This window comes from Rhinatrema bivittatum, chromosome 9 (assembly GCF_901001135.1).
Source record: "Rhinatrema bivittatum chromosome 9, aRhiBiv1.1, whole genome shotgun sequence".
Classification (NCBI taxonomy): domain Eukaryota; kingdom Metazoa; phylum Chordata; class Amphibia; order Gymnophiona; family Rhinatrematidae; genus Rhinatrema; species Rhinatrema bivittatum.
The window spans coordinates 225,345,347-225,618,155 of NC_042623.1; the positions used below are offsets into that span (position 1 = coordinate 225,345,347).

The following is a 272,809-nucleotide window of genomic DNA, read 5'->3' on the forward strand; positions in this document are numbered from 1 at the left end:
TAGACACTATCACCCCAAGGTCTCTCTCCTGCTCTGTGCACTTCAGCCTTTGTCCCCCCCCATCGAATACAATTCATTCGGATTTCCACTCCCCATATGCATGACTCTGCACTTCTTGGCATTGAATCTCAGCTGCCATATCTTTGACCACTCTTCCAGCTTCCTTAAATCCCATCTCATTCTCTCCACTCCTTCCAGCGTGTCCACCCTCACTTTCTCTGAGCTTTCTCTGGAACCAGGTACTCGCTCCTCGAGGGCCTATACTCTCCAGCACCTGGACTTCTTGAGACCTTTGCGTGAGTGTTACCATCAGGTTCGGTACTTGTGCCCTGCATGCCCTGTCTACTCACTGTATCTTCAGTTTCTCTACAGCTCAGCCTCCAGGGATCGCTGTTCCAGCATCTGAGGGATGACAGCCCAGCCAGGCATTCCAACTCTCTACCACCACCTCTGGCGGCTTCCAATCCTGTCTAATTAAAGAACTATTGTGTGTTTCTCTCCATATCCTCAGCCAAGCTGGTGGTCCCTCTCGGGCCCTTCCTGGGGGTGTGGTCATCTGCCACCGGCCCAGGGATCCACCTACAACTCCTCCTACCAGGGGAGCACACCTGAACAAGTGCTTTTCCTCCATCTCCAGGAGCAAAGCATAACTGATTCAGAACAGATTGCTAACTCCAGTGGATCCGGCTTAGATTCAGTAACGCCATGGGTCTGGTACAACTCAGCGCCTTGCAGGCCATACCAGGCCTGGCCCGACGTATTGTGGAGCAGCAAGACGCCTTGGAGAGACTTGCTGCGGCAATTCATCAGCTACGCACACAAAGAGTTCAGGACACTGCCTCTAACCAAGAAGGTCAGTCCCAGGAGGTAACTTTGAAGTCAGCTGTACCACTGGCGGTGCCTGTTCGATTCTCCGGAGAACTCCAGAAAACTCAAGGCTTCTTGAACCAGTGCAGCTTACATTTCACTTTACAACCTTCATTGTTTCCCATGGGCCTCTCTAAGACTAGCTACATTTTGTCTTACTTGGATGGGAGAGCCTTGTCGTGGGCTTCTACCTTGTGGGAATGCAAAGACTCTGTCTTGCAGGACATAGAAGGATTTATGGACTTGTTTAAATCCGTTTTCGATGACCCTGCTCGTATGTCTGTTGCCGGGTTTACTTTAGTGGACGTGAAGCAAGACAACAGATCATTGGCTGAATTTGCCATAGAATTCAAGACCCTTGCAGCGGAACATTGCTGGGACCCCAGATGTCTCAAGACCCTCTTTTACAGAGGCCTGGATACCCGCTTGAAAGGCGAGCTGGCCGCTCACCAGACACCTGACTCGCTGGAAGAATTGATAGCCTTGACTACTCGGATTGACCATCACTCCGGGACAAGGTGAAGGAATGCCAGCCTAGGGTCTCGCCTGGGTTGAACCAGGCTAGTGTTGCATCTACACTTCAGAGGGTTCCAGTAATCTCTGCTACCAGTAAGGTTGAATTGATGCAACTTGGTCATGGCCATTTGACTTCTAAAGAGAGAAGATCCCGGAAGAAATGCGGCCTGTGCATGTACTGTGGTTAGCCCAGCCATGAGGTTTTTACATGCCCCAGTTTGTCCGGGAAGCGGACGGACTTAAAACAATGTTGAGAAGGACTACTTCTAGGCCTTACTGCGCCTTCTCGTACGCTCTCTCTTCCAGTCTCCTTGACCTACGGACCAGTCACGATTCAGACTCCTGCCCTGGTGGACTCGTGGGCAGGAGGCAATTTTATTCTTAAAAGTTTAGTGGAATATTTGAGGATCCCCCTCATCAAATTGAAAGATCCACTACTGTTGTCCTCCATTCATGGAGAAGCCTTGCCAGGCGAAGTGACTTGCCAAACAGAACCAGTTACTCTTCGCACCGGAACTCTTCATACGGAATCACTCTCATTCTTCGTGCTGGATAAGGCTATGCACCCTATCGTCCTGGGGTTACCCTGGTTGCAAGTTCATCAGCCTCAATTTGACTGGGCATCACTTGATCTCTCCTACTGGGGCCCAGAATGTCGTGGGAGGTGCCTTAGGGAGATCTCCCCTATCATTGACTCATCGGCGACTCCAGCTGTACCAGGACTGCCACTCCAGTACACCCCATTTGGGGATATCTTCTCCAAAGATGTAGTTGAAGTTCTTCCTTCACTGGAGCCTTATGAGTGTGCCATATGACAGAAGTCTGAAGCGGAGCCTCCGAAAGAAGAGATGAACACTCTTACAGCTTTTGAAGATAAGACAATGGCGGAAAATATGGAAGAAATTTTCCGGAAGGGCTTTACTCAACCATCTGAGTTGCCAGCTGGTGCAGACATTTGTCTTGAGGGAGAGTCTGACGATACACTGACCATCAAATGTTCTTCAATATCTCTGGACGAAGATGAAACAACCCTTGATGAACTATCTTCGATATCTCCAGACTCGTTTATCTTTACTTCAGAAGACGAGTTAGAACCAAAAATCACTGAGATCCTGGATGTTCATAAAGGAGACAAGACTTTTAAATACATTCTAAAAAAGGGAAGGTTTCAGCCCCGAAGTAACCTTTTGGGAGCCTCAGACCAATATCCTAGATAAAGAGATGCTTCAAAGGAAGTCACCCTTTGAAGGGGGGTACTGTTGCGTTCATTGGTTCCCAACGCCCTCCTCCTGCATGTCCTACCTCGTTGGCGCCTCCCTCTTCGTCCACGGGAGGTCTGGCTGCCGCGGCATTCCTTTGCCAAGGTCCTCCGGCATCCTCGGACCGGCTGCATGCTGTGACCCGCCATAGCTCCTGCGGGCCTAGGGGTGCGCGCGCGGCACGACCCCGATGGAATACCAGCGAAGGCGCGAAACTCAGAGGCGCCCCCTGAAGATGAAGTCATCCGCGACCAACATAAAAGGTCTCAGCATTTGCTAAACCGGCGAGTTAGCAAGGGGTTACCTACGGGAGGTTTCCCGTCCTAAGCTACTCTGCCTCCTCAGACTTACCTGAGGTACCCGCTCCTCGGGGGCCTCACTCTCTCTCTTTTGCTTGCCTCTGCAGGTTACTATCGGAACCGGTACTCGCTCCTCGAGGGCCTCTGTTCCTGAGCTACCTACGGATACCTCGGCCTCGCCACCTGCCACATTCTGAGTCTTTACCCTCACTTTTTCTGAGCTTTCCCTGGAACCAGGTACTCGCTCCTCGAGGGCCTATACTCTCCAGCACCTGGGCTTCTTGAGACCTTTGCGTGAGTGTTACCATCAGGTTCAGTACTTGTGCCCTACATGCCCTGTCTACTCACTGTATCTTCAGTTTCTCTACAGCTCAGCCTCCAGGGATCGCTGTTCCAGTATCTGAGGGACGACAGCCCAGCCTGGCATTCCAACTCTCTACTGCCACCTCTGGTGGCTTCCAATCCTGTCAAATAAAAGAACTATTGTGTGTTTGTCTCCACATCCTCAGCCTAGCCGGTGGTCCCTCTCGGGCTCTTCCCGGGGGCGTGGTCATCTGCCACCAGCCCAGGGATCCACCTACAACTCCTCCTACCAGGGGAGCACACCTGAACAAGTGCTTTTCCTCCATCTCCAGGAGCAAAGAATAACTGATTCAGAACAGAAGCACAACAGAACCCCTCTTCTAGGCTTCCCCCTTACTGGGGTCCTGTGGAACTCTGCAAGGAGGTCTTTATAATATATGTGGTGGGAAGGCTTCCAGGAGTTCTACTCCAGCCCAAAGCCCTCCCAAGACAGGAGGTATTCCCAATGACCTCTTCTACATTGGACGTCAAGAACCTCCTAGACCTGGAGGACGTCTTCGGGTTCAGCGGTAAGTTGGGTAGGAGCAGGAGACCATCGAGAAGGCCAGGTCAGGGCTAGTGGTTTTGTTAAGGAGACATGGAATGTATTGTGGATTCCCATGGAGGTGGGCAGCTGCAGCTGATAACTGCTCCTATTCTTCAAATGATTGGAAATGGTCCAATGAACCTGAGAGCCAATCGCTGTGAAGGCAGACGTATCTTAATGTGTTTTGTGCTGAGCCAAACTTTCTGGCCTGGTTAGAACAGAGGTGCAGAGCGATGGTGGGCATCAGTAAACCGTTTGGCTTTCTCGGCTGCCTGACCCAGTCTGTCCTTGACCTGATTCCAGAGACGGTGAATCATCTGTGCCATGGACTGGGCTGCAGGCGAGGGTACGGAGAGTGGAACTGGTAGAGGCAAGCGTGGCTGGAGACTGAATACTACGGAGAAGGGAGAGACGTCAGTGGCAGAGGCAAGATGAGTATTGTGGGACAACTCAGCCCAGGGCAAGAGATCGGCTCAGTTGTCCTGTTGATCGTTCACGTAGGATCTCATGAATGTCTTCAATGAGCAGTTTGTCCTCTCGGTTTGGTTGTTCGCTTGAGGGTGATAGGCCGACGTCAGGTTCAGGATGATGTCAAACTTTGTGCTCAGAGACTTCCAGTACTTGGCTGCGAATTGTGGTCCATGATCGGAAAATGATCTCCTTGGGTAATCCATGTAGTCGGAATACACAAAGCAGGAAGAGTTTTGTCAATTCAGGAGCCAAAGGGAGGCTCTATAGTCGAACGAAGTGGGCCATTTTTGAAAAGCGGCCGATAATAACCCCAGATAACCGTGTTGCCCTTTGATGGGAGCAGATCGACGATGAAGTCAGTAGAGATGCTTGACCAGGGTTCAGTGGGAGCCAGGAGAGGTTGGAGGAGTCCCCAAGGATGGCCAGTCAAGGTTTCTGCTGTGCACAGATGGGATAGGAGTCCATATAACTGTGGGAGTCCTTAACCATGTTAGGCCACCAGTAATGTCTTCTTAACATCTCAAGGGTCCAAGCCTGGCCAGGATGGCCAGCCAACTTTGAGTCATGGGCCCAGCGGAGGACATGCTCTCGGAGATGTGCCTGGGAGTTTTGGTGTATCTTCTGGTTCAAGAGAGTGAGAGAGAGCATCCGCTCAGGTGTTCTTTGCTGTAGGGTGGTAGCGGAGTTCAAAGTTAAAACGTTCAAAGAACAGCGCCCAACAGGCCTGTCTGGGGTTCAATAGTTGAGCTTCCTTTAAGTGTTTGAGGTTCTTGTGGTCTGTAAAGATCGTGAATTTATGTTGGGCTCCTTCTAACCAGTGGCACCACTTGAAGAGCCAATTTCACAGCTAAGAGCTCACGGTCACCAATCGTGGTAGTTTTTCTCTGTGGGCGAAAACTTGTGAGAGTAGAAGGAGCAGGGTACTAAGACCCTCTTGAGGAATATTGGCTCAGGACCTCTCCTGCCCCAATGGCGGGGAGGCAATCAACTTCGACGACGAAGGAACGGTTAGGATCTGGGTGACGTAGACAAGGTCCACTGCAGAAGGCCTCTTTGAAGGCGTGGAAAGAAGTTTGAGCCTTGGGGCTCCAAATTTGAAGGTTACTACCTTTCCTAGTCATGGCCATGAGTGGAGAAGCTAGCGTGGAGCAGTTAGCGATGAAGTTCCTGTAATAGTTTGTAAATCCAAGGAATCTCTGTAAGGGCAGAGACCTACTGGCTGGGACCAATCTCGAATTCCTTGGAGTTTCTCAGGATCCATGGTGAAAGCACAATTGGAGATAATGAGCCCAGAAATGGGAGACGAGTCTGTTCAAAGATACACTTCTCTAATTTTGCGTAGAGATGATTGTCTCTGAGATGTTGGAGGACTGTCTGAACATGTGAGCGGTGGGACTTCAGGTCTTTGGAAAAGATCAGTATATCATCTAGATATACCACGACAAATGAATAGAGTAGGTCCCGGAAGATCTCATTCATCAAGCACTGAAAGACCGCAGGGGCATTACAAAGTCCAAAAGGCATTACTACGTACTCGTAGTGGCTGTCCTAGTATTGAAAGTGGTCTTCCAGATATCTTCTGGTTGGATTCCGCACCAGATTGTATGTCCCTCGGAGATCTAACTTTCTAAAGATCTGGGCTCCTTGTAGGCGATCTTCTGAGTGGCAGAGGGTAACGATCCTTGCGAGTCACGGCGTTTTAGCCCACGGTAGTCAATGCAGGACGTAAACTGCCATCCTTCTTCTTCACGAAGAAGAATCTGGCTCCTGCTGGGGAATCGGAGGGTCTTATAAAACCTTTATTCAGATTCTCCTTAATGTACTCAGACATTGCTTGAGTTTCTGGTAACGAGAGAGGGTAGGTTCTGCCCTTGAGAGGTGTGGTACCTGGTAGGAGCTCAATGGGGCAATTGAATTTATGGAGTGGAGGCAGGATATCTGCATTTTGTTTGGAGAACACATCTTGAAAGTCAGAATATGGAACCGGTGACCTGGTAAGGGTTGTAGAGTTCAGAACAGTGACTGCTGGAGACATCTGTCGCAGACAGCGGTTCTGGCACTGGGGTCCCCACTAAATTAGCTGCAGGGATTGCCAGTCGAAGTGGGGTCCATGGACCTGGAGCCAAGGAAGTCCTAGGATTATCGGATGCGTAGAATGCTTTTAAAACGTACAGGGAGATCTCCTCTTCATGGAGGGTTCCCACGGAGAGGCAGAAAGCCACGGTGCGATGAGGAATGCAATCCGGGGAGGTGCCTCTCCCTGATAGAGTGCGATGCAGAGAGGTACATCCAGAGGCTGAAGAGGAATCTGGAGTTACCACTTGCCCCAGTATCCACGAGCGTGGTGTGGTAAAGGAGCGGGATTCCCTAGAGAGGGACACAGGGACTATCAATTGAGGGCCAGTAACAGTAGCAACCAAGCTCGGGACCCCCGCCAGGCTCAGGTTCTGCAGTTTCCCGGACGTACGGGGCAGGATTGCAGGAGATGTCCGGAAGCACCATAGTATAGGCAAAGGTCTTGATTCTTGCGATGAAGGCGCTCTTCAGGAGACAAGCGCCCGCGATTAATCTGCATCTGCTCCTCTGGTGATGGAGGAGGTACCGGTAAGGCCTTCAACTGGGGACTCGTAGCACGGACTGAGCGTGAGGCCGAGGGCCGGAGACCTTACCTCCTGGTGTTGCTGATGTAGGCGATGGTCAATCTTGCCAACCAGGGAAATCAGGTCATCCAGAGATGTGGGAATCTCATGAGCAGCCAGCTTGTCCTTCAGGGCAGGAGACAAGCCGTCCAGATAGATTGCCCTAAGGCAGTCCTCTTGCAACCCCAGTTCTGTGGCTAGTGTCCTAAATTCCTCTGTGAATTCGGTGAGTGAATGCGAGCCTTGACAGAGATGCTGATGACCCGCAACCGCCTGGCTGCGCGGGGGTCTTCGAAGGTCTACTTAAAACGGTCATGAAGTGGAGAGGTGATGGAGAATATCATCTGAACTCTCCCAGAGTGGGGAAGCCCATGCCAGGCCTTCCCTTCAAGGCATGAGAGGATGAAGGTAATCTTGGTGGTCTCACTTGGAAAACAATGCAGGCTGCAGTTGCAAATTGCATAAAGCACTGATTGATGAAGCCTCGGCAGAGGTGCGGATCCTCGTTGAAATGGGTGGAGCTGGAAGGCCAGTGACGCCTATGGAGGCGGGGGTTGGAGCCCTACCCCCAGACTTGGGCATAAGAGAGTCCTGAAACTGAGACAGTAGTCTCTCCCTTGGATGAAGCCAATGCTTCTAGTGTTCGCTAGACATGAGTGGCTAGGCCGGAATGGCCTGCAAGGCAGGGAGACTCCGCCAAGTCCATGGCCTTGGCAACCTGTTGCGCTGGAGGGGACCCTTGGCCTAGTGCAGGATTGGTACGGCCCACCAGTTGGACCTGGAGTGCGCCTGCCACCATGAGGCGGAGCACAGGAGGAGACAGAGGCTAGCTGGAGCTTCACCAATAGCAACCTGGGTTCCCTCAGGTTGAGCCCTTGCTTACCCTGGCCACCTGGTCTTAGCTGGGCCTCGCTGGATCTCCTAAAGAGGAAGTGCAGAGAGTGTCTCACCATGAACAAAGGGTGCGCGGTCGATGTCCAAACAAGAATGTCCAGAGTTCACAGGAGGCCAGAATAGAGAGTCCGAGTGGATAGCGAGGATCAAGGCCAGAGTAACAGTTCAGAATGGTCAGCCTGTAGTCAATCTGGAAGTAGTCAGGTCAGGCAGAAGTCACGTTCCAGGCGAGCGATCAGGAGAAGTCAGTGGTCAGGCAAGAGGTCAAGTTACAGGTAGCGATCAGGAGTAGTCAGAGAACAGGCAGAGGTCAGGTCTAGGCAGCAATACAGGAGTAGTCAGGATGCAAGCAATGATCAGTACCGTGAGATCGGTCTGAAGGGTACCACCAGGGATGGAGAGACGAAGGAACAGGAGACGCTGGAACAGGAGTCACAGGAGACAGTGGAACAAGAGACTGGAACAAGAGACACCGGAACAGGAGACGCTGGAAGGCAAACTAGAGACACCGGAGTGTACGACCCAATTGCCAAGGCGAGGAAGTGGTGTCAGACCACTTCCTTTAATACAGCCATCAATCAGGTGCGTCAAAGAGGTGGGATCCGCCCCTGGCCCTTTAAGAGGCTGGGCAGTCTGCGCACGCGCACCTAGGGGCGGGGCCGATGCCACAGAGGACGCCAAGCCCCACCGTGAGGCTTGGACAGGAGCCTGAGCGCGGGGGAGCCGGGGACACCACGAACTGGCTGCGGCTGCGGCATGTGAGAGCCCGGAGCTCGTGGGCGGATGAGAAAGGTGAGCAGGCTCGGCCGCGGAGCGAACGCGGCCTGGAAGCGCAACAATTGGTACTATAAATCCTTAGATGCAAAGGGGTAGAAGAAGACTGGCCCTTGTGATATTAAGCTTGTTGGCTACTGTGAAGGCTCCAATATCCCAGTTGAGCCTTAAATAAATATCTTAACTCCAGACTAGTTTTCTGAAGTGGGTTTATTTATTAGATAATGAGAAAGATGGGTAGGCAGCTTAACAAGTAAATTAAAAGAATAAAACCTAACTCTATGCAATCTCTGATTATGCATGCACCTTTGATAACCTAACCATTAAGGAGTGAGGCTAGATCTGTTAACTCCAGAACCAAACTGTACAACTACCCCCTTCTCCCCCAACATCTTTAACTTTTGGTTCATCTTTTGCTCTTCTTATGCTGGACTAGCAGTTCAGGACTCGTGGGCAACAGGTGTGCATTCAAGGTCACCATTTGCCTCTTTCTCTACGTCAGTCTCTGATCACTACACCCTACTCTGCTGGACCACTCCCTTTTGTAAAGCCTGCTTGAAGGGAGGGACTTTAAGTCCTGGTCCTTCCATCACATGACTCCACCCCCAGGGGAGCCTTCTAACTCTTAAAGCAGAATTTCCAGTCTTTCCTATTCTAGTTTTATCCTTGGGGGTTGCTTTCATACACTGTTGCAGAGTTGGACCCTTGGCCCGAGGTGGTGTTGGCACCACCCGTGGGGGAAACCCCAATGGGTCCCCACCGTCGGGAGGCGGGGCCGATTGGCAAGTGGAGGCCGACTGGAGCTTCACCAATGCCAGCCCTCGTTCCCCGCAGGTTGAGCCCTTGGGTACCGGGGCCAGCTGGACTTAGGTGGGCCTCCGCGTGGATGATCCCAGAGAGAATATCCAAGGCAGGGTAGTTGGCTGAAGATGAGGTCAGGTTCAAGCTGAAGTCAGGGCAGGTGGCTGAAGACAAGGTCAGGTTCAAGCTGAGGTCAGGTCAAGGAAGCTGTCCAGAGAGTAGTCAGGTACAAATGAGGGTCAAAGCCAAGGAATCCATCCAAAGGGTAGTGGGAACAGGAAGCTGGAACTGGAACACAAAGACTGGAACAGGATCAGGTACTGGAACAGGAACATGAACACTGGAACAGGAACAGGTACTGGAACAGGAACACGAACGAACAGCAACTAAGGACAAGACAGGAAGCATGGAGACCTGTCGCCAAGACAAGCGCTGAATGTCGGAGCTTGCCTTAAATAATCCCAGGCCGCTGATGACAACGGAAGGGCCGGCAGCCCTTGCCTGCTGTGGGCCCTTTAAATTAACAAGGAAGGTGCGCGCGTGTACCTAGAGAACCACAGGAGGAGAAGCAGACAATGACGGTGTCTCTGCCGTGCCCTGAGGCACGCCAGCAGCACACCGGGCCACAAAGAGGCGAGCGGCACCGGAGGCACCCCCTCCTCTCCACCAGAGAGCCGGGGCCTGCCCCTGCCGCGGTGGCGTGGCAGGTAAGGAAGGGCAGTTGTGAGCTCTGCGGCCGGCTGATGCAACACTATTTATGGCTTTGGCTGTTTATCACAATTGTATCCTATATCTGCCCCTTATTGTGTGGAGTGTATTGTAGATCTCATCACATGTTGGCTGTTGCCAGCGGGGGAGTGGACCCTAGGCTGGGGCGAGGTTTGCACTACCTGCGAGAATGATTCACAGGTCCTCGCCGTCGGTAGGCGGAACTGGCTATACAGGAACTGGAAAAGCCCTCACCTGAATCAATGGTGTCAAAACGTATCCGAAGTCAGGAGCGAGCAGCGGTTAGGCAAAGTCCGGGTGCAATCCAAGGCCTGAGCCAGGCAGCAGGCAGGCAGAGTCCAGGGGCAATCCGGGGTCAAAGACAGGCAGCAGGCAGGCAAAGTCCAGGGGCAGTCCAGGGTCAGAAGCAGGCAGCAGGCAGACAAAGACCAAGGGCAATCCGGTGTCAGAGACAGGCAGCAGGCAGGCAAAGTCCAGAGGCAATCCGGGGTCGGAGACAGGCAGCAGGCAGACAGAGTCCAAGGGCAATCCTAGATCAGGGCACAGATAGGAAGCAGAAGACAACACAGTGACAGCTGCTTGCAGAGGAGACCTGTTGCAAGGCAAAGCACACTGCCAGGACCCAGGGATAAAAAGGTGCTGGGCCTGACGTCATTTCCCGGGATTGGGGCACTTTCTGGTCCCGGGTCCCTTTAAGAAGCGGGGCGAGCATCTGAGGACCCGCCCGCACCTGCATTGACCTCGCCGGAGCCCTGAGTGAAGGAGGAGCCCCGGTCGAGACGCCGGGGGATCGCTGTGGGGAAGCCAGAGGTGCCGGTAGGTAGGGACAGCCGCAGAGCTGTGCAGTCGGCCCGCACTACATCACATACTCCTCCCCTTCTAGTATTTGTCAGGGACATTTGACCAAGCATTCAACCAGACCAATTCTGGAGGGGAAAAAAAAGCAATGTTGATTACTACTTCTGGCTTGATGTTGAATGTCAAGTATCATACTTAAGTGTGAGCTACCAAGCGGTAATACACGGTTTGATAACTAATGCAATGGGACTTGATCTGTCACTAAAGTGAATGCCTTATCCTGTAAGTAATATTTTAATGATTAGATTGTGCCCATTTCATTGCTAAAGACTCCTTGTTATGCAGTAGCTTTAGGCATAGTTTTCCACTTAAATAGTGAACTGGGTGCTTTTCCCCTTCTGTGCCTTACAAAAGCTATCTCTGAGGAATCCATTTCTAGTTAAAATCCAAAACTATAAAAGATCATTTCCTGATATAACATTTTTTGGAATTTGAAGGAGACTTTTCATATCCCATAATCACTTGATTTGATTTGTAGCTATTTTCTTCACCAAATTGTTGAGGGTAGCTAATAATCTGCACAGTTTAGGGATAAGAGTCCCTATGATAGTCTCTTAAGGCCAAGAAATACCCCATATCTGTTTCTTGTTGTTGGTCTAAAAAATCTTCAAATTGCCTGTAGCTGTGAAATTGTGGTTTTACTCATCCTTTTTCCCCTTAATGTAACTCAAAACATTTGATTGCTCTCTTTGGCCAATGAGCAGTTGGCTGGATTGGCTGTCAGTCCCATGTTTCTTAGTGAGATCAATACCCCACTACCTTGAGTAGGTGTATTTCCCGGTCTTGTGTATGAATGACAGTGCCAACTAACGGGCCGATACAGTAAAGTCTGCAGGAGAGCGGGCAAATGCCCGCTCTCCTGGAGCGTGCACCGGCCACTTACCGGTGCGCGCGATTCAGTATTTAAATTAGGCTCGGCGGTAGATCCGGGTAAAAGGAGGCGCTAGGGACACTAGCGCGTCCCTAGCGCCTCCTTTTTGACAGGAGAGGCGGCTGTCAGTGGGTTTGACAGCCGACGCTCAATTTTGCCGGCGTCGGTTCTCGAGCCTGCTGACAGCCACGGGCTCGGAAACCAGACGCCAGCAAAACTGAGCATCTGGTTTTCGGCCCGACAGCCGCAGGCCGAATTCAAATTTTTTATTTTTTTTTTTACTTTTTTTACTCTTCGGGACCTCCGACTTAATATCGCTATGATATTAAGTCGGAGGGTGCACAGAAAAGCAGTTTTTACTGCTTTTCTGTGCACTTTCCTGGTGCTGGCCTGGAAGAAATTAGCGCCTACCTTTGGGTCGGCGCTAATTTCTGAAAGTAAAATGTGCAGCTTGGCTGCACATTTTACTTTCTGTATCCCGCGTGCATACCTAATAGGGCCATCAACATGCATTTGCATGTTGAGGGCGCTATTAGGTGCCACGGGTTGGACGCGCGTTTTCCTCCCCTTAATGAATAAGGGGTAAGGGAAAACGCGCGTCCAATAGTAGGCTAACAGTGCGCTCCGTCGGAGCGCACTGTTAGCCTACTAAGCCTGTAAGTAGGCTAAAGTATACTGTAGTATACTTAGTAGGCTAACAGTGCGCTCTGTCGGAGCGCACTGTTAGCCTACTAAGCCTGTAAGTAGGCTAAAGTATACTGCTGATGTGATTAGTATATCCAGCTGCTGGAATGAGGCCATAACACCATGCAATTCAAGTGGAAAGACCCAGAACTGATGTAGGCCTTGGGGATAGAAAAGGTGCTCTTTTTCTTAGACATTCTGTCCAAGATGATTTGCCAGTATCCCTTGGCTAGGTCCAGGGTCGTGACATACTTACAGTAAGAAGAGTTTGGAAATGGACCATTGATTGTTGATTAAGGTACATATAGGACTGGGGTAGATAAGACATCATTTACAGAAGAGTCAGTGCCGAACTTGCAAAACTGAAAGTGGGCAAAGCCACTAGATGGAATGTATCTTAAGATACTAAGAGAATCAAGGGAGATTCTGGCAGCAACACTGAAGGACCTGTTCAATAGATCTTGTTTGTTAAGGGCTCTCCCTGCATGTCTCAGCGTTTGTTAGTCAGTGCTGAGTTTTTATAGATAAGAACATTCAATGATCCCTGATTACAATCTTTAAAGACTGGAGTGGTTCTGTGGGACTGGAGAAGGATGAATGGGGTGTCTTTTCACAAAAATGGTAACAGAGAGGAGATTGGAAACTACAGGCTTGAGTGTCTTACCTCAGTGATAGAAAAATTAATGGAGATCCCACTGAAGGAAAGAATCCTAAACTATCTACAATCCAGTGGTTTGCAGACCTCGAGATAGTATAGCTGTTCCAGATTAGATCATGTCAATTGAATATGATTGATTTTTTTGATTGGATGACTACAGAATTAGATCAAGGGTATGCATTGGATATGGTTTATTTGGATTTCAGGAATGTTTTGGATACTGTCCCATATAGCAGGCTCATGAATAAGCTCAGCAGTTTGGGAGAGGGGTCCCACGGTGGTGCACTGGACTAGTAACTGGTTTGGTGATAGATAACAGAGGGTAGTAATAAATGGAATTCACTCTAAGGATAGAAGGGTGATAGTGAAATGCTTCAGGGAGTGGTCCTGAGGCCAGTTCTGTTCAACATCTATGCGAGCAATATTGTGGTGGGAATAGATGGCACAAAGTTCTGCAACAGAATGGCCATCCCTGAGGGAGTAGACAGAATGAGATGTCATCTAAGAAAGCTTGAGGAGTGGTTGATTTCTTAGCAATTAAGATTCATTGCACAAAAATGAAGAGCCATCCAATTAATTTGCATAAATCTTTGGGAGCAGTCCTTGATATGGAGTGTGGAGCTGATGTGCACTGACCAGGAGAAGGATCTTGGGGTGATGATGTCCGATGATTTCAAAATGGTGAAACAGCATGACAAGATAGAGGCTAGCGCTAGAGGGACGCTAGACTGCATAGAAAAAATGTTGCATAGGAGGTGGATCCTTGGGCTGAGGTGGGGTTGATGCAACCCGTAGGGGAGGGCCTACGGGTCCCCACCGTCAGCAGGTGGAGTGGGCTGAAGCTGGAGGCCAATGGAGCTTCACCTATACCAGCCCACGTTCCCCTCAGGTTGAGCCTTTGGGTGCCGGGGCCAGCAGGACTTAGGCAGGCCTCAAGGTTAAGTACAGTATGGTTCATCCCAGAGACAGCAGCCAGCAGATGGTGTGGTCTTATCCTACACAGGATATGGAACAGGAACTCAAGCACCAAGGGACAAGAAGGAACTGAAGGTGCCTGACCAAAGGGAGGCCGAAGCTTTAATAGTCCGTGTCCAGAGCATAGGGACAGAGGCATCACTGTCAAGCTTGAATGGAAGCTGGCGGCACTTGGAAGGTGTAGCAAGCAACGTGGAACTCTGGACTCAAGAAAGTCTGAAGCAAAATTGTTCATAGCAATGGTCACGGCACGGAGAAGGCAGGCATGGTCAGATGTAGCAATGGTCAAGGCATGGAGAAGACAGGCGTAGTTGGATGTAGCAATGGTCAAGGCACGGAGAAGGCAGGCGTGGTCAGACGTAGCAATGATCAGGCTTGGAGAAGGCAGGCAAGGTCAGACATAGCAATGGTCAGACTTGGAGAAGGCAAGGCAAGGTCAGGTGTAGAATTGATCAGGCTTGGAGAAGGCAGGCAACATCAGGCGTAGCAATAGTCAGGCTTGGAGAAGGCAGGCAAGGACAGGTGTAGCAGTGGTCAGGCTTGGAGAAGGCAGGCAAGGTCAGGCGTAGCGATGGTCAGAACCAGGAAGTCAATCAGCACACAGAACACGGAACAGGAACCAGGAACTTGGAGAAACAGGAACACGAAGCAAGGCTCACGGAGAAGCAATGAGTACAAGGAAATCTGGAACAGGAGACCAAGGAGACCTGTTTGCAAAGGCAATGCTTAGTGCGAGCCTGAGCATTTAAGCGCTGAGGGAACTGATGTCAGCATCCGGGTCCGTGGCCAGGTTCCTGCCACGGGCCCATTAAAGGTTTCACTGATGTGCACGCGTGCCCCCGCGGAGAGGCCAGACGGATGGAGGCATCCTGGCTGGAGGTCCTGGGAAGCGGAACAGGGCTGGCGGTGCTGGCGGAAGTCCAAGGTTGGGACTGGCGACCCACCACCGCCAGTGATGAGGAGCTGGAGCCCGAATCTTGTGTAGAGAGGTGAGATGGCCGCACCATGGGGCTGCTGCGGGTGGCAAGCATAACAGTAACCCCCCCTTTACGCCCCTCTCCTGGAGTTCGGGGTTTGCCCGGATGGGCACGATGGAAACTGAAGAGGAGGTTCTTGTCCAAGATGTTGCGAGCAGGCTCCCATGAATTTTCTTCGGGTCCATAACCCTCCCAAGAAAGGAGGTACTCCCATCGGTGGCCTCTACGGCGGACGTCTAGAACTTTATGGACCTTATACGTGTATCAGTCTCTGCCAACAATGCAGATGGCTCAGGGACCTTCCAGGTACGCCAGGACAACACTACTGGCTTAAGCAAAGAAACATGAAAGGTATTATGTAACCGGAGTTGGTAAGTCACAGGTCCGATGCATCAGTAATCAGGAACGGTCCAATAAATCTTGGAGCAAATCTCTGTGAAGGAATTCGGAGTCTAATATACTTGGTACTCAACCAGACTTTCTGGCCAGGAAGGAATTCAGGAGCTGCGTGGCGATGACTGTCAGCAGTCTTCCTGGCCCGGGAAGCAGTCTGGCACAGGCAAAGATTCATCTGTTCCCACAATGTGTTAAGGGTATTCGCAGTAGCCTGTGCTGCAGAAGACGGCACGGAGAGAGGTATGGGTAATGGTGGTCGAGGTTGTTTCCCATTGGCTATAGAGAATGGTGATGTTCCAGTAGCTGTGGCAATGTGAGAGTTGTAGGAAAACTCTGTCCAGGATAAGAGGTCCGAACAGTTGTCTTGTTGATCATTGATATAGGCCCGCAGGAACGCCTTCAGGGAGCAGTTCATCCGTTCAGCTTACCTGTTGGTTTGGGGGTGATAGACGGTCGTGAGGCTGATATTAATACCGAATTTTCGGCAAAGGGAGCACCAATATCTGGCGACAAATTGAGGACCTCGATCGGAAACAATGTTCACTGTTTTTTTCTTATTTATTCATTTTTATATACTGACGTTCAAAATGTATATCACATCGGTTTACAATGAAGCAATAAAACATAAAATAATATAAAATGAACAATTAAGTAAAACTGAGCACATTAAACAATCACATAGGTAAAATATATCAACATCTTAAAAAATACAAATAAATATTATAAAATTTGATGTAAATAAATAAAATTCAAAATAAAATATTCTGCGATATGATTAAATGAAATGAAAGCATTGCAATTGTAAGGCCAGATGTATTGGCAGTTGTTAAGTGAATGCTTGTTTAAAAAGCCAGATTTTAAACTCTTTTTAAATGTTTTGGTGTTGGGTTCTGTTCTAAGCTCTTGGGGGAGTGAGTTCCATAACTGTGGACCTGCTATTGATAAGGCTCTTTGTCTGACTGAGTTAAGGTGTGCTGACTTAGGTGAGGGTATGGGCAAGGATCCATTGCTGGCTGCTAGGTCATGCAGTCTGAAAATGTGAGAAAAAAGAGACGTGCATCTGGTGCAGATGGTAGGCCTGGAAGAGGTACAAAATGGGCCATTTTTGAAAAACGGTCTATGGTGACCCATATCATGGTATTACCCTTAGAAGGGGGCAGATCCATGAAGACATCCGTAGATAAGTAAGTCCACAGTTCCTTGGGTGCTGGAAGTGGTTGTAAAAGTCCCCAAGGTCGCCCGACCAGGGGTTTTTGTTGTGCGCACACATTACAGGATTCGACGTATGCCTTAGCATCGGAGACCAAAGTAGGCCACCAGAAAAACCTCTGGAGCAGTGCCACGGTTCGCGCACGTCCTGGGTGGCCGGCAAATTTGGAGTCATGTGCCCAATGAAGTACTCTTTCCCGGAGTCGTCAGGGAACCACGGTTTTCCCAGGAAGTACTGGATGGGTAGCAGACAAGGAAATACAAGTTGGGTTGATGATGTGTGTTGGCTCTTCGGGGATGTCCTCACGTGGATAAAGGTGGATAAAGGTGAACAGGTAGATGTAGTGTATTTGGATTTTCAGAAGACGTTTGACAAAGTCACTCATGAGAGGCTTCTAAGAAAACTAAAAAGTCATGGGATAGGAAGCGATGTCCTTTCATAGATTACAAACTGGTTAAAAGACAGGAAACAGAGAGTAGGATTAAATGGTCAATTTTCTCAGTGGAAAAGGGTAAACAGTGGAGTGCCTCAGGGATCTGTACTTGGACCGGTGCTTTTCAATATATATTAGAGATGTGAATCGTGTGATCGATCGTCTTAACGATCGATTTCGGCTGGGAGGGGGAGGGAATCGGATCGTCGCAGTTTGGGTTTTTTAAATATCGTGTAAATCGTGTAAATCGAAAACCGGCACACTAAAACATCCCTAAAACCCACCCCGACCCTTTAAAATAAATCCCCCACCCTCCCGAACCCCCCCAAAATGCCTTAAATTACCTGGGGTCCAGTGGGGGGGTCCCGGTGTGATCTTGCACTCTCGGGCACACTAAAACAACCCTAAAACCCACCCCGACCCTTTAAAATAAATCTCCCACCCTCTCGAACCCCCATACGCCGTATGGCCGGTGCCATTTTGTTCGCAAAAACGATTCGCGTGCAGGAAGTCATTCCTGGACCCCCGCTGGACTTTTGGCAAGTCTTGTGGGGGTCAGGAGGCCCCCCCAAGCTGGCCAAAAGTCCCTGGGGGTCCAGCGGGAGTCCGGGAGCGATCTCCTACGCTCCTGACGTCGGGGGACAAAAAAACAAAATGGCGCCGGCGCTACCTTTGACCTGTCATATGACAAGGCAAAGGTAGCGCCGGCGCCATTTCTACAACGCACCGGAGGCCCGAGAGTAAAAGATCACATCGGGACCCTCCCTCTGGACCCCAGGTAATTTTAAGGCATTTTGGGGGGGGTTCGGAGGGTGGGGGATTATTTTAAAGGGTCGGGTGGGTTTTAGTGTTGTTTTAGTGTGCCGGTTTCCCACCCTCCCCCTTCCCCTCCCCCTTCCCCGATTTACGATTTTTTTGACGATAAATCGGGGGAATTGTTATTGTATCGCGGCTCTAACGATTTTTGACGATTTAAAATATATCGGACGATATTTTAAATCGTCAAAAAACGATTCACATCCCTAATATATATATAAATGATCTGGAAAGGAATACGACAAGTGAGGTTGTCAAATTTGCGGATGATACAAAATTATTCAGAGTAGTTAAATCACAAGCGGATTGTGATACATTAAGGGAGGACCTTGCAAGACTGGAAGATTGGGCATCCAAATGGCAGATGAAATTTAATGTGGACAAGTTCAAGGTGTTACATATAGGGAAAAATAACCCTTGCTGTAGTTACACGATGTTAGGTTCTATATTAGGAACTACCGCCCAGGAAAAAGATCTAGGCATCATAGTGGATAATACTTTAAAATCGTCGGCTCAGTGTGCTGCAGCAGTCAAAAAGGCAAACAGAATGTTAGGAATTATTAGGAGGGGAATGGTTAATAAAACAGAAAATGTCATAATGCCTCTTTATCGCTCCATGGTGAGACCGCACCTCAAATAGGGGCGGATTTTCAGCGCCCTGCTCGCCTAAATCCGCCCAAAAACCGGGCGGATTTAGGCGAGCAGGGCCCTGGCGCGCACGGTAAGGCCTATTTTACATAGGCCTACCGGCGCGCGCAGACCCCGGGACTCGCGTACGTCCCGGGGTTTTCGGAGGGGGGCGTGTCGGGGGCGTGTCGGGGGGCGGGCCCGGTCGACGCGGCGTTTTGGGGGCGTGTCGGCCGCGTCTTGGGGGCGGGTACGGGCGTGGCTACGGCCCGGGGGCGTGGCCGCGCCCTCCGTACCCGCCCCCAGGTCGCGGCCCGGCGCGCAGCAGGGCCCGCTGGCGCGCGGGGATTTACGTCTCCCTCCGGGAGGCGTAAATCCCCCGACAAAGGTAAGGGGGGGGTGTAGACAGGGCCGGGTGGGTGGGTTAGGTAGGGGAAGGGAGGTAAGGTGAGGGGAGGGCAAAGGAAAGTTCCCTCCGAGGCTGCTCCGATTTCGGAGCGGCCTTGGAGGGAACGGGGGGAGGCAGCGCGGCTCGGCGCGCGCAGGCTATACAAAATCGATAGCCTTGCGCGCGCCGATCCAGGATTTTAGTGGATACGCGTGGCTCCGCGCGTATCTACTAAAATCCAGCGTACTTTTGCTTGAGTCTGATGCGCAAGCAAAAGTAGGCTGTTCGCGCGCCTCTTAAAATCTACCCCAAACTGTATACAATTCTGGTCGCCGCATCTCAAAAAAGATATAGTTGCGATGGAGAAGGTACAGAGAAGGGCAACCAAAATGATAAAGGGGATGGAACAGCTTCCCTATGAGGAAAGGCTGAAGAGGTTAGGGCTGTTCAGCTTGGAGAAGAGACGGCTGAGGGGGGATATGATAGAGGTCTTTAAGATCATGAGAGGTCTTGAACGAGTAGATGTGAATCGGTTATTTACACTTTCGAATAATAGAAGGACTAGGGGGCATTCCATGAAGTTAGCAAGTAACACATTTTAGACAAATCGGAGAAAATTCTTTTTCACTCAACGCTCAATAAAGCTCTGGAATTTGTTGCCAGAAGATGTGGTTAGTGCAGTTAGTGTAGCTGAGTTCAAAAAAGGTTTGGATAAGTTCTTGGAGGAGAAGTCCATTAACAGCTATTAATCAAGTTTACTTAGGGAATAGCCACTGCTATTAATTGCATCAGTAGCATGGGATCTTCTTAGTGTTTGGCTAATTGCCAGGTTCTTGTGGCCTGGTTTGGCCTCTGTTGGAAACAGGATGCTGGGCTTGATGGACCCTTGGTCTGACCCAGTATGGCATGTTTTTATGTTCTTATATTCAAAATACCGGCATAAGGCGTCTGCCCGGAGATTCTTATCTGCAGGGCGGTAGAGGAGCTCGACATTGAACCTTGAAAAAATAAGGCCCATCGAGCGTGATGGGCATTGAGGTGCTGGGCGTGACTTAGATGTTCTAAGTTTTTGTGGTCAGTGAACACTGTGAATTTATGTTGTGCACCCTCGAGCCATGGACGCCACTCTTCAAGAGCCAATTTAATGGCGAGCAGTTTGCGGTCCCCAATACTGTAGTTCTGCTCTGCAGATGAAAATTTTCGAGAATAGAATGAGCATGGGACTGTGGTACCAGAAGCAGTGAGCTGACTTATTTATTTATTTATTTATTTTATTTATTTAGATTTATATTCCGCTTTTTGCACTTTTTCAGCACTTCATAGTGGATTATATTCAGGTACTGTAGGTATTTCCCAATCCCCAGAGGGCTTATAGTCTAAGTTTGTACCTGAGGCAATGGAGGGTAAAGTGACTTGCCCAAGGTCACTTTACTCACTTAGAACAGCTCCAGCCCCAATGGCGGAAGCGTCCACCTCAACTAAAAATGGACGAGTCGATCAGGGTGACGTAAGCAGCATCCCTTTTGGAAGGCTTCTTTCAAACGATGAAAAAGCGGGTAACGGCCTTGGGCGGACAATTCTGTGTATTTTGGCTCTTCCGGGTCAGGGCCACCAGAGGAGCAGCCAGTGTGGAGAAATGCGGGATAAAGTGGCGATAATAATTAAGGAATCCCAAGAAGCGCTGGAACGCTTTAAGTCCCACTAGTTGTGGCTGTTGCATCCATCGGTCGCAGACGGCTGCGACCGCTTTGCCTTACCTCTTTTCTTCCCTTTTCCTCCTCCTTGGGCAAGATGGCTGCTTCCGGTGCCGAGGGCCTCGGAGTCTCAAGCTCAGCATGGGTGTCCCAGTCCGCCATGCTCATTCCCGTGGCCTCCTAGGGCACACACACGCACATTTCCTACGCTCAAACACACGTTATGGCAGGAACCTCGGGGGCATCCCCACCGCATGACGTCAATACCTCCGGGTATTTAAAGCCTCCGCTATGCTTCCACCTTTGAGTTAGCAAAGACTCCGGTTTAGCTACTCTGACCGCTCTAAGCTGCATGCTTAGACGCTGCTCTACACTCCAGGGCCTCGCTCCATTTAGAAGCTCTAGGCACCCGCTCCTCGGGGATCTCTCGCTTCCATCCACCCTTTGGGGCCTCTACTAATTAGACAACCGCTCCTCAGGAGTCTATCTCTCTTATTTCATTTCAGGATCTCCGGACTATCAGGTACTCGCTCCTCGAGGGCCTACCAGTCTAAGTATCCTGCACCATGGACCTCCGGTCCCAACATCTTCACTACTAGGAAGACGCTTGCACTACGATCCAGTGAGTACCTTTATGATCCGGTTCTCCAACTCCACCCACCAGGCTCGGCATATCCCACACCACGAGTTCCTACTTACCTTGAACATCTGGATGAGACTTCTACATCTGAGACTGTCAGAACATATTGGCACCTTACCGGACTACAGTGCCTTTCCTTCCTGCCTCATACCATCTATCTACAGCAGTACAATAAAGCTTTCCACCTACAAGGGTCCGCTCTCTGCATTTAGCCTATCGCTGTGGTTCCCCACAGGGCCCATCCCCATGGGAGGAGTCATCTCCACTGTGACCAAGGATCCACACAATGCCACAAACACAACAGTGGCCAATCCCGGATTGCCCTCAATTTATCTGGGTCCATGGAGAAGCCTTGAGGAGAGATTATATAGCCAAGGAACGGTAAACTGGACCTCTCGAACAAACACTTGTCTAGTTTTGCAAACAAGTGGTTTTCTCGTAGGTGTTGTAGTACCATAAGTATCCTGTACCACGGAGCTCCGGTCCCACCATCTTCACTACCAGGAAGACGCTTGCACTACGTTCCAGTGTGTACCTTTATGATCCGGTTCTCCAACTCTACCCACCAGACTCGGCGTATCCCGCACCGCAGGTTCCTACCTACCTTGAACATCTGGGTGAGATTTCTACATCTGAGACTGTCAGAACGTATTGGCACCTTACCTTCCTTCCTATCTCATACCATCTATCTACAGCAGTACAATAAAGCTTTCCACCTACAAGGGTCCTCTCTCTGCGTTTAGCCTATCGCTGTGGTTCCACACGGGACCCCTCCCCATGGGAGGAGTCATCTCCACTGCGACCATGGGTCCACACATGCCACAAACACAACAGATTGCTAACTCCATGGACTCGGCTTAGCTCGCGGACTTGCAGGCCATTCCTGGCCTACCCAGTGGATCACGGAACAACAAAAGTCTTTGGAGAGCCTAGCTACTGCCTTCAATCAGTTGCATGCTCAACTGAATTCTTCACCAACTCCTGTGAAAGAATTGCTGTCTCCAGTGGTGACCCTCAAGACCACTGTACCTTTATCCACACCTACCTGCTTTATGGGTGAAGCCAAGATGTATAGAGGGTTTGTTAATCAATGCAGCATGCATTTTGCATTACAGCCTACCCTCTTTCCCACAGAAGCTTCCAAGACCACCTACATCCTATCTTTTCTAGAGGGACGAGCCTTGGCTTGGGCTTCACCGTTATGGGAAAGTGAAGATCCTATCCTGAATGACCTACCAGGATTTCTAAAACTTTTCAAGTCTGTCTTTGATGACCCTGCTCACCACACTGTCGCTGGATCTGCTTTGCTCAATCTTCAGCAAGGTAACAAGCCGCTTACAGACTTTGCAATTGAATTTAAGACTCTAGCATCCGAACTACATTGGGACACTGGATGCTTATGTGCCATATTCATGGAGGGCCTCAACTCTCGCTTAAAGGACGAATTAGTGGCTCGTGATTTGCCTGATACCCTAGAGTCCCTGATGGAACTGGCTGGGAGAATTGACCGCCGTATCCGAGACCAAACTCAGGAGGCTAGGAGTCCATGAAAGTCCAAGGTAGGGGCTAACCATCCTAAACCTGTGCCTATTGCCTCCAGCCTGCTGTCTGCTCCCTTAGACGAGGAAGAGCCTATGCAAATAGGCTGAAGCCATTTAACTTCCAAGGAGAGACATTTTCGCAAACACATGGGGTTATGCATGTACTGTGGCCAATCGGGCCATGCCGTCCAAGCCTGTCTCATCTGTCCGGGAAACTGACGGGCCTAGGATCTGCAGGAGGACTTTTCCTGGGCCTCACCTCTCCTACTCCTGTATTTATTTATTTATTTATTTATTTTTAAAGATTTCTATACCGTCTTTCACAAATAATAATTTGACCAAAACAGTTTACAAATGTCAGAATGAAGTCAGATAAAAATAAAATAAAATAAAAATAAAAGATATCCAATTTAAATAAAATAAAATAAAAACACAAAAATTAGGGGAGGAGAAATAGCCTAGTGGTTAGAGCAGTGGACTGTGAACCAGGAGACCAGCATTCAAGTCCTGCTGTCACTCCTTGTGACCTTGGGCAAGTCGCTTTACCCTCCATTACCTCAGGTACAAAAAACTTAGATTGTAAGCCCTCTGGGGATAGAGAAATACCTACAGTACCTGAATGTAAACCAGTGTGATATCTCAATTGAGATCAAATGTCAGTATATAAAAAAATAAATGAAAGTAAGGTTAACAAAAAAAAAATGTAATGTATACTTTAAGCCCTAATTCTAACTAATGTATTCTTAAATTAATTAATTAGCTATACTGTTTTTACAAAAAGCAGAGTAAAGTCAGAATTTTAAAATAAAAAAGCTAGATTTCCCAACAATTTTTTCATATGGTTTATAGCAATATGAATTGTTGGATAATCACAAATAACAATATATGACATCTCAAAATGACTTCATTTCTTCATTTTCTGCAAAAGCTACTTTGAATAGGTATGTTTTTACCGATTTTTTGAATTCTTTGTGGTTAGTAATTTGTCTTAAAGCATTGGGGAGTGAATTCCAAAGTAAGGGGCCCGCTACAGAAAATGCTCTCTCTCTAGTTATATTTAATCTTGCGAGCCTGATTGTGGGCACATCAAGTAAATTCTTACTAGCAGATCTTAAGTTTCTGGTTGGTTTGTAGAGTCGCAATGTGGTACATAACCAAGTTGAATCGGGATCATGAATTAATGAATGAATCAATGATAATACTTTATATTTCACATGGAATTTAATTGGAAGCCAGTGTAAATTGAAAAGAATAGGAGAAATATGATGTCTCATTGGAGAACCTGTCAGTAGGCGAGCTGCAGCATTTTGAATCTGCTGCAAAGGTTTTAAGGTGGAATCAGGCAAGCCTAAAAACAAACTGTTACGGGGGAACCAAGATGGCGCCCTGAGAGGAAGTGAATTCGCATCGCTCCGGACCCACGCTGGTTTTTTCAAGCTAATAGCGCTATTATTTTGCATCCAATGCCCATAAGAGGAAAGGCAAGATACGGGTCTTCCCACCCGACCCTGACACTGCAGCCGGTCAGCGATTAATAACTGAATTCTCCCTCCAAACGCCGCAATTGAGGGCTGCAATCCCCGCTGGTGAGCAGGCGGGAGGAGAGCCGTACTCACCTGGGGAATTATCATTGAGCCCCTCCTGACCTCAGGACGCCGGTTTAGAGCTTTGCCCCCGCTCGTCGACAGAGGAGCTGAGTCGCAGGCTGATGAGATCATCGGGCATGCTCAGCTGGGTGGTTCAGGCGCCGATCGAACAGTTGGAGAGGCAGGAGAATCCTGGAACCCCGGGGGTCTGAGGAGCTGAGGCAGAGGAGTGGAGAAGGCTACAGACGGACCCAGGACAACGGGTGAGACAAGTGGACTCGTCGGAACCGGGGTAAGAACCCTCTCCCAGCAATTGAATAAACCGGCGGTTATTATCCTGGATAACATCTGGGAATTAATGGTGAAAATGTCTATCAAACTAGATAACCAAACCCTGAAATTGGATGAGATAGCGGTAAAGGTTGGTGTACTTGAACAGGACACAAATCAAAAGTTTTTGGAGCAAGATAATTCCATAAAGAAAATAAGTGGTGATATAAAAAACCTCCAAAGCATCAATGCTACAATGGTCTCAGAAAGGATTTCGTCTTTGAGAAGAATAGAATCGATAGAGAATTATATGAGACATTTAAACCTGAGACTTTTGAATTTTCCTATAATTACAGGGGAGATACCCTTGTTAACTTTCTAAAAATTTGCAATGGAGGTTCTGAAAATTCCTCAGACTGAGATACCAGCTACTAAAAAGCTTTTTTTTCTTCCAAAGAAAAGTAGCACTCCGATCACTTTTTCCCCTCAAACGTCAGAATTCCATAATCTGACTGATTACCTAGAAAACTCTAATGTTGAAATTATTGATCGTGCAGTGCTCTTTGTGACCTTTTTTGAAGAAACAGCTGTATCTTTGATCATGAAGAATTACTTTAAAAATATAAATGCTTCCTTTTGTGGAGGTCTGGTTCGGGTATACCCCGATTTAGCTAAATCTACGCAGCAGCATAGGAAAGAATTTTTACTTATGAGACCTGACACCATAGCAGCAGGGGGTAGTTTTAAATTACGCTACCCCTGTAAATGTATAATACAACTGGCCAGGAATACATATGTTTTCTTCTTACCGGCCTAAATGAAGGATTTCTTATCTGGTAGGAGACCACCTGAGGAGATATAATGAGGTCTTTTTGGAAATAGCGGTAGTATCAGGGCTTGCAATTTGCAATTGTTTCTTTTTATTACTCCTCGTATAGTTTCATTCCCCCCGTGTTTCCTATGTAATAAGAAAACGATGTCTGTAATAAGAATCTTTGGATTTTGTTTCAATGTTAAGAGCAGAAATTGCCCAATATCAAGATTATAATTTCTGTATATTCTGATACAATATATTCTGTTGTATTTTTGATGTAAAAGCTGATAAATAAAAAATTTTTAAAAAAAAACTGTTACAGTAATCTAAGCCCGAGAAAATAAGAGATTGGAGAACTGTTTGGAAATCAGATTTGAATAACAAGGGTTTTAATCTTTTTAAAGTATGAAGTTTAAAAAATGAGTTTTTTACTAAGTGGGAGACATGGTGCATTAGAGATAAATTATTATCCAGCTGTATTCCTAGATTACGGGGTTATTCTTTTGATTTCAATTACCCTCATTTCCTAATGTGATCGATGAAGGCGGACAATTTGTAAGATTATCAATCACACTTAACAGTAATAGCTCTGTTTTCTTGGTGTTAAGTTTAAGTCTACTATGACTCAGCCATTGCTCAATTGTTTTTACGTAGATTTTACATAGTGAGATGGTATCAGCCCATGACGATTTATATGGAACAAAAAGTTGTATATCGTCCGCATAAATCTTAAATTGGACATCTAATGTGGATAATATTTGACACAATGGTAAGAGGTAAATATTGAATAATACTGGAGACAAAGAAGACCCATGTGGGACTCCAGTAGTTTGGGTATAAATTTGTGAAGATTTACCTTTAAGATTTACTCGATAGCATCGGTTGGTGAGATAACTGCTAAACCAGTTTAAAACAGTATTTTGTAAGCCAATTGTTTGAAGTCTAGACAGAAGTATCTTATAGTCTAGCGTATCAAATTCTGCAGAAATATCTAGTAATATTAACAAGAAATCTGTGTTTGAATCAAATCCTATAACATACGTATCAAAAGAGGAGAGCAAGAGTGTTTCTGTTGAATAGCCCTTTCTAAATCCATGTTGATCTTGGTGTAATATATCATGATCATACAGATAATCTTTCAACTGATATAGGACAAATGATGATTCCATTGTTTTAGACAAAGAGGTCAGAGTAGCAATGGGTCTAAGATTAGAGAGATCTAGAAATGAAGGCGCTTTTTTCTTTTGGATTGGAGTAATAGAGGCTTGTTTCAGTTGATATGGACAGTTTCCTGATTCTAAAGATTGATTTATTATTGAACAAATTATGTCAGGACAGTGTTCTGCTAAACCTTTAAAGATAACACCAGAACAAGGATTCAAGGGAGAATTAGATGGTTTTTGCTTGCTTATTATCTTTTGAACTGTTTCAGTAGAAATCTTATCAAAAGAATTCCAAATTTAAATTGGAGTATGATCTGAATATGTAGGAAAGGGTAAATTCTTAAATTCAGATATGATATTCTTAATTTTGGATTGAAAGAATAAAGCTATTTTATCACAAGTATGATTATCAATTTCGGATAATTCAGGACTCGGAGGAGAGGTCAGTGATTTGACAATATTAAATAAGACAGTTGGATTTTTATTTGCTAAATTAATTTTGTTCGCATAATATTTCTTTTTCTCTGCATTTATTTCTTGTCTATACGTTCTTAAAGTTGCAAAGTAACTATTTTTTGTTTGGGTGTTTTTTTGCTTTCTCCAGAGATGCTGCTTTTTTCTTAGCAATGTTTTTTAGAGATGTGAATCGTGTCATCGATCGTCTTAACAATCGATTTTGGCTGGGGGGGAGGGAATCTGATCGTCGCGGTTTTGTTTTTTTTTTAAATCGTTTAAATCGTAAATCGGGGGAGGGCGGGAAAACCGGCACACTAAAACAACCCTAAAACCCACCCCGACCCTTTAAAATAAATCCCCCACCCTCCCGAACCCCCCCAAAATGTTTTAAATTACCTGGGGTCCAGTGGGGGGGTCCCGGTGTGATCTTCCACTCTCGGGCCACGGCTGCGTTAATAGAAATAGTGCCGGCGCCATTTTGGTTCCTGTCCCCCGACGTCATGAGCGCAGGAGATCGCTCCCGGACCCCAGCTGGACCCCCAGGGACTTTTGGCCAGCTTGGGGGGGCCTCCTGACCCCCACAAGACTTGCCAAAAGTCCAGCGGGGGTCCGGGAGCGACCTCATGCACTAGGGCCGTATTGAAAAATGGCGCCGGCCATATGACATAGTGAGGGCAAAGGTAGCGCCGGCGCCATTTTGAAGATTGGCAATACAGTCCTGTATTGCCAATGGCGCCGGCGCTACCTTTGCCCTCACTATGTCATACGGGCGACCGTCGCCCGTATGACATAGTGAGGGCAAAGATAGCGCCGGCACCATTTTGAAGATTGGCAATACGGCCCGCGTGCAGGAGGTCGCTCCCGGACCCCCGCTGGACTTTTGGCAAGTCTTGTGGGGGTCAGGAGGCCCCCCCCAAGCTGGCCAAAAGTCCCTGGGGGTCCAGCGGGGGTCCGGGGGCGATCTCCTGCACGCGTGACGTCGCGAGCCAGGAACCAAAATGGCGCCGGCGCTACATTTGCCCTGTCACATGATAAGGGCAAAGGGCCACCGGCGCCATTTGTCAACGCAGCCGTGGCCAGAGAGAGAGGGAGATAGCGCCGGGAGCCCCCCACTGGACCCCAGGTAATTTTAAACATTTTGGGGGGTTCGGGAGGGTGGGGGATTTGTTTTAAAGGTTCGGGGTTGGGTTTTAGGGTTTTTTTGGTGTGCCGGTTTTCCCACGTCCTATTTAACGATAGAATACAAATGCCCTGACGATAAATTGGGGGCATTTGTATTGTATTGTGCACTCAAACGATTTTGGACGATTTTAAAATTATCTGACGATAATTTTAATCGTTCAAAAATGATTCACATCCCTAGTAATAAGTTCTAAGAATTTTGATAGATAAGTTTCTAACGTTGTTGGAGGACAATAGACAATAATTAAGTTTACTGACAATGTTGTAATTACGAGTATTTCGAATGGTTCTGTACCTGCTACCAGTTTCTTAATCGGATTAAAGGATGATTTTATAAGTGCAACAATTCCTCCTCCTTTACGTTTAACTCTGGACAAGGAGAAGACCATGTAATCTTTGGGACACAAACTATTTAAAATTACCGTATCTGATTCCGCTAACCATGATTCAGTTATTAATAAAAAGTCAGACTTTTTCTCATTTAAAATATCTGCAAAAATAGGGTTTTTTTGTCTAATTGATTGTGCAATACAGTAATTTATGGTTAAAACTGTAAATAGAGCAGAACATGCTGCTGACAGAGGTGTGATAGAATGTAAACAATGTCTATTTATATTATTAGACGTATAAAACGAATTATAAGAGTTAAATGAAGAATTAAACCGACCCTGACCAGTCACTGTCTGTATCTCCATATTGTATTATACTGTGGTTGAAGAGTTCACTCAAGTCTCACTCAGGTCTTGCTAAGGGACTCGCAAAGGGGCATGCCCCTTTGTCTCGCTCCTTCGTTGCGCGACGCCACGGCGTGCAACACCTCCGGTGCCTCCGAGGTTTATACAGCATCTCCCCTTGATGATGTAGGCAGTGGGGGGCGTGTCCAGCCAAGACTGGGTCGCTGTAGCACGGGAAAGGTCCTTGAATACACTGTGATGGCTTGCTGAAATAAATCAGGTAAAAATGGCCCAATTGCTAGTAGTGCTAAGGAGGTCAAGACAAAGATTTTGCCCCTCCAGCACCTCCGCAGTTTATACAGCATCTCCCCTTGATGATGTAGGCAATGGGGGGCATGTCCAGCCGAGACTGGGTCGCTGTAGCGCGGGAAAGGTCCTTGAATACTCCTCCATTATCCTTACCAGTATCTCTGCTCTGCGGAGGACTTGAATTTCAGACTCTCATTCTCATTGACTCCAGAACCAGAGGTAATTTTATCTTGAAGCGCTTAGTTGAACATCTACGGATTCCTACCACACCAATAGCTAAGCCATTGCTATTGTCCTCTATCCATGGAGAACCAAGATCCCAAGATCTGCAAACTCATCAGTAGGATGTCAAGAAAGTTGTAAGATGCCTGCGTGAGTACCACCTATATGCAAAGCTTGAAAAATGTGAATTCCCCTTCCTGGGATACATTGTTTCTAAGAACGGGTTTCAGATGGACCCCAAGTAATTAGAAAGTATCTGGGACTGGCCCCAACCTACAGGCCTGAAAGCACTGCGCCGCTTCTTGAGCTTCACCAATTACTATTGTTCCTTTATTAAAAACTACTCATCATTGACAGTCCCTCTAACTGCTATGACCAAGAAGAGAGCCAATCCCGCCAATTGGGCTCCTGAAGCCATATCAGCCTTTCTGACGCTCAAAGAGGCTTTTCAAAAGAAGCCATGCCTCCGCCATCCTGACCCACATCGTCCGTTCATCGCGAGATCAACACATCAGACGTTGGTGTGAGAGCGGTTTTAAGCCAGTATAGCGAATCTAATGTGCTCCATCCTTGCTCCTTCTTCTCAAAGCAGTTCTCGCCTGCCGAAAGAAATTATGGAATTGGAGACAAAGAGTTACTTGCAATCAACCTGGACTTTGAAGAGTGGCTTCCTTGGCTGGAAGGTGCACAACACCAAATAGTAGTGTACACCGATCACAAACATTTGGACTACCTCAGACATGCTCAGCGACTCAATCACCATCAAGCAAGATGGTCTCTGTTCTTTAACAGATTTGACTTCCTTCTGAAGTATCGTCTGGGAGAAGAACACTCGGGCAGATGCCTTGTCACGATCCTTCTCCCCGCAGGATGTGCCAGACGAACCCCGTCACATCATTGACCCCGGAAGAGTGGTTCTTGCAGCCACTCATTCGGTACCCACCAGGTACCCGCTTAGTTGAACACCTACGGATTCCTACCACACCAATAGCTAAGCCATTGCTATTGTCCTCTATCCAGGGAGAACCACTTCCTGGAGAAGTTTCATTGACTACCCAGGCCATTGGCCTGTGCACCGAAGCTTTACACTCTGAATCCATCTCATTTCTCGTATTGGAAAAGGCCATGCATCCAGTGGTACTTGGACTGCCTTGGCTTCAAGATCATATGCCACAATTTAATTGGGCCACGTTGGAACTGTCACGATGGGGACCTGACTATCATGGCCAGTGCCTCGCAGAAGTTTCACCGCTCATTTGCATGCCCACTACACCATCGTTACCTGGTTTACCTCCACGATACACTTCATTCCAGGATGTTTTCTCAAAAAAAGCAGCAGATGTACTTCCACCGCACAGAGTATTCGATTGCACCATAAATCTGAAGCCTAATTCAGAAACTCCCAGAGGAAGAGTTTACCGTCTTTCAGTAGCTGAGACTCAAGCCATGTCCACCTACATTCAAGAGAACCTGCAGAAGGGATTCATTAGACCCTCCAAATCTCCTGCTGGTGCAGGCTTCTTTTTCGTAGGGAAGAAAGATGGCACCTTACGCCCCTGCATCAATTACAGGGGTCTGAATGAGATTACCATCAAGGACAGGTACCCCCTGCCCTTAATTTCTGAACTGTTCGACAGGCTCCAGGGAGCCAGGATATTCTCCAAATTAGACCTTAAAGGAGCTTTCAACTTGGTGCGTATTCGTGAAGGAGACAAATGGAAGCCTGCTTTTAACACCTGCGATGGACTCTTCGAATATCTCGTAATGCCCTTCGGTTTGTGTAACGCACCTGCAGTCTTTCAAAATATGATGAACGACATCTTACGGGATTTACTTTATCAATGCGTAGTAGTATATCTCGATGATATATTGATCTTCTCCCAAGATCTGCAAACTTATCAGTAGGATGTCAAGAACGTTTTAAGATGCCTGCGTGAGTACCACCTATATGAAAAGCTTGAAAAATGTGAATTCCACAAGGAATCTGTACCCTTCCTGGGATACATTGTTTCTAAGAACGGGTTTCAGATGGACCCCAAGTAATTAGAAAGTATCTGGGACTGGCCCCAACCTACAGGCCTGAAAGCACTGCGCCGCTTCTTGGGCTTCACCAATTACTATTGTTCCTTTATTAAACACTACTCATCATTGACAGTCCCTCTAACTGCTATGACCAAGAAGAGAGCCAATCCCGCCAATTGGTCTCCTGAAGCCATATCAGCCTTTCTGACGCTCAAAGAGGCTTTTCAAAAGAAGCCATGCCTCCGCCATCCTGACCCACATCGTCCGTTCATCGCGAGATCAACACATCAGACGTTGGTGTGAGAGCGGTTTTAAGCCAGTATAGCGAATCTAATGTGTTCCATCCTTGCTCCTTCTTCTCAAAGCGGTTCTCGCCTGCCGAAAGAAATTATGGAATCGGAGACAAAGAGTTACTCGCAATCAACCTGGACTTTGAAGAGTGGCGTCCTTGGCTGGAAGGTGCACAACACCAAATAGTAGTGTACACCAATCACAAAAATTTGGACTACCTCAGACATGCTCAGCGACTCAATCACCATCAAGCAAGATGGTCTCTGTTCTTTAACAGATTTGACTTCCTTCTGAAGTATCGTCTGGGAGAAAAGAACACTCGGGCGGATGCCTTGTCACGATCCTTCTCCCCGCAGGATGTGCCAGACGAACCCCGTCACATCATTGACCCCGGAAGAGTGGTTCTTGCAGCCACTCATGCGGTACCCGCCAGGAAGTCGGTGGTGGCCAGAAATTTAAGGAAGAAGCTGTTGAAGTGGGCGCACAATTCCTGTCTGGCTGGCCATCCGGGACAGAGTCGCACCCTAGCTATGTTTCAGTGGTACTACTGGTGGCCAACCATGAAAAAGGATGAACAAGCTTATGTAAGTTCCTGCGCTGTTTTGTGCCAAGCAAAAACCACCAGCCGGACATCCTTGGGGCCTCTTGCAGCCTGTACCATCGCCGGATGAACCATGGACTCATATAGCAACCGATTTCATGGTAGACCTGCCACCATCCAGCGGAAATAACACCATTTGGGTTACTGTTGACCGCTTCTCCAAAATGGCACATTTTGTAGCATTAGCAGGATTACCCTCTGCTAAAGAGTTAGCAAACTCTTTGTTAAACACATCTTCCGCCTTTATGGGATACCTAAGTATATCCTATCCGACAGGGGAGTGCAATTTACTGCAAAGTTTTGGAGAGCATTATGTAAAATATTTGACATCGCCTTGGACTTAACCTCTGCCTACCATCCTCAGTCTAATGGTCAGACTGAGGCTGAAACAATTTCTGCAATCCTATGTCAATTCCAGACAGAACAACTGGGCTGAATTACTGCCTTGGGCAGAATTTGCCATCAACTTGCATCCTGCTACCTCGAAGGGGTCTTCTCCTTTCCAGCTCATCTACGGAAAACAACCACTGGCCAATTCCATTGTCAGTGGCCTCTTCTGCTGCCCAGTCCACCACAGCAGAATTATTCCAACTGTGGAAACAAACAAAGGAGCTCCTCCTCAAAGCAGGACAAAAGGCAAAAACCACGCATGATGCTCATCATCAAAAGGCAGCACAGTTTCAGCCTGGAGGCAAAGTCTGGTTAAGTACCAAGTACCTTCGACTTAAACGTCCTTCAGCAAGATTTTCACCTCGCTATGTGGGACCCTTTGCCCTCCTTCGGTGATTAGGGAATCTGACGTACAGTCTAAAACTGCCTCCATCTATGAAGATACACAACGCATTTCATGTATCTCATTAAAGCCAGTGATACTCTCTGAATTCTCCAAAAAAAACCCAGAACCTACTAGTCTGGATACTGAAGATAACATCGAATATGCCGTGGACGACATCCTTGATGTGCGTAAAAGAGGCAAGACATGGGAATATCTCATCTCATGGGAGAACTATGGCCCAGAAGAGAACTCCTGGGAACTACTGGCCAACATTTCAGATAAGAAGATGCTATGTCAATTTCACCTAGTACACCCACGAAAACCCAGACCACCTGGAAGAAGTCTTGGAGGAGGCCCTTTGAAGGGGGGTACTGTTGCGTCTGTCGGTCGCAGACAGCTCCGACCACTCTGCCTTAGCTCTTTTCTTCCGTTTTCCTCCTTATTGGGCAATATGGCTGCTTCTGGTGCCGAGTGCCAAGGACCTCGGCATCTCCAGCTCAGCATGGGCATCCCAGTTCACCATTCTCATTCCCGTGGCCTCCTAGGGCGTGCACGCGCACATCTCCTATGCTCAAATGCACTTCATGGCGGGAATCTTGGGGGCGTCCCCATCGCATGACGTCAATACCTCCGGGTATTTAAAGCCTCTGCTACGCTTCCACCTTTGAGTTAGCAAAGACTCTGGTTTAGCTACTCTGACTGCTCTAAGCTGCACGCTTAGATGCTGCTCTACACTCCAGGGCCTTGCTCCGTTTAGAAGCTCTAGGCACCAGCTCCTCGGGGGTCTCTCGCTTCCATCCTCACTTCGGGGCCTCTACTAATTAGACAACCGCTCCTCGGGGTTCTATCTCTCTTATGTCATTTCAGGATCTCTGGACTATCAGGTACTCGCTCCTCTAGGGCCTACCAGTCTAAGTATCCTGCACCACGGACCTCCGGTCCCAGCATCTTCACTACTAGGAAGACGTATGCACTACGATCCAGTGAGTACCTTTATGATCCGGTTCTCCAACTCCACCCACCAGGCTCGGCATATCCCGCACCACGGGTTCCTACTTACCTTGAACATCTGGGTGAGACTTCTACATCTGAGACTGTCAGAACATATTGGCACCTTACCGGACTACAGTGCCTTTCCTTCCTGCCTCATACCATCTATCTACAGCAGTACAATAAAGCTTTCCACTTACAAGGGTCCGCTCTCTGCATTTAGCCTATCGCTGTGGTTCCCCACAGGGCCCCTCCCCATGGGAGGAGTCATCTCCACTGCGACCAAGGGTCCACAAAATGCCACAAACACAACAGTGGCCAATCCTGGATTGCCCCCAATTTATCTGGGTCCAAGGAGAAGCCTTGAGGAGAGATTTTATAGCCAAGGAATGGTAAACTGGACCTCTCAAACAAACACTTGTCCAGTTTTGCAAACAAGTGGTTTTCTCGTAGGCGTTGTAGTACCATTCGTACATTGGCAAAGGTGGGTGTCAAGGTCCTTCGAAAATATGATATCGTCCAGATAGATCACGACCTTGATATATATAGCAAATCTCTGAAAATTTCATTTATCATCTGCTGGAATACAGCTGGTGTGTTGGAAAGGCCAAAAGGCATCATCAAGTATTCATAGTGGCCATCTCTAGTATTAAAGGCGGTTTTCCAGATGTCATCAGGGAGGATTCTCACCAAGTTATACGCCCCACGTAAATTCAGCTTCGTGAAGATGGTAGCACAATCAAATAGTTCAGAAATCAACGGCAAGGGATATTTATCCTTACGGGTAATAGCATTTAGACCGCGGTAATCGATGCATGGTCTGAGTGATCCATTTTTCTTGGTCACAAAGAAGAATCCCGCTCCAGCGGGTGACGTGGATGGACGGATAAACCCTTTTGCCAGATTCTCCCGAATATATTCGGTGATGGCCTTTGTCTCAGGTAACAACAGAGGATAGGTGCGGTCCACGAGAAGTCGTGGGTTCCAGGAAGAAGGTCAATTGGACTATCGACCCGATGAAGAGGTGGGAGGATATCAGCCTTTTGTTTAGAAAATACATCCTCATAGGTGGTGTATGGAGGAGGTATGCCAGAAGAGGTGGTAACCAAAGGGATCATCAAAGATGGAGTCACCTTCTGAAGACAGGATTGGTGACAGGCTGGACCTCACTCCACCAGTTGTAGCGGTCCAATTAAATTGGGGGAATGTTTTCTGTAACCAAGGAAGTCCAAGCACAATGGGATGAATTGACTTATCCAACACCAGTAACTCGAGTTCCTCAAGGTGTAAGGCCCCTGTACGTAACTGGACAGGTTCAGTGGTCAAAGAGATACGGCCAGGAAGTGGCTCTCTGTAGATAGAGACGATACAAAGGAAGGATTAAGTGAACGGGTTTTAATACCCAGAAGTTGCACAAGATCTTTGAGGATAAAATTACCTCCTGCTCTGGAATCTAACCAGAGCAAGAACCGAAAGGACCGAGAGTCCCAAATTAATGTGACTGGAACTGAGAGTTGGGGGGCCAGAGAAGGTTGTACCCAAGTCAGGGCCCCTACTGAACTTGGGCCCTGGAGTTTCCTGGATGGATGGGACAATTTTGTTAGATGGTGGCTTGGGGCTCCACAATACAAGCCGGCCTTTCTTCGCCGGAGGCGCTCTTCCGTTGTCAATCACCCTCAACCCAATTGCATGGGTTCATTCCGCCTTTACCACTCTTTTGTCACTAGATGTGGAGTTAGTAACGGGTGGTGAGCGGGAGCAAACCTGCATGGGCCTCTTGGGCATCCGACTCTCCCGGTGATGCTCTTGAAGATGGTGGTAAATTCGGCCTGTCAAATCTATAAGGTCCTCCATGGAGGCAGGGAGCTCCCAAGCAGCCAGCTCATCTTTTAACTGTGAGAAGAGACCATCCAAGTAAATAGCTCGAAGGCAGTCCTCCTGCTAAGTGAGCTCAGTAGCCAAAGTCTGAAACTCTATTGTATAATCAAAAATACTTCGTTGTCCTTGACGAAGATGTAGTAGACTGGTGCTTGCAACAGCATGCCACACTGGATCATCAAAGGTCCGTTTGAATGCAGCCATAAATTGAACCAGTTCTCTTAGCGAGGAGTACGAGCATTCCCACATGGGGGAAGCCCAGGCCAGGGCATTCCCTTCGAAGCGAGACAGGATAAACGTGACCTTTGTCAAGTCATCCTGGAAGACAAAAGGCTGCAGAGCAAATTGCATATAGCACTGGTTTAGGAACCCTCTGCAGAGCTTGGCATCGCCGTTGAAACATGGATTCTCTGGAAGTGCCAACAAGGCATGTGGTGACAATGGAGGTGGCTGTGGAAGAGGAGAAGCCGAGTCATTGTCGAAGGCATCGACCCAGGCATGAAGACGATCTATGGAAGAGGCTAATGTCTCGAGGAACTGCTGCTGTTCTTGCAGCTTGGAAGCCAGGCCTGGGATGGCCTGGAGGGCACGTGGCTCCACCGAATTCATGGCCTTTGCAACCTGTTGCATAGGAGGTGGATCCTTGGGCTGAGGTGGGTTGATGCAACCCGTACGCGAGGGCCTATGGGTCCCCACCGTCAGCAGGCAGAGTGGGCTGAAGCTGGAGGCCACTGGAGCTTCACCTATACCATCCCATGTTCCTCTCGGGTTAAGCCTTCAGGTGCCAGGGCCAGCAGGACTTAGGTGGACTTGAAAGTTAAGTACAGGTAGTAGGTGGTTCAGCCCAGAGACAGCAGCCAGCAGATTGCGTGGTCCTATTCCTGGACGGAATATGGAACAGGAAACTCAAGCACCAAGGGACAAGGGACAATAAGGAACTGAAAGTGCCTGAGCAAAGGGAGGCCGAAGTCTTAATAGTCCATGTCCAGAGGATAGGGACAGAGGCGTCACTGTCAAGCTTGAATGGAAGCTGGCGGCACTTGGAAGGTGTAGCAAGCAACGTGGAACTCTGGACTCAAGAAAGTCTGAGGTGAGGTCGTTCGTAGCAATGGTCACAGCACGGAGAAGGCAGGCGTGGCCAGATGTAGCAATGGTCAGGCTTGGAGAAGGCAGGCAAGGTCAGGCGTAGCAGTGGTCAGGCTTGGAGAAGGCAGGCAAGGTGAGGCGTAGCAGTGGTCAGGCTTGGAGAAGGCAGGCAAGGTTAGGCGTAGCGATCGTCAGAACCAGGAAGTCAATCAGCACCAGACGAAACGAACATGGAACAGGAACCAGGAACTTGGAGAAACAGGAACACAAAGCAAGGCCCACGGAGAAGCAATGAGTACGAGGAAACCTGGAACAGGAGACCAAGGAGACCTGTTGCAAAGGTAATGCTTCAGTGCGAGGCCTGAGCATTTAAGCCCTGAGGGAACTGACGTCAGCATCTGGGTCCAAGGCCAGGCTCCCGCCGCAGGCCCATTAAAGGTTTCACTGATGTGCACGCGCCTAGGGAGGGGCACGGCGCTGCTGGCAGCGTCTCTCCGCAAACCCTGCGGAGAGGCCCGACGGATGGCGGCTGGATGTCCTAGGAAGTGGAGCAGGGCCGGAGATGCTGGCGGAAGTCCGAGGTCGGGACTAGCGGCCCACTGCCGCCAGCGACGAGGAGCTGGAGCCTGAAGCTTGTGTAGAGAGGTGAGAAGGCTGCACCACTGGGTTGCCACGGGTGGCAAGTGTAACAAAAAAAGGTGATAATGCCCTTGTACAGTTTCTTGGTAAGGTCTCACTTAAAATATTGTGTTCAGTTCTGGAGGCCTTATCTCGGAAAGGATATAGTGAGGCTAGAAGCAATTCAGAGAAAGTCAATCAAAATGGTATGGGCTCTGCAACTAAAAGTGAGGGACCTAAATATGTATATCCTAGATAGGAGAGATATGGCAGAGAAATTAGATACCTGAAAAGTATTATTAAGGCACAAGAAGCAAACATTTTTCAACAGAAAGTTGCAGGTTAACCTCCACGGATCAGTAGTTACAACCCTAAACAGAAAGGGGTAGATTTTCAGAGCCCTGCTCGCCTAAATCCGCCCAAAACCGGGCGGATTAGGCGAGCAGGGCCCTGCGCGCCGGGAAGCCTATTTTACATAGGCCTCCCGGCGCGCGCAGAGCCCCGGGACTCGCGTAAGTCCCGGGGTTCTCGGAGGGGGGCGTGTCGGGGGCGTGTCGGGGGGCGGGCCCGGTCGTCGCGGCGTTCCGGGGGCGTGTCGGCAGCGTTTTGGGGGCGGGTCCGGGGCGTGGCTACGGCCCGGGGGCGTGGCCGCGCCCTCCGTACCCGCCCCCAGGTCGCGGCCCGGCGCGCAGCAGGCCCGCTGGCGCGCGGGGATTTACGTCTCCCTCCGGGAGGCGTAAATCCCCCGACAAAGGTAAGGGGGGGGGTGTAGACAGGGCCGGGGGGGTGGGTTAGGTAGGGGAAGGGAGGGTAAGGTGAGGGGAGGGCAAAGGAAAGTTCCCTCCGAGGCCGCTCCGATTTCGGAGCGCCTTGGAGGGAACGGGGGGAGGCAGCGCGGCTCGGCGCGCGCAGGCTATACAAATCGATAGCCTTGCGCGCGCCGATCCAGGATTTTAGTGGATACGCGCGGCTCCGCGCGTATCTACTAAAATCCAGCGTACTTTTGCTTGAGTCTGATGCGCAAGCAAAAGTAGGCTGTTCGCGCGCCTCTTAAAATCTACCCCAATGTATAGGGGTAACCTTCATGGATCAGCAGTTTCAAGTCTAAACCCATTACTGAACAGACCGGATAGTCCAGTTTGATCATTTGCATTGTTTTCTCATTGTCACTGGATTTTTCTGGCATATTATGTGCCATGTTTTGGTATTGGTGATGTGAAAGATAAGCTTGCTCCTTCTTGAGAATGACAAGAATACTTCTATGGCAGGTGGGGCAAGCATCTATATTTGCTACTTCTGGTCTGAGGAGAGATATACCTTACAAATCCAACAAGATGGATGACCTTGCATGGAGACCTCAGGTTTTTCTCTTCTTCCTCCTCAGAAATTAAGAGGGCACACACCTGATGACTAAGGACCTTCATTTTCAGTTTCCATTTTATTTTTCTTGGGAATCTATCAGTGTTTATTGCAATGAGAACAAAAAGCAGAAGAAATCAGTCAAAAAAATTACATCGCATTTTTCTGGGTAAATATAATTTTTGTTCTTGGTATTACACATGCTAATAAATTCTCAGGAAAAATAAAATTAAATCTGAAAACAAAGACCCCTATACTGATGACCCATGATTTGTGCATTTTCATGTGGTATACTCGTGTGTCCTTCTGGCATACTGACTCTTAGATGTCATAATTCATAGGATCCAATTTGCATCTAATTTATAGGGAACCCCCTACATGTTGCAAGTAGTTGTTAGGGCTGGAAGGGAGTAGTATGAAAATCTTATCCCCGAGGATGTCATCACTTAATCTTGCACTTCAATTCTAATTCTCCTCTTGCTTACCTCATAATTTATTCAAACTTCCAGGGAAAGTTGTGCACTCTGATTCAATCTTCTCCATGGACATACCATGGCTGAACACAGCCCTTCACGTACACGTCCCTAATAGAAACTTGAGATCAGCAAACAAAGCCCTACTAACTATTCCCTCAGTAAAAACAGCCAGACTAACTCAAGTAAGGGATAGGGCCCTATCCCTGGCAGGACCTATAATATGGAACACAATGCCTTTAGAAATCAGAACACAAAGAGACATCAAAGCATTCAAAAAAGTTTAAAAACATGGCTATTAAGCAAGCATACCACAAAGGGAATGAAGAGTAGAATCCAGGGAATTGTATGATGCAGTCCGAAGAACTCCCACACACACACATCAGCTTACTCGAATGGTGTGTGTGTGTGTATATTTTATTTTACTTTACCTCTATTAGATTGCAACAACAAAGGACCAGACTTAAGTGTTAATTTATCTTATAGCTGATATACTTAAAGTAGACATGACTTATCACAACCACTAATAATATTTAATATGAAACTATGTTACAGTATTTGATGGCACCTGTTTAATATAACTCAACACATTTAAGTTTGAAATTATGTGCCTTATTGTGAACCATTGTGACGGCAACTAGCTTAACGACGGTATAGAAAAGATTTTAAATAAATAAATTAAATTAATGTCGTTTATAACACTTCTGGCCCAGAGTACTCATCCTCCAATATTTTCCAAACCATGTCTAGTAGCTGTTGGCCATACAGGAGTTCAAATGGAATAAAGCCTGTTGTTTTTCCTCTCAGCGAGAAAACAAAAATGGAGTTAACATATCCTGTTCTCATGCTTATTTGGAATACATTTTCTGAGCATTGTCTTGATGGTTTGGCTAAAGCATTCAATCAGATTAATTGTCTGGGGTGGTAGTTGCTATTAGGATTGACATGAGAGAAGTCAGATACTCTTAAGAAACAATCCCTGTGCCTTCTCAGGCATCCTGAGACTATAACCCCGCCACAGTGCCCGTTGAGAGTCTTTGGGGTATAAACCCCTGCTTTCTCAGGTACCTTTGGGGGGTGAAAATTCCTCCCCCTCACCCCCATTCTCATAGGTGACCTTGGAATATAATGATCTGATTTCTCCAGTACCTAGGGGAAGTTATCTTTTCCATAATCATTCATATTAGTTTGAGAGTGTAAGCTTCTTGCATTCAGGAATCCTTGGGTCTGTCTTCCCTTGATTGCTTCCAAGGATCCTCAGTCTATAGATCCTTCTCTCCTAGGCATCCTTCAGTTATAACTCCCCACTGCCTCAATTATCATCAATGTGTAATTCCTGTCTCTCTCCTCCCTACGCTGATTCGTTCAGGTATTTTCAGGGTATAACCACACCATCTCTCATGTATCCTTGTGGTATAAACACTCCCTCCCTCCCAAGACACACATAATACATAGTTAAGTTTACAAGGTATAACCACCTCATTGTCTCAGGTAATTCTGGATTATAAGCTCATCATGCACTCTTTGTTTTTATCCCATTCTGTATCTATATCTTGAGTTGTTTTCTTCCAGTAATGATATTTTGTTTCTCTCTTTCCCTGAAGGGTAACAAAAGAAAGTCTGTTGGTTCTCCAGTTGCCTTTGACATTCTGTCTCTGAAGCTGCACCCCTTCTCCCAGAGCACTCCATCAGGCCTGGATCGAGTTGGCTGCCTGCACCAGATCGCCTTTCCAGGTCTGTGCTGTTTGTCTTCTGTACCATCAGGCATTGCCTTCGGTCTCTTGGCTTCCACCCATTGGCATGATGTGTTTCCTGTACCAGCAGGAACTGCCCTAGGTCTCAGGGCTTGGGCCTACTGATGTGATGTGTTTGTTACTCACATGCTTTTGATAATGTATGTAGCCTATTACACCAGGAAGAATACCTGAACAGTTGTAGGATTCTAATTTATTGAAGAGGACCTTGGGTGGGGATCCCTCTCTGTGAGTATGAGTGCAAGTCCTGTTATGTAATTCTAAATAATAGTATAGTATTCTACTGAAGTGGTTTCAAATTGATCTAACTTTATTTATAAGGTTTAAACAGATTGCATTCTACAGGAAACAATGAGTTGTTATAGTTCTCAGCTTCTGTGAAGAGCATCTGAACTATGATACAAAAATTTAATAGGGAACTGCTCCACTGGAAGGGGATTTCAGAATGTGATTCATTCTCTATCTTCATAAGCGTATGAACCCTTATGCCCTCTCAAGGGGCTTTCATTTTGTACCTAGCTTCTCCACCTGAGCTGAAAATTATTCCATTCTCAATATCTGGTTGAAGAACCCCAGGGTACTCACACTTCTAGGACCTGACATGGAAAAAAATCCTCTAGTGTGGAGAGTCCACAGGGATAGGTTGCATTATCCTCCCAAGAACAATTAAGTTGCCTAGCTAGGGAACTAGATGATGCTCACTTGTTCCATGTTGGCCAACAAATTCCTGCGCACACTCTCAGTTCTGGCGAGAAACTTGCAGTCACTGCCCAGTTAAATCCTACTACTAGGGATCTGATTTCAGGGGAGCTGTGGGATAAACCACTTTAACCAAGGGTTTCTTGTAACATACTTATTGTGCACCTTCTTCTATTGTGAACTGCTACTACTGATCTCTTATTGTATGCTGCTATCTTAGTATGTTGTACTCTGCTTTGAGTGAATTTCTTATTCAGACAGATGGGTAATAATCCAAATAATAAATAAATAACCATAGCTAAGACAGAGAGCCATTGGAACTAAGATTACCAGATGACCTTGATTTGAGAGCAGTTTCCTCGCTGTCTCTTGCCCCATTCATGGTAACATAGTAGATAATGGCAGAAAAAAGACCAAGTGATCTATTCCTTTCTTATACTATCAAGAATCTATATCCTAGCTGCCAGCCATAAAGTATGGACCACCTGTAGGATATCACTCTTTATCCAAGACAATTCTTGTTGTCTTCCTCCATTATACACCACCCTCTTGGGTAGCTAAGCATGCATGATAGTCTTTTTACGTTCATACCCAACACCTCTCCCCATTCATTTCCACCCACAAGAACTCACAATTATTTAAAAAGCCACCAACGCCAGCATGACTATAATCTAACAATCTGATGTCATTGGTCCCTATGGCCTTTCCAGGTGGACTCTACGACCATCAACTTATTGCACTAATCCACTCAACATGAGGGGTACATAGACTACCAGATAGATCTGGATACATGAACACCTGCAATTCTGCTAGGATTTCTAATTGTAGTTACTATTGTACTTGAAGTCAGCTAGACAGAGCAAACTGCTAATTAATTCTTCTGCTACCTCTTCACTTTTCTTTTTGCAACTAAGCATACTCTGTGCTTACCCCATAGTTTCTTGGAATGAAGGAGTTCCCTAGTAATTAGAGCAGCATGTTGAGAACCAGGGAAGCCAGAACTCAAATCCTGCTTCTCCTACTGATGTCTCTGTGACCTTCAGCAAATCACTTTACCTACAGGTATAAATTTAGACTGTAAGATCTCAGGAGCAGGAAAACACCTAGCTACAATCTACCTAATACCTAGTTACAATCTAACTGATTGTAATTTGCCTTGAGCTAGGGTTTAGAAAAGGCAAGTAATCAAATCCAAATTGGTTACCATCTTAGCCTCCACCACCCATTCTGGGAGGCTATTCCATGCATTCATCACCCGTTCTGTGAAAAAATATTTCTGGACAGTGTTCTTGAATCTACCTCCTTGAAGCCTCTTATCATGGCTCCTTGTCACAGAACTTCCTTTCCAATGAAAAAGGTTTGCTTCTTCTGCACAATAGTACCTTCCAAGTATTTGAATGTCTAGCATATTCCCCTTGTCTGATCTCTACCCTAGGAAATACGTATTTAGTTCCATAAGTGTCATTTCATAAGGCTTCTTTGGATCACTTCCTCCCTGTCCATATTCTTCTAGAGGCACAGACTCCAGAACAGAACAGAACACAACTCTCTGAGTGAAGTCTCACCAACAACCTGTACAACAGCATAATCACTTCCTTTTGTACATAAGAACATAACATTTGCCATACTGCGTCAGACCAAAGGTCCATCAAGCCCAGTATCCTTTTTCCAACAGTGGCCAATCCAGGTCACAAGTACCTGGCAGGATCTCAAAAGGTCCAGGGATAAGCAATGAATTTCTCGAAGTCCACCTTAATAATGGTTTATGGATTTTTCTTCCAGGAACTTGTCTAAACCTTTTTTTTTTTAACCCAGATACACTAACAGCTTTCATCACAGAATCCAGCAATGAATTCCAGAGTTTAATTATGCGTTGAGTAAAAAAATATTTTCTCCTTTTTGCTTTAAATGTATCACCTAGTAACCATAACCTCTTTAGCCTTTCCTCATAGGGGAATCATTCCATCCTCATTATAATTTTGGTCACACTTCTCATTACTTTTTCTAATTCTGCTATATTTTTATTGAGATGCAGTTACCAGAACTGCACCATTGAGCAATACAGAGACATTATAATATTCTATGTTTTATTCTCTATTGCTTTCCTAATAATTCCTAACATTCTATTTGCTTTCTTGGCCGCTGCCACACACTGAGCAGAGGATTTCAACATGTTATCCATGTAGATGCCTAGATCCTTTTCCTTGGTTGGGACTCCCAATGTGGAACCTTGCATTGTGTAGCTATAAGTTGGGTTGCTCTTCCCTATATGTATCACTTTGCACTTGTCCACATTAAATTCCATCTGCCATTTGGGATGCCTGGTCTCCCAGTCTTGCAAGGTCCTCTTGCAGTTTCTCACAATCCTCTTGTGATTTAACAACTTTGAATAATTTTGTATCATCAGCAAATCTGTTCACCTCACTCGTTGTTCCCATCATTTATAAATATGTTAAAAAGCAGTGGTCCCAGTACAGATCCATGGGGCACTCCACTAGTCAGCTTTCCCCATGGAGAAAACTAATCATTTAGCCATTCGCTCTGTTTTCTATCTTTTAACCAGTTCTCAATCCACAATAGAACATTGCCTCCTATCCCATGACTTTTTAATTTCCTAAGAAGTCTCTCATGAGGAACTTTGTAAATGCTTCTGGAAATCCAGATACACTATATCAGCTGGCTCACCTTTATCCACATGTTTGTTCACGCCATCGAAAAAATGTAGCAAATTTATTAGGCAAGACTTCCCTTGGCTATCTCCATGTTGACTTTGTCCTATTACTGTGTCCCTCTATGTGTTCAATAATTATGCTCTTTAGATGTTGTATTCCGTGGCCACGGACGGCCGCGGCCGCAATCCCCTACCTGACCCATGATGGCGGGGCCACCGCGGCAGCATCGGGGAGGCCACGGAGTCCAGCCCCAGTCGCCCCCGCACACCGGTGCGGACCTCCGCGGTGACTGCCGGGTTGAGAAGCGTCCCTGCTCCTCCCTCGCGGCGTCGGGCCACTTTCTTCTGGGGCTGGGAATCCAAGATGGCCGCCATGCTCTTAGGTGCGAGGCCACGCCCCCTTACAGAATTTAAAGGGGCCTTGTCCCCCAAATTGACTTCACCTGTGCCTGATGGGCCAGGCACAGGGAAGTATATAAGGAGACTGCCCACAGTCATTCCTCGACTTGGCAACTTCATTGTTCGAGTCTACTTGCTTCGGTGAGTTTTCCAGTTCCTCGAGTTCCTGATTCCTGGTTCCTGCTTCTTCTCGGTGATTCCTCAGTGTGTGACTTCGGACTGGCAAGTAGTGATTCTTCGGTGTGTGACTTTGGACTGGCTAGCGGTGATTCTTCGGTGTGTGACCTCGGACTGGCGAGCAGCGATCCTCTGGTACTCGACCTCGGACTTCTTCCGGACTACCCGTCTTCAAGGGCCCACCTAAGTCCCAGCGGCCCGGGTCCCTATGGGCTCCTCCCGGGGGGACCGCAGGCTTCCAGTGGCAAAGATCCAGTTGGCCCTTGCACCGACCTCATGCCTCCTCTACCTCTCAAAGGTCCACCTAAGTCCCAGCAGCCCGGGTCCCTACGGGCTCCTCCCGGGGGGACCGCGGGCTTCCAGTGGCGAAGATCCAGTTGGCTCTGCTCCTACGTCATGCCTCTTCACCCTCTCAACCACCGTCTCAGCCTTCAACACCGAGGGGCCAGCCAGCCCTGTCTTCTGTTCCGCCTCGCCACCCAACGGGGGAACCTAGGAGCCATCTCCTAAGGTGTTTCATCCTCCCATTGGTCCAAGGGTTCACAATCCTGATCATAACAGATTGCCAAGTCCATGAACCCGGCGGAAGCGTCTGCCCGCCAGGCCATCCCTGGAATGGCCCAACGTATGATGGACCAGCAAAAGACCCTTGATGCCCTTGTCTCCGCGGTGGAGGGCCTGAATCAGTGCTTCGAAGCATTGGGGCACATGAACCCAACCTTGCCATCTTCATCCATGGCTTCTGGGGGCCACTCAGTAATCCGCCTCCCTACACCGCACGCTTTTCTGGGGAACCTTGGGACTGCAGGGGTTTCATTAACCAGTGCAATATGCACTTCCGCCTGCAGTCGGCCCTTTTTCCCCGATGTCGTTACCAAGACTACCTTCATTCTCTCTCTCCTCAAGGAAAAGGCCCTAGAATGGGCTTCCCCCCTGTGGGAATGGGATGACCCCGTCCTGAGCAATTTGAGAGAGTTCTGGGAGCTCTTCCGGATGAGTTTCGGTGACCCCACTCAGGAGGTTTCTGCCGGGCCCAAACTTCTCCAACTGCGTCAGGGTTCAAGGACGCTTGCTGAGTTTGCCATTGAATTCCAGACCCTCTCTTCAGAGCTCGGCTGGGGGCCAGACTGCCTACGAACCATATTCCTACAGGGATTCAGCCCCAGAATCAAGGACGAGCTCGTGGGCCGGGAGCTACCTAGGTCATTGAATGCCCTCATTGACCTGGCCGGGCGTATTGATAGGCACCATCAGGAACGCTGCCAAGAGGCCCAGGTGACCACGAAAACCTCGACTCCTTCAAGTCGCCCTCGACACTCGCCTTCTCCCAAAGGTGAATCGGGAACCTCCCGGACACCGGCTGAAGAACCCATGCAATTGGGCCGTGGGAAACTCTCCACGCAAGAGTGCCGACAGCGAATTAGAGAAGGACTTTGCTTCTACTGCAGCACGGTGGGCCATCAAGTAGCCGCATGCCCGGCGCGGCCGTGAAACTCCCGGGCCTAGGACCTGAAGTAGGTCTCTTCCTGGGCCTAACATCTCCTGCACCTCCATTAACCCTACCAGTTGCACTGACATCCACGGACTGCGAGTTCCACACGTTAGCCCTGGGAGACTCCGGGGCCAGGGGCAACTTTATTATGAAGAGTCTAGTGGAGCACTTGAAAATTCCACAGGTCCGTGCCCAGGCTCCATTGTTCATCTCGTCTATCCAAGGCAAGCCCCTCCTGGGGCGAGTGACACACCTCACGGAACCCATCCAACTGAGGTTTGGGCTTCTTCACCTCGAGCGGATGTCCTTCCACATCCTGGAACACTCCATACACCCCGTCGTTCTGGGACTTCCTTGGCTCCAAAAACATTGCCCCCAGTTCGACTGGAGAACCCTACAGCTAACCCACTGGGGGCCGACTTGTCATGACAATTGCCTCCAACTAGGTTCCAGTGCAATGCTCGACCGCTCTTGCCAGTCTCCAAGGCTTGCCAGCCTCCTATGCTGCTTACTTGGACGTCTTTTCCAAGTGGAAGGCCGAGACACTCCCACCTCACCGACCCTTCGACTGTGCCATTAACCTCCTTCCCGGCACAGAACCTCTTTGGGGCCGCACCTATGCCCTTTCACCCTTGGAGACTCACTCCATGTCCCAGTACATCAAAGAAAATCTGGAGAGGGGCTTCAACCGAAAGTCGACATCCCCGACGGGGGCCGGTTTCTTCTTCGTTGGGAAGAATGATGGAACACTTCGCCCTTGCATCGACTACCGGGGGCTGAATGCCATAACAGTCAAAGACCGGTATCCCTTGCCCCTAATCTCCGAGCTTTTCGATCGCCTGCAAGGTGCAAAAATCTTTACCAAGTTGGACCTCCGGGGAGCATATAATCTGATCCGTATCAAGAAGGGAGATGAATGGAAAATGGCCTTCAACACCCGAGATGGCCATTACGAATACCTCGTAATGCCATTTGGGCTCTGCAATGCCCCTGCGGTGTTTCAGAACACCATGAATGAAATTTTCTGAGACCTGCTATATCGCTGTGTGGTCGTGTAGCTCGACGACATCTTGATTTTCTCCGATTCCCTCGCCACTCACCGTCAGCACATCAACTAGGTATTACAACGACTAAGAGAAAACCAACTCTATGCCAAGCTTGAGAAATGCCTCTTCGAGCGGGAGTCTCTTCCATTTTTGGGGTATATCGTCTCCAGCAAAGGATTCCGCATGGACCCCCAGAAACTAAAGGCCATTCAGGAATGGCCCCAACCTTCCGGGCTGAAGCGACTCCAAAGATTTTTGGGTTTCGCCAATTACTATCACTCTTTTATCTCCCATTACGCGTCCATTGTCGCACCCCTGATGGCCTTAACTCGAAAAGGCCCCAAGAACTGGCCTCCAGGAGGTGTAGCCACCTTCCTCTGCCTTAAAGAAGCGTTCCTTCGCCAGCCATATCTTCATCATCCTGACCTGCAACGGCCATTCGTCATTGAGATGGACACATCCTCAGAAGGCGTAGGGGCCATCCTGAGCCAGATTTCGGACCAACACAAGCTACACCCATGCGCCTTCCTCTCGCGCCAGTTCTCCCCGGCAGAGCGAAACTACACCATTGGCGATAAAGAACTCCTGGTCATTAAAACAGCCTTAGAGGAATGGCGTCCTTGGTTGGAGGGGGCCCAACATCCGTTCATGGTCTACACCAGGGGTCGGGAACCCATGGCTCGCGAGCCAGATATGGCTCTTTTGAGGGCTGCATCTGGCTCGCAGACATGTGTCGCCATACTTCGCGGTTCCCCGCTGACCCAGCTGCTCCCCGGTCCTCCGCCGCCCGGGCTTAAAATGCTGTCAGCCCGGGCGGAACGCGGCAGGACAGCTGGAGTCAGCGGCACCGGCGTGCTCTCTTCTCCTCCCCCCCCTCCGCGGCCCGGAAGAGGAAGTGGAGAGCATCGGGTGCCTGCGCGGGAAAGAAGAGACCACACTAGCGTGGTCTCTTCTTCCGCGCAGGCACCCGATGCTCACCACTTCCTCTTCCGGGCCGCGGGGGGGAGGAGAAGAGAGCACGCCGACTGGAGTCATCCGGGTGCCTGCGCGGGAGTCATCGGGTGTCAGCCGGGTGCCAGCGCTGGAGTCATCGGGTGCCTGCGCGGGTCTTCCCGCGCAGGCACCCGATGCTCTCCACTTCCTCTTCCGGGCCGCGGGAAGAAGAGAGCACGCCGGTGCTCGCTTCTTCCCGCGGCCCGGAAGAGGAAGTGGAGAGCATCGGGTGCCTGCGCGGGAAGAAGACTGCAGCGCGGCTCGGAGGAAAATGAAAATCTTCAACCGCGGCCGATGGGACTCCGCCTTCGCCTCCGCGATGGGCTGAAAATGAAGGAGGTTAGCGTTGGGAGGTGGCTGCTGCTGCCGCGAGTTCCCGGGGGGGGGGGGGAGAGAGAGAGTGAATGAGCGAGCAAGCATGTGTGTTTGAGATCCTGTGTGTGTGAGTGAGAGATTGCATGTATGTGAATGATGAGAGCCTGTATATGTGAAAGAGAGTATGTCTGTGATTGAGATCCTGCCTGTGAGAGAGAGAGCATGAATGTAAGTTACCATTGGGAACCTGTATGTGTAAGTTTGTAATTGAAAACCTGTTTGTTGAAAGAGTGTGGTGTATGATTGAGATCCTTTGTGTGTGAGAGAGATCATGTGTATGTATGATTAAGAGCCTGTGTGTATAAGTAAGAGAGAGATCATGTGTGTCTGTGTCTGATTGACAGCTGGTTTAGGTGATGGAGCATGTGAGTATGTGATTGAGAGCCTGTTGTTTAAATGAGAGAGAGAGACCATGTGTGTCTGTGTGTGATTGAGAGCTGATTTAGGTGAGGGAGCATGTGAGTATGTGATTGAGAGCCTGTGTGTAAATGAGAGAAAGAGAGGACATGTTGTAAGCATGTGAATGAGAGTCTGTGTGTGAGAGAAAAAGACAAGCATGTATTTATGTGATTGAAAGCCTGTGTGGTGTAGCGTGAAAAGATAGACAGCATGTGTGTAAATGTGTAATTAAGAGCCTATATAAGTGAGAGAGAAAAACATTTGTATATGTGAGTGACTGAGAGCATGTGTGTATAGGTGTGTCATTGAGAGCCAGTGTGAGAGAGAGCGCTGGTATGTGACTGAGAGAGGAGAAAGTCCCAAGCAAACCACCCCACCTCCTGCTAATTCAGAACAATCTCAGGACACCTGGATATCAAACGTTCCCAGGTATGCAGAGCAAAAAAATTTTTGTATCCTCTATTATTTTTCATTACTGGATCTTTGTGTCTGCTTATTTTGAAATATTTTGTTGGTATCTGGAAATGTTTTATATGAGTTTTTTAATTATTGGATATTCCACTCATCAGCTGTTTCGAAATATGTTCTTTTTGTTAGTACAGTTTTACTGCTGATGATTTTATATTTCTTGATTTGTTTTATAAGGATGTGTGATGTTTTCTTTTTTCCTTTGTTACACTGCATACAGAGACTCTGGCTTGTTGCAGTTTCCCATTCAGTTTTTGTCTGCATGCTTCTGTTATGCGTTTTGGTCTCTTTATTCTATGTTAGGTGAGGGACAGCACGTGATTCAGGTGAGGTTTTTCTGCTGGCGTGTAGTTTCTGTGTAGGACTCTATAGCAGCCTGACTTGGTCCGTTTTCCTAATAGAGATGTATTGGTGTCTTAAGGCCTGGTGTAATATTTTCAGAGACTTATTGTACTTTAAAGTGTGATCTTACATAAAATGCACACATTTACTTGTATTTAGTTTTAAACATATTGTATGGCTCTCATGGAATTACATTTTAAAATATGTGGCGGTTTTATGGCTCTCTCAGCCCAAAAAGGTTCCTGACCCCTGGTCTACACGAACCACAAAAATCTTGAGTATCTGCATCGGCACAGCGACTCAATCCTCGACAGGCTCGAATGGGCGTTATTCTTCACCCGCTTCAATTTCATCCTATGTTACAGGCCGGCCATCAAGAATCTTAAGGCCGATGCCTTGTCCCGCGTCTTCGAGACTACAGAAACTCCAGACGATCCTCAGTTTATCAATGAGCCATCACGCGTCCTGTTATCCGCCACCAAGACTATCCCTCCCAGGAAGACTCTTGTTCCACCGCACCTGCAGAAACAAGTTCTGGCGTGGGCTCATGACTCTCGTTGCTCAGGTCATCCAGGACAACATTGGACCTTACAGACCCAAGGTCAACAAGGATGTCCGATCCTAAGTGGAATCCTGCCAGTCATGTGCCCATCATAAGAGGATTCCAGGTTCATCCCCAGGCTTGCTCCAGCCCTTGCCAGTGCCCACTGAACCCTGGACTCATCTCACGATGGACTTTGTGGTCGATCTGCCTTTGTCCGGTGGGAACACTGTCATTTGGATAGTCATTGATCGATTCAGCAAGATGGCACACTTCGTACCACTCCCCGGGTTGCCTTCCGTGCCACAGTTGGCCCAGCTGTTTGTCCAGCACATCTTCAGACTGCATGGACTACCCAAAAGTATCCTCTCAGACCGAGGCCCCCAATTTACTGCAATATTCTGGAGGGCCCTCTGCCAGAAATTTGACGTCACCTTGGATTATACCTCCGCATACCACCCACAAACCAATGGTCTAGCAGAGAAGACGAATCAAACCCTCAAGCAGTTCCTTCCTATCTATGGGCTGAGTTTGCCCTTAACTCGCATTCCTCCACGGCCACCGGATCCTCTTCCAGGTGGTCTATGGGAAGCAACCACATCCGCCATTGCCTGTCCCCGTTTCCGTCACGTCTCCGGTGGCCCAACTCTCGGCAGATGAACTACACCGTCTCTGGACCTCCACACGGCATGCACTGCTCAAACCTTAGAGCTAAGATTCCGATCCTAACTAAACAGGAAATCAAAATGCAGAAAAGAGATGTGACACAATTCTCCACATTTGACGAGGTATCACAAACCGAAGTAGAATCCATGATAAAAAAGCTGAACCCTGCACCACACAAAATTGACACCATTCCCACCACAGACATAAAAAAACTAGCTGATATAACCTCCTACAAACTAGCCAAAATAATTAATCTATCACTCAATGAAGGAGTAATGCCAGACACACTGAAAAACACAATAATTAAACCAATTCTGAAAAAAAGAAACAGTGACCCAAATGTCTTAAGTAACTATAGACCGGTTTCAAACTTACCTATGCTAGCGAAATTAATAGAAAAAGCAGTACAAAAGCAACTAGCAGAACATCTAGACAACAATAACATACTCTACCCATCACAACACGGCTTCAGAAAACACTATAGCACCGAAACATTACTAATCTCTCTAACTGATAACATTCTACGTGGATTTGACAGCGGAAAACACTACATCTTGATACTACTAGATCTGTCCGCAGCATTTGACACAGTTAACCATAACATACTATTAAAAAGACTGGAAGAAATTGGATTACAAATGAAAACAATTGAATGGTTCACATCATATCTCACAAATAGATCATATCAGGTACAGATAAATAACACTATATCAGACAAGATTGACCTAAAAACAGGTGTCCCCCAGGGATCAGCACTCTCAGCGACTCTATTTAACATTTACCTGCTCCCCCTCTGCCACCTACTGGCAGGGCTAGGTGTCATACACTTCATATATGCTGACGACATTCAACTAATTCTACCAGTTGAAGAATCAATTGAGAAAACACTGAATCTGGCAATGTTGTAGCTTGACATAATAAAACAACTATTAAACCAAATGGAACTAGTAATAAACATAGAAAAAACAGAATTCATACACCTTCAACAAAAAAACATTGTAAGAATTCAAAACCCCATTAAACTTATTAATAATAATAATAATAATAATAATAATAATAATAATAAATCAGTGGAGCTAACTGATAAGGCTAGAAACCTAGGAGTGATTATAGACTCAGAACTCAGCCTTAAGCAACACATATCGGTAAAAACAAGAGAAGGCTATGCCAAGCTAATGGTCCTTAGAAGGCTAAAACCCTCCACAGTGAGGTCGCTGAAGAAACAACAAATACATTCAGCTGAAAGTCACCTATAAAAGCAGGGTTGTTTGTTTTTATTATTTTGCTCATAATTAAATATTAATTTAAAAACAGTATGCACATATACGATTAGCCCGGCAATCATAAATAGCATCTCCAACCCACTTTTCAATTAGAGTATATTATTGAACAATGTAACCATAAAATATTGGCACCGCTTGGATAACTTAGAAAACTATCAAACCTATTTCGTGCCTAAATGTAAACCGTTGTGATGGTGCATTACTAAATGACGGTATAGAAAAGGTTTTAAATAAATAAATGGCGAAAATGGACCGTGCCCGCCTCTGAGACCCAGTCAAAAGGTATGGCTGAGTACACAATTTATCTGGCTGAAATTACCCTCCGCACGACTGGCCCCACGCTTCATTGGACCATTTCCCATCCTCCGTCGGGTGGGTGCGGTGTCCTATCAGCTTTGGCTGCCACCATCACTTAAGATCCATAACACCTTCCACGCCTCCGTTTTGAAGCCCTTGGTGCTGTCTTGGCCTTCCAGCACACTTCCAGCACCCCAACCCATTGCCTCTGAAGACAACATCACCTACCAGGTCCGAGAGGTGCTGGACGTTCGGAAGCATAGGAAGAGATGGGAGTACCTACTAGCCTGGGAGGGGTTCGGCCCCGAAGAAAACACATGGGAACCACTGGCCAACATCCTAGATCGGGACCTACTTGCTCAGTTCCATAGGTACCATCCGTCCAAACCCAGGCTTCCTGGGAGGCGCCATAAAGGGGGGGTACTGTTGTGTTCCGCGGCCGTGGATGGCCGCGGCTGCGATCCCCTACCTGACCCACGACGGCGGGGCCGCCATGGCAGCATTGGGGAGGCCGCGGGAGTCCAGCCCCAGTCGCCCCTGCACATCGGTGCGGACCTCCGCGATGACTGCTGGGTTGAGAGGCGTCCCTGCTCCTCCCTCGTGGCGTCGGGCCGCTTTCCTCTGGGCTGGGAATCCAAGATGGCCGCCATGCTCTTAGGCGCGAGGCCATGCCCCCTTACAGAATTTAAAGGGTCCTCGTCCCCCAAATTGACTTCACCTGTGCCTGATGGGCCAGGCACAGGGAAGTATATAAGGAGACTGCCCACAGTCATTCCTCGACTTGGCAACTTCGTTGTTCGAGTCTGCTTGCTTCGGTGAGTTCTTCAGTTCCTCGAGTTCCTGATTCCTGGTTCCTGCTTCTTCTCGGTGATTCCTCGGTGTGTGACTTCGGACTGGCAAGTGGTGATTCTTCGGTGTGTGACTTCGGACTGGCAAGTGGTGATTCTTCGGTGTGTGACTTCGGACTGGCTTGCGGTGATTCTTCTGTGTGGACCTCGGACTGGCGAGCTGCGATCCTCTGGTACTCGACCTCGGACTTCTTCCGGACTACCCGTCTTCAAGGGCTCACCTAAGTCCCAATGGCCCGGGTCCCTATGAGCTCCTCCCGGGGGGACCGCGGGCTTCCAGTGGTGAAGATCCAGTTGGCCCTTGCACCGACCTCATGCCTCCTCTACCTCTCAAAGTTCCACCTAAGTCCCAGCGGCCCGGGTCCCTATGGGCTCCTCCCGGGGGGACCACGGGCTTCCAGTGGCGAAGATCCAGTTGGCTCTGCTCCTACGTCACGCCTCTTCACCCTCTCAACCACCGTCTCAGCCTTCAACACCGAGGGGCCAGCCAGCCCTGTCTTCTGTTCGACCTCGCCATCCGACGGTGGAACCTAGGAACCATCTCCTAAGGTGTTTCATCCTCCCGTCGGTTCAAGGGTTCACAATCCTGATCATAACATTAGAATAGTTTCAAACATTTTTCCTGGCACTGATGTCAGGTTCATCAGTCTGTAGTTTCCCGGATCACCCCCGTAACTCTTTTAAAAAATCGGTATTACATTGGCCGCACTCCAATCTTCAGATACTGTAGGTGATTTTAATAATATTTTACAGATTACTAATAGTTGTCCAGGAACTAGTACTCTTACCATTTCAATTCATGTAAGTGACCTTTGCAAACTTACAGTTTTAATACTTTTCTATTAGTTTTGCCACTGACTTTGCTTTGCTACCTTGAAATCATCCAATATAAATTACCTGAGATCTCTTTCTTGTTTGTGGACATCAGTTACTCATCCCCACACTCCAGCCGCATCCCCACCAAATATCTACTACTTCCTTGGATTTCAGCAGCTGAGATTCAATGCGAAGAAGTGCAGAGTCATGCATATGGGGAGTGGAAATCCGAATGAACTGTATTCGATGGGGGGAGAAAGGCTGATGTGCACGGAGCAGGAGAGAGATCTTGGCGTGATAGTGTCTAATGATCTGAAGTCGGCGAAGCAATGTGACAAGGCGATAGCTAAAGCCATAAGAATGCTGAGCTGCATAGAGAGAGGAATATCGAGTAAGAAAAGGGAAATGATTATCTCCTTGTACAGGTCCTTGGTGAGGCCTCACCTGGAGTGAGGCCTCACCAAGGACCTCACTCCAGGTGAGGCCTCACCTGTTCAGTTCTGGAGACTGTATCTCCAAAGAGACAGAGACAAGATGGAGGCGGTCCAGAGAAGGGCGACCAAAAAGGTGGAGAGTCTTCATCGAATGAATTATGAAGAGAGATTGAAGAATCTAAATATGTACACCCTGGAGGAAAGGAGGAGCAGAGGTGATATGATACAGACTTTCAGATACTTGAAAGGTTTTAATAATCCAAAGACAACGACAAACCTTTTCCATCGGAAAAAAATCAGCAGAACCAGGGGTCATGATTTGAAGCTCCAGGGAGGAAGACTCAGAACCAATGTCAGGAAGTATTTCTTCACGGAGAGGGTGGTGGATGCCTGGAATGCCCTTCCGGAGGAAGTGGTGAAGACCAGAACTGTGAAAGACTTCAAAGGGGCATGGGATAAACACTGTGGATCCATAAAGTCTAGAGGATGTGAATGAAGAGTGGGTGGCTCGCGGGAATGACGGCTACTACCTTGAGATAATACCCTTATTCAATAAACATACACACGGTTAATGTGACTCCAACATTGCTCTAAGCTTCAACGGCAAGAGGAAATGTGGAAAAAAGGATTTGCATTCACAAAAAAGCGGGGAGTAGCTTGCTTGTTAAGGCAGCTCCTACCCCAAACCAAATAAGCCTGATACTTCACTTTCAATGCATATCCAGCATAGCTCTCTGCTTCAATGGCAGGGGTGAAAGACTGATACTTCAAGCATATCCAGCATAGCTCTCTACTTCAACAGCAGGGGAGAAAGTCTGATACTTCACTTTCAATGCATATCCAGCATAACTCTCTGCTTCAATGGCAGGGGGAATGAAGAAAGGTGGATCTATATACAGACAACAACCAACAAGGACTGAATTATTTAGTCTGGTTGGGCAGGTGGGTGTGGCTTGCTTATTGCGGTGGTTGCTACCCCTAACTAATTGGGCTAGATATTTCACTTAGATGCAGTTCCAACACTGCTGCTCTCTCATTAATGGTGGGGGTGGAAGGGAAATAGAACCAAAAGGTTACTAAGAGCTAAGAGTAACATAAGTATGAGAAAGAAAAAAAAAAGTGCGAAACTTGCTGGGCAGACTGGATGGACCGTTTGGTCTTCTTCTGCCGTCATTTCCATGTTTCTATGTTTCTATGTTTCCATAGATGTTTAATTTGAGAAAGGCAAGAGGTAGGGAGGTCAGACTGGCAGGAGGAGCAAATGTTCTTATCTCCCCTCTCCCTCCCCACTCCAATTGTAATGGATTAGTGTGGGGAGGAACATACTTTCTCCTCCCTTCCCATTTAATCACACATACATGTGCTCACACACATACACACACACACACACACACTCTCTCTCTCTCTCCCCTCCCCAGAACCAGTACTATCCCCTTCCTCCAATGTTCACCCTCTTTCTTCCCCCTAACTGTTCCTGTCCTCCTCAATGACACTACTCTCCCCTTTGACATCCCCCTCCCCCCCCCCCCCCCCCGACTCCAGTGTTTTTCCCCTTCCTCCTCCCCCCCCCCCCCCCCTGCAGGAAAGAGACAAAGAAGAAAGAAACAGAACTGAAAAGGAAAGAAAACACCAGATAGAGAGAAAACAAAAGAACAGAGAAGAAAGGAAGATTCTTAAGTCAGAAAATCAAGCCAGAGGCAGCAAAGGTTCAGAACTATTTTATAGTCTGATACATAATATTAACTAATCAATGCAAAATATTCTGGGATCCAGTTAAAAGTCTCATGATCTGAATGTATCTCCTACATAGAATTCACACGTTAAGAACAGCTGGATTTTGTTGTCTAATCTGACTTTTTCTGGTACATAATTAATTCTCTTTTTTGCAGGTCAGACCTGCCAACCCTGAGACTTTATTAGGTTCAAAATATTTGGTAATAACAAAACTTAAAGAATATGTGTTTATAGGCTTTAGGAAATTGCATATTTTAAGAGAAGATTACAATAGTTTTCCTAATGAACTACTTGCTGCACAAATATCCCAGATTCGCCCACCAAACATTTGGCAACCTTAGAAACCCTTAGATATGCCTGCGAGTCCCTCTCCCTCCACAGAGCTCTCCTGGGATAGGCCCTTTAGTGTCCTCTTCTGAAAAGTCTGGTACAGCTAAAGAGCAGGGAGTGATGGCACGGTGAAGAAAACCCCTTGGGGTCCCCCTCTGCTTTGACTGGTACAACCGAAGAACAGTGAGAGAGTTCCCCTAGCATCTCCCTCTGCTATGCCCGGTACAGCTGATAGGCAGTAAGGGAGCCCTCTTAGAGTCACCCTCTGATATGCTTAGTTAAGCTGATGAGCAGTGAGGGAAGCCCTCTACAGTCTCCCTCCAATATGCCTGATACAACTGAAGAGCAGTGCGAGGGAGCCCCCTTAGCATTCCCCTCTGCAATGCCTGTTCCAGCTGATGAGCAGTGAGGGGTAGGCATGCAGCCTAGTTCTGAGGCAACAGTGCTAGGTACTGCCCCGTGCTCAAGCCTTGTGGACACTCCCTCCAGTGGAGCCTTTGGCTCTGCCCATTCCTCAGCTGAATGAGGACCCAGCAGTGTGGCCACGAATGCAGCGGGCCCCGGCAGGCAGCAGATCACTGCAGCTGCTGCGGGAGCTCCGGGCCGTTTCCCTGCTCGGACTCCGACAGCAGTGCCGCTGGCTGGGGCAGTGCTGGGATGAGAGGCGTTCTAGCCAGGTACTGGAGCCTGGAGAGCCTGCACTCCGCCTCTGGTAAGAGACAGCCTCTGCCGCGTCTGTGGGATGGATTGTACTGACCTTGGGAAGACTATGACAGAGGAGAGGAGGGGCTGGGGCAGGTCTCTTTCTTCCAGGAAAGAAAGAGGCGAGGGTCCCAGGAAGTGGTTGGGCTGTGCCTGGCTCCAGAAACGTTTTCCCTGGTACTTCCACCCACTGCTGTTTTTCAGTGTAAAATGTCAGAGCAGAGCTGCACTCGGTGGGGGTGGGGGGGGAGAGGAGCAGGGAACTCATGCTGAACAATGCTGAAAGAGACATAATTTTCCTCCCCACTAATACTGATATATTTCGTTATTAAAAAAAATGTTATCCTTGCACTTAGCCTCTGTACCATCAAGATTGCATATTCCTGTCTTCCTCTCCAGATTTCAGTAGTATTGGCTGCCTTACACTTCTCCCTTTCTCTCAATTACTGTAATTTAGTTTGACACCTGGATTTCACACATACCACTGTTGTGGTATGTGTTTGCATGTCTGTGTGAGCCGGAGATCTGCTTTGATGGCTAGGTTTAATATATTTCACAGTTTGTAATTGTGAAGTAGGTGTTACATGTCAGTACCTATCACACAGCATGTTTCATTTTGTGTCACTGCTGTTAGCTGTGAGCAGTATATGTCCGTGAATGTTCCAGCATGTTATATGTGTTACTGTTGTTGGCTATGTGCGATATATGCCAATAAGTGTTACATGGTATTTTAACACTGCTGGATATAAAGCAGCATGTATTATTGCATGTTAGAGCATGCTACATGTGTCACTGCTGCTGGCTGTGGACAGAGGTCAGCACTGGTGATGTGCTTGAGACAGGAGCGATACAAGACAATCTGCTGCCTGAGGCAAGGGATGAGATGGCACCTCCCCCTTCCCTCCCCCCCCAAAAAAGGCACGGCACAGGTCAAACCATCAAGAGAGGGCCAAGGGTGGGTGCTGTCTTTGTAGCTTGTTCCTTTCGATGATCTGAAATGCTGCAGAGGGGAAAAGCAAGGGTCAGAGCTCCCAGAAGAATGGCAGATGGAATATCAGCGATAATATTTTTAGGAAATGGCAGCCCCTGCCACCCCCAGGGCCCAAAGATCTGCCTCCCATCTTTTCCCCAGCATTTGTTGCCTGGTGAAGTGGGAGATGGATGAATGGTGGGAGTCTGTGTGAGGCGCACTTTTTCCAGTTAGTCCAAAGGTGTTAGGTGCTCTGGGTGATCTTTACAATCTTGTATCTCCCTCCTGTCAGCCCTCACCAAACACATAATTAAAAGTTATGCATTTACAATAGACTTCACATGAAAAAGGACAGTCAAAGCATAGTTATGAGATAAAAAAAAAATCACAACATGCATATTATTTTTACATGCACTTGAAGCCCATATGGTATTAGGCCTTTTATAAAGTGTGTTGGGTGTGGGCTTTGTCATCAGAAAGCCATGAGTAAACTCATCTATAGTACAGTAAACATCTCATACCAAAACAGCACTAACTGCCAGCATTCACGCAGTAACAACCCTAACTATGAAAAAGCAATACTGCAAATATTACATCAGGCCCTAAAACTCCAATACACTTTCCATTAGAAAACAGAACAAGCTAAACTGCTATAGATCTTTACAGAGAAACTACAAACACCTACAGAAACTACACAGAAACCTCACCTCCGTCACACATGCAGAACAATCACCAAATATAGAATAAGTGATCATAAAGTATAAATAGAAATGTGCAGACAAACCACCAGAAGCATGACTTTATGCAGTGCAACAATGAAAAAACAGAACATCACCATTCTTCATAAAACATACTAATAAAATCAAGAAATATAACATGTCAATTATAATAGTAAAAAATACTAATAAAAAGAATAAACATTTCAAAATACGTGACAAATAAAACAGCATTCAACCATTAAATTCATAAAAATTTTAAAAAGTTCTCAAAAACCATTAACATGGGTATTCGAGACCAGCCGCTCGCACCATCACTCACCTTCCTCCCTTATCCCATTTCACAAAATAGACACAACAACAGTATGGCATTGAACTCAAAAGGCCGCAGTTTATTAAACATAACCCGAGCCTCTAATTTAACATCAATCCAAAACCTTTCCCCCTCCCCCACCCCCACTTCATCTGCCGCATGCCTCTCTTCGCTTACCATCGCGGCCCAATGGTAAGCCAGCGTTGTCCCCCCCACCCATTGCTTACCCCGCCACGGCACCAGCGAGAGTAAGCGTGCGGCCTGAGCATCGCCCCCCCCCCCCCTTGCTCTTTAGGCCTTCCCGTGTAGCAGCCCCCAAGCTACACGAGCATTCCCCCCCCCCAGCAAAATGTCTTTTACAATTCCAAACAATACATTACAACTACGGCTCGGGTTATTCCGCCGAGACTGCGACAAACCTCCAACAGACTTAACAGAACTGAAAAACACAAACTCCATTTTTGTTTTTTTTTGGGAGGGAGGGAGGGAAGCAAAATTCTGCCTCCGCTCCGCTGGCGAATTCCCAACTGCCCACTTTCCCCTATTCCCTTTCCTATTCTGTGCTCCCTGACCAATGATAACGCCGCAATTCAAACGTGCAGCGCTACCATTGACCACTTGTCCCCCCCCCTCCACCTCCCCCTCTGCTCTCTATCGCGAGTCATGCTCGCGGCGCTCGAGCCCCAGTTAAATGCGGCACACCGGGACAAGCCCGGCGTGCCTCCACTAACATGGGTATTCGAGACCAGCCGCTCGCACCATCACTCACCTTCCTCCCTTATCCCATTTCACAAAATAGACACAACAACAGTGTGGCATTGAACTCAAAAGGCCGCAGTTTATTAAACATAACCCGAGCCTCTAATTTAACATCAATCCAAAACCTTCCCCCCCCCCCCCCCCCCCACTTCATCTGCCGCATGCCTCTCTTCGTTTACCATCGCGGCCCAATGGTAAGCCAGCGTTGTCCGTCGTCCCCCCATTGCTTACCCCGCCACGGCACCAGCGAGAGTAAGCGTGCGGCCTGAGCATCGGCCCCCCCCTTGCTCTTTAGGCCTTCCCGTGTAGCAGCCCCCAAGCTACACGAGCATTCCCCCCCCCCCCAGCAAAATGTCTTTTACAATTCCAAACAATACATTACAACTACGGCTCGGGTTATTCCGCCACTAACAAAGGCAAGTAAATTGCCTTTGTTCCCCCACTGTGGCCATGAACTATGAGATTTGCTGCTTGATACCTTCTTCCAAGGCATCATTGAATAAATCCATTCCCACTTCCGAAAGGTGAACTCCATCTCCCAGGAAATAACCACCCAAAACCTCCCAGGACCATTGATGCCGAATCCAAAAACCACCTTCTCTAACTAGCCATTTCCCAATTTGCCTATTCAATTTCTTGACACCGTTACGCCAAATAGGCTCGTCACCATTCCGTATCCGAATTATAATATCGGACCAACCGAATCTGGTGCGCGGCAAGCAATTCATTAAAAAGGCCAAATCCTTGCGAATTATTTTGATTAATTCCCTTCATGTGAGCTTGCCTATATCATTACCTCCCAGGTGTATAATAACTAATCTTGGAACACCCCACTCTACTATTTTGCCTTGCAAGAAGTTGCACAATTCCCCCCACCTCATTCCCCCTTTCCCAAACCAATGCACAATCAATTTTCTGGTATTGATGTTTAAGTTTTCGCCATACGGCCTCTTCCGCGCCCTGCGTTGCGCCCGATGCACGAAAGAATGGCCCACAATCCAAGCACATTCGCTAGTCAGCTCGACCCCAACCGATTCTGAAAAACAAAGCTTCACATTACTTTTGTGCGCAGAATTTCAACAAGAATACCTCACCCACTATTTCCGCAAATATCCCTTGAATACCTCGGACTTCCAGCGTCCTAGCGCCTGAATCCTTTGAGCAGACCACCCTAATTCCGCCGCCGTAGTTGCCGCACCTATCCGAAAAGAATGTGAAGTATACCGTCTAGCCTCCCACCCTAGAAACTCCACTGCCCTGCGCAATACCGCTGAAAATTGATACATGGTTAAGGGACTACCGTTTTCATGCACTAAAAAGTGCTGTGCCCCTGATGGCCTGACACGTAAATAATGCAAAACCGCACGAACAGGACACACCAACTCGTTACTCGCGCGAATCAAAGAAATTCATGCACCCTTGCCTTTTTGATCAGTTTTGGATCGTCTAATGTATATAGTCACTCTATGTTCATACACACAAACATCATTCTCCATCAAACCCGCTCTACTTCCCTCAGATTTTGACTTCGCGACTAGCTCGCTCACCCTGAAAGCACCGAAGAAAGCCCATGCAAATGCTAAACGAAATAATACCATCTCAAATTCAGAACTACACACCCTACCCAAACTTTCAGCTATGCTTATCAAGTCCGTATATCTAATGGGCAGTCTACTGTCCTTACTGGTACCCGCTCCCCGACTCCAACCCTCTAACAGTTTTCTCACTAGAAAACTGCTGGTTGGGTTACTCCATCCCCCAAGCTTCTGAAAGAATACAAACCCCGCCAAGTGGCTCTTGACCGACACCAATGAGTAACCTGCCTGCTTGGCCCATAATATGAACTGCACCACCTCCCTCTCGCGGACATCCCCCCGTCCCAACCCATGGACAACAGAAAACGAGACACTAATCCTCTTCCTGCCATGTACGAATTCCATGTCGCTGGAGCCACTGAATGCCTGATCAAGTTCCACTGTTCTTCGTGCCAAGCTCCCATAGGTGCTCTGGGACTAGTTCTCCCTGCCGATTCGCATGAGGAGCCTCTGCTCGGAAGATGTCCCACTTGAAACGAGAGAGAGCATCAGCAATGAGGTTCAGTGTCCCCGGTACATGCCGCGCTTTAATAGTAACGTTCCATCTTAAACATAACATCACTAGTTCGCGCAACAAAGCTGAAACTCTAGGGCATTTAGCTGCTTGCTTATTTACCACTTGAACGACCCCCAAATTGTCACACCACCAAACCACCTGCTTATTTGCCAACTCTGCACCCCAAATTGTCAAGTCTACAATAATAGGAAAAAGTTCCAAAAAATTAATGTTCTTAACTAAACCCTCCGAGACCCATTTCACCGGCCATGGAGCAGCACACCACCTACCGCGAAAATAGACCCCCATGCCTGACGCACCCACGGCATCTGAAAACAGTTCTAAGTCCTTGTTCGAAATTTCTTCCTCCTGTATCATACGAATCCCATTAAACGACTGTAAAAAACCCTCCCATATAACTAATTCCTCCTTCACTGCTTTCGTCACCCTGATAAAATGATGACCTGCCCGCACTCCCGCTGTCCTGGCCGCCAGTCGCCTAATAAAAGCCCTACCCATAGGTATTACCCTGCAAGCGAAGTTAAGTGAGCCTATCAAAGATTGCAACTGACGCAACGTCACTTTAACAGATCCCTTAACTACACATATGGCTTCTTTTAACTGTTCGATTTTTTCCCTAGGTAACCTAGACACCATTGCCACCGTATCCAACTCTATGCCCAAGAAAACTAATTTTGTTGTAGGCCCTTCAGTTTTGTCTTCTGCTATCGGCACCCCGAAATATTGCGCCGTCCTCATAAAACCTGCTAACTGTTTTTGACACGCCCCAGAATTGCTAGGCCCTACAAACAAAAAGTCGTCCAGGTAATGCAATGAATCATCACAATCATTGAGACGCTTGGTAGCCCAGTGAATAAACGTACTAAAAGCTTCAAAAAAGGCGCACGACACTGCGCAGCCCATCGGCAAACAACGATCAACAAAATAAAAACCCTAGAAATAAAAACCCAACAAAGGGAAACAGGACGGATGTATGGGTAATAACCGGAAAGCAGATTCGATATCTGCTTTTGCCAGCAACGCACCCTGACCAGCTTTTCGCACTAACGCAAGGGCTTCATCGAACGATGCATATTTAACAGCACAAGCGTGCCGGGGAATAAAATCGTTAACCGATGTACCTTCTGGGTAAGACAAATTGAGAATTAATCTAAATTTACCCGGTACCTTCTTAGGGATGACTGCCAGAGGCGATAAATGCATACGCTCAAATGGTCTGTCAGGAAACGGCCCTGCCACCCTACCCAACCGAATTTCCTCCCGCAACTTCATCCGGGCCACCTCTGCCATTCTATGCGCCGACCTAGAATTCCTCGCCCTTCCACCCTCCCCTGGACCCTCATAAGGAATGGTAAAACCCCTTGTAAAACCCAAATGTAACAACTGCGCCGCTTTTCTATCGGGATAAGCCCGCAAACCTTCCGCTAAAGCCGCCAAAACTATGGGCGATTCCGCCTTGGACTGCAAACAGAAGTTATTTTGTACCTTTGGTACCCATAGCCCCTTGACCCTGCTGACACTTGAGGGCTGAATGAGCTCCCCCGCATGTGGCACATGCATGCGTTAAATTTACAGTCGGGAAAACAAGCAGGTAAGCTTGTTGTATCTCCAACATATGTCTCCCCCCTCCTCCAACTCCCTTGACCGCCGATTCACCTTTTCGAAAAGGCCCGGGACGAAAGGACGCACTCTTGGTACCCCCCAATGATTGGTTACCCAAGCTAGCGCCCGCCCCTGATCCTCCCTGCCCTTTGCTCGCACCAGAACCCTTGTTAGTCATCTGAGTAAGCCACAGATGAATGTCTTGCGAACCCCAAGACATGAATTTATTTACAGCCATTTTGTCCCTGAACTTTTCATCATAATTGAGCCAGGCCCAACCATCATAGTCCTTAAAAGCTCCCAAAATGCTGTCCGCGTAACATAGCAGCGCTCCGTATTGGGATGGATCAAAATGACTGGCTACACTTGCCAAGCGTAAAAACCCACGAACCCAGTTAACTATATTTTTTCGCGATTTTTGGGTCCCGCGCCCTCCTTCCTATGTCTCTTCTTATCTTTCTTAGACGCTTTTCTCCCGCCCCTTCTGCCCTCCAATAACTTGAATATATTAATAAATTTCCTCTTCCGTATACGCTTCACTAAACGAGTGGGCACTTCCTCCCACAATTCAGTAAGTGATGCCAGGGCCGGATGCCCCACATCGCATTTTGGCCCCTCCGGTAATACTACCCTCCTGCTTAATCTACTTTCGCTCGACGATGAAGAAGAAGTCGACGAACTAGAACTAGAATTAGAATGAGCCCTTCTCTTCTTTTTTCCCTGTCCCTTCTTGTCCCGCAACTTATCCACATTACCTGCAGGTTGCTCCTCTCGTAATGTGCTGTTGTCTTGCGCTCTTAATTGCTCGCCAAACCATCCCTCCGTCAGCTCCTTTCTCACGCCCGTCATGGAACTCCCGCCTGCCGGGCTGAACGCTGCATCCTCACGCTCTCTCCACGCCTTGCAACTCGACGGACCCGGGATCTCATCATCCCCACCATCTGTGAAAAAATCTGCAACTCTGTTTTGCCCCGCTCCCCCCGCCATCTCCTGGGAAGATCTACCACTTCCCTGTGGAAATCCATCCTTGAGCCTCTGACCCGATGGCAAAACCATATCGCGGTCCCCTGTGATCCTGGCACCTAAGGGAAAAACTTGCTCCCCAAACAAAGTGCCGGGCCCACCCTGCCAACCCCCGATGCCTTGAGGCCCTGTATCTCCCGACCGGTTCCCAGTCGGTAAATACCCATACCCAGACCTGGCCATGTGGCCCAAAATGTCCGCGATCAGTGCTGCTGTACTGCTAGCGCTGATGTCTGCGGAGGGGGAAGGGAGGATATTAGGCTCCCTATTCCACACGGATTTGGCAGCATGATCTGTGCCTGGCTTTGGGGAAGAGTACCCACTGTATTTACTCCTAAGCCTGGATACTAACCTCCCAGCTCTCTGCCCCGTTCTCCCTCTGCTACCTGATACCGGGCGGCAGCCCGGATGGGGTTGGGGAGGCCGGACCGCATGACCGGACGAATTATTTGATGTACTATTGTTATGTTGATTGCAAATTGTTTCCTGATTTTTTGCATATTTTTATAATTTTATAATTTTATAATTTTATAATTTCTAAAAACTCTAATAAACTATAAATTTAAAAAAAAAAAAAAAAAAAAAAAGAAAAGGGGTCACATCGTGCCCTGGAAAAACCTCTGCTTCTGAGAGGCTGGGCCGGCGAAGGAAATCCCCGGTGGGGGCGGGGCACGTGCCGCGCACGGGCCGTCAGCACGCGCACAGCCTCGCCTGCAGCAGCAGGAACACACAGCTCCTCATTCTCTACCTCAACGGGTGAGCCCGCGGCAGGGGCACTAAATCGCGAAGGGCGAGGAACCACGGTGGGGAGGAGAAGGGGGGTGAACGGGGGCGGAAAGGGAGGAACCGCCGGGGGGGGGGGGGAACTCGCAGTGGGGCTAAGCGCCGGCGGGGGAGAGGGCGGCTCAGGGCCGCTCTCCCCCGAGTCAGTCAGAAAAAGGGGGGAAGGCGAAGTCCGGCGGCCCGTCGGGGGGGGGGGGGGGCGCGCTCTCCACTCAACCGGAGGCACCTGAAGAGCCGCACGAGGACTCGGCGGCCGTCGGGGGGGGGGGGGCGCGCTCTCACTCACCGGAGGCACCTGAAGAGCCGGACGAGGACCGGTCGCCCGACCGGCCCGCCTGGGTCTGCCTGCGAAACCGGCTGGACTCCTCTGCAGGCTTCGGAGCTGGCTTTTCCCTTAGCTCCCCTCATTTCCAGCTTTTAAAACCGGCGAAACAACCGCGAAAAGAAGCAGTTGGGGATTCGCAGCACAGCAAGCAAAATTCTGCCTCCGCTCCGCTGGCGAATTCCCAACTGCCCACTTTCCCCTATTCCCTTTCCTATTCTGTGCTCCCTGACCAATGATACGCCGCAATTCAAACGTTGCAGCGCTACCATTGGCCACTGTCCCCCCCCCCCCCCCTCCCCCTCCCCCTCTGCTCTCTATCGCGAGTCATGCTCGCGGCGCTCGAGCCCCAGTTAAATGCGGCACACCGGGACAAGCCCGGCGTGCCTCCACAAAATATTTTCAAAGCATCAAATATTTTCAACACACCCAACAATTAAACCCAATAAGAATTAAAAAATTCCCTGCTCTCTATACTTGGGACCCTTTGATTTTCAGTCACCCTGAGATTGTTGAGGATGGCACTCTTCTTTCTTTCTTAGGCAGGGGCTTAGACAGCCATTAGCCGCTGTCCCAGGGAAGCACATGCGCGCATAAATTAATTCTGCTCCCGAGGAGCAGCAAGTAATGAAATAAAATAATTCAGGGCAGATAGGTTAGTTTTAGGGGGTGGGGAGGAGAGGGGAAGGGGAAGAAAGATTAGGCAGGGGTTAGGGAAGTTCCCTCCCAGTCCGCTTCTTAATTGGAGCGGACTGGGAGGGAGCTGGGGAAGGCCCAATTGCGTTGCAGCGCAGAATTTACAAAAGTACACCCCCCATGCGTGCGCCACATGCACATGCGCGTGCAGCCACATGCTTTCAAAACAAAATATTCTTCTTGTTAATAAAAATGCATCCCCTTCTTGTTGGGGATCACCTTTGGCAGCTGCAAGGGTAGTGAGTGACCCTTTTGCAGCACAGGAACTGGGAAAACAAACACCATCACAGTTCAACTAATCGGTGACCAATAAAAATCTGGGAGGCCCAAAGGGAGACATACGGAAACAGAGTCCACACCACAGCTATTGTAAAGTACAAAATAATCAATTGGTCAAATCCAACAAAATCTGAAAAATATAATCCAATTCAAAAGAAAGCTGGAGAAGAAGAAAACATGGCTAACACTTACTGGCGCCACTCAGAACAGTTTTCCAAAACAGAACCCACTTCAAATGTTGTCTCAGTTCTTTCATCGCTTTTGGACGCCTGCACAACTTACTTTTTTGAAGCCATCAGCAGGAACACGATCATGGCTCCTCCCGACGAAGACGAAGATGGCCGCCTGCACGTGGGAAAGCGTGCAATTGGCCGCTGAAGACGTGACGTGATGTGCAGGCGGCCATCTTCGTCTTCGTCGGGAGGAGCCATGATCGTGTTCCTGCTGATGGCTTCAAAAAAAAGTAAGTTGTGCAGGCGTCCAAAAGCGACTTACTTTTGGGATCTTGACAGATCCCAAAAGTAAGTCGCTTTAGGAAAAAAACCAAAATTGTTGCTTTTGGAAAAAAAAAACCAAAATTGCTTTTGTTTTTTTTTTTGCTTCGCCGCAGTGTCTCTCCTCCTCCCGGTGTCTCTCCTCCTCCCGGAGCAAGGCTGCTTTTCGCGCCCTGCTCCGGGAGGAGGGGAGACACTGACAGCGGCGAAGCAAAAAAAAAAAACCAAAAGCAAGAAGTAAGTCGCTTTGCCGCTTCCCTCCTCCTGGAGCAAGGCTGCTTTTCGCGCCCTACTCCGGGAGGAGGGAAGAGTGAAGCGGCGAAGCGACTTACTTTTTGCTTTTGGTTTTTTCGCTTTTTTTTTTTGCTTCGCCGCTGTCATCTCTTCTCCACTCCTCCCTGGTATCTGTCATTTCAAATGACATTTGAAATTACAGATACCAGCGTGGCGTGAAGCCTTAGGCCCGCGCACCCAGGATACTGTATAGGCGCTCTATCCAGTAAAATGGGTTGCGCGGACCTAAGGCTTCACGGACGCGGTTTACATTTAAATAAAATTAGTGTTCAGGATCGAGTGGTAGGTGAGCTGCACTGTGCGTGCGGCAACCGCGGGTGCCGCAGGCACTAACGCAGCTCTTCCTACCGCTCGGTACTGGATAGACCTGTTTGTAAAGCCACCAAAGAACCGGTCTGACTTACTTTCAGTTTTTTTGCCACATCTGGCTCTGTCTCCCAACGCACCGAATCACAGATGACGTTTCCACGCTCTATCACACCCCTCCAAGATGACATCTTATAAATGTCTCCCCCTCTCCAAATAACCATCAATCAGCTTCCCTGAAAGTATACTGACCAATCCACTTCTCTGTTCATGCCATCAGGCTGAACCGTTCCCAATTTAAAAAATCCATTTTTGCTCCTTCTATACCAGCTTTAAATCTACATTTCCACCCCGCTGATCCCTTTTAACAACTTCCAATACCGTGCACCTGAGCTCTTCAAAGATGTCCTTTCTCTGTACAGTGTTGCACCAAGGGTGCCTCCATTTTCAGACACTTCAACGCACTCTTATGTTCTTTCAGGCGTATTTTTAATTTTCTCACATGCTTACCCACATATAACAATTTACAGGTACACCAAATAACATATATCACTGCCATCGTTGTGCACGTCGATCTCACTACTGGTATATATCCTTTCAACTTCTGAATCGGAATTTGAATATTCGTATGAGGTACCACACACATTGCACAAGAGTGGCAGGGATAGTGACCCACTTCTTCAGAACTAGTCTCCTCAGCTGGTTTAAGCCAGGAATATACCACTCTATCTTTGATGTTACTCCCCCGCCGGTATGCTATCATTGGTTGTTCCTTAAACACTGAATGTGTTTGTAGAATATGCCAATTCTTTTTAATGCTCCGTGAAACTTCATACACACCCTCTGAGAATGGTAAAACACACGTAATTCTTCCAGATTGAACCTTTCTCTGGGGTTGCAATAAAAGATCCCTGTTATTCCAACGGGCACATTTCATGGTTATTTACTCTTTCGGATAGTAGAAAGACTAGGGGGCACTCCATGAAGCTAGCATGGGGCACATTTAAAACTAATCGGAGAAAGTTCTTTTTTACTCAACGCACAATTAAACTCTGGAATTTGTTGCCAGAGGATGTGGTTAGTGCAATTAGTATAGCTGTGTTTAAAAAAGGATTGGATAAGTTCTTGGAGGAGAAGTCCATTACCTGCTATTAAGTTCACTTAGGGGTAGATTTTAAAAAAATGCGCGTTCGCGTACTTTTGTTGGCGCACCAGTCGCAAACAAAAGTACGCTGGATTTTAGTAGATACGCGCGTAGCCGCGCATATCTTCTAAAATCCAGGATCGGCGCGCGCAAGGCTGCCGATTTTGGGCAGCCGGTGCGCGCCGAGCCGCGCAGCCTGCCTCCGTTCCCTCCGAGGCCGCTCCGATTTCGGAGCGGCCTCGGAGGGAACGGAGGCAGGCTCGGGAACGTCTCGGCGGGCCGCCGGCGCGCCGAGACGCAACCCGGGGGCGGTTCCGGAGGGCACAGCCACGCCCCCGGACCGCCCCGGGCCGAAACCACGCCCCCGGGCCCGCCCCTGAAACGCCGCGTCCCGCCCCCAAAACGCCACGTCGATCGGTCCCGCCTCCAACACGCCACCAACAAAAAACCCCGGGACTTACGCGAGTCCCGGGGCTCTGCGCGCGCCGGCAGGCCTATGGAAAATAGGCACGCCGGCGCGCAAGGCGCTGCTCGCGTAAATCCGCCCGGATTTACGCGAGCAGGGCTTTGAAAATCCGCCCGTTAGAGAATAGCCACTGCCATTAGCAATGGTAACATTGAATAGACTTAGTTTTTGGGTACTTGCCAGGTTCTTATGGCCTGGATTGGCCACTGTTAGAAACAGGATGCTGGGCTTGATGGACCCTTGGTCTGACCTAGTATGGCATTTTCTTATGTTCTTATGTTCTTATGGCCCTACGGATAACCCGTTGCGGATAACCCCTCTCCAGGAACTTCTGACCCATCTCTTTTCAACGGTCCTTAAACTCTGTAACAGTAGAACAGAGTCTACATAACCGTAAAAACTGTCCAAAAGGAATGCTTTCAACCAGATTCCGAGGATGACAGCTGGCATAACTTAAAAGCGTATTCCTGGGGGGCACTGTTCGCCATGAGACAAGATGGCTGCTTGATTCTTCAGCTCCCACCTCCCCTCTAAATATAACAGCGGGTTCCTCGCGGTCAAGTGAGCAAAAGGTTCGACCGAGCCTCTTATTACATCGAGTGGATGGCTTCTAAAAAAAGAAGTGATCTTCAAAAATTCTCTTTCACCCGAGTAACGTCGGAGACGAAAAAAACAGGCCTCGATCCTACAGGCTGCGAGGCGGGAGTTGAGAACGAAATGGATACGGAAGCTCCATTACTCTCCCCACAGACGAGCCTAGGTCCCGCACAAATGCTGGCCGATCTACCAACTAAAGCAACCATGCGAGAATGGTTTGTAGATCTAAGATCTGAAATCAAAGCAAACAAAGAGGAGCTGTTGGCTTCTTTCTCAGAACTGCGTGAAGATTTCTTAACGCTGGGACATAGAGTTGATGAACTTGATCTGCGACTTGATGAACAGGATACCTCTATAAAAGAGCTGTCCCTCCAAGCTACAGAATCTCAATCAGAAATAGCATCGCTAACAGATAAAATTGAGGACTTGGAGAACAGGTCCCGGTGCTATAATATCCGGCTTCGAGGAATTCTAGAGACCCCAATTTTTGCGGATAGCATGGCCACAGCGCGAGACTTCTGCACATTCCTGCTCTCGCAGTCGCAATCGAGCTCAGGGCCTTCTGGAAACACGGAGGCAGAGACGAGCCTTAATCAGACTTCTCTCACAATAGAGAGAGCGCACCGAGCACTGGGGAATCGAAGGGATAATAGAGCCAGAGATATTGTTCTAAATTTCAACAGCTTTTCACAAAAAGAGCAGATCCTAGCTATAGCTCGCAAGAAACGCCAATGGACATGGAACAATATTGAGGCGGCAGTGTTTCAAGATCTAGCGGCAAGCACTCTCAAAAAAAGATACGATCTGCGACCGGCAACCGATGCACTCTGTCAAGCTGAAATTAGGTACCGGTGGAACTTTCCATTTGCTTTAACCTTTCAGCATGAAGGCAAAACTTACCGTGTAAAGAACATGGTGGATGCCGCAGTCTCATTCCAGGAAGCGGGTCTAAAGCTTATACTCCCGGAGCAAACTGTACAAGCTGCAAAGCCCCGAGCAAACTCTTCATTAAAATGGCAGAAGGTAGAGCGAAGTCGGAGACGCCCAAAAGCACGATCTGGTCCCAACCAAGGAAACTTGTCAGACCAGGGCTGAGTGCAGCTATCTTGCAGCTCAACGATATTCTGCCATGCGGTCTGCTGTTTGAGCACCCGCTCGTTAAGAACTTTTAAAACTACAGGTTTGACTGTTAGCAGGAGCGGGGTTTTGAATGATTTACTGCTGAAGCTTCTAATGTTTTCATTATTTGTAATGTTGGTTTCGAGTGTTCACTATTAGAATAATTTTATGTAATTTCTACGGTTAAGGGGAGGTCAGGAAGGGCGGGAAAAGGGGCCCTTTTGTACTAGTTGGTGTATCCTCCAGTTAAAGATCCGAAGAAGGAGCACGACGGATCAAATAGGGAATAAGGGTTGTTCTTCCCATCTTGGCTGTGATGAGTTGTGGGTTCATGGTCTTCATCGTGATACATATTGCTAGGCTGGGCTCTTTATGAAGGACCAATTTACATTTATATACACATTTGCATATTTCAGGTCAGTCGCTACTCCAAGGTATACAACCACAAGGATTATAATTATTATTATAACAGGGAAATATGTCCTTTAAATAGCTTCCTTGAATGTTAAAGGATTAAATTGCTATAGAAAGCGATATTTGCTTCAGAAGGACTTAGGCTGCACATAACTATCACATTCCTGCAAGAGACTCATATAAGGAGAAGACATGATCGGTTAATGAATCTTCGGGGGTACCCTCATACATTTTTAGCAGCAGCGAGTAAAATTAGTAGATATGCTGGAACGGGGATTTTAATTTCATCCTCACTAACATTTGATTTAATTGAAAAAATTATAGATGATCAAGGTAGATATGTCTTTATCAAAATTAGAATGAGTGGAGCCATTTATTCTCTTTTGTCTGTTTATGCACCCAACACTGATCAGGCTTCCTTTTTTAGTAAAATGCAACATCTTTTGGAGGACCATGGAGAAGGGTATGTTATATGGGGCGGGGATTTTAACATTACTCTTAACACTGGCAGAGATAACTCCCATACGAAGTTTTAAAATCAACCTCCGATGAGTCATAAGGCCAGAAATGTTTTGACTTCTATTATGCAGAAAAGTCATTTGTCTGATGTGTGGCATCACCATAATCCCATCTCTAGATCCTACACCTTTTATTCTAAACATCATAATTCTTACTCCCGTATTGATTTTTTCTTGGTAGATGCATGTCTGCTTTTGAAGACCAAATGGAGTGAGATTGAGCCCATAACATGGTCAGACCATGGCATGGTATGGATGACATTCACAACTAAACTGGGACAGGGGGGTCAAACATTCTGGAGACTTAATGCCTCACTGCTGCAGAATGCAAGTTTCGTACAAAGCCTTTCCTTACGTTTAACTGAATATTATCAGCTCAACCGCACGCCGGAAACCACAGCTAGTTGCCTATGGGAATGTTCTAAAGCCGTGGTTCGTGGGCACTGTATAGCCCGTGCAGCTGCTCTTAAAAAGGAAAGGGAGCTGGAGAGGCAAACTTTACTACTTAGCATAGGTCAGCTAGCCACTCAACACTATCAATCCCAATCTGATAAGGTATACCGCCAACTTACAGAGGCTCGCTTGAAGCTTAGTGCATTGGATGATACACAAATAGCTCACAATTTAGAGAGATCCAAACAAAAATACTATGAGGGTACTAACAAAGCGGGTAAATTGTTGGCAAAGCAGTTGAAGGAACAAACTTTCCAGAGTATAATTCCTAAAATAAAAGATTCTAAGGATCAGATAACAGTGGATCCTATAGAAATTAGGAAATGCTTCACAGATTTTTATGCAACCCTGTATAAGGCGAACGCCCAAATCAATGATCAAGATATTACTGATTATTTACAAAAACGGAAACCCCTCAGTTGTCCGCCCAACAACAACAGGTATTGGACGAACCCATATCGGTGGAGGAGGTGTCTTTAGTGATACATTCTCTAAAAAGTAATAAATCCCCAGGCTTGGATGGATTGGCAGGAGAATATTATAAGAAACTATCAGATTGCGTAGCCCCCTTTTTGGCAGATTTTTTCAATGCTATTAGGGATGGAGAATGTTTGTTGGCCCAGTCCAATACCGCTGGAATCACAATTCTACCTAAGCCAGGTAGGGATCCCTCCATATGCAGTTCCTATCGCCCACTTTCCCTAATAAACCAGGATTTAAAAATTCTGGCTCATATATTGGCATTGAGACTTAATAAGTTTTTGCCGGGTCTCGTCCATTCGGATCAAGTGGGCTTTGTGCCTCAGCGTATGGCTGCGGACAACATAAGGAAGATACTGGATCTAATATGGTGGGTGAAGAGGGAAAGTATCCCAATTGTGCTCCTCTCCATTGATGCAGAAAAGGCATTTGACATGGTCCACTGGCCTTTTTTGTTTCACACGTTGATTAAGATGAACTTCGGTCTGTTCTTTATACAATGGCTCTCTCAACTATACAATAACCCTCAGGCCATGGTCAAAGTGAACGGAGGTTATGGCGAATGTTTTGCAATAGGGAGGGGAACCCAGCAGGGCTGCCCCCTTTCGCCACTTCTCTTTGCACTGTTTCTAGAACCGTTTACTACTAGAATATGAATGGCTGATAACATAACAGGGGTAACTTTACAAGACCGCAGTTTTAAATTATACCTGTTCGCAGACGACATTATGCTTACTCTTACTTACCCCATGCAATCCCTTGCGGGAGAGGAAAGAGAGATAACAAACTTTAGCAGAGTATCTGGCTTTAAAGTCAACCTTGAAAAATCTAAATTACTTAATGTCAACTTATCTTCCTCTGAGGTGCATCAGATATCCACCCAATTTCCCTTCCGCTGGGCAAAGAAGGCTTTAAAGTACCTGGGGGTCTTCATAAATGCCAACCTACATGATCTTTTCGCACTAAACTATACTCCTCTTTCAAAAAAAATAGTTAGAGACCTGGATAAGTGGCACAAGGGTTTCTTCTCCTGGTTTGGGCGAATTGCTACCATCAAAATGAATGTTCTACCCAGATTCCTATATTTATTTACCACTTTACCTATTTTGTTACCGTCAGCCTATTTCCGCAAAACCCAAAAGAAAATATTTGATTTTATTTGGCGCCGCAGGCCTCCTAGAGTGGCTCGCCGTGTCTTGTATCAGAATAAGAGACAGGGTGGCCTGGGTGTACCTGATCTTTGTGCGTACTATGCTGCCGCTCAATTGAAAGCGGTTGTTGACTTGGATCGTGTCACTCATCCTAAACAATGGGTTATTGCAGCCCAGATCATGGTTGGTGCAATGCCGGTTACGACTTTACCCTGGCAGCCTAGCAATACGTGGACGTATGTTAAATGCATACCATGGTCCTTAAAAACTACGCTTAAGGTATGGGATAAGTGGAAAAAAAGGATAGTCGGGGCACAAAACTACTTTTATCACTCGGCTCTTTATTATACTAAGGATTTTGCGATTGGTCATCAGTCAATGGCATTTCAAATTTGGCAATCCTTAGGAATCTCCAACATTGGCATCTTTTACAGGATGGTGAAGTTATGTCACTAACACAATTAATGGACAGGTACGCATTGCCTCAATGTGCATATCTACAATACGCCCAGATTCGACATTTTATACAGGCTTTGGGTAAATCACAGAAACTTAGGATGTCTCACTCTCTATTTGAACACTATTGTGTACGAGCCGACTCATTAACCAAGGTCGTTTCTAAGCTTTATTCGTTAATTACTTTCGAGGGAGGCAGTGATCTTCCTCATTTTACTCACTGGGAGTCAGACTTGGGGGAGACCATTGGTAACTTGTTGCGAAACATCATTCATCAGCGGGCTACTAAGGGCCTTATATCTGCCAAAATGCAGGAACATAATTACAAGATGATTTATCGTTGGCATCTGAGCCCAGACAAGCTGCATAAAATCTATCCTTCCATTTCAGCTCAGTGTTGGAGACAGTGTGGCGAGAAAGGTTATATTTTCATATATGGTGGGATTGTGATTTTATAAAATCTTACTGGAAGTCAGTTAATGGCTGGCTAAATCAAGTGTTGCAAACGCAGATCTCTCTTTCACCTTTGTCTGCACTATTGAGTGTGCCTATCGAAGGCATTGATAAATTTCAACAGCATTTGTATTTATATATATTAATGGCAGCTCGCTTAACTATTGCACAACACTGGAAGTCTGCTACCATACTGAAACTGGGGGAGGTGTTGGCATGTCTGCAAGTTCACTGTAGACTGGACTTTCTGACGGCCGTTCTGCATCAAAGGTTAGCATCTCATTATCATACTTGGCAGCCGGTAAAGTCCAATATCCCATTAGATGATCATTTGTAGTCTTCTGCTTAAGGAGATAAGAAATGGTGTATACATTATATATGCCCCATTGGATTATAGGGACTATTTGTACTCTTCCACTTGTTAACGGGCCAATAAGCTTTCTATGCTTATAAGTATCCTTGTAACTATCTTTATTTCTATATAGTCAATGATTTCATTTATAACCTCTGATGTAGACATACGAACTTCAGTCCTTCTGTTATAGGGCATATCTAGAAGCTCCGGAAACACGTTATAATAGCAACTGTCAGAGCAAAAAGTTGGGTTAATGAAGGCCATAAGTTTATTAAGCACTTATTAATCATTAATCACTTTTCATTTACATTTCGATTTCAGCTACCATAGATGGGTATGGGAAGGGGGTGGGTGGGGTTAGGGGTTTCAGGTTTAATGTCTGCAATTCAGTGGTTTACATACTGTTTTTATGTTGATGTACATTGTATAGGGTTTGCTTCACGCTGTATATGGTGTTTATTTCATACTATTATTATTTTTCTGATACAGTGTGTTGTACAAGATATGGTGTTGGCATTTGAAAAAATAAAAAATAAATTACAAAAAAAAGCGTATTCCTGTCCATTGGCTTTTGAAAAATTGTGAAAAAAACCGCCCTGACTCAATCTTTATTTGAATGTCCAAAAAGGCAACCATGGAGCTCCCATAAGTATATGTAAACTGCAGTGATGAATCACAATTATTTAACCACTCTCCAAACTTATCAAACTGTTCCTTACCCCCTGTCCAAAGAACTAGAATATCGTCAATGAAACGACACCACAATAATATATGTTGTTTATATGGGCATGCTGTCAGCCACCTCTGTTCAAACCAACCTACAAACAGGCAAGCAACGCTCAGGGCCATTGTTGCCCCCATTGCCGTGCCCCCCACTTGTTGATAATATGACCCTTCAAATAGAAAAAAAATTTTCTTTAAAGCCAAAGAAGCCAACTTAACCACAAAATGAACCGGTGTATGTTGTCTAATACCCTTTTCCTGTAATTTATCTTCAATTACCCGTAGGGCGGCATCCTGCGGGATATTAGTGTATAATGAAACTATGTCAATACTAATCATTGAGACTTCTTCCAAAGGAACATTAAGTTCTTCTAACAACCTAATCAAATCACTTGAATCCCTGATGTACGAAGGAAGACTAGGAACTAAAGGTCTCAAAAATGTGTCCACAAATTGGGACAGCGGCTCAAGTAATGACCCCCGAGCCGATATTATAGGACAACCAGGAGGATTTTCCAATTTTTTATGTATTTTAGGCAGATGATAGAACACAGGAGTCTTAGGGTATTCTACTTTCAAGAAACAATATTCTTTACTTGTGATCCACTCCTTAAGTAAAGCCTCTTCTAACAGATTATCAATCTGTATCTTAAGTTGCATTGTTGGATCACAATCCAAAACTTTGTAAAACTTCTCATCCGCCAGCTGTCTCAAGGCTTCCAACCTATACTTGGCCTGGTTCATTACCACTACAGCTCCTCCCTTATCTGTCGCCTTCACTACCAGTTCAGGATTTCTACTCAACTCTCTTAGGGCTTCATTTTCCGCTCTTGATAGGTTATATTTCCTCTTAAGGCTTTGAGTATGTATTTGATCTATATCAGCTTGAACTAGACACGCAAATGTATGAATTATTAGATCTACATTCCCCGGTGGGCACCAACTTGAATGTGGCCTAACCACAGATTCATTAGGCATACTATTTCCTGGAGAGTTTGCAAAAAACAACTTAATACGTAATGATCTTAAGAACTGTTGGAAATATTTACACACTTCAAAGTGATCAAAATGCACAGTTGGTACAAACGATAAACCTTTATTCAATGCTTGTAGAGGTACTGCTGTCAGATTTCTTTGAGAAAGATTAATTACTGAGTTTCCTTGTTGGTACAGTTGTGGCCCTGAGACCGGGTCCACCGTTTCTGGTATTTCTGACCCCCCTGATCTTCCTGTATATTGGGCTGAAAATGAACCCGCCGATCTTGTCTGGGCTCTAAAAAAGCTGGTACTTTATCACTACCCCCGAGGCTGCTACCCCTCCTCCTACTTGTGTTATCTCATCTCCAGAGGAATCATATGAACTAGAGTCAAATGTTTTTTGTTGTCTGGACGACCTTTTCAACTGTGGGTTCATCCAGAAATAAATCGAACCCTTTTTATAATCTTGCTCATCGCTGAAGAATTTTTTTACTTTTTCTTGTTTAACTTCTTCAGTGAAATTGTTTATCGCATTCTGATGATCCTTCCATTTGTTTTCAAAAGTACCCTCATTCTGAACTTAAATTCTCTCCACTAGTTGTTCCTGTTTCTGCTGCAATGAGTCCGCTGTAATCTTAGCTCTTTCAATTATAAGCAGCATCAAATCTAGGGAACATTTATTAAGGATTTGATTCCACTTATTTAAAAAATCTTCATGTTCTACATATAACTTTGGCTCTTTTGTTATTCTTAAGCCTCGGGGGATTCTTTGAGCCCGGCAATATTCTATCAGGGTTCCATAATGTAAATTGGTCCTAACCAATTGGAAGAAGTCTCACTGGTTAGTATTGACGTAGTTTTATTATACACTAATATCCCGCAGGATGCCGCCCCACGGGTAATTGAAGATAAATTACAGGAAAAGGGTATTAGACAACGTACACCGGTTCAGTTTGTGGTTAAGTTGGCTTCTTTGGCTTTAAAGAACATTTTTTTTCTATTTGAAGGGTCATATTATCAACAAGTGGGGGGGCATGGCAATGGGGGCAACAATGGCCCTGAGCGTTGCTTGCCTGTTTGTAGGTTGGTTTGAACAGAGGTGGCTGACAGCATGCCCATATAAACAACATATATTATTGTGGCGTTGTTTCATTGACGATATTCTAGTTCTTTGGACAGGGGGTAAGGAACAGTTTGATAAGTTTGGAGAGTGGTTAAATAATTGTGATTCATCACTGCAGTTTACATATACTTATGGGGGCTCCATGGTTGCCTTTTTGGACATTCAAATAAAGATTGAGTCAGGGCGGGTTTTTTTTCACAATTTTTCAAAAGCTGACGGACAGGAATACGCTTTTAAGTTATGCCAGCTATCATCCTCGGAATCTGGTTGAAAGCATTCCTTTTGGACAGTTTTTACGGTTAAGTAGACTCTGTTCTACTGTTACAGAGTTTAAGGACCGTTGAAAAGAGATGGGTCAGAAGTTCCTGGAGAGGGGTTATCCGCAACGGGTTATCCGTAGGGCCATGAAATGGGCCCATTGGAATAACAGGGATCTTTTATTGCAACCCCAGAGAAAGGTTCAATCTGGAAGAATTACGTGTGTTTTACCATTCTCAGAGGGGGTGTATGAAGTTACACGGAGCATTAAAAAGAATTGGCGTATTCTACAAACACATTCAGTGTTTAAGGAACAACCAATGATGGCATACCGGCGGGGGAGTAACATCAAAGATAGAGTGGTATATTCCTGGCTTAAACCAGCTGAGGAGACTAGTTCTGAAGAAGTGGGTCATTATCCCTGCCACTCTTGCGCAATGTGTGTGGTAGCTCATACGAATATTCAAATTCCGATTGAGAAGTTGAAAGGATATATACCAGTAGTGAGATCGACGTGCACAAAGATGGCAGTGATATATGTCATTTGGTGTACCTGTAAGACCATGAAAAAATTAAAAACACGCCTGGCAGAAAATAAGAGTGCGTTTAAGTGTCTGAAAATGGAGGCACCCTTGGTGCAACACTGTACGGAGAAAGGACATATCTTTGAAAAGCTCAGGTGCACGGTATTGGAAGTTGTTAAAAGGGATCAGCGGGGTGGAAATGTAGATTTAAAGCTGTTACAGAAGGAGCAAAAATGAATTTTTAAATTGGGAACGGTTCAGCCTGATGGCATGAACAGAGAAGTGGATTGGTCAGTATACCTTAAGGGAAGCTGATTGGTGGTTATTTGGAGAGGGGGAGACATTTATAAGATGTCATCTTGGAGGGGTGTGATAGAGCGTGGAAACGTCATCTGTGATTTGGTGCGTTGGGAGACGGAACCAGATCTGGCCAAGAAACTGAAAGTAAGTCAGACCGGTTGTTTGGTGGCTTTACAAAATTAGTTAAAAAGTAGATAAAATGTTTTTTGAAAAGGATAAGTTAGCTCGTTGTGTTTTATGTAATAGCAGATCCCCTGAAGAAGGCGGGTGTTACCGCCGAAACATCGATGTTGGGAGTTTGAATAACGTGTATATGCAGCAGTATATAACAGCGTGATTCAAGTACAAGAAGTAAATGCAGGAGTGAGAGACAACAGCGAATGGCACCAGAGAATTGATTAGGGATGTGAATCGTTTTTGAACGATTAAAATTATCGTCAGATAATTTTAAAATCGTCCAAAATCGTTAGAGTGCACGATACAATACAAATGCCCACGATTTATCATGAGGGGCATTTGTATTGTATCGTTAAATAGGGGGTGGGAAAACCGGCACACCAAAAAATCCCTAACACCCACCCCGAACCTTTAAAACAAACCCCCACCCTCCCGAACCCCCCCAAAATGTTTTAAATGACTGGGGTCCCAGCGCGATGATCCCAGCGCGATGTCCCGCTCTCTGCCCACGGCTGCTGTGAAGAGAAATGGCGCCGGTGGCCCTTTGCCCTTATCATGTGACAGGGCAACGGTAGCGCCGGCGCCATTTTGATTCCTAGCTCCCGACGTCACACGTCCAGGAGATCGCTCCCGGACTCCCGCTGGACCCCCAGGGACTTTTGGCCAGCTTGGGGGGGCCTCCTGACCCCCACAAGACTTGCCAAAAGTCCAGCGGGGGTCCGGGAACGACCTCCTAAACTCGAATCGTTTTGCCGTACAGCAAAATGGCGCCGACCGTACGGCATGGTCGGCGCCATTTTGCCGTAGGGCAAAACGATTCGAGTTTAGGAGGTCATTCCCGGACCCCCGCTGGACTTTTGGCAAGTCTTGTGGGGGTCAGGAGGCCCCCCCAAGCTGGCCAAAAGTCCCTGGGGGTCCAGCGGGGGTCCGGGAGCGATCTCCTACGCTCCTGACGTCGGGGGACAAAAAAACAAAATGGCGCCGGCGCTACCTTTGCCCTGCTGTCATATGACAGGGCAAAGGTAGCGCCAGCGCCATTTCTACAACGCACCGGAGGTCCGAGAGTAAAAGATCACACCGGGACCCTCCCTCTGGACCCCAGGTAATTTAAGGCATTTTGGGGGGGTTCGGGAGGGTGGGGGATTTATTTTAAAGGGTCGGGGTGGGTTTTAGGGATGTTTTAGTGTGCCGGTTTTCCCACCCTCCCCCGATTTACGATATACACGATATTTTAATAAACAAAACCGCGACGATAAGATTCCCTCCCCCCCCCAGCCGAAATCGATCGTTAAGACGATCGATCACACGATTCACATCTCTAGAAATGATTACATAACAAAACAGCAGTGGGAGATCATAACAGAAGATATTGGAAAACTGCAAGTATAGAAGTGCAAGTGATTAATAAAAGAGCAAAGGAAGCACGATTAGAATATGGATGTGAAGAAATAGTATAACACATGAAGGAGAAGTGTTGGATGTGATTTTAAAATTAGGGTAACATGAATGGGAGGTGAAATAATTTTAACCAACTTGCACTCAACGCAGCAAAAACTGAAATCCAAATCCTCGTCATCTCCAATCAACCCGAGTACACTACCCTCCCCACTGCTGCTGCCCCCACTTTAACCCATTCCCCGCTACCCTCTATAAGAGACCTAGGAGTCCTAATAGACCAACACCTCAGCTTCAAACCTCACATTAAGTCCCTACTAAAAGGAGGTTTCTACAAACTCCACATACTTAAACTGAAACCACTCCTCCACGCCCAAGATTTCCAACTTGTCCTGCAGTCGTCCATCCTCTCCAAACTTGATTATTGCAACTCCCTCCTGTTAGGCCTCCCTTCTTCCACCATCAAACCCCTACAAATCCTTCAAAATGCTATGGCGAGAATCGCCAATAACACCCGTAAGATTGAACACATAACTCCCATACTCAAGGACTTACACTGGCTACCGATCCCCTTTTGCATCCAATACAAAACCCTCACCATCCTGCATAACGCTCTGCACAAAAACAACTCTACATGGCTCAAGGACATGCCACGTTTCCGTACCTTGAATCACCCTACCAGAACTGCCCTCGCAGGCACCCTGCACATCCCACCCCTCAAGACCGCACACCTCTCCAACACCAGAGAGAGAGCATTCACCATCGCCGGCCCCTCCCTTTGGAACTCCCTTCCTCCCTACCTACGACTTGAACCCTCCCTTCATACTTTCAAAAAGGGCATCGAGACTTGGCTATTCAGGCAAGCCTACCCAGAAGCTAATCAAACATAGCCCTCATCCTTCTTACCTCCCCTGCCATCCCCTATATTTTCGCTCCCAACCCACACTCCTCCCCATACCCATCCCGCCCCTGACACCCCGTCTGCCCTCGAGGTGTCTCCCCTCTATCCCACCATCCGCACCTCTCCCGCCTATTACCTCTCCCCCCCCACTCTGTCGATCACGGAGACTCCCCCAAGGACATAATGTAAACGAGCACTCCGCCTGACTTTATCAATCAAGAAAACAGTCACAAATATGTTAGTTATCAAAGTTTTTCTTTTTTGTTATCTCTCACTGTTCAATTATTGTTTATTCCTATCAATTCGCTCTCATCTACCCTCTCTCCTTCTCGCTGTTCTTTCTCCTCCCCCCATCTCACCTTTTTCTTGCCTGCTCCTCCTACCCTTCCCTGTTCATTGTAATTTTCTGCCTGCTTCAGTTTTTTGTAAACCGGTGTGATGTGTGTCCACGAATATTGGTATAGTAAAAGTTCATAAATAAATAAAGAAAGAAAGAAAGAAAATTTAGCGGTAAATAAAATAGATTTTAAAGAGTAAATGAGGTAACTGTGAGTGCCATATACACGAAACTGGTTGCAGCCCTTTGTGGGCAAGAGTTAGACGACTGTAAGAGCACACTATTTTTCTGATACAATTTCCCATGAGGAGAAAATAGTTGTGATTTGGATTTTGGATTATTTAAGTGCAAGATTCCTCTAATTTTGGGGTGTTTAATATGTATAGGTCATCCATCAAGATGAGCTTGTAAGGTCTGTTTAGTCAGGCAGCGGCACCCAATATAACTGGGACTATTTCTGTATCTTTTTTGGTCTTTGATTGCATCTTTTTTACTTGAGGATTTTCCCTCTCCATTCTACAGAATAGTCAGATAGTACTGACACTTGCATCAACAATGCCATTCTTGTGTGGGTTTTTTTTTTTTTTACCACAATGTCCAGTTGAGTACTGTGTATCTACATGTGACCTTGCCACAGTTAATGAGTGCTTCAGTAAAATATTTTTTGGTGGCAAAACTGAGCTGCTGGTGGAAGAGACCATGGGTCTGGTGTGTTGGGTGCATTGTATGAACAGAGGGCTTAGAAAATGATTTAAATTTTCTCTCACATTCAAAAGAATCCGTGTTTCACGCTTCAACAGTTGTGCGAGTACTGCGTTTTTGTTTTAATACTAATTTTTCCCCTCACATTGGCCTGCGCACACCCAAGGGGAGGACGTTATGTAGTGAAGACACAGTGTGGCTTGATGGGAGTGATGTTAGTCAGATGGACATAGTAAGCTTGCTTGGTGAGTGCAAGAGCAGACTGGAGTATGAATTTGAAGTCAGAATGAGAATGGGATTTAAGCCGGAGAAACTCTGCAGAGTGGGTACAGGAATGTAAATAGTGAATTGTGTGATAGAGCTAAGGTTAGAATTTGGCACACCTTGAAGTAAGGAGGACGTGGTGAGGCAAGGTTGTCCAAAGTGGAGGAGATTATAGTATTCTAGGAAGAGTCTGCCACCATCAACAGTCTAACAAGGTTTATGGAGGAGAGGAGAGATACTAATGGCAAGAACACAAGGGTGTTGACTGGTTGAGATTGAGAAGGAGGGATTTAAGTGTGAAATGAGGGTCAGAAAGATGAAAAACAATAGTGGAGAAGCCTGAGAGAGAGCAGTTGGAGTTAGGTCAATGTATTGGCTATGCTGGTGAGTGGGGTGGTAGAGTTTAGCTGGAGGTTATATGGGGAAATTGCAGCCAGAAGCCTTAAGGCAGAAGGATTAGAGGGGTCACCAGCCTGGAAGATAGTCCTGAAGGATAAGAAAAGGGGAAAAAGAAAAGCTAGGAGTAAGTAATTGAGGAAGGAGGGGAAATTACCAGGGGGTCTATAGATAATAGTTACCTGGAGTAGGATGAACTGGTGGATGGAGTGGGAATACAAGGAACAAGATTGAGAAGGGGGTTGCAACTGGCAGCAGAGGGAGATCAGCAGCTCAGCACCACTGCCACAGAGTGAGGCAAACGGGATAAAAGGTATCTCCATCCTAAAGCTTGGACAGCTGTTTCTACGAATAGAAGATATGAGAGAGAATCCATAAGCACATGGTGGGAAAGAAGCAACAGAATTTTCAAAACAAGAGAAAAACAAATTCTTTAAAGAATTAGAAAACAAGGAAACACAATTGACAAAAGCTTAAATGTGGGAAATATGGAGAGTTACTTCAGAAACTCCCTGTGGCTCAGAAACTTGATACAGGATAAGGAAAGATGAACTTGAACCTCAAGCTGAAAGGCTGATAATTGCAGCATAGGACAGTGGAAGATGGACAACATGGCTCACAGCCAGCATAGAAAAGAGCCGTAACACAGATTAATACAGATTCTTTAAAACGGAACTGGTAACGGTCCCACATCTCCTCCCCGAGTGTGAGAAGGCGGCACAGCTCATCCACTGGAAACTGTGTAAGCGCTGTAACATCAGCGTAGCAGAAAAGCATCGGGATCACGACCATGACAGAAATGAAGAGAATGAAGAGGTCATGATCACCTGGAAGATTCCTATTCCAACCAACGAAAAGCTCAATGCAAGAAAATCAGATTTTAGTATGTGTGGAAAGCAAAGGAGAACACTTGGAAGTTAGAAAGAAACAGGCACAGGAAAATACTTCCTAACTACTGGGGATATAGAGGGAAGGGAGCAAAGGTCTCAGCAGACAAAGTCAGATGCAGTGGTGCAAAAATCCAGACTGAAAGGTGGGGGTTTGAGAAAAAATGGGAAAACTTTGCAAAGTCACGGCTGAAACTTGCTACCTTGTGCACAGTTGATCCAGCTGGACTGTAGGACTTGCATCAAATGGAGCCACTGATTCTTGTGTTTGAAAGTATTTTCTGTACGGGTGTGTATCGGGGCTTCAGGCATGTTCTGGTGGGCAATCACGTGGCTTGTGGCGGAGTCGCTGCGAGCAACACCGGGCCCTGCAGCAGCACTTCTCCACGAGGGCCTCCTCTGAGGTTGTCTTTTCACTCCATTTTTATCTTGGTGGTAGTGATAGTGGTAGCCATGGGCCCTGCTCCTGCTGCTTCCCTGGGGCACCTCCTCCCTCCCTCCCCTCCCCTCCCCAACCAACAACCATGGCAGTGGGAAATACTCCCGCCGCCTCCCCTCACACCTGCCTTGCTGCTGCCTCTGCCAGCAGGAAGCAGGTGTAGACATCCCACCACTGCCTTACACCTCGCTGAGCCCCCTGTTCTGCTGTCAGCCGCCTGCCCCTCTTGTGCTCAGGCCACAACAAAAACAAATGTTACAAAAAAAAAAAAAAAGCATTGTGCCAGCCCACTTGGTCTCGCAACAAGGGACACCACCTTGGGAAGCAGCAATAGGCAGTCAATCTAGACCCAATTTTCAGGAGCCATGCTTGGATCCCCCTGACTACCAATGTAAAAAAAATTCAGTTTTTTATTTACATATTTGGAGGGGGAGAAGATTGAGAGAGAGAGCGTGTGTGTGTGTGAGCATGTATGTGTCAGTGAGCCTGTGCGTATGTGAGAGAACATGTCAGTCAGTGAGCATGTGTGTATGCATGAGAGCAGGCATTTGAGTCAGTGAGTGTATGTGTGAACGTGAGTGAGGCAGCCTGTGTATGAGGAAGCATGTGGGTGAGTCAGTGAGATTGTGTGAGTGAGCCACTGAGTGTGGTCAGTGCCAGTTGTCTCTACAGCTCCAATGCTTGCACTGACATGGTGAACTCCATGTCAACTACTTCATAAGCTCAAGTTCCTGTCCATGCAGTGGTGAGGTAAAGGCCGGCTGTCACCATAGTCCAATGCCTGCCCTCGCACCAGTGAATCTCATGTCAGATGTTTCAGTTTCAGTTCCTGTGAGTACACAGTTGAGGTCAGTACCAGCTGACCCTACAGCTCTAGTGCCTGTACTGGCACCGATGAACTCCATGTCAATTGCCTTGTCAACTCCTGTTCCTATCTGTTTGTAGAGACACATAGGTCTCCACTAGTTGGCGCCAGATCCCTGACATTGCATGTAATCAGCTAGCAGGGATACACAATTCCCTCCAGCATCTTCACCTGAGGCTGGCTGGGTGGTATAATCTCATTCCTGAAATGGGGGTGAATCTAGGGTATAGCAGAGGCAGTGTAGATTTGATTTGGAAGAAAGCAGAAGTGTTTGTTGTATTCTCGAAGTCTGGGCCCCAAGCCTAGATAAGGAAGGGAAAGACATCGCTCTGCCAGATCTTTGGGATAAAGACTGGATGGAAAAAAGGAACAGATTTTGCCCTTTTGACTGAGTTTTGAGATTTTTTGTGTCAGACCTGTTCCTTCTGGGAGGCAGAAACCCCTCTCCAAGAGTGCAGGAGGAATCTGTACACTTCTTTGTTCCATCAAGAGGAATTTCAGAGAGCACAGTAAGGTGTCAGTAATTTTTTCTCTAAGATTGAGCTTTGCCATCTAAATGGGAAGGAAGTATTTTTCTGCCCCCGTCCCCCTCTTCCTTGCCCAGAACTGGAAGTCAAGATCTGCTTCCAGAATAGACCTTCCCTCCAGAAAGAGCCCCAATATCAGATTTGGAAAGAAGAGGAAGAAGCCATCTGGAGACCTCCCAAACGGAATTTCCACCCTGGGATGCAGGAAAGCAGCCGGGCTGGTGATTGGGACTTAAACCTTGGACCTCAGGTACTGTGGAAACCAGGGACCCTCCCCACTGCTAAGACACGCTGGCCATGTTGGGATACCTATTCACCTCCAATGGAGGATACTGTACTCTCAATGCCCCACACTGAGGGACACTTTCACAGGAAAAGAGACTGAAATCATTAAACCTGTATGTATTTGGACATTATTTACCACCTCTTGATTGCCTTACTACCAATCATAGTAAAATATTATGTGAACACCCATCCAGTGAGTCTCACCTGATCTGTACCAGTACCTGCCTCAAAGAGCCGGGACAATGCACACTTGACAGAAGACATACATGCCTTGGTTATCCTTTCCCCAACAGCAAGAGCCCTTCCTGGTGATGGGGATCAAGGAAGAGAGAGTGAAGATATGAAGCCCCCGGAGGCAAACAAGATGGTAGCATAGCGAGACAGCGGAACGCCAGCTACCTCTAAGTTTTCTAAAAATCTGACCTTCTTTCTGATTATGCCTTCAAAGAGGAAGGGAAAAGTAAGGGTTTTTCCTCCAGAGCCCTTACCTGGACCCAGTCAGCTGGACATCTTGCATTTTCTGTCTCAAGCAGCGGCATTGGAGGTAACCGAGGAGCCCGTTGCGAGCACTGCTTCAGGAGAGGAGGTAGCGTCGCTGGAGGAGGCGTCCCTCAGTCCCGACCTTTGCACACCCCCTGCGCAGTGCGATTACACCAGGGGAGCTGCACAGTTGCAGCCAGATGACTCGTCTGGAGTGCCAGAGCTGGAGGGGGCATACCCTGAAGGAGCACTGGAAGAGGAGCCAAGACCGGCGAGTACAGATCCCGGAGTTGCTGGAGAGAAGCCCGGTACATCGGGAAGCCCTTCGAGTTGGAGGAGAAGGAGGTTCCCAGGGCCGGAGAGGATGTTGAATCGTTGGTTGCTCTGGCTGAGTCAGGATTGGTGCCGAGACCGGGAGTCGTGATTCTTGAGGCTATTTGGGACCTTGTTGCAGGTCAAGGACTCTTTAACTAGGTTGGAAAAGAATGTTGACTCCTTAAATTACAATCTTCAAGAGAGAATATTGGGAATTCAGGAACAAGGAACGGTTTTGACAAACAGGTTAAGTGAAGTGGAAAAAAAGGTTCAAACCATTTCAACAGTTATTACTGCGATTATAAAAGAATAATTGTCTTCTTCAAGACGTTTAGAAATATTAGAAAATGGTTTGAGACAGTTAAATGTGATAATCTTAAACTTTCCTAAAATTATGGGAGAAATTCCATATATTACCTTAAAAAAGTTTCTAACAGGAGCTCTAGGTTTTCTGAACAGAATATTCCCTCGATAAATTCATGCAGATTTTTGCCAAATAGAGCAACTGTTAGCTTTCTTGAGAGTTCCAATATAGAAATTATTGAGAGAAAGGTTTTATTAGTTTCCCTTATAGCAACCCAAGATGTCAGTATTTTGATGCGTAACTACTTTAAAAAATTTCCTGTTACTTTTTATGATCAGGAAGTCAGGATTTATCCTGACATGGCACCTGTTACGCAACTTAGAAGAAAAGAATTTTTGTCATATAGACTAAATGTTACCACCATGGGGGTTTTCTTTCTCTCTACGATACCCTTGTAAATGTATTGACTATTTTTTGACTGTGGTTGCTGCTTAATATTCTGACATTGTTGTGATTGTTGTGTTACTCTGTCCCTTCTCAGTTTCTATAATGGCAAGCAACTCAAGCCTCCCCATCTCGCGCATCCATTACCCATCCCATAGAGTTCCCCACCCCACCCTCTTCAGCTCTACCACCCGGCGCAAGTCCCTCCTCTCCATCCTTATTTCCCCACTCACCCAACTCCTAGGACTCACTACCCTATCTATCGTGCTATTCAATGCACAGTCCCTATCCAAGAAAATCGTAATCCTGAATGATTTATTAGTCGATTGTAAGCCTGAAATCTGCGCGGTCATGAGACGTGGCTTAAAAATTCAGATATTGTCTTACTCAATCAATTTCCTACTATTACTTACGATATTTACTCTATCCCGAGACCCAAGAAACGAGGCGGAGGCCTCCTCTTAGCTGTCAAAAAGCACATAAATATCAAACCTGTGAAAACTGACGCCCCACCCAACTTTGAGATTGGGCTTTTCAAATCCCAGGAACTCCAGGTCTGCATAGTATATGACCCCCGGCCTTCTGGAACTCAACCCGTCCCCCCTTATTGAATTCATCTCCATTAACCTCGATTGTGATGCCCCTGCTATCATCCTAGAAGACTTCAACCTCCACGTCAATGTTTCCCCCCGCTCCCCGTCCTGTGAAGCTTTCCTCATCTCACTTGAAGCCACTGGTTTTACGTAAATCATTTCTTCCCCCACACAGAAAGCAGGGCACACTTTGGACCTCATCTTTATTAATGCCAGTATCCACTCCACTAAAAGCCCTCATGTACCCCTGTCCCATGGTCCGACCACTCCATCATTAAATCCTCTCTTTCCATAAATATACCCATCTCTAACAATCCCACATCCAGCACCTCCATTGTTTTTAGAAAATCGTGCCCTAGCGAGGATCTCATCTCAGCCGTTGCCGGATTCTCCTCTAAACTTGACTGCTCCACCCCCGACACGGCCCTTGACTCCTGGAGCACTGTCACCTTAGACATTAGACATTGCGAACAAACTGTGTCCCATCACCAGACGCGAATTGAAACCGTCTATGAAAAAGTAGAACCCATGGTACTCCTCCGAACTCAGGCAACAGGAAAGATCCTGGCGCAAGAACCCCACCCCACAAAAAGCTTCCACCTTCAAATCCTCCTTACATCTCTACAGACTCGCCACCCTGAAAGCTAAACGAGATTACTACGCCTTAAGAATACACGACTACCAAATACAATCCTAAAGCCCTCTTTACCTATGTATCCAACCTCACCAAGCATACACCCCCTCCTATTCCAGACAACAAAGCCAGTAGTAAATGTGAAGAACTGACTTCCTACTTTCATAACATTTACCTACTACCCCTTTGCCAACTCCTATCAAGCCTAGGAATAACTTACTACATGTATGCCGACGACATTCAACTCCTCATCCCAATCACTTCCACCTTAGAAGACGCATTGTCGACAGCAGCCACACACCTTGATACAATTCAAAATATGCTAAACCACCTAAAACTATGCCTAAACATGAACAAAACCGAATGCATGCTAATCAGAAGAAAAATCTCAGGATCGTTAACCACACCACCCTTCCAAATTGACAACCTCAGCATACAACTCAAAGATAACGTAAAAGACCTTGGCATTTGGATTGACAGCGAACTAAACTATAAAAAACACATTGCAACAAAAACAAAAGAAGGCTTCCGTAAACTCCAAATACTCAAACACCTAAAACCATTGCTTCACCACCATGAATTCAGAGCCACCTTACAAGCCCTCATCTTCAACAGCCTAGACTACTGCAACTCACTCTTAATAGGTCTACCTAAAACAGCCTTAAAACCGCTTCAGTTACTACAGAATGTCGCAGCCAGAGTCCTAACTGGGAAAAAGAGATCCGACCACATCACCCCCGTACTCAACAATCTACACTGGCTTCCGGTAGACAAAAGAATAGAATTCAAAGTTCTAACAATTCTACACAATGCAATTCATAAGGCCGACAACACAGCTCTGGACAACATCATACATGTACACAGGTCACTACGCACGACCAGATCAACAAGTCACCTACATCTAGAAGTGCCACCACTACCGCTAGCCAAACTGTTCTCCACAAAAAACAGAGCCATTTCCATTGCTGGCCCGAATCTATGGAACTCCTTACCACAACACCTGAGCTCACAAGAAAACCTTAAAGCTTTTAAAAAAGAACTCAAAACATGGCTTTTCAATCAAACACTCAAGGATGGCATAGGATAGCACAACAGACCACACCTACTGCATTTCATCTCCGAGTTTGCAATATCATTCCATTGACTCTCTCTCTCTGACACACCGAATCCTCACCTATCATCTCCCTCTAACAATTCCTCCCCATACATAATTTGAGCACGGCTATATACCTCGTTATATGATTTATATCATTGGTTTGGTTTTCTATCTATTGTACTAAGTTATTGTTCAGTACCAGTTCTTGTTACTGTTTAAATGCGTTAGATGTAACAGGTTGTTATAAATGTAAACCGGAGTGAAGGCATTTTTTTGCTATACCTCGGTATATAAAAAACTCCTAAATAAAAAATAAATAAATAACAAATTGCGAACATTCTCCTCAGATTTCCCCCTAACCCTCACCCGCTCCCTATAACCATAAGCGCTATCTCTACTCCCGCCATCTTCAATGACCTTGATCTCGTCTCATCCATCGAAATTGCTTCAATCCTCAAGAAAATTAAACCGTCAACACACCCTTCCGATACCATTCCAACCAAAGCCCTCCTCACAATACATGACACCATTTCCAAACCTATTGCTGACATCATCAACTGCTCCCTTTCATCAGGCTCCGTCCCTGACTCACTCAAGCATGCAGTGGTTAAACCACTGCTCAAAAAACCCTCTTTAGACCCCAAGGACCCTGCTAATTTTCGCCCTATCTCTAACCTCCCATTCATCTCAAAAATCATGGAAAAGGTCGTCAATTCACAGTTAACAGACTTTCTTGAAACCAATAATATACTTCACTCCTCACAATTCGGCTTCCGCAAATACCTTAACACTGAGACCCTCCTCCTCTCTTTAACCGACCATCTCCTTAGGGGAATGGACCAAAGACATTCTTATATCCTTGCACTGTTGGACATTTCGTCGGCCTTCGACACAATAAATCATAATCACCTCCTCTCCCGCCTATCTGACATTGGCCTCTCTGGTTCGGCCCTCAAGTGGTTCACCTCCTATCTAGCCAATAGGCAATTCTCTGTGAAGATAGGCAATGCTGAATCCACTTACTATGCTGTCTCTCAGGGAGTCCCCCAGGGCTCCGCCCTCTCTTCTACCCTATTTAATATCTACCTCACCCCACTTTGCCATCTCCTAACAGAACTCGGCCTCAAATTCTACCTTTATGCTGATGATGTGCAAATCATAATACCTATTCAAGGCTCTCTATCCAATGCCCTTAAATTCTGAGGAAATTGTCTTGCAGATATCAACACCTTACTCACTAAACTCCATCTGGCTTTAAACACCTCCAAAACAGAACTGCTCCTGATCTCACAACATTTACCTATTAAATCCTCACTCACAATGATCCTGCCTTCCAGAAAATTCACGCGCACCACTGCGCTAGAAACCTTGGGGTTCAGATTGATCAGCAATTAAATCTCAAAAAACACATCAATGCTATCCTCAAGGAGGGTTTCTACAAACTCAATGTTATGAAAAAACTGAAACCTTTTCTCCATGCCAGTGACTTTCGAACTGTCGTACAGGCCACACTAGCGTCCAAAATGGATTACTGTAACTCCCTCTTTCTTGGCTTACACTACTCCTCCATAAAACCACTCCAAATGCTGCAGAATGCAGTAGCCAGGTCTATCTCTAACGCACGTAAATACGATCATATCTCCCCTATCCTGAAAGACCTGCACTGGCTCCCTATCCCCTCTCATATCCTCTTTAAAACCCTCACTACCATCCGTAAAGCCATATATACTCACAATTCCAACTGGCTTGACGAGCCCTTCCGCCTCACATGCCCAACTCGGCCAACCAGGAGTTCCAAAAAAGGGACCCTCCATGTGCCCTCCTTAAAGAAAGCACACCTCACATCCACGAGGGAGCGGATGTGCTCCATTGCTGGCCCCACGCATTGGAATGCACTTCCGACCCACCTCAGGCTAGAACCATGCATGACAAAATTCAGATCACAATTAAAAACCTGGCTTTTCAAACAAGCCTTCCCCCAAAACCCTTAGCAGCCCTCATTCTAAGTCATGCTATAATTGTATATGCCCTTTTGTATTAACATGTTACATTTGCCTTGTTACTGTTTCTTATTGTTATTAATTATGCCCATTGCGATTGTTCCTTCTTGACCTGCTTTCCTTTGGTTCGTTGTATCCCTTCCCCCCCCCCCAACGCCCTGTTCTTTGTAATTTCCTTTCTATAGTTCGCTGTAAACCGATATGATGTCCCCACTAATATCGGTATAAAAGTCTCTTTAAATAAAGAAAGAAAGAAAGAAGGGGGAGGAAATTTTTTTTTTTTTTTTTCAAATTGAACAGTTGCGGCAGTTTATAGATGCCTGGAAACCTATAACATCATCTCCCAATCCTTAAGAGGAAAAGGTATATTTATGAAAATACCACTGAAAATCTGTGCATAGCCCATACCTAAATTTTTTATTCGCTCTTAAAAACTCTTGGTTATATAAAAATGTTTGCCTCTTCAATATTTCTTTAAGGGTTTATTGAAATGTCCTTAGTATAAATCTTTGATTCCTAATTGATTATATTTGTAAATAGGGTAATATGTTATAATGTTTAAAAATTTAATTTAGAAGTTGTTGCATAAAATAATCCGTTGTGAAAAAGGATATTTAAAAATTGTAAAATGGAAAATGAATAAATAAATAATAATAATAAAAAAAAGACAATATGAAGCCCCCAGATACATATTCCTAGAAATAGGGTTATATGTGCACTGGTGAAGTCAGAGCCAGCTGCTACCACAGCTCCAGTGCCTGCTTTTGCATTGGTAAATTATGTGCCAGCTTCCTTGTCAACCCAGCGTTCCTGTCCATGCACCAGTAAAGTCAGCACCAGCTGCTCTTGCAGCTCTTACTACCATGAACTCCATGTTAGCTGTTCTTTCAGTTCCGGTCCTTGATTGTGCACCGATGAAGTCAGAGCCAGCTGTTACCACAGCTCTGGTGCCTGCTTGAACAATGGTAAACTCTGCGTCAACTTCCTTGCCAAACCAAGCTTCTCTCTATGCACCATTGGAGTCAGCGCTGGCTGCCATTGCATCTCCAGTGCCTGCCTTCATACTGGTGAACTCCATGTCAGCTGTCTCTCCAGTTCCAGTTCTTGTCTGTTCCTTGGTGAAGACGGCACCATCTGTCTCCATAGCTCTAGTGTCTGCTCTGGCTCTGGGGAACTCCCTTGTCAACCCAAGTTCCTGCTCTTGGAATTAAGTCTGAGACTGTGCTTCCCCAGATTGGGCCTGGAACCCTGGAGGTCTTTTGAGAGTATAAGGGCACCATTAATTGGGGGAGGGGGTTGTATTCTGTCAGGGTTGATGGGATTTGAACCTGTGGTCATGGGGATTCTAGACCATGGACTTACCACAGGGATGTGGAGGCTGCTTGCTCTCCAGGAAGTTCTAGTATTTTAGTTCCAGGAGTGTCAGACATGTCCCTGCAGGCTCCCTATTGGACCAGCATTAGGTGTTTCCCAAATTGAGGGCTGACACACCTTTGCTGGTCCTATAATCCTCTTTGTGTCTGCCCTGTGGAAGCACCATCCATGTGATTCCTAATTTCCTGTATTTTTGCCTGGTAATCATGTTCTTGCATGATAATCCTTCCTGTCTTACAGTCCAGGTTCCATGTCCTGTTTGTCCAGTTCTAGTGTTCCTGCCTCTCGCTTCTCTTATGGGTTTTTCTCCAACCCTTGGATTCCACCGGCCTTGCCTTTCCAGGGTGGCCCTGACTGCCGAGAGCAGATACTCCTTGGCATGGGTGTAGGCCTGAAAAAAGAATGAGTCTGTGCCCCTCCTCAGATTACAGGCAAGTGTACTGCCTCAGCATCAGGGTTGAGGTGTATGGTGTGTAGACTAATTGCTGGCCTGATCTGCATTTTAGTCTAGGTGCCAGTTCTCTCAGTGCAGTGGGTGCTTGAGCACCTCCAGTATTGAGCAAACCTTCCATTGTACACAAATCTATTTCATGCATATTCATTGTGGATATCCGGAAAACTCAATTAGGTGGGTGTGTCCTGAGGACTGGGTTGAGAACCACTGCTTTAGGGACCACAAACAGAGATTTTCCTTTATGCAAAGCGAATTTTGGTTTTTCATAGACCATAATCCATGTAGATATCGGCCTATTGTTATGTAGGTCAAAATTCAAATGGCAGTTTCTGTGGTAAATTTCAGTGAGCTGACAGAGAGCATTTTACTGTACCAAGATGCTCTTTCCCTGGGAAGTAATTCTTTTTATAAGAACACTCTCCATATAAGAATATCTCACTATCCTTTATGAGAGCACTCTTTAATGGGTAGGTTTTCACAGGCCTACTGTGGCCTTTCCTGTTGAAGTCATTTCCGTTATAAGAACACACGCCCTTATAAGAGAATGTCTCTTCCTATCAGGGAATTATCTTAAGAAGGTGCGGGTTCTAGGGCTGATCTTACTGCAGCAGGGCCCTGGAACACTTGCTGACAGGAAACTATAGTGTTGGGGGTGGGGCTAGCATGGAGGTGTGGTGCCTCCCCCCCAAAGTGCGGGGCCCAGGGCTGTTTTTCCCTGCTTGCCCCTCCTGAGGACAGCCCTGCTTCCTATGGAAGTAATTCCCAATGTGAGAACATTTCACTTACAAAAGCATCTTGTCACAGTTCCGTTACATTTCTTCTCATGGAAGTAACATGTTTTAAGAACATTAAACTTATTTAGGGATTAAACCAATAGGGAGGCAACCACTGGGAACGTGAAATTATGTTTGCAGAAAAATGTTTTATAAATAGACATCCAGCATAACCAAAAAATTAAGTTCATTTGCACTTAGAACTGTTTAAATAAACTATGTTTCTTTATTAATTAAATGTATTTCTCCACCGATAAAAAAAAATATGCCTTGGCTAGCTCTCTGAAGCTCTGTATTGTTCAATGGAAAAAAAACATTTCCTGCATTTCTTAGAGACCTGCAAGGAAAGGAAGACCTTTGAAGCTCCCTGAGATGGCGGCCCTGCTAGGAATAACTGTTTCATGTCTCTGTGGGAAACAGAGGCTCTAATTTGAAATGATTCCTTAATGTTTTACGATGGATGGAAGCTCTGCTCAGATTTGATTCCTTAGTGTCTTGGATTGAGGTGGAGTCCATGCTCAGAGATGCCATTATTGTTGCTTCATCTTGGATATAGATCTTGGAGGTACATTCAATAGTGCAGTTGCTATCTTAAAGTTAGCTGGCTTTAGGGCAGGTCTTTGGCCTGACCAGATCTAGCCAGCTAAGTTATCCAGCTAACTCTGAATATTAATGTTAGCCGGCTAACTCAGTTTCTCCCAGTTTTGCCCCTGGATTACCCCTAATTTAGCCCGCTAAATTCTATCTTATTAGCTCACTAGAAGTTAGCTGGATAAATGCCCAAATATTCATTTTGAGTTAGCCAGCTAAATGCTTTTGAATACAGACCTCCTTATTTACAATTAATTTGTGTTTTCCTCTGCAGTTATTACAGACAGGTCCTTGGACAAGATGACTTTCACCAATGACATGGGAAGTGAAGAGGAACTGTATGAGGACTTTCGGAGCTGTAATCACAACTATGGACATTTGGGAGGAGGGGGAGAACAGCTTGCCATTAATGAGGTAATATATAAAGCTCTCACTTCTTCTATGCTCAGGGGTGCCCATCTTTGACAATATAAGTTCTCTTTTGGATTTTAGATAAGTAGAGACTAATCTAACAGAGCAGGAAAGAGGTAGGTATTTGTCTCTCTGCTATTTCCTTTTTGCTTTGAAGAATTTCCAGGTCTTGTTTTATATGCTGCAAACAGATGCTGGAAATCTCACGTAGTGTGTTGTGCACACTGTTCTCAAAGGAAAAGAAAGACGGTATTATTGACTGACTTTCACCTATAACTGCACAGTGTGACTGCCAACAGTGATGGTGGGTCTAAAAATGTGTTTTCCTGAGAAAAAGAATTATCACCGTTTTCAGTGTGTTCTAGTCATAGCCATTTTGGGCCTGGAGAAAATAAGATTCAATGCAAGTTATGGCACCTTTTTTAATTGAACCAACAAGTAGATTGAGAAAAGCTACCCAGGAATCTGAAGGGGGAAGTATCATTGAATAGAATAGAGCAGAATTCTCTGTACAAGCTTTGCTGAGTACATGTAGTAGCCTCATTGTATATGCCAAATCTTAGTAAAACAACCAACCACCACTATTTAAATATGAAAAGAAACAAAGAGTTAAATCCATACTGGCAGCACATGGCCCAGGCGAAAAAAAAATATGCCCAGCCTCAGTACTAGGACCGATGGTAGTGGTAGCGACAGTGCAGAATCTTAGGGTGAAGATAACACTTCTGCCATTTGTTTGGGGGCCCATTCCGGCCATAAACAAACCAAAGAATTTAATGAAAAAAATGTAAAGGGCTGAATCAGTCACTTGGATGTTGTAGGACAAGAAAGAAATTATGTTTATTTATTTATTTATGTATTTATTTGTTTATTTCCTGGTTTTTCTAGACCGATGTTGGTATGAACCTTCACACCGGTTTACAATGTTTCTTTATAATAAATTCAACATAACATACAATAATTCATAAAAAACACAGAAAACAATCATAAAATCCTGAATCTAACTTAAAACTACAGCTTTTAGGGAATGGATCTGTATTCCTAACTAGCAGGTACAAAAACTGGTGTAGCAAGCTACTATAAACCAGTTCCTGCCCCCATGAGCTTTTCATGAGTTGGTGCCTTACAATGTGGACAGAGCTGTGTCTGGATCTGAGTGATGTGCTTTGGACCTGTGAAAAAGGTTTTTTCAAACCTGCAGAGACTGCAAGCCGCCGCAGCCAAGGTGAAGGAATATAAAAATACATCAAAACCCATGTGTGCTGTCCTCTGAATGACAAATGTTGTGTAAGAGCCAGCATCCAGCATTCACAAGTGTTAACAAGTTGGGAAAAGGGCTGCACTGTTTAGCCTGCCCAGAGAACAGCACTACATAACCAGCAGAGGAGGAAGCCAAAGGAATGGTGGGAGACCATTTAAGGAAGAAAAGGCACAATTTGGCTAGCTCTGTGTGTGAGGGGTGGGGATGGCCAGGAGTGGAGCCAGGAGCTAGAAAAAGAGGAGTTCATCTAGCAGCCCTGCAATCAGTTCTTCTCCCAAAGAGCTAATCATCAAGAGGGAGAGACCGAAGTCTGCGCTCTGATGAAACAGACATAGCCGAGCTACATATAAAATCCCAACAAGGGACAGGTGAGCCAGGAGCTGAAAAACTGAGAGACTTCCTTTTCAGAAATATCCAGGCCCAGGAGCATATGGCCTGATCACCCTCCTTAGAGACTGAGTTAAGTTATCTAAACTTTGCACAGAGAGTAAATTAGCATAAGAACATAAGAACATGCCATACTAGGTCAGAACAAGGATCCATCAAGCCCAGCATCCTGTTTCCAACAGTGGCCAATCCAGGCCATAAGAACCTGGCAAGTACCCAAAAACTAAGTCTATTCCATGTTACTGTTGCTAGTAATAGCAGTTGTTATTTTCTAAGTCAACTTAATTAATAGCAGGTAATGGACTTCTCCTCCAGGAACTTATCCAGTCCTTTTTTAAACACAGCTACACTTGTTATGACCTAGGGAGATGTGAACCCTTGGACCGAGGGGGAGTTGGTACTACCTGAGGAGACAACACCTCGGGTTCCCCCGTTGAGTGGCGAGGCAGAGTCGAAGTAGGAGCTAGCCGGTTCTTCGCCGCTGGAAGCCCGCGGACCCCCAGGAGGAGCCCGTAGGGACCCGAGCTGCTGGGACTTAGGTGGACCTTTGAAAGGTCGAAGAGGTGCAGAGCCGGTGCAAGGGCCAGCCGGTTCTTCGCCGCTGGAAGCCCGCAGTCCCCCCAGGAGGAGCCCGTAGGGACCCGAGCTGCTGGGACTTAGGTGGAACTTTGAGAGGTCGAAGAGGTGCGGAGCCAGTGCAAGGGCCAGCTGGGTCTTCACCACTGGAAGCCCGCGGTCCCCCCGGGAGGAGCCCATAGGGACCCGGGCTGCTTGGACTTAGGTGGGCCCTTGAAGGTGGAAGATCCGTCAAAGGAGTCCGAGGTCGAGTACCAGAGAGTCGTCATTCGCCGGTCCGAAGTCACACACCAGAGAATCACCACTTGCCAGTCCGAAGTCGTAAGCCAAAGAAACAATCAAGAGGAAGCAGGAACCCAAGGCACCAGGAGATTCACCAAAGCAAGCAGACTTGTTGCCAAGTCAAGGAGTGAATGGAGAAAGTCTCCTTACATACTTCTCTGCGCCTAGCCCATCAGGAGCAGGTGAAGACAATTTAGAGGACGAAGCCCCTTTAAATCCTCAGAGGAGGCGCGGCCTCGCGCCTAAGGGCAGGGCGGCCATCTTGTTCCCGGGGACGTCTGCAGAGTGGCCTGATGCTGCGAGAGGAGGCCTGGGGCGCCTCCCCCACCGGCAATCTCCACGGGGGCCCACTCCGAGGGGCGGGGATGAGGAGAGGTGGACTCCAGCAGCCTCACCGATCTTCCTGTGGCGGCCCTGCCACCGCAAATCTAGGTAGGGGATTGCGGTCGCGGCTGCCCGCGGCCGAAAGGCACAACAGTACCCCCCCCCCTTTAGGGCACCTCCCAGGAGGCCTGGGTTTGGACAGATGGTCAAGATGGAACTGGGCAAGTAGGTTCCGGTCCAAAATATTGGCAAGGGGTTCCCATATATTTTATTCGGAACCGAACCCCTCCCAAGCCAGTAAATATTCCCATCTCTTTCTACGTTTCTGAACGTCCAACACCTCTCGGACCTGATAGGTGGTATCATCTTCTGAAGCGGCGGCCTGGGGTGTTGGAGGCATGCTAGAAGGCCAGGACAGCACCAAGGGCTTCAAAAGGGAGGCATGGAAGGTGTTATGGATTTTGAGTGACGGTGGTAGTTGAAGCTGATAGGACACCGCCCCAATCCGACGGAGGATGGGAAAGGGACCAATGAACCGAGGGGCAAGGCGCACTGAAGGTAATTTTAGTCGGATGAATCGTGTACTCAGCCATACCTTCTGACCGGGTCTCGGAGGACGACAAGGTCTTCGTTGGTGGTCAGAATATTTCTTTGCCATCTGATTGGCTTTGAGTAGGGCGTGCCAGGTGGAGATCCAGAGGCAATGTAGCTCATCCACGGAGAGTTGGGCCACTGGAGACGTCACGGTAATGGGAACAGGCAGTGGCGGACGGGGTTGCTTCCCATAGACCAACTGGAAGGGAGATGACCCGGTGGCAGTGGAAGGATGCGAATTAAGGGTGAACTCAGCCCAAGGGAGCAGGTTTGCCCAGTCATCTTGTTTATTATTAACATAGATGCGAAGGAACTGCTTGAGCGTTTGATTTGTTCTCTCCGCTAGACCATTGGTTTGTGGGTGGTATGCAGAGGTATAATCCAAGGTGACATCAAATTTCTGGCAGAGTGCCCTCCAGAATCTCGCAGTAAATTGGAGTCCTCGGTCTGAGAGGATGCTTTTGGGTAATCCATGAAGTTTGAAAATATGCTGGACAAATAACTGGGCTAAGTGGGGTGCGGAAGGCAACCCTGGGAGTGGTACGAAGTGTGCCATTTTGCTGAATCGGTCAATGACTACCCAGATGATGGTGTTGCCACCGGACGAGGGTAGATCGACCACGAAATCCATTGAGATATGAGTCCAGGGTTTGGTAGGCACCGGCAGGGGCTGGAGTAAGCCTGGAGACAATCCTGGAATTCTCTTGTGATGGGCACACAGGTGACAGGATTCCACATAAGATTGAACGTCCCTATTGGGCCACCAATAGTATCGGCGAAGGGCCTGGATGACCTGAACAGCGGGAGTCATGGGCCCATGCCAGAACCTGTTTCCACACTGTGATGGTACAAAGGTCTTTCCTGGAGGAATGGTCATGGTAGTGGACAGCAGGACTCGCGACGGCTCGATGATGAATTGGGGCGAGTCTGGAGTATCCGTGGTCTCGAAGACTCGGGACAGAGCGTCAGCCTCAAGATTCTTGGCGGCCGGCCTATAACGCAGGACGAAATTGAATCGGGTAAAGAATAATGCCCATCGAGCTTGTCGGGGGTTGAGGCGTTGTGCCCAATGCAGATATTCAAGATTTTTGTGGTCTGTGTAGACCGTGATCTGATGTTGAGCTCCCTCCAACCAAGGATGCCATTCTTCCAAAGCCATTTTGATGGCCAGGAGCTCCTTATCGCCAATGGCGTAGTTTTGTTCTGTGGGGGAGAATTGGTGAGAGAGGAAGGAGCATGGGTGTAACGTGTGTTGGGCCGAATTCTGACTAAGAACGGCTCCTACGCCTTCAGAGGATGCGTCCACCTCAATGATGAATGGACGTTGCGGGTCAGGATAATGCAGACACGGCTGGCGGAGGAACGCCTCTTTAAGGCGGGTAAAGGCGGCTACAGCTCCGGGGGGCCAGTGCTTGGAGTCAGCGCCTTTCCGAGTTAAGGCCGTGAGGGGTGCGACAATAGAAGCATAGTTGGTGATGAATGAATGGTAATAATTAGCAAAACCCAAAAATCGCTGAAGCGGTTTCAAGCCAGAGGGTTGAGGCCATTCTCGAATAGCCTTTAGTTTCTGGGGGTCTATGCAGAATCCTTCGCTGGAGACGATGTATCCCAAGAATGGGAGAGCCTCCCGCTCGAAGAGGCACTTCTCGAGCTTGGCGTAGAGTTGGTTTTCTCTTAGTCGTTGTAGTACCTGGGTGATGTGCTGGCGGAGAGCGGTGAGGGATCTGGAGAAGATTAAGATGTCTTCAAGGTACACGACCACACAGCGTATAGCAAGTCTCGGAAGATTTCATTCATGGTTATTTTTGAAACACCGCTGAGGCGTTGCAGATACTCGTAGTGGCCGTCTCTGGGTATTGAAGGCCATTTTCCATTCGTCCCCCTCCTTAATACGGATCAGGTTGTAGGCTCCCCGGAGGTCCAGTTTGGTAAAGATTTTAGCGCCTTGAAGGCAATCAAAAGCTCGGAGATTAGGGGCAATGGATACCGGTCCTTGATGGTTATGGCATTCAGGCCCTGGTAGTCGATGCAAGGGCGAAGTGTTCCATCCTTTTTCCCTACGAAGAAGAAACCAGCCCCGCCGGGGATGTTGATTTGCAGATGAATCCCCTATCCAGATTTTCCTTGATGTAGCGAGACATGGCTTGAGTCTCCAAGGGTGAAAGGGTATAGGTGCGTCCCTGAGGGGGTTCTGTGCCAGGATGAAGTTTAATGGCACAAATGGTCGGTGAGACTGGAGCATCTCAGCCATCCGCTTGGAAAAAACATCAGTGTAAGTAGCATAGGGCATCGGCAGGCCTTGGAGGCTCGCAAAGACGGTTGAGCATTGCACTGGAATTACCAGTTGGAGGCAAGTGTCGTGACAAGTCGGCCCCCATTGGGTTAGCTGTAAGTTTCTCCAATCGAATTGGGGACAATGTTTTTTGAAGCCATGGGAGTCCCAGGATGATGGGGTGTATCGAACGTTCCAGGATGTGGAAAGAAATCTGCTTGACGTGAAGAAGCCCAGCCCGAAGTTGGACGGCTTCCGTGAGGTGTGTCATCTGCCCCAGGAGGGGCTTGCCCTGGATGGACGAAAGGACCAATGGAGCCTGGGCGCGAAGATGTGGGATTTATAAGTGATCCACTAAACTCCTCTTGATAAAGTTGCCCCTGGCTCCTGAGTCCACCAGGGCTAAAGTATGGAATTCGCGGTCCCCAGATGTCAGTGCGACTGGTAGGGCTAGTGGAGGTGCAGGTGATGTTAGGCCCAGGAAGAGTCCTCCTTCAGGTCCTAGGCCCAGGAGTTTCCCGGCCGCACTGGGCATGCGGCTAATTGGTGACCCACTGCGCCGCAGTAGAGGCAGAGTCCGTCTCTTATTCGCCTTCAACGCTCCTGAGTGGAGAGCCTCCCTCGGCCCAGTTGCATGGGTTCGGAACCCCCGCTGAACGACCCTCCTGCAGTCGATCTCCATGCGGCGCCATTTTCCGTACGGAAAACGATTCGCGGCAGGAGATCGCTCCCGGACCCCCCGCTGGACCCCCAGGGACTTTTGGCCAGCTTGGGGGGGCCTCCTGACCCCACAAGACTTGCCAAAAGTCCAGCGGGGGTCCGGAACGACCTCCTGCAGTCGAATCGTGTTGGTCTGGGCCGCCGCCATTTGTGGCCGCCATTTTGCAAAATGGCGCCGGCTTGATGAAGACAACACAATTCAATTGCAGGAGCCCGTTCCGGACCGCCGCTGGACCCAAGTAATTTAAGGCATTTGGGGGGGGGGGGTTCGGGAGGGTGGGGATTAATTTAAAGGGTCGGGGGTGGGTTTTAGGGGTTTTAGTGTGCCGGCTCACGATTTTAACGATTTTCACGATATTTTAAACACCCAACGGCAACAATACGATTCCCTCCCCCTCCCAGCCGAAATCGATCGTTAAGACGATCGAGGACACGATTCACATCTCTATTCTTCACTGCTTCCTCACCCCCTCACCACCACCACCTTTCTCTATTAACGTTCCCTATTTTTTTTTCCTATCCATATGAGTATGTTGGTTGCCTTGGCTAACCAACATACTCATATGCCCTGTTTTATTTTTTCATTGCTAGATATAAAATAAGAAAACTGCAAGTTTATCTTAAACTTCACTACTGTACTTTTCCCATTTAATGTTCTGGTTGGATTTACTGTCTACTTACACAATACTAGTAAAAGTGTTAATTACTGTTTATTCTGGTCTGTGGTGCCACAAGTGAGAGGTTGTTTGGGAAGGGCACACAATTGTGGTATCGGGGTGACTGTATCCCTGTCTTATCCCTCACTCAGGCTATGAACTATGAACTAATCATATTAGTAAATATAGTTTCTCATGTGGTACTCCCCACCCCAAGCATAGGGGGAATTCATAGTCCAGACGAAGGGGCAGCCACACTGGAAAAGAGCAATCTCATTTGGAGAAAAGCTGTAAAAATAAGTGATACCAATTTAAGATCTTTAACTGAAAAAAGTAAAAACATTCTGGATCAAATGTTAAAAGCTTTGCTCGCGCTAAAAGACCCATATATGCAGGTATGTGGCGGGCAGTGGGTAGGGCATGGGCATTCACAGGTGGGGCTAACAGTTATGTGCGTAAAGCCGTATTTTAAAGCTGGCTGCCACAGTGCGCAGTGACCTGTTATCCTTGGATATTTTCTGCTGATCCCGATGAGGTGAAAGTCTGCAGAAATCTCTATTAGGCTCTGCATAGACTAGGGGGAGTGCAGGATGAAAAACCAGAGGGGTCGGAAATGACAACGAGACAGATTGGGCAAACTGATGGACCAATGGGTCAAACTAGGGATGACCTTCACGCGAACATTATTTTAAAATCCACTTCCCTGTGTGCACTAAAGCCAGCAGATCCTTAAGGAATGTTACACTCGTGGACCTTTGGGCCGGCTGAGACAGTAGATGGAATACTGTGGGAACCCACAGGAAGCGTCACAGCCGGGAGGCGGCGCTGAAGAAACTCTTGAGAAGACTTCACCACTGGAAGCCCGAGGTCCCCCCAGGAGGAGCCCGTAGGAACCCGGGCCTCTTGGACTTAGGCGGGACCCTATGCGACCAAGGATCCGGGCAGCATCCGGAGAGGTGGACGGAGAGGACGGCTGGGCCCAGGAGGCTGGAAGAGTCTTCACCCTCGGAAGCCCACGGCTCCCCCGGGAGGAGCCTGTGAGAGCCCGAGCCGCTGGGACTTAGGAGAATCCTCTGGGCCAGCAAGTACAGATACCTGAGGTGGTGGAAGAAGCCAGAGTTGGAGTCCAAGAGCGAAGCCGGGTCAGAAGCCAGAAATCAGAGATCCAAACCAAAGCCAGGGACGAAAGCTGAAGACAGAGTCGTGGGATGGAGCCGGGTCGAAAGCCAGAAGTCAGAGGAGAAACCAAAACCAGGAGCAGAAGCTGAAGACGAAGTCAGGAGATGAAGCCGGGTCAGAAGCCAGAAGACAGAAGACAAACCAAAGCCAGGGGCGGAAGTTGAAGACGTAGTCAAGGAACGGAGCCAGATCAGAAGCCGGAAGTCAGCAGAGGCGAACCGGAGTCCAACACAGCAACTAGAGACACAGAGGAACTGTGCGAACCTCGTTGCAAGGCAAGGTAATGCTGTGGCTGTCGGGTTTAAATAACCCGGCAGCATCTGATGTCATCGGAGGGGCTGTCCTGCGATTCCCGCGCTGGCCCCTTTAAATATAGAGCCCTGGCGCGTGCGCCTAGGGGCGGGGCCAGCCGCGGGCTGTCGGCGGCATCTCCCTCTCGAGGGGAGCGCTGAAGAAGGGAGAAGGTGGAGAAGGGAGGGTGTTACATAAAAAGGTTGGAATTTTCTTGATTATTGGCATGGTATATAAAAGGAACCATTATGTACAATGTCCTATTCCTGTTTGGAGTTTGCATTCTTAGTAAAAAAAATGTATTGGATTCTAAATTTCATCAGCCCTTCAGATTCCCAGTTTCTTAGTGTCACAAGGTCCTTCTGCAATTCCTCACAATCTGCTGCCTATTTAAACAATATTGAATAATTTGTGTCATCTGCAAATATGTTCATCTCACTCATCGTTCCCTTTTCCTAATCATTTATGAATATGTTAACAGCATAGGTGTTAGTATCGATCCATGCTTTACTCCAGGGACCAGTTTTGAGACCTGTGCTGTTTAACATATTCTGCCTCGGCAAGTAAGGATATCATTGGCAAAAAGCCAGAATGCATGCCAGGAAGAGTATAATGAAGCACATGGAAACCAGAAACATGGACCAGCAGGAAAAACATGGCATGGGTAAATCTGGACATGCAGGAAGAAGGAAAAATGGAACATGCAGACCCCCCCCCCCCCCACATTGCCTCTAGAAGCAATCCTTAATTAAAAAAAACACTCAAAATATTTTTTAAATTATGGTGAACACCCTGAGCCTCTATCCAATCTCCTCCACTGAATCATTCCCTTCCCTGGCTCTAGGCTACAACAACCCTCCTTCCCGACCTCTGACTCAGCCAATCTCACCCCCTGTGGCATATCTGGTGATCTACTAGGGCCCAGAGTGCCCCACTAGGCTCCAGGTCTGATGATCAAATCGGTACCGGTTGGTTTGATACAAGAAATATTCCTATCTTATGATAGGCGAATCTTTTGTATTGTGCAGGCCAATGCCATCCATGGGTTAAAGAGGTACTAGGGAAGAAAAGGCCATGGCGAAAAAACTAAAACAAATTCTATACTTCAGTATTTACTAATGAGAATGTTGGGGAGATACCCATTCCGGAAATGATTTTCGAGGGTGATGATTCAGATTAAATTGAACCAAATCACGGTGACCTGGAAGATGTAATAGGCCAGAGTGACAAACTAAGGGGGTCATTTACCAGACGGATCGCACGCGATAAGGGACGTTTCGCACGCGAAAAGTCCCTTATCGTATGCGATACCAAGATGGGGGCGGAGTTGGCCCCGGAAGAGGAGGAGTCTGGGCGTCAACGGGGCTAACTCCACGAAGACACCGCGGACGACGAAAAGATAAGGCCTTTTCGCGACCTACTTCGCACCCAATAGCTACACCTTCTATGGTGGCGCTATTGCGTGCGAAACCGGCAGAGCGCACCGCGGCGGTGCGATCACTGCCGGCTAGCGCAGGACTGCCCCCGTTTCGGCCCCCGCCCCTCATTACCTAAAGTATCGCAGGCCTGCGATTACTTTAAAAATGAGGCCCTAAAGAGTTGCAAATCACCCGGCCCAAACAGTATATACCCCCAGGGTTCTGAAAGAACTCAAAATTTAAATGTCAAATCTATTACTAGTCATTTGTAACCTATCATTTAAACTGGAGAGTGGCCAATGTAACCCTGGTATTTAAAAGGGCCCCCGAGGGTGATCCGGGAAACTATAGACCAGTGAGCCTGACTTTAGTGCTGGGAAAATCTGGAAACTATTCTAAAGAATAAAATCACAGAACATATAGAAAGACATGGTTTAATGGGACACAGCCAGCACGGATTTACCAAAGGGAAGCCTGAGCTCACAAATCTGCTACTTTTTTTTAAACATGTGGATAAAGGTGAGCCAGTAGATTTAGTGTATTTGGATTTTCACAAGGCGTCTGACAAAGTGCCCCATAAGAGACTCCTAAGAAAACTAAAAAGTCATGGAATAGAGGTGATGTCCTTGTGTGGACTGTAAACTGGTTAAAAGACAGGAAACAGAGTAGGATTAAATGGTCAATTTTCTCAGTGAAGAAAGGTAAACAGTGGAGTGCCTCAGGGATCTGTACTTGGACCGGTGCTTTTTAATATATTTATAAATCATCTGCAAAAGGGTACGATGAGTGAGGTAATCAAATTTATGGATGACACAAAAATATTTAGAGTGGTTAAATCACAAGCAGATTGTGATAAATTACAGGAAGAGCTTGTGAGACTGGAAGACTGGGCATCCAAATGGCAGATGAAATTTAATGTTGACAAGTGCAAAGTGATGCACATAGGGAAAAGTAATCCACATTATATTTACATGATGTTAGGTGCCATATTAGGAGTTTACCAACCAGGAAAAAGATCTGGGCATTTTAGTGGACAATACATTGAAATCATCGGCTCAGTGTGCTACAGCGGACAAACAAGCAAAGAGAATGTTGGAAATTAGAGATGTGAATCGTGTGCCAGATCGTCTTAACGATCAGATTCGGCTGGGGGGGGGGGGAATCTGATCGTTAAGATTGTGAATTGGAATCGTTTCCGATTCCAATTCACATCGCTAATTTTTTTTTTAGGGAGGCCTGTGCCGCCTAAAAAAAACAAACCCACTCAACCCTTTAATTCGACCCCACCCTCCCGACCCCCCCAAAACCTTTTAAAATTACCTGGTGGTCCAAGGGGCCTCGGGGGGCCTCGGGGAGAGATCCAGGGGGCCTCGAGGAGAGATTTCCCATTCCCAGGCATCAGCTGTTCTAAAAAAAAATGGCGCCGATGCCCCTTTGCCCTTACCATGTGACAGGGTATCCGTGCCATTGGCCGGCCCCTGTCACATGGTAGGAGCACTGGATGGCCGGCGCCATCTTTAAAGATGGCGCCGGCCATCTTTACTCATCAGCCCCTATTATAGAGTATAGTGACAGGGGCCGGCCAATGGCACGGATACCCTGTCACATGGTAAGGGCAAAGGGGGCATCGGCGCCATTTTTTTTTTTAGAACAGCTGATGCCTGGGGAACGGGAAATCTCTCTTCGAGGCCCCCCTGGACCACCAGGTAATTTTAAAAGGTTTTGGGGGGGGTCGGAAGGGGTGGGGTCGATTTTTTAAAGGTCGGGTGGGGGTTTTTTTGAGCAGCGCGGGCCCTCCCTAAAAAAAAAGGGTCGGGAGGGTGGGGGGGGAGGTTAAGGGGGTCGATTTTTAAAGGGTCGGTTGGGTTTTTTTTTTTAATCGGGCCATCGGCGCCATTTTTAATTAGTGGCAGCCAAAATGGCACCGATGGCCCGAGAGCGGGAGATCGCGCTGGGACCCCCCCCCCCCCCCCCCACTGGACCACCAGGTAATTTAACATTTTGGGGGGGTTCGGGAGGGTGGGGGAGGGTAAGGAATTGGTTTTAAAGGGTCGGGGTGGGTTTAGGGGTTGTTTTGGTGTGCCGGTTTTCCCGCCCCTCCCCCAAATAATTCCCGTGCTCTATTTAACGATACAATACAAATGCCCCTGACGATAAATCGGGGGCATTTGTATTGTATCGTGCACTCTAACGATTTAGGACTATTTTAAAATTATCTGACGATAATTTTAATCGTTCAAAAAACTATTCACATCCCTATTGGAAATTATTAGGAAAGGAATGGTGATTAAAACAGCGACTGTCATAGAATCTCTGTATTGCTCCATGTGAGACCACACTTTAGAGTACGGTGTGCAGTTCTGGTCGCTGCATCTCAAAAGATAGAGAGTTGTACTTCAAAAGATTCAGAGATGGTTGACCAAAATGTTACGATCCTGCTCGCAGAGCCCATCCCGTGAGCAGGCCTCTCCACTACTCACCGCTGCTGCTGGACCTCTCCCCAGGGCCTTGCCTGCACGGCTGGATGGCGCTGACACCTCCCTTGCGGCCCTAGTGCCGCCATCGGTCCTCCTCTTTGCGGCTTGAGTGCCGATACCGGACCTTCTAAGTGGCAGAAAGCCACCACCGCTGCTGCCTTCTCCTTCACAGCCTTGCGCCACCGCTGGGACCTTGAAGCCGCCGCCACTGCCTTCATCTTCGCGGCTTGAGCACCGCTGCTGAGACATCTTATGTGGCAGGAAGCCACCTCCAGGTCCGCCTCTCTTCGCGGCCTAGTGCCACCGTCGGGGCCTGCTCCTCCATCCATGCAGCAGGGATGCTGCTGTCCATGGTCCTGCTCCATTCCCTGGGCCCTCCTCTAGGCGCCGGCATGCGCCTCTTCTTTGTATTTAAAGGGCCAGCAGCGGAAAAAGCCCGTGGCCTCACTGGAAGTCCTCGTCAGTTCTGCTTCTTCATTGAGCATCATCAAACTTCAAGGAGTATATGTCTACTTGAATTAAATTACAGCAACTCCAGGAGGCGCCTGCACCCTAGGCCTGGCTTCGTTCCTCTAATTCCAGTTCAGTCCACACTTCCCTTATCTTGGTGCTTGTCATCGGACTAATTGCTTCAATCCCGACTCTGCTCTGCACAGGTGGGAATCCCAGCTTCTAATTGCACTCCAGTTTTCAGAAGTGTCACCTTGTATCTCTTCTTCTTAATTCCAGCATGGTGAGTTGCCTTGTATCTACAGCTTGCAGACTGCCATCCATCCTTCTGATATCCTTTGCACAGCTTCTGAGCTGTTAGTCCAGATTGGGAAATCCAACTTGTTCTTTATCCATCCATCTGATGCTGCCTCTGCTGCCAGACTAGGTCTGTGATTGCCACTTTCAGGCTTGTCTGGAAAGCCCGCATTGTCCTTCAGCTCAGTTTCCATCAGGAAGGACCCTTTGCTCCATCTAGGACTGCTCTTCATGGATGACCAAACCTGGCCAGGTTTCAAAATGTTTTCCACCAGTAAACTTTGGTGCTGTAAAGATTGCTGCTATCAACTGCATTTATCAATCATCCCAAGGATCGAAGAGTGTTGCCTTAAACATGGCTGGAATGTTCCACTGTCTCTAAGCCTTGCCTTCTGGAGCCTTATCCCTCATGTTAAAGCAGCTTATTTAGTCTGAGTCCAAGGGATGACTTCTACCACTCTTCTGGAGATCTTCTTCAAGAAATGCTTTGTATAAATAGAGATTTGGGCATTTGATACTGTTGTCCTTCTAGCTCCTTATGGAACAATTCATCTCTCCACTTATCTACTGTAACTCCATATGCCATCTGTCTTCAAGGAGTATAAAATTGCCCCAAGATCAGCATTCTATCCCTTGAGCAATGTTTGGACTGTCTTGCTCCACCTGGTGCTCCTTATTCCAATGTTTGCCTAACAAATGGTGCTGCTCATTAGCACCTTCTTGGTATATCATCTTGTATTCAAGATTTCAACATGATGCCTAAAACCCACTATTTGGCTCTTGCTTCCAAGAAGAAGATGTGGAAGTGTTCCTCACTCTCATCTTGATGTAATAGAAACCTGAACTGGACCATTCCTTAAAATGCTATTTCCACTTCTGGGCCTCTAGTTCAACCTGGGTCATGTCTTTTGAGTTTCTTTGTGTGTTTGTCATGTCTTCAGTATGCTTCGCCTCATCGCTTCATCTCCTTCCAAGCCTTGAAGATCTTCTGTTTGGACCCCCAAGTTCCCCAGCTGGTATAGAAGATATGCCTTCTTGCCTTCAGCCATTGAGAAGAGGCTGAAGGGGGGACTTTGAGGAGGGGGTGCTGTTATGATCCTGCTCACGGAGCCCATCCCATGAGCAGACCTCTCCACTACTCACCGCCGCTGCTGGACCTCTCCCTGGGGCCTTGCCTGTGCGGCCGGATGCCGCTGACACCTCCTTCATGGCCCTAGAGCAGCTGTCGGTCCTCCTCTTCGTGGCTTGAGTGCCGCTGCCAGACCTCCTAAGCGGCAGGAAGCCGCCACCGCTGCTGCCTTCTCCTTCATGGCCTTGCGCCGCCGCTGGGACCTTGAAGCCACCGCCACTGCCTTCATCTTCGTGGCTTGAGCACCACCGCCGGGACATCTTATGCGGCAGGAAGCCGCCTCCAGGTCCGCCTCTCTTCGCGGTCTAGTGCCACCATCGGGGCCTGCTCCTCCATCCATGCAGCAGGGACGCGCTCTCCGTGGTCCTGCTCCATTCCCTGGGCCCTCCTCTAGGTGCCGGCATGCGCCTCTTCTTTGTATTTAAAGGGCCAGCGGTGGAAAAAGCCCGTGGCCCCACCGGAAGTCCTTGTCAGCTCAATTCCTGCTTCAGCCCTCTAAAAGGGCTCAGTTCCTGTTCCTTGGACCTTTGGATCCAGAATCCACAGTTGTCTGTGTTCTTCTTTGAGTCAAGGTCCTCCGTGGTCTTCACTTGTTTAAATGGCTCTTCGTTCCGTGTTCTTGGTCTCCTTGTCCTGATGTTCCTGGTCTTGTTCTCCGTCAGAGCTACTTCATCGCCTGTTCTGAGTCCTGATGTCCAGATGTCCTGATGTTCCGTGGTTCCGTTCCTAAAAGTCCTGATGTTCCATGTCCTGACATTCGAGATGTTCTGCGTTCCTGATATCCTGGTCCTGATGTCTTTGTCTTCGCCTCTGCAACCAGTTCCTAGATTCCCTGCGTCCACCTTTCCTGGCGTGCCACCATTGTGGTCCATGACCATCCCATGGGGGGGCTGTATAGGGCGCTTCATGATACAAGGCCTTCTTCTTGTCTGCAGCACAAGCCTCCAAGAGACTTCTGTTTTAATGCCCTGCTTCTGAGAATCCTGAGTCTTGAATCCTGAGTCTTGAATCCTGTCCCGGTCTTTGGAGTCCCTTGTGTCTGCTTCCGTCCATGCCTAAGACTCTGCCAGAACCTGCTCCGCTTCAGCGTGGTCCATGACCAGCCACAGACGACTGTGTAGAGCGCACCCTGGTACAGGCCTCTACTGAATCTTCGTCATGTTCCAGTCCCAAATTCCACTTCTTCGCCTGGCATCTGCTTCACGTTCAGTGTGGTCCGCGACCAGCCATGGGTGGTTGTGTAGGGCGCACTGCGATACAGTTCTCACCCAGTACTTTCGTCTGAATCCTGAATCCTTGTCCGAGTCTTCCGAGTCTGAGTCTCCTGAGTATCCAAGTCTTCGTATGAGTCTTCCTAGTTCCTGAGTTCCTGTCTTGTCCTGTTCCTGCCCTCAGCCTCCGTCTGGCCTCACGCACTCGTCATTCCCAAGCGGCGGGTCCAAAAGGGCTACCGAGCATTGCATTGCTGGGTCACACTGGTGCATGTAGGTCCAGTGGAGGGCTGATCCTTCCTTGTTACTGCTCTGAAGTTCTTTGCCTTGGTTCCAGTCCTGCTTTATTCTTGCTCCACCCGTGCTCGCATGCTCTCACCTCCCACGATGTGCCTTGGGGCTCCTCCCTGAGTCATGCCGTGATCCAGGGGCTCACGCTCTCCCATGAGCTAGCGACTGTGCCTCCATGCTCTCTACATCAGCCGTAGGCTGCCGTCGCAACATAAAATGATAAAGGGGATGGAATGCCTCCCCTATAAGGAAAGGTTAAAGAGGTTAGGGCTGTTGAGCATGGAGAAGAGATGGCTGAGGCGGGATATCATAGAGGTCTATAAAATTAATTTTAGATTTTTTTATTCCACTTTTTGCAGCACTGAGGGCTTACAATCTAACAGCTCGATACAGTAAAGTTCAGTTGAAGATTTCTCGTCTGTAACGAGCTCGCTGCGCACAATTCGGACGCGTAAGGCAAACCAGCGATACAGTCTCCAGTTTTGCGCATCCGTAGCGCTTCTTAAAACAGACGCGTAACCCTTCCCGCACCCGGCATGTAAATGAACGAATTAGCTGTATAATGAAGGAATTAGCTATTCCCCTCCGATACCGTAACGGGCACTCAGGTTCTCTCATTAGTAACGCACTGTTTTGCCGCGGCCGTAACGTGTTAGTTTACCGCCTCCCCCTAGTAGGAGTTAGGACTGTGAGTCTAGTAACAAATCCATCGACACCGCTTAAGATACTCAAAAACAATAAAACACAATTTAAAAAAAAAGCGATACAGAGATGATCGAGAAAATGTAATGATGTGGGACACATAAAACCTGTCAGAAGAAAAAAAAAAAATTTTTAAATACCTGTCGGAGGGCCGCGTGGGTCCAGGTGGTCGCGTGTTAAATCTAGGCCGCGGGCGGGTGGGCGCCTGTTCCAGGCGGCGGCGGCAGCGGCGGCGGGGGGACACGCGTTAGTTCGAGACGGCCGGCGGGCGGTCGCGTGTTAAATCTAGGCCGGGTCCGCACAGGCGCGCAAGGCGTGACGTCACGGCATGTGACTGCCTTGAGCGCCGAATCGCAGGGGTCGCACAGGCGCGCATTCATTCATCCAGGCGGAGGAGCCGGTGGCAAAAGCAGCCGGCTCCTCCGCCTGGATGAATGAATTCATTCACTGCCGGTGGGGGTTGCCTCTCTGGCAGCCCCCACCGGCAGTGAATGAATGAATGTGCGCCTGTGCGACCCCTGCGATTCGGCGCTCAAGGCAGTCACATGCCGTGACGTCACGCCTTGAGCTCCGGCAGCCCCCACCGGCAGTGAATGAATGCGCGCCTGTGCGGACCCGGCCTAGATTTAACACGCGACCACCCGCCGCCCGTCTCGAACTAACGCGTGTCCCCCTGCCGCCGCTGCCGCCGCCTGGAACAGGCACCCACCCGCCCGCGGCCTAGATTTAACACGCGACCACCCGGCTCCCGCCGCCGCCGGCCGCCTGGACCCACGCGGCCGTCTGAAACTAACGCGCGTCCACCCGCCCCCCCCCCCCCCCCCCCCCCCCGCCGCCTGGAACAGGCGCCCACCCGCCCGCGGCCTAGATTTAACACGCGACCACCGGCCCCCCGGATCCCGCCGGCCGCCTGGACCCACGCGGCCCTCCGACAGGTATTTAAAAATTTTGATTTTTACACTTCCTGGTGCCTGTCATTTCAAATGTCATTTGAAATGACAGGTACCAGCGCACCCAGGTTACTGTATAGGCGCTGTATTAAGTGCCTATACAGTAAAATGGGTTACGCGGGCATAACCCTTCCCTACCGCTTTAAAGCCGCGGCATGCATTTGCATGCGATTAGAGGAGAGTATCGGGGAGTTAGTGAAGAGAACTGTGCGCGCGGGGAGGAAGGGTGCGCCTGACACTACCTGACACTACCGCACTGTTTCTACCGCGGCCTTACTGGATCGACCTGTAAGTTTGTACCTGAGGTAAAGATGGGTAAAGTGACTTGCCCAAGGTCACAAGGAGCAATAGTAGGTCTTGACCCCTGGTCTCCTGGTTCATAGCCCACTGATCTAACCACTAGACTACAGTAATGTACTGTTTCACAAAATACAAAGACTAGGGAGCACTCCATGATGTTAGCAAGTAGTGTTGTGGACTAGCTAGACAGTGGACCCTTAGGCCGGCCTGCGGGAGACCTGGGGTAGTTGGACTATGGTCTCGGGACAGCAAGCCGGTAGGCAGACCAGGCTGATGTAGACAGTAAGCTTCACCCGGAAGCTGGTACTCCCCCAGGAGGAGCCCTTGGGAGCCCAGCCGCTTGGGACTCAGGAGGTTCACCCTGGAAGCCGGTGTCCCCCCGGGAGGAGCCCGTAGGAACCCGGCCGCTGGGACTTAGGTGATCTCTGGTCCGGATCTTGAGTTGGCTGGAGCTGAAGCGGATGAAGGAGGCCTGGCAGGAACTGCGGCGGGCCGAAGTCAGGCAGCGTGAAACCAGGCAGGAACTGCAGCGAGCTGAAGGCAGGCAGCGAGAAACCAGGCAGGAACTGCAGCGAGCTGAAGGCTGGCAGAGCGAAACCAGGCAGGAACTGTAGCAAGCTGAAGGCAGGCAGAGCGGGACCAGGCAGGAACCTGGACAGGTGCTGAAGCAGGCAAGAACTAAGAGGTTAGAAGTGCGAGCAAGTCACGTAGCAGACCAGGCAGGCAGGAGCGGTGTGCGAGGGAGTCACACACCGGGGCTCAGGGCAACTGGGCACCGCAAGGGACCCAGTTGCAAGGCGTCGTAGTGGGGTCCGCGGGGAGTTTAAGTAGGACTGAGCGTCTGACGTCAGGAGCGGGGGCAGAGTGCGCTCTGGCGGGAAACGGGCTATATTAGCGCCGTGACTGCGCGCGTGCGCACCTAAGGAGCCCAGGGTAATGGCGTCTCCCTCGCGGAGACGCTCACGGAGCTGGTTCAGGCATCGAGTGGCCCAGCTGGAACTTTGAGGTAAAGGCCGGGACGCGAGGGTCGCGGAGCGGACCGCAACAAGTAGCACATTTAAAACAGGTAATATTCTTTTTCACTCAACATACAATTAAAGTCTTGAATTCGTTTCCAGAGGATGTGGTTAAGGCAGTTACCGTAGCTGGGTTTAAAAAACTGGTATTAGTAGCACTGGAATTTATTTACTGTTTGAGTATTTGCCAGGTACTTGTATCCTGAATTGGCCACTGTTGGAAACAGGATGCTGGGCTTGATGAACCCAATATGGCAACTTCTTTGTTCTTATATTTGACTCCCTCACAGGCTTTTTGCTTTGAATCTACTTGACAAATATTTGACTTGTTTTTACCTTTATGGCAAGCTTCTTTTCAAATTCTCTTTTAGCCTGCTTCATTACTTATTTACACCTAACTTTCCAGTGCAAATGCTCTTCCCTATTTTCCTCATTTGGGTGTCATTTTTTGAATGATGCCCTTTTGGCATCTTTCTTCACCTCACTATTAAACAATTTTGGCAGTTGTTTGGGTTTTCTTTTACCTTTTATAATACATGGAATACATTTTGTCTGGGCCTCAAGGACAATAAATTAAACAATATCCATGCCTTCTTCATATTTCGAACCTTAGCATTGCTCCTTTCAGTTTTTTTCTAACAAATTTCCTCATTTTAACTTAGCCTCCACTTTTATAGCTAAATGCAATTGCAGTAGTTTTCCTTAGAATTCACCCTCCAGTGCTGTCATATTTTGTTTCTTTATGATCACTATTGCCAAGCAGATCCATCACCTTTATCTCATGCACCGGGTTCTGTGTTCCACTAAGCACTAGATCTAATATAGCTTCCCCTCTCATTGGTTCCGTGACCACCTGCTGCATGAAGCAGTCATTGACGGCATCCTTTGTAATTAGAGGGAGGAGAAGTCACAAAGCCTGCCTGCCTTCACTGCCACTGATCTGACTGCCAGGGAGGAGAGGAGGTGGCAAAAGCTGGCCTTTTAAACATAGTAATGGATTTTAACCAAGAGGTTGTCCTGTATTCTGGGGATGTAGCAATGACCACCCTATATACTAATTGAAAAACTCCAAACAATCAGGCCAATACAGTAAGGACGCGGTAGAAAGAGTACGGTAGTGCCGGGCGCACCCACGTTTGCCGCGCGCACAGTTCGGATCACATACCGCTCGATACAGTATTTAAATGGCATGCAAATGCAAGCCGCGTCCAAAGCGCGTCCAAGAAGCGTCCATGAAGCGCAATCCATTTTACTGTATAGAGCGCTATACAGCGCCTATACAGTAAAATGGGTGTGCTGGTACCTGTCATTTCAAATGTCATTTCAAATGACATTTGAAATGACAGGTACCAGGAAGTGGATGGTTCTCCTATGCTCGGGCATCGGGGATTGCCAGTCCTCTCTCCCCCCTCCCGAAGCAAGGCACAGGGCGAAAATCGACTCGACATGTTATTAAGAAAATAGAAATTGTAACTAAAGTAAACTTACTGCATGCTTCCAGCAGCCCCAGTCCTCTTTCCCCTCCTCCCAAGGCGCCCACCGCAGCTCCCCTGCCTCCCGGGGGCAGCCGGCGGAGAAAGCGGCTTCCAGCAGACCCGCCGGCGAAGGTGCATGAACGCACGTCCAATTTAGGCGCTCAAGGCACCTTCTCTGGCTTGAGCGCCCAAATCGGATGTACAGGCGGTGCGAGCTCATCATGCCAAAAAAATTGCACCGGCAGGCAACTGGAAGATTGCCAGAGTGGCGGAGCCAGGGCCGAGGGGAGGGGTTGTGCGCGGGAAGGGGCGGGGCGGCGGCTCCCCTACCTTTCCTGCATGTGGGGCAGCTCCGGCTCTCCTGCCTGCCTGCCTCCCTCCGTTCCGCCGCTCACTGCCTCCCCAGCGCCATCTTGCAGCTTGTGACATCACCCCTGACCCTTGAGCGCCCAAACGCCGGCGAAGGTGCATGAACGCACGTCCAATTTGGGTGCTCAAGCAGCGAAGGCACATGAGCGCACACCATGACCTGAGCGCCCGGATGGACCTCTGAGGTCACGGCGTTCGCTCATGCCCCGCGCACCCCCCCCCCCCCCCCCGCCCGGCCCCACCGCTCTGGCAATCTTCTAGTTGCCTGCCGGTGCAATTTTTTTGGCATGATGAGCTCGCACCGCCTGTACGTCCCATTTGGGCGCTCAAGCCAGCGAAGGTGCCTTGAGCACCCAAATTGGAAGTACAGGCGTGCGTTCATGCATCTTCGCCGGCGGGGGCTGCTGGAAGCCGCCTCGCGGAGAGCGCCCGATCCGCCCCGGGCTGCTGAAGCGGGAGAAGGAATGCTGAAAGAGAAAATGAAGGGACAACATGAGCCAAAGCGGAAGAAGGAATGCTGGAGGAGAGAGTGAAGGGTTGTAAGCCAAAGCGGGAGAAGGCATGCTGAAAGAGAAAGTGAAGGGACATTTGTGAGTCAATGTCCCTGTCCCTGTCAGCGCGGGCCCGTACAGGAGACCGGCACCCATGGACGCGGCCAGAGCAGGTGAGCGGGGGCTGGGGGAAAGTTTGCCCGTGAAATTTCATGGGCAAACTTTACTGCCTACCCTCTAATGCAGGGGTAAGGCTAGGTGGTAATTTAGCAGGTTAAAGACGCGGCTAAACTGCAGGTTAAAAAGGCGATAGTCGGGGCACACGTTACTGTATGGGAGGGAATAGCTAATCGGAGCGTTTACATATCATATACATGCCGCGGGCGGAAAGGGTTACCCGTTGATTTAAAGAAGCGGTAAGGATGGGTTAAAAGGGATAGTGAATCGTGGGTTGGACTTACGCGGCCAAATTGCGGGTACAAAGCGGGTTAGAAACGGGGTAATCATGGCCGCGCTTTACTGTCAGGTCGATCCAGTAAAGTGTGCTCCGTCGGAGCGCACTGTCACCCTGCTCTGGACGCGTGTTTTCCCTTACCCCTTATTCAGTAAGGGGAGGAAAACACGCGGCCCACCCGCGGCACCTAATAGCGCCCTCAACATGCAAATGCATGTTGATGGCCCTATTAGGTATTCCCTAGCGATCCAGTAAGTAAAATGTGCAGCCAAGCCGCACATTTTACTCTAAGAAATTAGCGCCGCCCAAAGGTCGGCGCTAATTTCTTCCGGCGCCAGGGAAGTGCACAGAAAAGCAGTAAAAACTGCTTTTCTGTGCACCCTCCGACTTAATATCATAGCGATATTAAGTCGGAGGTCCCCAAAAGTAAAAAAAAAGTAAAAAAAAAAATAAATAAATTTTGAATTCGGCCCGCGGCTGTCGGGCCGAAAACCGGACGCTCAATTTTGCCGGCGTCCGGTTTCCGAGCCCGTGGCTGTCAGCGGGCTCGAGAACCGACGCCGGCAAAATTGAGCGTCGGCTGTCAAACCCGCTGACAGCTGCCGCTCCAGGCCAAAAGGAGGCGCTAGGGACGCGCTAGTGTCCCTAGCGCCTCCTTTTCCCCGTTTGCACCGCGTCGCCTAATTTGCATGCTGGAGCATGCTGGATCGCTCACACCGGCGAGGGGCCGGTGCGCGCGCCGGGAGAGCGGGCGTTCGTCCGCTCTCCCGCGGACTTTACTGGATCGGGCTGTGTATCGGCCTGAAAGCTGCTTCCACCAATGATTTTCAAAAACTCAAAATCTCTCCCAGTAGGTGAATTATAAGAGAAGATAGTTGGTGTGGCGGTTGAGCAGATAAGTTCATTTCTTTTTTTAATAGATATAATAAAAAAAAAGAAATTATATATATATATACAGTTTTGCAGTGAATAAAAAATTTTGGGGAGGTTTTTGAGCCATGATTGAATTATCTTAAGCATGTCATTAAATAATGCATGCTGGATTCTGAGGTCTTTTCCTCCCTTTGAAATATAATTCAGCTATTGGGAGGGGTTTTTAGTTTATGAAAATCATTGGTGGAAGCAGCTTTGATTGGTGGAGTCACATTACCTTCCACTTGCCTACATTGCCATACACTTAGTATGCGAGACCAAATGCTCCCTGCAGCATGTTCAGTCCACTGTCACATTCATAGTTTACATATTCTGTGCACAGGGCTTTAAGCTTGGTACTCCACAGTTCATGCACACATTTCAGCTTCATCTGTCCTCAGACAGCCCACAAGCTCCTGCTTTTGGTTTCCCTTTGCTTTCCACCTGCATACTATCCTTCTTCCCCAACCTGCCTTCCTCCTGTTTGTCCCACTCCCTTTCTGCGCTTCTTCCCCTTCCCTCATCATTCCCTCTCCCTCACCTCTTCCCCTTCCTGCATCCTCTCTTCATGCCTTTCCCATTTATTCCTCTTTTCTCTCCTTTGCTCTTCTTCCTTCCCTTCTTCCTCCCTATTCCTTTCTCTCCCCCTGAGTTCCGTCCCTTTCCTCATCTTCCCTTTTGGTTGTTCCCTCCTTCCTTCACTGCTTTTCTCCTCTTTGGTTCCGTCCTTAGTCCTCTTCCCCGCTTCGCTCCTTCCCTTCCCCCTTTGCTCGCCGGAGCCTGCCTGGACCCCGTCATGCTCGGCTCACAGCGGATTGGCTGTCTGGACGGCCATTAGCAGAGGAGGAGGAGGAGGTGTTGTGCTTTCTGCTCGGGTTCTGCGACGTTGCCGTCGCGGGGCCAAGCCAGGAAGGAGTGGACCTCTCCCTCGGACCGAATGCTGCTGTTGCTAGCTGGCCCGGGAGCTCTTGGGAGCGCTGCCTGCCGTGGCTCTGCCGCCGAACTCCGGCGCTGCTGCTGCGCCCGATGAAGGCTTTTCAGTGCCCCCACGGACTGCCCGCGCTGGCCGCTGCGGATATGGCTGCTGCATTGTGCTGAGCCGGCAGCTGTCTCTCCTCAGGACATGGCGAGGGGGTCGGAAAAGAGCAAGCAGAAATGGAGCGCGGTGCACGCCTTCCTGCGCTGTAACATGAACCCGGAGACACAGCGCGTCGTGGTCTTTGTTATCCTGCTCTTCCTCATCCTGATTAACGTGGTGCTGATGTTTCTGCTGGCGTTTCAGTGAGGTAGCGGCCGTCGTGGATTCACAGAGACAAAAGCTCCTGCCGATCAGATCTGCACTGCCGGCTGGATTGTGCTTTCCCTGCCTTCTTTCATCACAGCCATATGGCTGAAATAAAAAAGCAGTTATTTATTGCATGTTTGACTTGTTATCTGGAGCCGCTCTGTAAAAATGCTTCCCTGCGACAAAAAACGTTGCTAATACCTGCGACTGCTGCCCCAGCATATAAGGCCTTGAAAGCTTCTGGGAGAAAAGGTCCCTAACAAAAATTGTTAAGTACTGTCCTCAGCCAGTACACCGGATAACATCTTTAATTGCACTCAGGAGACAAATGGGCCGCTGATAACAACTCTTAAGTGGCCTTCTAGATACATAGGCCTGATGATACCTGTAACTGGTCTCACAAAATGACAGCCCCCTCCCCCCTCCCCCCTCCAACTCTTCTTGTTCTTTTGGGAAAGGGGAGCCTAATAATGCCAATAACGGTACTAGTGCAACAGACAGACCTCAAAACACCTGTCACTGCTCTCCTGGGACAGATGGCACCTGTTAACAGCTGCCATTGCTCTCCTCGGAATTGATAATATATGTAACCATTCTGCCAAGATAAATGCTCCAACAATGCCTGTGCTCCTGGGACAGATGATCTTGATCATGCCTGCATTTGCTTCCCCATGAAAGACTGATTTGATAAAACCAATTATTTCTGTCCTGGGACAGATAACCCTAGTAACACCTCTGACTTATCTTCTGGGACGAAGAGCCCTGACAATGCCTGTAATTGCTGTACTGGGACAGACAGATCTGAGAACACCTCAAAGTGTTTTTCTTGGCCAGGTGGCCCTTATGTCTGTAACTGCTGTCTTGGAACAGATGACCATGAAAACACTTACAACTGCTCTCCTAGAGCAAGTGACCAAGACAACACCTGTAATTGCTGCACCCGAATAGATGAACCACCTGATAATGCCCGTAACTACTCTCTCAGGACAGCCAGACCTTATAATACCTGTAAGTGTTCTCCTGGGACAGATGGCCCAAACAACAACAGTAATTGCTCTTTGGATAGATGACTCTGAGTGTGCCTGTAACTATTCTCCTGGAACATATAGACCTGTTAATACCTGTAACTGTTGCTCCCAGATAGACAACCCTCATGGTACCTAGGACTGCTGTTCTGTAATAATGCCTGCAACTGTTTTCCTAGGGTAGACAAAGCTGATTGCACCTGCTTGTCTCTGACCAGTAGATCCCTGTTCGTGCTCTCTCTTGACAATCAGCAGTGATAGTAATAATGCTTGTAGTGGCTGTCCTGGCACAAGTGGCTCCAATAACGCCAATAATTTCTGCCCCATGATAGATAGCCATGAGAAAGCCTGTAATTGTCCTGGAATAGAGGGCCTGATAATACTTGTATCCAAATCTCCCAGGACGGACAGCCATGGAGATCTGTAACAACTCTCCTGTGGCAGCCTTAATAATTCCTTTAACTGTTCTACAGGCAGAGAGAGCCCTTAAATTGCCTGTAACTGGAATTGTATCCTAATAACGCAATTCCTCTCCCAGAATAGACAGCCATTATAACTCCTGAAAACATTGTCCAAGGACAAATATATATGCTTAGGCTTGTAACTGTGTTCCCAGAAGGGTCAGGTTGATGACACCTGTAAGCTGCTATCCTGGGACAGATGAGCGTGATAAGACCTGTAACTGGCTTCTCCAGAAAGAGACAGCCCTGACGTGTGTAGCTGCTGTTTCTGGACAGAAGACTTGACTAATGCCTTTAGCCGCTGTCCCATGGATAGTCGGCCATTATAAGTCTTGTAATTGTCCTGGGCACTGAGCTCTGACTGTCCTAGAACAGCTGAGACTGATAAAACTGTATCCCTTCTCCCAGGACAGATGGGCCCAATAATGCATGTGACTGCTCTTTCAAGATGAAATGTTTTGAAAGACTTCTGATATCCTTTTCAGAAGCAGGCGCTTTTAACACCTGCGACTGCTTTTCTGTGATGTCTGTTAACGCCTGTAATGCTCTCCTAGGGCAGATGCCCCAGAAAATACCTGTAACTGCTGTCCTGGAACAGAAAGCCCTGGTAATGTCTATAACTGCTCTGCTAGGACAGTTAGCTCGATAATGTCTGTAAACTGATTTCCTGGGACAGATCCATTTAATTTTTAATTTGATTTTTCTTTTTATATTCCACCATTCAGACACTTAAAGCAGATTACATTCAGGGTACTGTGTCTGCCCTTCCAGGATAGATGAGCCTAAAATATGCATGTATCTCCTCTCCTGAGAGAGGTGCCCTGATCAGGCATGATTAATGCCTGTAACTGCTGCCCCAGGACAGATAGCTCCGATAACATTTTGCAGCAGAATACCACCCTAATAATATGGATAGGTGTCTCTCTGGTTATTCCTGTTATGTTACTGCTCTCCCAAGAAATACAATCCTGCTTATGCTTGTATCTGCTTTCCATTGGGTTAGATGGCCACTAGGATGGATGGGCCAGATAATACCTTTAACTGTTTTCCTAGGACAGCTGGTCCTGCTAATGGTCTGCGACTGTTCTTCCAGGCCAGATTACTCTGATGACATCTCTGCCTACTGCTCCAAGATAGACAGTTTTGATAATGCTCAAAATTGCTCCTTCTGGACAGATAACAGCTGTAATGGCTGCCCTGTGACATAATAGCCCAACAAGGCCTGTGACTCTCTTCTAGAACAGATGGGCCTGAAAAGTTTCCTGTATTATATATATTTATATATGTAGAAAAAATATGTACAGTATATAGGCAGCACAATCAGTGGAATCAGTGGCCAGGACTCCTGTGAATTCAGGCTGATAGGTGGGAGAGACTATGTGCATGGATCAGGCAAGGAAAATGGCAGTCCCTATCTGGCTACACTTTTCAACACTTGCCACTGTGATGTGACTAGTGACATCATGCTGAGACCTGAGGGTGGCATTCATACTATTTGATTCTTGCATGACAAGAAGCAACCAGGAAGTCATGTCTGCTTTTAATCTCTCAGCAACTTTGTGTAAAATGTGTCCATCCAAACTGGAGCAAGCTCTGTTAAAAACAGAGCCATTTTCTGTCTTATTCATTCTGTCCCTGAAAAGGGTGTTGCATTTCTGGCAGTGAAAACTTTCAGAGTCAGAAGGGTACAACCTGAGACTGCCTGCTGTCTGGAGGTGTCTCCTCAAGACTGCTCTGAGACAGCGTAATGCATAGATGAGGCTGCTGAGATTCTTTTAGTACCCCAGGGACATCTGTCTGAGACTGCAGTGTGCCTACAATGTGCCGCTCTTAGGCTGTACAGTGTCGGATATTTTTGTTCTGTTCTTTCCATTCAGGTCTTTGTAAGGTTTGATGCTGTTCACAACTCCATAATGTGATTCTTCTGTGTATTCCCACAAAAGTGATGCCAAATCTTTTGCCTTCAGATTCATAATGAAAGGGGCTTGTATATGCTGGTGTGTTTCTTATCTCAGGGCATGAAATTAATTCTGCAGTGTTTTCACAGGAAGCCCAATACTGTACTCCTAACAGTGCATGTGGCCCCGTACAATGCGGGGTCTGCCCTGATCAAGTATCCAGCCCTGACAGTGTATGTTGCGCCGCACAAAGTGTTATCCAGCTCAATACAAGATGTTATCCAGCCCTGACAGTGTATGTCGTTCTGTATAAATTGGCATCTACCCCTGACAGTGTATTCAGCTATGTACAAGGTATTGTCCAGCCCTAACAGTGTATTACAACACCAGATGTTATTCAACCCAGTTCCGAGAGTGTATAGAGCAATGTATAAGACGTTATGCACCCCTGCCAGCATATGCGACACTCCACAAGGTATTATCCAGCCCTGACGGAGTATGTGGTGCTATACAAGGTGTTATCCAGCTCTGGTAGGGACCTACATTTTTGGTTTTTATTGTTTTGGGATTTTTTTTTTTCATTTTTCCCAGGAATTTTATCAGGGATTATTATGACAAGAACAGAAACAGGAAAAAAAAATGAAAAAGTGACTCATTATTTTTCCTAGCAAATATCAGAGTTTATTTTGGTGGACAGAAATTAGGACAGTAAAACAATGCTAAGCAGATTCTGCTCCCTACCCACTCAGCATCCATTTCCTAGCATGTCCTCCTTTCTCTGCCCTCCACAAGCCTCTCCCCCCCGCGCACACACACACACCTACAATAGCATTCATCCTTATGGACGGTGGCTCCAGGTTCCTCCACTCTTCTTCGGGCGCATGCTTGCCAGGGCTCCTGCACTCTGCAGCAATGGACTTCTGCTTTTGGGCAGGGCCAGAAAGCCCGCCGGGAAGTGGTTCTGAGGGGAGAGGAGCCCTGCATCAAAAACTGCAGCGGTGGCACCAGATAGCAGGCACTTTGGCTGGTTGGGGAGAGGGAGTCGGGACTTGAAACGCCACATCAGAGAGCCTGGAGGATAAGTGCTTTCAATGGGAGGGGAGGGACTTGAAATTCAGCATCCGCAGCTCTGTAGCTGTTCTTTAAACCAGCGGTTCTCAACTAGTGTGTCGCCAAGCACCGGCTGCTGTGTCGCGTGCTCCCGGTCTCTCCCGCTGCTCTTTCTTCCCTGCTGCCGTTGCCGCCGGGCTATCAACACGTTCAAGCCCAGTGGGAACGGCAGCAGTGCTAAAAAAAGCTGTGGCACTTGTGGCTGGGCCTTTCTTCTTCCCGCGCCTGCCCCCCCGTGACCCGGAACAGGAAGTGATACGCGGTGCGCGGGAAGGAGAAAGAGCAGTGCCGCGTGATAAAGTTGCAGTGGCGGCTGCAGCATCGGCCCCCGAGCAATTGAAGCAGACGGTAATCGGGAAAGGAGAGAGCAGCAGGAGCCTCCCGCGGCCGATGGGATTCTTTGGCTTGCGGGGGCTGGAGGAGGAGGCTGCTGCAGCTACCATTTGTGCTCGGGGAGGGGCGGGGAAGAGGAAGTGAGTGAGAGAAAGAAGCAGCCAGCCTGCATGTGATTGAGAGCATGTGTGTGAGTGAGAGAAACTGGTCAGAGAGCTGATGTGTGTGTATATGTGAGAGACAATGAAAGTGACTGCTCAAGGAGATGACTGATGTGTATGTGAGAGTGTGAGATATTAGTCAGGGAGGTGACTGATGTGTGTGTGTGTGAGAGAGAGAAAAAGCATTGAAGTGAGAAATCTGGGTATGTGAGAAAGCATGGGCATAAGAAGCCTGCTGTTTGGCGGGGGGGGGGGGGGGGGGGGGGGGTGGATGTGTGTGAAAGAAAACATGGGAGTGAGAAGCCTGATTATGTGAGAGAGAGAGCATGGGAGTGGGAAGCCTGTGTGTGTGTGTGTGCATGCTTGAGAGCGAGAGACTGGTTGGTAAGGTGACGGTGTGTATGAGAGAAAGAGACTGGTGTGTGTGAATATGAGAGAGAGAATGTGATTCAGGGAATGAGAAGCCTGTGCAGTGGAGAGTGAGCATGGAAATGAGAGAGAGACTGGTGTGTGTGTGTATGTATGTGTGTGTAACAGAGAGAAAGTGATTATGGGAATGAGAAGCCTGTGCATGTGAAGAGAGTGAGCATGGGAGTGAGAAACCTGGGTGTGTGTGAGACACAGCATGTGAGGGAGAAGCCTGTATATGTAAGACAGAACATGGAAGTGGGAAGCCTGTGTGTGTATGCATGAGAGAGATCAGGTGACTGGTGTGTGTGTGTGTGAGAAAGAAAGTGATTATGGGAATGAGAAACCTGTGCATGTGAAGAGTGAGCATGGGAGTGAGAAACCTGGGTGTGTGTGAGACACAGCATGGGAGTGAGAAGCCTGTATATCTGAAAGAACATGGGAGTGGGAAGCCTATGTGTGTGTATGCATGAGAGAGATCAGGTGACTTGTGTGTGTATGTGAGAGAGAAAGAAAGTGATTATGGGAATGAGAAGCCTGTGCTTGTGGAGAGAACAAGCATGGGAGTGAGAGACTGGTGAGTGTGTGTGTGTGTGAGAGAGACAGAGAAAGTGATTATGAGAGTGAGAAGCCCATATATGTAAGTAGAACACGGGAGTGGGAAGCCTGTGTGTGTGTGTATGGCATGAGAGAAACTGTTCAGGAAGGTGACTGGTGTGTGTGTCAAAGACTGGGAGATGATTGGTGTGTGAGAGACAGAAACTGGTCATGGGGGCATGACTGGTATGGTGTGTGTGTGTGAGAGACATGGGCATTAAGGAAGAGGACCATGAGTATAGAGCTTAGCCACTACTGCTGCTTCTGCTGTGTGCTACGGCCTGCATGGAAGAGGAGTAGGAGAGCTGCTGGAGGGGGTAAGTAAAGGTGGCTTTTTAAGTTTATTTTTCTTGATTGACTGCCATTTTAATTATTTAATATTATGTGATGTGTCTGCTTTTTTTGAAATATTTTATTGGTGTTTGGAGAATTTTTAATAGTTTTTATGAGTTTTTAATTGTTGGATGTTATTCTGTTCATAGCTATTTAGAAACATTTATTTTGCTTATTAGTATAGTTTTACAATTATTTCTGTGTGGGGATCTATAGCTGCTTGCTAGTTCTGTTTTCTTAATAAGAGGTGTATTGGTTTTTAGGGCCTGATTTAATATTTATAGTGTTGCCTTTTCATAGATAGGGTTGCTCCTGTTTGAGTGTATTCCATAATACAGGTGTAACTGTGTGCGGATTAGTTTATGTGCATTACTACAGATCCTGGGAGTATGTTAGGTCGGTTCTGTGTCTGTTACCGAGATGAAATATTTTACTAGCATGTAAGAGTTTTATCAGTCTTATTTGTTGTGTTTTCTCAAGAGGACATGCATTGGTGGTAAACTGCTGTCTTTTCATAAGTAGGGCTATTGAGCCTGGAAGGAGAAGGAGTTTGAGTTGCTGTTACTGAGATGACACCAGAATCAGAATATCTTTTTTGTAGGGTGAGTTGTATGGGGAATGTCATAATTCTGCTTTACATCCATTATTGTGGGTCAGGGGGGTTCCCGTGGATGCAAACTGTGCTTTTACATCTAGCCCCGTGACGATCATGGGTCAGTGTGTCTCGCATGTGAGAACCATCTGTCAGGTGTGTCCCGACAGAAAAAAGGTTGAGAACCACTGCTTTAAACAACCTAAAATTAGGGTGAAAATCAGTTTAAACTGAAAATGAAGGACCCTATGTATATGGCACCATATAAAGTGTTATCCAGTCGTGTACAACATATGCAGCACTGTACAAGCTGTGATAGTTGGATATCACTTTGAGAGTAACTATGAATAGATTGTTTGCTGCATTCATTTTATTGACCTTATATTTTTATTTATTTATTTTTATATTATATTATAAACATCTTGTAAAAGCTAGATGGCAGGCTTGATCTGATGGGCCAGTGGCAGTGCTGTGGCACTGTACAGGAGACTTGGGTTCAGTTCTCATCAAGATAAATTGCAGAAGGACCTTGTGAGACTGGAAGGTTGGGCATCCAAATGGCAGATGAAATTTAATGTGGATAAGTGCAAGGTGATGTATATAGGGAAAAATAATCCTTGCTGTAGTTACACAATGTTAGGTTCCATATTAGGAGCTACCGCCCAGGAAAGAGATCTAGGTGTCATAGTGGATAATACATTGAAATCGTCGGCTCAGTGTGCTGCGGCAGTCAAAAAAACAAACAGAACATAAGGAATTATTTGGAAGGGAACGTCATAATGCCTCTGTATCTCTCCCTGGTGAGAAGGCATCTTAAGTACTGTGTACAGTTCTGGTCACCGCATCTCAAAAAATATATAGTTGCACTGGAAAAGATACAGAGAAGGGCAACCAAAATGATAAAGTGGATGGAATGGCTCCCCTATGAGAAAAGGCTAAAGAGCTTAGGACTGTTCAGCTTGGAGAAGAGACTTCTGAGGTGGGATATGATAGAGGTCTTTAAAATCATGAGAGGTCTTGAACGAGTAGATGTGAATTGGTTATTTACACTTTCAGATAATAGAAGGACTAGGGGGCACTCCATGAAGTTAGCAAGTACCGCATTTAAAACTAATCGGAGAAAATTCTTTTTCACTCAATGCATAATTAAGCTCTGGAATTTGTTGCCAGAGGATGTGGTTAGTGCAGTTAATGTAGCTGGGTTTAAAAAAGGTTTGGATAAGTTCTTGGAGAAGTCCATTACTTGCTATTAATCAAGTTGATTTAGGGAATTGCCTTTGCTGCTATGGCATCAGTAGAATGGGATCTTCTCAGTGTTTGGATACTTACCAAGTACTTGTGACTTGGATTGGCCACTGTTAGAAACAGGATGCTGGGCTTGATGGACCCTTGGTCTGACCCAGTATGTCTATTTCTTATGTTCTTAAGACCGCGTTCACAGCCCCAAGGAGTGGCAGTGAGAGACGGTCCCAGTTCTGCTGCAACAGTGACACTTACTGGTCAGTGCAAGTGTGCACACATGCCTGTTTCCTGGCAGGAATCTGTCAGCAGCAGCTGGATTAGACAGAGCGAATGGGGTCTGGGGAGGTTGGGGGGAGAGAGTAAAAAGTGAAGCTGCTGGTGAAGGCTTGAAGTGCTGTTCCTGTTTGAGCAGGTTCTAACTGGGCTGGAAAGCCACATGAGCAGGAGAAAAAATGCTGGGCAGAAAACTAAAGCTAAGATGGGCCCCTCAAGATCACACCCGATAAATTTCAGGAAATTTGTTTTGACCTTTATCATTATGCAAAGTCTTCAAGATAAAAGCCTCAGCTACTCTGAAGAGGTTAATACCTGCTTTGATCTCCACCAGGGATTTGAAGGCTTATTCTTTTGTTGTATTTTTAGCCCGATTGGGCAGGTGTGGGGGAGAAACACACAGGGCATGAGGACAAAATATAGTTACTGCTCCAGATCACAACTTATGGTGATGAAAAAGCAGAAATGCCATGAAAGGAAAGAAATTCCTTTATTAATCACATGAAGAAAAGAGCAGGAACTAGGGGAAAAGCCACAGCCTCAAAACCAAGAATTTCAACAATAAACATTAACCTCACTGAATGTCACTAAAGATGAAAATCAGTACCTGAAGCCTATACGGACCGCCACCCAGCACTCCCCAACATGTAAGTATGTACAGCCCTAAAATTTTGGCTTCTGTTAATTTTGGGGATTTTTTTGTTTTTTATTTGCTTTGTTTAATTTTTTTTTTTTTTTAGCTCATTTTGTTTGTCAAACCAAAAAAAAAAAAAACATTAAACAAGAAAAAAACCCCACAATACACAAAAAAACAAAACCAACTGCTTTAAAAAAAAAAAAAAAAAAAGCAAAACCCTCCAATGACCCTGGCTGGCCATATGGATCAAAAAATTGCTTCAAGCTCCAGCACCGAGGCCTAGCCTTCAAGCTCCAGCACCGAGGCCTAGCCAAGCCTGTTCGGAGTTGGCTGGCACTAGGTCCTTGTCAAGTACCAAGGCAGGGGAGATCCCACCCAGGTCTCCTCTTACCCATTTCCTGGATCCAGAGGTGAAACGGGAAGGAGCAATGCCCAGCCATTTCTACCTGAATTCTGGCGTTTTAAAAATGGTGCTGTCTGCCCGGGGACGGCACTAAAGTGATGTCCCTTCAAGGCCTTCTTCTGGTGCAGCCAGTCCATGGAAGAAGGCCTCCGTATGTCAGAAGGTGACATCGCTTTGGCATCATCCCCAGGCAGACGGCACCATTTTTAAAGTGCCGGGACTCGGGTGGGAACCACAGGGCATCACTCCTGCTCATTTTGCCGCTGGATGAAAAGAGTAAGGGGGACAGGATGGGAGCTCACCGGACCCAGCATGCTCCGGGCAGGTCCTAGGGCTAGGACTCGGCACCAAGGCTGGTAATTTCTCCAGTATTGTTTGCACTGCAAAGCCCGCTTTGCGGAAATCCACCTGTGAAGAATGCTGCAAGGCTGGCACCAAAAGCTAAGCTAGAAAACAGGAAAGCCCAAAGGCTCTGAAATTCCTGGAAGAGCTTTCTCTGTTTTCAGACAGCAGATCTATGAAGCTGTAAACTAAAATTCATGTATTTATTATCCTGTTTCCTTCTATATGCTTGTGACTGAATCTATCCTCTAGCTAGACAGGACTGTGCCATAGCTCTGACTTTTGGAAATCCAGCAGAAAGGCTGCAGCAGCAAATTTGCAGAAAATGGCTTTAAAATAGTGCAGGACCTGCAGGGGCAAGGACAGACTGGACCAACAATGTAGATACTCAAGAAAATCACCACTGGTATCAGCAACTTCTACCATCCCGTTCCCACTTACTCACCACCCTCCTATGCACAATGGCTTCTTTTGACACTCTTTCTCACGGTCCTGACTCCGCCACTCTCTGAGACACCCACTCCCCCACCAACTCCATCTCTCCTTCTATGTGCTCCTTCAGGCGTCTGCTGTGATGTATCCAGGATGCTCATAGTTGCAGAATAGTGACTGCCTAGTGGCTGTTTTTGGATACTCGTACCTGCTGTCCAGTGACTCCCTGTCTGCTCTGGTGTTTGTGGTAGGGTGACTGCATGCCGTACATTCTGGGAATATAACGCACTCTCTGGCTCTTTCCAGCTGATCAGTGATGGAAGTGTGGTGTATGCAGAGGCCTTGTGGGACCATGTCACCATGGATGACCAGGAACTGGGCTTCAAAGTCGGCAGTGTCATTGAAGTGATGGATGCCACCAACAAGGAGTGGTGGTGGGGCCGCATCTTGGAGAATGAAGGCTGGTTTCCGGCCAGCTTCGTAAGGGTAAGGAGAATGTGGATGGAAGGGATGGAAGGTGGTGATGTCAGGGGTGGGGGGTGGGCCTGCTGCCAGGGTGGAAATGAGAGAAGGGATGATGCCAGGGGGTGGGAAAAAGGGAAGGGAAGGTGGTGAAACCAAGGGGTGGGAGGGAAGGGCAGGGATGGTGGTAATGCCAGATAGGATGGAGGGGAGGCAATATGGTGATGCCAGGAGGATGAGTTAGTGGATGGAAGTGGTGTTGCCTGGAGGTGGGAGGAGGGATGGAAAGTCCTGATGCCAGGGAGTGGGGGAAAAGGAAGGGAAGGTGATGATGCCAGGGAGAGGCAGCGGAGGGGAGGTGATAATGCCAGGCAGTGGGTGGGGGGAGGGAAGGTGATGGTGTGCTGCGACAAGGTTCACAGCCCTGCAGAAGTGAAAACAATTCCTTCCCACCCCAAACCTGGCAATCAGCTCAGAAACCCTGGATCAGAGTCTAACCACTTCTTCATGTCAATATAAATCCTGCACCTCCAGTTCTGTAACTCTGTGCATCCACTGAAATTCCCCCAAACAATGGAGCTTGAATGTTTCCCTTACAGCTCATCATACTAAAAGATATTTTTAAATTCTGGTGTCACCTCACAGTAACAGCAGCACAACACCTTTCACTGTCAGACACATTGTGAACTAACACAAAACCCTGCAAAAAAGACACTCAAAATCTATACTGCAATCCCATCATAACATAACAGTAATAACACCAAGGACTCAAACAACAATAACTCTACCTGTGAATAAGCAAGGGTAAATATTACACTGAGTCCTAGAATACCAATACACCATCTACTGAGGAAACAAAACAAACCCGATTGTTATAGATCCCTATACAGACACTACATGCTAGCAGAATCTCTCATCATGGTCACACACACAGAGCTGAAACAGACCCTCACCAAATACAGAATACAAAATAAAGGAGCACAAATTAGAAAAAACTGAAATGGAAACCCCAAGAAACCAGACTCTGTGTATTAATAATGGAAAAACAGAACCACCATTCCTCATAAAACAATAAAATCAAGAAACATAAAGCATTAGTTATAATAGTAAAACCATACTAATAAAAGAATATTTTAAAGCTACTGATAAATAGAATTTCTATTAATTAAAATCATATACATTTTTTTACAATTTCCCAAACACCAATAAAATATTTCAAAACAGCACATATATCAAATAACACCCAATAATTAAAACTAATAAGGATTTTAAAAAGCCCCTGCTGTCCATGCATGGAAGTTCTTGATTTCCAGTCACCCTGATATTGTCGAGGATTAGGAGGTTATCCTCTCTCTCTCACACATACTCACATGTCCATTCTCTCTCACACATACACTGTCACATATATACCCATTCATGCTCTTATACCCACCATAACCTCTCGCTCTCACAGACACTGACACACTCTCAGGCTCTAAGACACTCTCTCCCCCACCACAGCCCCCCCCCCCACCACACACTCTTATTCCCCTGGATTTTTTCATACACACTCATGCTCTCACTCTCACTGGCTCCCTCACATACACACAAACACACACACCCAGGCAAGCTCCCAATCATTCTCACACAAACACACACACACACAGGTAAGCTCCCAGTCATTCTCACACCACTCCCTCCCCATCCTCCAGGCATGCACATATTCATTCTCACACACACAGACCCCCAGGCAGGCACCAATTCACACAGATGCATCACACACAGGCAGGCACCTATTCTCACACATACAAACCCCAGGAAGACACCCATTCATTCTCATTCACAGACACACCCTCAGGCAGGCACCCATGCATTCACACACATATACCCCCAGGCAGACTCCCATTCAGACACATGTACACACTAAAGGCATACCTCCTCTCTTTCTTTTGCCAGCAACCTCAGAGCCTCTCTCATTCCTCTGCTGCCACTGTCACTGCTGCTGCGTGGCTATTGGGGAGGCACTGATTGCTGCTACTGGCACTGAAGCCCATTCTGCTGCCTCTTCTCTGCAGGCCCCATGGGCTTCCACTTCCTCCATGCTGATCTCCTACATTGTGAGATCCACATAGAGAAAGTGCTACTCTTGCACATTCCCAAAGATTACATGTGCCAATCAGTAAAAAAGTAATTTTTTTTTTTTACTTCGCTGTCTGATCTTAGTTTTCTAATCGGTTGGTCACAGGATTTTTTTTCCACCTTTCTTTTCTTATTTTTTTTGCCAATTCCTTTTATATTTCTTTTTTTCTATTTCTTTTCTCTTCATCTGTCTTCTTCGCTCAAAATCACAGTCAGGTTCTCATTCTCACATGCTTTCTCTCTCTCACACACACACACAAGCTCTCACTGGCACATGCTCTCTTTCATACAATCATTCATACAACGCAGTCTCTCACTGGCACATGCTGTCTGAGTCTCACACACATGCTGTCTTGTTCAAGCACAGGCTCTCACGGTCACATGCTGTCTCTCATACAATCATTCATACACACAGTCTCTCACTGGCACATGCTGTCTGACCCTCACACACACAGACTCTCTCTCACTCCCACATGCTGTCTTGCTCAAGCACAGGCTCTCACTGTCACATGCTGTCTCTCATACAATCATTCATACACACAGTCTCTCACTGGCACATGCTGTCTAACTCTCACTCACACAGACTCTCTCTCACTCCCACATGCTATCTTGCTCAAGCACAGGCTCTCACTGTCACATGCTGTCTCTCTCTGACATACACAGAGGCTCTCACATGCTGTCTCTGCAAACATTCAGGTCCTCACTCTCACACACAATCTCTCAACTCATCTCATACACGCACACACACCCCCTCTACGGGCCCTCAGCCTCTCTCTCACCTCTGGGCCTCCTCTTCACGGGTCGCCGCAGGATGGGCTCTACAGCAGCTCTGATCTTCTCGGGCCGCCCGCAATGTGGGATTCGCGGCGGCCGGTAAGCGCTGCTCCTCTTCTGCATGTGGCTGATGCTCCTCCTCCTTCCGGCATGCGGCTGATGCTCCTCCTCCTTCCTGCCCGTGCGGTTCCAGCAACATTTTTCTTCCGGGGTCGCGGGGGCAGGAAGGAGGAAGAGTATTTGCAGGCTTAGAGCGACCTTTTTTTTCAGGCCGTGGTGACGTGAGGTCCACCACGGCCCCATATCAAATCTCTCGTTTGTAGCTAAGATCATGGAGAAAATCGTAAATAAGCAACTTTCAAATTACCTAGAAGACCATAATATTCTACACCCGTCACAATACGGTTTCCGAAAAGAACACAATTCCGAAACCCTCCTCATCTCACTCCTTGATCAAATATACATTGGCTTTGATAAAGGACAATCGTTCCTCCTAGCCCTTCTCGACATCTCTGCAGCTTTCGATACTCTAAATCATAATACCCTTCTAAACCGGCTATCAGACATAGGAATTGCAGGATCAGCTCTTAGATGGTTCGACTCCTTCCTTAGCAATAGAGGCTATAAGGTTAAAATCAATAACAAGGAATCCTCTCACACTAACACCCCATTCGGAGTCCCCCAGGGCTCCTCCTTATCGTCCATCCTGTTTAACATCTACATACTCCCTCTCTGCCATTTACTCTCAAATCTAAAACTTAAGTTCTATATATACGCAGACGATGTTCAAATTTTAATCCCCATATCCAATTCACTGGACTCAACACTCAAGTTATGGAACTCTCACCTGCAAACGATCAACCATCACCTTTCAAGCCTCAACCTGGTGCTCAACACTTCCAAGACAGAACTATTGCTAATCACCCCAGAAGGCAGTCCCTTCCATCACCAACTGCACTCTAACATACAAATATCCCACGCTAGAGATCTTGGAGTCATAATTGATAGTCACTTGAACCTAAAGCAATTTATAAAACACACTACAAAGGAGTGCTTCTACAAGCTACAAGTACTCAAAAAACTCAAACCGCTCCTATTCCATTACGATTTCAGATCTGTTCTCCAAGCCATTCTGTTCTCCAAGATCAACTACTGCAATTCCATCTTGCAAGGTCTCCCGGCTTCTACTAAAAAACCCCTCCAGTTGCTCCAAAATGCAGCGGTGAGAATTTTGACGAATACCAATCGGAGAGCGCATATCTCTCCCATTCTAAAAGATCTTCACTGGCTCCCAGTAAACTTCAGGATTCTCCATAAATCACTCACAATTATCCACAAAAATATTCACCATCAGACCCCTCTTATTCTGCTACACCCTCTCAAATTGCACTCGACGGCCAGACCCTTAAGGGATGCCTACAAGGGATCCTTACATGTTCCTCCAATCAAAATTGTACACCACTCAAACATCAGAGACAGGACATTCTCTATCACAGGTCCCTCCATCTGGAACGCCATGCCTCCAGACCTCAGGCAGGAAACTTGTCTACTAACTTTTAAAAAGAAACTAAAGACATGGCTGTTCTGCCGAGCCTTCCCCGCCACTAGCCCAACAGCCTGACTTAGAATTGTTCCATCACTTATGTAAATAAACAAACGCTAAATCACGCTTACAAGTTATCATGCGTTCGGCTCCTTGCCTCCTTCCCATACTCTATTGTATATTGTACTTTATCTTCGTTCTCCCTCTCTTTTTTCCTACTCCCAGTTAAGGCATCCTTGTTATAATGTAACTTTATGCTCCTTTTAAATTGTCTCTTGTTGATTGGTTGGTTATAGTTACTGCTTAGTTCGATGTAAACCGAGTTGATTTGATTTGTATCAAGAAAGTCGGTATATAAAAGCCTTTAATAAATAATAATAAATAAGTTCTGCTAAGGTCTCAGGCATCTCACTAGTCACCAGTTCATCTTTCAAGTGAGAATTCAGGCCTTCAAAAAATAGTGTTTTCAAACACCTAGGGTCCCAATGTAACTCAGAGGCCAACGTCTTGAATTGAATGGCGAAGTCTGGAAAAGGTTTGTTACCTTGTTTTAGATGAACCAAGGCTGATCGTGCTGTCGAGTACCGGGCAGGGTCATCAAATACTGACTTGAATAGTTCAAGAAACCCGGCAAGATCCTCCAGGATAGGGTCATTGCGCTCCCACAGCGGTGAGGCCCAAGCTAGAGCTCTTCCATCCAGATACGAAAGGATATAGGTGGTCTTGGCATACGCTGTAGGGAAATGGATAGGTTGAAGAGAAAAGTGCATGCAACATTGATTAATAAATCCTCTACATTTCCAAACTTCACCCGCAAAGCGTGTTGGAGCAGAAAGAGGCACTGTAGTCTTGACCATCACTTCTGGCGGTGTAACTTCTTTACCTGCGGCAGCCAGTGTATTCATCTGAGCATGCAACTGATTAAAGGCAACAGTCAAGTTGTCCAACGAATTCTGTTGTTCGGAGATTTGCTGGGCCAGGCCAAATCCATGGAGTTAGCAATGTGTTATGGTTGTGAGGTGTTGGAGTGGATTCTTGGGTACTGCAGTGATGCCCTCTGCCATGGGGAGGAGCCCCGTGAGGAACTGCAGTACCAGGCTAGATTCTTTGCACGCAACACAGAGAAGATAGTTTTTATTGTACAGCACGGTGGCACTGCCCGGGAAGCGGACAGCAGTGAAATGTAGCTCCAGGGATCCTCAGCAGAGAGGACCTGTCTCACTCTAGAGTTGTTGGAGACAGCGCAGTGAACAGAAACAGGTCCCGGATGTAGAGCGCTGAAGCTGTAGGTGAGATAGACTGATAGGTTAGAACTCACTGAAGCAGAAGCTGTATCTTTGGAAGTCTGGCAGGCAGAAGTTGTAGAGTGGCAGGCACCAGGTTAGGGAGAGCAGGCCCTCAAGGAGCGAGTACCTGAGATCCCAGGATAGGCACCTGAAAGAAGGAGGAGCGGGTACCCAAGTTAGTAGAATTACCCCAAAGGGCGAAGAGAGCTTCCTGCGGCAGCTAGGCAGCGGCAGAGCAGCTTAGTCCGGAGCTATTCCAATCCTTGCTAACTCAGTTTGTTAGCAAACGAAGGGCAGGCTAAATTCCAGGATGTGATGACGTCACTCGGAGGGGACGCCCTCGAGGTTCCCTCCATGACGTGGATAAAGACGTGGGTGGCATACGTGCGCACACGCTAGGAGGCCCTCAGGAAAAACATGGCGAACGCCGTCACCATTGCCGATCCGGGGACGCCGGGGAGAGCGGCATGAATACGCGGTGGCAGCCAACTTCCCAAGGCTTGAGGGGAGAGAATGAAGAAAGGTGAGGCACAAAGTTCAAAGCCGTCTGAGACCGACGGATGCAACAGTCTGAACAAGTATAGATACAAGAAGCTGGTAGAGTCTCACCTAATATATTCGATATGGCAACATTTCTATTGTTATCCCTTAATGTCAAGGTACTTAATTCATCATATAAAAGGCACAATTTGTTTAAAGAATTGGGAGTGTTGAGAGCGGATATAGCCTTTATTCAAGAATCACACCTAAGGAGTAGGCACGAGTCACTCTTAAATTCTACTCAATATCCATACCAATTTTTTATCCCGTGCATGAAAATAGCCAAATATATGGGGATTTGTATATTGTTCTCGCAACAAATGGTGTTTGAATGTTAATCTTACATCAGGGATCCCTCTGGTAGCTATCTAATATTGCAGATATTGATAGATGGTATGGAATACACCTTAGTGAACATTTATGCCCCTAACCAGGAGCAAGGGAAATTCTTTGATGAGCTGAATCAGGCGCTAATGAGCCATGGTAAGGGCAAACTAATCCTGGGAGGAGATTTCAACCTAGCAAGGAATCCAGGGCTGGACACCTCTAGGGGGAGTGCAGCGGCAGCAGCAATCCACAGAAAGAAATTAAAAAGTCTGATGGATGACTGTCAAATAATAGATGTTTGGAGGATGCATTATCCCACATCTAGATCTTATACGTACTACATAAGAATATAAGAAATTGCCATGCTGGGTCAGACCAAGGGTCCATCAAGCCCAGCATCCTGTTTCCAACAGAGGCCAAAACCAGGCCACAAGAACCTGGCAATTACCCAAACACTAAGAAGAACCCATGCTACTGATGCAATTAATAACAGTGGCTATTCCCTAAGTATAATTAATTAATAGCCATTAATGGACTTCTCCTCCAAGAACTTATCCAAACCTTTTTTGAACCCAGCTACACTAACTGCACTAACCACCTCCTCTGGCAACAAATTCCAGAGCTTTATTGTGTGTTGAGTGAAAAAGAATTTTCTCCGATTAGTCTTAAATGTGTTACTTGCTAACTTCATGGAATGCCCCCTAGTCCTTCTGTTATTCGAAAGTGTAAATAACCGAGTCACATCTACTCGTTCAAGACCTCTCATGATCTTAAAGACCTCTACCTCTCATTTAACACACTCAAGAATTGATTACTTTCTGATTGACAAGGCGTTGTTTCACTATATAACTAAACCGGACATTAGTCCAGTGGCATGGTCTGATCATGCGGTGGTGTTAGCTGACCTTACCATCCCACAATACGATAAAGGGACCCGGTTTTGGCGCCTATATGACTCACTTTTAATGGATGGAGAGTTTAATAATACTTTAATCACTCAGATGCAGGAATACATATGCCTAAATGATGATGGGGAAATAAATCCTTCAGTAGTGTGGGAATCTCTAAAAGCATATCTGAGGGGTATATTCATCTCTAGGCCTTCATTTCTTAAGAAAAGGGACACTCACAGGGCATCTGAGCTCAGACAAAAAATTGTGAAGCTCATTCAGGAGCATCAGGCTACGGGCTCCCAGAGAATTTGACTTCATTTATCTAGAACTCGGGAAGAACTCACGAGGATAGAGGCAGCCAAGATGGTCCACCTACTGAGTATTGCTAAACGAGAATACTTTGAGGGGGGAAATAAAGCTGGATGCAATCTAGCTCGCAAATTGAAACAAATCACCTACCAAAATATAAAAGCCAAAATAAAAAATGATAAAGGCGAAATCCTCACCAATAATACAGACATTTGCATTTTTTTAATTTCTATGAAACACTATATTCCTCAGAAAAGAATATTAAACAGGAAGACATTGAGGGGTACCTTGAGAGGCTACGCATACCTACTCTATCTGTAGAAGCTCAGGCTAGATTAGACGATGAGATTTCCACAGTTGAAATACTACACTCTATAAAAACATTAAAAATAGGGAAGTCCCCAGGTCCTGATGGCATCATGGCAAAATTCTACAAGCAATTTGCCCCACATATAGTAGCATACCTACAGAAAGTATACAATTATTTAAGAGGGGGAGGATCCTTATCCCATAACTCCAATTTAGCTGGGATAATTTTGCAGAAGCCAGGACAGGACCCCACTGTATGTGGGTCATACAGACCCATATCGTTACTAAACCTGGATCTTAAAATTCTCGCGAAAATATTGGTGGCACGCAAGAACAATTATATAACAGATTTAATACACCAAGACCAAGTGGGCTTTATGCCAGGTCGATTGGCCAGGGATAATATTCGCAAATTGATAGATATGATGTGGTGGGCACATGGCCACAATATAGAATCCATCTTTCTCTCTATCAATGCTGAAAAAGCGTTTGATATGGTGCACTGGCCATTCCTTTTAGAGTCCTACAGAAAATGGGCTTTGGACCCTACTTTCACACCTGGATAGCCAGTCTATATACAAATCCCACGGCATGCCTTAAAATCAATGGGGGATATTCAGATTAATTCCCGGTGAGACGTGGTACTAGACAGGGATGCCCGTTATCACCTCTTCTGTTCGCAATCTTTTTGGAGCCTCTGGCTATCACCATTAGAGATAATGTGGCAATTTTGGGCTTCACCTTTGCGCGCCAAACATTCAAAATCACTTTATTTGCTGACGACATAATGTTTTCACTGACTAAACTACATAATTCACTAACAGCTATAGAAAAGATATCAGGGAGTTTAGTGGAGTGTCCGGATTCAAGGTGAACTGGGAAAAGTCTGAAATCCTTAATCTAACATGCCACCCCGACACGGTACAGGTGGTACAGCCATTCCATCTTTTTCGATGGGCTACCAAAAAAATCAAATACCTAGGAATTAATATAGCGGCCCACCCAATGGATTTATTTAAATTGAATCATACCCCCCTGATAAAGCAGGTATTCCTGGATCTGGATAGATGGTGTAACCTACCTATATCGTGGCTAGGGCGGATCGCGACCGTCAAGATGAATGTCTTACCTAGATTATTGTATTTGTTCCAGTCACTACCAATACTTATTCCCAATGAGCTTCTAAAGCAATGACAAAACAAACTATTTGGATTTCTTTGGAAAAGAAGACCACCGAGAGTCGCTAGGAGTGTGCTATATAAAAGTAAAATAAAGGGGGACTTGGTGTACCTAATATACTATGGTATTATGTGTCAGCACAGATAAGACCTCTGATAGTTTGGCATCAAGTAGCTGAGGCCAAACATTGGGCTACGATAGAACAGTCCCAAATTCCTGATATCCATTGGAGGCTTTAGCCTGGCAAGCCAGGAAAACATGGACACTAAGCACCCATATGCTACCTACCACCCGACATACACTGAACATATGGAATAAGTGGAAAAGCAGACTAGTGGGTAATAAGCAATGTTATTTTCTAACCCATTTGTTCTATAATACTTCCTTTGTGCCATGGCTAGCACCGACCTCCTTTTCCCGATGGAAGGTAAGGGGGCTTACCAGATTTGAGCATGTGTAGGGGGGTGAGGATATTCTTTCTTTTGATTCTTTGAGAGAGAAATATCATCTCCCCCGTACAGAATTTCTAGCATACTTCCAGATCAGACACTATTGTCAAGTCAACCAGATCAAGGCCAACTTAGGCCCGGGGAAATCACTATTGGAAGGGTATTGCTCGGCTCCATTTTATTTTAAGGGCCTGATTGCCAAGGTGTATAAACTGTTAAATAAACTCACACATGAACCGACTCACATTAAAGCCTGGAACACGGACTTAACTAGGGCATATTCTACCACTGACTGGGAAACGCTATGGGGTACGTTTTATAAGAAGCGCATGGGTGTACTTTTGTTTGCACAACCCTGCGCAAACAAGAGTACACCGGATTTTAATAGATACACACGTTAGAGATGTGAATCGTGTCCTCGATCGTCTTAACGATCGATTTCGGCTGGGAGGGGGAGGGAATCGTATTGTTGCCGTTTGGGTGTGTAAGGTATCGTGAAAATCGTTAAAATCGTGAGCCGGCACACTAAAACCCCCTAAAACCCACCCTCGACCCTTTAAATTAAATCCCCCACCCTCCCGAACCCCCCTCCCCCCAAATGCTTTAAATTACCTGGGGATCCAGCGGCTGTCCGGAACGGCGGCGGTCTTATTTCTTGCTCTACTTAATTTTTTCCCTAATATATTTCATTAGCTTAGCTCCAGCTGAGTTTGCCCAAAGGTGGCTAACTGCACTGTTTGTGTAAGACAGGTTTATCCAACTCCCGTTCTCTTAAGGAAATCAAAGCTGCATCTGTGCTTTAAATTACCTGGGGATCCAGCGACGGTCCGGAACGGCGGCGGTCCAGAACAGCCTCCTGCAATTGAATCGTGTTGTCTTCAGCCGGCGCCATTTTCCAAAATGGCGGCACAAAATGGCGGCGGCCATAGACCAACACGATTCGACTGCAGGAGGTCATTCCGGACCCCCGCTGGACTTTTGGCAAGTCTTGTGGGGGTCAGGAGGCCCCCCCAAGCTGGCCAAAAGTTCCTGGGGGTCCAGCGGGGGTCCAGGAGCGATTTCCTGCCGTGAATCGTTTTCCGTACGGAAAATGGCGCCGGCAGGAGATCGACTGCAGGAGGTCGTTAACCCCCGCTGAACGACCTCCTGCAGTCGATCTCCTGCCGGCGCCATTTTCCGTACGGAAAACGATTCGCGGCAGGAAATCGCTCCCGGACCCCCGCTGGACCCCCAGGAACTTTTGGCCAGCTTGGGGGGCCTCCTGACCCCCACAAGACTTGCCAAAAGTCCAGCGGGGGTCCTGAACGACCTCCTGCAGTCGAATCGTGTTGGTCTATGGCCGCCGCCATTTTGCGCCGCCATTTTGGAAAATGGCGCCGGCTGAAGACAACACGATTCAATTGAGGGGGCCGTTCCGGACCGCCGCTGGATCCCCAGGTAATTTAAAGCATTTGGGGGGGGGGTTCGGGAGGGTGGGGGATTTAATTTAAAGGGTCGTGGGTGGGTTTTAGGGGGTTTTAGTGTGCCGGTTTTCCTGCCCCCCCCTTCCCCCGATTTTCGATTTTTTGACGATAAATCGGGGGAATTGGTATTGTATCGTGGCCCTAACGATTTTCGACGATTTAAAATATATCGGACGATATTTTAAATCGTCAAAAAACGATTCACATCCCTAACACACGTATCTTTTAAAATCCGGGGTCAGCGCGCGCAAGGGGGTGAACATTTGTGCACCTTGCATGCGCCGAGTCGTGCGCGCGCTGCCGTTCCCTCTGAGGCTGCTCCGATTTCGGAGGGAATTTTTATTTTGTTCCCCCCACCTTTCCCTCCCTTCCCCTACCTAACCCACCCCCCAGCCCTAACTAAATCTCCCCCTACCTTTATTTTAAAAGTTACACCTGCCCGAGGCTGGCACCACACCCACGACACGCCCGACACCCCCCCCAAGCAAAGCCCCGGGACTTACGCGCGTCCCGGGGCTTTGTGCGCGCCGGCAGCCTATGCAACATAGGCTCGGCACGCGCAGAGGGAGCTTGGGGCAGGTTTTCAGGGGGTACGCGCGTATTTTATGCGCGTACCCCTTTGAAAATCTGCCCCTATATGGGCAACTGAATAAAGCCTCCATATCATCAGCTCTGGTGGAAAATGGATATAAGCAACTTTACCGGTGTTACCTTACTCCAGACCGAATGGCGAAAATTTCATCCAAATCCAACGGCAATTGCTGGAGAGGCTGTAACATGTTGGGCACATATATACACATGTGGTGGTCAGGAGAGTATATTAAGCCCCTCTGGAAAAAGATTGAACGTCACCTGACCCAGATATTGAAAGAACCTATTCACCTCCGCATGGAAACGGCATTACTGAATGAACTTCAGCAAGGCCTCCACAAGTTGCAACACCCCTTGGTCATACAGATGTGTCTTGCAACAAGAATTGAAATAGCTAAAGAGTGGAAAACGTCTAAGTGCCTGTCTTTGCCTGCAGTATTAATAAGATTGGACAATGTATGCACGATGAATCAGATGATGGCGGTGAAGCACCACAATCTGAAAAGGTTTAATACAACCTGGGAACCTTATCTCAACTGGGTCTCAATCAAAACAGGACCAGAGACAAACACAGATTGCAAATAACATCTTTATTGTTGGACCTTGATTACGAAAGACTAAAGAGGTTAGGACTTTTCAGCTTGGAGAAGAGACGAATGAGGGGGGATATGATAGAGGTGTTTAAAATCATGAGAGGTCTAGAACGGGTAGATGTGAATCAGTTATTTACTCTTTCGGATAGTAGAAAGACTAGGGGGCACTCCATGAAATTAGCATGGGGCACATTTAAAACTAATCGGAGAAAGTTCTTTTTTACTCAACGCACAATTAAACTCTGGAATTTGTTGCCAGAGGATGTGATTAGTTCAGTTAGTATAGCTGTGTTTAAAAAAGGATTGGATAAGTTCTTGGAGGAGAAGTCCATTACCTGCTATTAAGTTTACCTAGAGAATAGCCACTGCCATTAGCAATGGTAACATGGAATAGACTTAGTTTTTGGGTACTTGCCAGGTTCTTATGGCCTGGATTGGCCACTGTTGGAAGCAGGATGCTGGGCTTGATGGACCCTTGGTCTGACCCAGTATGGCATTTTCTTATGTTCTTATGTTCTTACGATACAGTGGATTGTAATGGGGGATATTGTAAGCAAGATATAGCTGACATGTATGAGATGGACGACGGACAAATTTCTGATAGAAACAGACAACGACTCTCAACAGAGGGGGGTGGGAGGGGATGGGGGATTTACAAACCTTGGAAACATGTAAAAATGGTGTTTAACAATTTGTCTTACATTTTCATTACTGTGTATATTCCATGTTTAATACCAATAAAAATGTTAAAACAGAACAAAACAAAAAACATGTCCCTGGATTTAACTGAGACACCGACTGGAGCTTGGGGGCTCTCTTCTGCCTGGGACAGCTGCGAGAGCCCTGATGGTGTTGACAGGAGTGAGGGGGTGGAGAATAGTACTTCCTTTGGCAAAAGGAAGACTTCCTTTGTTCCTGTCTCGCCAGCCTTCTAGAAGAGGAGGAGGATGGGTCTGGAGTGCTGACGGAGAGTTGTTAGAGCGTTTCACAATGATTCCGGAGTTAGGCCACTGCTTCCCTCACTCTATCTCTGAAGAGATTTTCCTCTGTACATGGCATGTAGGCAGTCATTCCTGTACCTCTGGTCGGAGATCCAATGCCCGCAGCCATGCCATTCTGTGGGCACCAATTCCTGCTGCAGACACTCTTGATATCATCTCAAAAACTTCGTAGGTCGCTTGGACCTCATGTTTTCCGCACTCAAGGCCCTTATGCACTAGCGACATGAGGGTGTCCTGCTGCTATTGAGGCAGCTGCTTGGCCACCTCCTGCACCTGCTTCTAGATATCCTGCGAGTGCTGGCTCATATAGAGCTGGTAGGCAGCAATGCGGGCAATAAGCATGGCGCCTTGAAACACCCTCCTCCCAAGAGAGTCCATCACTCTATGGTCCTTCCCCGGGGACACTGAGGAATGAGTTCAAGAACTCATGGCCCTCTTGAGAGTGGATTTGACCACCACTGACTAGTGGGGCAGCTAACACTTATTGAATTTGGCAGCCTTCTGGATGACGTAGACCCTGTCCATCTTATGAGGGGCACTGTGAAGGGGTGTTCCCATATCCTCAGCAGCAGCTCCTTAAGGAACTCATGCACTGGGACAACCATGATCTCTTTAGGAGGCTCCATGAACTGGAGGATTTCATTTTGTGCCTGGCATCCTCCTCCATTAATTACTGAAATGGGATAACTTCTGCCATACTCTCACAAACCTTGCGAAGGTCAGGTTCTCAGGCAGAGACTTCCTTCGCTCCTCTGGAGGAAAAGGGTCTAATGGGAAATCCCTCGGAGGAGGACTCCGAATCATCATCCCCGCAGGGGTCCTCATCTTCACTGTAAGCTACAGGGGATGGGGCCCTAAGTGCTCGGCCTTCATCCAGAGTTGTGGACACCGGTAAAACAGGCAATGACCACCGTATTGGTAGGGGGAGGTATCGGTGTCTCCTCTGTCTCCATGTGTTAGTAGGGGGAGTAAACCCCAACATCTGGACTGGTGTAACAGGATTCAAAGAAATTAAATTAAATTATCAGATAAGTTAAATTTCTCCATATCTAGGGTTATAGTTTTATGAATGTCACTACAGAACTGTAAAGAAATCTACTTCTTAAATGATTTATAGCCATCTATGGGTATATATTAAGGGTTTTCTATGAATATAGCTTGTATATTCTAAATATTTTAGAAGCATGTTACTGACAGGGTACAGAGAAACATGTCTGTTCATACACGCACACAGAGAAAGGGTGTTGGGAAGAATATGTCTCCTCTCTTTCTCCCCATGGAGAAAGACTGCTGAGTGGTAAACAAGGTGGGAGACAGAGAGATAAAAGTAAGCAAGCTGGGCATTATCATACGTCTTAGCTTTATTCTTTGTATTCACATTTCAGTTGCGAGTGAATCAGGATGAGCCGATGGAAGACTACCTGATAAAGATGGAGGATGGCAGAGAAAATGAGGGCAGTGGAGTTTCCTGCAGGCCGGGAGTCGGGCAGACAAACTGGGACCAAATGAGGACAAATGTCATCAACGAGATCATAAATACAGAGAAGGACTATATCAAGCATCTCAAGGACATCTGTGAGGTATTTATCATACTGTGATAATATTAGGGTTACAGCGTATCATGCACTGCATTGACAATCCAGGGCCAATTTTCAAAGAGATTAAACCTGTAACATTTGGAGTCAGGCTCCTAAATGGGACCTTTTGAAGCTTTACTAGGGTTTAAGTGCTTTAATTTAGGATTCTAGTTTCACTAGGCCCCTAAATGTAGAATCCTAAAAAGTGGATGGCTATACAGGTAGATTAGATGTAGGGCGAGGAAATAAAAGAGGTCACTAACCAAAGGGTTTAGATCCCTAACTTTTGGAGTTAGGATTCTAAATTTGCTCTTTTAAGAACTTACTAGGGATGAGTCCCAAAATTTAGTCTCCTAGATTCATTAGGGGCCCAAATTTACGGCCTAAAAATGGGTGGCTATGGGAGCAGAGTTAGGGAAGGGAAAGAAAGTTTGGAGCTAGCACTGGTTTTCAGGACTAGGCAGCTACCCTAGGAGCCTTACGTCTAGGCACATGAATAGCAGGCCTAAATTCAGGGGCCTAATTTTTAGGTTCTAAATGTATTTGAATTTTCAGTTGAAAACATATGTCCTAAGTTCAGCTGAAAATAGGTACCAGGCATCTAACTGGGGGCCTAAATTTTGAAGCTCAGTTTTTTATGAATATCAGCCTCATAGTTAGATGCTTAGTACGTATTTTCAGCACTAGACAAATTAATAGCAATCCTAAATTTATATGAATTTTTAGCTGAAAGGTCCCTAAGTTCAACAGAAAATAGGCATCTAACTTAGGGTCCTAAATTTAAGAGCTCAACTTATTTTGAATATTGGCTTCAATGCTACTACAGTTTAGCTCTATAGTAAAGGTGGTGAGTAATAGTAACCTTATGATATATTGTGGCGTACCATAACTATTTGATTACAGCGCTTGAATTATATACTGGGACAGCATCACAACATATTACCGAAAAAAAATGTGATTGCAACCACCAAGGCATTAATAGCTTCACTACACATGTGCTATTTGGTCTTGTTAAATTCTGGTTTTTAAAGGGTGTCAGGACTTTACCTGTCTTCCCAAGCTGATTATACATTAAGGGGGATATAAATAGAAGTTTTAAGTTGGTAAATCCACTTTTACCCATGTAAAAATGTGGGCTGATTATTGCTTCTTCCCCACCATATGGGTAAAATTACATGCACATATTTGTACCTGGCCAAGAAAAGAAGCAGTTAGGTCAGCAGAGGGAAATTTTGTGTGATTGCATAATGAAATCTCCACGTATAATTTCCGGTGTGTACATTCCATGCACCAGCCACATTTTCAGTGAGCAAGGAAGTTCATTATGCTGTGCGAATGCTGAACATGTGCTAAGATGAGCCAAGTCTTTGCTTGAATATAACACAGTAACAGTAGATTGGGTGAAAAGAAGACCAAAAGTTCAGTCTCTCTCAGATGCCTCATGGTGAGCCAGGGAGAACGGCGTAAATATAAGCTTGTTACAATCGGTCTGTCTCCCAATACAGCTGCATTAATTGATCAAAACATAGCACCTCTTTTAGACAGAACCTCTAGTGCAGTTGTGTAGGTTATGATATCTTTTAAAGGACCTAACAAAAATGTGTACTAAATGAGCTTTGAAGTTACATACAGCACCAGAACTTGCAAGTTTCTTCGCTCAACATATCTTCCACCTAATCGAACGTTAAAGGCCTTTCTCCATGCCTTTGTGGGGGATCTCCAGGATGACTGGGTAACTCTCTTATACCCTGGGCAGAGTTCTCCTACAACCGCCACAGTCATTCTGCCACCAACTTGTCTCCCTTCCAGATGGTCTACGGGAAGACTCTTAGACCTCCCTTGCCCCTGCCTCTGACGGTACCATCTCCTGCAGCGCAACTAACAGCACGTCAGTTACGCGACCTTTGGAGTTCTACCCAAGAGAAGCTCCGATTGACGGCGGCCAAGGCAAAGATGTTTGCCGACAGGTTACGGCGGCCGGCACCTGTTTTTCTCCCGGGAGATAAAGTGTGGTTGAGCACCAGAAACATCCAACTACGGACTCCTTCCATGCGCCTGGCTCCCAGGTATATTGGTCCATTTGCTGTGGCGGAGCGAGTAGGTGCAGTATTCTACCGGCTACGACTACCGTCCACCCTGAGGATTCACAGTGTCTTCCATGTGTCTCTCCTCAAGCCTGTGGTTCTATCTAAATTCCACGATAAATCTCCTACGCCCACCAACACGTCTGCTGAGCAAGATTACATTTATCACGTGAAGGATGTACTGGACGTACGGTTTCACCATCGCAGATGGGAGTACCTCCTCTCCTGGGAGGGTTACGGTCCCGAGGATAATTCATGGGAGCCATCCTCGCACATCCTGGACAAGAAACTTCTTCGCCAGTTCCATTTGGACCATCCTGCGAAGCCCAAGCCCCCGGGAAGGAGAGGGGGTACTATTATGGTCCTGGGCCATGCCCCGGTCCCTCCACTTACCTCAGGGACCGCCCAGGCTGCTGCGACACTTCTCCGGGCCTGCTCGACCCTGGCTGCAGTTCTCCCTCCTCGAGGGAGATGCCGTCGTTGCTCCGTGGCTGGCCCCGCCCCCTAGGTGCGCGCGCGCACGCAGGGGCTCTGCTCTTAAAGGGGCCAGCACAGGAAATGCAGTCCTGCCCTGGGATGACATCAGACGCTCCCAGGGTATTTAACCCTGCAACAGGATCTCTTCCCTGCCTTGCAATGAGGTTCACTCTGTAAGAGTTGCTAGTTGCTGCTTCAGATCCTTCGGCTTCTGACTCCTGGCTTTCGACTCCAGCTTCCATCCACTGACTTCTGATCCAGCTTCGTCCTTGGCTTCCAACTTCGGCTTCGTCCACGAGGCCTCGCCTAAGTCCAAGCGGCCCGGGTCCTCATGAGCTCCTCTCGGGGGGACTGCAGGCTTCAGTGGTGAAGTTCCAGTTGGCCTCCTGGCTCCAGCTCTTCGTCATCATTTCCGGGATACCACCACGCAGGAGACCACTCGAAAGTCCAAGCGGCCCGGGTCCTTACGGGCTCCTCCTGGGGGGACCTCGGGTCTCCAGTGGTGAAGATCTCTTGGTCTCCTGTCTGTGCCGCCTCCCAGCTTCAACACCCACCTAGTATCTCCTCAGTGAGTCACCAACTGTCCAAGCCAGCCCAAGGGTTCACGAATCCAACACCCCCTCTGCAAACTACTATCCAAAAGAGGTCTAACCTACTACATCTACGCAGACAATGTACAAATTCTGCTCCCCTCAAATCATCCTTCGAAAACACTCTGAAAACTTGGGACATCCACCTGTCGGATATAAATCAACTCCTTGCACAACTGTCACTCTCCCTCAACCATAAAAAAACTGAAATCCTACACCTAACAAACCGCACCACCCTCGATCTCAAACACCATAATACTGCAACTTTCATGAGCAAACAGTTAACCCCTTCAGCCAGGAACCTCTGTGTCACCCTGGACGCCGAAATTAACCTCAAAAAGCACATCAACACCATCATGAAAGATGGATTTTTCAAACTCCAGATCCTCAAAAGACTCAAACCGCTCCTCTTCCCACATAACTACAGAACCGTTCTCCAAACTTTACTCTTCTCAAAACTTGATTATTGCAACTCCCTCCTACTCGGCCTCCCCACCACCATGATCAGACCACTGCAGCTACTACAAAATGCAGCAGCCAGATCACTCACAAACAAAAAAACAATCAGACCACATCACTCCCATCCTCAAGACCTCCACTGGCTACCCATCACTTTCAGAATACAACATAAAACCCTAACACTCATCCATAAGACACTCCACAATGACAACTTGGACTGGCTAAGCACGCCACTACGCTTCTACTGACCACGAAACCTCCGCTCCACCAACACTGGTCTTCTCCCCATCCCCACCAAGAAAGAAGCACATCTAACCACAACGAGAGAACTGTAGTCAGACCGTCACTTTGGAACATCCTTCCAGCACAACTGAGAACTGAAAGCTCTACTCAGCTCTTCAAAAAACACTTAAAAACCTGGCTCTTCCGACAAACCTTCCCCCAATGACCCAACACCCCCTTCCACCCCCCCCTAGTCCCACCTCCCTGGTTTTAGGCCCCCCTTATTACATTTCATTTTCCCTCCCCCCCCCCCTTCCATACCATCCCCCAGTGTTCTTACATCACCCCATAATATTTTTAAAGCCCCACCCTCCCTGTAGCATTATACCTGTTCAAGCAACCCTTGTTAGACCCACGTTCCACATATTTTCCTCGTTTCTAAGTTACCCATGTTACATGCTTGTTTTATGTGTTACCAAGTTTCACTGTAAGAAATAAGAACCCCCCCCCCCCCCCACTTATTTCATTTCCGTTCCCTGTAAACCGATGTGACATCACTGATCTAATGTCGGTATATAAAAATGAATGAATGAATGAATGAATAAATAAATAAATCTCATCCATAAGAAAATCCTCCATTACTGGGGATGTCTCCTTCCATTTCAGGGCAATAAGATTGCTATTGAGTTTCAAGTATACCAGAGTTTTTCCTGTATATAAACAAGCTCATTAGGGCTAGTTAAGTACATGATATGTTTCCTCTGAAATGCATACCTAATTTAAAATCTAAATGCTAATCAGGCTTACTCTGACTCCTCTGTGCTTATCTGCAGACAAAAATTGCTGCAAAGCTTGGGCTGTTTTTAACTATTTCCTTTATGCTAAGCTTGCTCAAGTTGGAATGTTAGGGCACATTGCATGTTTTACAGATCCATTCATTTTTACCCACAGGGTTACATTAAGCAGTGCCGTAAAAGAGCAGACATGTTTACGGAGGACCAGTTGAAGACAATCTTTGGAAACATCGAGGACATCTACAAGTTCCAAAAAATATTTCTGAAAGTACTTGAAAAGAAACTCAACAAAGATTTGCCTCATTTGAGTGAAATTGGCTCCTGCTTCTTGGAATTTGTAAGTGGAGGCACAGGTTCCCTTATTTGTTAGATCTTATAGACTGCATTTTCCATCCAACAGTTCTAGATGGATTAGAAAAGCACATTCATAACTGTAGAAGGTATGTAATCCATAACAGACATTATAAAACCTTAACAATTACAGTAAGCATATGAGGTACATGCATGGGACTGCATAAGTTTTGCAGATTGTACGTAAGGCATACAGTAGTGATGCCAGTTTCTTGGGTCATGCTATGGCCTGCCTAGAATACCAGTTCTGTAAAATAAACACAGAAACGAGCCCTTGTTGTACTGGGGATTTTGTTACTCCCTGTTGGAAACTAAAAGGAAAATTTGTTCTGTGTCAGCAAACAGATTTCCAGATTTACTCTGAATATTGCAACAATCATCCCAGTGCCTGCACGGAGCTCTCCAAACTCACCAAAGTCAGCAAGTATCTTTACTTCTTTGAAGCCTGCCGACTTTTACAAAAAATGATTGATATCTCGTTGGAAGGATTCCTCCTGACACCAGTGCAGAAAATCTGCAAGTATCCACTGCAGCTGGCGGAGCTTTTAAAATATACCCACCCCCAACACAGGTACGTCCGTCATAGGGAAAGAGAGGAGAGTAGGTATACCCTTCCATTCAGGGGATTGAACTTGACAGGTGGTTCGCAGTTTAGGAGTTCTTTTGGACACTAAACTGTCTACGTGAGATCAGATAAAAACTATGGTCCATAATTCTTTCCTGCTGCACCTTGTTGATCTATAAATTATGACATTTGCTGGTGATTCAGGATATAAAAACTTAATAAATGTGTTAGTCGTAAGTCACATACTACTACACTGTGTATTGATTTTTAAAACTTGCATTTATTAACCCCCACTCTTAAGACCTGATATCACTCATGCCACTGCATTTTAGAACATCTGTAACCATTTAAGGGCCACCCCTTACCAGCCCTAATAGAGAGCATTACAATAGTGTAAGGGCTGGTAAGGGGTGTCCCTTTAATGGTTACAGATGTTTCAAAATGAAGTGGCATGAGTGATAGCAGCTCTTAAGAGGCATGATCATATCATGACCATTTTATTATATGATTTACATTGACTGCCAGTTTGTCAACAAATTTAATTTATCTATCATATTCTGATGCTTGTGTAAACAGGGCCATGAATTTTTGACTCCTTATATTCCTACTAAGTTGCAAATCAATATCTCTTGAACTCTCCAGCTAGGTTAGCACAATTCAGCATTCAGATTTGTTGTACCAGTTTTATGGGACAAGGTACCCTTGGAGATTCAATTAGGAGACTACCTGAGGTTTCAGAAAGAGCTTAAGTTCTGGTTGTTCAGTGACGTTTTTGGAGACCTGTGTTTGAAGGAATAGGCCAGAATCAGATTTAGGAATAGGCAATATAGGCTATAAAGTCAGCATTGGTTACCGTGGAGGGATGCCTGTAATCCTCTATAGAGTTTTGAGCTGATATTAGAGAGGAGGTTAATAAAGCAAGTTACAAAAATAAACACACTGAGTAGCAATTTGTGTGATGGTGCTGGAAGTGGGTAAACCTGCCTCTTCCCTTCTTCTCTCTCTGGGGTCGATGTAATAAACTGCGCTGACCCCAGCTGCAGGTTTTAACTCCTGTTTCAACATGGGATTTTTGGCGCTCACCTAACTCCAGCATGTAATAGGGGTTTTAGTGCCGGAAAAACCTATGCTAAAACCGAGCTGAAACCTGTGGCAAGGTTAGCATGTCTCATGCTAATTGCAGGGTATTAGGCCTGATTAGCTATTACCTTGTAATGCAAGAAGGCACACTAGCGGGGAAACTGCCCACTACACCTCCTTTAATTGTGGGAAATTGAAGTCCTGTTCAGAGGTAGGAGAAAAGCTTCCCGTAGTAGAGAGAAGTGAACCCCCCTCAGTTGCGTTGGGCTGGGTCAGGTGAGTCCTTCCTGCCTCCCCTCCCAAGCAGACCGAACACCTCCTCACCTTAACAAAAATTAGCTGGGCCAGAGCTGAACTTTCTCACCCTCCCGAACCCTCTCCTACCCGACAAAGAACACTCCAAACAGCCTGGGCCGGGCTGGACCAGAGTGAAAATCCTTTACTCTCCCAAATCCCCTTCCTAACCATCTACACAGCCTGAGCCCTCCAAAATGCCACCACCACCACCAAGCAACCCCAGCCCAGAGAAGAACTTACCTCCTCCAGCAGGGCTGCTCCCTCTACTGGCAGCCGATTGGTACTTTCGCTGTCAGTTGTCAGTGAAAGGACAATCTGCTCAAAGGGGACTGATCTTTCCACTGGCAACTGTTAGTGGAGGACCAATTGGCAGATAGTGAAGGAATGAATATATTAATATTAAGTGCCTCTCAAGAGCTTAGGCCAGGGTCAGATTTAAGATTATGGCGCCCACAGGCAGAGGACTAGGGGAAAAAGAGGTTTTTTTGCCCCCTGGAAATCAGAGCAGCCGAGGAGTCCCAGTTTTTAAGTGCCTTCAGAATTCTGCCACATGGTGATTTATTTTTATAACTTGCATTTATTAACCTCCTCTGTAATAACAGCTCAAAACTCTGTAGAGGATTACAGGCATCCCTCCATGGTAACCAATGCTGAATTTATCAGGTATATGTGACAAATCATACATGGCTCAGTGAACATCCTTTCCTCCCAGAGATTTCCAGGATGTTGGCGCTGCATTATCAGCCATGAAGAATGTGGCGAGACTCATCAATGAACGTAAGCGTAGGCTGGAAAACGTGGACAAGATTGCACAGTGGCAGAGCGCCATCGAGGAGTGGGAGGTGAGCACCAGGATTCAGTAGTTGGCCTGGGCGAGAAAGTGTTTCTTTCACACACAAACTGCATCTTTTCTCTTCCTGCTTGGCCTGCCTGACCATTCCTGGCACTGTGGCAACATTTCTCCCTTTCAAGGTGAATAATGTACCCCATCCCTATCATGGGGAGAGTCAGTTGTGCCTTGTAGATGGGATCTAAAACTAGACCACCAGGGTTGGATGTATTAAAGTCCTGTGGGGGAGTGCAGGGTTAGGGGTATGCAATGGAGTATGGGGTGGGATGCAAGCAGGAACTTCAAGGTGTGTGGGGAGGGATGTTTTCAGGCATATTGAGCTACTATGAGGCAAATTAAAGTCTACAGCCCTTCTCCCCACCCTTTTCCAGCATCTATCACCTGGGGATGTGGGAGATGGTGGGGGGGGGGGTCTATGTGTGGTGCACCTTCTCAGGCCAGACATAGCATCATAGAAACAAACCTGGTAGGGTATTGTTATAAAATATGCATGTACAATCTTCATTTAGAATTTGAAATAAATGAGTAAATGTAATGTATAAATGGAAATATAAACAGAAAACTTAAATTTATTTTAAGGCCAGTTAAATGAGTACAGTACTGTATACCTATATATATGTATAAGTACTGCCTCAGATGTTCCCCTGGAGGGCAGCTGATCAAGTTGTATTACTCATGTCATAGACATAGTGTCCTGTTTTATTAGTCCCACTACACCAGGCAAAATGCAGATCTGTAATGAGGACTGCAAACTGAAACTAAAGTAAACGACCCCCTACCACTCCAGCTTTCTCATGCATACAAAAGTGGAGGTATAATTATTGGAAATCCCTTGGCTGGCTGCAATTTTAGATGTGTGCACATTTGTCAGGTTCCTAGGCTTGTGCTTTCTGTCCCAATCTGTAATGCAAGAGGATGAGACTCCATGGGGATTCAGCCAACACTCTGCTCAAGCATGCAAGACTCAGTCCCCATGTAGTCTATTGTATGAAGCCTCAGCCAACAATCTGTTTGAACACAAGATGCCATCCCCCTGTAGTCTAGGTTTGAGAACTCGGCTGCCATGCTGCTCAGCTATGTGAAACTTTATCCCCATATAGCGTACGGCCCCGGAACTCTACCGACACTTTGCTTGGGCACACAATTTTTGGGGGAGGCAGGGAAGTTTAGACTAAAATGAGAAGCACTTGCTTTTTCACTTCTGTGCATAAAAATAAAATGCTTTCCTGCGTACCAGGGTGAAGATATCCTGGTGAGAAGTTCTGAGCTTATCCACTCTGGAGAATTAACCAAAATCTCTCTGCCACAAGCCAAGAGCCTGCAGAGGATGTTCTTCTTGTTTGACCACCAGCTCGTCTTCTGTAAGAAGGTAATTACAGATTTCAGGCTTTTCTTACATGGTGATGAGGCCCTTCTTCTATCCACCATGCTGTTCCTCCAGAAATGGAGATTTCAGTTTGTCATGCTTTGTCTCGGGGGCACCCACTGCTTATCGTGCACTGCTTGTCACGCTCCACCCCAGAGCAATCCATTTTGCACACAGTGCTCTGCCATGTTTGAGGAAGAAATATGTCAATTCATTCCAGTTTGCCTCTGGGGACTTTCATTCCCTTCCAGTCTCCACCTCAGGGGCAGGGGGACCACCGCACTACTTGGAGGAAAGGGGCTCTCTATTTATCCCATTTTGCTTCAGGGGAACCCTCTCTGCACACTATGCCAGGCTTGGCTAACTCCGGTCCTTGAGAGTCACAGACAGGCCAGGTTTTCAAGATATCCACAATGAATATGCATGAGACAGATTTGCATGCACTACCTCCATTGTACGCAAATCTATCTCCTGCATATTCATTGTAGATATCCTGAAAACCAGGCCTGTTTGTGGCTCTCGAGGACCGGAGGCCACTCCTGCACTATGCTCTGCCTTGGGGGAGAGGAGAGATCTCCACTCATCCCCCTTTGACTCAGATGCCCTCCTCGTGCTCCATTCTTCATCTTGAAGGGAAGGAGGAGGGTCTCTGTACTTATCCCATTTTGCCTCAAGGAGTATGCCATGTGCATGCTTTGCTGTGAGGAATGAGGGACTCTCTACTTATCCCATTTTGACTTAATGGATATGCCCTGTGTACTGTTCTTTGCCTTGTGGAGGCTGTCTACCAGTGTTCCCTCAAATTTTGGGGGGAGTGTATATCTGTAAAAAAAAAAAAAAAAAGGCCACAATGCATTGTATAAATTTGTGCATAGTGTGCTTTGAATTACTGTTCTAGTTTCATTTTTTTGTGCATGCTATGTTTCCTGTGTATGCTCCAAGGGAATAGCCAGAACTGAAGTTTTTTGGAGAGTACTGTGGTAGTGCCCCACTGTGCCCCTATCCCTTATCCTATCCTGTGTGGGTCTTCAACAAAACGCTTTAATTTCTTGCAACGCTCTGTATCTTCTGTCTTTTCACTCTCCTTACCCTGGCTGATTTCACTATCCCTCTGTGTTTATGGAATCTACCAAGGGCGGCTCAAGGCAATCTGCTTCCTGAGGCAAGGGATGAGAGAGTGCTCCCCCATAAGGCACGGCAAAGGTTAAATCTAAGGGGAGGGTCTGTAATGGACTCTGGCCCTTTAGGTGATTTGAAATGTTGGGAAGGGGGTTGTAGGGCTCAGAGTTCCCATAGAAGTGGCTGATAGCATGTCCTAGGAATCTGCCAACCCTTCCAGAGTCCCAGGAACCCTACCAACCCTGGGGATGTGGAAGATGGTGGTGCTCTCTCAGACCAGGGCAAGAGCATTAGGCGCCCTTGTTGAACCGCCCTCCCCACAAACAATTAAAAATTATGCATTTATTTTGAAGTTTCTTATTAACCACTTCCCTGACCCAGGAAGAGAAATTTTACATGAAAAAGGACATTCACAGATCTGAGATAAAAATATCATTTACAACAACATGTATTTTATATTTAGATGTACTGCTGTGGTGCCAACCAGAAAACCCTGCAAAAAAGACAATTGAACCCATATGGTATTAGGCCTATTACAAAGTACTTTGGGTATGGGCTTGGCCCTCAGAAATTCATGAATAAACTGAATTACAATACAGTAAAACTCCCATGCCAAAACAGCACTAACGTCTAGCACTAAAACAGCAACAACCCTACCTATGAAAATGCAAAACTGTAAATATTACACCAGGCCATAAAATACCAATATATCACCTATTAGGAAAACAGAACAAGCCAGGCTGCTATAGATCTCTACACAGAAACTACACGCTAGCAGAATACCTCAGCTTGGTCATAAATACAGAACACAAATATTCTCACCAAATATCAAATGAAGAGATCATAATATATTAAAAGAAATTGCCAGACAAAAACTGAACTGGAAACCACAAGCCAGACCCTGCGTGCAGTGCAACAATAGAAAAAAAGAAATATTAGAAATAATTATCCCACTGTTATATAAACATATTTAATACACCCCTTCTCCTTGCCCTCCCTGGCTACACTCCACCGATTCATGCACCATACTCCTATTCTCTTTGTCACCACTTTGTCACCACCGCCAGTCTCGCTCATCTGCTCCCCTGCTTGCACCCCGTCATGCTCCATTCTCTCCACTGTAACAAACAACCACTCCATTCTTTTCAGAACATAAACACAAAAATGGACAAAAAAAAACAACCAACCAACACAATCAGATGCACTGTAAAGATTCACTCAAGAACACAAAGACAAAGGCATAGCGGAGCAGTGAAACGCCAGCTACCTCTGTTTTCTCCAGAAAAGTTTCTTTCTATTGATAATGCCTTCCAAGAGGAAGGGAAAGGTGAGGGTTTTCCCTCCAGAGCCCTTACCTGGACCTAGTCAGCTCGACATCGTTCGTTCCCTGTCCCAGACAGTGAGTTTGGAGGGAGTCAAGGAGTCCATTGCGAGCACTGCGGCAGGAGAGCAGATTGTGGCACTGGAAGAGACGTCCCTCAGTCCTGACCTTCGCGCACCCCCGGCGCAACGCGACCCCGCCGCAACGCGACCCCGCCAGGGCTCCTGCTCAGTCGCAGTCGGATGGCGCGTCCGAAGTGCCAGAGTTGGAGAGGGTGAACCCTGAGGCAGCGAAAGGAGAGAGGCTGGGTCAAGCGCAAGTGGACCCAGAAACAGTTGGAGAAAGGCCAGCTACATCGAGAGAATCTTCGGTGGAGGAGGAGGAGGCTCCTGTGGCCGGAGAGAACATCATACTCCCAGATGCTCCGGGTGAGTCGGCGTTGGGGTCATCGAGGCCGGGTGTTGTGACACTCGAAGCTATTTGGGACCTTGTTGCAAGCCAGGGGCTTTCGTTAACCAGATTGGAGAGAAAAGTTGACTCCCTTAATCATAATATACAGGAGAAGATATTGGGAATTCAAGAACAGGGATCTGCTTTGACAAATAAAATATCTGAGACTGAAAAAAAGGTTTAAATAAACGCCAAAGTCAACTCTGCAATTATAAAAGAACAATTAACATCTTCGAGACGTCTAGAATTATTAGACAATGGACTGAGAAAGTTGAATGTGAGAATTTTAAATTTCCCCTATATTATGGGGGAAATGCCATATACTACTTTAAAAAAATTCTTAACAGTTTGCCTGGGTTTTTCTGAGCAAAATATTCCCTCTATTAATTCCTGCAGGTTTCTGACAAATAGGGCAACTGTTAAAAATGAGAATGTGAATATTGAATTACCATCGAATTTGACTGGGTTTCTAGAATCATCCAATTTGGAAATAATTGAGAGGAAAGTTCTTTTGGTTTCATTTATTACAACTCAAGATGTCTTGAATGTAATGCGTAATTATTTTAGGAAATTTCCTGTGAACTTTTGTGATCAGGAAATTAGGCTATATCCTGATATGGCCCCGATTACCCAATATCGCAGGAAAGAATTTTTATCACTCAGACAAGATGTTATTTCTTTAGGTTTTGTTTTTTCATTGTGGTATCCCTGTAAATGTATTTTAAAGAAAGGAGAGGAAACATTTGTGTTTTTTCAAGTTGATCAGTTAAAGCAGTTTATTGAAGCTCGTAGGCCGGTAACATCTTCTCCCAACACTTAGAGATAGAAGGTCTATTTGAATTTATCACTGTCGGTTCTATGCGAAGCCCATTCCTTTTGATTTTTGTTAGAACTCCTGTTTATATAATAATGTTTGCCACTCAAGGGTTATATCTTTAATGTTAAAATTTGAATATCGTTATTATAAGATTCGCTATTGGAGATTATGATTTTGTGGATTGTATATAAAAACCTGAATATCTCTTTAGTTTAAATAGTGTAAAAGTGATTAATATGTGATACAATCTTATATGGAAGGATTATCAAGTGTAAAATGAAAAATTATAATTAAATAATTAAAAAAAGAAAGAACACAAAGACAAAAGGATAGGAAACAGCAAGGGAAAAACAAGCAGCACAAAAAACACGACTCTGCAATCGCAATTGAACAACCAACTCCAGCACCAAGAAAACCCACAGCACTTAGTCCAGAGCTTGCCTAACACCACTCAGCAATGACAAAATGGCCCTGGAAGAAGCTGCCATGCAAGGAAGAGTGTCCAAGAAATCAGATGGGAATCTGTGCACCACCAATCACACCACAGGCCAGCCTAGGTCGCCTCTATCAACCAAAAAGGAATACTGCAGAATTTTTCAAACTAGCACTGTTTTTTTACCGCCGGTTATAATGCAGTTTTCTGCATGTTAGTTTTAACACTGGGTTTGATGCACTTTTTGGGTTTACCGTGGATTCTTAATGCCGGTTTCTTTTGCATACCATTTATAGCATTGAGCAGGGGCCACGTGTTAAAAACATGGACGATAGTAAAAATTGGTGTGGGTTTTATTACATCAACCCTAAAGGCAGGCTGTAGGCGAGTAGATGTAGAGCCAAACATCTGCTTTTTTACAAGAGCAAAGGTAGTACAGGAGTCCAGTCCACAGGAGCAAATTTACAGTAAGTGTTCCTCAGTCAAACTTCTGATGGAATACAGCATCGTCTAAACACATTTCTTGGTAACCAGAAAATAAGCAGCATTCAGAGGCCCTAGAGATTTAAGGGTAAATACAGCAGTGTTGTCTGAAGTCCCTACCTCCAAGAGTTCATGAAATGGACTTCCTTATCCTTCTGCAAATCCCATTCACTAGAATATGTCTGCAGATCACCCAATTCCCAGCAGTAAGATATTACTCTTAGTTCTCAAGCAAACAATACCTTCTTAATTTAGGAGAAATTATATGCTCCTCCTAGAAGTCAAAAAATAAGCCCAGCCTAGGAGCATACTGGAAAGTTGGAAACATCCAAGACTTGAATAAAAGCTGTGCCAAACAGGTGTTGTTCCTTCACTGTCTGCTACAGGATTCTCGTTTATTCTAAGAAAGATGCCTCTGAAGGTCTTGACACAGGCCGATTCAATAAGATGTGCATTGAAACAGGCATCCATTTTATCTCGCTTCCAGTCGATTTCACCCAATATACATGCACAATAACAAGGGGCTAAATCGGCCTGGAGCGTGTCTGTTGTGCATGTATATTGTGCATTCAGAAGGTTTTTTTCATCAAACCTTTCTTCTTAAATGCTGCAAGTAGTAGATTTAAGTATCACAATGATACTATTAGAAGGAACCACACAGGACAGTATTTTTAAAATTTCTCCTGAGCTTTTGACTCGCGGATTGACTTAACGCCAGCTCCGGGGCTGGAGTTAAATTTCCCACGTTAAAAAGTGTGGATCGGGGCACCCAGTGATTTTCTGCATCGGGGGGGAGGGGGTAATAGCTAATAGCCTCATCTACATGGAATTTAAATGTAATGAGTGTTATCTGCTAGGTGTTTGGGTGCGCATTTTGGAAGCGCTAATCTCTTTATTGCATTGAGTGCTAGTCTAGCGCATCCAAAATACGCATCCAACCACAGCAAACCTGTATGCTAGGTTGGGCACACTTTATTGCATCGGCCCCACAGAGAACAAGATAGTTTCTCAAATTGATCAGCAAGGACTTAAAGGTATACCTGGCTCTTCTTAAAATGGGGTCCTAGATAGAAGCACCTGGTTGTACTGCACTGTGTTACATTTAGCACAGTGTGTCCTTGGAGTGAAAAATCCCTTCTTCTGAAGGAAGTGAAATCGCATTTTGCAAAGACAATTACAGAGTTCGATAGGATAAATCTTTGGTTAGTATAACAAGGCTCAGATACTTACAACAGGGCTCAGAAGCTTAGTACTTCTAACCAAAAGAGTGATGAAATAATGAGACATTTTTGCAATAAAGACTAACACAGCCAACACAACATACATAAACAACATAAGAACATAACAAGTCACACTGGGTCAGACCAAGGGTCCATCAAACCCAGTATCCTGTCTCCAACAGTGGCCAACCAAGTCACAAGTATCTGGCAAGTACCCAAACATTAAATAGATCCCAAGCAGTAGCTATTCTCTATTGATTAATAGCAGTTTATGGACTTCTCCTCCAGAAACTCATCCAAACCTTTTTTAAACCAAGCTGCACTAACTTCTCTAACCACATCCTCTAGCAACAAATTCCAGAGCTTAATTGTTGTTGCATCGGAGGTGGACCCTTGGGCTGAGGTGGGGTTGATGCAACCCGTAGGCAAGGACCTATGGGTCCCCACCGTCAGCAGGTGGAGTGGGCTGAAGCTAGAGGCCATTGGAGCTTCACCTATACCAGCCCTCATTCCCCTCGGGTTGAGCCTTTGGGTGCTGGGGCCGGCAGGACTTAGGTGGGCATTGAGGTTAGCTAGAGAAGAAAGGTGATTCAGCCCAAAGACAGCAGTTGGTAAATGGCGCAGTCCTATCCTAGACTGGATTCGGTACTGGAACTCAGGCACCAAAGGAACAATGAGAAACTGAAGGCGCTTAAGCAAAAGAAGGCTGAAGCCTTGAAAGTTCACGTCCAGAGGATAGGTGAGGAGAGGCATCACTGACAGGCTAGGATTAGAGCCGGCGACAAATAGAAGTTGTAGCAAGCAACGTAGAACTCTGGACATTGGATAGTCTGTAGCGTAGTCGTTCAAGGCAGTGGTCAGGGCACGGAGAAGTCAAGCGTAGTCAATCAAGGCAGTGGTCAGGGCACGGAGAAGTCAAGCGTAGTCAATCAAGGCAGTGGTCAGGACACAGAGAAGGCAGGCGTAGGCAATCAAGGCAGTGGTCAGGGCACAGAAAAGGCAGGCGTGGTCAAGCGTAGCGAAGGTCCGAGGCTGGAGAGAAGCTGAAGAGTAGTCAGGCATAGCAAAGGTCCGAGGCTGGAGAGAAGCTGGAGAGTAGTCAGGCATAGCAGAGGTCCTGGGCTGCAGAGAAGCTGGAGAGTAGTCAGGCGTAGCGGATGTCAAATCCAATGAGTCAGTCCAACACATAGACGAAACAGGAACTAGGAGAACAGGAACTAGTAACCATGGGAAAACAGGAACACACGATGAGACAAATCTAGGATCAGCAACGAGTCCTCGGAGTACCTGTTGCAAAGGCAATGCTATGGAGCGAGGCCTGGGCTTTTATACGCAGAAGAGTCTGATGTCAGCATCCGGGTCTGCGGCCAGGTTCCCACCGCGGGCCCTTTAAAAGAATCAAGGATGCGTGCGTGTGCGCCTAGTAAGGGACGTAGCGCTGATGGCGGCATCTCTCCGAGGGCCACGTGGAGAGGCCCGACGAACAGGGACATCTAGGCTGGCAACACTGGGTGGCATGGCAAAGCCGGAGGCACTGGAGGGAACCAGAGGTCAGAGCTAGTGGCCCACCACCACATGCGAAGAGGAGCCAGGAGCTGGAGTCCATCTGAGAAAGTGAGAGAGCCTCGCCGCAGGGCTGCCGCGAGCGGCATGTGTAACAACAGTACCCCCCCTTTTACGCTCCCCCCCCCCCTTCTGGAGGTCGGGGTTTGCCCGGATGGGCACGGTGGAAGTTCAAGAGTTTCTTATCCAGGATGTTTCGAGCTGGCTCCCACGAATTCTCTTCGGGTCCGTATCCCTCCAAGGAAAGGAGGCGGCCCCTACGATGGACATCTAGGACTTCATGGACCTTATATGTCGTGTCGGTTTCTGCCACCAAAGGAGGTGGCTCAGGAGCTTTCTGGGCAGGCCAGGACAGAGTCACAGGCTTTAGAAGCGATACATGGAATGTATTATGTATCCCCAGTGTAGGGGGCAGCCGAAGCTGGTATGTAACAGGGCCGATGCGTCGGGTAACCGGGAAAGGCCCGATAAACTTAGGAGCAAATCTCTGCGATGGAATTCGAAATCGGATGTATCTGGTACTTAACCAGACTTTCTAGCCAGGAAGGAATTCAGGAGCCAAGCAGCTTTGACTGTCAGCAGTTCTCTTGGCCCAGGAGGCGGCCTGACGCAGGCGAAGATTTGTCTGTTCCCATAGTGTCTTAAGGATATCCGCAGTAGCCTGTGCTGCAGGGGACGGCATGGATAGAGGTATGGGTAATGGTGGTCGTGGTTGTTTCCCATAGACAATTGAAAATGGGGACGTTCCAGTAGCCGTGGCGATGTGAGAGTTGTGAGAAAACTGCCGAGGATAAGAGGTCTGATCAGATATCTTATCGGTCATTGATGTACGCGTGCAGGAAAGCCTTCAAAGAGCGGTTCATCCGTTTGGCTTGCCCGTTGGCCTGGGGATGATAAGCTGTCATAAGGCTGATGTTAATATTGAATTTTCGGCAGAGTGAACACCAATACCTGGCGACGAATTGAGGACCTCGATCTGAAACGATATCCATGGGTAAACCATGTATTCTGAAAATATGGTGAAAGAACAATCGCGCTAGCTCTGTAGCAGATGGTAGGCCTGGCAGAGGTACGAAATGGGCCATTTTAGAAAAGCAGTCTATGGTGACCCAAATTACGGTGTGACCCTTAGAAGGTGGCAAGTCCACGATGAAATCCGTAGACAGGTGAGTCCACGGTTCTTCGGGTGCTGGAAGCGGTTGAAAAAGACCCCAAGGTCGCCTGACTGGGGGTTTTTGCTTTGCACAAACATTACAGGATTCGACATACGCTTTCACGTCAGAGACCAAGGTAGGCCACCAGAAGAACCCCTGGAGCAGTGCCACGGTTCGTGCTTGTCCTGGGTGACCGGAAAATTTGGAATCGTGTGCCCAGCAGAGAACTCTTTCTCGGAGTTGTCGGGGCACTACCATTTTCCCAGTAGGAACTGGGTGAGTGGCAGATAAGGAGATACAAGCCAGGTTGATTATATGGGTTGGTTCTTCTAGAATGTCTTCAGGCTCAAAGGACCGTGATAGGGCATCTGCCCGGAGATTCTTGTCAGCTGGACGATAACGGAGTTCAAAATCAAATCTAGAGAAAAACAAAGCCCATCAAGCTTGACGGGCATTGAGACATTGTGCTTGACTCAAATCTTCCAGATTCTTATGATCAGCGAACACCGTAAATTTATGTTGTGTGCCCTCTAGCCACGGGCGCCACTCTTCAAGAGCCAACTTTATGGCGAGCAATTCACGGTCCCCGATGCTATAATTTTGCTCTGCCGATGAGAATTTACGGGAGTATAAGGAACAAGGAACCATAGTACCAGAGACAGTGCGTTGACTTAGGATGGCCCCAGCCCCAATGGCGGAGGCATCCACTTCGACAAGAAATGGACGAATCGGATCTGGGTGGTGTAGACAGGATCCCTTCTAGAAGGCTTCCTTCAAACGATGGAAGGCGGCAATGGCTTCAGGTGGCCAGTTTCATGTGTTTTGGCCTTTACGGGTTAAGGCTGTCAGAGGAGCAGCCAGTGTCAAATAATATGGGATGAAGTGACGATAGTAATTGAGAAATCCTAGGAAGTGCTGGGGCACTTTGAGTCCTACTGGCTGCGGCCAATCCTGGATTCCCTTTAATTTAGCAGGGTCCATGGAGAAGCCTTGCTGAGAGATGATATAGCCCAGGAAGGGCAAACTGGACTTTTCGAATAGACACTTGTCCAATACAAAGATGGTTTTCACGAAGACGCTGGAGGACGGTTCGTACATCGGCACAATGCGCGTCGAGATCTCTAGAAAAAATGAGGTTGTCGTCCAGATAAGCCACGACTTTAGTGTACAATAGATCTCAAAAAATTTCGTTCATCATTCGTTGGAATACTGCGGGTGCATTACAGAGGCCAAAGGACATCACCAAGTATTTGTAGTGACTGTCCCTGGTGTTAAAAGTAGTTTTCCAAATGTCATTGGGGCAAATTCTCACCAGGTTATACGCCCCACGTAAATCCAGCTTCGTGAAGATGGAGGCACCCTGAAGACGGTCGAACAATTCAGAAGTCAGCAGTAAGGGATATTTATCCTTACGAGTGATGGTGTTTAGGCCATGGTAGTCAATACACGGCCTAAGTGACCCATCTTTCTTGGTCACGAAAAAGCATCCCGCCCCAGCGGGTGATGTAGATGGGCGAATAAATCCTTTTGCAAGATTTTCCTGAATGTATTCGGTCATTGCCTTTGTCTCCGGTAAGGACAAAGGATAGGTGCATCCATGAGGAGGTGTGGTTCCAGGAAGGAGATCAATTGGGCAATCAAACCTTTGGAGAGGCGGAAGGAGGTCAACCTTCTGTTTAGAGAATACGTCCTCAAAAGCAGCATACGGAGCAGGTACGCCAGAGGACATAGTAGCCAGGGGAACCACAGGAGATGGTATCAGTTTTTGGAAGCAGGACTGATGGCAAGCAGGACCCCACTCTACTAGTTGCAATGAGGCCCAGTTGAATTGGGGGGAATGCTTCTGTAGCCAAGTACTATAGGGTGGATAGACTTATCCAATACTAATAATTCAAGTTCCTCGATGTGTAAAGCCCCAGTACGTAACTGGACAGGTTCCGTAGTCAAGGATATTAGGCCAGGTAGCGGCTCTCCAAAGATAGAAGCAATACATAGAGACGTGTCGAGCGAACAGGTTTTTATACCCAAAAGCTGCACAAGGTCCTTAAGGATAAAATTACCTCCTGCTCCAGAATCTACCAGAGCAAGATCCGGGAAGGCCCGGGAGTCCCAGATTAACGTGACCAATACTGACCCAAGTTCAGGACCCCTACTGAACTCGGGCCATGGAGTTTCCCGGATGGATAGGGCAAGTCTGCAGATGGTGGCCAGGTGCACCGCAATACAGACACAGGCTGGTTTGTCTCCGCCGGAGGCGCTCTTCCGGTGTCAGCCGCCCGCGACCCAACTGCATAGGTTCTTCCCTTTGACCACACTAATGTCACTGCAGGATGCAGGGTTGGTAACTGGTGGTGAGCGGGCACGAACCCATGAAGGCTTCTGGGTATCCGACTCTCCCGGTGACGCTCTTGAAGACGATGGTCAATTCGACCTGCCAAATCTATAAGGTCCTCCAGAGAGGAAGGGAGCTCCCGTGCAGCCAACTCCTCTCTGCCAATATCAACATTGAAATTCCATCCATCATACTAGGGGATTTCAATCTCCATGTCAACACCACCCCTCTCACCTCCTCTTGCGACACTTTCCTCTCCGCTCTACAAGCAATAGGTCTCAGACAAATTGTCACTTCCCCGACTCATCAAGCTGGGCACTCCCCTGACCTCATCTTCATCAACCACCGTTTTCTACCTTCCCCCCCCCCCCCCCCACCTGCTCTCCGGTACCCTGGTCAGACCACTTCCTCATCGAAGCATCCCTATCCTTCACTGCTCCAATTACCCCTAATCCAGTACACAACACCACTATCACATTCAGAAAACCCTGCTCCAGTGATGAACTTTCCACTGCTCTTTCCAACGCTCTACCAGACCTTGACTGCTCCACCCCTGAAGCTGCCCTTTCGTCCTGGAGTAACATCACTCTTGAAATTGCCAATAAATTATGCCCTCTCTCCACACGAGAACTACCTCAATCTACAAAAAACCACCAACCCTGGTACACAGCGGAGTTGAGAGTCTTAAAAAAGAAACTCAGACAGCGAGAGAGAACTTGGCGCAAAGCCTCCTCGCCCCATCTCGCCTCCAGCCTTAAATCTGCGCTTCATCATTACAGAATAACCACACTTAATGCCAAACGATCTATGCCTCTAAAGTCCACAAATATACGTATAACCCGAAGGCTCTCTTCACATACGTAGCCGTACTCACCAAGTCTTCCCTCCCCCTATCCCAGACAATGAAGCATCCTCCAGAAGCAAAGAAATCGCCCAATACTTCCACCAGAAATTCACCAACATCCTCCTCAGATTCCGACACCCATCTCCCCCCCTCCCCCCCCTCAACTCACCCCTGCTACTACCACCTTCGAAACGCTTGAACTGACCTCAGCCAAGGAAGTTGAATCAGTTCTCAGAAAACTCAGACCCGCCTGTCACCCCTCAGATACTATACCCACTAAGACCCTTCTTTCCATCCCAAACTCCATTGCCAAACCTATTGCCAACATCATTAACTCCTCTCTCTCCTCAGACTCCATCCCAGATGTCCTTAAACAAGCTATTGTCAAACCCCTTCTTAAAAAACCCTCGCTAGACTCCAAAGACCCATCCAATTTCCGCCCTATTTCTAACCTGCCCTTTATCTCAAAGATTATGGAAAAGATAGTGAATCGCCAACTCACAGAATACCTTGAAAACAATAAAATTCTGCACCCTGCCCAATTTGGCTTCCGTAAATACCTCAACACCGAATCTCTCCTACTCTCCCTCTCTGATCACATACTCAGAGGCATGGACCAGGGTAACTGCTACTTACTTGCCCTTCTCAACATCTCAGCCGCTTTTGACACTATCAACCACAATCACCTCCTCACCCGACTGGCTGAAATAGGCATTTCAGGCCTAGCCCTGCTATGGTTTAAATCTTACCTATCCAACAGGAAGTTCGCTGTCAAAATAGGAAATGCCGAATCCACAAGCTACACTCTGTCCCAAGGCGTCCCACAAGGCTCCTCCCTCTCATCCACCTTATTCAACATTTATCTCACCCCCTCTGTCATCTTCTAACAGACCTTGGCCTCAAATTCTACCTCTATGCGGATGATGTTCAAATCCTCATCCCCATTCATAACTCCCTTACTGATGCCCTGGCACACTGGAACACATGTCTCACTTCCATAAATGACTTCCTCACATGCATCCACCTTGCATTAAACACTTCCAAAACAGAATTGCTCCTTTTATCCCAACACCAACCCCAAAAACCCCTGATCTGCAACGACCCAGCCTTCAACACCATTTCTTCCCAACACTGTGTAAGAGACCTTGGGGTAATACTAGACCAACAACTGAATCTTAAAAAATACATCAGTTCCATCCTCAAAGAGGGCTTTTTCAAGCTTAATGTCCTAAAAAAAACTTAGACCCCCTCCTCCACCACCATCATGACTTCCAGACTGTTATCCAAGCAACTCTATCCTCAAAACTTGACTACTGTAATGCCCTCTTCCTTGGTCTTCCTTCCTCCACTATCAAACCCTTACAAATGTTCCAAAACACTGTTGCAAGGGTCATCACAAACACACGGAAATCCGACCACATTACTCCCATACTTAAAGACCTCCACTGGCTCCCTGTAACATCCCGCATCCTCTTTAAAACCCTATCCATAATTCACAAATCCATCTACTCCTACAACTCCAACTGGCTTGAAGAACCCTTTTGCCTCTCACGCTCGGATCGACCCACCAGGTCTGTCAACAAAGCTACACTTACAGTACCTCCCCTTAAAAGATCCCACCTTTCCACCACAAGGGCTCGCGCAATCTCCATCGCAGGCCCCAAACAATGGAACTCCCTCCCACCTGTTCTCAGACTTGAGCCATGCTTCTCTAAATTCTGAAAGACACTGAAGACCTGGCTCTTCCGACAAGCCTACCCAGAATAGTCCACACCCACAATCCTCTCCCCCCCCCTCCCCCCAGTACTTGCTCTAACACCTTCGAACTTCCCCATCTGTACCATTAGAATTCAATCCAGAGTCTCTCTTGAACCCATGTACATAACTTCTCCCTAAGACCCTTGTATTTAAGTTACTCCATTGCTTTTTTGTTCCTTCGTTTTAGCGTTCATTGTTCACAGTTTGCACTTTCTATTCTACCTTTTCTTTGTAATTAACAACATCCATGCCCCCTCCCCTGTTCATTGTATTTTTCGATCTTTCAGTTGTAATGTAAACCGGCATAATGTTTGCATACTAATGTCGGTATATAAAAACTTTAAATAAATAAATAAATAAATAAATAAATAAATATTTTAGCTGCAGAGAGAGTCCGTCCAGATAGATAGCTTGGAGGCAGTCTTCCTGCCAAGCGAGCTCGGTAGCCAAAGTCCTAAACTCAATGGTATAATCAAAAAAACTTTTTTGTCCTTGACAGAGGTGTAGTAAGCTGGTGCTTGCTACAGCATGTCACCCAGGATCATCAAAGGTCCATCTGAAAACAGCCACAAACTGAACCAGTTCCTTCAAGAAGGAATCCGAGCATTCCCACAGGGGGGAAGCCCAGGCCAGCTCTTTCCTTCAAGGCGGGACAGGATAAACCTAACTTTAATCAACTCATCCTGGAAGATGGAGGGATGCAGGGCAAATTACATGTAGCATTGATTTATGAATCCCCTGCAGAATCTGGAGTCGCCATTGAAGCATGGAGGCGCTGGAAGTGGCAACAAGGCATCGATGGAGGTGGCTGTGGAGGAGGAGGAGCCGAATTATTTGTAAAGGCATCAAGCCGGGTGTGAAGACGATCCATGGAGGAGGCCAATGCCTCAAGGAACTGCTGCTGTTCTTGTACCTTGGATGCCAGGCCTGGAATGGCCTGGAGGGCACGCAGCTCCACCGAGTCCATGACCTTTGCAACCTGTTGCGTCAGAGGTGGACCCTTGGGCTGAGGTGGGGTTGACGCAACCCGTAGGTGAGAATCTACGGGTCCCCACTGTCAGCAGGTGGAGTGAGCTGAAGGTAGAGGCCGCTGGAGCTTCACCTACACCAGCCCTTGTTCCCCTCAGGTTGAGCCTTTGGGTGCTGGGGCCGGCAGGACTTAGGTGGGCCTCGAGGTTAGCTAGAGAAGAAAGGTGATTCAGCCCAAAGACAGCAGTCGGTAGATGGCGCAGTCCTATCCTGGACTGGATTTGGTACTGGAACTCAGGCACCAAAGGAACAATGAGAAACTGAAGGCGCTTAAGCAAAGGAAGGCCGAAGCCTTGAAAGTCCACATCCAGAGGATAGGCAAGGAAAGGCATCACTGACAGGCTAGGGTTAGAGCCGGTGATGAATAGAAGTTGTGGCAAGCAATGTAGAACTCTGGACACTGGATAGTCTGTAGCGTAGTCGTTCAAGGCAGTGGTCAGGGCAAGGAGAAGGCAGGTGTGGTCAAGCGTAGCGAAGGTCCGGGGCCGAAGAGAAGCTGAAGAGTAGTCAGGCAAAGCGGAGGTCCTGGGCTGGAGAGAAGCTGGAGAGTAGTCAGGCGTATTGGAGGTCCGGGGCTGGAGAGAAGCTAGAGAGTAGTCAGGCGTAGTGGAGGTCAAATCCAATGAGTCAGTCCAACACATAGACGAAACAGGAACTGGGAAAACAGGTACACACAATGAGACAAATCTAGAATCAGCAACGAGTACGAGGAGACCTGTTGCAAAGGCAACACTATGGAGCAAGGTCTGGGCTTTTATACACTGAAGAATCTAACGTCAGCATCCAGGTCTGTGGCCAGGTTCCCATCGTGGACCCTTTAAAAGAATCAACGATGCGCGCGCGCCTAGGAAGGGGTGTGGCGCTGATGGTGGCATCTCTCCGTGGGCCACGCGGAGAGGCCCAACGAACAGGAACATCTTGGCGGCAATACTGGGTGGCGTGGCAGAGCCGGAGGCACCGGAGGGAACCCGAGGTCGGAGCTGGCGGCCCACCGCCACCAGCGAAGAGGAGCCAGGAGCTGGAGTCCTTCTGAGAAGATGAGAGGGCTGCATTGCGGGGCTGCCACAGGCGGCATGCGTAACAATTGTGCCTTGAGTGAAAAATAATTTTCTCCAATTTGTTTTAAATGTGCTACTTTCTGACTTCATGGAGTGCCCCCTAGTCTTTGTATTATCTGAAAGAGTAAATAATCATTTCACATTTACCCGTTCAAGACCTTTCATGATTTTGTAGACCTCTATCATATATCCCCTCTAAGCTGAACAGCCCTAACCTCTTTTGCCTTTCCTCATAGGGGAGCCGTTCCATGCCCCTTATTTTGGTCGCCCCTCTCTCTACTTTCTCCAGTGCAACTATATCTTTTTTGAGATCTATTACCAGAATTGTACACAGAATTCATGGTGCAGTCTAACCATTGAGCGATATAGAGTCATTATGAACATGCTTTTAAGAGTCCAGATTAATGAAAAATAGCAGGATACATTCATTGTGTAGAGCGCTGCACTGAGACAGCAAAGTCAATTGAATCACTGTGCATAAATTATATTATCAATGTGACTGATTTATACCTACTTGTGATACACTGCATATCCTGCCTTATTACTTTAACAATACAAATCCTGGAGACTATATTAGCCATTGCCTACAGCAGCAAAACCACATCACTGCTTAACCTAAATTAACCCTTTTACTTTCATGTGATGATTCTTTCCTAACATGACTCCATCTAAGCAGAATCATCTACCCCAAACTGTAAATAGGATCAAACTCCCCAGCACAAGAAAATTGATGGCTAACAACTTCATTGATTATAGTATATTTTTCCCATACTATTGGAAAGTGATCCAATAGCAAAGCAAAGCAATTCTGGAATTCAAATCCCAAAAGAGAATTCAGTGGTTGAGAAAGAAAAAGTCAAAACCAATCGCTCAGTCTTTCATATTTAAGGAAAGAGAAATGCGAGGAGAAATCCCTGAGAATTCTTGGGGGGGGGGGGGGCATGGAGTTTGCAGGTCCGGGGGCAGGGAGTTTGCAGGTCCTTGGGTAGCTTGTAAATTCAGAGCCAGCAAACTCTGTGGGTACAAAAGTAGTTGAAGATTTTGCACCTGCTTTATAGCAGGTCCGAAGCCCATGTGACAAGAGTATGCATAGGACATGCTAAATGAAATCCCCAGGCATACATTGCCTGTCCTGCCCTAACCTCACACCTTTTCCCTGCAATGACAAGTATATAGGCCATAAAAATGTGAACTTTTAGTTGCTATGGGGAGGGCAGTTTTCAGGCTGGAGAATTACTCAGGCACCTGCTTAATTAGCTGGCCAAATTCTTTTGAAGCCTGCCTGCTTGCTGTCATGATCCTAGTTTCCCTGAAGGCCATGTGAGAGAGTACGCATAGAGGGCGGGTATGGAAACAAATTAGAGATTAGTGTGTGCTTAATGAGCAATCTTTCCAGGACCTCCTGAGACGAGACATCCTGTACTACAGAGGCCAAATTAACATGGATGGGATGGAAGTGCTGGACGTGGAAGATGGGAAGGACCGAGATTTCAACATTAGCGTGAAAAATGCCTTCAAGTTACGAAGCAAAGCCAGTGATGAGGTGCATCTTTTCTGTGCCAAGAAGCCTGAGCAAAAGCAATGCTGGCTGCAGGCATTCAAAGATGAGAGGCGACAGGTGCAGCTGGACCAGGAGACAGGTATGTGGAGTTACACACGCTGGCCAGAGCAAGGAGCCCATTGAAAAGCCTGAATTAGAAAACTGGTGTTTGTGTACACAATAAGTAGTAACAGTGCGTATTTGTAATGATCTTACATTCAAAATTAAGTTTAATCCTCCCCAGTACTACAGACTCATTGGCGACCTCACTACCATCAAGCCAAGTGCTCCCCAATACTACAGACACATGCCTCCTCCCCAGTACTACCATCAAGCCGGGTACTCCACAGTACATCGGGTATTCTCTTACTGCCTCAAAGCTGAGTGCTCACCAGCAGTGGTGGTGCTATGGAGGGGCAAAGGGTAGCAAGTGTCCCCAGTTTGCCGCCCCAATCTCCCTCATGGTCCGACATACAAGGGACAGCAGGGATAGCTTCCCACGGCACTTTCAACTTGCTCCTGCTTCTGTCGTAGGTATTTCTTCCTTCCCTGTACGTACCATGTTCAGTCCAGATGGTGGGTTATGTCCCCTGTCCAGCAGATGGAGTCAGACAAGACTTTGAAGGGTGTTAGCATATAAGCCAGTGCACCCTCTGCAGGAGCTCAGTATCTTTCTGACTCCAGCAGATGAGAGTAGGGGAACCCGTCGCTTCCCCTGTGTGTATGAAGACTAAGTTCTTTCATTGCTTCTTATTTCTTTTCATTTGTTGAAGATTGGATCAAGTTAGTTGAAAAAAAAAAAAGTGTTTAATTGTTTTCAGTGTCGGGAGTTGTAGCTTGCAGGCTGAGCTGCCTCCCTCCCTTCTCTCCCTATCTATCTTTCTGGGGGTAAGTTCTTGCATTTCATTTTGTTCAGGTTTTCTTCTCTAGCTTTCTCTTTCAGCCAGCTGCTGTTCTTGGCGGGACAGGTGGAAGCTGGTGGCGCCAGCCTCTCCCCACTGTGCCGACATCTGCCCCGCGGCCCCGAGACGTCTTTTTCCCCGGGGCCGCTGCAGCAGGCAGGGGAGATTCCCCTGCTGCCGTCCGGGGCACTCGCAGGTAGTGCAGGCTAGTTTCGGCCCTCCCGCGGCACCTCTCCGTCCCGTCGGCCCCCCCCCCCCCCCGCGGCTTGCCCATCTCCTCACACGGCGGACATCATGCCACGGCCGTCCCATTGTTCGGCCTGTGGTGAGCCGGGGTCGAGGATTTCACGTGAGGGCATTTGTGCTAGGTGCCTCCCCGGTGGGGAAGGCACCTCGGAGCCACTGAGCACATTTTCTTTCCGCGCCTGAGCGCGGCCCGGGCGGCGTGGGCCGGCCCCTTTGCCGCCTTTGGTGGGAACGGTGGCCATTTTGGATCCGCAGCATAGCGATTCTCAGCATTCAGAGGAGGAGGAACGGGATTCTCGGGGTGGTTCTCCCCCGATTTTGTTGCCGGTGAAGACTCTACCTGGCCAGGTTCCCTCAGGTGCTCCCATTTTCGCCCCCCCTCGGGCATGCCAACCTTCTCACCTGAGTTTATTGTGCTCATGCACAACGCATACTTACAGCGGCTGGAAGTCCCCAGGGCGACCTCTCCGGGTCCACTCCCGCAAAGGCACCCCATGTCACGGATGCACCACAGGGGATCCCTAACTTTGCGGGTGGGGTACTGGGGCCCCCCCATGGGGCCCCCAGGGTTCATTTTGCTCCCGGAGGGGCGGGCGCTCTCCCAGATCAGGGAAGGGATCCCCCTGGCCTTCCGGATACTACTGTTTCAGAGGCACAGCTGGAAGGGGATGACCCGCGAGTACTCCGCATTTTCCGGAGGGAGGAACTCGACGACCTGATCCCCCAAATCCTTGAGGAGCTGGACCTGGATCCTCCTCCAGAGCCACCGGCGCCCGTTGCTCTAGTCATCGCTTCGTCTTCCAAGAAGGGGGATCCAGTCCTGGCCAGCTTGCGTCCTCTGTCCAGGGCTGTCCCTACGCATTCCACCTTTCTACAGCTCCTGGCAAGGGAATGGGACACTCCCGAATCCTCCTTGAAGGTTGGCAGGGCGATGGAAAAGCTTTATCCTCTCCCGGAGGATTTCCTGGAGTTAATCAAGGTTCCGAAGGTGGACTCGGCGGTGTCGGCGGTCACCAAGAGGACAACTATCCCGGTTACGGGTGGCACTGCTCTGCGGGACACCCAAGACAGGAAGTTGGAAATTTACCTCAAGAGGGTCTTTGAGGTTTCGTCTCTGGGTATGCGCGCGGCTATGTATAGTTCTCTCGCGCAGAGGGCAAGTCTTCGCTGGGTTCAGCAGCTTCTTACATCACAAGACTTGCCACCCGAGGAAGCCACCCAGGCTGATCGTTTGGAGTACGCCATAGCGTATGGGGCGGATGCCCTGTACAACCTGTTCCGGGTCCTGGCAAGATCCATGGTCTCAGTAGTCTCGGCGAGACGTCTCCTGTGGCTCTGCAACTGGGCGGCGGATTCTTCTTCCAAGTCCAGCCTGGGCTCTCTCCCCTTCAAGGGCAGGTTCCTTTTTGGTGAGGATCTAGACCAGATCATTAAGTCTTTGGGGGAGAACGCGGTCCACCGCTTGCCCGAGGACCGCCAGCGTACCTTCAGGTCCTTTACTTCTTCCAGGACCCGGGCCAGGGCCCAGCGTCGATACCGGAGTTACCGGCAGACGGGACCTCAGACGCCCTCTTCCAGATCTCAGTCCTGGCCCCGGTCCTTTCGTGGCCGCAGGCCCGCTCGGGAAGTGTCAGGTCAGGGGAACCCCCCCAAATCCACTCGATGCCATGCTCACCCACTCCTCCACCCCCAGGATCGGGGGATGACTTTCGCACTTCTACGAGGAGTGGGTTCACATCACCTCGGACCAGTGGGTTCTCGATATCCTAAGGAACGGCTACACTTTGGAGTTTGTCCGCCCCGAGGGACAGGTTTCTCTTTTCCCCCTGCGGGTCGGACCTCAAGAGACGTGCGGTGCAACAGACTCTGGATTGGTTGCAGAATATAGGGGCCATATCTCCCGTCCCCTTCGGAGAGGTGGGCTCGGGCCATTATTCCATCTACTTCATCGTACCCAAAAAGGAAGGATCCTATTGGCCAATTCTGGATCTCAAGGAGGTCAACAGGTCTCTCCGGGTCCTCCGGTTCCGAATGGAGACGCTGCGCTCAATCATTGCGGTAGTGCATCATGGGGAGTTCCTCGCCTGTCTGGATTTGACCGAGGCCTATCTCCACATTCCCATCCTCCCGGCTCACCGGCGGTTCCTTCGTTTCAAGATTCTGGGTCAGCACTTCCAGTTCCAGGCTCTCCCCTTCGGGCTGGTGACCGCCCCTCGAACGTTCACGAAGGTTATGGTGGTAGTGGCGGCAGCCCTGAGGCGCGAGGGGATTCTCGTCCATCCCTACTTAGACGACATGCGAAGTCCTTTGCCCAAGGACAGTCGGCGGTCTCCAGGGTTGTTCGACTTCTCCACTCATTGGGCTGGGTCATGAATTTTGCCAAGAGTTCCCTCATTCCCTCACAAAACTTGGACTTCTTGGGAGCGCGGTTTGATACTCGTCAGGGCATGGTCTTCTTACGTCCGGACAAGGCCCAGTCTCTACGGGAACAAATACGACGTTTTACTGCATTACCAGCACCCACCTCCTGGGACTATCTTCAGCTCCTGGGCTCCATGGCTTCCACCATCGACCTCGTACCCTGGGCCTTTGCGCACCTCCGGCCTCTTCAGGCGGCTCTGCTTTCTCGCTGGAAGCCAGTCTCGCAGGACTATCAGATCGTGCTCCCTCTCCCACAGGTCGCCAGAGACAGTCTGCGGTGGTGGTTGGTCCCGAGACATCTAGCCTGAGACGTCTCCCTCGAGGTTCCAAACTGGATGGTAGTCACCACCGATGCCAGTCTCGCTGGATGGGGGGCAGTATGTGAGCGGAGCTTGGCGCAGGGGACGTGGACAAAGACACAAGCGTCGTGGCCAATCAATCGCCTGGAAACCAGAGCAGTGCGTTTGGCGCTCATACACTTTCTTCCCCTGGTGCGGAATCTGGAGGTAAGGATACTCTCGGACAACGCCACCACCGTAGCGTATATCAATCACCAGGGAGGCACAAGGAGCCGGCATGTATCGCTCGAGACGGCGTGTCTGATGGCGTGGGCAGAGAATCATCTAGCACGCCTAGCTGCTTCACACATTGCGGGGGTAGACAACATTCAGGCGGACTACCTTGAGTCGGCAGCAGTTAGACCCAGAAGAGTGGTCTCTCTCCGACGAAGCGATGCAGCTTCTCGTTCATCGGTGGGGGTCGCCTCACTTGGATCTGATGGCGACATCTCTCAACGCCAAGGCGCCCCACTTCTTCAGCCACAGAAGAGAGCGCGGCATGGAAGGGGTAGATGCTCTAGTCCTGCCGTGGCCGCGTCATCTCCTACTCTACGTTTTTCCTCCCTTGCCTCTACTGGGCAAGATCCTCTGGAGAATAGAGCGTCATCAGGGGTCCATACTTCTGGTGGCTCCCGAATGGCCACGTAGACCCTGGTTTGCGGATCTGCTACAGCTTGCAGTCGACGGTCCGCTTCAGTTAGGACATCTTCCTCGACTGCTCCATCAGGGACTGGTATTTTTCGAGCAGGCAGAACACTTTTGTCTTGCGGCCTGGCTTTTGAGCGGCGCCGCCTCAGGCTCAGAGGATACCCTGAGACGGTAGTTTTGACTCTACTAAAGGCCCAGAAGACTTCTACTTCAGTCGCTTATGTGCGGGTCTGGAAGGTCTTCGAGGTGTGGTGCTCCACACATGGTACTCATCCCACGAAGGCCTCAGTCCCTCAGATCCTGCAGTTCCTTCAAGACGGACTGGACAAAGGTCTTGCCTATAATTCTCTGTGAATTCAAGTGGCCGCCCTTGGTTCGCTCATACAGTATACAGATCATCCTTCTCTCCTGCTACAGCCGGGCATTGCCCGGTTCCTCAAGGGGGTGAAGCACTTGCAGCCCCCGGTGAGGGACCTGTGCCCCTCCTGGAGCCTCAATTTGGTTCTTCGGATGCTGGCAGGGCCTCCTTTCGAGCCTCAGCGCAACTCCACCATCAAGGACCTCACCCTCAAGGCAGTCTTCCTTGTGGCCATCTGCTCCACTCGTCGCATCTCGGAACTTCAAGCGTTATCCTGTAGGGAACCCTATCTCCGCTTCACGGACTCAGGTGTCTCCCTCCGCACTGTTCCTTCCTTCTTGCCCAAGGTAGTCTCTGCCTTCCACTTGAACCAGACGGTCGAGCTTCCGTCCTTCACACCCGACGAGCCAAGGTCTCTCCGTCTCCTAGATGTCAAGCGCACATTGCTCCACTACTTGGAGATCACCAATGACTTCAGGGTTTCCGACCATTTGTTTGTCCTCTGGTCGGGTCCGAGGAAAGGGTCCCAGGCCTTGAAGATGACGATTGCAAGATGGCTAAAAGACGCCATTACGTCAGCCTACATAGGAGTGGGGCGGATTCTCCCTCGGGGCTTCATAGCTCATTCTCTTCGCTCGCAAGCAGCCTCTTGGGCGGAGGTTCGGTCTGTTTCCTCTCAGGAGATCTGTCGAGCGGCAACTTGGAAATTGCTGCACACCTTCACGAGACATTATCGTCTACACCTGGCGTCGTCAGCCTCTGGACACTTTGGCGACCAGGTTCTCCAAGCAGGGCTTTCAGGGGCCCACCCGGGGTAGGGAAGCTTGGGTACATCCCACCGTCTGGACTGATCCTGGTACGTACAGGGAAAAGAAAATTATTCCTTACCTGCTAATTTTTGTTCTTGTAGTACCAAGGATCAGTCCAGATGCCCACCTCTTTGCTTCTCTGGGTTCTAGGCTCTTTCCTGCTCGGACTGCTCTCTTCTTTCTGAAGGATGTTGTGTCTTTTCGTTCTTTGATTCTGTGTTCACAGCTCTTTTGCAAGTTGCAGTTGTTGCCATGCGTTGGCTTGCATTTTGAATTGTTGATTATGACCTTTTATGGTTGAGAGCACTTGATCCATTCTTCTTCTTCAGTGTTTTTCATTGGGCTTTGATATACTCTATACTGAGCTCCTGTAGAGGGTGCACTGGCATACACGCTAACACCCTTCGAAGTCTTGTCTGACTCCATCTGCTGGATGGGGGACATAACCCACCGTCTGGACTGATCCTTGGTACTACAGGAACAAAAATTAGCAGGTAAGGAATAATTTTCTTTTCTCTGGCATTCAAATCAGCTATTGGAGACATGTTGGAGAAAAGAGGTACCTGTGATAACAGCAGCAGCAGCCTCTCTCTTGATGGTCACTATGACCGCCACCTCCTAGCAGCTGAAAAAATAGTGTTGCTGCCACACACAGCCCCACTTCTGATGCAGCTCCTGTTACAAATTTGGGCCCAGGCCAAGAAAAACCCCAAGTCGTTGCCCCCCGATGCTCTCCCTGTTGGGCCCAGGGCCAACGAAGAACGGCTACAGCCATCACAAATGCTGCAGCCAAGGAAGTGAGGCAGTGCTGCTCCCTTCTGTGACCTGGTTGACAGCTCTTATATCCTGCTCCTCTTTGACACAGTTCTGCGTAGATGACTTATAAATAAACTGAACTCCCTTAGCATGGGACCTAAAGTGACTGACAGGGTTAGAAACTGGGTGAGTGAGAGACAACAAAAGGTAGTAGTATATAGAGCTATCTGCAAGGAAAGGGCTGTTACTAGTGGCATACCACAAGGATCAGTCCTTGAGCTGATTCTTTTCAGCATGTTCACAAGTGATACTGCAGAAAGGCTGTCAAGAAAAGTTTGTCTTTCTGCCAATTATACCAAATTCTACAACAGGGTAGCCACCCAGGAAGATGTGGAAAACAAGAGAGTTCTAGTGAAGCGTTAGAAATTGTCGAGTCTAGCAGCTAAAATTTAATGGTATGAAACACAAAGTCATGCATTTGGGCTATGAAAAGCCAAGGGAGTGGTAAAGACTAGGGGGTGAAATTCTTCTTTTGTGAAGAAAGAACCTTATCAGATAAATCATTGAGAATGATTTATCTGATAAGGTGGCCAAACAAGTGGATAAGGTTGGCAAAAGCCAAAAAGATGCTTAGGTACATAAGAAGAGGAATGGTCAGCAGAAGAAAAATGATTTTGCTCCTGTATAAGTCCCTGGTGAAACCTAATACGGGATTCTGTGTACATTTTGGGAGCCTGTCCAGCATGTGGGTACTAAAATGGGCAGTGGCCTTCATTGGAAAGCATAGGAAGACAGACTTAAAGATCTAAATATGCATATCCTAGAGCAGCGCTTCTCAACCGGTGTGTCGCGACACACCAATGTATCGCCAAGCACCAGCTGGTGTGTCGCGGCTCCCGGTGTCCCACAGCCCCAGTTATACTTCCCTTTACCTTTTTCCGGCCCCCGCGGGCCAATGGGAAACCTCCTCCCTTCTTCCTGCCCCCGCGGGCCAATCGGAAGCTTCCTCCCTTCTTCCTGCCAGTGGGAGGAGGAAGCCTCTGATTGGCCGGTGGGGCAGGAAGAAGGGGGGGGCATCTCATAGCCCGGGGGTGGGGTGGTTTGAGGGGGGCTGGGAGGAGTGGCAGTGTCCAGGCCCGTGGCGGTAAAGAAGCCCAACTCTGGCCGCCACGGGCTGGAAGTGCTGAAATTAAACACGTGGCGAGCCACAAAGAAAAGAGGCCAACCGCGATAGAGTAGGGATTCCCCAAAGCGGCAGTGAGTCGCAAGCACGAAGAGGCTGGTTGCTCCGGGAATTCTCCTCCCCCCCCCCCCCCCCCATGCAATAGTGAGTGCAGCAGAACAGCAGAACCACATTTAAAGTAAAAGTGGCACTCAGCCATGCTGATTACAGATGGGGCAACTGGAGCTCCCAGCGGCCATAAAAGCAGGCAGATGGGCTGCGGGAGCCTAGGGATATCCCGACAGCCAGAAGAAAGGCTTGAGTGTGTGGCATATTTTTATAAAATAAATGTTTGCTGCTTCAGTGCGGCTGAGAAGGCAGCGGAAGCACTGGGAAATCTGCCACTGCGAAATTAAAGGGGAACACAGCATTGAGGCTCTAAGCAAAGTGTGTGTGAGAGACAGAGACTGGGCAGGGAGGTGACTGGGGTGTGTGTGAGAGACAGAGACTGGGCAGGGAGGTGACTGGGGTGTGTGTGAGAGACAGACTGGATAGGGAGGTGACTGGGGTGTGTATGAGAGACAGAGACTGAGCAGGGAGGTGACTGGGGTGTGTGTGTGAGAGAGCGACTGGGCAGGGAAGTGACTGGGTTGTGTGTGAGAGACTGAGAATGGGCAGGGAGGTGATTGGGGTGTGTGTGAGAGACAGACACTGGGCAGGAAGGTGACTGGGGTGAGTGTGAGACAGAGACTGGGCAGGGAGGTGACTGGGTTGTGTGTGAGAGACAGACTGGGCAGGGAGGTGACTGGGGTGTGTGAGAGAGAGAGCGACTGGGCAGGGAGGTGACTGGGGTGTGTGTGAGAGAGAGAGACTGGGCAGGGAGGTGACTGGGGTGTGTGTGTGAGAGAGAGAGACTGGGCAGGGAAGTGACTGGGTTGTGTGTGAGAGGCAGACACTGGGCAGGAAGGTGACTGGGGTGAGTGTGAGACAGAGACTGGGCAGGGAGGTGACTGGATTGTGTGTGAGAGACAGACTGGGCAGGGAGGTGACTGGGGTGTGTGTGAGAGAGAGAGCGACTGGGCAGGGAGGTGACTGGGATGTGTGTGAGAAAGAGAGAGATAAGACTAGGCAGGGAGGTGACTGGGGTGTATGAGAGAGAAAGAGAGACTGGGCAGGGAAGTGACTGGGTTCTGTGTGAGAGACAGAGACTGGGCAGAGAGGTGACTGGGGTGTGTGTGAGAAACAGAGAGAGATAAAACTAGGCAGGGAGGTGACTGGTGTCTGTGTGTGAGACAGAGACTGGTCATAGGGTTTAATTGGTGTGTGTGTATGTGTGTGACTTGTGGGCCCTAAAGAAGAGGACCGTAAGGACAGAGCTTCAGCAGCAGCTGCTGCTCCTGGTATGTGCTTTCAAGGGAAAGGAGTAGGAGAGTTGCTGGAGAGGGTAAGTAAAGGTGGCATTTTAAGTTTATTTTTCTTGATTGACTGCCATTTTAATTATTGAGTATTATGTGATGTGTCTGCTGTTTTGAAATATTTTATTGATATTTGCACAATTTTAAATAATTTTTATGAGTTTTAATTGTTTGACGTTATTATGTTCATCAGCTGTTTTGAAACATTTATTAATATAGTTTTACAGTTATTTCTGTATGGGGATCTATAGCAGCTTGGCTTGTTCTGTTTTCCTAATAGGAGGTGTATTAGTGTTTAGGACCTGATTTAATATTTGAGTGCTGCCTTTTCATAGATAGGGTTGTTATGTGTTCCATAATACAGGTGTAACTTTGTGCAGATTAGTTTCAGTGCATTATTGCAGATCCTGGGACTGTGTTAGGTGCTATATTTCTCTTTCCATTTCTCCAGGTTTGCACTGCATGCAGAGTGGCGTTTTTTGGTTTTCCATTCCAGTTTGTCTCCATATTTATAATATGTGGTCTTTCTGTACTTGGTGAAGGTAGGTTCTGTGTGTGTGCCCGAGGTGAGGTATTTTATTGGCATGTAGGCAATTGTATCAATCTTATTTGTTGTGTTTTCTCAATAGGATATGCATTAGTGGTAAATTATTAACTTTTCATAAGGAAGGCTGTTGTGCCTGGTAGTAAAGGGAGTTTGTTTTGCTTTTACTGAGATGTTGTCAGAACCAGAATATCTTTTTTTTGCATGGTGAGTTCTATGGGTAATGCCCTAGTTCTGCTCTGCATCCATTGTTAGGGGTCCAGGGGGTTCCTGTGGATGCAGAGTGTATGTTAACATATAGCCCCGTGACGGTCATATGTTCAGTGTGTCACGCATGTGAGAACCATCTGTCAGGTGTGTCCCGGCCGAAAAAAGGTTGAGAACCACTGTCCTAGAGGAAGGGTTAGATAAGGGAGATATGATAGAGACATTTAAAATCCTCAGAGGTATCTTTGCACAGGAAGTGGGACTGTTTCTACAGAAAGGAAACTCTGGAACGAGGGGTCATGGGATGAGGGTGAAAGGGGATAGACTGAAGAGTAATGTAACGAAATATTTCCTTACAGAAAGAGTGGTGGATACCTGGAAAAGCCTTCCAGTAAAAGTGGTAGAGATAGGGGCAGTATCTAAATTCAAGAAGGCATGGGACAAGCGCAGGGGATCTCTGAGGGAGTGATAGAGATTGTAGAGCTAAGCAGCTGTGTGGATGAGCAGACAAAATGGGCCATATGATCTATTTCTGCCATCATGCTTCTAGGATGTCCATATTCAATAAGCTGAATAACCAAAGTCCCGTAAAGTTACCTGGACAAGTTGTCCTGTATAGTCTCCATTTAATATACTCTCCTAAAGTTATCCAGCTACACATAGTCGGGTATCTTTAAAACCTGACCGGCTATGTTTGGAAATAACCAGTTATCTGACATTTGAGCCGATTCAGTAAAGTCTGCGGGAGAGCGGGCAAACGTCCGCTCTCCCGGCGTGCGCATAGGCCACTCGCCTGTGCACGCGATTCAGTATTTAAATTAGGTCCGGCGGTAGAAACGGGCAAAAGGAAGCGCTAGGGACACTAGCATGTCCCTAGCGCCTCCTTTTGGCCCAGAGCGGCGACTGTCAGCGGGTTTGACAGCCGACGCTCAATTTTGCCGGTGTCGGTTCTCGAGCCCGCTGACAGCCACGGGCTCAGAAACTGGACGCCAGCAAAATTGAGCGTCTGGTTTTTGACCCGACAGCCGCCGGCCGACTTCAAAATTTTTTTTTTATTTTTTTTTTTTACTTTTTTTACCCTTCGGGACCTCCGAAGGGTAAAAGGGGGGGGGGGGGGGGCAGGAATCAGGCCACAGGCCTGGACTTAATTTTTTTTTTTTAAACAGTGCCACTTAACTGGAAATCTTTTGAAGATACCTAATTAAGTAGCAAGTTATCTGGCCACACAATCGGGCCGATACAGTACCTGCCATTGGACGCGCGTTTTCCCTTACCCCTTATTCAGTAAGGAGCGGAAACTTAATAGCGCCCATAACATGCAAATGCAAATGCATGTTGATGGACCTATTAGGTATTCGCGCGCGATTCAGTAAGTAAAATGTGCAGCCAAGCTGCACATTTTACTTTCAGAAATTAGCGCCTACCCAAAGGTAATTTCTTCGGGCACCGGGAAAGTGCACAGAAAAGCAGTAAAAACTGCTTTTCTGTGCATCCTCCGACTTAATATCACCATGATATTAAGTCGGAGGATGCACAGAAAAGCAGTTTTTACTGCTTTTCTGTGCACTTTCCCGGTGCCCGAAGAAATTACCTTTGGGTAGGCGCTAATTTCTGAAAGTAAAATGTGCAGCTTGGCTGCACATTTTACTTACTGAATCGCGCGCGAATACCTAATAGGTCCATCAACATGCATTTGCATTTGCATGTTATGGGCGCTATTAAGTTTCCGCTCCTTACTGAATAAGGGGTAAGGGAAAACGCGCGTCCAATGGCAGGTACTGTATCGGCCCGATTGTGTGGCCAGATAACTTGCTACTTAATTAGGTATCTTCAAAAGATTTCCAGTTAAGTGGCACTGTTTAAAAAAAAAAAATTAAGTCCAGGCCTGTGGCCTGATTCCTGCCCCCCCCCCCCCCCCCCACCTTCTACACACAAATGTTTAATTAATGGCCCTGCTGTGTTGGGACCCCATTTGGCCAAAAACAGTGATGTGAAGTCTGCAAGGTTGCCCCCCCCCCCCCATCCCCGTTTTTTCTGTTTGTTTAATTAGGCTCCCTCTTACCCTCTCCCTCTCCCCCACCCCAGATCTTTAACCTCAGCAGGAAGCAATGCTTTTTTTCTCGGGCCTGCCAAAGAATGCCTCTTTTTTTTTTTAATCCATCTAGATTTTTAAATGGATAATGACTTATCTGGCTAAAATCTAGCTGGATAAAGGCCCCGATATTCACAAAGTTGCCTTTAGCAGGATAACTCACAATTTTGTCTGGCTAAGTGGCTTTTAACATTGACCCCTGTGTTTCTTGCTACCCTGAACTGGGTGAGAGGAAGAGCAGCAAGAACAGGATGGGAGGCAGGAGCAGGCTTCTTCAGGCTGCTGAGAGAGGGAGAATGGGTTTGGGTCTGGGGACTGATTAGGTGCGGTGGTAAGAATGATGGAAATTTAGAGTTTGGGGAAGGAGAGTAAGGGACATTAGGTGTGGAGGGCAGAGATGAAAACTCAGGCATTAGGTATGGGGATGAGTGGAGACTCACTGATTAGGTTGGGGGGAGGAGTGCATGAACTAGGAGATTGTCTTGAGACAGCGAGCCTTGATGTATGTGTTTGGGCGGGGAAGGGGGGGGGGGGAGGAGAATCAATGTGGCCATAGGGGCTATGGCTTGACCAAGCAGCAGATTGGGATTGAGTGGGAGCTTGAAGCAGGGACTCAGGGAGTAGGTAGAAGTGTTGATAGAAATGTGAACACACGTAGACTCATATTGGGTAAGGATTGTGGGAGAGGTTAAAGGCAGTGAAAAGGGATGAAGGATTTAGAGGGAGTGAGAGAGGATGGGAGAGCTGGGGAGAAGGTATGAGGGAGGATGGGCAGGGAGTAAGGGACAGAAAAAAGGAGCTGGAAACCTGGGAATGGATAAGTGATAGGAAAGAAGTTGGAAATGGTGAGAGGACAAGAGGCAGAGGAAAGCAGATCATTATTATATATTAAAATTTAATATCCCACTTCCAAATCAATGTACCAAGTGACTGTCAATAAAGTTACATACATAATCAATTAAAATAATTGCAATTCTCAATACACAAATCACAAAAACAAAGATGAAATACAACAAAACTGAAGTACAACAAGTACATAATCACTTAAAGAACCATAGACAAAACAAAAAGATAAGACAACAGGTACAAAAACTTAAAATACAATAGACATAAACCAGTTGATAAACTGCATCCTGCAGTGGAACACAATTGCATCATAAGGTGGCTATTAATAACTGAAGGCATGAGTGAAGAACCAAGTGTTTAATGCCTTCCTGAATTTCAGGAAGTTGGATTCAGTGAGGATTTCTGGGGAAGGGAGTTCCAAAGGCTGGGGCCTGGTAACTAAAAGAAGATTCTCTATTAACTTCAAAATGAATTACAAATAGGAGGGGGGTTGGAGAAGATGGAAGAAACCCTTCTGAGAAGATCAGAGTGAGCACCCAGTGAGCAAGAAATTAGAAGCTTACATACAGTGGGAACCTAGAATGAAAATCTGATAAGATGAGTGATAGGTAACCAATATAACTGTTGTAAAGCTGGGGGTCACATAATCGTATTTCTTTAATCCATGAATCTCCTTTGCGGCAGTCTTTTGAAAAGTTGAAGTAACTTTAACTGATAGGTTAAGAAGGAGAGAATTGCAGCAATCAACTTTGAGATAACAAAAGCATGTATTAGAAGTTTTAGGTCATGGTAATCCAGGAGAGAGTGAAGATGACGGACATATCTGAGGAAAAAGAATGATTTTTGAACTATAGCAGCAGCAGAATCATTGAAACTTTGGAATCTAATTGGACTCCCAAGGTAGTAACCATCTCTGAGCGGGACTGGGGTATTTAACAATGGCCAGCACTACATCAAATACTATTTCTTTGTGATGGAATCATAAGGCTTCAGATTTTGACAGATTAACTTTCAATTTATAATCAGCTAACCAATGAGGTACAAGTTCTAAACAATTATATAGATCACTAAGAGTAAAGATAGACAGGGGAGAGGGACAAAAACCACAACCTTGAAGCAGAGTGACTAGCAATGATCAGAAAATATTAAATAATAAAGAGGCTAGAATAGAGGCTTGTGGCACTCTGAAAGGCATAGGTGTGATGTCAAAGTTGATCCCATTTGACCTGAAATGATCGACCAGACAGATAAGAGCTGAACCAATTCAGTACGCCACTTGCAAGACCAACTTCCACAAGATGTTTAAGGAGCAGAGCATGGTTGATGTTGTGTCAAAGACCGCAGTCATATCTAGGAACACATTGAGAGCATCCTTATCTGAGTCTGCATAAAGCCAGATGTCATTGGTTAAGGTGAGTAGAGCAGGCTCAGTTCTTTGGCCTTTGTGGAACCCTGATTGAAGGGAGTGCAAAATGTTCATCTTGCTGATGAAGTCATCGAGAAGGTCAAACACCATCCTTTTAATGATTTTGGAAATAACAGTGAGATTTGAAATTGGTCTATAATTTGCAAGCAGAAGGATCTAGGGACTCTTTCTTTAAGCAATTTTGGGTTGTGGAACAGTGGTAGTAGTCAGATAAGTGTTTATGATGGTGGAAATGGGCTTTGACAAGCTGAAGATGGAGTTTTTCAGAGATTTTGTTGACATGGGATCTGAACGAGATGTAGTAAGTTGCAAAGTCTTAAGCAACAAGTCAATCCCAGCTGGAGTGGTTAAGTTGAAGGATGAGAAATGAGTGGATGAAAATAGGTCTGGAGATGAAGGTAGTTCCATACAGATTGGTTTTGGGAAATCAGGGAAATTATGGCAAATTGAGTTAATCTTATTCGAGAAAAAGGTAACTGAGAATGATCAGATGGTAATGGAAGTGGTTGATTCAATAACTGAGCTACAGTTTTCAATAGATGTCTTGGCCTGTTTTCAGCTGATTTAATCCTATTTGAGATATGTCTTTTTTCTGTTGACAATCATTCAGTCTGCTTATTAGCCAGTGCCCATTTGTTTTTATTTTCTGTAGTTTTATCTTTCCAATAGACGCACTCAACATGACAAACTTATCTTTTGAGAAGCCTTAACCCAGGATGGTACCAGACATTTGATGGCAGATTTTATGTTCAATTATTGGAGCTACTTGATGAATAGCGCTACCAATGATATGAATAGCGCTACCAATGCTATAAGTGATATGTAAAATCGAACATTGGTATATAAAAAACAAACAAATAAATAAATAAATACCAAGAACAGAATTCCAAGTACTGATTTGCTGATCTGGAGCAGAGGTAGAAAAATCAATCTTAGAGGCAAATATTTTTTGATTGATCTGCTTACGTTTTCTGAAATAAATTATATTATTAACTAATGTAGGCTTAGGCAAAAATCGAACATCGACATATAAAAAACAAATACATAAATAAATAAATAAATACCAAGAACAGAATTCCAAGTACTGGTTTGCTGATCTGGAGCAGAGGTAGAAAAATTATCAGGAAACAAATCAAGCTTAGAGGCAAATATTTCTTGATTGATCTGCTTAAGTTTTCTGAAATAAATTATATTATTAACTGGTGTAGGCTTAGGCAATTTACAGTTAAGGTGAAAGAAAATTAATGAATGATCAGTTCAAGGGAAGGTAACAGATGATACAGAACTGGCAATTAAAAGATTTGATCTAGAAGAAAAGATAAGATCTAGAGTGTGACCTGTTGCGCTTCCCGGCTGCGTATGCTCCACAGCCGGGCCTGCTCACCTCACTACGCCTTCTACCAGCTCCGGGCATGTCCCCTCTACGGCCGCTTCCAGTTCGCGGCAACTCTGGTCCCCCTGTGCTCCCGCTCTCCTGTTCTCCTGTTCCAGCGTCCTCCTGTTCCAGCGTCCTCCTGTTCCTTCGTCTCCCCAGGTAGTACCATTCGGACTTTGTCTTCTCAGTACTGACTTCTGCCTGTTACTTTGACTACGTTTGATCGCCACCTGGATTTGACCTTTGCCTGTTTCCTCGACCACGTCTGAACGCTGCCTGGAACTGACCTCTGCTTGTCCATTGACCACTTCTGCACGCTGCCTGGAACTGACCTCTGCCTGTCCACTGACCACGTCTACATGCTGCCTGGAACTGACCTCTGCCTGCTCACTGACCATGTCTGACCACCGCCTGGAACCTGACCTTTGCTTGACTGACCATCCTCGGACTGACTACTGGTATTGACCCCCGCTTTGGCTGATCACGCTATCCTTGACTCTGGCCTTGATCCTTGCTCTCCATTCAGAGACTCTGTTCTGGCCTTCTCTGGCTCCCGGAATCCCTGACCTGAACATCAACCGCACACCCTTGTTCATGGTGGGCACACCCCTGAACTTTATCTCTCTGAGATCCTGTGAGGCCCACCTAAGACCAGGCTGCCCAGGTAACCAAGGAAATAATTTCAGACTGAGGGCCACAATTTGCCGCTAAGTATTGGCGATCATTATGCAAAAATTTCAACATCACCCTTAACTTCACATCGGCCTACCACCCTCAGGCAAATGGCCAAGCGGAGAGAACCATTCGTACGCTGAAGACCTTCCTACGGTCATATGCGAATGACCAGCAGGATAACTGGGCCGACCTATTACCATGAGCCAAGTTGACACACAACATGCACATTGCCACTGCCACCGATGTTTCTCCGTTCTCCATGGTGTTTGGTCGCCAATCACGCTTGCCTCTGCCAGTGCCTCTCTCCGTGCCTTCGACAGTGGCTCAGTTCACAGCACAAACCATCCGACACGTATGGAACCAAGCGAAAGAGCATCTAGCTCAAGCCGCCGAACGGTCCAAGAGAGTTGCTGATACTCATCGACGGTCGGCCCCACTCTTCCGACCAGCACAGAAGGTATAGTTGAGCACCAAACATATCAGGTTGTGATTACTGTCTCAGCGCCTGGCACCTAAATTCATTGGGCCATTCCCCGTTCTCCGCCGTGTCAGAGCAGTAACATACCAGCTCCAACTACCGAGATCCATGGGTATCCACAATACCTTTCATGTTTCTTTATTGAAACCTCTCGTATTTTCTTGACCATCTTGTCAGGCTCCTCCTCCTCCACAAGTCTCCGTAGAACCAGAGGAAACTTTACAGGTACGAGAGGTCATAGACACGGCCACTGGGAATATCTCCTGTTGTGGGAGGGCTTCGGTACTGAGGAGAACTCATCCATGCCCTCCCACCACATCTATGACAAACTCCTCCAGGACTTTCACAGACCAAGGCCAGTAAGGGGGAGTCCTAGAAGGGGGATACTGTTGCACTTCCTGGCCACGTACGCTCTGTGGCCAGGCCTGCTCACCTCACTATGCCTTCTACTAGCTTTGGGCATGTCCCCTCCACGGCCACTTCCAGTTCGTGGCGTCTCCGATCCCCCTGCACTCCTGCTCCAGACCAGGCCTCACGGCAGGGCTCGGCGTCCTCCGTGGTGTTGGCTCCAACCCTAGGCGCGCGCACGCGCGCGGACCACCCAGCTTCTTAAAGGACCAGGGGCGGAACCCAGCACCGCGGCGCGCCCTGATTGATCGCTGCTCAAAAGAAGTGGTCTGACCCCACTTCCTTGCCTTGGCAATCGGGTTGATCACGTTGTGATAGCAAGTTTGCCTTCCTGTTCCAGTGTCTTGTTCCAGTCTGCTGTTCCAATCTCCTATTCCAGCATCCTTCTGTTCCAGCGTCTCCCCAGGTAGTACCAGTCGGACTGTCTTCTCGGTACTCACCTCTGCCTGTTACATTGACTATGTTTGATCGCTGCCTGGAACTGACCTCTGCTTGTCCATTGACCACGTCTGCACGCTGCCTGGAACTGACTACTGCCTGTCCACTGACCACATCTGCACGCTGCCTGGAACTGACCTCTGTCTGCTCACTGACCATGTCTGACCACCGCCTGGAACCTGACCTTTGCCTGACTGACCATCCTCGGACTGAGTACTAGTATTGACCCCTGTTTTGGCTGACCACGCTATCCTTGACTCTGGCCTTGATCCTCACTCTCCATTCAGAGACTCAGTTCTGGCCTTCTCTGGCTCCTGGAATCCCTGACCTGAACATCGACCGTGCACCCTTGTTCGTGGTGGGCACACCCCTGAACTTTATCTCTCGGAGATCCTGCGAGGCTCACCTAAGACCAGGCGGCCCAGGTAACCAAAGGCTCAACCTGAGGGAACCTCGGGTTGCTATTGGTGAAGCTCCAGCTAGCCTCTGTCTCCTCCTGTGCTCCGCCTCCTGGTGGCAGGCACTCTCTGGGTCCGAACAGGGAGCCTACCAATCCTGCACCAGGTCAAGCGTCCACCTCCCGACGCAAAATGACCAGCTTCATGGGTAGGGAAATTGATCCACTGAGAAAGGCCCTGGTCAGATGAAAGAAAAAATAAATTCTTATCAGAAAGACAATCAGGATTGTCAGCATGAATACTGACGTCCCCTAGAATGATTACATTTTCATGGTGTGTGGAAATTTCAGCCATAAGCTCCATGGTCTCAGACAAAGGAATAAAAGACAAATCAGGTAGATTGTAAAGCAGAAGAAAAGATACCTTAGGAAGGGCATGCATCTGAAACAGGAGACGGTCAATATGCAAACTAGCTCTCTGAGATGTAAGGAATTTAGATAGATTGCAGCAATACCCCCTCCAGAATACGTGCCTTGATTTTTGTACGTTAACCCAAAAAGGCAATTGATAAACAGTATCATAGCCAATTTTTGTGGCATGAGACCCATGAGACCGCATAAGGTGCCATGACTGAGGGAGATGCCGCTGTGCTGGTGTGGCATGATGGCAGTCCCTCCCCTGTCAGGGCCTTCTCTCCCACAGTGCAGAGGCATAGCTGCAGGCTTAAGGCAAAAGCAGCAGCAGCACACAGCAGAGCAACAGAAGAAAACCATGGTAGCAGGAAGAATCAAGCCGGAAGGAAGAGCAAGAGGAGTCTGCACAGGGGCGGGCATGGGAGGCTCATGAGCAGCTACCTAGACCAGGTTCAGCAGAGTGGGGAGAAGGTCTGCGGCAGGCTGCCTGCATGCTGCAGCAGTTCTTGTGATTGGCAGAAGGGCCTCAGCTGGAGCTGTGGGTGCAGATCAGAATGGGCAACAGAGTCTGACACAGAGACAGAAAGGTTAGGCAGCGTGAAATTGCTTGTTTAAGTGTGTTGCAGCTGCTCCCTCTGCTCTGCTGTTACTTTTTGCCAGTGAATGGGAGACTGCTGGGAATGGGGGGTGGGGTGAGGGTGAGGGTGAGGAGAAGTGGGAGGCTGCCAGGGGTAGGGCTAGAGGTCTTGAGAACAAGTGTAAAGCTGCTGGGGATGGGTCTGGGGGTGAGTGTGAGGTGGCTGGGAGTGGGTGTCTGGGGTGTGAGGCTGCTGCAGCAGGTTGGAAGTGTGGAGTATGAGTGTGAGGTGGGTGCGGATGGGGCTAGGGGTCTGGGGTATGAGTAAGAGGCTGCTGCGAATGTGAGGCTGGGAGGTGAGACTATTTGGAATGGGGGTATAGGCGATGAGATATTCATTACCATGCTCCTCTCTGTCCTCAGCAGTCTCTCAACTCTTGTCCTCCCCACTAGATTTGCTGTATCTCTCTCATCTCTCTCATCATGGGGAAGCAAGGCATTGAGAGACCGTATGTATATTGCCCTCCATTGTTCCCAGTGGTGTCTGTGTGGGCAATTTAAAAAAGATGGGATCCCAAAATAACAGAGAATGAGGTAGGGGACCTTCCTTAGTGATACCAGTCCTTCATGTAGGTAGAACATGTAGGTAGAACAATCTTAGAGGTCTTCAGCGATCTCTGCAAAGCACTCTACACTTGTTCTGGACATGGATCCTTGGACCGAAGGGGATTTGTCACTACCTGTGGTGTCCAGGCAAAGGTCGAGGCAGGTGGCGATACTCGTGGTCGGGGTCCAGGCAAAGGTCGAGGCAGGCGGCAATACTTGTGGTCGGTGTCCAGGCAAAGGTTGAGACAGGAGTCAGTCCGAGGAACAATATAGGACAGGAACTCATGACGGCAGAAGAAGACCAAACGGCCCATCCAGTCTGCCCAGCAAGCTTTCACACTTTTTTTTTTCTCTCACATACTTATGTTTTTCTTGGCTCTTAGAAACCTTTTTTATTCTATTTCCCTTCCACCCCGCCAATAATGTAGAGAGCAGTGTTGGAACGGCATCTAAGTGAAATGGCTTAATTAGTTAGGGGTATTAACCACTGCAATAAGCAAGCTACACCCATACTTATCTGTTTATCCAGACTATGTAATTCAGTCCTTGTTGATTGTTGCCTGAATATAGATCCACCTTTCTTCATTCCCCCCTGCCATTGAAGCAGAGAGCCATGCTGGCTATGCATTGAAAGTGAAGTATCAGTCTTGCTCCCCTGCCGTTGAAGCAGAGAGCTATGCTGGCTTTGCATTAAAAGTGAAGTATCAGTCTTGTCCCCTGCCGTTGAAGCAGAGGGCTATGCTGGATATGCATTGAAAGTGAAGTATTAGCTTATTTGGTTTGGGGTAGCAACCGCCATAACAAGCAAGCTACTCCCCACTTTTTTGTGAATGCAAATCCTTTTTTTCCTGGCGTGTAGCCAGATGGACTCAGAACAAATGGGATAGTATCCGCGTGCTAGCAGTTGGAGACGGATCTGACGTCAGCACGGGGTATATATCCCCACAGGAAGCTTAGCAACTTAGTAATTTCCGTCTCCAAAGCAGTTTGGAGAGCCTGCACGCTTGCTGAGCGTGTTTTCCAAATCTACTTTTTCTTTTCTTTTTCTACTTACTAAAACTTCTATTGCATCGAGCCCCGCACTCCTGCGGTGATACCCTAAGGTCCCTCCCCCAGTAGAGTTTCCCGGGGTGATTTCCATGATCCCCCGGAGGTGTAAGTCCTCGGTCCGGTGGCCGAATCGCGGCAGGGACACAGCCCCCGGGCGAGGTTCGGGTGAGGCTTTCGAGGCGCCTCGGTCCCGGCGTGGACGAGGCAGCGGGTGCATATCCTCAAACGCAGTGGTGAAGGTACTTGCCCTCTCCCCCCGCAGCCGGAGACCGCCCGGGTTCCAGCCGGGAAGCGCCGAGGATCAGGTAAGGCGTACATCTCTTATTTCTGGTCTCCGAGGAACAGAGGATCGGCGGCGTGGCACGCCGTGGAGGGCGCCATTTTGTGGGCCCTGTTCAGGTATTGAGCACCCGTAATAGGCGCGGCTCTATTTCTCCTTATTGTTGAGAGCACATATTGCTAAGAGCATATTGTATGCCACTGAGCATGTATTGCTGACCGCCTATTGCTGAGAGCCTATTGAATGCCATTGAGCGTGTATTGCTAACCGCATATTGCTGAGAGCCTATTGACTGCCATTGAGCGTATATTGCTAAATGCTTATTGCTGAAAGCCTATTGAATGCCATTGAGCGTGTATTGCTAACCGCATATTGCTGAGAGCCTATTGAATGCCATTGAGCATATATCGCTAACCGCTTATTGCTGAGAGCCTATTGAATGCCATTGAGCGTGTATTGCTAATCGCTTATTGCTGAGCGCTTATTGAAAGCCTTTAAGCGTGTATTGTTGGCTGCATATTGCTGAGAGCATATTGCATACAGTTGAGCTGTTTTCATGACCGCCTAGTGCTGAGAACACATATTGCTGCCGCATCTTATTATTATTGTGCGCCTGTTGTATTAAGCGCCTATTGCTGCCGCATATTATTCTTGTGCGCCTGTTGTATTAAGCGCCTATTGCTGCCATATATTATTATTATTGCGCGCCTGTTGTATTCAGCGCCTATTGCTGCCACATATTATTCTTGTGCGCCTCTTGTATTAAGCGCATATTGCTGCCGCATATTATTATTATTGCACGCCTGTTGTATTCAGCGCCTATTGCTGCCGCATATTATTCTTATTGCGCGCCTGTTATATTAAGCATATATTATTGCCGCTTCTCTTTCAATGGAACAGAACGCATCAGCGTCTTCAGCGGCGGCGCCGCCTGCCTCAGGCATTAAAGCCCTTGGCCTCTGCTCTGCATGCCAGCTTAGAGCCACGCACAGTGAAGAGCCAGACTCCCTATGTGCCCAATGTGAGGAGGCCGTGGGACCCTCGAGCCAGGCCCAGTCTCAGCCACGATTTGCTGACAGTTCCCCAGGGGCTACCCCGGATTTAGCGGGCAGTCTCGACCAACTGGGAATCCCGGGGGATCTCGTACCCCGGCGATTAGAGGCTGCTTCAATTTCCTGGGTGGATCTCTTTAAGGGGATTCTTGCCTTTGTACAGATGCAAACAGCTTCCCGTCCTGGTCCTGTGGTTCCTACTGTCCCTGTTGTTCCTGCTGTTTCTGCGGTGACTGCGACTGCGGCGGCTGCTGCGGCGGCCGCTGCGGTGGCGGCTCCTGCAGAACCTGTTCCTGGACCCTCACGCCCTTATCGTGAGCGGGACCTCCCATTGCTGGACAGTCCAGATCAATCGGACCAGGAGGTTTCACCGGACGAGTCCGAACTCCCGGACGAGGGGGACCTTCCCCCAGGGATTGAGCCCTATAGAACCATGAGGCGGTTCTTCCCTAAGGAGGATCTCTCCGACCTGGTGTCTCAATGTCTGGCGGAGTTGGATATTACAGGTCCCAGCGCTTCGGTACCCTCTGCGCAGAACCCCCTGCTGGAAGGTCTTCGTCCTACAGCCCGCCATTTTCCATTCTTGCAAGCAGCACAACAACTGATAGATTTAGAATGGGCGGCACCAGCGGCTTCCTTTAAAGGGGGCCGGGCCCTGACGGGCATGTACCCATTGGCACCGGCTATCCAGGACCTGCTGGCGTGCCCTCAGGTGGACGCCTTGATTAGCGCTGTGGTCAAGCGCACTACCATTCCAGTTGAAGGGGGGACGGCCCTCAAGGAGCCTCATGACCGGCGACTGGATGCCATTCTGAAACAGACCTTTGAGGTGGCAGCTCTATCTTTGCGGATCGCGACCTGCTGCACAGTGGTGACGCGTGCCTGTTTGTCACAGGTTAGGAACAACGCTCCAGCAGCAGACATGGAGTCAGCTCTTTCGTTCCTCACGGATGCTGCATCAGACCTGGTTCGGACAACAGCTAAGGGGATTTCATCCTCCGTAGCCGCCAGGAGGCAGCTCTGGATCCGGAGATGGTCAGCTGATGCGCCTTCAAAGACATGCCTCACCAGATTGCCCTTTAAGGGCTCTTTCCTATTTGGCAGCGACCTTGATAAACTGGCCAGTACATGGGGTGCCTCTCCAGTGCCTAGACTGCCGGAAGATCGGGTCAGAAGGGGCCAGCGCGCCTTTCCAAGGCCCTCCAGGGGCAGGAGTTCACAGCGCTTTGTTCCTTACAGGGGTCGCTACCAGGCACCTCGTCCTCAGGCCAGGTACCAGCCCTTTCGGACCAAGCTCCGCAAGAGGGGAGCAGGCCCGGGCTCCGGTCCCGGCCGCGCCTCACAATGAGAATCCGCCGATCCATCCGGGGGACGGAGCCATAGGGGGCAGGTTAACCCTCTTCTACCCCAGATGGGCCGAGATTACGACGGACCAGTGGGTCCTCGCCATCATCCGAGAGGGGTATTATCTGGACTGTCATCATCTCCCTCCGGACAAGTTTGTGGAGTCTTCCTGTCCCACACACAAGAAGGCAGCATTGGAAGCTACCCTGGCGAGGCTCCTGTCCTTGAAAGCCATCATCCCAGTACCTGCCTGGGAAGGGAATTCGGGACACTATTCCATTTATTTCATGGTACCCAAGAAAGGGGGCACCTTTCGGCCTGTGTTGGACCTCAAGTCAGTCAATCGATACTTACGGGTACCGAGGTTTCGCATGGAGACTCTGCGCTCCGTCAAGGCTGCAGTACAGCCAGGAGAATTCCTCACGGCATTAGACCTGTCAGAGGCATACCTGCATATCCCGATCCATCCGGATCATCAGCGCTACCTACGCTTCAAGGTTCTAGGACGCCACTTCCAGTTTCGGGCTCTGCCCTTCGGGTTGGCCACGTCACCACGGACATTCACCAAGGTGGTCGTAGTGGTAGCAGCGGCACTCAGGCGGGAAGGCATTCTGGTCCATCCCTTCCTAGACGACTGGCTGATCAGGGCGAAATCTCGAGAGGAGAGCCTTCGGACAACCGACAGAGTAATCGCCCTTCTGGAAAGCTTGGGCTGGGTAATCAACCTCAGCAAGAGCTGCCTATAGCCTTCCCAGTCCCTGGAATACCTGGGAGTACAGTTCGACACCCGGGCAGACACAGTCAGTCTCACTTCCAAGAGAAAGTTGAAACTTCAGCAGCGTATCCAGTCTTTGATGGGAGCCAGTCGGCCCATAGCCTGGGATTATCTGCAGGTTCTTGGTCTCATGGCATCCACCCTAGAAGTGGTACCTTGGGCGAGGGCCCATATGAGACCTCTACAACACTCCCTGCTCTCTCGCTGGAGCCCCCGCCTACAGAACTATGCCACGCACCTTCATCTGCCAGCCAGAGTGCGGACCCAGTTGCGGTGGTGGTTGCAGTCCATCCACATGAGCAGGGGGTCGAAGATGTCTTCACCCACGTGGACTTTGCTCACCACAGATGCCAGCCTGAGCGGCTGGAGAGCACACTGCGAAGAACTCACCGCACAAGGGCGGTGGAACAGAGAAGAGTCAGCGTGGAACATCAACCGTCTAGAGGCCCGGGCAGTCCGATTGGCATGCCTTCGATTTGCTCACAGACTGAAGAACAGAGCAGTCAGAGTGATGTCCGACAACGCCACCACGGTGGCATACATCAACCGTCAGGGCAGAACCAGAAGCCGACAAGTATCTCTGGAGATCGCCCCACTGATGGTTTGGGCAGAGGCGAATCTTCAGGACATCTCCGCCGTTCACATTGCCGGGAAGGACAATACCACAGCAGACTTCCTCAGCAGAGAAAGCCTAAATCCGGGAGAGTGGCAGCTGTCACCCACAGCCTTCCAGATGATTGTGGATCACTGGGGGATTCCGGACATGGATTTACTGGCGGACAAGTCCAATGCTCAAGTACCCAGATACTTCAGCCACAAGCGTGACCCGTTCTCACATGGAATTGATGCCCTGGTCCAGCCGTGGCCTCCAGGGACTCTGCTATACGCCTTTCCTCCGTGGCCTCTGTTGGGTGCCCTCATCCACAAGATTCAGAAACACCGGGGCCTAGTTCTTCTAGTGGCACCAGACTGGCCAAGAAGACCCTGGTACGCAGACATGAGAAGACTACTGGCAGGGGAGCCTCTTCCCCTGCCTCCTCTCCGGGACCTTCTACGTCAAGGTCCCATCCTCCACGAGGATCCAGCTCAATTCTCTCTTACGGTCTGGCCATTGAGAGGGCTAGACTGAAGAAAAGAGGTTACTTGGAGCCCGTGATAGATACACTCCTCCGTGCTCGCAAGTTTTCCACATCCCTCACCTACGTAAGGATCTGGAGAGTATTCGAAGCATGGTGCGACACTCATGGCACCAATCCACATGCGACCACAATTCCTATTGTGTTGGATTTCCTGCAAGATGGACTTCAGAAGGGTCTCTCCCTCAGCTCCATCAAGGTTCAGGTGGCTGCGTTGTCTTGCTACGGTCCCAAGAGGGAGGGCAAGACCATTGCCAAGCACCCAGATGTTTCTCGTTTCCTGACAGGAGTCAAGCATATTCGTCCGCGACTGAAGTGGCCTGTGCCCTTATGGAACCTCAACCTTGTTTTGGATTTCCTCGCGGGATCCACCTTCAGACCCCTTCGGGGCCTGTCTCTCCGTTCTCTAACCTTGAAAATGGTGTTCTTGCTGGCGGTGTGCTCAGCACGCCGCATCTCAGAGCTACAAGCACTGTCCTGCCGTGATCCCTTTTTGAGAGTCACTCCTGAGGCTATCCATCTTCAGACGGTTCCCTCCTTTCTACCTAAAGTGGTTTCACAGTTTCATCTTAACCAAACCATATCCTTGCCTACCATGGCGGGTTTGCAGAAATCTGAAGAAGGGCGGTTATTACGCCATCTCGACATTGGCAGATTGCTGCCCAGATATCTGGAAATGACACAAGAAGTTCGACGGACGGACCATCTGTTCGTCCTGCATAGCGGGAAACGACAAGGGGAAGCGGCCTCTCGGCCCACCATTGCCCGCTGGATTAAAGAAGTTATCAGAGCAGCTTATGTAGAGGCTGGGAAGTCTCCGCCTCTACAGGTCAAGGCTCATTCTACCAGAGCACAAGCGACATCTTGGGCAGAATCCAGGATGCTGTCGCCTGCAGAAATATGTAAAGCGGCGACATGGTCCTCCCTCCATACCTTCTCCAGGTTTTACCGTCTGGATGTCCAGGCCAGGGAGGACTCAGCATTTGCAAGGGCGGTACTACATGGGCCTCAGGCAGCCTCCCACCCAGGCTGGGAGTAAAGCGTTTGTACATCCCATTTGTTCTGAGTCCATCTGGCTACACGCCAGGAAATGTTGAGATTACTACCTGATAATCTCCTTTTCCTTAGTGTAGACAGATGGACTCAGCATCCCACCCAGCTGCCTGCGTACATGGGTTTCACCGATTCAAGGTAAGCCATGTCATCTGTTTCCATAAGAGCGTACACTCTACCAGGTGTCAACGCCTTCCGGTTGGGAATGCTGGCAGTCTCCAGCTACTATCAATCGGTCAGGGGAATCCTGTTTCACTTTTCACTGAGCGACAGTACACTACACACATCCATAACAGCTTTTGCAAGGAAGATTACTAAGTTGCTACGCTTCCTGTGGGGATATATACCCCGTGCTGACGTCAGATCCGTCTCCAACTGCTAGCACGCGGATACTATCCCATTTGTTCTGAGTCCATCTGTCTACACTAAGGAAAAGGAGATTATCAGGTAGTAATCTCAACATTCCACATTTCCTCATTGCTGCTGAAGCTTAGAGCAATGTTGGAGTCGCATTAACCGTGTGTATGTTTATTGAATAAGGGTATTATCACCAGGTAGTAGCCATCGTTCCTGTGAGCCACCCACTCTTCATTCACATCCTCAAGACTTTATGGATCCACAGAGTTTATCCCACGCCCCTTTGAAGTCCTTTACATGTTTGGTCTTCACCACTTCCTCCGGAAGGTCATTCCAGGCATCCACCACCCTCTCCGTGAAGAAATACTTCCTGACATTGGGTCTGAGTCTTCCTCCCTGGAGTTTTAAATCATGAGCCCTAGGTTCTGCTGATTTTTTTCCAACGGAAAAGATTTGTCGTTATCTTTGGATCATTAAAATCTTTCAAGTATCTAAAAGTCTGTATCATAGCACTTCTGCTCCTCCTTTCCTCCAGGGTGTACATATTTAGATTCTTCAGTCTCTCCTCATAAGTCATTCGATTAAGACGCTCCACCTTTTTGGTCGCCCTTCTCTGGACCGCCTCCATCCTGTCTATGTCTCTTTGGAGATACGGTCTCCAGAACTGAACGCAGTACTCCAGGTGAGGCCTCACCAAGGACCTGTACAAGGGGATCATCACTTCCCTTTTCTTACTCAATATTCCTCTCTCTATGCAGCCCAGCATTCTTCTGGCTTTAGCTATTGCCTTGTCACATTGTTTCGCCGACTTCAGATTGTTAGACACTATCACCCCAAGGTCTCTCTCCTGCTCCGTGCACATCAGCCCTTCACCCCCCATCAAATACAGTTTTTCCGGATTTCCACACCCCATATGCATGACTCTGCACTTCTTGGCATTGAATCTCAGCTGCCATATCTTCAACCACTCTTCCAGCTTCTTTAAATCCCGTCTCATTCTCTCCACTCCTTCCGGTGTGTCCACTCTGTTGCAGATCTTAGTGTCATCCGCAAACAGACAAACCTTACCTTTTATCCCGTCTGCTATGTCGCTCACATAGATATTGAACAGGACTGGTCCCAACACCGATCCTTGCGGCACTCCGCTTAACACCACTCTCTCTTCAGAGTAAGTTCCATTTATCATCACACATTGTCTTCTGTCTGTCAACCAGTTTGCAATCCAGGCCACCACCTCAGCACTCACTCCTAAGCTTCTCATTTTTTTCACCAGCCTACTGTGCGGGACCGTATCAAAAGCCTTGCTGAAATCCAAGTAGATGACGTCGAGTGCTCTTCTTTGATCCAACTCCCTAGTCACCCAGTCGAAAAAGTCAATCAGATTTGTCTGACATGAACAAACTTCCCCTGGTGAATCCATGCTGCCTCTGGTCCAGCAATTCTCCCGACTGTAGATAGTTCACTATTCTCTCTTTCAGTAGCATCTCCATTACTTTTCCCACCACTGAGGTGAGGCTAACCGGCCTATAGTTACCAGCCTCCTCTCTGCTCCCACTCTTGTGAAGCGGGACCACCACTGCTCTTCTCCAATCACTTGGCACCACTCCTGTTTCTAGGGATCTATTGAACAGATCACACAGCGTTCCCGCCAGCACATCTCTGAGCTCCCTCAGTATCCTGGGATGAATCTCATCGGGCCCCATGGCTTTGTCCACTTTCAGTTTCCCCAGCTCTTCCCACACATTCTCCACTGTAAACGGAGTTACATCTACTCCAATCCCCTCCAGTTTCTTGCTAACTAGTGACGGTCCTTCTCCTGTGTCCTCTTTAGTGAACACCGAACTGAAGTATTTGTTTAATATTTCTGCCATTTCTTCGTCTCTCTCTACACATTGATCCTTTTCACCTTTCAATTTCACTATACCACTTTGAACTTTTCTCCTTTCTCTGATGTATCTGGAAAATGTTTTTGTCACCTCTCTTTATTTCTTTGGCAATCCTTTCTTCCGCTTGACTTTTTGCCGTCTTGATTACTTTCTTCATCTCTCTCAGTTGTACCATATATTCTTCTTTGTGCTCCTCCCTTTGGAATCCTTTATATTTCTTGAATGCTGTTCTTTTAGCTTTTATTTTGTCAGCCTCCTCCTATGAGAACTAAATAAGTTTCATTTTCCTTTTGCTTTTCTTTACTTTTCTGACATATAGATTAGTTGCCTTGATGATTGCTCCTTTTAGATTGGTCCACTGTTGATCCACATCTTTCTCGTTCTCCCAACCTTTTAGTTCTTCCTCCAGGTATTTCCCCATTTCATCAAAGTCCGTGTTTTTGAACTGTAAAACTTGGGTCTTCGTGCTTCTTCTATGTATCCTGTGTGTGATATGAAACCATACCGTTTGATGATCACTGGTGCTGAGGTGGGCGCCCACCTGGACATCAGAGACATTATCTCCATTTGTGAGCACTAAATCGAGTATAGCTCCCTCTCTCGTGGGTTCCATTACCTTTTGTTTGAACAAAGCCCCTTGCAGGGTATCCACTATTTCTCTACTATTGTTAGATTCTGCAGAAGGGATTCTCCAGTCTACATCTGGCAGATTAAAGTCCCCAACGATCACCACTTCTCCTCTCTTTCCCATCTTTTGGATGTCTTCAACCAGATCTCTGTCATGCTCTTCCTTTTGGTTTGGAGGCCTGTAAACCACTCCAATATAAATGGATGCCCCATCTTCTTTTTTTAGGTCAGCCCATAGTACTTCTTCATTGCCCTATCTTCCTTACAGCTCAGATGCTTGGATATTGTTTCTGACATAAAGAGCCACACCTCCCCCTTTCCTATCCACTCTGTCCTTCCTTAACAAGTTATAGCCTGGTATTGCCATATCCCAATCATGAAGCTAGGAGTCTTGTCAAGGCACTGACAGAGTGCAGGGACTATCCTTATATAGTCCCTGCAATATGATGTCACCAAGGTTTACCCGCCACTGGCCCTTTAAATTAAAAGAAACGGCACGCACTCATGCCTAGGGAGCCATTTGACACTGGCAGCATTGGACAGCCTGTAGGCCGCTCAGAGTCAGCTCGGGGCATCCTGTCGCACCGCCGGCTGTAGGAGAGGCAGGCCGGCTGTGGGGCAATGGTGGTGGGCTCTGGCTGCAACCAGGGAGTCCGGAGCCCTGAAAGCTGCGCTGCAGCAAAAGGTAAGCGGGATCGGATGCCAGGCAGGGCGGCCAACCCGCATAACAGCACTCAAATTGTTCTTTGAATTGTTGATTTCAAAGAGGCCCTCAATGCCAGTATAGCTATGCTGGGTTGAAATTCAGAATGTCTGCAGTGGTCTTTCATCAGAGTATGACCATCCATAAGCGCAATGATCATCAAAATCATACCATCTTGTATGACCTTGTAGAATTCTTAGACAAAGCCTTGTGCCTTCTACATAGTGAAAAATTATTGCCACAATAATTCATGGCAGCAGATGTTCTTTTTCTTTTTTTTTTTTTAATTAATATTTTTATTGAGAACTTAAGCACCTAATACAGAAATTGAAAAACATTGTAAAACATGGTGTCAATAACTTGTACAAAATAAATAAAGTTACATTCTTTCTCAACAATGATATGGTTCATTACCCCTTTTACTCCCACCCTTCACCTCCTCCCCCCCTCCCCTCTTGAGTAGAGCTGTGATGGTTCAACTACGAGTAGAGAAGTGTTGTAAACCCTATAGAGCATCGAAAAGGTAAATAAAGCTCAGCCACCTGCTGGTAAGTAGTAATAGAGCTAAGGCAAGGTATCCGTGTCCCCGCTGGCGACCATTTGAAGCCAGTTGCGTATGAGATACCATGTGTGTTTGTGGTGTGATCGCCCAAACCTTCCTGCTGAAGCCTGTTCATGTAGATGACTAAGCCTTGATATCCTCGCTTGGACCTCTGTATTCGTAGGAAGGGCATTAGATCTCCAGCGAGTGCGCACCTTTCCGTCATTATGACTAAGCGTGCTGTCCCTTCCAAGGCTCGTGGGAGTTCAGTAGGTAGATTCAAAAGGGTAGTCTCTGGCAGCAACTCCACCCGTTCCCTAGTGACGGCCTGAATGATGTGGGATATGCTCAACCAATACTCTGTGACATGTGGGCAGGACCACCACTTGTGATAGAAGGTACCAATTTGACCACAACCCTTCCAGCAACTGGGATCCTGTGAGAAATGGAATTTATGAATCCGGGCTGGAGAATAATACCATCGTAAGAGAATTTTATAGCTATTTTCAGCTAGAGACGTATAGGGGGAACTCTTCTTGGTATTCAGAAAGACTAAATCCCAGGTGGCTTCTGAGAGTTCCTTCCCAAGATCATCCTCCCATGCTTTCATATATGCCGGTTTCTGCGAGGGGTCCCTATTTATAAAATTATATACCTGTGATATTGCCCTACGGTGTTTATCAGCCTGATCGCACCAATTTTCCATTTGTGTCTTTCCTTGCCTTAACTCTTGGCTCACCTGTTCTGAGTGGGAAAAAGTGTCTAAGCTGGAGGTATGGGAAAACATCCCCACCCGATAGGTCGTGTAACTCCTGTAATATAGGGAAGGAAGACATTGTGTCTCCTGTCCAGAATTGGAACAGATTTTTCAAGCCTAAACGTTCCCACTGGATGACAGCTTTGTTCTGTCTGCCAGGGGGAAACCTATTATTAGCATATATATAGAAACTATAAAAATATCTCCTGTTTCCCACCAGCCTCTCTTTCCATAATTCCCTCACCCGCAAAGTAGTTTGGGTCACCAACGGAATGTTCCATATCGGGAGCCATGACTGTCGGGGTTGCCACAATAATGAAAGGAATGGCATTCTTTCAATTAAACACTGTTCTAAGGTTACCCACTGTTTCTGCTCTCCGATCCTATTCCAGTCAAAAATAGCCCTCATTTGAGCTGCAGCGTAGTACCAACTAAAATTGGGAACTCCCAGTCCACCCCTTAGTTTGTGCCTGTATAATACTAATTGAGATATCCGAGGTGGCCGCCTTCTCCATATATAGGAGAAGATTCTCTGTTGCCATCACTTGAGAGCAATAGACGGGACAACTATTGGCAGGGCTTGAAAGAGATAGCCTAGTCTCGGAAAGACGTTCATCTTGACCGACACTATCATGCCGAACCAGGAAAAGTACAGTGCTGACCACCTCTCTAAGTCCCCAAATATTCTCTGTATAAGGGGGGGGATAATTGATCTGAAACAATTCAGATAAATTATTGCTAATATAGACACCTAGATACTTAATCTTCTTTGGTGCCCATTGGAAAGGAAATTAAGCTGTTAAACTAGGGAGTTCGCTTGCAGGAACGTTAATGTTAAGGATTTCAGATTTATCCTCATTTAATGAGAAACCCGACACCCCACCAAAAGCATGTAGTTCATTAAGGACTTCTGTTAGGGATTGGGATGGATGTGTTAAAGTGAACAGGACATCATCGGCAAACATCGACATTTTATAGTCAGACTCACCGATAGGGACTCCTTTAATGAGGAGATTCTTCCTGACCCAGATGGCCAAGGGCTCTAGGAAGAGTGCGAACAGTAAGGGTGAGAGGGGGCAGCCCTGCCGAGTACCGCAATTGATCTGGAATGTTTCCGTATAAATACCATTGACCTTCACCCTGGCCTTCGTTTCGTGATACAATTGGGAGAGCCAGTTTAAAAATCGTGGGCCAAATTGCATAACTTTCAAAGTGCTGAATAAGAAATCCCAATGTACCATGTCAAAGGCTTTTTCTGCATCTATCGACAACAGTACAGTTGGGGTCTCCTATCCCTGGACCCTCTCTATTAAGTCCACTATTTTTCGAATGTTATCCGCTGCCATCCTCCCTGGGATAAATCCCGCCTAGTCTGTGTGAATAAGCCGAGCAACAATGGTGTTCAGCCGAGTTGCCATGATCTTAGCCAATAGTTTGAGATCCACATTGATGAAGGAAATTGGGCAGTAAGAACCGCATTTGGTAAGATCTCTCCCTGGCTTACCCAGGATAGTGATGCCAGCTACATTCATTCCCGGTCTAAGAGATTGTCCCGAGCCCAGGGAATTAAAAAGATCTGTCAGAGGCTGAACCACCGCTGGCGTCACCTTTTTATAGAATTGCGGGGTGAAACCGTCTAGCCCGGGCACCTTGTTAGCTTTCAAGTTCCTTATGACCTGCTGGAGTTCCTCAGGGGTAATATCCCTATCTAGAAAGGCACATTCGTCCTCAGTGAGAACTGGCAATTGCAAGCCCCCTAAATACGCGTCAATTTGACCTACAGTAATAGTGTGTTTTGCCTCATATAGAGCGCCATAGAACTGTTGGAACCTAGCTCTAATATCCGGTGGGGATGTAATTAGAATATCGTCTGTGCTTTTGACTGCTGTAATTTGATTTTGGGCCTGTTTGTGTTTCAGGTATCGAGCGAGGAGCCTCCCCGATCAGTTCCCCCATTCATATTTTTCCTGAGTGATCAGAGCCACCTTGGAAGCCAAATCGGAGTCCTCTAGTACATGGAACTCATCCCTAGCTCTTTGTAATTTGGTATAAATGTGCTTGGATAGTATCTGTTTATGTGTGGCAGAGAGAGTGTCGATTTCCATTAACAGCTTGTGCTTAGCCATCTGTTTTTGTTTTTTAACATACGTGCCACGTAAGATAAGATGGCCTCGAACCACAGCCTTTAGACAATCCCAAAGGAGCGCAGGTTCCCCATGGTTGATTTGTAAATAGGTATATAGATGCTCTTGCAACTCCTTGCAATAATCACCGTAAGCCAGTAGGGAATCATTTAGCTTCCAAGGACGGTAACCTCCCTCCCCTCCTGCTTGGTCTAACTCCAAAACTACAGGGGCGTGGTCGGACCATGTGATGGAATTGATTGCCACCTTCCTCATCCTCCCAGCCTCCATGTGATCAATCAAGAAATAATCAATACAGGAATAGGATTGGTGAGGTGCAGAGAAGTAAGTGTAATCTCTAGCATGCGGATGCCTCTGCCTCCAGATGTCTAAGAAATGCCATTTACGAATCAGGGCTTGCAACCGTTTCCTATGAGGACGACTGCTCGCCCCACTCCCTTCAGAATTATCAAGTTGAGGGTTAAGAATTAAATTGAAATCCCTGACAAATATTACCGTCCCTTCCCCCTCCCGGTCAAGGAGTTTGTCAATTCGCTCATAGAAGTCCTTCTGATCGGTATTAGGTGTATAAACATTCAGTATAGTGATTAATTCCCCTTTATATTGAAACTTGACCAGTATGAATCTGCCCTGTTCGACTTCCACATGTTTTTGTATTACATAATCAAAGTCCTGTTTAAAAATGATACACACTCCCGCATATTTACTGTGTTTGCTAACGGCTGAGAAAAAACGATAGGTATAGCCGGGCCAAGCCAGGAGGTGCTCATACCTTCTTTTCAAATGAGTCTCTTGTAAGCAAATAATGGGGGCCCCGGCTTGTTGTACCTCCTGCTTTATTAAGTGTCATTTCCAGGGTGAGTTGAGGCCCTTTACATTTAAGGAAAAACAATGAAGTGCCATAATACTATTTTAATGTCCAAAGTCTTGGGGAGGACACCTCATGTTGCATATTATGGCTAAGAGGTTGTACCAGCGAACTGGCAACCCAGCTGCTAGCGTTCCTGGCCTATATAGTGCACCAGCTCGTTGGTAGGGCTTTGCTTATGCCTTGCCTATTCCTCCTCCCAAAGTTATAAGAAAATCTCCTCCTAGCTATTCTACTCCCCCCACCCCTCCCCACCTCCCCCCTTTCCCCTCACGTGAATGCCATGATTTCATGGCCTTCCTGCTTCTGCAACGGGGGTCAGAAACCGCTAGATGGTGGTCAAACAGATGCCCCCATACCCTCATATAAAACTTTCCATATCACAGACCCAGCCCCCCCCCCAATCAACACACCATCTGCATTGAAAAGTTATAACCTTAAAGCCATTATCGAGAACAACAGCCAGCAGGCCCTCAACAACAAAGAATAACAGGAGAACAAACAGTCTCTGAGATCGCATGTACTTATCAGGGATCTACGCCTGATCCCAGCCGTCCAGTGATCACCCAAGTCCCTCTGTAGAGGTGATGGTGGGCGGCTCTGTGTTCCAGCGCAATCTTCGTCCCCCTTTCTCCATGCACTGCCACCTCGGGGGCTCTGTTCTGCCTGGACACGCTGCCAGAGTTGCAACTTGTATCTGTATGCCTGCGTTGTTCAAAATGGCCGACGCTTCATCCGGGGTAAAAGTTTTGGATGTGATGCCCCGTATGGAGATCGCGATGCCTGCCGGATATAGCCACTGATAGCGATGATTTTCCCTCCGAAGTAGGGTGGTAATAGGTTGGTAAGCTTCTCGTCGCTTTAGGGTCCCTGGAGAAATATCAGCATACACCGCAACTGAGTGCCCCTCCCAGTCCCAGGATTGCTGTTTCCAAGCTGCGGCCTGCACTTTTTCCTTTATAGAATATCTGAGAAAGCATGCAATGATATCTCGCGGCTGGTTTCTGACCCTGGGGCCCAATGTTCAACGTGCTCTGTCAAGTTCAATCGGCACCTCCTGTGCTTCCGGGGTACTATCTCATGCTGCACCAGAAAAAACTTGCACAGTGATTGGATGACCTCATGGCTGTCAGCATAGTTTTCTGTGTCAGGGACTCCCCGGAATCACAGGTTACATCTGCGATTCTGGTTTTCCAAGTGTTCTAGTTTGAGAAACATATCATTCTCATTTTTGTCCCTCTGATCACAGCGAGTGGTTAGCTTTTCAATTTGATCAGCATGGGCTTCCAGACGAATGTCACACTTATCCACCCTGTGGCCCATCTCTGCCATTTCATCTCTAATCTCTGCCATTCTTTCCAGCAATTCTTGTTTATTAGCCTTCATGTCCTTTCTCAAGTCCATAAAACATTGGCGAAATTCGTCTCTTGTTGGACAGACGAGGACTGCTCTGGAGGCTCTCCTGATAGTATTTCCTCCTCTCTATCCCTAGAACCAGCCTGCTCCAGGCCCTCCGTGGCAGGCAGGCCTTCACAATCCGATCCTCCTTTGGGATAGGAATATTGGCTGAGATCAGCTCCTTTTCGCCTGGAAACAATTGTAAGATGTTAGGAGACACAGTGGGGCTCCTGAAATCTGCTGTAAGGGAGGGATGGCCTGCGATGGATGCAGATTCTGGCTTTGGGTATCCAGGAGCTCTCTGTTCAAGCAGCCATCTTAGCCCGTGGTGGCTCTGCCTCCCCCCAGCAGATGTCCTTTTTCAGTAGTGTGCATGCTAAAAGTTAAGCATCTGGTCCAAGGCAGCGAGTGCATTCTAAATAGTGATAGAGGAGGGCATACCACACTGATTCCTAGGAACATGCTAAAGTCTCATTTGCATATGACTTCCCTTTATTTACACTTGCATAGATGCTAATTTATTCTGATCCAAGTTTAGCGTAAATGCTAAGTCATTATTACACAACATGTGCTAAATGGCCTTAGTATGCATGCCAAGATTTAGTGCATAGGCTTCTAAGTCACCTTTTATACAGGTAAAAGTAAACCTAACCAGCATAAGTCAGCCACATATGAATGACTGGATTTTCAGCTGCCTGAATTTACACTTGGTCCTTCACAACACACACAAACTTGTCCATATAAAAAGAGGTATTCTGGGGGGCATTCAGGGGACATGTATTAGACATATACATGTATCTTAGACTTTCAAACAGCATGCAGATGTATGCAGATGGCATGCAGCTAATATACCTAACTTTTTACTCCCATTTTGTATTTCCAAAATATGCACACATACAGTATATCTAGCCTCATAACTTATTTTTCACATTCTATTTGGTGGAGGGGAGGGTACCTCATGTTTGAAAATCATCTTGTATGCAGGCTCAAAAGTGCACATGTAACTTTGTAAATAGATATCCTATTGAAATGTTAGCCCTCGATGCCCACACATTCAGATCTTTTAGGATGTAGGAGGTCCATATTCAGACACAGTCCGGCTAGTAAAATTAGCCGGATAAACTTATCCAGCTAACTTTGGAGGTATATTCAATAGTGAAACCACACTATTGCATATATCCGGCTATCTTAAAGTTAGCTGGCTAACTTTAGGACACCTCTTTGGCCCGACCAGACTTAGCCGGCTAGAATTTAGCTGGATAAAGGCTGAATATAGCTGGGTAAATCATTTAGATAGATAACTATTACGTTATCCATCTAAATGGCTTTTGAATATGGATCTCTTTTCTCATGTGCTGTGCACTAGACAAGTTCCTGAGATGCAGAGCTGGTCCATGCACTTTGATATTTGTTTCTCATTGGAGATGTACTCTAGCAGGCACAGATTATTATTGATTGCTGATAGAGGTGCTCATAAACTTGCTTTTATTGCAGGTTTTGCCATCAGCGAGGCACAGAAGAAACAGGCCATGCAGAACCTGTCTAAAGCCCAGCATCCAGGAAAGCAAAAAGGTGACCGCAGCTGTTGTTTTCTCTGTGACTGCAAGTTTACTGTTTGTATTCTTAGAAACACCACTTGTCCTAAAGAATATCCGAAAACAGCCACCCACCGATTCTCTCTCTGCACCGTTTACAGTTTTATTAGTCATCTGACTACACATGCACTGTCCCATCTGCAGCCTGGTGTATCTCTATGTGCAGATGCTGTCGCTAATGACTATTTAAAAACAAATTCAGTCTTGTCACTCTGATCCCATGCTGTGAGATGGGCCTAATCCTAGTTTTCTACCTCCCAATACAAAGCGGGACCATAGTAAAGTACATAGGAAATATATAGAAATCCATTCCAGATCAACCATTTGGGCATTTGATTTTGTCCATACTCACTTTCATTACTGGTCTCCCAAGCTCAGAGACCTACATTTCCTCTTTTGGGTTACAGTTCTGCCTGAAACCCTTTTATTATTCCCAAAACGTCCCTAATCTACTGTTTGTTCATGTTGGCCAGGGTACAGAGTGTAGCTCTCCATGGCATGTGCCACAGTAACATAGCCTAGACAACAGCAGGTAGGGAGCAGTGGGCCCATTCAGTCACCTTGGTTGGTCCTATGTTCACTGCTATAGCTAAAGATACTATAGCTGTCAGACGTACAGGCTTAACGCCAACAAACTAATGCTGTTTATCTGAATCAATTTTGTCTTCTTCCTTTTTTATCCTCTACCATGATGTAAGCAAACAAGTTTCCATACTAAAACCAATACCTAGGCCCCATCCACCCATGTATTGTAATGTACCTTGTACTACTCCCTTCTATATTTAACCCAAGCATGCTGTCACATTACTGCTTTCCACTACCACAGCTGGTAGGTTAGTCCAGTCATATACCTCAGTAAATCAGTATTTTCCCAAACCCTCCCTCCATCTTATGGCCCTTTGGCTTTGAATTTCTTTTTTTTTTTTTTTCCTTAGAGAAATTTGTACCTTGTTACAGTTTATTAAAACCTACTGGAGATTTGAATGTTTCTAGGGAATTTGGGGGATGCTTTACAAAATAGAGGTCATTCACATAAATATTTATTTCTGTTTATTTTATTTAAAATTAGTTATTGCTCCAAAGATAACAGTTCTGTATAATAAGTAATGGGGGCTGCAGTCCTTAGAAGTATTATCTGGAGGCTTAGCGCTAGAGCCATCTTTCTTCAGCTCTTTGCAATGAGGAAGGAGTTAACTTGGCTAAAATGGGGAATTCCTTTGCCTCATGTATAGCATCCAGAAAATTTGGCTTTAATCCCACAATGGTTCTGAAGAACCAGGAGTGGACAGGTTATGGATTAAAAATATAATCTGGTAGGATAAAATCTACAACATAGAGAAATATCCTGTCTCCCATCTCCCATAGCCTCAGAAAGAAATACTCCAGAAAAATCATCTGAAGAACTGAAGAAACCCACTGTGTATGAAAACCTAAAGGCATTGTCAAAAGATACCATAAAATCAGCAAACTCCTTTTGATGGGAAAAATCAAATTACCAAAGGCAGAAATTTGGGGACATATTTGAAAGGAAACAAAAAAATACAATATTAGGAATAAAAACCAAAGTATTAGTATTATAGGAGGAAGAGGAAAGGACCAATGAACCTGGCCAGACACAGTACAGTACAGGAGAAGTTCAAAATTTTTTTGAGGTGGGGTGAGGGGGCCTTACATAAGAACATGCCGTACTGTTTCAAACAGTGGCCAATCCAGGCTATAAGTACCTGGCAAGTACCCAAAAACTAAGTCTATCCCATGCTACTGATGCTAGTAATAGCAGTGGCTATTTTCTAAGTCAACTTGATTAATAGCAGGTAATGGACTTCTCCCCCAAGAACTTATCCAATCCTTTTTTAAACCCAGCTACACTAACTGCACTAACCACATCCTCTGGCAACAAATTCCAGAGTTTAATTGTGCGTTGAGTAAAAAATAACTTTCTCCGATTAGTTTTAAATGTGCTACATGCTAACTTCATGGAGTGCCCCCTAGTCTTTCTACTATCCGAAAGAGTAAATAACCGATTCACATCTACCCGTTCTAGACCTCTCATGATTTTAAACACCTCTATCATATCCCCCCCTCAACCATCTCTTCTCCAAGCTGAACAGTTCTAACCTCTTTAGTCTTTCCTCATATGGGAGCTGTTCCATCCCCTTTATCAATTCTTTGTACCTTCTTTGTACCTTCTCCATTGCAACTATATCTTTTTTGAGATGCGGCGACCAGAATTGTATACAGTATTCAAGGTGCGATCTCACCATGGAGCAATACAGAGGCATTATGACATTTTCCATTTTATTCACCATTCCCTTTCTAATAATTCCCAACATTCTGTTTGCTTTCTTGACTGCCGCAGCACACTGAACCGACAATTTCAATGTGTTATCCACTATGACGCCTAGATCTCTTTCTTGGGTGGTAGCTCCTAATATGGAACCTAACATTGTGTAACTATAGCATGGGTTATTTTTCCCTATATGCATCACCTTGCACTTATCCACATTAAATTTCATCTGCCAGTTGGATGCCCAATTTTCCAGTATGACAAGGTCTTCCTGCAATTTATCACAATCTGCTTGTGATTTAACTACTCTGAATAATTTTGTATCATCTGCAAATTTGTTTACCTCACTCGTCGTATTCCTTTCCAGATCATTTATAAATATACTAGCCGTTAAGCCCGTTAAAACGGGTGAGATTCCATCATTCAGACCGGCACGGTTAGAGCCGCTCTGTTCTCCATAACTTCCCTTTTCCTTCCTTCCCCTCCCACCTCCTCCACAACCCCTTCCCTCTCCCAGCCCTCCTCCACCACTCTTTTTTCTCTTCTCCAGAACTTTTTACCCTTCCCACTTGTTCAGTCATATCCTCTTCCCTTTTCCTTCCCCTCTCACCTTCCCTTTCCCCTCTCCCTCAGCCCTCCTCCACTCCCTTTTTCTGTACTCCACAACTTTAGCCTCCCCACTTACATCCTCTTCCTTCCCCTCCCACCTCCTCCACAACCCCTTCCCTCTCCCTCAGCCCTCCTCCACTCCCTTTTTCTGTACTCCACAACTTTACCCTCCCCACTTACTCACATCCTCTTCCTTCCCCTCCCACCTCCTCCACAACTCCTTCCCTCTCCCAGCCCTCCTCCACTCTTTTTTCTCTTCTCCAGAACTTCTTACCCTTCCCACTTGTTCAGTCATATCCTCTTCCCTTTTCCTTCCCCACTCACCTTCCCTTTCCTTTCCCTTCTCCCCTCTCCCTCAGCCCTCCTCCACTCCCTTTTTCTCTACTCCACTTTACCCTTCCCACTTACTCACATCCTCTTCCTTCCATCCCGTCTCATCTTCCCTTTCCTTCCCCTCCCACCTCAACCCCTTCCCTCTCCCTCAGCCCTCCTCCACTCCTTTTCTGTACTACACTTTACCCTCCCCATTTACTCACATCCTCTTCCTTTCCCTCCCACCTCCTCCACAACCCCTTCCCTCTCCCTCAGCCCTCCTCCACTCCCTTTTTCTGTATTCCACAACTTTACCCTCCCCACTTACATCCTCTTCCTTCCCCTCCCACTTCCTCCACAACCCCTTCCCTCTCCCAGCCCTCCTCCACTCCCTTTTTCTGTACTCCACAACTTTACCCTCCCCACTTACATCCTCTTCCTTCCCCTCCCACCTCCTCCACAACCCCTTCCCTCTCCCTCAGCTCTCCTCCACTCCCTATTCTTCTCTCTTGCCCGCCTGACACTTAACCGCCGCTGCTCCTCCATTGGAGGTCTCCAGGGGGGTCTCTCTCTCGCGCGCGGGGAGAAGCAGCGGCGGCGGCACAGATACAGAAATGGGAGGTCGCCGGGAGTCTCTCACGCGCGCCTCATCACTGAGCCCGGTGGAGAGGCGCACACGAGAGAGAGACTCCCGGCACCCTCCCATTTCTGTATCTGTGCCGCCGCAGCTGCTTCTCCCCGCGCGCGAGAGAGAGAGACCCCCCGGAGACCTTCTGTGTTGCCGCCGCTGCCAAGACAGCCGTCCGCTGGGTTCCCCTCTGACCGACGTGCTCTCGCACATGCGCAGTAGAGCTGCTCTCTACTGCGCATTTGCGGCACTTCGGTCAAGCTTCATTTATTAGGTTGATTGAAAAGTACAGGTCCCAATACAGATCCCTGAGGCACTCCACTGCCCACTCCCTTCCACTGAGAAAATTGTCCATTTAATACTACTCTGTTTCCTGTCCTTTAGCCAGTTTGTAATCCACGAAAGGACATCGCCACCTATCCCATGACTTTTTACTTTTCCTAGAAACCTCTCATGAGGAACTTTGTCAAATGGCTTCTGAAAATCCAAATACACTACATCTACAGGTTCACCTTTATCTACATGTTTATTAACACCTTCAAAAAAGTGAAGCAGATTTGTGAGGCAAGACTTGCCTTGGGTAAAGCCATGCTGACTTTGTTCCATTAAACCATGTCTTTCTATATGTTCTGTGATTTTGATATTTAGAACACTTTCCACTATTTTTCTTGGCCTGAAGTCAGGCCAACTGGTCTGTAGGTTCCAGGATCTCCCCTGGAGCCCTTTTTACATATTGGGGTTACATTAGCCACCCTCCAGTCTTCAGGTACAATGAATGATTTTAGTGATAGGTTACAAATTTTTACTAATAGATCTGAAATTTCATTTTTTAGTTCCTTCAGAACCCTGGGGTGTATCCCATCCGGTCCAGGTGATTTACTACTCTTCAGTTTGTCAATCAGGCCTACCACATCTTCTAGGTTCTCCGTGATTTGGTTCAGTCCATCTGAATCATTACCCATGAAAACCTTCTCTGGCACGGGTATCTCCCCAACATCCTCTTTAGTAAACATTGCAGCAAAGAAATCGTTTAATCTTTCCGCGATGGCCTTATCTTCTCTACGTGCCCCTTAGGCAGCTGGCAATGACCATAGCATTTTCTTAGGCAACTGTTTATGGTAAAGGAGAGAAAAAGCTATGCACTATCAGCAACTTCACTACATAAGTAGAGATGTGAATCGGAACCAGAATCGGATCCGATTTCAGTTCCGATTCACATCTCTATAGATGTGAATCGGAACCAGAATCGGATCCGATTTCAGTTCCGATTCACATCTCTACATAGCTTAAAACCTGGTGCAAAGTGGATGGTTTTACATATAGTGGGGGCTGGGGGCTTTACATGAAACAACAAAAGGCTATAATGTATTACTCTTTATCGTCCCCCAGATCAGTCCAGACACATGGGTTTTTCTCCCTACCAGCAGATGGAGACAGAGAATAAACGCTGTACTGTGCCAGTGGTACTTAACATAGTGTGCCACTTGCTCAATACTCTCTGTCTCCAGCAGATGGTAGGAGTGCAGATTCTGCAGTTGAGATAAGATAGGAAAAAGACAAATTGCTCCCAGGGTACTAGTCTCTGTGGAAAGGCCATCCCCCTAGTGAGTGAGGGGGGGGGGGGAGGCAGGGGAAGTCAGTGGCCCTTCAAGAGACTTTGTTTAGTGTTGTGGGGCGAATTTGAAAGCCAGAAGACCGTGTCCCTTGTTTCCCATCCTGGCTCTCTCTCTCCTTGTGGAGATCAGCTCACTGGTGAGACTAGTTTCAGGGAAGTTTACATTTACTTGGCTTTTTTTGGGGGGGAGAGCTATGCCTTTAAGACTCAAAAAATAAAAAGGAAAAGCACCCAGGTGGCTCAGCAGGGTGTGCAGTGTAGAGTGGGAGTATTAGTGTCCAGTGGTCGGGACAAAGGGTCTGTTCAGGAGGACTGTGACATTTTTTCCCCGGGGCCGTGGTGCGTTATGCTGCCGGTGGTGAGTAACGCAGTGAGAGGTCCAGGATGGCAGCTACCACTGCCATCCTGGACTGAGCACAGGAAATGCTGCACAATGTTTGGAAACGAGTGCACGAAACTGACACCTCGGGCCTGTGCACGCCCGCTTCAGCGGTGGGGAGGTCGGCTCAGGGACTGTAAACACTGTGACTGAGGGGAGGAAGTTGGCAAGAAAGCTCCTGCAAACAGCTGAGTGCAGCAGTACTCCTCTGCCCCACAATGCGGGAACCGCAGCCATTTTGGAGTCTGGACCTGCAGTGCAGGGGCGGTCAGAGGAAGGGGCTGCCTCTCCTGCGGTGCTGCCCCCTGCACTGGAGGCCTCAGATAGTGCCCGGGAAGGGTCAGATGAGGTCAGAGACGCCTCAGATGGAGAGTCAGAGGCAGGGGAGACTTTTTAACAGAATTTGTGTTCTTAATGCACAAGCATATTTGGTAAAGAAGGGGAAGGTGGAAAAGGTGTTCCTCAGCCAGACAAGGTGCTCAAGGTAGACCCTCCGGAGTGGGGGTGGGAGGTTGTGTTTCTGGAGGGCTATAAAGGTTAAGAATATACATCAAGCATAGACATTGTTTAAAAATACCATCATGGAAGCCCAGATCGGATGTATTTCATGCATTAAAAAAGGGGAAAAGAAGGCCAAATGATTGCTAGCATGGTTAAAATGCAAGATTAAAGAGGCTATTTTAACAAAAAGAACTTTTCAAAAATTGGAAAAGGGATCCATCTGAAGGAAATAGGAAAAAGAAAAGGCATTGGCAAGTTAAATGTAAAACATTGATAAGACAGGCTAAGAGAGAATGTGAAAAGTTGGCTGTAGAGGCAAAAAAAATTATAATAAAAACTTTTAAAATATATCTGAACCAGGAAGCCTGTGATGGAGTCATTTGAACCCTTAGACGATTGAGGGGTTAAAGGGATGCTTAGGGAGCATAAGTCATGGAAAGACTAAATGAATTGTTTACTAATTAGGATGTTGGGGAGATATGCATGCCTAAAACAGTATTCAATAGTGAAAATTCAGAAGAACCGAAATAAATCTTGGTAAACCTGGAAGATTTAAGAGAGCAGATTAATAAACTAAAAAGTAGCATATGGACCAGATGGTAAACACCCCAGAATTCTGAAAGAACTCAAAAATGAAATTGCAGATCTATTACTAGTAATTTGAAACCTATTATTAAAATCGTTCATTGTACCTAAACATTGGAGAGTGGCCAATGTAACACTGATTTTTAAAAAGGGCTCCAGGGGTGATAAAGGAAACTATAGACCAGAGAGAATGACTTCAGAGCCAGGAAAAATCATGGAAACTATTTTAAAAATCAAAACCATAGAACATGTAGAAAGACATAGTTTAATGGGAAACAGCCAGCATGGATTTGCACAAGGGAAATCTTGACTCACCAACCCACTACATTTTTTTGAAAGGGATAACAAATATGTGGATAAAGGTGAGCCAGTGAACATTGTGTATTTGGATTTTCAGACGGCATTTGTCAAAGTCCCCCATGAGAGACTCCTAAGATAATTTATAAGTCATGGGGTAAGAGGTAATGACCTATTATAGATTGCAAATTGGTTAAAAGATAGGAAATGGTCATTTTTCTCAGTGGAGAACGGTAAACAGTGGAGTGCATCAGGGATCATTACTAAAACCAATGTTTTTTTAAAATTATATTTATAAATGATCCAGAAATGAACTAGTAAGGTGATCAAAATTTCAAACACAAAATTATTCCAAGTTGTTAACAGAAGCAGATTGTGATAAATTGCAAGAGGACTTTGCGACACTGGAAGACTGGGCATCCAAATGGCAGATGAAATTTAATGAAGACAAGTACAAAGTGATGCGCATGGGGAAAAGCAACACATTGTAGTTACTTGATATTAGGTTTCATATTAGAAGCTTTGCACACTCTTAAATTGCTTGTCAGATGTAAAGAACGAAGGTGGAGACTTAATAAAAATGCTCAGACAAAAAATGATTATTATTGCACTTTAAGACGCTATAATAAGGAAATTGATAAAGCAAAAAAGTACTTTTTTAAAAGTAAAATTTCAAATGGTGTACCATCCGGTCCAGGTGATTTACTACTCTATAGTTTGTCAATCAGGCCTACCACATCCTCTAGGTTCACAGTGATTTGATTCAGTCCATCTGAATCATTACCCATGAAAACCTTCTCCATTACGGGTACCTCCCCAACATCCCTCCTCCTTTTCTTTTTCGCTGCTATCTTCTGTTTGTTTTTACCAAAGCTGCTGTGTCCTCAGGTGTAACTCGCGCGCGCTGGTGGCCCGCTGGCACGCCATCATCTGACCCGGCCCGGGGGCATGGCCTGATGCTCGGCCACACCCCCGGGCCGGCATCAGGGCCCCGGAACGCCCCCCGACACGCCCCCCTAGCAAAGCCCCAGGACTTACGCGCGTCCTGGGGCTTGAGCGCGACACCGAGCGTATGCAAAATAGGCTCGGCACGCGCAAGGGTTTTTTTTAAGGATTACGCACATAGCTTATTAGTGTAACCCTTTTAAAATCTGCCCCAATATGCCAATCTTGCATAGGCTGCCGGCACACGCAAAGCCCCGGGAAGCACATAAGGCCCGGGGCTTTCCTGGGGGGGGGCATGTTGCGGCCGGCGCATCATCGGGGGCGTGTCGGGCGTGTCGCGGCCGGTGCGTCATCGGGGCGTTCCGGGGGCATGGCCGGCCCGGCGCATGCAAGTTACGCCTGCCTCGGGAGGCAGGCGTTCGGAGGGAACGGAGGCAGGCTGCTCAGTTCGGCGCGCACAGTCTGCCGATTTTCGGCAGCCTTGTGCGCGCCGACCCCGGATTTTAACAGATATGTGCGGCTACGCACGTATCTATTGAAATCCCGCGTACTTTTGTTTGCGCCTGGTGCGCGAATAAAAGTACATGCGCGCGTAGTTTTATAAATTCTGCCCCATAGCATTTAGGGGAGGGGAATATTTTGGGAAGGATTGGAAAACAATATGCTTAGATTGTATTTTCAATGAATGTGTGCTATTAGCCATGAAAAATGTTTATGTAGCAAAAGCAGGTGCAAAACTTCATGGATACTTTATTGCTGTGGCAAAATCAGCAGGTCAAATTAGTCACCATCGTTGCACTAAAGCAAACAGTTTGAAAACTGCCCCCTAAATCTCTTAACATGGAGTTATACAGAGAACACTGCAATATTCCACTCTCCCTCCCTAGAAGTCATTCAAAGGCTGCTTTGGACATACAGAACTCAAATTCTCATCTTGTTGCCTGGATTGTTTTTACAGCTGTCAACAGGTCATACTATGACTTTCTGATGCGACAAAAACACCCGACACTGTCCGCAAACCTCCCTCAACAGCAGGTTTTTGTGTTGGCTGAACCCAAGCGCAAGCCATCCAACTTCTGGCAGAACATCAGCCGCCTCACACCCTTCAAGAAGTGAAGAGCATGGCAGAGAAAAGAAGAGAGAGAACGGCAATTGGGGTCTTTGTGCCTAGACCTTTAAGCACTTTATCATCTAAGGACATTGAGACCGAGCCTGTTAACTCTTTTGTATGCTGGCAGCAGCATAGGAGCACACTCCTCTTGTTGATATGCTGAGAGAAATGTGCATGGCTATTTCCCTCACATTAGTGTAATGGAAATGTCGCAAAAAGGCATGCTCCTCTCATTGGTACATTGGGAGCAGAATGCACAGGCAGTCTCCTCCCATTGATGTGCTCTTGAGTAGTATGCAGGGTGATCTTTTCACGTTGGTATACAGGGAGAGAAATGCTTGGGCATGCTCATGATGGTACACTGGGAGTAGAACACAAGCATTGCTCACAGTACACCAGTGGTGGTGTGGAGTTGCACTTCCCTTATATGTTGGTACCAGGAGTGGCACTCTATTATGTAACACCAAGAGCACACACAGAGGCATGATTCTTAAGTTGACAGCCAGGCGTGGCACACACAAAAGTATGCAACTTGTTTTGGTATGCTAGGAGTAGCATGTATAGAGACTTTTGGCTAGATGTCCCAAGTCTTTTCTTTCATTTTCTTTACATAGGCCCCTATTTTAGTATAGTTCATCAGAAGTGGCGCACACACACAAAAAATAATTTGTCCTCATGTTGGTATACCAAGGGTGACTTTTTTCACTGGTGTGCAATAGGAATTGTGCTGTTTTGATATAAATCAGACATGCTTGTACCATAAGAACTGGACAAAAAACAAACCTAAGCCACAGCTAAACTGAGACAAGTACCACAGACACCTCAGTTCAAGCCTCACCCTGAGGTAGGAAGACAGCGTCAGCTTGAGGCTTACATATTGAGACAGGGGGCCACAATCAAGCCCAACCTGAATCACATTGGGACAGGAGCCATAGACACCCCAACCAGTACCTCTCACACTGAAACAGGAGCTACAGGGAATCTCCCAACCCAGGAGCCTTAAACACCCCGATCCCGAGCTTTAGGGAGAATCGGGAGCCACAGATGCCCCAAACCTGACTCATGCTGATGCAAGAGCCTTAAACATCCCTTACATTGGAATTACAGATACCACCAAATGGATTCTTGCAGTGAGACAGGAGCCACACATATCCCTAACTTAGAATCTCACACAGAGAGCCATAGATATCTCCCACCGAACCTTTAACACTAAGACAAGAATTACACATACTTGGCTGGAATTAAAAAAGGGCAGGAAATAGTCACAGCTCTTTATATTGAAGCTGGAATCACAAATACTTAGATAGAACTTTACAGACAACAGTTTTATTAAACACTGTACCAGAAACTAACAATAAGCCATAAACCCAGTCTCAACTTTACACCAGGAAAGTCATCAGATAAAATTAGAGAGAGAGTCAGTGGTTAACAGCATTTCATTTGAACTTTGCATTGTTAGACCTCACTCAGTAAACTACTAGAAGTTTGCAATAAGAAGGAAGTCATGTATACCCCACACAACTTACTATCAAAGAGGAATCATTAAACAACCTGTTAAATCTTTGTACTAAGATTAGAGTCACAAGTGTGGATTTTGTTACTTGCACATGGAACTTTTTCCCCAGATGAGCATGGACACATCATTTCCAACATAACGACTTGACATTGGCTAAGGCGGCTGACTGGACAATACATTAAAGAGCTGGGACTGGCATGGTGGTGACTGAGCATGCTCAGAACCACAGCTCTTTGTTTTTTGCTGCTACACACTATGTATGTCATTAAGGCCAAGAGCCTGATGGACTAATGCAGGGTTTTTCCTGTCTAACTGTGTCCTTGAATCCCATCAACTAAGAGTGACCGTTCCTGTTCCTCTCACTTGGCAGTGCCAAGGAACCAGAACATCTGCCGTGATGCCAATCATGTGCAAGCACGAGCAAACCACTGAATCCTACAGTCCAAGCATACTCCTATTTTTCAGTATATAAACTAGAGAAAGAAATGTGCCTAAATAATTATTTTGTTCTAACAATCATATCTAGATGTTTGCTCTTGGTTGTTATCATCTTGTTAATTTTCTTGGCTAATGTATGGATTTGTTGTCCTTTATAATATGTTTATTTATTGTCAATAACAGTAACTTTTTTGGAAATGTTTGTACTTTGTCCTGGCAGATGTCGTTAACCCTGCGTCTGGTTTTGTGTGTTTTTATGGACAGAAGTCCTGTTAAACCTTGGTTAGTAATGAAGTAGTTGCCTTACAGTAGTTTAAGATATAGAAACCATGAAACTTGAGGAATTCAACAGCAATACACCTGCCGCAGAGCGTGAGATCCCTTGGTCTCGATACCAGCATTGCTCTCCAGAGCGTGGACAACATCTCACTGACTTAATATTCAGGCCAATGCAATAAAACCTGCAGGAGAGCCGGTGCTCCAAGGCCAGCACCCACTCTCCCGACGCAAGCCGAGGTATCTCTCCTGGGTGCGTGATTTTCTATTTAAATTAGGGCCCATGCTAATAAGGAGGCACTAGGGTCACTATTGCGTCACTAGCACCTCCTTATTAGCAGAAGCGGCGGCTGTCAGTGGGTCCAACAACCGATGCTTAATTTTACCGGCATCGGTTTTCGAGCCCGCTGACAGCCACGAGTTCGGAAAACGGACACCGGTAAAATTGAGCGTCTGTTTTCAAACCCGCCGACTGGTGGGCAGATTTTATTTTATTTTTTCTTGAAGTTTTTTTTTTTTTAATTTTTGGGGCCTACGACTTAATATCACTATGATATTAAGTTAACGCCTTTGGGCAAGTGTTAATTTCTGAGATAAGGGGTAATAGACGCGCATCAAAAATGCGCAGCCAAACGGTGCGCTTAGCCAACTGTGCTGAATCGGCCTGATTGCTTGCCCAGAAATGTTTCTAAGCTTTTCTTCGGTGCTGCTTCTCAAGGTAATGAATATTACATCTATCCCCTAGAGAATCGATGTAATTATTTTTCAGCCAATGGTGCTCTTCTAGGATATGGATACAGAGAATAACCCAGTGCTTTTTCTCCAGGATATCAGGTTCCATTTCTTCTAATGTTGCTCCTTCAAACAAATCATAATTTCCTATTTCTGAAGTATTATGAACAGAAGTCACTCTTGCACTGTATCAGTTTCAGTGCCTTTCCAACAAAAGGCACTGACAAACTGGTAAATGTGACTTAGAAATCTTAAATCTAACTGAAACATATCAGGAGACTTAGCTAGAGAAGGGTCTCTGAGAGATAGAAGAAAGGACCCTGAAATGAAACATTAAATCTGTTATCCAATATGGAAATACATAATTCATACATAGAAATATGATGGCAGAAAAAGACCATATGGTCCATCTAGTCTGCCCTTCCTTCCAATTTATCTATCCTTCCAATTCCCATCAGAGATTTATTTTATTTATTTATTTATTCAGTTTTATATACCGATGTTCGGTGTTAACCTTTACATCAGTTTACAATTGCAATACAGAATACAGATCCCATGTATTTTCCCATGCTTTATTGAATTCACATAGGGGCGGATTTTCAGAGCCCTGCTCGCCTAAATCCGCCCAAAACCGGGCGGATTTAGGCGAGCAGGGCCCTGTGCGCCGGTAAGCCTATTTTACATAGGCCTACCGGCGCACGCAGAGCCCCGGGACTCGCGTAAGTCCCGGGGTTTTCGGAGGGGGCGTGTCGGGGGCGGGCCCGAACCGTGCGGCGTTTTCGGGGCGTGTCGGGGGCGGGCCCGGGGGCGTGGCTACGGCCCGGGGCGGCCCGGGGGCGTGGCCGCGCCCTCCGGACCCGCCCCCAGGTCGCGTCCCGGCGCGCAGGAGGCCCTGTCTAAGCCCCCCCCCGACAAAGGTAAGGGGGGGGGCTTAGACAGGGCCGGGTGGGTGGGTTAGGTAGGGGAAGGGAGGGGAAGGTGAGGGGAGGGCAAAAGGAAGTTCCCTCCGAGGCCGCTCCGATTTTGGAGCGGCCTCGGAGGGAACAGGGGTAGGCTGCGCGGCTTGGCGCGCGCCGGCTATACAAAATCGATAGCCTTGCGCGCGCCGATCCAGGTTTTTAGCAGATACGCGCGGCTCCGCGCGTATCTACTAAAATCCAGCGTACTTTTGTTTGCGCTTGGAGTGCAAACAAAAGTAGGCCTATTCGCGGAGTATGAAAATCCGCCCCATACTGTTTTTGTCTCCACCTCGTCTATGCATCTGCTACACTCTCTGTAATATTAACTAAGATTGCTTCTGAACCTTATCCCCTTTCACCCTCATTCCAGAGCTTCCTTTCCGTTGAAATAGGCTCACCTCCTGAGCATGGAAACATTTGAGATATTTAAATTTCTCCATCATATCTCCCCTATCTCACCTTTCCTCCAGGGTATACATTATTTATTTATTTTATTTGCTTTTATATACCGATATTCAGCAATGCCATCACGTCGGTTTACATATAACAATTTTAACTAAAAAATGGATACAATGTAATAAATATAACAAATGGGAAAAAAATGGGATATGTATTACAAAATATAATTATCAAATATGTTAAAAATCAATGAAAGATTGGGGGTTGAGAAGAGGGAGAAACAAGAGAGGGATGGGAAAGAGTGTAGTGATCGATAAAATAGAAGGAAGGGGGATGGGAAAAAGGGGAGTAAAGGGGAAGGTATAATTGAAAGTGATAGAGGGATGATTGATCTTAAGACATTGTAAATGCTTTATTGAAAAGCCAAGTTTTTAATTTTTCTTGAAAGTTTTAGTAGCTTCTTCAAGTCTTATTTCTGTGGGTAACGTATTCCATAAAGCTGGTCCTGCAATGGAAAAAGCACGTTCCCTTGTAAATTGATGGTGTATCATTCTTGGTGAAGATGTTAAGAGAAGCCCAGTATTTGTTGAACGTAGGTTTCTAAGAGAGTCTTTAAAAAGACATGTTTAGATCTTTAAATCTATCACCATATGCTTTAGAACAAAGACCACTGATCATTTTAGTAGCCTCCCTCTGGACTGACTCCAACCAGTTTATATTCTTTTGAAAGTTCAGTTTCCAGAATTGTACACAATATTCCAAATGAGGTCTGACCTGGGACCTATACAGTGGCAATATCATCTCCATATTCCTGCTGACCATTCCTCTCCCTATGCAGCAAAGCATCTTTCTGGCTTTTCCTGCCATTTTATCAACCTGTTTGGCTACTTTAATATCATTAGATACAATCACCACCAGATCCTACTCTGCTTTTGTGCTTAGAATTTAATCTCCAATACTGTACTTTTCCCTTGAGCTTTTGCAGCCTAAATACATTACTCTGCATTTTTAAGTGTTAAATCTTAGCTGCCAATCAATAGACCATTCCTCAAACTTCAATACATCCCTCCTCCTGTTTTCCACATCTTCCTGTGTTGCACTGGAGCTGGACCCTTGGCCTGATGCAAGATTGGTACAGCCCTCTTGTCAGACCCAGAGAGCGCCTGCCACCAGGAGGCAGAGCACACAAAGAGACAGAGGCTAGCTGGAGCTTCACCAATAACAGTCCGGGGTTTCCGCAGGTTGAGCCCTTGGGTACCTGGACCGCCTGGACTTAGGTGGGCCTCCGGTGGTCTCCTGGAGAGGTATCGGAGAGGTGTGCCCACCACGAGCAAGGTTGCGCGGCTGATGCAGAGTGAGGGAACTAGACCAGGACCAGAAGCTCCGGAGACCTCGGGAGGTTCAGAGAGGTCCTCCGGATGAGACAGGCAGCACCTGCAGGTCTAGCCACGTGGAAGCCGCGATTGTTATCCAAGTGTGTAGGCCCAATGGTCACTGGGGGCCGGAAGAGAGTGTCCGAGTGAAGTGCAAGGGTCAAAGCCAGAAAGGTCAGCCAAAGTGGGGTCAATAACAGAGTCAGTCTGTGCGTAGTCGTGGCAAGTGAGGGTTGATTCCAGGTGGCAGGCAGAAGAATGGTCAGGCAGGCAGTGGTCAGTTCCAGGCGGCAGGCAGAAGAATGGTCAGACAGGCAGAGGTCAGTTCCAGGCAGCAGGCAGAAGAATGGTCAGGCAGGCAGAGGTCAGTTCCTGGCAGCAGGCAGAAGAATGGTCAGGCAGGCAGAGGTCAGTACCAAGAAGTCAGTCCGGAAAGGTACTACCTAAGAAGGACACAGGAGCAGGAGACACAGGAACACGAAGACAAACTCACTACACCAACGGTGTCGACCCGATTGCCAAGGCAGGGATCAGGGGTTTGAGCCCTATCTTATATATGGTGCCTGAATGATGTCATCAGCGTTCGCCTCCCGGGGCTTTCCATTTCTGCTCCCTTTAAGAATGGAGAGGTCGGCCGCTGACACGAAGCCCCAACGGGAGCTCCGCTGTGAGGCCTGTAGGGCCAGAGTTGCTGAGGGAGGCTGCAGTGAGTGACGGGGAAGCTGGGAGTTCGCGGCAGCAGGCAAGCCTGCGCTAGTGGACGGTAATGCCAGGTGAGCAGGCCCAGTCGTGGCACCCATACGGCCGGGAGGCACAACAGTACCCCCCCCCCCCCCCCCCCCCCCCCCCTTCTAGGCCTCCCCCTTACTAGCTTAGGCTTCTCTGGATGGTCCCTGTGGAAGATCTGGAGCAAGGCCTTGTCATAGATATGGTGAGAGGGTTCCCAGGAGTTTTCCTCCAGGCCGAAACCCTCCCAAGACAGGAGGTACTCCCATTGGTCTCTATGGTGCCAGACATCCAAAACTTCTTTTACCTGTAGGGTGTTCTCAGGCTCAGCAGCGAGTTGTGTAGGCGAAGGAGGGCTTCGAGAAGGCCAGGACAAGACCAAAGGTTTCAACAGTAACACGTGGAACGTGTTGTGGATTCCTAGAGAGGCAGGGAGTTGCAACTGATAGATGACTGCACCAATGCGTCGAAGAATTGGAAAGGGTCCTATAAATCTGGGGGCTAGTCATTGAGATGGTAGGCGAATATGCTTTGTACTGAGCCAGACTTTCTAGCCAGGTCGGAAGAGTTGTGTGGCTCGACGATGGACATCGGTAAAGCGCTTGGCTCACTCGGCTGCTTGGTTTAGTCTCTCCTTTACTTGATTCCAAAGTCTGCGCATAGTCCGCACTGTAGACTGAGCTGCAGGTGAAGGTACCATGAGTGGAACCAGTAGAGGTAGGTATGGTTGGCGGCCAAAGACTACCGTAAACGGTGAGACATCCGTGGCAGAGGTGACGTGAGTGTTGTGAGATAATTCCGCCCAAGCCAGGAGGTCAGACCAATTATCTTGTTGGTTTTTGACGTATGATCATAGAAATAATTTTAAGGAATGATTCTTCCTCTCAACTTGGCCTTTAGCTTGCGGATGATAGGCTGAGGTTAAGTTTAGTGTAATATTAAACTTCTTACAAACGGATCTCCAATATTTGGCAGCGAATTGAGAGCCTCGGTCAGAGACGATTTCCTTTGGGAGTCCATGCAGGCGAAAAATATTGGTCAGAAATAGTTTAGCTAGTTCTGGAGCTGAAGGGAGACCAGGCAGTGGGACAAAGTGGGCCATCTTTGAGAAACGATCAATGATCACCCAGATGACAGTATTACCTTTTGAAGGCGGTAGGTCTACGATAAAATCAGTAGTGAGGCTTGACCAAGGTTCGGTGGACGCCGGAAGAGGTTGGAGGAGGCCCCATGGGCGGCCAGTCAGAGGTTTTTGTTGCGCGCAAACTAGACAGGAGTCCACATAGTCGCGGGAGTCCTTTAACATGGTAGGCCACCAGTAGTGCCTTTGAAGCATCTTGAGAGTCCGGGCTCGTCCGGGATGACCAGCTAGCTTAGAGTCGTGGGCCCAACGGAGCATATGCTCACAGAGATGGCGAGGTTCAACCGTCTTTCCGGCTGGTACTGTGGTGGTAACTGCAATGGATATGCAGGCGGGGTCGATGATGTGCCTAGGAGTCTCGGGTGTATCCTCCGGCTCTACGGAGCGAGAGAATGCATCTGCCCGAAGGTTTTTAATTGCTGGGCGATAGCGGAGCTCGAAGTTGAAGCATTCAAAAAACAGAGCCCAGCGGGCTTGTCTGGTATTAAGTAATTGAGCCTCCTTTAGATGTTCTAGGTTCTTGTAGTCAGTAGAATATTGTGAACTTGTGTTGTGCCCCTTCCAACCACGGACGCCATTCCTGGAGGGCAAGTTTCACTGCTAGGAGTTCTCAGTCCCCTATAGTGTAATTTATTTTTTTTTTGTAACTTCTGTTTATTAACCACTTAAACATACCATGTTCCAGTAAATGCAGTACAAATAACAGCGGTGAGTTCCGTCTCATGTCACACAGTACATACTTTTGCCAGCCTTGCAATACTGCAAAACTGGTATCCATAAATCATAAATCATGAAACATGCTTACAAAGTAAGTAACACTAAGTACAAATTATATAAATTCACGCTAAGATATGCACCCTCTATCTTCAACCCGCTCTTAATAACGTAAATTTAACTGGTAATATAGGAGCAGACAATCTTGTCATCTCAAAGATAAAATAAAATACAAGACGTTTAAACCAATGACTGTGTTGTGGTTAAGGTTTTTATATTTAACGATGAACCTAACAGTAATCTCAAAACTAACTTTCCCCAGGTAGCAATCCCACCCTCCCCCCCCCCCCCCCCTCTTCTGATAGTAGGTCTACAAAGGGAGAAAATGGTAAGCCTACTTGTGCAGTGAGAGGTCACCAACACTGCAACCAGTGTACCAACAGGTCAAGGACAGCATAGTATTAGAGCATACATATTAATATTAACATGTAGACGAATATGCATCTGAATATGACTATGAACCTGAATATGAATATATAAAAAAAAAAACATCTGGTAATATGAAACCGAACATCACACCTAAGATATATAGTTCATCTTCAGTTACCCTGAGTCAGGGATTCGTGCTGGCTTCCATCCTAGCGAAAACGCAATCAGGAGTCCACAACCTCATCGGGGAATTGCAGCGTGTTTGCCGTACTTTTAAGTCGCACATAGCAGGTCTGTGACTTCTTTGGGAAGAGTACTGATGTACGAGCCCCAGATTCCAGACATATGTATGAATTGTTTATCGGACCTGCTTTTTGCTGTCAAGTATTCCATATGTAAAAGCTTGTGGAACAGCTTCTTCCAAACTCCCATGAGAGTTGTTTTACGTACCGTCCACTGTGATAAAATAGTTAACTTGGCAGTGACTATAATCTTGTCTAATAATCAAAACTGCTGCGACGTCAACAGCTGTTCATCATCTCGCAGGCCAAAAAGCCATAGTCGAGGTTCCATTGGTAACGTTATCTGCCAAATTCGATAAGTTAACTTCTGCAATGCACACCATAGTTGTTGAACTTGTGGACAGTTCCAAAAAGCGTGTAGATAATCAGGTGTTGAATGATTGCAGCTAAGACATGTCCGAAGCATGGTTATCCCCATTTGAAAAGCACATAATGGAGAGTAGAATGCTTGATGTAAGAATTTATATTGTTTATCCCTAATACTGACATTTTCTATTGTCTCTGGAATACGCTGAAAGCAGGCCCGTAAGTCTGTGGCAGTTAGATCCACACTAGTATACGAAGTCCATTTGGAAACTATTTTATCCATCGAAGTCGAGGAATGAAGATTTAACAGCGCCTGGTAGAACTGCAAGCAGGAGAGGCGTTTGCCATCTGGACCCTTAGAAAATCTCCTAGCTGGCTTGATTTGTAAAAGGTGGGATATCGGCAGATGCATTCAAACAAAAAGTGTTTGAGTTGAAGGTATCCATAAAATTCCGTAGGTGGAATGTTGAATTGCTCTTGAAGTTCCTGAAAACTGCAGACATAGGGGGGGCATAACAGCCATCTGAACGCCTTGATAGAGATGTTTAAGTCCTTGAACATTCCAAGAAGAAAAAAGAGCGTTTTGTAATCCTGGTGCAAAAGTCAGACAGCCCACTATAGGTAAGTACATAGTACACTGCGGAGAAAGACCCAGCCTGAAACATATTGCCTTCCACATACGCCGGAACGGAGTAATTATCACACTGTTTTTGATATCTGCTGACAGGATGTCATCAGTTGCATGTAAGATAGCACCAGGCGTGTAAGGGTATAGCCATTGATGATAAAATGTCAGTGGTGAGTGAATTTCCGTTTCATAAATCCAATCTCTAATATGTCTTAGTAAGCCAGCCTGATTATACGCCTCTAAATTTGGGCAATTCAGGCCTCCATCCTTTTTTGGTCTCATCAGCGTATCTAATGAAATGCATGCCTTTCCCCCCCCCCCCCCCATAGGGGGGGAAAAAGGCACGCATTGCTTTATGTATTAACTTAATATCCTGTTTTTTAAGATAAATCGGTAACATACTGAATACATATAACCAGCGTGATATTTCCATCATTTTTAATAACAATATTTTGCCAGAGAGTGAGAGCGGTAGACTACTCCATGCCTTTAGATTGCGAAGCAGTTTTCGTTTTTAAGGGTGTTACATTCAAACTGTATAAATCCTGTAAATTGGCAGAAACTAATATACCCAAAAATTTTAGGTGGGATTTTACCCACTTCAAAGGGAAAGGACCAGGCCATGAAGACTGTAATGTTCCAAGGACGTCTAACGCCTCGGACTTGTCGGTGTTAATTTTTAAACCGGCAAAACTCCCAAAAAATACCTGAAGTTGGAGGAGGCGAGGCAAGGATAAAATGGGGTCGTTTAAAAATACCAACATGTCGTCCGCGAAGGCCACTACTTTAAAACGAACTTGTTTAAAGGTAAACCCCACGATTTCTTCTGAGTCAGCTATCTTCCGCAAAAGAGGGTCTAAAGCTAATATGTATAATACTGGTGACATCGGGCATCCTTGCCGAACTCCTCTCTGTATTTGAAAAGCAGCAGAAACTGAATCATTTACCAACAAATGGGATTCAGGGGAGCGATAAAAAGCAGAAATAGCTTTGATAATATAGCCCGAAAACCCATATCTATCCAATACGGAGAACATGTACTGCCAAGACACACGGTCAAAGGCTTTTTCCGAATCGAACCCCACGACCATTGACTGGCGCCCAAGCCTTCTTGAAGTCTCAATGGCCGATAATAACCATATAATATGGGTTCCTGCATTTCGTGCCTTAACAAACCCGGCTTGGTGCGATGATATGAGGGACGGCAGGACTGCCCCCAGTCGTATTGCTAGGACTCGTGCAAATAATTTTAAATCCTGGTTCAATAAGGATATAGGACGATATGAGGAAGCTAACATTGGGTCCTTCCCAGGCTTAGGTAGTATGGTAATGTGTGCTTAGTAAAGTCTTTTGGGAAGAGTCCCGTTTCACACCCGCTGCATTATAAAATGTGACCAGGGGAGTCAAAATCAATGGACCTAGAATTTTATAATATTCCGCGGTCAATCCATCTGGGCCTGGGGCTTTATTGTTTTTGCTGGATTTTATGACCTTCATCAGTTCCAACTCCGAAATAGGTTTATTCAAAAAATCTGCCTGTAAAGAGGTTAAGGTAGGTAGGGAGAGGTCTTTAAAAGATGCCGCTTCCTCTGCCTCACCTCCCGTCCTATCTTCTGTATACAAAGCCTCATAGTATAAACGGAAAACTTCACCAATTTCTGAGGAAGAGGTAACCACTTCACCTTTTGACGATCTCATGCCCCCTATAAAAGTCTTCCGTCGTTTAGTTGCCACCAAACGGGCAAGCAATTTCCCCAATTTGTCCCCATAGCGAAAGAAAAAATGTTCCGACTGTCTCAACGTCTTTTGTGCCCGGATATGCAAGTGAGCATTTAAGGTATTCAAACAGGCCCAATAAGTAGCCGAGTTTGTCGGAGACGGATTTTGTGCCATGCATTTTTTGGCCTTTTGCAGACTAGCTTCCAACGTTAAAATTTGAGCATTGAGAGTTTTATTTTTAGCAATATTATAAGCAATTATTGCCCCTCGTAAAACAGCTTTGCTAGCTTCCCAGTATAGGGCCGGATCTTGGTCATGAATTGCATTATATCGTTCATATTCCTCCCACTTTTCTTGGAGATACTTATGAAATCTAGTATCATTGCTAAAATGACTCGGAAATCTCCAATGTTTGGGGAGGGAATGATCGGCCGAAAACCAAATATCTACCCATATTGGAGCATGGTCTGCTATGACTATAGTGCCTATATCCGCTTTCTCCACTCTGGCAAATAAGCGTTCATCCACAAGTATATAATCTATTCAAGACATCGTTCCGTGCGCACGAGATACATGTGTATATTCCCTAGCACTTGGGTTCAGAATACGCCAGATATCTAATACTTTTAGCGCAGGGCATAGGCACGAAGCCCCCACATCTACCCTGTGTTTGTAACCTGACGGGAGTTGTGATTTGTCCAGACTCTTATCATGTATGCTGTTCAAATCCCCCATTATAATCAACTCACCCGTAGAATGCTGTAGTAGCGTATTAATAAGATGTGAAAAGAAACTGGGTCTGAGAATTTGAGGCTACACATTACACAATGTGATTGGTTGTCCTGCTAGACTTCCCTGCACAATCACATATCTACCTTGGTCATCTGTTATCTCAGAATTAACCACCAGAGGGGTGTTTTGTGTGTACTAGTATCGCCACTCCTCCCTTTTTTCCCACAAGCTGGGGGAGAAATAACAGGCTGCTGCCCATTCTCTGCAAAGCTTTGCGCTTTCACGTTCGTCTAGGTGTGTTCCTGTATACCTGCGATATTGACCTTCTGCCTCTGCAATGCTGCATCATTTTCTTTCTTTTTTATTGGAGTGCCTAACCCGTCAATATTCCAAGATATACATCTGTACTTAACCCCCATCAGATATAAAAAATAAGCGTTTTTGCACTGATAAAGATAAAATAAGGGTCGAGGGACCAGATTCCCAGCTGATTTCATCCCTCAGAAAACGCACCAGCACTGAGTTGATAACTTTCCTCCCATATATGGATCTCATTGCGGTCCAAATACCAGCATTCCACTCCCTATAAAAAAAAATACCATCAGAAGTATTTCCCCCTTCCCCACATCCCCATCCCTTCCCTATCCCTCATAATTCCCAGCACTTGTAGGGCAGACTATAAGTCTGACTGGGAGACCAACAATCAATGTGATCGGGCTGCGCAGCTCCCACCTGCCGCCATTTTATATGAAAACCATCAGTGAAACTAGCTTTCAGAACTTACATACATAATTAGGTCAGAGAATCCAGAGGCAGGCAGAGCTCCGGAGTCTCAATGCGTGGATGAGACGATGGTGCAAGGAAGAGGGATTCAGTTTTGTTAGGAACTGGGGGAACCTTTTGGGGAAAGGGGGAGTCTCTTCCGAAGGGATGGGCTCCACCTAACCAGGGTGGAACCAGACTGCTGGCGCTAACCTTTAAAAGGAGATAGAGCAGCTTTTAAACTAGAACAAGGGGAAAGCCGACAGTCGCTCAGCAGCGCATGGTTCGGAGAGAGGTATCTTTAAAGGATACTAATGATGCATTAGAATTAGGGCATCCCGACAGTGAGGTTCCAATAATTAGAAAAGTAGTCCAAGTGCCTGTTAACTAAAAACTCACCTGAGCTAAAAAATTCTAACTTATCCCTATCAATTAAAAAGCAGAATAAAAATACAAACAAAAAACAAACTTTGAAATGTTTGTATGCTAATGCCAGAAAGTCTACGAAGAAGTAGATGGGAGAATTAGAATGTTAGCAGTAAATGATGACATAGACTTAATTGGCATCTCAGAGACATGGTGGAAAAGAGGATAACCAATGGGACAGTGCTATACCGGGGTACAAATTATATCGCAATGACAGGAAAGATCACTCGGGAGGCGGTGTGGCGCTTTATGTCCGGGATGGCATAGAGTCCAACAGATAACAATCCTGCATGAGACTAAATACAAAATTGAGTCTTTATGGGTAGAAATCCCTTGTGTGTCAGGGCAGACTACAGTGATAGGGGTATACTACCGGCCACCTGGTCAAGATGGTGAGATGGACAGTGAAATGCTAAGAGAAATTAGGGAAGCTAACCAAATTGGTAGAGCAGTAATAATGGGAGACTTCAATTATCCCAATATAGACTGGGTAAATGTATCATCGGGTCACGCTAGAGAGATAACATTCCTGGATGGAATAAATGATAGCTTTATGGAGCAATTGGTTCAGGAACCGACGAGAGAGGGAGCAATTTTAGATCTAATTCTCAGTGGAGCACAGGACTTGGTGAGAGAGGTAACGGTGGTGGGGCCGCTTGGCAATAGTGATCATAATATGATCAAATTTGATTTAATGACTGGAAAAGGAACAGTGTGCAAATCCAAGGCTCTCGTGCTAAACTTTCAAAAGGGAAACTTTGATAAAATGAGAAAAATTGTTAGAAAAAAACTGAAAGGAGCAGCTACAAAAGTAAAAAATGTCCAAGAGGCGTGGTCATTGTTAAAAAATACCATTCTAGAAGCACAGTCCAGATGTATTCCACACATTAAGAAAGGTGGAAAGAAGGCAAAACAATTACCGGCATGGTTAAAAGGGGAGGTGAGAGAAGCTATTTTAGCCAAAAGATCTTCATTCAAAAATTGGAAGAAGGATCCAACAGAAGAAATAGGATAAAGCATAAACATTGGCAATTTAAATGTAAGACATTGATAAGACAGGCTAAGAGAGAATTGAAAAGAAGTTGGCTGTAGAGGGCAAAAACTCACAGTGAAAACTTTTTTAAATATATCCGAAGCAGAAAGCCTGTGAGGGAGTCAGTTGGACCGTTAGATTAGTCGAGGGGTTAAAGGGGCACTTAGAGAAGATAAGGCCATCGCGGAAAGATTAAATGATTTCTTTGCTTCGGTGTTTACTGAAGAGGATGTTGGGGAGGTACCCGTAATGGAGAAGGTTTTCATGGGTAATGATTCAGATGGACTGAATCAAATCACGGTGAACCTAGAAGATGTGGTAGGCCTGATTGACAAACTGAAGAGTAGTAAATCACCTGGACCGGATGGTATACACCCCAGAGTTCTGAAGGAACTAAAAAATGAAATTTCAGACCTATTAGTAAAAATTTGCAACTTATCATTAAAATCATCCATTGTGCCTGAAGACTGGAGGATAGCAAATGTTAACCCCAATATTTAAAAAGGGCTCAAGGGGCGATCCGGGAAACTACAGACCGGTTAGCCTGACTTCAGTGCCAGGAAAAATAATGGAAAGTGTTCTAAACATCAAAATCACAGAACATATAGAAAGACATGGTTTATGGAACAAAGTCAGCATGGCTTTACCCAGGGCAAGTCTTGCCTCACAAATCTGCTCCACTTTTTTGAAGGAGTTAATAAACATGTGGATAAAGGGTGAACCGTAGATATAGTATACTTGGATTTTCAGAAGGCGTTTGACAGTTCCTCATGATAGGCTCTAGGAAAAAGTAAAAAGGTCATGGGATAGGGTGGCGATGCCCTTTCGTGGATTGGCAAACTGGCTAAAAAGGACAGGAAACAGAGAGTAGGATGAATGGGCAATTATCTCAGTGGAAGGGAGTGGACAGTGAGTGCCTCAGGGATCTTTATTGGGACCCTTACTGTTCAATATATTTATAAATGATTTGGAAAGAAATACGACGAGGTGAGATTAATCAAATTTGCAGATGACACAAAATTGTTCAGAGTAGTTAAATCACAAGCAGATTGTGATAAATTGCAGGAAGACCTTGTGAGACTGGAAAATTGGGCATCCAAATGGCAGATGAAATTTAATGTCTATAAGTGCAAGGTGATGCATATAGGGAAAAATAACCCGTGCTATAATTACACAATGTTGGGTTCCATATTAGGTGCTACAACCCAAGAAAGAGATATAGGTGTCATAAGTGGATAAACACACTGAAATCGTCGGTGCAGTGTGCTGCGGCAGTCAAAAAAGCAAACAGAATGTTGGGAATTATTAGAAAAGGAATGGTGAATAAAACGGAAAATGTCATAATGCCTCTGTATCGCTCCATGGTGAGACCGCACCTTGAATACTGTTATAATTCTGGTCGCCGCATCTCAAAAAGATATAATTGCGATGGAGAAGGTACAGAGAAGGGCTACCAAAATGATAAGGGGAATGGAACAACTCCCCTATGAAGAAAGATTAAAAAGGTTAGGACTTTTCAGCTTGGAGAAGAGACGACTGAGGGGGGATATGATAGAGGTGTTTTAAATCATGAGAGGTCTAGAACGGGTAGATGTGAATCGGTTATTTACTCTTTCGGATAGTAGAAAGACTAGGGGGCACTCCATGAAGTTAGCATGGGGCACATTTAAAACTAATCGTGAGAAAGTTTCTTTTTTACTCAACGCACAATTAAACTCTGGAATTTGTTGCCAGCGAATGTGGTTAGTGCAGTTAGTATAAGCTGTGTTTAAAAAAGGATTGGATAAGTTCTTGGAGGAGAAGTCCATTACCTGCTATTAAGTTTCACTTAGAGAATAGCCACTGCCATTAGCAATGGTTACATGGAATGGACTTAGTTTTTGGGTACTTGCCAGGTTCTTATGGCCTGGATTGGCCACTGTTGGAAACAGGATGCTGGGCTTGATGGACCCTTGGTCTGACCCGTATGGCATTTTCTTATGTTCTTAGGTTCTTAAGTCTTTATACCCGCCGACGGGGAGTCATAAACAGTCCATTTGCCATTATGTAGAACACGTAATCTCGCTGGATATTGCATAACAAAGGCGGATGCTTCTGTCTATCATCTGACTGCATACCGAAGCGTAAGCTCTGCGGCATGGTGGCTACCTTCGCTGAGTAGTCCTGGCGTCAGTCGTACATAGAATTTTGGAACTTGAGGGATTCCTGTTTCCTGGCAGCTTGTAAAATAATTTGTTTATGCCGAAAATTTAGTACCTTAGCAATCACGATCCGGGGTCGCTGTTGACCCTGTGCCCGAGAGCCCAAGCGATGTACTCGTTCCAGTTCTAAATCCGTTTGAATCTCGTGGATATTAAGCTCTCTTTCATCCAGGCAATAGTTCCTCTCTCAGTGTCGTGTCATCACGGATTCTGGAATCCCTAAGAACCGTATATTTGACCTACGGCTCCTATTTTCCATAGTCGTCTAACTTCTCTGCCTGGTCAAGAATAGTTTTTTCTAGTGAGCTGACTTAGTTTGCAGGGCTGCCACATCTTCTTGACCCCCGCTGTCCTGGCTTCCACCGCGTCTAAACGTGGGCGCGAACTCGCCCAACAACCATCTGCCCGAGGGAGATTTGTGCGGAAATTCCGCTTAGTTTATCATCCAGGGCCGCCACTACTGCTTCTTTTATCTCTACAGTAGTGGAGGTGGGGCGCCAAACTAGAATTAAGATTTTCTCCGCCCGCGGCCTCTGTCCCCTGCGCCGCCATCTTCCCGTCCGGGGCCTTTCACTTTCTTCTCTTCTAGCAATTTTCGCCGGCAGCGGAAGGCGATTTCTGCATAAAAACTCGTGATAGACATAGGCGGCGAAGCCTATCAAAAGCTGAAGGAATTTCATTGCAAAATAATTAAGCTTTGTTGGCGGGTGGGAAGCCGCGCAGCCCGGAGCTCAGCAGAGGTGCGACCGCTTCGCTCACCACATCACGTGGTCCTCTCTATATAGTGTAATTTTGTTCAGTGGGGGAGACTGAATAGAAGGAACATAGTACTAAGGTTCCTTTAGTGGAGTATTGACTCAGAGTATTGACTCAGAACCGCTCTAGCTCTGATGGCAGAAGCATCAACTTCGACATGAAGGGACAGTTAGGATCCGGATGACGTAGACATGGACCAGAATAGAAGGCTGCCTTCAAGGCATGGAATGCTGACTGGGCCTTGGGACTCCACATTTGGAGGTCGCATCCCTTCCTAGTTATGGCGGTAAGTGGAGCGGCTAGGGAGGAGTAGTTAGCGATAAAGTTTCAATAGTAGTTTGTAAACCCACGGAATCTTTGTAGGGCACGGAGGCCCACTGATTGTGGCCAGTCCTCGGATACCCTGGAGTTTATCAGGGTCCATGGTGAAGCCACGGTTGAAAATGATGTATCTCAAAAATGGAAGACTGGGTTGTTCGAAAATACACTTCTCTAATTTCGCATAGAGGTGATGGTCTCTGAGGCATTTGGAGAATATTAGTATATCATCTATATCTACTATGACAAAAGAGTACAAAAGGTCCCGAAAGATCTCATTCATTAAGTGTTGGAACACTGCAGGGGTGTTGCAAAGCCCAAAGGGCATTACTACGTACTCGTAGTGGCCGACCCTCATATTGAAGGTGGTCTTCCGTATGTCTTCTGGTTGGATTTGTACAAGGTTGTACGCCCCTCGGAGGTCCAGTTTCATAAAGATTTGTGCATCCTGCAGACGATCAAATAATTCACTGATAAGTAGCAGTGGGTAGCGATCCTTACGAGTCACTGCATTCAAGCCTCTGTAGTCTGCAGGGTCTCAAGCTGCCATCCTTCTTCTTTGTGAAGAAGAACCCGGCTCCTGCCGGGGAATTAGAGGGTCTGATGAAACCTTTATCTAAGTTCTCCTTAATATATTCAGACATGACTTGTCTCAGGAAGTGATAGAGGATAAGTTCTACCTTTAAGAGGCATGGTTCAGTTCTATGGGACAGTTAAATTCTCGAAGTGGTGGCAAGATGTCAGCGTTACTCTTGGAGAAGACATCTTTGAAGTCTGAGTATGGGGCAGGTAGTCCAGGAAGGGATGTAGTGTTGAGCACGGTCACGGATGGAGACACTTGGCGTAAACAGCGATTCTGACATTGGGGGCCCCACGGGGTTAGTTGTAGGGACTGCCAGTCAAAGTGGGGTGTGTGTAACTGGAGCCAGGGAAGTCCAAGAACTACCGGGTGCATGGACCATCTTAGGACCAGAAGGGAGATCTCTTCGTCCTGAAGAGTGCCAACAGTGAGGCGAATAATGGTGGTACAGTGAGTAATACGACCAGGGAGGTGTTCCCCCTGGATCGAGGCAATACGGAGAGGTACTGCTAGTGGTTGGGTCTGTATCTGAAAAATTTTAATGATGAAGTTTCCACTCACCCCTGTGTCTATAAGGGCGGTGGTAGCAAAGGATCATGTCTCCCCTAGGAGAGAGATAGGGAGCTTGGGACCATCGCCGGGCTCAGGCTTTGGAGTTTTCCCAGATGCACGGGGCAGGTTTGAAGAAGGTGTCTGGAACCGCCGCAATATAAGCAGAGACCTGCCTTTCTGCGTCGGAGACGTTCCTCTGGGGTCAAACAACCATGATTGATTTGCATGGGTTCCTCGGGTGGCTGGGGAGCCGGTAAGGCTTTCAATGGAGGGCTCGCTGTACTTGGTCATAGAGTAGGAGTTCGGACAGCCCTCACCCTCTTGATAATGTTGTCAGAGACAGTAGGTCAATTTTACCGACCAGGGAGATCAATTCTGTCCAGAGAAATGGGAATTTCGCAGGTGGCCAGTTCATCCTTAAGAGCCGGAGACAGACCCTCGAGTAGAGTGCCCTTAAGCAGTCCTCCTGCCAACCTAGTTCAGTAGTGAGTGTTCTGAATTCTACTGTATACTCAGCAAGTAGATGTGAGCCTTGTCGAAGAATGGAGTACGTGGTGGCTGGTGACCGCTTGTCGGCCTGGGTCCTCAAAGGTCCATCAGAAGATGGAGATGAACTGGGGGAGTTGGCGAAGGATGGGCGTCAGAACGCTCCCATAGTGGGGAAGCCCAGGCCAGGGCCTTCCCCTCAAGGTATGAAAAAAATAAAAGTGATCTTAGTTGTTTCATCAGGAAACAGCGAGGGTTGCAATGAAAACTGCATATAGCGTTGGTTTATGAAGCCTCAACACAGGCGTGGATCCATATTAAAACGGGGTGGAGCTAGGAGGGCCACTGGTGCCCGAGAGGATAGGCTTTGGGCAAGACCCCTGAACTGGCCATGACAGACTCCTCCAATTGAGAGCATAGTCTTTCCACGGAGGATGCCAATGATTCCAGGACCTGTTGTTGTTCTCAGACACGATTAGCCAGACCTGGAACGGCCTGCAAGACATGAGACTCCACCAAGTCCATGGCCTTGACAACCTGTTGCATTGGAGGTGGACCCTTGTCCTGGTGCAGGATTGGTACGGCCCTCTGGTCGGACCCAGAGAGCACCTTCCACCAGGAGGCAGAGCACACAAGGTAAGGAGACAGAGGCTAGCTGGAGCTTCACCAATAACAGTCCGGGGTTTCCGCAGGTTGAGCCCTTGGGAACCCGGACTGCCTGGACTTAGGTGGGCCTCTGGTGGTCTCCCAGAGAGGTATCAGAGAGGTGTGCCCACCACAAGCAAGGGTGCGCGGCTGATGCAGAGTGCGGGAACCAGACCAGGACCGGAAGCTCCGGAGACCTCGGGAAAGCAACAGTTCAGAGAGGTCCTCCGGATGAGTCAGGCAGCGCCTACAGGTCTAGCCACATGGAAGTCGTGGTTGTTATCCAAGAGCGTAGGCCCGATGGTCACCAGGGGCCAGAAGAGAGTCCGAGTGAAGCGCAAGGGTCAAAGCCAGAATATTAGTCCATGAGAGGTCAGCCAAAGCGGGGGTCAATACCAGTCAGTCCATGCGTAGTCGTGGCAAGCGAGAGTCGGTTCCAGGCAGCAGGCAGAAGAATGGTCAGACAGGCAGAGGTCAGTACCAAGAAGTCAGTCCGGATAGGTACTACCTGAGAAGGACACAGGAGCAGGAAACACTGGAACAGGAGACACTGGAACACGAAGGTAAACTCGCTACACCAATGGTGTCGACCCGATTGCCAAGGCAGGGATCAGGTGTTTGAGCCCTGCCTTATATATGGTGCCTGAATGATGTCATCAGCGTGCGTCTCCCGGGGTTTTCCCTCGCTGCTCCCTTTAAGAATGGAGAGGTTGGCCGTGCATGCGCCTAGGGGCAGGGCTGAGCTGGCCGAGGACGCGGAGCCCCAACGGGAGCTCCGCTGTGAGGCCTGTAGGGACGGAGACGCCGAGGGAGGCCACAGTGAGTGACGGGGGTTCGCAGCAGCGGGCAAGCCTGCGCTAGTGGATGGTAATGCCAGGTGAGCAGGCCGGGAGGTACAACATCCTGGCTGCCTAACCTGCAGATTTTGGTATCATCAGCAAATAAGCAAATCTTTCCCAACAATCCTTCTACTATGTTGCTCACAAACATTTTGAAAAGAACCACTCCTAGGATTGAACCCTGAGGCCCCCTCCTCAGAGTAAACTCCGTTTACCATTAGCCTTTGTTGCCTCCCACTCAACCAGTTTTTATCCAGTCAGTCACTCTAGGTTCCATACCAAGGATGCTCAATTTATTTATAAGTTTCCTGTATGGAACCGTGTTAAAGGCATTGCTGAAAAGTACACTATGTCTAGAGCTCTCTCTTGATCCAACTCTGATCACCTAATGAAAGAAACTGGTCAGATTAGTCTGACAAAATTTACCGCTAGTAAAACCAGAAACAGCACTTTCCTCTGTTTTAGCAGTGATTCCATTAATTTGCTCACCACAGAGGTCAGGCCAACCAGCTCCTTACTTCCACTTTTATGAACAGAAAGCAAATCAGTCCCTCAATGGAATTACTCCAGGACTGCAAAGAAGCATTGAAAAGATCAGCCGGCAGAGCTGCCAGAACTTATATTCCCTCAATACCCTCAGATATATCCCATCCGGCCCCACTGCCTTATCTACTGTAAGTTTAGTTTAGCTCCTCATGAATACACTGTTTCTGAAAATCAATTGAGTTTTACCTCACTTTCAGTCTTATTTGTGTTTTGTTTTATGTGGTCCTGCTCCAGGCCCTGCCACAGTAAACATTGAATACAAATATTTGTTAAGCAATTTTGCTTTTTTCCTCATCAGCCTATACATATTCCTTCCTTTCACCTTTTAAGTCTCACAAGCCACTTTTTTGCACATCCTATCCACTACGATACTAAAAGATTTTGTCCCCTCCATTTTTAACCATATTTGCTTATTTTTTCTTCATTTGAATTTTTTCATTCCTATTTTCCCAGCCTCTCTTAGCTTTTCCAAATAACTTCCACATTTCGTGATCTCTTATAGTTTATGAATGTTAATCTTTTCTCTCTTACCTTTTCAGCTACTTTTTTAGAAAATCATAGCAGCCTCTTTCCTTTATTTATATTACTAACAAAAGATTAGTTGCCCTTATAATATCTCCTGTTGGTTTTGACAACTGCTCTTCTTCCCCTGGATTTTCTCAACCAGCTAATGACTCCTTGAGCTGCTCCCCCCATTTTAAGAAATTAATTTTCCTGAAGTCTAGGATCCTTTGAATGAAACTTCATCTGTTTTGCTCTAATACTGAACCACACCATCCGGTGATCATCAATTACAAACATCAGAGATATCCCTATTGGGTAAGCTGTAAGTCCAGTATCACTCCCTCCCCATGTGGGTTCCATTAGTAGTTTGACAGACATTCTCCTTGCAGAGAATCCGGATCTCCTGCTTCCAGAAGATACCATAGTTTGGGATGTCCCAATCAACATCCAGCAGATATATGCCAGGGTACAAATTATATCGCAACAATAGAGAGGATCAACTTGGTGCAGGGGTAGTGCTTTATGCCCAGGAGAGCATAGAGTCCAACAGGATAAAGATCCTGAAAGTCTATGGGGCAGATTTTTAAAGGAGCGCACGCGGGGTACATTTGTGCGCACTACCCGGCGCGCACAAATGTACACCTGATTTTATAACATGCGCGCACTGCCTCGTGCATGTTATAAAATCCGGGGTCGGTGTGCGCAAGGGGGTGCACACTTGTGAACCTTGTGTGCGCCGAGCCCTAGGGGAGGCCCGATGGCTTTCCCCATTCCCTCCGAGGCCGCTCCGAAATCAGAGCAGCCTTGGAGAGAACTTTCCTTTCGCTTCTCCCACCTTCCCCTCCCTTCCCCTATCTAACCCAACCCCCAGCCCTACCTAAATCCCCCCCCCCTTCCTTTCTTTTCGATTTTACGAATGCCTCTGGCAGGCTTAACTTGCGTGCGCCAGCCAGCTGCCGGTGTGCGAACCTCCGGCACGGCCCCACCCCGGATCGGCGCCACGCCCACAACCTGCCCCTTTTTCAAAGCCCCGAGACTTGCGCGCGCTGCTGAGCCTATGCAAAATAGGCTCGGTGCACGCGGGGGGGGGGGGGGGGGGGGGTTAAAGGGTTACGTGCCTAACCCTTTAAAAATCTACCCCTATATGCACAATTGAATCTTTATGGGTAGAAATCCCTTGTGTATTGGGAAGAGTATATTTGTTATGCGCGCCGGCCCACAGCAGACCCGCGGCTCGGCTTCCTTCACCTCTTTCAAAGTGATCCAGCATCTGGTCCCCTCGTCTCTGGTAGACTGTGAGCCGCCGGCTCCGTCCTCTGGGCCGCCCCTGGGGCCTCCGGCTCTGCTGCAGTTCCTGATGTTCTCCATCCCGACCAGCACCACACCCCTCCCTTGGCACGCACATGCGCACACAGCTAGTCCTTAAGTGGGCCCGCGGTGGGAACCTGGCCGCGCCCCAGATGATGACATCGGCAGAGCTCCGGTATATAAGCCCGGGCTCTGCTCTCTCAAATTGCCTTTGCAACATGTCCGCTTGCTAGTCGAGTACTCGTTGCCTCTTCAGCAGGGCCGGAGGAACCACTAGGCGAGCTAGCCCTGTGCCTAGGGTGCCGAGACTTAGGGGGCGCCGCGGCAGGCAGCCAGCTCCCGACTTGCCCTGCCTCCTCGCCCCTAAGTCTCAGCGCCGATCTTCTTTCTGTGAGTGTGTTTGTATGTGAGGAAGGAATCTGCCAGTTTAAAAAAATGAAATATGATAATACATATACCTGAACTTTTGAAAGTTGGATGAAAGATGAAATTACTGAATTTTAAGCATCCCTCTTCTGGAAATAAAATTTAACTTAGGGTAGAGGACAAATACTAAAGCAAAAAAAATTAAAGTATTTAAATGTTCATCTCAGCAAAATCACAAATTTAAGATACTGATGCCAGGTGGGATTTTTTTTTTTTTTTTTTAAACATAATTTAAGCATGAAGACTAGAATAGAATCTGAAACGGTTTTGCTTTTTTTTTTTAAGCCTTTAGAAAATGTATATTTTTAAATTACTAAGGGTCTCATTTTCTAAAGTTATCGCAGGCCTGGTTGGGGAGATGATTGCTGTGTGAGAGACAGAACTGGTCCTGATGGTGTGACTGGGTGTGTGTGTATGAGGAAGAGAGAAGAGACTGGTTGTGGGTCCCTAAGGAAGAGGACTGTGAGGACAGCTTCAGCAGCTACTGCTGCTTCTGGTATGGCCTGCAGGGAAAGGAGTAGGAGAGAAACTGATGGAGAGGGTAAGTAAAGGTGGCTTTTTAAGTTCATTTTCTTGATTGACTACCATTTTAATTATTTGGGTAGTATGTGATGTGTCTGCTGTTTGAAAACATTTTATTGGTGTTTGGTAAAAGCTTTCAAACTTTGCATGAGTCTTTAATTATTGGATATTCTATTCATCAGCTGTTTTAAAATTATTTTATTTTATTAATTTATAATTATGATTAATGATTTATATATCTTTATTTTATTGATTTGTTTCACGAGGAATGGTGAAATTTTTGTTTTCCATTGTTACACTGTATAGAGTCTGGCGTGATGCATTTTACAGTTCAGTTTTTGTCTGCACGTTTCTAATTATACTTTATGTGGCTTTATTCTGTATTTGGTGAGGGTTTGTGTTCTGCCTGCAAAGACTGAGATGAAGCATTCTTTTAGCATGTGGGTTTCTCTGTAGGGATCTGTAGTAGCTTGGCCTGTTCTGTTTTCCTGTATTGATATTTTAGATTCTGGTGTAATATTTGTGGTATTCTTTTTCATAGATGGGGTTGTTATTCTTTGAGTGTTGGCAGATAGTACTGTGTTGATACGGGAGAACCATGCCGAAATATATCATAATAGGTATGATGCCATATGAATTCCAAGATGCAAAGTTTTCTTGTTGGCATCACAACAATGCATAAAATTATCACAACAACTTGTATATTAATTTTACCTCAGAATGTCATTTTTCATGTAAAATATGTTATAAATGCATAATTTAAATTGTGTATGGGAGGGGGCGCCAGACTGTAAGGTTTGCCTATGGTGCCTATACCCTTGCACCGGCCCTGCTCTTCAGGTCCTGGTTCCCGATCCTGAGTTGCCTTCGTTCCTGTTTCCTTCTTGTTCCTGTTCCTGTTCTTATCTTTCCTTCAGATTGCCAGCCTGGTTTGACCTCTGCATTGCTGACTACTTCCGTTGCCTCTCTCCAGCCCCAGATCTCTGCATCGCCTTGACATCGCCGTTGCTTCTGGTATTGGTGAAGCGCCAGCCGGCCTTCCGTCCGACAGCCCTCTCTGCCTGCCGACAGTGGGGACCCATAGGATGCCTCCTACGGGTAGTGTCAACCCCACCATGGCCCAAGAGTCCACCTCCGGCGCAACAAGTATAGTGACAGGAGTACACTACTGTTCACCTGGCCAAAATGACAAGCAGACAATAAAATGCTAAGAGAAATTAGGGAAGCTAACCAAATTGGTTGTGGAATAATAATGGGAGATTTCAATTACCCCTATATTGACTGGGTAAATGTAACATCAGGACGTGCTAGAGAGATAAAGTTCCTGGATGGCATAAATGGCAGTTTTATGGAGCAATTGCTTCAGGAAATTAGAGAGGGAGCTATTTTAGATCTAATTCTTAGTGGAGCGCAGGATTTTGTAAGAAAGGTAACAGTGGTGGGGCCACTTGGCAATAGTGATCAATACATGATCAAATTTGAATTAATGACTGGAAGGGGGACAAAAAATAAATCTATGGCTCTAGCACTAAACTTTCAAAAGGGAAACTATGATAAAATGAGAAACATAGTTTTTAAAAAACCTAAAAAGTGCAGCTACAAAGGTTAAGAATGAGCAACAGGCATGGATATTGTTAAAAAAATACTATCTTAGAACATAAGAACATGCCATACTGGGTCAGACCAAGGGTCCATCAAGCCCAGCATCCTGTTTCCAACAGTGGCCAATCCAGGCCATAAGAACCTGGCAAGTACCCAAAAACTAAGTCTGTTCCATGTTACTGTTGCTAATAATAGCAGTGGCTATTTTCTAAGGGCCAGATCTTAAAAGATATGTACGAGCGTAGATTTGTTCGCGCAACCCGGTGGCAATGCCACACACATGTTATAAAATCAGGGAACAGCGTGCGCAAGGGGATGCACACATGTGCACCTTGCGCACGCTGAGCCCAAGGGGAGCCCCAATGGCTTTCCCTGTTCCCTCCAAGGCCGCTCCGAAATCGGAGCGGCCTTGGAGGGAACTTTTTTCCGGCCCGCCCCACCTTCCCCTCCCTTCCCCTATCTAACCCACCCCCCATCGCTAATTAAATCCCCCCTCCTACCTTTGCTCCAAACATTACGCCTGCCTGAGGCAGGTGTAACTTGCAAGTGCTGGCCAGCTGCCGGCACGCTGTGCTGGAACACCCAACCCCGCCCCTGGACTGCTCCCGAACTGCCGCCATGCCCCCAACCATGCCCCTGGACCTCCACCATGCCCCCTGACTGCCTATTTTGGAAAGCCATAGGACATACACGCGTCCCGGGGCTTAGACTTGGCGCATGCAGGGGCAGCTTTTTGGGGGTTACGCGCGTAACCCTTTGAAAATCTGCCCCTAAGTCAACTTAATTAATAGCAGGTAATGGACTTCTCCTCCAAGAACTCATCCAATCCTTTTTTTAAAACACAGCTACACTAACTGCACTAACCACATCCTCTGGCAACAAATTCCAGAGTTTAATTGTGCGTTGCATGAAAAAGAAGTGTTCTCTGATTAGTTTTAAATGTGCCACATGCTAACTTTATGGAGTGCCCCCTATTCCTTTTATTATCCGAAAAAGTAAATAACCCATTCATATTTACCCATTCTAGACCTCTCATGATTTTAAACATCTCTATCATATCCCCCCTCAGCCGTCTCTTCTCCAAGCTGAAAGTCCTAACTTCTTTAGTCTTTCCTCATAGGGGAGCTGTTCCATTCCCTCTATCATTTTGGTCGCCCTTCTCTGTACCTTCTCCATCGCAACTATGTCTTTTTTGAGATGTGGCAGGCAGTCCAGATATATTCCATGCATAAATATAGGTGGAAGGAAGGCCAAACTTTTGCTGGCATGGTTAAAAGGTGAAGTGAAAGAGGCTATTTTAGCCAAAAGATCTTCTTTCAAAAATTGGAAGAAGGATTCATTAGAAGAAAATAGGAAAAAACATAGGGGTAGATTTTCAAACGAGCGCGAACAGCCTACTTTTGTTTGCGCTCCAGGCGCAAACAAAAGTACGCTGGATTTTAGTAGATACGCGCATAGTCGCGCGTATCGGCTAAAATCCTGGATCGGCGCGCGCAAGGCTATCGATTTCGTATAGCCTGCGCGCGCCGAGCCGCGCAGCCTACCCCTGTTCCCTCCTAGGCCGCTCCGAAATCGGAGCGGCCTAGAAGGGAACTTTCCTTTGCCCTCCCCTCACCTTCCCCTCCCTTCCCCTACCTAACCCACCCGCCCGGCCCTGTCTAAACCCCGATCCTACCTTTGTCGGGGGATTTACGCCTCCCAGAGGGAGGCGTAAATCCCCGCGCGCGAGCGGGACCCCTGCGCGCCGGGCCGCGACCTGGGGGCGGGTACGGAGGGCGAGGCCACGCCCCCGGACCGCCCCGGGGCGTAGCCACGCCCCCGTACCCGCCCCCAAAACGCTGCCGGCACGCCCCCGAAACGCCGCGCAATCCGGCCCCGCCCCCTGACACGCCTCCCGACACGCCCACTCCGAAAACCCCGGGACTTACGCGAGTCCCGGGGTTGTGCGCGCGCCGGTGAGCCTATGTAAAATAGGCTCACCGGCGCGCAGGGCCCTGCTCGCGTAAATCCGCCCGGTTTTGGGCGGATTTAGGCGAGCAGGGCTCTGAAAATCTACCCCATAATCATTGGCAAGTTAAATGAAAAACAGTGATAAGACAGGCTAAGAGAGAATTTGAAAAAATTTGGCCATAGAGGCAAAAACCCATAATAAAAACTTTTTAAAATATATCCTAAGCAGGAAGCCTGCGAGGGAATTGGTTAGATAGTTAGATTATCAAGGCTTTAAAGGGGCACTTAGGGAAGATAAGGCCATTGCAGAAAAACTAAATTAATTCTTTACTTTGGTGTTTACGGATGAAGATGTTGGGGAGATACCCATTCCAGAGACAGTTTTCAAGGATGATGATTCAGATGAACTGAAACAAATCATAGTGAACCTAGACGATGTAGAAGACCAGATTGACAAACTGAAGAGTAGTAAATCATCTAGATCAAATGGTATACATCCCAGGGTTCTGAAACAACTAAAAAATGAAATTTCATACCTATTGCAAGTAATTAGTAACCTATCATTGAAATCGTCCGTTGGACTGGAAGATGGCCAATATAACCCCGATATTTAAAAAGGGCTCCAGAGGTGATCTGGAAAACTATAGACCAATAAGCCTAACTTCAGTGCCAGGAAAAATTGTAGAAACTGTTATAAAGAATAAAATCACAGAACATTCAGGCAGACATGATTTAAGGGGATACAGCCAGCATGGATTTACACAAGGGAAGTCTTGCCTCACAAATCTGCTATATTTGTTTTGAAGGCGTTAATAAACTTGTGGATAAAGGTGAACCGGTAGATGTGGTGATCTGGATTTTTAGAAGGCATTTGACAAAGTCCCTCATAAGAGGCTTCTAAGAAAACTAAAAAAGCAATGTCCTTTTGTGGATTGCAAATTGGTTAAAAGACAGGAAACAGATAGTAGGAGTAAATGATCTATTTTCACAGTGGAAAAAAGTTAACAGTGGAATGTCACATGGATCTGTTCTTGGACCGTTGCCTTTTATTATTTATTTATTTATTTATTTATTTATTTACTTTTATTTACCGACATTCGTGAAGCACATCATGCCGGTTTACAAAGAACTCAGGCGGGAAATACAATGAAACAATATAACAATATAACAATAACACATTAATAACAGAACCAAAAATCAGAATACAAAAAGAACCAAAGGAGCAATGATAACGGGGGGAGGAAGGGGGAGGGGGCGGTGGGGGAGGATAGGTAGGGGGCAGGGTATGGGGAGCGGGAGGGGAAAAAAGGCATAGCTAGATGAAGTATAAAACAGCAGAAACAAATATAAAATAAATAAGAGGGAGACTATGTACAGTTGAAGAATGTACAGGTACTATTAACTTAGGTAGTCCTACGGAAGTGTTGGAAACCGGCTACATTAATTAGGCGACAGTATTAACTCGGATATAGTTTATTTAAGGGGAAACTGGAGGTGCAAAAGAGAGAGAGGTGTACTCGGGGAGAAGGTAGCGGCCGGGAGGCCCAAGGATCTAGGGATGGCTAGGGGGGGGGGAGAGGGGGTGGGGATGGGTCGGGCGAAGGGGGGGTAGGGGTAAGTGACAAGGGCAGGGGGGGCTGGGAGGTGTGGGAGCGGGTGGAGAAAAGTCGGGCGGGTGGATCTGGGGGAGAAATTAAGTTTGGTTAGAGTCGGTGTAGGCCTGTCGGAAAAGCCATGTCTTGACTCCTTTCTTGAACATGTGGAGGGATGTCTCTTGGCGTAGGAAAGTGGGGAGGGAGTTCCAGAGGGTGGGGCCGGCGACCCCACCCTAAATATAAAATATATTTATAAATGATCTGGAAAGGGGTATGATGAGTGAGGTTATCAAATTTGCAGATGACACAAAATTATTCAGAGTATTTAAATCACAAGCAGATTGTGATAAATTGTAGGAGCTACTACCCAGGAAAGAGATCTTGGCGTCATAGTGGATAATACATTGAAATCATCGGCCTAGTGTGCTGTGGCAGTCAAAAAAGCAAGCAGAATGTTAGGACTTATTAGGAAGGGAATGGCAAATAAAATCACAATGCCTCTATATCGCTCCATAGTGAGAATACTGTGTGCAATTCTGGTCACCGCATCTCAAAAAGCATATAGCTGCACTGGAGAAAGTGCAGAGAAGGGCGACCAAAATGATAAGGGGCATGGAACAGCTGCCCTATGAAGAAAGGCTAAAGAAGTTAGGGCTGTTCAGTTCGGAGAAGAGAAGTCTACAAAATCACGAAAGGACTTGAACAAGTTAATGTAAATTGGTTATTTACTCTCTCAGATAATAGAAGGACCGGGGGGCACTCCATGAAGTAGGCAAGTGGCTCATTTAAAACAAATCGAAGAAAATTATTTTTCACTCAATGCATATTTAAGCTCTGGAATTCATTACCAGAGGATGTGGTTACAGCAGTTAGTGTAACTGGGCTTAAAAAAGGTTTGGATAAGTTCCTAGAGGATAAATCCATAAACTGATATTATGGTTATTAATAACTTACTTCTGCTTGTGATCTATCTAATGCTTAGGTACTTGTCAGATACTTGTGACATGGATTGGCCACTGTTGGAAACAGGACACTGGGCTTGATGGACCCTTGGTCTGACCCAATATGAATTTGCTTATGTTCTTAATCAAGCTACTCTGCAGTTCGAGTAGTGCAGCCATGTACATCTGGCTGGTATGAGTTCCCAGCTCCCAAGAGCCAGAGGGAAGAGAAAACCGGATGCTAGTGATACAGATGTTTGAGAGACAAGCTGAGGCTGGGAAGCCAGAAAGCCCGCTCCTGGATGCCCTGGCTGGGCAGAGAGATGGATGGGTGTAGATGGTGACAGAGATAAAAATGATTGCAGCAGAGATTTATCAAGTGCTCAGTGAGTTCTGACAATGCTTCCTAGAAGGAGAGGCTACAGTGAACCCAGAAGAAGTCAGGATTGAGAAGTCAGAGGATAGCGCTACAGGTGATCCTGAGGAAGACCCTTTAGGGTGCCCAAACGCTACTGGGAGTCCAGAGACTGCTCCCATGAGAAGCCCAGAGAAGGGGGATATGAAGCACCCTGAAAGAGGGGTCACAGAGAGCCATGGAGAGGGCAACACAGACTGCCCAGGAGGAGGTACTGTTGAGAAGTTGGAAGTTGGCATTACAGGTGCCCAAACACTACTGGAAGTTGGCATTACGGGTGCCCAAACACTACTGGAAGCCAAGAGACAACTCCCGTGAGAAGCCCAAAGAGAGAGAGCATAGAAAGTTAAGCGGGAGATGCCATGGAGAGCCCAGAGGATGGCGCTGCAGAGATCCCAGTGAGTGAAGCTGCAGAGGAGCCAGCAGCAGGGGTGGAGCTGGCTGGGACAGTGGCCATTAGGCTCTGTCCCGGGGAAACGCACGCCGGCAGCCAGCCAGTGCGCATAACTTACTTCTGCTCCAAAGGAGCAGGTAAGCTCAAAAACAAACAAAAAAATATAACTAAGTTGGTAAGGGGTAGGGGGTCGGGGAGGAGAGGGGAAAAGGTAGGAAAGGCTAGGTATGGGTCTAGGGAACTGGGCAAAGGCTCAATTGCGTTGCTGCGTGTACTTTAAAAAATTCACCCCCCGCACACGCAAGTTGCGACTCGAGCGTACATGTGCACACTGATACAAAATCGGGCGCACAAGTGCATGCAGGCATTGTATTTTATAACATACACATGGCGACGCGTGCATGTTATAAAATTGGCACGTCCATGTGTGTGCACCAGGAACTGCTCAAGCATGGCTGCCCGCATGTTTTGTTTTTATTTTTTAAATCAATCTTTAAAATAATATGTGTTTGGCTATGGCAATTGCAGGTTTGTTTGTTGGGATAAGAAACAAAAAACAAGTGAACTTTCTAAGGGCTTCAATTTGCTCCAGATAGAAGGCTAAGGCTCTCTTCCAAGCAAGACTCTGTAAGGCTTGTTCACCTTTGTGAAAATGTGTCCTGGTAAAAAAATGTTGAAAGGATGACTGATTGATTAAGGTGTGTAGCCAGTCCCCTTTTAGCTGTAAGGTTTCATCCAGGGGAGCTACGGGTCTGGGGTTCAAGTCTGGATGGGGAAAAGATTAACTTCTTGGGACCCTGGCGTGGTCAGTAAGTCCAGATCTCACTACCTCTGGTTGGTGGTGACTTCCCCAGAAGGTGCAGAAGGAACCACAAAGAAACCCAGAAAAAGAAAATTAACACTGGCCAATAGCACTCACTCTAATCTCTGTCCATTCACCAGTGGATAGAAGGAGGGAAATTAAAATAGCCATAGTTTAATTGGTGTTCAAAAGTAAAAACTGCTTATTTCAATTTAAAAATAAGGATCCAAGTAAGTACTGTGAAAATCAGAATCAGAAAAAATATTAGAATCAGAAAAATCATAGTTTCCTTGTCCATTTTGTTCTTCCTAATTGGTCTCCTTCCTTCTGCACCATCATCCATACTCAATAACCCCACCCCTTGAAGGGTAGGGTAGCTGGATTGCAGCTCCAGCATGCACTGGGCAAAACAAATGAAAAATCCCCAAGTTCAAAAATACAGTTCTCGAAATAAAGAGGAAATTATAAACTGCAATAAAAACTAGCTGCATCATTTTAATTTTTCTGTCTAATTAAGGGGTAAACAACTTTCTGGTTCTCACTAGAAATCCCCTAAAAACCCACAGCTGGTGCTGAATGTGGACAGGAGGAGACTGTGTTTCTTTATTTTTCTATCTCCCTCCTGTGAACCTTTTATCCTTCTGCAGTTTTTTTCCTCTCCTTTGTGGATCCATTTATTGTTGAGCTCTTGCTTATTGTGGTGGTCCTGGTTTTGATTTTCTTCTTTAGTGCGGTTTGTATTGGCTTTGGTCCTGCATGGCTAGCTGCACCATTGATTGTCTTTTCAGGTGAGGGTCTATGCTTCTTCCTTTTGCCTTCTCTCCTGGCCCCAGTCCCTGGTGCCGTAGCCAAGGGAGGATGCTTTGTAGCTGTGGGTAGGGATGTGAATCGTGTCCTCGATCGTCTTAACGATCGATTTCGGCTGGGAGGGGGAGGGAATCGTATTGTTGCCGTTTGGGGGGGTAAAATATCGTGAAAAATCGTTAAAAATCGAAAAATCGAAAAACCGGCACATTAAAACCCCCTAAAACCCACCCCCGACCCTTTAAATTAAATCCCCCACCCTCCCGAACCCCCCCAAATAACTTAAAATAACCTGCGGGTCGTTAAAAATCGAAAAATCGAAAAAACCGGACATTAAAACCCCCTAAACCCACCCCCGACCCTTTAAATTAAATCCCCCACCCTCCCGAACCCCCCCCAAATAACTTAAATAACCTGCGGGGGTCCAGCGGCCGGTCCGGAACGGCAGCGGTCCGGAACGGGCTCCTGCTCCTGAATCTTGTCGTCTTCAGCCGGCGCCAATTTTCCAAAATGGCGCCGAAAAATGGCGGCGGCCATAGACGAAAAAGATTGGACGGCAGGAGGTCCTTCCGGACCCCCGCTGGACTTTTGGCAAGTCTCGTGGGGGTCAGGAGGCCCCCCACAAGCTGGCAAAAGTTCCTGGAGGTCCAGCGGGGGGTCAGGGAGCGATTTCCCGCCGCGAATCGTTTTCGTACGGAAAATGGCGCCGGCCATACGCGTATGGCCATACGCTTGTGGGGGTCAGGAGGCCCCCCACAAGCTGGCCAAAAGTTCCTGGACCTCCAGGAACTTTTGGCAGCTGTGGGGGGCCTCCTGACCCCCACGAGACTTGCCAAAAGTCCAGCGGGGGTCCGGAAGGACCTCCTGCCGTCCAATCTTTTTCGTCTATGGCCGCCGCCATTTTTCGGCGCCATTTGGAAAATGGCGCCGGCTGAAGACGACAAGATTCAGGAGCAGGAGCCCGTTCCGGACCGCTGCGTTCCGGACCGCCGCTGGACCCGCAGGTTATTTAAGTTTATTGGGGGGGGGGGTGGGGGGGGGGGGGGGATTAATTTAAAGGGGTGGGGGGTGGGTTTTAGGGGGTTTTAGTGTGCCGGCTCACGATTCTAACGATTTATAACGATAAATCGTTAGAATCTGTATTGTATTGTGTTCCATAACGGTTTAAGACGATATTAAAATTATCGGACGATAATTTTAATCGTCCTAAAACGATTCACATCCCTAGCTGTGGGCTCCTTCAGCCAATCATGCTGAAGCTTAGTTTTATGGTTTATCTTCAACATCCATGGGTGCGTGAATGCACTGGTTGTTGGTGCATGACTCTTTGATACTGGTTCTGTACCGTTCTGATGGCATTCAGGCAGGGTCCCTGTGGGTGTACTGGACTCTGTCCTCTTATTGTTGTGTTTGCTTGATTCTTTTGATATGTTTGTTTGATAGGAAAAAGGGATGAATTGAAATCTGAGCACAGCCCAGTCTTGCAGTATACCTTTCTGTAGTGATGCTGGAGAGTGCATGGTTTTACTTGTAAGGGATATGCTAACAAGACATGTTTGATGGAATAGATTTTATTAAATCTGGCGCCTCTAAAGAGATACCGGAATTTCCTCAGAATACCCCAGCTCATTTTATTTGGGACCACTACATTAAGTCAGATGTAAAATACCTTAAGAAATGGACTTTCTATATTAGAAAAAGAGGCCTGGCCACATACGTAAACCCCACTACGCACACAAGTGCTGGGCCTCTCCGGGGGCAGAGCGGGAGGGGAGGCAGGACAGCGCCAGTGTACACTGTCCCGGGGAAGCGTGCACCAGCCAGCACACGTAACTTACTTCTGCTCCCAAGGAGCAGTAAGTTCAAAATAAAAAAATTGGTGGCTAGGTAAGTGTTAGGGGTCGGGGTGGAAAGGGGAAGGAAGGTTAGGCAGAGGGTTAGGAAAGTTCCCTCCCAGTCCGCTTCTTAATTGGAGTGGACTGGGAGGGAACTGGGGTAGGCCCGATTGCATCACCTCGCGTATTTAGGGAAAATCCCCCCCCATCCCCCTGTGAACACTGCCCGCACATGCGCACGCGGCCATCAGATTTTATAACATGCGCGCGCCAATTATAAAATCAGTGGGGGTAATTTTAAAAGGAGTTACGCGCATAAATGTAACTACTATTGTAGCAATTTTCAAAAGCCATTTACTCACGTAAAGTGCACTTATGCGAATAAATCCTATGGACGATTCAATGGCATATATTGTAGCAATTTTCAAAAGCCCACTTACTCGAGTAAAGTGCATTTACATGCGTAAAACCCAGATTTACGCATGTAAATGCTTTTTAAAATCCGCCCCAGTGTGTCCATGTGTGCACACTGGGAACCACGTGTGTGCTTCTTTTAAAATGGACTCTTAGAGATTTTTTCCTTCTAAAACTGGTTTGCCATAATGTCCCCATGTAAGATGACTGCTAATGAGGAGCCATCTGGGCTTCTTAGCAGGCTTGTTGAAAGTTATGTAAAGTCACTCGGGTCTAGAGAACCCAGAGTGAAAAGAATCAAAGTATCAAAGTGCTCTTACAATTTATTTTTTTTAATCAGTTGCGAGAATCTGCTAGTACTGCTAATGTAGGAAGGAAGGAAGGAAGAGAGGGAGGAGCACAGGAATGGGGAGAGGGCATGTAGGAGTTTTCTTGCTACCAAATTTGACTCGGTATAATTTGGTTATATATGGTTCCCACTAAAATTAGGCTTGACCTTGGTTTACAGGAATGGCCCCCAACTCTGTACCAGTTCCTGCTCTAGCCTCCTGTGTTGCAAATATCCCTAGAGAATATTACCTTGAGAAAAGTAGGAACCCCTGTTGTTGAATTACCCAGTCAGCTGTGACTGATGGTGTCCTGTATTTACAATAACACCACTGGGATAAAAGAAAAAAAATCTTTTCTGCACTTTTCCTGTTTTATCTAACAATTTAAAACTTCCGCAATGTAAACTCTCACCTAAAAACAGTTCTTTTCATATCAAATTTCTACATAGAGCAGATACAATAATTCAAATCTTTAATATTTCCAGTACATTCTCCTCTAATGTTTGTATGCTTAGTTTAAAATTTAAGAAATCTTGTGTAGCTCTTTTTTTGTTAATAAAATTCTGCAAGTGTTTCCTCTTCAAAAAAAAAAAAAAAAAAGAAAATTACATAGTCATTTAACAGCAGCTTCCCTTTTCTATAATCCCTTTACTAAACAAGGGAGCTTCTTAAACTTTGTTATTCTTTTAATAATTCTACATATGCAAGTAAAAAAATAAAAAAATAAGACTCCTATCTAAGGAAAGATGCATGTATGTGCAGATCTTTAGCACAGATTGTATTTTTATGCAAGCTATTAGCAAAAGCCACATAAATAATCTCCAGACTGTGTTCACACTAGGGATTTGCAGAGACTGCCAGGACTTTAACTTTAACCAAGGTATCTTGCAGTTCTTCTTCTTTACCCTGATGATCTCTGAAAGAAAAAACTGAAGCATCTCACTCTATCTTCCGGATGCAGGCTGCCTTTTAACTTCTTCTTTCCCCAGAAAGTCTGTACATAGGGAGTGTGACCAATACCCCAGAAACCTTCCCACTCCTTCTTATTCTTTATTTTTTTCATTTTCAGGCTGAGACATTGTAAGCTCAGCTGCACAATGTATTAATTTCTAGAATACATTTTTGAAAGAGGCATTCGCTGTTGCTCTAGCACTGGCTCTGGGCCTGCCCAATTTTTTCTCTTTTCCTTGTCATGAGAGGATGGGGATGGCATCCGTGAATCTCATTTGAGCCTATCTCTTAGCTGCCTCCTATTTTCACTAATCCCTTGGGATCCCAGTAGGCCTTTGGAGTGGGTACATCATTGTGACACCAATGGAAGAAGTGGTTTTCCTTACCTCCTCTGGGTCTCTCATTAAACATTATCCAATACATTCAGACCTTGTTTCTCTCTATCACAGACTGTAGTGCTGAGATATTCTGCAAATATCTTTGAAGCTCGAGGGAATATTTTTGCAGATGCATGTGTTCTCTAACATTCAATTTTTTTCTCCCTCTTATGAAACTTTGTTCCTCTACAGGTACTAGATTAGATCTTTGTCTCTGATCTTCTTTCCTTACCGAATGAAGCTACTGCTGATCATCCTTTGTGGAGGCATCCAAATTGTGTGTTCTCCCCCATTGGACTTCAAGCAGCCTCTTCCAACATTCTCTCTTCCCTTGCTTTCCGGGCTCCTAAAAGTTATCATGCATGCAAGGGAGGGGATGAAATTGAGGCCCTATTGTTGAGTGTTGCACAGAGATGTCGTACCTGCATAGTTAATAACAAAGCAGAGGTGGCCTATTCCCGTCCTCAAGAGCCACAAACAGGCCTGGTTTTCAGGATATCCACAATGAATATGCATGACATAGATTTCCGTACAATGGAGGCAGTGCAGGCAAATCTATCTTATGCCTATTCATTGTGGATATCCTAAAAACCAGGTCCTGTTTTTGGCTCTTGAGCAGTGGAGTTGGCCATTCCTGACATAAAGGAATGTTTATGACAGAGGTTCTCTGACTTGGCCTGGAAGATCCCTAGCCAAGCAGGTTTTCTGGATATCCACAATGAATATGTAAGAGGTAGATTTGGAGGCAGTACATGCAAATCTATCACACGCATATTCATTGTGGATATCCTGAAAAGCTGACTGGTCAGGGATCTTCCAGGACAGGTTTGAGAACCTTTGGTCTATAGATTACACCCTCATACTTGAGCAGCCCTTGGGGACCATTTGTGAAACTGCAAGTGAATGTTATGATGATGCCATCAGTGTTACAATGGATATACATTTTGACTGTTGGATGTTATTGTTGTTAAGAAGTTATACCAAGTTTGGGATACCAGAGAGAAGTGATAAGAGTACATGTTTTACAGGCTTCCAGGTTTATTGAACATTAAAACCAAGTTCTGAAAATAACCTGGCCAAGCCAACTCAAGCCACTTCATTTTAAGGGCCTGATACTCTTCCTCTGACTCTTTTGAGCATAAGAAACATGCCAAATTACAAGCATGAACTTATTCCTCATGAGATTCTTATGCCTTCCATGACTAAGCTATCTATTGACATAGACTTTGCACAAGACAAACTCATTTTACATTTTGTTTCCCAGCTACATCAGAAGATAGGAGATTTCTCCAGTCTTCCACACACTACCTCATTAAGCTTTCCTAGACATACAATTTGGTGACTTTGTATATTTCAAGGTATTTCAGCAAAAGACCTCGCTCCAGCCTAGGGGGAAAGGCCCATGCAAACTACTGTTGCTAAGCCATTCAACTCTGAAATTACAAGGTTCTGATGAGTGGGTACATACCAGCTATTGCAAGAAGGCCTATGACCCAGAACCAGTGATAGTACTAGATAGAAATGAGGCATGGCTGAATCTAACTGAGACAGAGCTACCGTATCTCAGCAAAGTAAAGGCTTCTAGTCCTTACTGATCCCCTGACATAACCAAATGGCCCTTGGAATCAGGATGATGTGGTTCCAGCAATTGTTCCTGGTTCGTCTGCTTCTCATGAACTCTGTTTACATGACCATGAGAATGGCTTCATTTGTTTAAATAAGACAATCCAATCAGGTCTGTCTTATAAACTGCTGGATTTGTACCCCTTTTTCAACAAATGCTCTTCTTCCTAGAATCTACACAGCTTCCCCAGCCAATCTTACCCTACCATAAACTTGGGATGAGTTTTTCTGCAGAGGATTAAAGAAACCAGTGTTAGTTCAATTGATATTGACTTGTCTATTGTCCATGACCCTGCTGATCGGTGTTTCCAGGACAATAATGAATGCACTAAGCCTTGTGCAAATTCCACCAATGCCTACCCTTTTTGTAGCAATGTAGTTTATGGATACCCAAATGGAAGCTTTACTTTCCCTTCTGAATGGTGTTGATTCTAAAGAAACACTGCAGTAGTTAGGTAACCTGAAACTTTTATTTAAAGAAAGACAGAAACAAAGACAGAAAAGGAGGGGGAGGAACAAATTATTTTGTTCCCTGGAGTAGCACAGGGTTACAGCAGTTCTGTGAACACCTCGCTACTCACTTATCCAGCAATATACATACACTTTATATATTCTTTATACTGACCAATCAGAGCACATTCAAAGTGTTATTTCTAGATAAGTATAGTACATATGATTTGAGAGTGTATTAGACCAATCAGCAAATGGGTCTGGGGTGTTGGCTGGCTACATTCCAGCACATAGGCAGGGTCCGCTGTTTTCTTAGTCTCTTACATACAGCAGAGATGAGGAACTTCAGAAAGTCAGAGCGTGATACAACATACATACCCCCCTCTTAAATGGTTACACCTAGGAACCCTTCACATATGGGTGGGGCCATGGGTACCTGTCTTAGGTTGTCCCTTACATCCTAAGCTAGCCTTAGGTGAAGGAATCTTACCCATCTTTGGCTAAGCCCACTATTGTTCCCTACCCATTTAATTCATGGGGAAGCTCATGCATGTTCATCATTAATCGCTGATGGATATTATTTACTTGATTTTGCACAGCGGATGAAGAGTTGACCATAATTTTCAGTTCGGGCATCCTGGGTATGGCTGCAGCAATGGAAAGTCCAAATTGTCGAAAGCAGAGGCATATGCATGGTAGGCAAAGGGCACTTTGAGAAGATAAGGCCATCGTGGAAAGATTAAATGATTTCTTTGCTTCGGTGTTTACTGAAGAGGATGTTGGGAAGGTACCCGTAATGGAGAAGGTTTTCATGGGTAATGATTCAGATGGACTGAATCAAATCACGGTGAACCTAGAAGAGGTGGTAGGCCTGATTGACAAACTGAAGAGTAGTAAATCATCTGGACCGGATGGTATACACCCCAGAGTTCTGAAGGAACTAAAAAATGAAATTTCAGACCTATTAGTAAAAATTTGTAACATCATTAAAATCATCCATTGTACCTGAAGACTGGAGGATAGCAAATGTAACCCCAATATTTAAAAAAGGCTCCAGGGGCGATCCGGGAAACTACAGACCGGTTAGCCTGACTTCAGTGCCAGGAAAAATAGTGGAAAGTGTTCTAAACATCAAAATCACAGAACACATAGAAAGACATGGTTTAATGAAACAAAGTCAGCATGGTTTTACCCAGGGCAAGTCTTGCCTCACAAATCTGCTTCACTTTTTTGAAGGAGTTAATAAACATGTGGATAAAGGTGAACCGGTAGATATAGTATACTTGGATTTTCAGAAGGCGTTTGACAAAGTTCCTCATGAGAGGCTTCTAGGAAAAGTAAAAAGTCATGGGATAGGTGGCGATGTCCTTTCGTGGATTGCAAACTGGCTAAAAGACAGGAAACAGAGAGTAGGATTAAATGGGCAATTTTCTCAGTGGAAGGAAGTGGACAGTGGAGTGCCTCAGGGATCTGTATTGGGACCCTTACTGTTCAATATATTTATAAATGATCTAGAAAGAAATACGAGTGAGATAATCAAATTTGCAGATGACACAAAATTGTTCAGAGAAGTTAAATCACAAGCAGATTGTGATAAATTGCAGGAAGACCTTGTGAGACTGGAAAATTGGGCATCCAAATGGCAGATGAAATTTAATGTGGATAAGTGCAAGGTGATGCATATAGGGAAAATAACCCGTGCTATAATTACACAATGTTGGGTTCCATATTAGGTGCTACAACCCAAGAAAGAGATCTAGGTGTCATAGTGGATAACACATTGAAATCGTCGGTGCAGTGTGCTGCGGCAGTCAAAAAAGCAAACAGAATGTTGGGAATTATTAGAAAAGGAATGATGAATAAACGGAAAATGTCATAATGCCTCTGTATCGCTCCATGGTGAGACCGCACCTTGAATACTGTGTACAATTCTGGTCGCCGCATCTCAAAAAAGATATAATTGCGATGGAGAAGGTACAGAGAAGGGCTACCAAAATGATAAGGGGAATGGAACAACTCCCCTATGAGGAAAGACTAAAGAGGTTAGGACTTTTCAGCTTGGAGAAGAGACGACTGAGGGGGGATATGATAGAGGTGTTTAAAATCATGAGAGGTCTAGAACGGGTAGATGTGAATCGGTTATTTACTCTTTCGGATAGTAGAAAGACTAGGGGGCACTCCATGAAGTTAGTATGGGGCACATTTAAAACTAATCGGAGAAAGTTCTTTTTTACTCAACGCACAATTAAACTCTGGAATTTGTTGCCAGAGAATGTGGTTCGTGCAGTTAGTATAGCTGTGTTTAAAAAAGGATTGGATAAGTTCTTGGAGGAGAAGTCCATTACCTGCTATTAAGTTCACTTAGAGAATAGCCACTGCCAGAACCCGCGCTGAACGACCTCCTGCACGCGATCTCCTGCCGGCGCCATTTTCCGTACGAAAACGATTCGCGGCAAGAAATCGCTCCCAGAACCCCGCTGGACTCCCAGGAAACTTTTGGCCAGCTTGGGGGGGCCTCCTGACCCCCACAAGACTTGCCAAAAGTCCAGCGGGGGTCCGGAACGACCTCCTCCGTCGAATCGTTTTTGTCTATGGCCGCCGCCATTTTGCGGCGGCCATTTTGAAAAATGGCGCCGGCTGAAGACGACGCGATTCAATAGCAGGAGGCCGTTTTGGACCGCCGCTCTACCCCAGGGTAATTTGTGGCATTTGGGGGGGGGGGGGTTCGGGAGGGGGGGGAATTTAATGTAAAGGGTCGGGGGTGGGTTTTAGGGTGCCGGGTTTCCTGCGCTCCCCCTTCCCCCGATTTAGCTAAGGACCGCCGCTGGACCCCAGGGTAATTTAAAGCATTTGGGGGGTGGGGGATGGGTTTTAGGGGGTTTTAGTGTGCCGGCTCACGATTTTAACGATTTTCACGATACTTTACACACCCAAACGGCAACAATACGATTCCCTCCCCCTCCCAGCCGAAATCGATCGTTAAGACGATCGAGGACACGATTCACATTTCTAATATAGATATATAGATAGATATCTATCTATCTATCTATCTCTATCTTTTTTTTTTTAAACTGGAGACCACTAGTGCACTCAAACAAATGCCGACACCAGACAACTGAGAGTGTCTTGAACTAGGGGTAGGCCGTGGCTTACCCATATTTGCTTAGTTTCAAATTTGAGGTTCTTGATTTCAGGAGCAGCTGCGGGCGGGATGCTGAATCTGTCTACACTAAGGAAAACGAAATTCTCAGGTAAGTAATTTCTCCATTTCCTAGCATGTAGCCAGATGGACTCAGGACCAATGGGATGTACAAAAGCTACTCCTCAACAGTGTGGGAGGCTGCCCATGGCCCACTTGGTACTGCCCTTGTGAAAGCTGTATCCTCCCTGGCCTGAACATCTAGGTGGTAAAACATGAAAAAGGTGTGTAGGGAGGACCATGTCGCCACCCGACAGATCTCAGCTGGCGAAAGCAGCTTAGTTTCAGCCCAGGAGACTGCCTGGGACCTTGTAGAAAGCACCTTGACCTGTAGAGGTAATGGTTTTCCTGCCTCTATGTAGGCTACCTTGATTACTTCTTTGATCCAGCGGGCTATGGTCATGATCCCACTTCCCCTTGTTTCTTCCCGCTGTGAAGAACGAACAGGTGATCTGTTTTGCACAGGGGTTCCGATCTTTCAAGGTATCGGACTAGGATTCTGCTGACATTCAGGTGGCATGAGTCTTCCGAATACTTGTGCTCATCTGGAGATGGTAAGGATATGGTTTGGTTCATATGGAACTGGGAAACCACTTTCGGTAGGAAGGATGGTACCATAAGCAGCTGTATGGTGCCTGGGGTGAACCTGAGGAACAGTTCCCGACAGGTTAGTGCTTGAAATTCGGAGATGCGCCGAGCTGAGCATATTGCGACCAGAACTGCTGTCTAATGTCAGGAGACGTAGACAGGCCGCGTGTTGGTCTGAAGGAATTCCCTGCTAGGAAGTCAAGTACGAGGTTGAGGTTGCATAAGAGCACTGGCCATTTCAGCGGTGGTCGGAGTTGCTTAACTCCTTTCAGGAGGCGAGACACATCAGGATGAGTTGATAGTCCACTTCGGACCTGAAGCATGCCAGTACATGGAATAGACTTAGTTTTTGGGTACTTGCCAGGTTCTTATGGCCTGGATTGGCCACTGTTTGAAACAGGATGCTGGGCTTGATGGACCCTTGGTCTGACCCAGCATGGCATTTTCTTATGTTCTTATGTAAGTGCTGCAACTTGGACCTTGAGGGAGTTGAGAGACAAACCTTCTTCATGCAGTCCTGTAGGAATTCTAGAATCGTAGGAATCTTGGCTGTCCTCAGGAGGAGACCGCAGTCTTCACACCAGGCTTCAAATACTATCCAGGTCCATATGTAAGACAGATGTGGAGAACTTTCGTGCCCAGAGCAGGGTGTCATTCACTGCTTTTGAGTAGCCGCGCTTATTTAAGCTAGTCCTCTCAAGTGCCATACTGTAAGAGAGAATCGAGCTGGGTCTTTGTGGGAGATTGGTCCCTGCTGAAGAAGGTCCCTGTATGACGGTAGACGCAGAGGATTCCCTGGCAGTAGTCTTTGCATTCCACATAGGAAGTGTCCCTTGGCTTTCTTGGATGGGGGTGCCATTGTTTGTGCGCATGTAGGGCTAAAAAAAAACTCATCCGTGCGCGGAGGTATGTGCTTAGTTGTGCGCACGGACTACAGCCTTTGTGCATGCGGCACAGTTATGCGTGCAGCTGTGCATGCAGCCTAGTTGTGCGCACAGCCCAGATGTGCACAGTTAAGCGTGTCTTCATGGGCGCGGGGTATGCGCGGGGCAGGCCTCTGGCCTGCCCCGCGCATACCGTTTGTCGAGGGGGGAAATGGCATCAACGACCGACGGCAAGATAATGACCCCCTGGAGAGTCTCCACATGCGTGGACCCTCGCACCAAATCAGGGTCTAGCCAAGGAGAGCTGCTCAACCCGATTTTAAACCTCATTGGGAGGAAGATCGGTATGGCTATTCGAGCCTTGGAGACTTAAAAGTAAAGGTTTCTACCTTACCTGGTCTCTGTGCTTACCGGTCGCATGCCAGGCGGTCTCCAGCTGCAGAGAGAGAGGGGAATACCTTCACCGCCACGCTCAAATCTGCACCCGCTGCCTTTCAGCCACCCTGCCGGACCAAGGCTCACTTCTGAGGGATATCAAATCACCTCAGGAGTCTCGACTGTGGGAGGAACCGTTCGGTTTCACCGCAGGAGAAGCAGGGCTCTATTAACAGGTACATTTTCTTTTCTTTGTTGAAAAAGTTACACTATTCTCTTTTGGATAGGGTCCGCATCTGATATGGAGACAGAGAAATACTGAAGAGCTAAGCTTGCTGCACAGGTATATGTAGGGTGACGTCAGGTTTGAAATCTGACGCTGTCTCCCATCTGCTATCAGGAGAGCACAATACTCATTGGTCCTGAGTCCATCTGGCTACAGGTTAGGAAATCAGATATCACCCTCGGCGCTTACTCATGGTTTGTGCACAAACCTTCACTCCCCATGATTCTCCTCCTTTGGTTATTTGCAACCCAAATGCATTTTTTTTTAAAGCATTAACATTTTAGCTGCCAGACTTTAGACTAGATCCCCATTTTCCTTACATTCATGTGTCTATTCTGTTGTAGATGCTGGTATCATTTGCAAAAGGACAAATGTACCCAATAGCTCTTCCACTATACTACTATTAATTAATAAGCAATAGTAGCTTGAGATGGATTTCATGTTTGTATACTTGCAATGGCCACTGTTGGAAACAGGATTCTGGGCTTGATAGACCATTGGATCAACCTCATATGGCATCTTATGTTCATATATCACCCACAAAAATGCTGAAGAGAAACCGATGAAGGACTGGTCATTGAGGTCCACTCTATCAGCTGCCCTTTCCTTGGAATGAGTTTTGTTTACCCCCACTCTTTTTGCCACCCCCCTCACACAGTTTCTAACCCAGTCATTCACTTTAGGACTCATACTTAGGGCAGTCAGTTTGTTTATAACTCACCTCTACTATGCAGAACAGTGTCAAAGGCCATATTAAAATCAAAGTACATGACATCTAGCACTGTCCCCTGATCTAACATAAGAACATAAGAAAATGCCATACTGGGTCAGACCAAGGGTCCATCAAGCCCAGCATCCTGTTTCCAACAGTGGCCAATCCAGGCCATAAGAACCTGGCAAGTACCCAAAAACTAAGTCTATTCCATGTAACCATTGCTAATGGCAGTGGCTATTCTCTAAGTGAACTTAATAGCAGGTAATGGACTTCTCCTCCAAGAACTTATCCAATCCTTTTTTAAACACAGCTATACTAACTGCACGAACCACATTCTCTGGCAACAAATTCCAGAGTTTAATTGTGCGTTGAGTAAAAAAGAACTTTCTCCGATTAGTTTTAAATGTGCCCCATGCTAACTTCATGGAGTGCACCCTAGTCTTTCTACTATCCGAAAGAGTAAATAACCGATTCACATCTACCCGTTCTAGACCTCTCATGATTTTAAACACCTCTATCATATCCCCCCTCAGTCGTCTCTTCTCCAAGCTGAAAAGTCCTAACCTCTTTAGTCTTTCCTCATAGGGGAGTTGTTCCATTCCCCTTATCATTTTGGTAGCCCTTCTCTGTACCTTCTCCATCGCAATTATATCTTTTTTGAGATGCGGCGACCAGAATTGTACACAGTATTCAAGGTGCGGTCTCACCATGGAGCGATACAGAGGCATTATGACATTTTCCGTTTTATTCATCATTCCTTTTCTAATAATTCCCAACATTCTGTTTGCTTTTTTGACTGCCGCAGCACACTGCACCGACGATTTCAATGTGTTATCCACTATGACACCTAGATCTCTTTCTTGGGTTGTAGCACCTAATATGGAACCCAACATTGTGTAATTATAGCACGGGTTATTTTTCCCTATATGCATCACCTTGCACTTATCCACATTAAATTTCATCTGCCATTTGGATGCCCAATTTTCCAGTCTCACAAGGTCTTCCTGCAATTTATCACAATCTGCTTGTGATTTAACTTCTCTGAACAATTTTGTGTCATCTGCAAATTTGATTATCTCACTCGTATTTCTTTCTAGATCATTTATAAATATATTGAACAGTAAGGGTCCCAATACAGATCCCTGAGGCACTCCACTGTCCACTCCCTTCCACTGAGAAAATTGCCCATTTAATCCTACTCTCTGTTTCCTGTCTTTTAGCCAGTTTTCAAAAATGTGAAGCAGATTTGTGAGGCAAGACTTGCCCTGGGTAAAGCCATGCTGACTTTGTTCCATTAAACCATGTCTTTCTATATGTTCTGTGATTTTGATGTTTAGAACACTTTCCACTATTTTTCCTGGCACTGAAGTCAGGCTAACCGGTCTGTAGTTTCCCAGATCGCCCCTGGAGCCCTTTTTAAATATTGGGGTTACATTTGCTATCCTCCAGGCAAAGAAATTGAATACAGCCAGCTGACAAGACCTACCTTTGGTGAAACCATGCTGCCTCTGATCCTGTAAGCCACTGGGTTTCAGCAACTGCACTATCCTCTGTTTTAGCTGAGGATATGGTGATTTTTTAAAAATCTAACTGCACCTCAGAGTTAGAAAGACAACACTTAAGGTGTGTGGGTGGGTGGGTAGGAGGGGGAGAAGCTCTCATAACATTAGCATGTGTCCTCCCTGGCTACTACTCTCTGGAGACTCTAGACTGGACCTCAGGGGACTAGTACAGCACGTGGTGCTCAGAAGGTAAAACTCCTTCAGATGCAGTTGCTTGTGATAGTGTGGAACCTCCTACACATCTTGACGCTCAGAGCCATATTAAAGATTCAAAGCCTCTATTTTAGAGAAAGTGCTCCAAGCCTGGACTTAGTTCAAGTGAACAGAGATATCTCTCTACTCCTGGGCCTACACTTAAAACAAAGGAGCAGAATGTTGAGTCTTTGGCACAGCATGGCATGACCACAAATGATCAATGCATCTCCATAGTACTTGGGTCAAAATTTCAATGCCAGCTTTGAAGAGGTGGAAGACCTTACTCAACCAGATCTAACACAGACATCTTTGTGCAGGTGTCACAGGCATCATGGTCTTGGGCAGAAATGTATAAGAAAACCTTATGATGTAACTGGGAAAGAACTTGGAGCTGCTGGCCTGCTTCTCTGTGAGAAAAATAGAGAAAACAAATGACAAAAATGTATCCTCTTCAAAGTCTATCTTGAAGAGGTTAAAAAAAAAAAGTGGTTGGGTGGTCTGCTGGCAAAGACAAAAAACATGCAGACAGCACAGAATGATAAAGTAAAAAAAAAAACAACTTAACATTCCCAAAATCCAAACTGGAATGATCTCTATGGTGGAGAGAGGGGGAGAATATTTAGGAAGAGAGCCTGAAATAAAGTTTCTGCAGAAGGAAGACACACATATGGTCTTGTTGGACAAAAGAAACCAGGGGTGGGGAGGGGGTGTCACACTGACTGAAAAGCTATCTTGCACTTCCAGAAAGGGTTGAATTTGTTCAGTGCCAACTGTGATCACATGACTTCGGGACAGAAATACAGATAGTACCTGAATGTAATCCACTTTAAAGCACTGAAAAGTGGAATATAAATCAAATTAAATAAAACAAAAAACGACTCATGTCTGAATATGATTAATTGCTGGTCTTATAATAAAACAGAGTTGCTTACCTGTAACAGGTGTTCTCACAGGACAGCAGGATGTTGGTCCTCACATATGGGTGACATCAGGATGGAGCCCAATCATGGAACACTTTTGTCAAAGTTTCCAGAACTTTGACTGGCACCTACTGGGCATGCCCAGCATAGCACCAACCCTGCAGCCAGCAGGGATCCCCCTTCAGTCTCATCTCATAGTAAAAAGTACATGTGAAAAATAAAATAAAACGTAAGCAAACCCAACTCTGCAGGGTGGTGGGCGGGGTTCGTGAGGACTAATATCCTGCTGTCCTGTAAGAACACCTGTTACAGGTAAGCAACTCTTTCTCACAGGACAAGCAGGATGGTAGTCCTCACATATGGGTGAGTACCGAGCTGAGGATGCCCGAGCAATGCACCAAATGTACCCAAAGAAGGGCAACAGGCATAAGAACTGGGGTGGAATTTGGTAGAGAGCATTCTGAACCCTACCGGGTTGGCGGAAGGATGTTGGTACCTCAGTTCTCAGATTGGTTGCGTAGCAGATGGGATGAAGATGGAATCTTGTCTGCCAGCCTTGTCTAAACAATAATGGGCTGCGAAGGTGTGGAGAGAGCTCCAGGCAGCAGCCTTACAGACATCAGCAAGCAGCACAGAGCATAGATGCACTACTGACGTTGCCATGGCCCTGACAGAGTGTGCTTTAACACAGTCTTGAAGTGGAATGCCTGCCTGTTGGTAACAAAAGGAAATACAGTCTGCTAACCAGGAGGAGAGAGTCTGCTTACCCACCGGTTTGTCCAATTTGATGGGATCAAAGGAAACAATTGAGTGCATTTCCTGTGGGCAGCTGTATGGTCTAGATAAAATGCTAGATCACGTTTACAGTCAAGGGTATACAGAGCCCGTGCTCTTGGGTTTGAGTGGGGCCTGGGAAAGAAAGTGGGTAGTATAATTGATTGATTGATATGAAACTCATACTACCTTAGACAGAAACTTAGGGTAAGTGCGGAGTACGACCCTGTCATGCAGAAGTTTAGTGTAAGTTGGGTAGGCGACTAAGGCCTGTAACTCACTAACTGTGAGCAGATGTGATTGCCAAAAGAAAAATCACCTTCCAGGTGAAATGGCAGAGATCACAGGCTTGGAGAAGCTCAAACTGCAGTTTCATGAGCTGCTCCAAAACCAAGTTGAGGACCCATGAAGGAGCCAGAGGGCGCAGTGGAGGTTTAACGTGGAGCAAACCCTTCAAAAAGCGTGTTACAAGCATGTACTGAAATTGGTACATCCAACACCTTTATGGAAGGCAGCTACCGCACTGACATGTACCCTGATAGAAGTAGTTTGGAGATCTGACTGACAGATGCCAGAGATGTTCCACAGTGAAGCTTTTGGACTAAGTGAAGGGATCGATGGACATGGAAGTACACCATGGTATGCATCCTAGGGTACTGAAGGAACTAAAAAATGAAATTTCTGATGTATTAGTTAAAAACTGTAACCTATCATTAAAATCACTCATTGTACCTGAAGACTGGAGGGTGGCCAATGTAACCCCAATATTTAAAAAAGGCTCCAGGGACGATCCAGGTAACTATAGACCAGTGAGCCTGACTTCAGTGCCAGGAAAAATAGTGGAAACTATTCTCAAGATCAAAATCAGAGCATATAGAAAGACATGGTTTAACGGAACACAGTCATCATGGATTTACCCAAGGGAAGTCTTGCCTAACAAATCTGCTTCATTTTTTTGAAGGGGTTAACACAGATGTGGATAAAGGTGAACCGGTAAAATTAGTGTATTTGGATTTTCAGAAGGCATTTGACAAAGTCCCTCATGAGAGGCTTCTAAGAAAACTAAAAAAGTCATAGGATAGGAGGTGATGTCCTTTCATGGATTACAAACTGGTTAAAAGACAGGAAACAGTAGGATTAAATGGTCAATTTTCTCAGTGGAAAAGGGTAACAGTGGAGTGCCTCGGGGATCTGTACTTGAACCGGTGCTTTTCAAAATATATAAATGATCTGGAAAGGAAGACTATGAGTGAGGTTATCAAATTTGCAGATGATACAAAATTATTCAGAGTAGTTAAATCACAAGCGGATTGTTATACATTGCAGGAAGACCTTTCAAGACTGGAAGATTGGGCATCCAAATGGCAGATGAAATTTAATGTGGACAAGTGCAAGGTGTTGCATATAGGGAAAAATAACCCTTGCTGTAGTTACACGATGTTAGGTTCCATATTAGGAGCTACCACCCAGGAAAGAGATGTAGGCATCATAGTGGATAATACTTTAAAATAGTCTGCTCAGTGTGCTGCAGCAGTCAAAAAAGCAAACAGAATGTTAGGAATTATTAGGAAGGGAATGGTTAATAAAAAGGAAAATGTCATAATGCCTCTATCACTCCATGGTGAGACCGCACCTGGAATACTGTGTTCAATTCTGGTCACCGCATCTCAAAAAAGATATAGTTGCTATGGAGAAGGTACAAAGAAGGGCAACCAAAATGATAAAGGGGATGGAACAGCTCCCCTATGAGGAAAGGCTGAAGAGGTTAGGGCTGTTCAGCTTGGAGAAGAGACAGCTTAGGGAGGAAATGATAGAGGTCTTTAAGATCATGAGATGTCTTGAACAAGTAGATGTGAATTGGGTATTTACAATTTCGAATAATAGAAGGACAAGGGGCATTCCATGAAGTTAGCAAGTAGCACATTTAAGACTAATCGGAGAAAATTCTCTCACTCAACGCACAGTAAAGCTCTGGAATTTGTTGCCAGAGGATGTAGTTAGTGCAGTTAGTGTAGCTGGGTTCAAAAAAGGTTTGGATAAGTTCTTGGAGGAGAAGTCCATTAATGGCTATTAATCAATTTTACTTAGGGAATAGCCACTGCTATTAATTGCATCAGTAGCATGGGTTCTTCTTAGTGTTTGGGTAATTGCCAGGTTCTTGTGGCCTGGTTTTGACCCAGCTACACTAACCTCATCCTCTGGCAACAAATTCCAGAGCTTTATTGTGCATTGAGTGAAAAAGAATTTTCTCAGATTAGTCTTAAATGTGCTACTTGCTAACTTCATGGAATGCCCCCTAGTCCTATTCGAAAGTGTAAATAACCGAGTCACATCTACTCCTTCAAGACCTCTCATGATCTTAAAGACCTCTATCATATCCCCCCCTCAGCCGTCTCTTCTCCAAGCTGAACAGCCCTAACCTCTTCAGCCTTTCCTCATAGGGGAGCTGTTCCATCCCCTTTATCATTTTGGTTGCCCTTCTTTGTACCTTCTCCATCGCAACTATATCTTTTGAGATGCGGCAACCAGAATTGTACACAGTATTCAAGGTGCGGTCTCACCAAGGAGCGATACAGAGGCATTATGACATTTTCTGTTCTATTAACCATTCCCTTCCTAATAATTCCTAACATTCTATTTGCTTTTTTGACTGCTGCAGCACACTGAGCCGACGATTTTAAAGTATTATCTACTATGATGCCTAGATCTTTTTCCTGGGTTAGACGTGGACACTGACTCCTGAGAAAGGCAGCTACCACTACGAGGCATTTGGTGAAGACTCGTGGGGCAGATCCTAGGCCGAATGGTAACTCTATATTGGAAGTGTTTTGGGCCTACTAGGAACTGCAGGAATCTGCGATGTGACGGAGTAATGGAAATGTGTGTGTAGGTGTCCTGGAGGTCTAGAGAGCAGAGCCAGTCTTCCCTTTGGAGAAGGAGAAGGTCACCATCTTGAACTTTTCTTTTGAAGCTATTTTTTTAAGGTGCGAAGGTCCAAAATTGGGCAAACACCGCCTGACTTTTTTGGTATTAGGAAATACCAGGAATAGAAACCCTGCCCCTGTTGGGAGAAAGGCAATGGTCGTATTGCTCGGGACTGGAGGAGGGAGACCTGCTGTTCCAGGAGCGGTGAGTGGTCAGATGTTCCCCACGTCACCCAAGGTGGGGAATCCGGTGGAACAGAGGAAGTTTAGGTGGTAACCTTGGGTTATTACAGCGAGTACCCACTGATCTGTGGTGATTGTGTGCCATGGTTTGGAGAACTGGTACAACCGGCCTCCGACAGGACTAGTCGGAAGTGGAGGCTGGGTACTGCTCTCTAAGAAGGAGTCAAAAGCCAGACGCTGGCTGTGACTTCTGGACTCGAGGTTGTTTGGATTGGCCTTTTTGGTAAGGCTTAGCAGCTCAAGCCCTGGATGCCGAGGGATAGAATCTCCTCTGCCGATAGAATTGTTTCTTGGAGTCTCTTCTAAAAGAACGTTTGGAAGAAGAAGAGAGATCAGAAGGCAGTAAGAGCTGGCGCAGAGTCTCTTGGTGGTCCTTGAGCTGCGCCACTCCTTCTTGAACTTTTTCTCCAAAAAGATTATCCCCAGCACAGGGCAAGTCAGCTAACCTGTCCTGTACTTCTGGTCTGAGGTCTAAAGACTTTAGCCAGGCCAGACTCCTCTCACTAATTCCTGCCACCGAAACTCTGGAGGCGGTGTTGAAGATGTCATATGCCAAAAACTTACTTCATGTTTGGCAGCATCTAGGCCCTTTTGTGTTAGGGCATGAAGTTGGTCCTGGAATTGCAAATTCTTGAATCTTCGTAAACAGGGCCCTATTGTACTGGGTCATGTATAATTGATAGGAAGCAATGCAAGAGATGAGCACTGACCCATGAAATACTCGTCTTCCAAACGCATTTAGAAGTTTCTGATCCTTTCCTGGGGGAATGGAAGAGTGGGATTTGGAGCCTCATGCCCCTTTCTGGGCTGACTCCACAACCACTGAGTGATGGACTAGCTGAGCTCTCTGGAAGCCAGGGGCTGGCTGAACTAGATTGGTGGCATCTGCCTTACGGTTAACAGGTGCCACAGAGCCAGGGTGCTCCCAATTTCTCTTTAAAAGGTCCAAAAGGATGTCATGAATAGGGATAGCGATTTCCTTAGGAGCATCGAGAAACTGGAGAAGTTGTAACATCTGATGCCTCGAGGCCTCTTCAGTCTGAAGCTGAAATGGAACTGTTTCAGACATTTCTTTAAGTTGATAAAGGACAAGTCCTCTGGAGGAGAATGCTTCCTTTCATCAGGAGGAGAGGGCTGTGAAGCAGATCGTCTGAATCCTGGGACGAATCATCTGTCCAGGGACTGTATGGCTCATCACCAGCTCCCATATGTTCATCAGAAGGGAGTAACTTATTCCGGAAGGTCCAGGCCTGGGCATTGACGGGGCACAGATGGAACTGGTGACAGCGATGGATGTGTCAGTAGTAGCACTCTGGAGAACAGAATGGAGATTGGTGATTATTCTTCTTCCAATGACAAGGGTATCGGTGAGGAAGGAATCAGGGCCATCGGTTCCCTTGGATGCGGTGGAAGGGCACCGATTAACTTATCCATTCTTGCCAATAATGGTGCAAGCACCATAGGTATCAGATCAGTGGCCGGAGCAGGAACCAGCACTGAGGTTTGAACCCCTGGAGTGCTTTACTGATTGCCTCTTGGATCATCTGATCCAATTCCTCCAGAAACCTGGGGCATTGATACCTGGTTCCGGAGTAGGAAGCAGCACTGGTGTAGCCAGAGGGTCCACCGGTGAAGGTGGAATCGCAGATCCCGGCACCTGTCCAGGTGGGGGAATGCCTCTATGACCCAGAGACAGAAGAGGATATGGCCTTTTCTGTTCTGGACTTTTGTCGGTGGCTCAGACTACGTCGATGCCGAGGGCTTGCCTGTATGTGTGGCCTGAGCTTTGATGGCAGTGTTGATGTTTCTCGATGTTCTCCTTGGTCTTTCTCCTGAGGAGGAACAGAGGGGTCGACACCTGCGGAGTCTAAGCCGGTCGGGCAGCAGTGGTTTCCCGGTGCTGGCATGAAGTAGACTGTACTCGTTCAGATGACATCGAAGCTATCGATGGAGTTGGGGGTTGTCCAGCCTAGCCTTGTGACCCTTTGGTATCATTTGGGCACATTTGGTGCAAGTAAGGACATCATGGTCGGACCCCCAAACACATCACACAGCCGTGTGAGGGTCAGTGATGGACATCGTTCAAGTGCAGTCAGGGCACCGACGGAAACCCGACGCCATTGACTCGACAAAATGTAGTCGCGGTGCGGTCGATGGCCAGTAGGCCGCAAGGGAAAAACTATGGAAATCTACCACAAGCAGGTAAAAACTTACTGTTCGACTGCGGAGCAAAGACATCGATAAGTTTTTGAAAATTTTGATGAAGTTCCATGAGGAAAAATTCCTATCAGGAATCTCTAAAGAGCTCCTTAACCCGCGTGGCTACTGCTGCGCGGAAAAAAG

The 272,809-nt window shown here is 47.0% G+C and overlaps 1 protein-coding gene across 3 annotated transcripts; it reads left to right on the forward strand.

The window, feature by feature from the left end:
* Positions 1-41,286: 41,286 nt before the first annotated feature.
* LOC115098785 (rho guanine nucleotide exchange factor 4-like) lies at positions 41,287-221,456 on the forward strand. Of its 3 annotated transcripts, XM_029615723.1 has the most exons (11): positions 41,287-41,409; positions 96,830-96,969; positions 131,289-131,468; positions 146,205-146,399; positions 151,180-151,359; positions 151,712-151,944; positions 154,028-154,157; positions 155,403-155,534; positions 172,509-172,752; positions 209,656-209,733; positions 218,873-221,456. In XM_029615723.1, the coding sequence occupies exons 2-11, from the start codon at positions 96,856-96,858 to the stop codon at positions 219,028-219,030; spliced, it is 1,644 nt and encodes a 547-aa protein (XP_029471583.1). In that variant the 5' UTR covers positions 41,287-41,409; positions 96,830-96,855; the 3' UTR covers positions 219,031-221,456. The 3 variants fall into 3 exon arrangements, with proteins under 3 accessions (XP_029471583.1, XP_029471585.1, XP_029471584.1); XM_029615725.1 differs by lacking the exon at positions 172,509-172,752 and having other exon boundaries at positions 218,873-219,043; XM_029615724.1 differs by lacking the exons at positions 41,287-41,409; positions 96,830-96,969 and adding an exon at positions 120,170-121,743 and having other exon boundaries at positions 218,873-221,455.
* The last annotated feature ends 51,353 nt before the right edge of the window (positions 221,457-272,809 follow it).

Excerpts from the sequence above, each read along its gene's own strand:
- LOC115098785 (XM_029615723.1), top strand. The coding sequence starts at position 96,856 with ATGACTTTCACCAATGACATGGGAAGTGAAGAGGAACTGTATGAGGAC. Across the intron at positions 131,469-146,204 it reads TTCCGGCCAGCTTCGTAAGG|TTGCGAGTGAATCAGGATGA; the intron begins GTAAGGAGAATG and ends TTCACATTTCAG. Across the intron at positions 151,945-154,027 it reads TATACCCACCCCCAACACAG|AGATTTCCAGGATGTTGGCG; the intron begins GTACGTCCGTCA and ends CTTTCCTCCCAG.